The 288,358-nt window shown below is 39.3% G+C and overlaps 1 protein-coding gene across 1 annotated transcript; it reads left to right on the forward strand.

The window, feature by feature from the left end:
• Nucleotides 1-10,125: 10,125 nt before the first annotated feature.
• TRHDE (thyrotropin releasing hormone degrading enzyme) lies at nucleotides 10,126-220,459 on the forward strand. The gene is made up of 19 exons (XM_075707003.1): nucleotides 10,126-10,952; nucleotides 16,495-16,768; nucleotides 49,584-49,710; nucleotides 94,145-94,299; nucleotides 100,200-100,313; nucleotides 112,151-112,288; nucleotides 130,023-130,088; nucleotides 146,180-146,245; nucleotides 149,266-149,453; nucleotides 165,702-165,790; nucleotides 175,009-175,142; nucleotides 175,241-175,296; nucleotides 194,351-194,498; nucleotides 196,813-196,910; nucleotides 197,399-197,506; nucleotides 212,528-212,695; nucleotides 213,231-213,371; nucleotides 218,353-218,434; nucleotides 220,316-220,459. Exons 1-19 carry the CDS (start codon nucleotides 10,126-10,128, stop codon nucleotides 220,457-220,459), a joined length of 3,123 nt encoding a protein of 1,040 aa, XP_075563118.1.
• Nucleotides 220,460-288,358: the final 67,899 nt, after the last annotated feature.

Raw genomic sequence — 288,358 nt, forward strand, 5'->3', positions numbered from 1 at the left:
TTGGGTCAACTCTTCTGGCTGTGCCCCCTCCCAGTTTCTTGTGCACCTGGCAGAGCATGGGAAGCTGAAAAGTCCTTGACTAGCATAAGCAGTACTTAGCAACAACTAAAACATCAGTGTGTTATCAGCATTCTTCTCCTACTAAATCCAAAACACAGCACTATGCCTGCTACTAGGAAGAAAATTAACTCTATCCCAGTCGAAACCAGGACAGTGTATATGCAGGGGAGTTTACTGGGCTTTTCCTCCTTGGGAAATTTCACTGAACTCACTGAACTTCAATGCCTGCTGTGGCATGTACTCCTGTGCAGCTCCCTAGTCTCTTTCCATCTAAATAAAGGCTATATCTGGTCACGGGGAAACTGCATTTTCCGCTGTGTTATAGTCTCTGTCATTTGTTCTGATCACATATCTTAAGGATGAAATCTAATTTCAGTAAAACCCAAGAGGTACCATTTAAAATGACCCCTCTCCTTACCAATGAGATTACCTGGTATAGGAGTACTTGATTTGGTTTAAGAGATTTTCAGGGATGACTTATTTTCTATTATAAGTCTGTATTTAGCAAGAAAGAATGCAAAGCAGCCGGCTAGCTAAGAACCAGAATTTGTAAACTTAAACTGTTTTGTTGCTTTTAATGTGTATGCAAAATAAAATGAAGAAGATATTTTGTTTGGGGCCTTATAAATTTCTTTCTCGTAGCTTCCAAAGTTGTTGGCATTAAGAAAAGCAGCAGAAAGGGTTAATAAAGGTAGCAAAAAGGGCTCTTTAAAAATTAGAAACATCGGAAACATTCTCTCTGCTCCCTTCAAGAAGACAAAGTGAATATAATTCCACTGTCCACGGGTCCTCCCAGTAATGTATGAGGATGCATTTGTTCAGTTCTGTAAGGTTAGGGGACAGCTGAGTTATTAGTGCTGTATTAGCGAACACGTATCGTGACCATACTCGTCGAGTCTTGATCTGAATGTCCTGTGCAGTACATATGTCCCCTGACACTTTTAACTTTTTATATAAGTTTTTGAATGTCTGTGCTTTATCATCAGCAGGATCTGAAGCTGCTGTGTGCAAATCCACCCTGACTTTCACAAGCAAGTACGCTATGATGTTGCATCTGATCATTCATCTTTTCTGAAAGTGGGATTAGTGGGAGTTTACAATTATCTAGCTTTACTTCTCATGAAAAGCTGCTGCAAAACTAATGGCACTAAGATACGGGAGCATTTTTCTTGTGGCAAAAATCACACAAGTCAGAGCTTGCCACTTACATTTTCCAAGATAAGTTTGATGATTATCCTGTAAATGAGCATTGATTCCCCCCTCCCCCCGTAGATGCCATTACTTTCTATCCCAGAGAGATTGTTCTGTCTTCTTGCATACCTATTATAAATGTACAGCAAACATTTTCTTCATACGTTATTGCTTTTTTCTTAAAAAAGACACCCTGAACCCCCAAACCCACAACCTCCCCCCTTCCCCATGATGCTCTGAATGCCAGGTCCTGACTATTTTTAGTGCAGCCGGAGAGATGGGTGTGCTTTTAAAACTGGCTGACCCACAAGGTGGCACTAAAGAGAAAAGTGACAACTTGGCTAATAAAAAGTGAAAACCAAAGGCAAAATACCATATGCTGAATCAATATTATTTTAATTAGGAGCACGCTTCCTTTATTGTCAGTTAAATTTTATCTTGTGAAAAGCCTTAAAGCTATATAGCAGCAAAGATGGTTCATTGCCCCCACCCCACATCAAAAGTTAAGTTTTAAAGAGAATGAACGAGACGTAGGTCGCCTACTTATCACAGTTCCAGAATCTCAAGGAGGATAATTGTGATCAAAATGTAGTTAATTAATTTTCTTCTCTAAGGAATAAAGGAATTCAAATGAACTAAAAGCTGAAATCTTGTTTTCAGTTATTAGTCATGTTGGTAAGAGATTACACAAGGAATTATTTATTGTCTGCGATGTGAATAAGTTTTCTACTGGTATGTTTTGATTGCTTAATTTTTATGCCTTTGCTGTTGAGTGCTCTGGTCTAATTGCATAAACAAATTATTTGAAATAATATGGTTCTGTGATCAATAATTTTATACCAGCAGGGGTTAAATCTTGCCACTTTGATAATGAGTATGAATTCTCACAAAAAACATCTTAATAATGAAACTCCTTTAGAGATCCAAGTTACAAGTGAGTGGTCAGATTAACACTTTTCTAACAAGAAAGCAGCAGCCACGACTATTCTGTAGACTGCTGACCTGAAGCTTAAAACATAATTAAATAAATTGTGTCAGAGTAATTTCTAGACCTTTATAACCAGACTAGCTGTAGCATTTTTATTTCTTCTGAAATGTGTGCCTATGGGATCAGGACTATTAAGGGCGATAGGGGGCAGGAGTTTACTTGCAGAGACAAACTTAGAATAGTACCAATGCATTAAGAAAAAAATAATCCTTAGAGTGATTCTAAAGTATTTTCCTGTGAGGTGAGCAGTATTACAGGATACCTGGTAGTGTGCTCTGGGATGCACCAAATGATCAGATGTATTGGTAATGTATTTTGATGCTTAATGAAATTGCAACTTTGCAACTACCCTGGAAATCAAAAGTGACCCACGTGTAGTTTGAAAGACTGGAATCTAGAATGACTAGGGAGGATATTTTCATGTATTTTAAACATTGGTTAAAGTTTAAGTGCTGCTGATGCATTCAGAATAGTTTTATCACTGCAAACAGTTCCTATTTTTTAGAAAAAAATCAATAACTGGTATTCTACATTCGAAGACCTCATTCGATTGGTTCACGTTATTCATTGCTTGAGGAAATAAAAGTGTCTATTCCTCAGGATCCCAGTAAAAGCAAACCCAGGCAAATTTTGGCCAAGATGAGCACTGAGGTAAGCACTCTGGCACATTTAGCTGACCTCCTCTACCCTTTTGTAGTTTATCCCCCCTCTGTTTAGGACTCTCCTTCAACACTTGCTCCATTTTAAAGGCTAACCCAAAGAAAGCTATGTTTCAGCATGTACCAAAGTGCTTTCTTGGGATCAATTATAAAAACACGGCAACCATAAATATGCGCTGACCTTCTTCCTTGCAGTCCTTATTCAGAGAAAGTTTGGGATCAATCAGAATTTGCACTGAGGAATTTCACAGTGATTCTGTTTGTAGATGTTGTTTTTACAGATCATTCTTCTTGAAGGACTGTTGCAGGCTGTATTTCCCTCAGCTGCTAAATTTTGGCCACATTTCTTCAGAAATTTTCTATTTTATACTGATCCAGTACATTTGGCAAGTCACAGATCCCTAAGGTATTTTGTTTGGGAAGGTGAAGATCAGTACGTATATCATAGAGTCATAGAATGCTTTGGGTTGGAAGGGACCTTTAGAGATCATCTAGCCCAGCCCCCCTGCAGTGAGCAGGGACAGCTTTAACTCCATCAGGTTGCTCAGAGCCCCGTCCAACCTCACCTTGAATGTTTCTAGGGATGAGGCCTCCACTGCCTCTCTGGGCAACCCGTTCCAGTGGTTCACCACCCTCATTGTAAAAAATGTCTTCCTTATATCCAGTCTAAATCTACCCTCCTTTAGTTTAAAGCCATTACTCCTTACAGTAACTCAGGGAGTCTATGGGAGGGTATGATTGGTTATGGTGGAACTTACTAAATACATTCACATACTCATAGAGTGTCAACTGGACACAAAAATGGGCCTGAGGCAGGTGATGGTAAAGCACAAGTGCATTTGTATAAGGAGGGACTGTCTAGCTTAGCTAAATCAGGAGACTCATGAGGGAACATCCATATTCTTTCCTTGTAAAATGGGAAATGGGATATTGAAAGAAACAAAAGTGTGGGATGTTTTTAATGCTTTACAAAACACGTTAAACCCTGTCTGTGTTGACATCCAGTACCAGAAGTCTGAATGTGTATTGTAGACTTAAATGGACAACAAGATTATCCACAGATTCTAACATAATATGTGTTTTAACATAAATTTTAATTTAAATAAACCCTTGCCTTGGGTTTATCATGCTTCTTGCATTTTTCAGTGAAAAGGTGCTGAACTAGCAGATAAGACATGATCTAGGTGTGGAAATGTTGGTTCCTAACACAATCCGGAGTTTTCACAAATTCTTCTTGTCCCCCTGAGACTAACTTCTTACCACTAATTGATTCCAATTTGCCAGTTTTAAGTGTAATTATTTAGTGAAAGAAACAAACGGTATTATATCTATGCTCTGCACCCCACTACTAACAACATGGCATTATTGAACTTGTGGAATTGCAATGGCTCACGCTTAGAAAAAAACCACCTTCAAGAAGCTATGTTTAAAAACACCGAGAAAAAAACCCTTTGTAAAGAAATTGAAATATACTTTAACTAAAACTTGCTAGTGGAGAATGAGGACACTTGTTTTCCTCTAAATTGCTGCTGAAATGAGGAAAAAGAAATGAATGAAAGAAAAAGAAAAATCAGTTGCTGAATATACGTAGATAAAAATGAAAACAGAACATCTGGGGAAAATAATGGATCTCAGCCACCTAATTTGGAAATTTAAAATACTTAATTCTCATATGAAAGTAGATATTTTTATCCTAAAATTTGAGGTAGAAAATGTTGGCTTTTGAGTAAAAAACATGTTATGATTTCATAGGGTAGTACTGAATAGTTTTAAATGGATTGAAATACAAAGGAAGAAAATTCCACAGCAAAGGATAGCGATGGTATGATTCCAAAGCATGGGGTGAATGGGAAGCAGTGGGTGGTCACTGGGGCCTGGTGGTACATAGGCAACACTCCATCGATGCCTCCTCAGATGCTCCTTCCAGCTCGAGAGGTGACTGAAAAGAGGTGATGATGACAGGGAAAGGAGGGAGAAGAGGATCTAGATTACTAGGGAGCCTGTCTGTCCTGTGGTAAACTTCCAGCTTCTCATTAGATAGGACTTTACCCACAGCATAGTGCAGCACCATGCCCCTTCCTCTTATGTCTGTTCCTTTACAAAAGGAAGAATAAAGCTTGTCCAGGATGAAGCCATATCTAGTCATCTGGCCACCTCTAATTATAAACCTAACATAAATAGTGCTTAATGCCACTGGACTCAAGTAAGAAAGAAGGTCATTTATACAGGTGACATGAGGGTGAAGGAGCAGAGGAGAACGATGGAAGGAAGGTTCCTTTTCTTGGTTTGTTTAAGCCAGCACAACTCACCGTGTGTCAGCCTGTTTTACAATCCAGTGTTTTGGCTGTTTCGGCTTTTAATTAGAAAGTCTTTCCCTTAGCATTTTTCTTAGCAGCAATTTTTAAACTAAACAGAAGGTGTATTCCCCAGTACCATATGTTAAACCTGACACATTACTGAAAATGTCTTCTGGAAAAACAAAACCAAAACCAAAACAAAACCAACCCAGCGAGCACTAAAGGTAGGACCACTGTCCCAATCCAATCCCTTTGGCCCACTTGCAAGCCTCAAGAGGACACAATGGTCCCCTGTTAGGCAGTGGCACTTCCTTGGGGAATTAATCATAACTTGCAAAGCCAACAGATGATAAGCTGCTAATTTCCTCTTTGCTTCTCTGGCAACCTGTTGTGGCTTGGAAGCTGTCATCCCCCAGTCATCCACCACTTGGTCTTGTAAATAACAGCCACGCGGAAGCTGGGTCTGTGGGAAGTGAATAGTTCACAATACTTTGAGAGGTCACCTTATTGATGTCTTTTGACCAACATGTTAGTAGGCTATGAAGTGTAGTCTGTTTTAGCACTTAAACAGAAGGGATTAAGAGCTACGGGTATCCTTGACTTTGAAGTATGCAAGGAGAATCCAACTATGACCACAGAAACACCTGACTGAGGCTGAAAGGGTTAGTGGAGCACTGACTGTGGGCTGATGTGGTTTTTTTCCCACTGTAATTCTTCCTTTTATAAATTCCGGTTGTTTCTGGGTTTTGCATAGAAGGACATTTTCTGAGCCCTTTACCATATTTTTTTTTGCGTGAGTGGGGTCAGTATGATAAAATCTGTCTGTAAACCTTTGATACACCCAGATGAATGAAGGATGGATCACTCGGGTTAAAAAGCAGAAAAAGTTAGGCAACCTCGGAAAGCTGTGATGTGCCGATCCCCTGTTTGGATGAACTGTACCCAGCTGCATGATATACAATAAGGTTGCTCATTTATAGAGCTTTTCTTCCAAGACTGTAAAGGACCAGTGTGAATACTGAGAGGTGTTTGTGTGCAATCTTAATGTAACATAAACCACAGCTTTATGGGGGTCCCTCATCAGCTCTTTGCTGGCCACAGTATAAGCTGGTATAGAATTGGAAACTCTTCCGTCTGAAGTTTATCTGTGTTTCTTCTGATACTTGTCTAGGGAGGGCCATCTCCATAGCAATTCAGCTAAGGTGAGACATGCTCTTTTATTTTGTATGAGTAACTGAAACTCTATCCTATAAGCTCATAAAATGTGATTGCATACAAGATGTTGATGGCCTAGGGGAAGTTTTGAACAACTGGGAGTCATTATCAGAATTTTGCTGAAAAAATGATCCATGATCTGATGTATTTTCCAACAGTCTTTGCAGAAAGACCAAACGAGTTGCAAGCTTCAGAGGCAATATCCATGAAATCCATGTCTACGCTTATAACTGTGGACAAATGAAAAAACAAGAATTTTTCCCAGATGTACACAAATTGTTTCTTGGGAGCTCCATGCATTTGTAATTTCTCATCAAAATGGCTATATATAACAATCTGTACATAGAACTACTTGCAGAGACTTGCATTTGAGAACGAATTAATAAGTTAATACCTCCCTTGACCTGTATCTGGTCAAGCTACATTTTAGAAACCCATCATTACTAATATGAAGAAGAGGTTAATCTAGTAATGTGCAGTTTTAGAATGACAAATGAGTCAAGGCACATGAGCTAATTAACACCATACCTAGCAGAACCTTCTTATCGCAAGTCTCCAGACTGACAAGAATCCCAAGGAGGGGTGGGGGGGCTGCAAACCTCTCGATGCTTTGTTTGAGTAATGGGACCAAAGTTGGAGGTGAATATAAACAGCCTTAACTCCCATCACTCATGCCTTGCTCCAGTCTTTTGATTGTGCTATTTCAACTTGGTTTAAAAGGAATTAGCCTCATGGCTTCTTACTAGCATGCACCTTAAATCTTTTACATACCCTCTCCAATACTGGCCCTTCAATTTATAGACTAATATTGTCAAAGCTGAGTTGTGCGACTGACTCCATCAGCTGGGTTTGGAAGATCTCAGCCCAGAGAGTTATGTATTTGTTATTTGTATATCGAGAAGGCCAGAATGATGCTCCTGTGCTGTCACACACAGCTGTACATCCCTCTTTAAAAGAGGCAGAGCTGGTTAGCTCAACTGCCTGGCACTCACCACTTTTCTGAGGTGGCTTCGCAAAAACCTTAACGTGTGAAACTTGTAACTATTCAATTGTATTGAATTAAAAATTAAAAATATTTATAAATGACACTCAAGCTGTTCCACCGTATTCCAGGCTACTTCTACTCTTGAAGCACATCTTTGCCTGAATGTCTCCCTGTGCTGCTGATGGGAACAAACGTAACTTAAAAACCATTGCAGAAAGCGAGAGGGAAACACTGCCTATTTTACTAATGCCTGATACTGACAGCTTGCATACAAAATCTTAAAAGCACTCAGGCACTTCTTTTGTGCCCACTTTTAAAGGGTTTAATGAAACATATAGAAACTGACATTTTAAACCTGTAGCTTTGGATGTTATTTTGCCGTGTCAGTTTGTTTCTTTTTTTCCCAAATCACATAGCAATAGTTTTCAACCGTTCTGCTTCAAACTTCAGTCAACAAATCATGAAGGCTATTTTCAGATAATAAAATGTTTCTGTTCTTTGGCCTGTTATAACAGGTGGGCAGCCAAGTAACGCCACAGTAAATATGTGGTTATGGAGCAAAATCTTAGTCGTCCTAGGACATACAAACACAATTAGCAAGTGTATCACCATACTTATAATTAAGAACAGTTAAGATTACAAGCCTTTCTTAGGCTGTGCTGCAAGATGAAAACAAACGCTCGATCCCTTCCAGGGATAGCAGACCTATATATAATCCTTATATAGGAAAATATAGGGAAATATAAGGAAACTGGTAAATTCCTTATACTTAAACTGGTGTTCCTTAGACTTAAACTGGTTTGAGCGTTGGTAAATGATCATTCGTATTCTGCAACAGCATGCAAAGTCAGAAAACACTTCTAGAAGATGTAGTAGATTCAGGGAAAACAGAGATCAGGCATTCCTTCGGGAAGTAAAATGGCTAATATATCACATTTCATGAAACTCTGCAGATTTGCTTTGCTTATGAAAAAAGTGTAGGACTTTTTTTTTTTTTTTCTGTTTTCTTCACTATGGAAAATAAGGCCCTCATTCTGCAAATTGTTATGTATGCATTTAACTTGACGTACAGCATATATTCCCGTAGATTCCACAGGACTGAATACCACGGATAAACACATCTGTAACTGCTTACAAGATTGGAGCTGAAGAGCTTCAGAAAAGAAAATGAATGGAGCACGTTTTTGAAGTATGCAAGCCAAATAAGGGGAACAGGGATGCTTTGAGACATTGATCTAGATCCTCACTGTGTATATTAATTCTGTATTTCTGCAGTCCCTACATGCAAAAGTCTGGGGGCAGGTGGAAGAAGCGGGCTCAGATGCAGCAATTCAGTTTTCCAGACCGGGGTTTACTCCTAGGACTTCTCCAGCCACGTGTTGGTGTATTACCCCAGGCAGCATTTAACGCAACCTTAAATCCCTCCAACTGAGACGCCGGGTCCAGCACGGGCAGGAGGGAGAGCAGGAGCGAGAAGGCTGCCCTGGGGCCGCGGAGTAACGGCAGGGCGGCTTCCGAAAGTCCCAGCCAACACTCAGAGTGGGTTTTTTTCTCGGCATATTAATCCTACCGATTTAACTAGGAGCATTTACCCTTTTTCCAGCTCCATCCCCACGTCGGTAGGGCAGCGCTGCTGCCGTCCCAGCGTGTAGCCGGCGGCTCTGTAATAAGCCCGTGTAAATGCGAGCCGGTACCGGCGTTCGGCGTGTGCAAGCCCCGCGGATCCGGCGCTTTGCAGCGGGGCGGCCGCCCCGTCCCCGGCGCAGCCCGGCCCTCGCCCTCCGCCCGCCCCGGCCGGGGCTCCCGCCGCCGCCGCCTCAGCGACCTCCCCCGGAGCCGCCGCGTGTGACACACCGGAGAAAAGCCTCCCTCGTCCCCGCGTCGCCCCCGCCTCCCGCCCCCGCCCGCCCGCTCCCCCGCTCCCCCGGGGCGCCGCCGTCACCGCCGGCAGCCGGAGCAGCCGCTGAAGCCGAGGGGCGGCGGGGCTTGCCCGCCTCTCCCCCCTTCCCATCCCTTCCCTTCCCTCGCCTCTCCCCGGTGCCTATATATAGCCGCCTCTGCCCGAGCCAGCCGGGAGAGCGCTCTGTACCTGCAGGAGACAGAAAAGACAAAATAAGAGGAGCGGCGAGGAGTGACTCTCCGGAGCCGGCCCCGCCAGGAAGAGGAGGAAGGAGGAGGACGGGCCCGGCCCGGCGCCGCTGTCCGGTGCCGCCGCCCCCGCTGCCGGCCGAGCCCCGCGGGGGCGGCCCGACCTGCGCGGCGGCGCGGGGGGCGCATGGCCGGGGCCGGGCGCGGAGCCCGACCCCGGCCCCGGCGGCTCGGGGCGCGGGGGGAGGAGAGCTCCCTGCAGGCGGCGGCGCCGGCGGGGGGGCCGGGGCGGCAGAGCCCTCCCCCTCGGCGCCGGGGCGCGCTCGGCGGCATGTGCTGAAGTGCCCCGCGGAAGCCGCACAAGTTGCCTGCGCGGCGCGGCCCCGGCGGCCGGACGGTGGGGAGCGCCCGCCGCCGCCGCCGGCTCCTGGCCGACCCCGTCCCGTCCCCCTCCCGCCCGGGGGCCGCTCCCCGGCGGGGCTGCCGGCAGCCAGGGGTGATGCGGCGGGGCGCGAAGTGAGAGGCGGCGCGGCGGCGCGTCCCCCCCCGGGCCGAGGGCCCCCCTGCCGCGGAGCCTCCCATGCCTTCGGGGCCCCCTCGGGGGGCGGCGGCCCCGCGGGAGGCGGGGGCGACGCTGCCGTGATGGCCCTGGAGGAGAAGCGGGAGAAGCGCCCGCCCGTCACCCCCATGATGATCGAGGAGGAGGCCGCCCTGCGGAACGGCAGCCGGGGGCTGCCGCCGGGCCCCTGGGCAGAGACGGCGGGGCCGAGACCCCGCACCACGGAGCGGCACATCGCCGTGCACAAGCGCCTGGTGCTGGGCTTCGCCGTCTCCATCCTGGCGCTGCTGGCCGTGACCATGATCGCCGTGCTGCTCAGCGTCCGCTTCGAGGAGTGCGGCGCCGCCGCCGACGGCCCGCCGCGGGCCGGCGGCAACGGGAGCCTCCCGGGAGCGGCCCGGCAGCCGCCCGGCGTGGGGCAGCCCCCCGGCCGGCCGGAGGAGGAGGAGGAGGAGGCGCGGGGCGGGGAGGCGGCGGCGGAGGAAAAGGAGGAGGAGGAGGAGGAGGAGTGGCAGCGGCAGCGGGAGCCGCCGCCCTGGGCCCGGCCGCGGCTGCCGCGGCACCTGCGGCCGCTGCACTACAACCTGATGCTGAGCGCCTTCATGGAGAACTTCACCTTCAGCGGGGAGGTGAACGTGCAGCTGGAGGTGCGCAACGCCAGCCGCTACATCGTGCTGCACGCCCACCGCATGCACATCGAGGCGGTCCGTGTGGCCGAGGACAAGCTGGCCGGCGGCGTGCGGGTGGCCCGCTCCTTCCTCTACCCCCAGACCCAGGTCTTCGTCGTCGTCCTCAACCGCAGCCTGGAGGTGCAGCGAAGTTACAACCTCAAGATCATCTACAACGCCCTCATCGAGAACGAGCTGCTGGGCTTCTTCCGCAGCTCCTACGTCCTCCACGGCGAGAGAAGGTAGCGGGGCGGGGGCGGGAGGGGCTCGGCGGGCGGCCCCGCCGCCGGCCCGCCTCGACTCAACTCGGGCCGAAGTTGGCGGCCCCCGCCCCTCCGCCGCAGCCGGCGCCGAACTTCGGGCGGGGCGGCGCTAGGACCCGGCGGGCCGCGGGCTCCGCGGCGCTGAGGGGCGGCCCCCGCCCCAGGGCCGCTCGGGCGGCGCAGGCCGCGCCTCGCCTCCGCCCGCCGCCGGGCCCGCCGGGGGCCCCCCCTCCGCCGTCCGGCCGCGCCCGGGGGCCGGCGCTGGGGAGGCGGAGCTGCCGAGGCGCTCGGCGGCCGGCAGCCCTTGCCCGCGGTCGGGGGAGCGGCGGTCGGAGGCGGCGGCCGAGGCCGAGGGGGGTGTGCGGGGGCAGGCCGGGGGCGGGCGGAGCCGCCTCGGTCGGGCCGGGCTGCGGGGGAGCTTGGGGCCGGCGCCGTGCGGGAAGCCGGGCCGCGCCGTGCTGGGCTGAGCCGGCGCTGGCGGCAGGTGAGCGGAGCGCTCCGCTTGCGCGCCCCGCCCGGGCCGGGGAGGGCTGCGGGCCGGGGCCGGCTGCGGGCCGCCGGGGCCGGCAGGTCGGGAGGTGCCGTGCGCGGCTTGGGGAGGGGCGGCGGTAAGGAGGGGACTTGCAGGGGTGAGGCGAGTGGAACGCGGCCGCCCGCTCCGTCCCTCTCGGGGCAGTCCCGGCGCGGCAGCTGCGGGTCTGTTCAATAAACGCTGCTCCTGTGCCCGGCTGCCCTGTGCCCCCGTGTGACAGAGCCTTCCTGGCCGGCTTGCAAACAGCAGCGTGTAGGAGAGCGAAACTGCTCTGCTGCTGTGTTTTTTAGTTCACTGTTTGAAGAAAAAGGTGGTGGGATGTGACTTCACTTAACGTGAATACATTTGCGCTGCCTGCTGCAACTGAATCACTGAAGATTTACACCCTGTGACAGAGCACCTGGCCGGTGTTCGCTGTTTTCATGCAGAACAAGATTCCATCTTGATCTGTATTTACTCTTGTTACTGTAGCCCTTGGGTCCCTGTCGAGGCCCTTGCTGTGGTAGGCAGGGTCACTATGGAGGCCCCGTTCAGGCATATTTTTTTTTTAAAAAAAGTAGTTTTCTCTTTTAACCGCAATCAGATCAGAAAAGAAAGATGGGATGGACTTCCTAATAGTTCTGGCATTGCCTGTCCTTTTTGAACTAGTTGCTTTTGAAGCTGTCCTTTCTCGAAACATCCGTGCGGTGACAGGTGCACTCTTCCTCAATCTCACTGTTTTGTGCTGCCAGGTGAAGAGTTTATAGTTGGAAGAGTTGGGCAAAAAAAAGTAAGTTGGGAAGCAAAAGAGCGCTCACCAGCTCAATTAAATCAACAGCCCTCATATTGGAACATATTTTCGTTACTGTGATTACTGACAATTTTAAACAGCCCGATGGTAGAACTGCAAGCAGGGTTGAAATTAAGTTTGTGCGATTTGTCATCGCCGTGAAATAAAATGGAAATTTGGGAAAAAGCATGGTTGTAGGAAAAGGTGCGGATAAAATGCCTTTTATCAGCGAGGAGTGAATGACTGGGGTAATTTGGAGTTTTTGCCCATTTCCATGCGGGTCTGCACATCAGAAGACAAAATACTCCTTGACAGCAGGGGCTATAATCACTTTACAAACCCAAGGAATTATTTAAGCAGTTATTATTCTTGTGTATTTAGACTTTGTATAGGAATAATTAAACTGTCAAATAGGTGTTGCAGTGACATTTCTCCAAAGATACCGTACTACACTTCAATACCAATGTCCCTGTTATGATTTAAAAAAAACCCAACAATAAAAAAGGCCTATTCACTTTTTGAATCATCAAGCTAGACATAGAGTGAAAGGCGATGGTAAAATGTGTTTCCTGGTACTCTTTGTGTAACTTTTCAGATAGAAGTTGCTTTGTTTTTAGTACCCTTGAATATAGTCATATTGGGCGAGATCCTTACCTTGTGTAAGGTAGCATTGTTACATTGAAATCAGTGGCGTTTTTTCTTTGTACAAGCTCATTTATATCTCTTTCAGTAAAATGCTGTTTTTAAAACTGTAATCAGTGCGTGGTTATAGTTTCAGGTGTTTAATAGAAGTACTGTTTTTCCTTTTCAACACTCACAGGCTTAACGACTCACTGTAGTATAAAGTAAATAATAGACATTTAAGCCAGGGAACTTCTTTGTTCAGAGCGTGTTCTTGCAGTGTAGCAATTTGCATTTTATTAATAACCCACTTTTAATCTAATACATATAACCATTTGTAGTCCTTAAACAAGGACAGCTTCTACTATGATAGATAGACACGCTTCTCTCATGCTCTGAGAGACCTTGGTGTTCCAGCAGGACTTTAGCTTTTTGACATCTTTGTATTCAGTTAAAATACAGCAACATCGTTGGAGTAGCGTTTGCTATAAAAGGGTCTAAACCATCGTTTTTCACTTTTGTTGTACATGAGGAGTGAATAACTCTGGCTAACTGTGAGGCTTCACAAACATAGTAATGCCTTCACTTTATAATTTTTTCTTTCATAAAGTTAGTTCATTTTCTGTGGTCTTCACAGGTGAAAGTCATAAATCAGCCTGAAATGTTGATAGCTGCATAAAAGTATTTATTTTCTTTGCTACTTTAATTGAAATGTGAAATGCAAGTGATATGCTACAGATTTACTTTGCATTATGTGCCAGAATTTACTGGCAGTAATCAACAGACATTTAATACAGAGCTACTGTAGAGTACCATAAGAATATGCACGCATAATTTAAATGAACATCAAACTTTGGCATAAATGAAAAGGAAAAAAAAAATTCTTACATCACGCAGACAAAACAAACAGACATAGTCTTCCATGTTATAACAACTAAGATGTCAAAATAGATAGGTTGTTGAGGAAACACATGTCTTCGTTTAATAGATGAGGTGGAATTAAAACACCTGCAAATTACTGCCGTGGGTATGCTGAGAAGACAGGCTGCAAGGCTGTCATTCCCAGAAGTACAACTTTTTATGGTGATATTTTGGGGAATTTGAGATAAAAATGTCAGTCCCCAGAGAGGTGTGGAGAGAGATGGATGAAATACTCAGCCTGGTCTTCACTTTTGGCATGCTATAGAAGTTTGGCTTGCTTTTTCCTCCTAACACAGAGAGAAATAGATAAATGTAGACAATGTGTGTGGTTTTTTTTTTTAAAGTGTAAGGGTTTAGTCTTTGTTTGCTTTATGGCGCAACAAGCAAATCGATGTTTGATAGTAGTGCATGTTATAAATATCACTGTTATTGGTAGTTGATGTATTTTTAGTATGAAATATTGACTGCCCAGTGTTTGCCCAGTTACGTGCATGTGGATATATCTATCTGTCTGTGAGAATACAGAAGATGCAGAGTTTACTGGATTTTATTAGTCTGGTGAAGAGATTGTTTCAATGGCCTAACACATAATAAATATTAAAAGACAACTGATAGGATCTCCAAGAACTGTGTGTATGTGGGGAAACTTCCTTATTTAGAGAGTGTCAGACTATATACAGTATTCCCTAAGTATGCATTTACATGTGTGTCTGAGCTCATTAAAATTGTTAATTGCAGAGGAAAGTTCATCATTCTTGCTTTATTAATAACAGGCCAGTACAGTTTTCCATGCTCACTTGAAGCTTCTGTTGATGTCTGTAGCTGTTTAGAGCGTGCCTAGAATGCAGAATCAGGTCCACTTGAAATACTTTGCATATAAATTAAGTTGCTTTGCTTCATTTAATTGGCTGATTTGGCTTTGTTGCACTAGTGCAAATCCACTGATAAGGTGGAATTTTGTTGGATTAACACTGGAATACCTGGCACCAATTTTTTACCTTATATTTAGCAACCTTATGCAGAATTATGATTTTAGTAATCCGTGTTTTATAATGAGACGAGAAAAATGCGATACGATGAATTCCTTCAATAATTACTAGGCAAATTAGGCTTTTTATTTTAGACAAAAGACCGATGGTAAATGCTTCAGTTGTGGAAAAATTTTTCAAGTTTTTAAAAAATTAGCTGTATTCGAAAAAGATGATAATTTCAACTGAAAATGTATCTAGTTCTATCAGGTGTGGATGCACTATAGCAAGATAAAAGTGTAACATTTCAAGAAGTTTATTTTTTCGTTGTTTTCTGTAAGACAGTGCTCTAAACTATATATAAAACCCAAGAAATTTTAGAAAAAGTTAATTAGATACTTTATTTTCCTTATGGGCTACCTATTTTTTTTCCCCTCCCTCCGTGTTAGAGTATCATATTGCAGAATAATGCTTACAGACTGATTAATAATAGGTGCCACCATTTTCATTATATAAAATCTATCCACCCATCCTCTTCCCTCAGAGGAATAACAGATGATTAGTCAACCTCTAAAATTCTGATAAATGTTTACCTTGTATCTAAAATTGCGTGGTTATTTCCACTGATGGAACCTTGGAAAGTGAGACGTGAATCAATACCACTCAAAAAGCTTACATATGTGCTACCTTTACAGTTACGTAGTTGGCTCATAGTTATTTTCTTATCCTCCATGCCTCGAGGAAATATTCTTATTGAACCACATAATTCAACCTTTTAAATGTAGCTTCTTCTTTCTGCAAAGAGATCACGGCACATGGGGTTTTTTTGTAAACATAAGTCTCTACCCAGAAAGGTTCCTATTCTCTATCTGGATTAAAATCTCTTTAGTTCCAAAGAAAACAGTTACAGATTTTTATTGTCAAAATAAAGCCTTCCCATTCTCTACAGTGGCATAATAAATGTCTTTTCCTCCTTCACAGATCTTTTCATAATTTGACCCATTAACTCAGAACATTGATTTGTTCTCTATAAAATACATCAGAAAAGAAAAGCACATGTAGAAGAACGGTGAACTACTCTCTGCTTGTTTAACCTTTTGCTTATATTTGTAATTCTGCAAAGCTCCCAGGATGTTTTTTTGGACTTGCACAGTCACAGCAGTGCTGTATAGTAGCGTGTCTCAGACCTACATGCAACTGGTACAGAAGTAATCAGCAGTGGAAAACAATGACCCTCTTGAGCGCACTATGTGACCGTAAGTTCTAATGCCCAAAGAAAGGCAAGGTGCCCTGTCGGTGTCTCCGGGCAGGGTCAACTCCCTGAAGGCTGTTAAATCCTGGTTTGAACTGAGGACTGTGCTTGTTTTATACCATATACCAAATATTGGCTAACTTTTTTTCACATATTGATGAACAAAATTGCTAGAACCTGAAGTTTGATACAAGGTGAGGGATTATTTATTTAATGTCAGTGTGGTATCTGCAAATTTGTAGGAAATTTGTAGATCATTAGTTTATATCAGTTGCATTGCAGGACAGGTAGTAAGGAAGTGATAAAGCAGTGTTCAAACACTGTGTACTTTGCACAGTTTGTTCCTCCCGCCACCCCATAAACCACAGTAGTCAAGCAGTATCTTATTTGGTACATCCATGAATCAAGTGCTGTGCACAGTAGTAATTGCTTTGGATTTTTGTTTGCTTCTTTTCTAGGTTTCTTGGTGTTACGCAGTTTTCTCCTACTCATGCCAGAAAAGCCTTTCCTTGCTTTGACGAGCCCATCTACAAGGCCACTTTCAAAATCAGCATCAGGCATCAAGCAACTTACTTATCTTTGTCCAACATGCCAGTTGAAACTTCTGTTTTTGAAGAAGATGGATGGGTTACAGATCACTTTTCACAGACCCCTCTCATGTCCACGTATTACCTAGCTTGGGCAGTGTGCAATTTTACATACCGGGAAACTGTCACCAAGAGTGGAGTAGTTGTAAGTATTTCTAATGTCGTATAGAATACATTTTGTTATTTTGAAAACCCTCACTTCTTGTAAGGGATCGTAACATCAAGTACTTAAAGTATTTTCTTGACTAGCATTCCTAAAATTTCCCAGTTTATTTAATGATAGCATGTATTGTTTAGGACCTTTTCTGAAGGTTGTCTAAAATTTTTGGTTTGATACTTTTTTGTAACTGGTTAGCTTAGTAAGTGTGGTTTTCTGATGACATTTTAAGCTTTTAAATATGCCATTTCACTTCACTTTGATTTTCTTGGGAAGTTTTGTCTTGTTTTTCCTGTAGCCTTTTCAATACCAGTGTTCGTGGGACTATTTATTAAAGGAAAGCAGTAGTACTGGCAGCATTTCCAGTCTCCTTCCTTCAGTATTGACGTGTCCGTTGGTGCGTTGTGTGCTAGCTCAGGAGGCTGGTAAAGTAATTTCTATCTTAGAGCTCTTGCTTAGGAGCAGGACTTTACAACCTATCAGCTTCCTGTGGAGGTCCAGATTGATGGAAGCACTAACTTTCTGGAGCTGTTGTTTCCAAATATGGCATGATTCCAGGAGTTATGCCATGAAAAAAAAAAAAAAAAAGAGAGAAAATCCTTTATTTATGTCAGTTTTGTTTTTGTTTACAAATATCAAGCTCAGAACTGTATAACAAGCCAAAACATACATGAGAAATTCTGTCAGCTTAATGGAATATTTCACAGTGCTGTCATCTTGATTTTTCAGGTGAACATACAGAGAAACCCTTCCTTCTTAGTTACTGTAAATAAAAACCCAGAATTAGCTCTGGAAGCAGAGGGCTAGGCGGCAGTTTAAGCTGTGTGCCTGAGCAAAGTGGGTGTTTACCTTATACTTTAGCAAATGCTCTGTGACTTTGTGCTGTAGCCTGGGGGCATGAGGAAGGGCTGCAGGCCTCCCTTCTATGGCTGATCAGGTCAGGAAACATCTCCATAACCAATTTTAGCTATCCTGAGCCTTGAGCTGCTGTGGAGGGAGCTGATCCCACCTACTCTGAGCCAAAGGTATTCTTTGCCCTCCCCTGTGCCAGCCTTCAGCTCTGTATAGCCATATGATCTGGCTGAAAACTGACCTGAAAAAATAAATGAAAATGTGGTACGTTTTCAAGCAAATTGGCAGTCGCACAAAAAGCTGGATCAGAGAACCAGAGTCCTAGTACAGATTCAAAGCTGCGCTGATGGAAGGTGGGCCCAGGACAGCCCTCTGCATTGGCATCCCTCATTTAGGCCATACTGAAGTGATGAGGAAATAAGTCTTGTTTTTGTCACTGGAACAGCTGGGTAAGACACTGGGGGCCTTTCACTCCTTTACAGCCCTTTCATACCATGGCCAGCAGACTGCGACACTACCCTCTGGCCCCACAAAAGGGGAGGAGGAAGCGTGGCTAGGAAGTGGTTCTCTGAGGTGCTTTAAGGATGTGGGAGCTGCTGAGGCCATGCTTGCAGTTCCAGTGGTTACCTGTGATGGCTGAAAGCCTTTGGGTTTCTGGGTTGTTTTTTTTTTGTGTGGTGTGGGTTTTTTTTTTTTTTTTTTTTTTTGGCATTTTTTTGGCTAGGTTGTTTCTCTGTCAGTTCAGTGAGTTGAGTTAATTTAGAAAAGGATCTCACAAGTGCCAAGGCAAAGTAGTAAGGAGGAAGAAGTGGATGCCTGGTTCTTAGTGTTGCTGCCAACAGATTAATTATCTGTATAAGAGGGATTGCTCTTGGGTTGAGGAATTGATTGCTGCTGGCTGTTGTAATAGTCATAGAATTATAGAATGGCTTGGGTTGCAAGGGGCCTTAAAGATCATTTAGTTCCAACCCCCCGCCATGGGCAGGGATACCTTTCATTAGACCAGGCTGCTCAAAGCTCCATTCAACTTGGCCTTGAACGCTCCCAGGGAGAAGGCATCCACAGCTTCTCTGGACAACCTGTTCCAGTGTCTCACTACGCTCACAGTGAAGAGTTTCTTCTTAATATCTAATCTAAATCTACCCTCTCTCAGTTTTAAACTGTTACCCCTCGTCCTATCACTGTAATCCCTGAAAAACAGGAGTGTTCACTGCCCGAGTAGAACACGGTGAGATATCAGGCCATTTCTTACCTCCCCATCAACGAGTACCAAAACAAACTTCTATCCAGGTAGGAGTTGATGATTTTCATTGCAATATACTCCACCTGCTGAAGGATTTAGTCTTAAGCTAAGAATGGCCTGGTATTTTTCAGCTTTAGAAAACACTGGTTACTTGGGGTTCTCTTTTATCTCTAAGGTGGAAGCTTTTGGTGTATACTGTAGTAGGTAGGTCTCGTGTTCCTTGTGCTCTAATACAGTGTAACGCTTGCAAGTACGTCCTACATAATACTACCCTATTATCTCACTTTGAAATGTCCTAGACTCATCTGAGAAACAGCTGCAAGCAGTTTGGCTTCCAACATCAGTGTAAGCAAATACATGAAACATGGGGGATGGACCTCAGGACCATCAATTTAAAAGATACAACCTACATCCTCCTTAACTCATTTTCTTGTAGCGTTATTCAGAGCTCATATTCTGCAGACATTTGCTGCTTGAGTACGTTTGATGCCCTGAAGACAGAGGCACACTCATGTCTTATAGACAATAATTGATGACTTCCTGCTATTCTCATATTTGGCAAAACTGTTCCCAAGACTTTAGGTTTAACAGGAATCCAAAGAGAACATCCAAGTATTAATTTGTTAGTAATTTGTGGCTACTAGGGCCTGATAGTATGCTTGAGTCTGGTTCAGTGCATGTAGGACATACAAACGTATACTCTACTGGCCTGACAGTACCATTGTACAGAACTTTGCCAACGATAATGCAAATCCGTGGATAATCTTCACAATAACTCAAAGACCAAAAGCCTATATAGGTTGAGATAGTCTCTTATCCCATAAAATTGTTCCATTAGTCAAAATTTTTAGGTCTTGTTTTTTATAGTACTCCTATCATAGATGTATGTTAATGCCCAGGAATACCAAAATAGTTTACCCTGAGTTATTGGTTAAATATATTTTTCAATCTTTCAGTCTATTTGTGATCTGATCATCTTTCATTGTTGTTCAGTTTTGTTGAAAGAGTATCTTTCAAGGTATGAACTCACAGCAAACACTTTAGACCTGTGTTCATTCAGATGAATTGCTGAGGTAACCCATCTTTTTGAGTCTTTCGTGTTGCAATACCAGGAATTCATGGACACTACTGGGTGAATTTGAAATTACCTGAAACCTGGCACATGCAATTCTCAACTTCTTGGTTTCCTCTGAAGCTACTTTTTCACTAAAACTTAATTGCTCCCATACCTATGGCAATGAATGTAAATGTATGATAAAAGTAAGTTTGCTTCTGAAAATGAATGAATGTTCAGGAAAATTAACTGAACCCCCATATTGAAGCATCCTGATGGTTAATTTCTTGCACTGGGTGATCTTACTTCAATTAATGCAGTGTATATTGTATTTATTTTGTGGACATACAGTAGACACCTAAAAGACTTCAGCTTGCATATACTTTTGCTTTTGTTTTGGCACTTTCTTGAACATGGTTTTGGTTCACAAAGCAGGTTTTTGTGTGTGTGGTGGGGAAGGGGCAGGGAAGTATCCTTTCAAATTTTGACAGCATGCTAATGATTAAAATCTCACCTCTCTTCCAGATGACCAGTCCTACTAAACTGCTGTGGTCAAGGGTAGATAAACTCCCTGAGGAATAAAAGAAACAGTGAGATTAAAAGCAGGTTTGCTCCTCAAAAATGGTTAAGTGTTAGCTGTTCAGTTTTTCCTCAAAGAATGACATTGACCTCAAAATTAATTTTAACCTAAGTGTGAGATTCAAATACAGATCAAGTTATAAATAGAAACTGACTTTTGGAAAGCTTAGGTAGCCAATCAAAATACTAATTTTGGTATATCCTATATAATTCTTGAAGACATGGAGATGTTCTGTATTTCATACACTAAAATTAATTTGGAAAAGGGAATTAAGACAAGCAGTGCTTTTCTAGGAGCACAGATCAGTGGGTGTGAATCATTAGCATAACTCTTTAGTCCATATGGGACTGACCAGAATCCCTTCCAGAGCAGGTAATTTAAAATCAGAGTTGACTTCTTAAATGCTTTACAGATACATAATATGTTGTTCAGATTCATCTGGGATTACAGTTAATGATTCAAATCACTTGATTCTTGTGGAAAGGACTGTGGTGCAGTCATCGTCTGCTGTGGACTAGCGGGCAATACAGTTCTACCAGGGTGCTGCCGGAGGTAATGCTGTATTGAGGAAGGAGGGATGCCCTCACAAGCAGGCTTACCTGATCTTTGTATGGCCCTAGACCTGCTGCAGCTGTGCCAGTTGTAGTTGGTGAAAATCATGGGATCTGTGTACTGTCGTCTTTGCACAGTACAGTAATCCAGAAGCTCTGTTTACTTTCACATGCTTGCTTGCTTCTACTCGTATGTTGTATTTCCTAATCATGCCTCATATGTATGTTCTTTGTCAGTAATTCTTAAAAGCAAAATATTGCTGGCTGGATTGTAATGTCTGTCACATCATCTTTGTGTCTCTTTCCTTCATTGTTGTCTTTATCTGTCCTTTCAATCCACCAGGCCTTTTCCTACTATTGTTACTTTATTTTTTCCCTGTCTGGATTTATTTTTACTGTACTTAATGTTTAGCTGTACTTCTATTCTCCAAATCCTCTTTTTCTCATCATTCACTTGCCAGGTGGACATGGAATCTCACTATATCCTGCATGCCTTCTCACTGTCTCTTTTTAGTTCCTTTCTTTTCTGCTAATTCTTTCTCTTTTCAGTTAGTGGAAGGAGTGAGCACTCAGAGACAAAGCAGAATATATCAGTGAAAATGAACGCATTGCTGGAAAGAGATGTTTCAGGGAGATTCATCATCTACCATTCTCTTTTGCTCTGGATGGGGTGTGGAGATAGGTATGGAAATCAAGTGCCAACTGGCAGCTTTAAAGTGGCTCTTGTCAGGGGGAGTGTCTGCTAAAAAGGAAAGTGCATGGAAAGGAGTGGGGTCAGGAGGAATTGTGGGTGCAGGGGTTAGAAGAGCAAGTGCAGGCAGCGCCGGAGCAGATGGGAGTGAGCGGCAGTGAAAGGAAGTGGCTATCTGGCTGGGTGGTAGAGAGTGGGAGGAGGAATGTTGATGGAAGGCAGTGCTGAAAGAACAACTTTGCATGGTTTCACTTTTGCTACTCCTGCTCCTATTCCAAAATGGTTGCAGCATATATTGCGGGACTGGCAGTGAGTGGGCCTGACCACAGCTTGGCCAGCTGTGCAGGGTATGACCTCCACTGGCTGTCTGAATCCATGTGCATTACGTTTTGAAGAGACCTCTACAGTCAGGTACATCTTGCTTTTAGTTTTATTAACCATTACTGTAGAGTCATCAGTGCAGAGTAATTTGTCATGATACAGAGAAAGACCTTGAGGCTAAGAAAGATCTTATGAGAAGAGTCATACCACAATAAGGCCAACCTTTATTGCACTGCTGCTGTTTTGTTATTACTTTATCTGAAATATAATTAGAGATCACAAGCTCCTGGTTAGTAAAAATCTTAATTCAATACTTTACAGTACAGTTAAGTCTTATCCTGGCCAATGAAGAGGAGCTGTAATAATCTGGCTAAAGGAGAATAAGGTAATTACTCTTTCCATAGTGCTCTCTGGCTTGCAGAGAGCCTGCATAAATGTCCCAGTGCTGAATTCTCTTAGGCTTGTGTTTGGGGGGCTCACTCAGAGTGGCTCGGCATCACACGAAAAGATCGAGTGGTCTCAAAAATGGGATCTATGCAGTAATAGTTGCTCAATTCTGCACAAGTGAAAAATCCTTTCAGCCCAGGAAGGGCTAGTGAACAGAGTCACATACACTGATTCTGACTTAAGTCTGCTTATGTCCAACAGCTCATGTTAGTTTAGGTCCAGCACCGTGGGACCATGGTTTTATACTTGTCCTTAAGACAAGATGACTGGAGGTAATGTAGTGCTTCTAGCTCTCCCTGAGATGCTGGAGAGCTGGGCTGCACATTCCCTCATCTGCAGTGCGGTGATCAGTCTGAGCAGACTGAAGAGCTGACTTTCATTAATAGTCTAAAAAAAAAAAAAAAAATCAGGTTGAACAACTATTCAGAATAACTTGTTCCCCAGTGGGTTCTGTCATTTGTTAGTTCCTAGAAGAAAACAAACCCATCAGTTCTCACTAAAATAACTCTGTGCTTATTGTACAGTTCAGCCTGTAGCTTTTGGAAAATTATTCTGTATTTGAAAAATGTATTAATATTTTTACGTAGTAGCAGTAATGACCTCAAGACCAGGCATTTTCTGTCAGTTAATGACTACCTGGGTTAAAGGCCTGAGGCTCTGCCTTAGGCTCTCTCTTCAGCTGCTGGTTAACTGCCAGCAAAGTCTCCCCATCAGTTTTTATTTATTAATCAGTATTGAAGCAATTATACACCAGAAAATTCTTTGTGGGTGAGCAAATTGGCTACAGCAGAATGATTTAGCTATCACAAGTAGAATTAGTCCTCAATTAAAATTAAGTTTTCTTCCTCTGCAACCTAAATTTAGTCCAGCTCCAGAGTTAGGCTCTACTTTCTAATCCTACCTGTACCTGAAAAGTAACTTTTGTTAGCCCATCGCTTACCACTGGGAGGCCACACGTGTATCTGATAAACAGATAGCAGCTAATGCAGGAAGCACCAGGCATATTTCTGAAGCCTGGTGTAATGCAGGCTTGCAATGTTTAATCTTTATATTAGAATATGTCCTGGAATGCTGCTCTGATAGTGATATGGTGATACTCATTCATGTTTTGATCTTTATTACAAATGTCCCACTCCTGCCTTCCCCAAAATAGCTTTCATCAAGCAGTTAAAAATAAAATGCATGTTACAAAGAATATGATGGGAGGTATGCAGTTATATTGAGCTAGAAAAGCACACACATAGGTATGAACATGGATGGATGTGTTTGTGCTTTCTTTTGCTGCTATGAAATTTTGTCTGTAGTAAGAACAGAAAGGCTGTCTCTACAAGTACCTTTTACCCAGTTTAGTGCTTACTGTTGTGAATTGTTTTAGTTAAGTGGGAAACTGTAATATACTACATTACTAATCCAAAGAAATTGTAGCTTTTTCAGATTCACCACATCAGTATTTGCTTACCCATTCGGTTTCAGGTTTGTATATTGAAAATGACTTTTAGTTTATTAATTTTTAAATACTATAGCTACAAAATATGCTACAAACAAACAAAAACCTATGTGATCAGCATCCATGCTAAACTGAATATGCCAGGAAATCTGTTAAAAACATAAATTGCAAACTTGCAATCCATTGTTATTGATTTCTGGTTGAATTTGCAAGTCGAATGCACTAGGAAAACACTGTACATGTATTGTGCTTACTCGTTTAAAAAAATGCTCTTTGTCAGCACTTGTAGTACATGCAGTATTTAAATATGATATTTATTTTATTAACATAAACTCTCAGCGGCACTCTGCAAATAATATTATTGAGTTGAAAGACTTGAGTTTGGGAACAATGTTTTGTTTTGGTTTTGCCTAGGAAGATCACCTGTAAGTATCTGGTGGCACTGAACTTTGTATGTAGTAGCAAGAAGACTTTGTTGTAAAGTGTAAATTTGTAATTTATGGCTAATTTGTAGGCTTATGGCTGGCTTGCAGTAACACAGAGCAGAGAGAGAGGCAGCGCCTGTGATCGTTATTCTGACAAGCATCAGGCCAGGGTCTTGATTGCAATTCCATACCTTCAAGAGCATTGCTTCATCTGGGGTGTCTTCTGGCTAATGAAAAGAAAGAAAAGTCTGGGACTCTTAGTACTTTCCACTCCTTCCCTGCCATTTGCTCAGAGGAGAGTAGTGTGAAGTCCCTGCAGTTCCTCCCATTTCCCTACATTACAAGCAGGGGAAGGAGGGAGATGGAGGAGGAAAGAATACTTCCTTTTCCTTTCATGTACTAATGAACATATGCTTAGTAGTACGTACTGTGACAATATAACTCGTAGTGAAGGCTGAATGCTTGAGCTGTGCTCTGCTTTCTGTACTACATTCTTTCATGTCTCCTTATGCCTCTTATGTTCTGCTGTCATATTTGACTTCATTAACTTATTCATTAAGGTCTCAGTCCTTGGCATCAACATGAATTCTGCTTTCTGACATCCAAGGAAGTAGCAAGAGTCTATTAACATGTTTCCATAAGAGTCATGCTCTTTCTATAAAAGCAAAAACGAAGTGCCGAATAATCTATAGGAAGTATCTCACCCCAGGACAACGTAAAGGTGCACGCATTCCTGCACCAGCCTGAACATCTGTCAGTCAAACCAGTGTTATCCTGTATACCTACCATAGTAACTGCTCTCTGTGCAGTAAAATGGATTACTGAGGCAGGTGGCTTAGTTGACATCTAGTTGAGTGACAGATACAGTGTTCGTGAGGGAGGAGAGTGATGTGTACTTTTATTTATTTATAGACCAGTCTCTCCTCCACGGTTTAGGTAAGTTTTAATCATATTTTTCATACAGAAGCAACAAATTTAGCCTATTTGTTGCCAGTTTTTATGGCCAGTGGTGGGAAAGTAACCACTCATTTTGGAGATTCATAACTGTTGTCAGTCCAGCCCCTCCTTTTCTGACAGTCAAATGTCTGTAACATTCACCTTTTAGGCTTGCCTTTACCTCAGTTTTTTGTGTTGGAAAACCTGCACAAATGCCATCTTATTTTTGCCTTTGTTCCAGTATTTTTGCTGCCTGGAGTACAGGAAAGGCTCTATCGTTTGTGCTGTTACCCCCATTTGTACTAGTAGAGGATCTAGTCTGTTTGTTTGATTTTTCTATGAAGATCTCTGTAGGGCTAACAAGACTCTTTCATTCTTCCAGTGGGGTGCTTTCACACTTCAGGTACCTCTTCTGAAGATTTTTTTTATCAGATGCCGCAGTGGCACCTCTTCATAGTGTAAATGTGCTTTTCCAGGGTCCCACCTGACACAGCCTGGCTTCACATGTCCCTCCCTGCTGCTCTCCAAGGGTGTTGTTTGCACAGGGCAAACTCTGCAGCTGTGGGAATAGTGAGGGTGATTCTCGACTGCCTTGCAGACAGTGGTTTTATTCTCAAGTTTATTCCACTTCATAGCAGCTGCTGTGGCTGCCCAGCTGCTCGAGCCCTGCACGTGGCTCTGTGCCCTGGCACCCCTCTCATGCAGTGGGGTGGGGATGGGTGGCAGAAAACCAGCCGTGTTGGCCTGGTTCCACTGAATGGTACCCCAGGAGATCCTCCAGTGCTCCTGTCTGGCAGCTTTCTGGCTGCTGTGTGCTGTTGAGACATAGCAAGAGCAGCCAGAGATGAGAACTAAGCCTGTTATCTTCTTATTTGGAACAGCATAATTTGAAAGCAGATTATGTTTCTCTTTGAAGGGTAAATGACCTAAAGTGTATTTAAAGAAGTTATCCCACAGTGGGTTATCCTGAAAAATATTTAGTGATGCGTTTTGTTTTGCAGCATGCAGTGGAGCTGTGTGGCGGTGTGGGACGGAACGAGAGGACTAGTACTTTATTTATATGAAATTACTACAGTGGAGGAGGGGATAAGAAACAAAAGGTGTTTATTAGCATTCACTGGGGGCACCTCTGGGGGTACCCACACTTTCTTCCCTCTCGCCCTCCTTTTCCTGAGAGCAGTGGATAGTTTGGTAGTCACAGGACAGCAAGCAGTACCTTGGTTAATAAAGATAAAAGAAGGGAATAAAAGGTGGGGGAGATAGAAGAAGGGACTAAAGGGTGGTGGAGGAAGAAGGGAAGTACTGAATCATTTGTGTACCACATATGTATTTCTTGTAGTTCCCGAGTCCTCTGGCTAATTAAATCACAGTCCATGGTTGGGTTGGGCAACAGTACATCATGCTATGTTTCATTTTGCTGAAAAGTGTTCCTATCTGTTTAAAATTTGATAATGTTGTTTTGGAGTAAGTTCATTGTTACCCCTTTACCCACAGGGAAAAAAGGGAGACTGATTTATACCTGGTGAGAAAGTTTGATAGTTTTTTATCTGACCTGAGTAATTCAGATAGAAGCCCAAATCTGTATGTGGGAATGTCAATGAGTGATAACATGTACTGCTTCATTTAAAGTCATATGTATGAATGCATATGCATTGACAAAATAAATATGCGTGTTTTTTGTTACTGCTGTGTCAAAGAAGACATAAGCTCTTTTCCCCCAGACTAAAGGGATAATTCTCCTCATCTTACTGAAGTTCTGCTAACTGGATTCAGGTGATGGAAAGGGAGTGATGTCCAAACTTGGTTTTCTTCTCTTCATTAACCTTTATTTTTTATTCCTTAGCAACTCCATATGTTTAAAATGTGTTAAATATGCAGTTCTAGAGTAAGAGAACAGAGTGATCACAGGGAATATGTGATATTTTTCAGTCCACAATACTTTTGCTATATTACCTTTCTGTGATAAGCACCAACAAAGGTAGTAGTAGCATTCTGCCCTTATTTGGAAATCTCCTGTCATCCCATGTTCAAGTTGTATTCATGCAAGTATTTGTCCATCTATTTGCACAGAGAGCATGCATCCGTGATGCATGTAAAGTATATGTTTGCCTTTGTGCTTGAATTTAAAAACTCTTGCTATTCTAGTTCCTACTAGGAAAGGAATGTATATTATTTCTTCTCTGTTCCTTTTGTTTCTTTTGAAGGAGTATGTAGCGGGGGTTTCTTCTGGAATCTGAGGCCTTCCTCAGTTTGAGGTTTAGTTAGGATTCTCCATGGGGCTGTGATTCTTAGTATGCTTTATTGTGATCTGCTGTTTTACCCATGAAATGTGGAATGGTGTTTCCTTTTTGTGTTTGGTTTAAAAAAAAAAAAAACCACAAACCTACAAGGTTATACTTTACTTTCCTTGGAGCTGTTTAATGTTCATTCTTGAGCCAAGCCCATGTGGTCTGAACTGGAAATTTAGGCAGTTAATATGAGCAGTTCTCAAATTACATTGCAGTCACCCATTGACCCTGACAATCACTTTTTAAAAAGTTTTAATATGCAGAGGGTTAAGAAATAGAGGAGAGTCTAAGTTTTCTACTTAAAAATATTACATCTGTTGTGGACAGGGATAGTAATGAGGATATTAATGTTAATAGACGCCAAGACAGTAGGAAGATGACTTCACTGGGAGTATGATATCTTGGTGTAGAAAAAGAAAGTTTGAAACTTTTCCTTGTGTCTCTGTATCGCTTGGCTTGTGATGATCCACACAGGACTGGTCCTTCAGAGTTGCCGTGGGAAGTATTATATCAAATTTGTCTGCCAAGTAAAGTTACATTAACGTCTGGCCACAAGAAACATGGGAGGCATACAGAGGAGATAGAGTGGTATATTAGAGTTAAGAACCTAGTCTGAACCTTTTCAAAACTGTGATGTGGAAAGGATGAGGAGGCTTGAGAAAGTGAAAGGGGGTGAAGAAGGCCACCTCTCAGAAAGCTTGGGACTCCTTGCTATGAAACAACGTTGAAATGCCTAGCTAGCTTGTATGTGAGAGCTGCTTGAGCAGCAGAAAAAGTTCAGCGAAAGCATAATTTAGGTATGGAAATGAAGATTTGTAATTTGCATGGTTACAATAGGGCATATTATAACATTTGTCTTTACTACAAAATACTTTGATGAGTCACACATGACTAGGAATGATTATACTACCATAAAGTATTGTGAGGATAAAAAGGATCAGTGAATCATAGTGCAGCTGGTAGTGTAGAGTTGCTTGGTTTCATAGTTCCGTTATTCCAGGGTTGATGGCTAAGAAGAAATATCCTGAGTACTGTTTTGTACGTATGTATGTGCTTTAGCAGCATTTAAAGCATTTAAATACATTTAATTATGCAGACTATTCCCTAATTGAACTCACCAGTACAATGATACCTTGCAGTACCTACATGAGGAAGTCCATGATGAAGAAAACTGATTTCCCTGCAGAATCCTATCTACTCTGAAAGATGTTTCCTCTCAAGTGCAAAGGAAATTTGCTGATGCTGGGGTGTTTTCATGAAGTTGAACTACTGTAACAGTTACAACAAACATTTACAAGTTGAAGTGCTTTTCCATATTTATTGAGCTCTGTCACCTGAACTTGGACAAGCTGCCCCCTACCTATCAACCCTTAGCCATAGATTTTTCATATCCTTTTCTTTCTTCTTCAGTGGCTGCTTTGTGGCACCTAGTCAATTCAGACTCGCTGTCTTTCAGGTCCAAGGACTTGGTGTTTTTTCATTCAGCAGACCAAATTCAAATAATGTTGCTGAACCATAGGTTGCAGTTTAGCGTTGTATGTAACTGAGAGCTGCTACTGAGCAGACTTGTTCCCCCCACCCTTGCCTGCACACTTTTGCTGTATCATTTCTGTCAGATCTAGCGATCTGTGGCTAAACAGGGAGCCTGTTCATTGCAATAATCCAAAGGGAAACTAATGAAAAAATGTAATAACCTTTTGACCAAACCATCTCACCCAATGTGTGGATAGTCCATGGATCTAACTTGGGAGGAGGAGGAAATGCATGAATGTGCTTTCTAGTGATATGCCCTCATAACTGTGGAGTAAGAACAATATAAAACTGTCTATGAAAGTATTTTACCACTCTCTGACTCATGAAGGTGTCACTCTTTCACATCCAAGCTGCTCTCATTATTACTCAGGTGAAGAAGTTAATGCCAGGTGCCTGGTATGTGTGAACTACAAGTGAGACCCTTCAGAGGCATGAGATATTTTTACCATTTCTTTATCTGTGCCTCACCTTCCTGATTATTAAGAACCCATTATCAGTTATTTCCTGGAGTCTAGCTGTGTTGTGCACTATAGTTGAGAAAAAACCCCTGTATTATCCACTAGGAAGAGGGACTGTGAAGGGACCCACAGCCAGAGCTGGCCTTCAAGTCAAGTGTTAGATTACACTGAAATACATTTTTCAGTCTTTTCAAAAAAACCTTGCTTATTGTAAAAAACAGTCACAGAGGAAAATATTTTACCATGTCCTATGTTGAGACCAGTTTAGACATGACGACCAGTGGAGTATTACTCCTAGATTCCAGCTATTAGTGACCCTGACCTGGAGTTATACATGGGCCACTGGTTTAATAGCTGCCAAAGGACCTGCTCTCTGTGAATGTACATTATCCGTGTTGGAAGCCGTTGCACTCTGCTCTCCGTGACAATTGGAGGCAACAAGATCTGTGTTTTACTTACGTGTCTCGTTTACTTAAATGCATTTATTCCACACTTTCATTGGCTGCTCTCTTCATTTGCTGTGGCGATCAGTAACTGGTGGTTGTTCATTCGCTGCTCGTGTACCAGTCCTGATTTTATAGATGGTTTAGCTGTCCTTTTTCAGAACTCAAAAGTACTTAATCTATCCTTGTATAGGATTCACTTCCCATCTCTTATCACCTTTCTCTGTGCCTTTTAAGTTCTGCAGTGCCTGTTTTGAAACACTGACTGAAAGAGAGGGGTGGTGCTGCAACTGTCTGCAGTGCTCAAAGTTTATATGCTTGAGTTTGTTCTGTGGCATAATAATGTTCTGTTTTTATTCTTTCCTTAATCAGTTGTAGCATTGTGTTTGCCTATTGAATATCTCCTGAGCACTGAGCTGATGTTTTCAGAGAGCTGTCCACAGTGACTCCAAGAATTCTTCCCTGAGCTGTAGCTAATTTAGACTCTATTACTGTGTATGTGTAGTTATGGTTATTTTTTCCTATTTGTGTTTCTTTGCACTTACCAATGTTGAATTTCATCTGCTGTTTTACCAACCAGCCACTTGATATCATGAGATTCACCTGCAGCATTTTGTACATATGACTATTCTGAATAATTCTGTACAGACCGCACACTTTTCTGCTTATATGTCCGTGTCAGTTCTGGACACGTTCCTTATTGCTTGTCTCTGCTGGTGTGGCAGAAGAGTCCATGGCTAGCAAGAACATGACAGTTGCATGTTCTGTTTTGTGGCAGAAAGCTTTGATAGAACTTTACTGAAGACTCTTGCTGAAAAAGATTCTGACAATGTGATAATATACACACCTAAACAGGTGAATAGAGAATATAAAGGTTGTGCTGCTAGAAGTCATAGGTAATTATGGTTCAGGTCACTGCTGTGTGAAAGTCTAGAAACGTTAGCAATTGCAATTGCTATGCTGAAGTTGAACAGCATCTTCAACGCTTTGAGTGTATTTTAGTCAGTGACAGCTGACCTGATGTAGGTGTATCTGTTCTGGAATATTCTGAATCATTCTTTAGGTTCTGTTAACTCTGTTGAACAGACCTCCATTGACTGACAGTGGAGGTACAGATACCATCTGGTATGCAGATGCGTACATCATAGAGACTTTTAGGACCTGAATGACACCTGAGGTGTCTGCTTTGTGAAGCATCACTCTAACCATAAGCTGTAGTGTTTTGACTGTAATTGTTACATTTGTTTGTTGAACAAATCTTAGGAAATTAAACATTCTGCTTTATTTCAAGAGGAATGTGTTGTCTGTCATGACATTAAATACTTTGGTTTTTGGTGGAAAATGGGTTAAGGCAAACTTGATTCAATACTAACAAACTAAGAACGGCAAGTTCAGCTGGTGAATTGAAAAAGTCAGTCATTTGCACATCCCTGGTGAGATGCTAACACACTTAAAGGCTAAGTACTTGAACACTGGGAAGATTTTTTTTTTCTTCTTCTTTATATTTCCAGTTTTCCTGGTTTTTATGGAATGCTAGTATTGCACAAATACAACAAGTTGAATGCAAAAAAAAAACCTGTAAAAATTGTGTTTCTGGTATATGGAAAACTGTTTTTGCATTAGTCACTTTTATTTTTTGTTAAAACATCCAAGGCTGCAGTGACAGGAAGATAATTTCTCTTCTTAACAGAGAGCACATTAGAACCATGAAAGAAACATCGTGTCATTGTTTGAAAGTCTGTCTATTCTAGAGAAGGACAGCTAGTGAAGTATTTAACTGATCTTTATATAGCTGGACAATGCCAAATATACAGCTGCTTTGGGAACTCCAAAATGGAAAAAAAGTTAGACCTTCCATACCTGAACTTTTAATCTGAAAGAGACTGTGGTTTTGTACCATTTTCTGCTCATCAGCATTCAGCAACACTGCAGGATAGAGGAAAAGTACAGAAGCATAAGAAAAAGATAAAAGGAGAGTGGGAGCTGAAAAAAGATAAATGACTTTGCCGTCAGTGCGGTATAATGAAAATCAAATCAGTGCTTGGCAATGCACAATTGCCCAGTATGGCTAACCCTAGACAGTGTTTTGAGTAAAATACATGCCTTTTATATTTTATTCTTGTATTCATATAAAGATAAATGACTTTGTTATTAGTTGATTGCAGGGGAAATAGATGTCCTGATTCTGTAAAGTCATAAGAATGAGTGTGACTTACATGTTTAGTGTCTGTTTAGTTCTTGCTTTTGCTGATAATGGAATTTTGTTGTTGCCAAGGTAAGGCCTGTTACAACCCCTCTTCGGTTTGTTTGGGCTGGATATAAAAAGATCCTGCAAGCAGGATACACTCACCTTAAAAACTTAAAGTTATTTGTTTGATAACGCACACAAAAGATACCTAGGAGTTAATGAGCTACGAGGCTCAGTGTTGGTGTGCTCACCATTGCTCACCAGCTTTGCTGGCCTGGCAGGCATTGGCTGGGGGGAAGGATTGTCCTGTGTGGCTCCTTTCAATAGCCCCTCAGTGTTGCTGAGCTGCCATCTTCCACCAGCTCTGATGATGCTGCTGATGGTGATGACTGGAGGTGATGATTCCCAGTGGGGCCAGCTAAGCTCTCTTTATGGTTTTATACCTTTGTGTTGGTATTTTCTTCTTGAATCCCTGAGCTAGCAATGATGTTGGCTCAATAATCTTAACCTCTGTAACTTTCATATTTTTATCTGCCTCCAGACTTTCTCGTAGCTCTTCTTCAGTAGTTACACAGCTAGGCAATACCAGAGCTGGACCTTGGCATGCAGGCAGCTGAACCCCTGGGTGGTGAAAGCAGAGTTACCAGAGAGGTTTATAGACTCTAGTGGTAGTATTTACATGACCAAGTTACATTGTAATTGAAAGTAGTATATAAAAAAAAAAAAGTTAATGAACTTAACAAATTCATTTTATCAAAAGAAATAATAAAAGTACCTTTTCTGTGTTATTATCAAATAATATTAATGTTTCAAATTATTATGCATTGGCACAGTGCTGCACTGTTTGTGGGAAATGCACAATGGAAACATAATTCATTTTAGAATGTGCTTACACTGGAGTCAAAACACGAAAAGGAATCCACAACAACTTTGAAAGACTTCTGCAAACTTGCATTTTGTTCCCGATTGGATCTGAAAATGTATTTTTAATGACTGTAGTCTTGAACATCTGCAAACTGTTTGCAAGCTGGAATTTTCTTTTCGAATAGCTGACTGTGGAATCACAGACTCTGTAATCATGGATGCTGTGTCTCCACAGCACCTATTTGCAATATAATAATATAATAATCATAATAATAGCAATAATGAAATCCCTTCCCTCCCAGTTAAAATTCAATGTTCTGGATAGCATTTCATACTAGTATAATGTGCTATTGGCTGTTTATCATGGCTCACAGATGACTGCAAATGGCCTCCAAACACCTAGTGCAGCTGAAAATATACTCATTTTCTGGGTTGTTCCTCTCCAGCTTCTTCTTTTTAGTAAATGAATCCCAGAATCCACAAGTGTACAGGAAACTTCTGAACCAGAGCTCTCTTTTCTTTTCAGGTTAGAGTACAACATACAAATCTGTTGGGAGCCTTGGTTTTGTGTCCACAGAACAAAGTCAGGTTGCTGCTAGCTCTCTCATCATGGGAGTTAAATGAGACAGAATTGTTCACAGGGTCATATTGTTCTATCCATTCCTGTACTTTCTAAATATTTGTGTTGATATTGATTATTGTAGATTTTAAGTCCTTGAATACAGTCATATGAATGCAGTGCAATGTACAGCTAGGAAAGCAACCAGTATGTAAACTAGCAGGGGTAGGTAACATACCCACTAAGGTCAGGTGTAGAGACACCACTAATTTAAGTGGAGAGACTGTATAGTTGTGATCATGCTGTGTAATGTGGGAGTAAAGGCATCACAGATCAACTCTTCAAACATTGCAGCGTTCAGTGTAGACAAACCCTTAATCCTGTATTTGCTTTCTTGGCTCAGTTTTCTTTTTAAGCTGCAGGACCAAAAGGGAGTGAAGTGCTATCAGATCTTTTCCTTGCTGTGCTTGCTGGCTTGCTTATGTGAGCGACCTAGTAACTTGATCTATTTTCGTAGTTCCTGAGCCCTCAGTGACCTAGGATTTGGAGTTTGTTCCAAAATACCTGCTCTTTCTAGCATGTGATGAAGATGTTTCAGTTTTTATGAGCTCAAAGGCTGCCACCTATTAAACTGCTTTTTTCTCTGTTCAGTGCTACCCTAGAACTTTCAGAATGCATATTGCTTGAGACTCTGAAAAACCCTTAGCCATGTCAGCAGTAATGACGAAGTAAAAATCAGCATTCAAAGAAGAGTCATTTCTCAGGGTCGTGCATGAGTGTGCTTTGCAGAGTGTGTAAGTGCATCAGTGAAACTTGGGTCAGCGAAGACCAATGGAGTGGCCTTTGCTGCTTAAGGGTCTGTGGTATGGTGTCTGGATACAGAAAATGATGGAGAAGAATGTGGAGAACGATGGCAGTTAGCTGAATTACAGCTATCGCACAGCTCATATTTGACCCTATTCCTGCGTTGGCGTAAAATGAATGAAGCACATCTGCTCTTTTTAGGGAGAGATGAGTAATCCTCAGTGGAGCACAGCGCAAGTACAGCATGGTGATCCCTTAATTGGCACTGATTTAGCTGTCTCTGGAAAGGAGAGTGGGATAGCAGTGTCAGCAGAGCATCGTGTCCCAGGTCATTTACTGTGCTGCAAGTCAAGGCTTAGCTCAGACATGGCTCTGCCTCTGCCGTACACGTGTCTGAGCGATGCTGGATTGGAACACACAGCGATGCTGGTGTGTCTGCTAGCTCCGCTGCACCATGCTCTGCTGCCTAGGGGCATGCTCTCCTCACAAGCATGGTCCAGGCTGCTGCTGAGGTTGCTCCTGTCTCCATGTGCGCTCTCCTCCAAAAGCTTACCATTTTCTGAGACTGAGCTCACGATCTACAGGCCTGCACTGATCTTGTGGTTAGTTTGGGGCTTTTTTGTGAGTAATGAGACCCTTTCATTTTTTAGAAAGAAAAACAGAGGTGAAGGACTCTAATAATTGTTTAACGTAATCTGTGACTACTGACCTTTTTTATTTTTTTTTCACGAGCGAGCTGGGCAATGGTCAAGTGCAGCTGTAAAAGTCACAAGGCCTGTTTGGATTTATAAGTGTAATGCATGGAGGCACTTGGGAGCAGCAGCTGGCTGTGTAGTGTTTGGGAGTCCCTGAAGTACGGCAGCTGGAGGCTGACTGTCTCTCATAAACTTAATCCTTTGGGGTGCTGACGATGAGATTGACTGGTCCTTGAACCAGGGAACATTTTAAGCTTTGGCCTTTAGTTTAAGACGGAGTCAGTCAGCATTGTGAGCAGGCGATCCAGCAGTGATGCTTCGCCCTGGGTTTTCTTTCTTGTTCCTTCATCCTTTTTTTTTCCCCTTTACCTAATAGGAAACGGCAGCTTTGAAGACCCTCATGGGAAAAGCATAGTAGATATTTTAGAGGCGGTAGCAACAAGCTACTTGAGAGCTTTCGGCAAAACTAGCAGCAGAACATTAGTCAGTGATATTTCTACAAATGTTTTTCTTAGAAGCTTCTGGTAGCAGTTCACTTCATACGCTGATCTGAAGACTCTCAGCTGAATATCAGTCTATACTTTCTCTGCCTAGCTCCTTCAGTCCCCTTCTCTTTTTAATAATCTTCCCATATCCCCATGGCATTAGTGGCTGTTTGCCTTTTACAGAAGTCGCAGGGACTAGTACTCCTCACTGATATGTTGTTGCAGATAATTAGAGTACACAAACAGTGGGGCAGGATCAGGCCATTTGTCCTTCTCTTCTGCTGCCCTCCCAAGCACAGAGTCAAGCATCAGAAACTTGGAGAAAAAAAAGTACTAGAGGTCATGATCTTATATGCTGAACCTGGTGAAAGCTTCCTTACAAAGTCCCTGCTTTATCCTTTCCAGTGTTTATATCCCATGGAAGCTTTCAAAAGATTTTGCATTTGTTCATGTCAGTACTTGCTAAAGTGCACAAATGCTCTTGCTGCCAATACACTATTGATACTGACCCTAACCATTGTACTTAATATTTGTTAATCTGAATACCTGGAGGTGCAAATCCTCCGGTTGTAGACACAGTTTATTCTGTGAGTACAGATACGATGAGAGCAAATAAAGCCTGCCATTTGAAAGGTTTGCCTTGCACTGTACAGTCAGGGTATGTCTCATGAGAAGGGAATGTTATCTTAGACTCTAAGAAAGTGTTAAAAAGAGAGAGACTAATGAAGCTGTTCTATTGACGTGGATGTCAGCTGGAAGCTAAGCAGGGGAAAGCTTTCTTCATCAGCTAAGAAAAGCGAAGGAAGGACTTCAAAAAACGGTGATCTGCTCTACTGTCAGCAAAGGAATATGTCTGTGCAGTCTGTTTTATTGTGCTTGGAATTAAAGAAATGATTGTGGCAAAAATGCTTCTGTCTTCCTATTTGCTTGATTGATTATTTGAGACAAACGTTTAGTGCGAGTTGAGTTTTGCCTGCAGTATGACTACCATGCCTGTAGCATCTAAAAGTTTGGAAAGCCCAGGTTTCCGCAATATTTCTCTTTCCATCTTCCCATAATCTGTTTGACTCTGTTGTTGCATTTTGTACTAGTTAGCTTCCCAGGGAAGGAATTGCCCTGAATTTTATAAGAAAGGGTTTTAATCCTTTTTCTTCTCGTAGACATGATCTTGTTCTAAACAAACTATATTAATCTAATGCTAACCAGCACATCAGTAAGAATAAAGAGATCAGCTCTGATCAGATTGCTTTATTTTTGGAAAGCTGTGTGATAGTGATCCAGACCTAGTTAAATCTCAGCTGATTAGTTGGCTGGCTAGCTGTCCGGACGAAACCAGACGTGGTGTTTGAGCTGTGGCTGATCAGAAAGTGTTAGCAAATTGGCCTTTTCCGTAGGCACGCAGGGGACATTGCTGATTAACTCTCATCTTCCTAGTGGGAAATATGTCCTGAATAGTGGAGGTTTTAAAATGAGGAATATAATTTGAATGATAAAATGTGCACAATTAATTTTTCATAATCATAAACATGTGAGCTTTTCATATATTGGAAGGGGTTTGATTAATAACCCTGCAGTTAAACATTTTATAGTATTTTCTTTTGATTTCAATGATTCGCGTGTCGTTATATTAACGTGTGTTCTGTAGATTGAAACCAGCATGCCTCAGAGCCTTGTTTATCGCATTGTCTAAGTTTGTATATGTCAGAGTACTTGAATTTTGCAGCTTTTTCTGTCTTAAGGTGCAAAAAGCCTCTGTTTGCCAGTTCAGATTCTTTGCGTATATATGATCTGCCACTTCTCATCTGTGTCTCTGCTGGCTGCTGGTTAGGTGGTTAATCACTTTGATCCCTGGTTGTGGCCTTGATCTTTCTCATATGGGAGGTCCGAGATAGGAGTAATATTCTAATTGATTCAGCCCTTTTATTTTGCTTTCTCTATAATTGTAATTTGCCTTTTGAATTTTTTTTTTCTCTTCTAATTCTCATGTTTTACACTGAGACTGGTGTGCCCAGAAGGGGGCTGGAATCCATCCAGCCATGGGCTGGAGATGTTATTGATAGATAACTGCCTCTTCCCTAAGTTATCTTCTCTGGCTGAAGTGCTCATTCTGCCCGTGGTTTTGTCAGAGGCTAGTTGTGCAAAAGTGTTTGGATACTATTAGCACATTTAGCTTTTGTGTTTTACTTTTTATATTGTTCTGTGGATTTGGAGGCTTTTTAAAAACATTTAAAATATTAGTTGAGAGTCAGAAACAGAGCATTTAATGAGATTTTTTTTTAGTGGATTGTAGTGTGTGTCCATACAAAAAATTTGATTTCTTGTTTCCCTATTTCATGGTTTATGGATTTTGCTTTTACTGGCCAAATTGTTTGTCTCTTTGCTCCGACAAGTTTTTAGCCTGAAGGAACTCTCACTGTTAATATGGTTGCTGCTGTTATTGATCTAACCCCTTTTTATTTTTGTTACGGATTTTATACCAGTCAGAGCACGAAATTTCCCACGTGCATATTTTTTCCCCCCTAAGGGCTGCATACAGTTTTTCAAAAAGTATTGTGGGCTCAGTCCAGCACAATGCAGACTTGTCTGCAAAGTGCTGAGTTTCCTCAATGCCAACAAATTTTACAGGGTACTTTAAACCTCAGCACCTTACGGTACTAATCTGTTTACCTTGCAAACAGTTTTTCTATTATGTTTACATGTAGGTCACAAGATACTTTCCTGTTTTCCTTTTGCTTATCGCTGCTATTATAAGCTATGCATTGAGTAAATGCATTTGAGCTCACAGATGAACTGTGCTTCTGCTTTGCTTTTCTTAGGACTATATTTTGTCATCTGTTCTCTTTATATACCGCAGATTTTTTTTTTTTCCCCTTCCCCCTAATACCAATTAAGATTTACTGCAAACGTATGATGAGTATGGTGAAATGTATCTCCACCAGACTGTGGTTTCCACTGTGATTGTGCTGAATTTATGTGAAACATGAAAGTACCAATGTGCCCTTGCAGTTGTCTTCATTGGATTGCCATGTACAGTCTGTCTCTATCTACTCCTAGGTTTTTTGTTACGCTCTGGACAAGTAAATTACTTTACTTAGTAGCTATTTTGTAGGGGACCACTTTGTTGAAATCTCTTAAAGTAATTTCTTTTAAGTGAATAAGAAAATAGTCTCAGCACAGTAGCCACTTGACAAAAGACGTTGTTACAGGAATGGGATGGTTACTCAGACGTGAGTGAATGTGGGGAACTGCAGTTTTCAGAATGTATTCTGAAGCTGAACAATTTCAGGGATCCTGGTCTACAGTTTGGGATATAGTCTAGCTCTGGTTTTTGAAAAACATGTTGTGACTGAGGGACCTGAAAATAGGATTTTAAAATTTTTAAACAGTTTTTAATGGAAGAGGCCGTTTTCCAGAAAATGTGTTTTTAGGAATAGTAATTTGATGATTTATGAGGAAAAGATGATTTATCAGTTTAGGGCAGTGAGGAAATGCGAGTTCTATTTTCAGCTCTTTTTCAGATTTTCTTACTGATATTAAGCCCATCTTTCTGCACCCTTCATTTATAAAATAGAGATGATGACAATGCATTTCACCCATATTTTGCCTGTCTCTGTTTAGACAGAAAGATCTGACAGTAACAGTCAACCCTTGCTCCTGTTTATGTAGCCAGCTGAGCACACGGGAACCTCGTTGTCATATTGACAGCCTCTAGACAATGCCAAAATATAAATCAGCAGTTATAATAGTTGCAGATTATAATTTCAAATGGAATCACTCTAAGCTAACATCTGTGTGCTTGTGAGAGAGCAGTCTCTGCGCAGGTGAAATTGGTCATGCTGTAAGGCTGCTGAATGTTGTAGGTCACTTGTTAGCACTTTCTTTAAACTTGCGCACTTCTGTAACTCTGTTTTTTTTTATTCAAGAACAGGTGAAATATTATTTATGAATGATGTACGATGTGAATGCTTGGACTATAAAATAGCCAGTGAAAAATACTCTGAATAAGAGAATTCTTTTAAATGTCAATCTAATCTCAGTCCAACCAAAGGAAATGGAAACTGGCATTAATCCTTGGGATACATCTACTGCAGGTTTTTCCTGGAGAAAAAAGCCATTCGCACATCATCTTGCCACTGGTGTTGTGATGCAGAGTTTTTACGTGTAATAGGTAAATAATGTAAATCTTTGTGCTTTGTTCCTTAAAGCTATGCTGACTTTCCACCTTCTACAAAGAACTGGAAGGAGCTTTAACCACTGGGAATCTCAACGTTTTAGACACTGAATTCCCCCCAATAGCGAAGCTTTTCCTCCTAGGTTGAAGCTGTGTAATGACTCAAATTTATCTGTATCCAGTCTGTCATGGTTCTCTCCACAAATGCTTTCTCATGCTGGCTCTAGCACTGACCTGACGGGGTGGCCAGGTGAGGAAGCTGGGCTGCCTGGACGCTACCCAGCTGGCTGGCGTAGTTAGCCATCTGGTTGAAAGCTTCATGTGAGGTGAGATGAGCTCTGGTGCTGATGTAAGGGAAGAGTTGAGGCTGAATGACTGAGTATGTAGTGGTGGGATCGTGGCAGTCTTAGTTGGCTGAAATGGCTATGACATGGTGTCCGTAATTACATTTGCTATACATTAGTTGTTAACATGTTCGCTTTCTGTCCCTGAGCCATTTCAGCAAGATGATAGAGATCCTGAGTGCTCTAAATTAATCTTAATGGCACTGTGGTCAGTGACATAGCCAGTATTTTATTTTATGCCAGCTGAGCATTGGTCAGATTTATATGTGAGTGCAGCTCATTAACTTTCCAAAGTATTTTACGATCTCTTCTCAAGTTAGAAATTGTAACAAGTCTGCATGACAGTTTTGCCTCCTGTGGAATATATAGTTGCACCTTTGGCTGGAGCAGTCAGCAAACGCTTGCATTTGTTTTTGTTCAGATGAGAAATTGAGGCAACTAGATGCTTCTCCCATGCAGTCATGTTTATTTAGAAAGGAGATGCACAAAACTATCCCCTTCCTCTACCCTTCACAACTCTGAAAATACATGGCAATCTCTTTGCTTAATATTCCTCGTTTTCCCACTGTCATCTGGAACCCCAGAAGTTTCTTTCACTTCTTTCTCCTTCAGGGTCATGCTATGAATTTTTATCCAGGAACATCTGCTATGTCTGTTCGAAGCCTCTTTCCTTTTGCCCTGCAACAACATTCATGCACTCCTGTGCTTGCATTTAGTTTACTGAGAAACTCTCTACCAGTACAACTCCCTCTGTGACCATTTGTTTCATATATACTTTATTTTTAGTGGTGACTTCTCTTATTTCAACTGGTTTATTAAACCAGTTAAAGCTGTCTTGAATGAGAATGCAAAGATAATGTTTGTTTACTTCAAAAAAAGTTCCACCCAGTCTCCAGCAAAACAGTTTTCCTCAGAAAGTATCAGGTCATTGAACTCTCACTGTTTCCAGCTAGCTTTAAAAAAAATTCTTCAATTTATTAAAACATTTTTGGTTATAATAGTATCCAAAAAATGCTCAGTGCAGTGCTGCGTGTGACTGCTCAGTTTGGAGAAAAGGCATCTCCTTATGAAGATGAGCTGTCCCTTCGGTATTCAGTAAGCACATTTAATTACCATACAGTCTCTTTTGGCTACTGTCCGGGATGAATAATGAATAGGAGATTGAAACAAGGCATTTTTCTGTCATTTCTTCCCATTATCAAGTTTAACTATGTTCACTACAGCAGAATTGATATTTCATGACAGCTACCTCTCTTTCTCTCCTTCACTCGCCAGTGTATCCTCACTCAGTTGTAAAATGTATTGCATTTGAACACACAAAACTGATGGAGTTGTGCACACACATGAAACAATTCATACTGTTTCTGGCTGAACTTGGCTTGCAGCTTGTTCGCGTTATGTAGTGAAGTGTTATTTCTTTTGAATTTATCAGATTTAAAAACTCATTTGAGATGCAATACCTTGTTTGCAGAAGTGACCCAGGGAGGTCACAGCCAAGACTGTTGCATCTAGACATCTGTCTGCTATATTAAATGTGTAATGTGAACATATATTTATCTCTGTAACAATAATAAAACCAATGCCTGTGCCTAAAATAGTCAGTGAGCAAAATAAAGATGAAAGAGATCTCAGATTATAAAGTAAATTGAAGCTTTTAAGTACAGAGGCAATGCATGTGTTTTTCATCTGAGTGTCACTTGCTGCAGAAGTATTGTGGATCTTGAAATAAAAAGCATAAGACTATTTCCTCCCCCTTTATAAAATTTGTAAGCGGCTGCTCTGTTGAAATGTTAAGGTCTTCTGAAACATGTAAATGCATGTTTGAGGTTAAACACATATTTAAAATTAAACATATGCATAAGTACTTTCCTGAGCTGAGATTTTTAAATTATCCTGAGTGAGACCCCAGATGTACCAGTGCGAGGCTGGAGCTAGTTTGGAGGGGCCTCCCAGGAACAGTGCTTCATGTGGAGTCTGCAGGCTTTGAGGAAGGGATTAAAGAACAAGCATTATTCCCCAGGTGGCATTGCTGACACCAGTTGATGTGCAGAAACATCTGTTTCATAATGGAAAAGCACTCTGAGCTGCTTTAAAACACCTGACAAAGTTACTTTTAATTCTGCTTGAAGTAGGTGGGAGGGGAAGCTATCCTTAATTGTGAAGTGGATTCCTGTGTTGATACAAGGTTATGTAATCTGTGTTTGCCTGAGAAAACAACAAGATTTAAGGTTGTGATCAGACTTTTGCTCGATTTCCATACCCCCATTTGCTCCCAGTCTGTTCAAACTTAAGGACATGTAGCAAAATGGACCAAAGATAGAAAAAAGGGGGAGGGGAAACCTAGAGAGCAGCAAAATAAGTAGATGCCATCCTTGGAACATTAGCCATGGTTGCTTGGAAAGTTGCTGTAATGGTGCCAAGATAAAGGAGAGAGATATTCAGGTCTCTTGTGGTCCCCCAGGCCTATGTGATGCGATGGCACTCAGGGCTGGGCAAAGGCTCTCCATGGATGGGGGTACCTTTAGGAGTGGTTTTGTGTAGTCACGTGTGTTGCAAAGTCCATGGTGTCAGATGGTGTGAAGCGAGGGCAGGGATTACAGATGCATCTTCTCCCCTTGTCAGCAGCAAAGCTGGCCTTGTACCTGACGCTGTGGCAGAGATACAGCCATGGTTACTGCTGTGTAAATTCTATGTCAGGATGCTTTCAAGAAGCAGAGAGCTGTTTTCCTTATAGCACATGGGATATAGAGTTAAGGTCCAGTCAGTGGTCCTGCTTCTCATGATCTGAACTATCAGCAGTCGTGACCAGTGTACCGCTAGTTAAAGGACTATTTTTTTTTTCTTTTTTTTTCCTGTGCACTGCCTAACAAGGACTACCCAAGTGGTGATGTGAAAACATGGACTGTAGACATGGCAGATGCTGTTGGTGAAGGTTGCCTTGGCAGAAGTGTCCCTAGCCCAGGGGCTGGATTGGTCATGCCTCCTCTGCAAGTCTGATTTAAAGCCTATGTAGTTAACAGGAGTCTTTCAGTTGAAGTCAGCGGGTGTTGTGTTAGGTCGTTAGAGCCCAATGAGCCATCTGCTCTCACAAGCCTTCCCTTCCTAAAACAGAGGTGCACTTTATTCCCTTGGAGCAGTATTTCTCATCCAGTGAGCTGTGATCCACCCAGGGCATCAGGGAAGGCAGTGATGGCAATTGGAGTGGTCTTAAAACATGGCAAAAATGGCTAAACATTTAAAAAAAAGGTGCCTTGCAGAATCAATGCAGAGTATTACATGGGACTGTTGTGATCAGCAAACTTTGCTGTTACAATAAATAAAAGAATAAAAATATGTCTTGGTATCAAGCCAGGTGGCGCTCCCCTAAAAAGATAACACTGTAAGAATGAAGGTTTCAAAGGGGCTGCATGCACAAAATAGAAGGTGGGGTAGAGAATGAAGTCTTCAAGAGCAGACTTCAAATGTAGAAGTGGGTATTTAATTCTAAAGAGGTGGGCTCTGGTGTATGGCACGCTTCAGGCCTGCAAGCTTCTTGCTGTAAGGTCCTGATTTCTGCCAGGCTGTCAGCTTCCTTAATTCCCTGGGGAAGCAGGTTGGCAGGCTTGTGGCACCTTTCGCAAGGGTTATTAGTGTCTTCCTCTAGTGCCAGAGGGAGAACATACTGTGGTTCTCTCTGGTCTTCCTTCATCTTTGGTGAATTCCTGCAGAGGGGGAAGGTTGGACAACAGTCTTTTTTTCAGTTAGACATGTGTAAATAATGGATTTTGACTTTTTATTTCCATGGTTAAAATGTTGACTGTATTCCATATTCCTCTTCCCTGCAAAGCAGAACTGAACAAAGCCTTCAGTTTGACTTGAAATATTTCACAGAATGTGAAAAAATGAATGCAGGTTTTTCCTTACTGTTCTTCATCCCTTCCATCCTTTTCTTTTTTCCACGTACTTCAATTTTAATGCCCCCCCCCCCCCCCCCCCCCCAAAAAAAGAAAAAAGAGGTCGTGATTTTAAAATGTCAACATAGAACAGTTCTGCTTTTTCTGAACCCATTCCTCTGTTTGTTATGTGCTGAAATTATCACTAGTCTTTGGTACAATGGAAACATTTTTAGTGAGCATACTATTCACCAGAAATTAAGATGTTCATTGCTATTTACAGTTTGTACTTGTCAGAATTTACCCATTGTACCTGGTATATAGTTACTAATTCACATTTTTTTAAAGACTGAAGTAATAAGATAAGAAAAACTCTCTCTTTTCTTTTTAGGTGCTAACTTTTTTTTCTGATGAATAATTTTTACCTACTGTAGACAGGAAGATTTTCTAATGCACAGTAGTTAATAACCTGACTTTAGTTAGATGTGACTTGTTCTAAAACTGTTGCACATTTCTTAGCATATAGCATATATTGCAACTGTCCCTCACTATGGGAAACAGCTCTCATTTTACAGTCATATTTATCTGTTCTGGTGACCTGGTATTACAAATATTTTTATATTACTTTGACTTATTTTATGTAACAAATGCTGAAATATTAAGAGAGACTACAGAAAATGTTGCAATCTGTACAAATTATTTGTCAAAGTACACTTTTTGTCCAGCAAATACTTTTGACTAACTATAGAGAAGTAGACTATTCATCACTTATAACAAATACATGGAATTTACTATACAAGTTTCAGGAATATTTTAGTATTTTAAGCAATAATGCTGCCAAAGTCATTCTAAGAACTTGAGTTAGGTTACTAATATTTTTAAATTAATCCTTCAGGATGATTTTTCTGTGGTGGTATCTGAGTGTGGCTATTGTATTGTCTTTAAAGTTCGAATGACAATAGCCCAGGGCTTCTGGAAAGGAAACAATGGGAAACAACTCACATTTTTGCTCACTTTAGAAAAGAATGAGAAAATATACATTGCAGTGATTTCATTAGGATCTCTAATAACTTCTTGCTCTGCTGTTAAGGAAAGTGAAAATGATTTATAGCAAAGTGTATCTGGTCTCCATCAGCGGCTATGTGGTATAAGAACAACAGTGTCTTATAAATGCCAAAGGGGAGGTCTGGCTTATAGGGCTGAAGGTACAAACCTAGTTACTCAAAGTTGTGGTAGGAAGGTGACAGTCAGTCTGGTTCCATTTGAGAGAGAAATGAGAGGTTTGGAATTTTTTTTTTTTTCCTTAGTAGTCAGAACTTCCGTTGAAAGATTGGTAATGGTTGCAAATGTAGGTGAAAAGGAGTTAAGAAAAAACCCCAGAATTTAGGTTGACCTTATCATATTCCAGTATTTTCATCATTTAGACACACAGGGAACTACGCTGCATCAGGACACCACCAGTGTGCTGTGAATATGGCTGTTGTCTGAACAGTCCCTACCTTATTAACTCCCAGATGTGAAGGTGCTTGGTGTGCAGGCTGTCAGGTGGCCGTAAGGCTGAATGCCATCTTTGAATTACATCCCTGCCTCTGCCACCAGAGTTGCTATGAGATGCTGAGCAAATCACATAAACTGACACAGTCTCATTTAGTCACTAATCATGTGTTACTAATTTTCTTAATACCCAAACTAAGGCACCTGTGACCAGACTCAAAGCTGTATAAAGCATTTGCCACTACAATAAGATATAATGGGAACAGTGCTTTAAGTGTGTGCAATAAAACTGTTAAGTATACTTGACATTGAGAGTTGTCAAGATAGGCACCCAGAATTAGTCTCAGTCTCTCTTTGTTCTCCACTTCCTTACATGAAAATAATAGCATAACCTAATCTTGCAAAGATTGTGAAAAAGAGCTTCACTAATAGTTGCAGGGCAGTAGGTGCCATTGCAGTGAGTGATGAATTATGCACCTAAGCTAGAAACCTATTTGTCTTTTGTAGAACACGTACTACTTTTATTTATATTTAGGTCTGACCCTGCAGAAGATTTTCTGTTCTTTCTCTTACTTCAATTAATTTAAAATCAAATTCTTAGTATAGTGATCAAACAGCCTGTGGGAAAGTGTGTAATAATTATACATTATTGTTCAGTCCAGCATAGTTATAAAGTAACACAACCTGTCTGCCTCTTGAAATGAAAGCAGTAAACAAACAGAAAAATTATGCTAAACAAATCTCATGCCTTAATCTTCATTCTGTTTTATTTGCTTAAGCTCCTCTTTGGAGCAGTAGTTGAAAACTTTACAGTCGTTATTACTTAACACTCAGAATGTTCGTGTAAGCTACGGAAATAATATAATCCCTATTTTATGGAGTTGGAGGTAAAACATGGTCAAGAGAAGCCCATACACATTAAAGGACATCAGTGTGTGGAAGTTAGGGGCTTCAATTTCAAGCTTATAGATGCCAGCCGTTAGACTGAACTCTGCACCAAGCTCCTTCGATCGTGAATGACACCTGAGAAGGTGTCATCCAAACCAGCCAGCTGGGCAGGCAGAGTGTCACAGGCCATCCCCTGCGGTAGCCCTCTGCTAACCGAGAGGGAATTTGCTGAGGCCAGGGGTGAGTCTGAGATGGTGCCCCTAAGGTTCCTCCATACATTTCACGTTCAGTGGTGGTTGGGCGGAAGGCAGAAGCAGACCCGGCGTTTGAAGATGGCTGGCATGCTTTGGCAATGCCTGGCGCTTCAAAGCCCCTGAGAGACTTGGGCGAAGGCACGGGTAATTTCTGAACTGTGTTTCAGCTTAGGGGTGACCTTGGTGTGAGCTGTGCAGTCCTGGCAGTCCAGAGCTCTTCTAGGCAGGCAGAGAGGCACCCAGGGAAACTTTACAGGCAAAATAAAACTATATTCAGCATTAGGCAGGTGGCAAATGAAAGTTTGCAGCATTGCGGTTTTTGAGCTTTGGTACCTAGGATCCATCTCAGATACCATTAAATGCCTTTTCTGCATTTGCCAAAAGACACACACTGTAATGCAGTAAGTTGAACCTTGATTTTTCTTGTACGTACCTATTTTTTTCTTCCCTTCTGTTGTCCTGTTCCTTATTATGGACGCATTTGGCCACTGTCAAATTGAATGATATTTTGCATACTTGGTTGGCTGACTCTTTTTTTCCCAATTTGCTGATACAGTCAACTGTGCCAGTAAAGCAATTATGTAAAATTGTGTATAAAGGTTTAATGATACAAAACAGTGTTCATCACAAATCTAATTGTGATTCTTACCATCCTTGCATAAACTAAAGGTTTTGAGATGTTTGAATTAGGATCTCTGTGGTTAATATCTATCTTAAAAAATATATTTAGTTTAGCAGATAAGGGAACATTTAATGTACATGTCACTGTTAACTTTGGAAGGAAGCAGTAAACAAAAATAGTGACTTGGAAGTGTTCGGATAATGGTTTATATGCTTTCAGGTGGTGATTATGAGACGTCTGCTTTATTACATGTCTCATTAGGTTACAGTGTTATCTGTTTTACAGTACAAATGATAACTATGTATGGCTGATTGTTGTTGTGGTTTAACCCGGCAGGCAGCTAAACACCACACAGCCGTTCGCTCACCCCGCCCCCCGCCCCCGCGGGATCGGGGAGAGAATTGGAAAAAAGGTAAAACTCATGGGTTGAGATAAAGACAATTTAATAGGACAGAAAAAGAAGGGAAAATAATAATAATGATAAAAGAATATACAAAACAAGCGATGCACAATGCAATTGCTCACCACCCGCTCACTGATGCCCAGCCAGCTCCCAAGCAGCAGCCGCCCCCCCTGCCAGCCTCCCCAGTTTTTTGTTCAGCATGACGTCATATGGTATGGAATATCCCTTTGGCCAGTTTGGGTCAGCTGTCCTGGCTGTGCCCCCTCCCAGCTTCCTGTGTACCTCCAGCCTCCTCACTGACAGGGCAGTGTGAGAAGCTGAAAAGTCCTTGACTTAGTGTAAGCACTGCTCAGCAACAACTAAAACCTCAGTGTGTTATCAACATTATTCTCATCCTAAATCCAAAACACAGTACCATACCAGCTACTAGGAAGAAAATTAACTCTATCCCAGCCAAAACCAGCACAATTGTGCACTGAGTCTAGTATAAAACAAAGATAAAAATATAAAGATGGACATAGTAACAAAGCAGAATAATGTGTCTGAATACTGAAAACAAAGAGATAGCGGGTTAAAACAGAACTGACAGATGCAGTGTACTGAGGTTTGATATCTGGTTTCCACGTGGGTAACTGAACAGGTTCAGGAAAAGAGCAGTAAAGCAATACTTGGTAATGCTTTCACTGAAGCTGAAAATCTCATTGGCTTTTCTTGGTCCAGAATAGAGCATTTAGAAACATTTCAAAATTGATATTTCTGCTTCATGTTTGCATTGATATTTTCTGATTTCTGCCCTGCTGCTTTCCTTGGAACCCTGGCTGGGATTTAATCCTGCCACAGAAAGTATTAGCGAGTCGGATATTATTATTAGGACTGACATTTAGTAGAGTCTCCTTTGTATCAGGTCATTATGTACTTCAGGGAGAGACCTTCTGCCACAGCCTCTAGAGACAAAGCACACACTGCTTCCCCTTGGCTGCGTATGAGGAGGAAGAGTGAAAAGCATCTCTGCGTCCGATCCCTTTCTTGGTTAACAGTTCTCATTAGCTGTATGTCATCTTTGCACTAAGGAAGCGTTAAGGACTGTAAGGACAGAGAATAATGAATAACCTGGTGGTGCTTTCCGCTGCCTCATTGATGGGGAGGGAAGCTGGTCACACTTGGGTGCTGAATTACGAAGGTGAGTTCTGTTCACTTGGGTGCTCCATATAGTCAGATGTGTGAGCTGTTTTATACTGAACACAGCAGTCTGTGGCTTGTATAAACAGCTTTAACTTACTGCTTTCTGAAAACAGAGGCCTGAAGCAGTCATGGAGGTTTCAGGAATGTTAATTGTTTGTGTACATGAATGAGCTTATAAATGGTTGTTTTTGCAGTCTTCCATAGCTCATCGAGGGTAACTGTGTCACTGCCAGAGAAGAGAAAAGAGAATGATTTCTTTTTTTTACTCCACAGTCTACTAATACTTTCAGGGCTCGATATAATGTGCCTTTAACAAACCGTGAACTTCTCTCCTACTGAGCCACTGCATCCTGCCTACATTCAGTGTAGGCAGAGAACCATTATACTAATCCACTCTCCCATCATATCTCTAGCAAACACATGTAAGTGTTTTTCTTTGAATATTTATTTTGATGCAAGGAGTGTTAAGTCTTTTATTTGGCAACACAAATGAGTAGGAGATTGTGACTTCTCAACTTTGTAACTTTAATTGTGGAAGTTCTGGTTTTCAGCTATGACATGTTTTGACAAACCTATGACAGTCACATTTGGCTTTAAGAGAATAATCCTGTCGCCTCACAACAACCTTAGAATAGTTCACCTCTGCAGATAGGATAGCTTTAAAATGTAGACGCTGAAATGATCAGTCTTTCGCTTTGTTTTTTAACAGGTACGGTTATATGCAAGACCTGATGCAATCCGAAGAGGATCGGGGGACTATGCTCTAAATATTACAAGGAGACTTATTGAATTTTATGAAGATTATTTCAAAGTGCCCTATTCCCTGCCAAAATTAGGTAAGATTTTACCTGGAATGTGAAGTTCACCCAGAGATGGGAGATTGTCAGCTTTTTTAAAGGAAATTTAAGACTGGAATGTACTAGATTTCAAGGTAAGAAATGTGTGGGTTAAGAAGGAATGTTTGTTCAGAAGGAATTTTTCATCTCTTTGTTGCAGAGGAAGAGAAGTCCAATTTTCCCCTTTCCAGCCTTGCACTGAAAGTAGCAGGAAGCAGGCAGTACTTAAATTTGTTAGGCAGTGGGACTCTAGGAAGAGAACTTGAGACATTTCACTGATAAGCGGGTTGGGTTTTTTTGGATGCTGTTTATTTTGGTTCTTACTTTCATTAGAGAGCCACTGGGAGATGTTTGTTCTGTAATATTTGTATCTTGATGCCTCAGCCTTAGATGGGTAACAGAATTGAAAATATTTGTGGAAACTGGGAACCTGTAACAGTGCAAGGCAGTATTTTTTTATGCTGGCTCATGTGGTTTATTAATGGTGATTAGTACATATCCTTAGTTGTATTGTTGCTTATTGAAAGAATTGCTGTGAACTTGTTTTGCTGCTCAAGTGACCTAAATGTAAAAGCTGTCGATTTCTATTATTTTTAAAATAGTTTCTTCTCCTCCCTTTCACCACAATCAATTGTTCTCCTACACACTTGAATACTTTACACAATATTATTACACCCTCCCTCCTTCAGAGCATGTTTGATCACGATCCAGAAAAGCCTATTGCTCAGCAGCAGGAAGAGAGCTTGTATTTGATCAGAAGTGTTAGAGTTGGAACCACAGGTGATCCTCACAGGACCTCAGGGTATATTTCATTAAATCCCTTGCCTACTGAGTAGCTTTCTTAGTCTTACAGCTAATGGTGTAGGACACAGATAAAGTAATTGATGTTGCTAGATGAGGGTGTTGCATGAATTTTTTATAAGAATGTTGTGGCATTTGTTTCTTGTCATCTTTAAATGATGGGTTACAGGCAGTGTTCTCCTGGAGAAATATGCAGATGGGTAAAACATGGCACATGCATCAGACTGTGTGTGTGTCCTTTCATACCTGCCTTCAGGTATGTAATGATGATTTCATAAAGGAAGTTATAGACTTATCAGTGTCAAAAATTCAGAAGGAAAGAAATAATCAAAAACTTTCCATTGAATATAAAGGATGAGCAGTGGGACTCCGATCATTACTTCAGGTAGTTTACTGAGGATGCCAGGTAGCAGCAGGTGGTAGTGACTGTATCTGCTTCAGAATATCTTTCACATACAGTCTTTCAACTCAACATGCTGTATACATTATCATTATGCTGTGGCATATCTTGTAAAAATATCTCATCAGAAATAAGTATGTTCCAGTTTGGATCTCTTTGGAATAGAACAGGAAGAATAGTCACAAGTAAAACTGTATTTTTTTTCATCAAGTATTTGTAGTAAAATTGTTAATATGAAAAACGGCTTGAAAACTTTAGTTATTCTGTAATGATACTATAGGAAATAGTTTGCAAAGTTTGTTATGCTATAATAACTTTAAATTTACTTACTGCAAATACAATAAGGAAAATCTCAAAACTCTCTATGATGTAAATGTTTTTGAAAATTTGATTTGCATATGAACATCGGTATGTTTGTTCCAGTTCAGCAGAACACTAAGATCACTATGTTTAAGCATATGCTAGTGTCTTTAACCTGAAGGAGAGTTTAATTTTTTTCTTAGGTTTTTTTTTTTTTTTTTTTAAATGGAAAACAGAAGGTTAAGGACAGTAGTCTGACAGGTGAATAGAAAGACTAAAAATGAAAACACTATAGTCTTTCTATTATAGCGATTCTGCAGTAGTTTTAAAGAATTTTCTGAGGGAAGAGACAAAACAGCATTAGCTACAGCAGTGGAAGGAGTGTGCATCAGGAGGATGCGTTGATACAGAAAACACGCCTGTGCTCTTTGAAGCCTTGGGACTATCACCTGATATGCTGCTGTCACCACTGCAAAAGATTGCATACTTCATTAAGGTTTTAAGAAAAATCAGAATTTTCTGTGTGGGAAATTTTAGGAGTTTTTCATTTTATTTATAAATGAAATGTGAAATGACTTCAAGTGGGAGTGAAAATTGAAGAATGTAGTTTCAAAAGCTTTTTAATGACAGCATCAATTTTGTAGAAAATGTTCTATTTCAAATGTAGATGTAAAAAATGAAAAATTTTGTTTCATATTGTCTAGTTCTAACATGAGTGAACTAAACCAAATGTAATTATTTTGGTTGAAAATACATTTTATTTTTTCAAAAGAATTGTGTTGTCAAAATACTGACCAGCTTATGAGCTACTGAGCAATATGTTAGTGTCAGTGCTGTATACTGTGGTGTCTGTGTGGGGACAAAGGACCTGTGACCCTTGGCGAAGCACTTCCATCATCTATGTGGTCATCCATTCAAACTATGTGGTAGGAGTATCTGAGGACGTTCAGGTGCTTCAGATGTGTTGCTATATCAGAGGGACCTGTATTCATTTGTTCACTTCTTATGTCATTGAGGTCCATTTCCACGGATCCTTGGCATTTGAAACTAGTATTCCTCATCTGAAATTGTAATAAATCAGATAGTGTTTCTATAAGAACCACTATAGGGTTTTTAATTGTGTTTCTATGTCTGGTGAGTATAAAATATATTTCTGTATTTTTATCACATACTTATTTTTAATCCAGTTTGCAGTACACAAAAAAATTTTCTTTGTATGCATAGAGCTTTTTCTTATGAGGATCTTTGAGACTGGAGTAGTTTCCCTATGGGGAATGATTAGGTAAGCAAGCACTTTTTACATGTGGATGGTTGTTACTCTTAAGTTGTGAATGATTTGGGATGGAGGGGCTGACTGCCTTTTCCAACCAAGACTCAAGGGCCACCCAGTGAGGTTAGTAGGAGACAGGTGCAGAGAACACAAAAAGGTCACTGGTACTGCAGCAGGTGGTAGATTTTTGAAACTATGTCAGAAGAGATTGTAGATGCAGAAAGATTGTACAGGTCCAAAGAGACACATGGACAAGTACTTGGAGATGTGCTCCATGGGAGGAAATCCCATGGTTTGAAAATAGAAGCTGGGAAATACTCAAGAGAGTGCTATTTATACTTCCCTGGTTTTACTCTTCCCCGAACATCTGCTTGTGGCTGCTGTTGGAGAGGAGAATACTGAGCTAGGCAGTCTTTTTGTCTGAGCTGGCAAGGTTATCCATACGTTCATAGTCTTCCAGTTTCCCAAGTGTTTCTACTAAAGGGCCACAGAATCTCTTTGCCAGAATACTTCAAGTACTGGAACTGGGAAACTGTATAAGGCTCCAGTTATGAAAGACTGACAGAACTTGATGTGTGGTGCATAAACGAGCCACTTGCGTGAAGATTTTTTTTTTGATTTCTGGGTCTTGGTTTTCCTCCCCTTAACAACACTGCAGTGGTACAGTGTTAGTGGGATGCATTTACTGCTTCTCTGAAAATGCATTTTACAACTCAATTTATTTTATTCTGTGTACTGTACTTAGACACCCGTGTAATTAGTGTAACCACTATGGGTTGTGTAAAGGAACTTGGGTGTCTCACGGGTCAGACACACAGTGCCTAACTCAAAGGCACTTTGCTTGGATTCATGCAGCTTTAGGCACTCAACTGGCATGTCTAAATTAGCAAGCTGATTGCCCTAGGTTCCTTATTTCATTAGTGGAAAGGAGATCTTCCTGGGGATGGCTTGAATCTTAGACGGGCAGAGTCTCCCGCTGGAACTGCCTAGGTAAGAGAAAAAATGTTTTATTAACCATTAACAAGTTTGCTGATGATACCAAACTGGGAGGTGTTGTTGACTCTGTTGAGGGACAAGAGGCCTTGCAAAGGGATCTAGATAGATTGGAGCATCAATGGCATGAAATTTAACAAGTTCAAATGCCATATTCTGCACCTGGGATGGAGTAACACTGGGCACAAGTATAAATGAGGAAAGGAGTGGCTGGAGAGCAGCCCTGCAGAAAGGGATCTGGGGCTGCTGGCTGACAGCAGGCTCGATATGAGTCAGCAGTGTGCCCTGGCAGCCACGAGGGCAAACTGCAGAACACAGCATAGCCAGCCAGTCAAAAGAGGTGATTATCCCCCTGTTTAGTGTTGGTGTGGCCTCACCTTGAGTTCTGTGTGTAGGCTGGGCCCCATAATTTAAGAAGGATGTGAAGGTACTTGAATGCATCCAGAGGAGGGCAACAAAATGGTGAAAGGGCTGGAAGGCAAGTCCTATGAGGAGCGGTTAAGGTCTTAGGGTTTGTCTAGATTGGAGAAAAGGAGGCTGAGGGGTGACCTCATTGCTCTCTCCAGCTTCCTGAGAAGGCGAAGTGGAGAGGGAGGTGCTGATCTCTTCTCCCTTGTTTCCAGGGGTAGGGGGCGTGGGAATGGTTCAAAGCTGCACCAGGGGAGGTTTAGACTGGACATTAGGAAGCATTTCTTTACTGAGAGGGTGGTCAAACACTGGAACAGGCTTCCTAGAGAGGTGGTCGATGCCCCAAGCCCGCCAGTGTTTAAGAGGCATTTGGACAGTGCCCTTAACAACATGCTTTAACTTGGTCAGCCCTGAAGTGGTTGGGCAGTTGGACTAGATGATCATTGTAGGTCCCATCAAACTGAAATACTCTATTCTGTTCTATTCTAACTCCTGAGCTTAATTTGTCATTTGTACCATTAAACTTTTAGAATGTGCAGACCTGGGAAGGAGATGTATCTGAGGCAGTTTAGTGATAGAGAGCTTTGAATAGTGTTGGGAAGAACTTGGGCTTCTCAGAAAGCTTTTAATTCCCCACTGAAAGTGTCCTGAAAGGTAGAAGTATGAATAGCTGAAGAATCTACTTTGGGACATGGCTGCATATGTTACAGAAAGGGTGGGTGAAAGTAAATCCCCTTGCTGTTTTGTCTTGAGGTCAGTGGATATGAATCAATATTTAATTTATAAATACTGCAATTTGTGTGACCAGTATAGTGTTAAAATATATGTTAAAATCCCCCCCCCCCCCCCCCTTTAGGAATTCTCTTTTTCTGTAATTTGCTGCACAGCAAACTTTGGGGTTATATCTGATATATTTTATGTTTTGGGTTTTTTTTTTTTTACAGGTATGTTCAAGGTACTAATTACCTGGTTCATGCAAAAATGATATGGTCTTTTTTCATTATGCAGCATAAAACACGTTAAAGTTGTGAATGCAACGTCTCAGAAAAAGATTTTCCAAGGGATTTAGTATGCATGCTGCACAATGGAAGACAAGATTGGACCATTAACATTTGCTCTTTGAATGTTTTTGGAGAATGGGATTCAGTTTTTAAAGTGTGTCAGAAAAATTTAAACTCTCTCTTATGATGTAAAATATAGCCATATATAAAGAAAAAGTTCAACAGGCAAGTGTTCTGATTTTTAAAGGGAACTCATGTACCTCTGCTCCATTCTCCGATTGTTGACTGTGAATATTTTGGTGAGAAAGAGCGCTGCTGAATGTTGCTGTGTGAGGCATTGCAGGCCCAGAATAAAAGCGTGAAATCCTATTGTAGGATAGCCAAGTGATGTGCTGTGAACACTGGTTGTGAACTGTTTGTTTTGATTTAATTGTTTTACTATTAGCTTGACTCTTTGACATATTCCTAACCTGTTCATTGCCATATTGCCTTCTGCCCTGCTTGATCTTCCATGATCTTCATCAGCACTCTTTCTGCTGCTACTGCTTTCCTACTTCCCCTTTGTTTGTCCTTCCTTCTGTCTCTGTTGCTCCTTCTATGATGAGCCTCCATGTTGTTGCCTGCATTCTCTGCTTTAGTTCTGCAAAAAGTTTCACAATTCCTGCCCTCGTACTTTGTTTTTCTCCCTAGCAAGGTGGCCTCTTCCTGCCACCTGTCCAACTCTGACCTGGAATTGCTCTATTACAGCAAGCAAGAAAGCTAATTTTTCCTTCTCCATTTGTAAAATTAAAACAATAATTAGTACTTTTTTGGTCTTGTTTTTACAGTAGTTGAAAATGATTGTCAGTTTGGTTGCTTCTTGATTAAGAGGTTGCCAACCTGATCTGACCTCCAGCATGGCAAGGCTTGTAGAGTTTCATACTGTTCTTATGACATCATAGCTGTAGCATCTGTCTGAACTGTACACAGTCTTTCGGAAAATTGTCCAGTCTCTTCCACTGAGAGAGAATCCATCACAACCCTGTAAGAGAGAGGGAAAGGAACATTAGACTGTGTTAAGTCTGCATGAGTTGTTAGTTGTATGGTCTTCTGAACTGAGAAGAAGGAAGCATAGGAAGGGAGGTGCCCTGGGAGTGGGACATACAACTTTTGGAATGAGGAAGGGTGGGAGAGGAGGAGGCACTAAGGACTTGATTCGTGTACCTAAACGTAATTAACTGGTAATGTTTAAAATGCCTTGGGGTATCCTGAATACCCCTAGCTGCTGCTCCTGCTCACCTCCAGATGAGATACCGTTGGTCCATGGCTGGTTCAGACCCGACAGCTCCACAGTGATTTTTTTAATAACTTTGAGCATCTCAGTTGGGTCTACCACCCATATTTAGGCAGCAGAATTGAAAACTCCTGTTTTCTTTGATCAGGTACTTGAAACAAGGCTAATGCCTCTGGACGCAGAGGACTATTTGTCGATACAGAGCATTCGTACACAGAATGAACTAAGTCACTTTTACCCTGACCTTTGAAGCCTCTGTTTTGAGGCTGTGGGTTTTTTTCTTTTTAAATTTCTAAGCTGTGAGCACTTCAAAACAGCAGCTGGTCAGTGCTCCAGAGGGAAAAATTCCAGCTGCAGCCACAGGAAAAAGCAATGTTTTTTCTCAGAGCAATACTTTGAAATATGAAAAGGAACTGTGTGTTACTAAACTGAAACACACTGAGTAGGAAATCAGTCCATAGTATGATGTTAAGAAACAAGGGAAAAAATAATCTTCACTTTGGACTTTTTCTTACTGTATTGCTCTAAACTATGTTAAATGGTAAGCCAATTCATTCCAGTAATTAGTATAATACAGCTCATAATGGGCTTTGTAACTGGGTTTGGAAGTTTATTAAGGGGAACCTGATCTCTCTCTGGTGACTTGGTGCAACAAGTCTGATACTGTTTGCAGGAGATAGGAAAAGTTACATATAGGAATGAAGCAGCTTTATATAGAATAAAGATGAATGGGGCCTGGTGGAAATAATCCTCTTTGCCAAGTGAAATGTTTTCTTTTCATTATGTAGTGATTTCCCTCCCTTAATTGTGACATGAATAGAATCCAAGCCTTTCAAACAAGGAAAATGTTGAGATAGTAGCACTGTTGCCAGTAGTAGTTCAGCCAGCCCATAGTAAGAGGGTGACCAAATCTGACGGTGTCCCCACTGGCTACTCAGCTAAATCATCTTGGCTTTAAATGTTTAATTAAAAAAAAAAAAAAAAGAAAAGAAAAAGAGGGTGATACTGTTGTTATGAGCGTGTAACAGGATGTGGGATTGTAGGAGACTTAATGGAAATGTCAGGGCTTTTTGAGCCATGAGAATCCTTCATCTGAATGTAAATAGATGTTTTTCTAAGCTGCTCTTCAGTAAGTCATTTGAGCAGTTATCACCAATGTAGAAGTGGGTGCACTGAATTTTAGCCATCTAAAAGCAGTGTCTACTCTTAAGTTCTTTACCTTTTGAGAAACATAGGTGCCTTCAGAAAATGTTGCATTTTATTGTAAGTTAGGAGAAATAAATCTTCCCTGCAGATGTACCAGTGGAGGTGTGTCTGCTGACTACAGAGGGAGGAAACTAATCTGGCTAGTTTAAATTTGATCTCCAATTTTTAGATGGCTAAAAGGTGAATGAGGTGAATCCTTCTGTTGGATTTATAAAATGGGGTAAGATCTTTGACAGACACAGAAACTCCACAGAAATTATGAGAATCACCAGGAAACTGTGTGAACTTTTACCTGGTATGAGATGGTTAAATGCCTAAAAGCATATGAATCCAAAGTACTTTTTAGATAGCCACGGCTAAAGTAGTTTTCATTATAGCTCCTTTCATTCTGCTTGAGCAGAGCTCTCATCCCTGATTGTCTTCTCCAGGGCTGCTAGTGATTGTCTTTTTGTTAGCTTAATCATACTGTTCTTGACCAGAAATGTTCACTTATGAATATCAGATTTCTGAAGGGTAGTACTGATTTCTGCTGCAAAATAGTATTGTTGGAACCAATTGACCATGTCAAGCTTTTAAACTTTTTTTTTTTTTTAAGAGAAGCTACTGAAGCTTGTTAATAACCTGTTAGGTCTAACAGTTGAGAGGGTTCATCAGAGACTTTGGCCAGCAGCTGAAACCTTTTACACCAGCAGCTGTAGCTTTGTCTTAAAGAAGCATATGTAGAAAAAAAGCTTAAGCCTTGGCCCCACAATGAACTTCATGTTTGTGTAGGCATTGGGAACTGTGGTTTTTATTATGGGATAGGGGCTATATGGCAATAGGATATTGGGAGTGTAACTGTCTGTGCATGGTATGGCAGTATGAAAGTTAGCATGTGGAGATCAGAGCTGCATGGTGGGAAAACAAATATAGAAGGGTTTGGAAGAAAGAGAAATGATATCATTGAGGATACTGTGATAGATTTAGATGGTGTTCATGAAGAGGGGTGTGTGTGAATCCTTGGCCGGTGTGTAGGAAGATTGGATTGCAGTAGGATATGCTACACTAGGAAATTTTTCCTTTTAAAAATCATACCTATAATGTTTAGTTTGAATGAAAGTAGGCAACCTGGTTGGTCTATATCAATTAACTGGAGTACTGAAGAGAAAGTAATGGCCTTTTCTCTCAGAACTGAGGCAGAAACCTGATACTTGCTACATTTGAAACAGTACAGAATTGTTAAACAGTCTGTTCAAGTACATTGTCTTTTGAAGGAAAGGGAAATGACTGTTGTTGACCTAATGAAACATATGGTCCACCTATGTAGTCTTCTACAGTGAGTGGTGTTTAAACAGCATCTTCAAGATAGCTGTGTATCCACAGAGAGCTAACAGAATAATAGTAATGTTCATAATGACACCATTTGAGTAAATATGAAAGTTTACTGAGGACTTACTTGGCTTTCTGTAATTTTGGGTGTATCAGGTTCATATTCATAATCATGTGACAAATTTTAAATAAAGATAATTTTGAACTAAATTCATGAGGGTTCCAGTTTTCATTTATCCCTGCAGTTTCAAGTGTGAGGAAAAAACAAGGATACTATGGTGACTTCTGTTTTTTTTCTGTCTTACATGTGAAATAGAGGCTTTCCTGCCTGAAGAATGAAGCTCAGTAATATCAAGGTATTGTGCTGATGAGAGGAAAAAAAGTGGCAGATTAGAGCGCTGTCCACATCAAACACCAGCATAGGTCACTGCAGGGTGGGTGGGCTAGATGATCTCTAAAGGTCCCTTCCAACCCAAAGCATTCTGTGATTCTATGATAGTTCACTCAGACTTTTTTTTTATATGTGCAGTTTGAGTGCAGGACATTTTATTCTTTACTAAGAATTTTTGTTGTGAATTGATTGAAACAGGTAGTTTTACATGCTGGAGCAGAAATAACATGTTTCAGTAGTGTTTTCTTTTCATTCAAAATTGTGGTAAAGGTTTTTGGCCTCCTGCATTTCATTTGAAAAGTGAAGAAGACTCAGTTTCAGGCCAGATTCAGAAACAAGTTCAAGTGAGTCCAACAGGACCTATAAATGATTACAATAGACTCTTTCTTCCAGTCCTGTCTATAAACATGTGTTCTGTACTAGTTATAGCTCTGCCTAGTGTTGTGCTTGCTGAACCCTGTAGGTGCTGCAATTGGCTCTCCAACCCCGCAAGAGCTAATGTCACGACAAAGCCTGTTCAGACTCTTATTTCAGAAGCATGATTTTATTTAGCTTGAAACTCACAGAGCAACACCAGTGTAGCCTATTTCCTTGGTTGAGGCAGGGACTTTTCTCTTGCCTATTCCCCTCACTGCAGGCACTTAGAGCTGTTATGGTTTGCCTAGCTCCCTGCCTGCCTTCTCTTAGGGTAGACCTGGTGTTCGAAGAGTTGTTAGCTAAGTGTTTTTAGGGTGGTTGGCTATAGTTTCAGAGCTAATCTGTAACTTCTACCACTTATTTGGAGTCTCTGAATGGCTGGAATGACAACTTCCATGCAGAAAGACTGAAAGATAAGACCAAGAGGAGATGTCAACAATACTTGCATTGCAGTTTTCCTTTTTCAGAGACAGCAATTGTTTTCACAGCAATTTTGAAAACACTGCCATAATTTTCATGCTGATTAGGACTTTTAAGAATGTGTGATTTTAATTATTCTTCATATCAGTATCATTGCTAAACTTAAATGAGAATGGAAAACAAGTGGGCTTTTTTTTTTTTTCTGCAACACTGGAGAAGTGTTCCTGTTAACTCTCCATGTTTTCAGTTTTAGAAGGATTGTGCTTCTTTGGGGTAGTTTGTTATGCTCTCCAGATGGTATTGTGACAAAATTTGTTTTCCATTAGATGCTGATTTGAGGGCACCAAATGTATTACTTTGAGAAACAGAAGTTTCACTAGGCAAAACTGATGAGAAAGCACTTTGTCCACTGAATCACTTAAACTGACTTGCATTTGCTTTTGTTTATTTTCTTATGTTTATCTTGAAATATGCATATATACTTAAAAATTTTTACCTTATTCATGCTTACTGCAACACCAAGATCAGGACAACTCCTTTATTGTCCCTACCAAGAACATTCTTCTTCACTATGGATCTTTTGTGCCAGAAAGAAAACAGATGAGGGAAGTATACACACACACGCAAAAAATATCTATACAATTAATATTCTAATTTCCTAATAAATCTAAAACTTAAGAGTTATGCATTACTGGTGCAGTGACATTCACAAAAAAGTAACCAATTACTGATAATATCCTGAATATTAGAAATAGCTAAAAATGTGCATGTAGATGTATAAAATGAGCTTTCACATCTTTCTTCTGTACTGTAAAAAAACATAGGTACAGGCGTAAAGAAGATAAATTTTCATATATCATCAAAGAGCATGAAGAGTTTCTTTTAAGAGATTATGACAGTGTCTTGAAAAAGATTATAGCACATTAAAGTGGGACTTAAATAGGCCAGAGATTTCTATTCATACAAAAGACGTGAAGAAGTGTGTAACTACAGAGCTGAATAAATCTATTGCTGCTGCCTAGATTCTGCTGGCTTAGTTATAAACCTTCCACCTGTACTAGCTAGTTTCTGTAAGCTACTGAAATTCAAAGGGATGTATATGCTCACCTTTTATTGCTTTTGCTAAGGATATTGTAACTGAAAAGATATCATAACACAATGAATTATGCTACGTTTGCAGCACCATGCCTGAAGCAACTTCAGTTTTGTATTAAGGAAACCAATGATTTTCAGTGTAAAGATGAAAATATTAAGATGGCTGAACAACTGTCATTAAAACAAGTGAATTGCCACTGTAGATTCTCCCCCCTGCCGCATGCTGGTAAGCTTCTTAAAATGGTATATGGACATTAAAAGAAGCATTTAATAAAAATGCTGTGGAGATCTCTGGCAGATACTGCTAAACTTACTTTCCCGGTTCTCCCTTGCCATGTATAAATTCTCCTTTTCTTTGCATCTTATTTATTTAAATGCCATCTGCTTGTGTATTTAAAATGTAACATTTCCAGATTGAGGATCAGTTCTGCGAAGGCTGCGTTTTCCTTTGCTCTCTCTGATTCTTATCAGTAACACTTCTAACAAAGCTGTCCTCATGAAGATATATATTTGTCATAGCGATAGCACACTTCAGAAAGTGTATTAAGCTAAACCAACTCCCACTGTTCAACTCAAAAATATGTTCCTTGTCATATGCTACTCCTCACTGAAATTAAACTCAGGCAGTATTTTAGTCTAGAGCGATCAAGTCCCTTTTTCTCTTGGTGTGCTCAGCTTTGGCTTGGCTGAGAGTAGTTTTCCTGTTGTACGTACTGAGCAGTTGAATCCCAGAGTGGATGGTGGGGGAAGGCAAGGCGAAAGATGCACAAAGATGCATGAAAGAGAAGAACTTAGAAATTGTGTTCTGGAGACCCTTGTCATAAGTTTCTGTAGCTATTGCTGTCTCTCTGGGCAGCTTAGATAAACCTTTGGAAGACATTTCAGAATAGCCCCTGAGTCTGTGGCTTTGCAACTGATCCCTCAGCTCTGCAACAACAGGGGACTTGGCAGTGGAGTGGATCATGGCAAGAGAGCTCCTATATGTATTTTATTCAGCAGGGGGTTTGGTCTGTCACCAACTGTATGACATTATCTACAGATAGATTTCCTTTGAGAGTCATGATGTAAAAGCACAAGTATTTTGACAGAACTTTAATTACACACGGCTATGTTTATGATGCGACTCCTAAAGCAGTAAGAAAAGTCAGTGGTTGAATTCCTCATAGGAAATTATATAAGATATTTCCATAGTTGTCATAGTACCTAAGCATTTTGTAATCACTGCTGGCTGTTTACACATAATGCACCTTGCAAATGGAGAAGCAGCAAGATTTTGTTGTCCTATTTAGAGGCCCAGCTGAAAGCCAAAGAGTGCTGAGAGGTGAAGGCAGGCAGATGTTTTGTTGATCCGACCTGCATAAGATGTTCACTTGTTGGATAAAATTTGAGTGTGTATTGAAACAGGAGGCAGTTGGAACTCGCATCCTTTCATAATTAAGTATTGCTGATTCAGTTTCACGTGAGGGACATACAAGTGGCTCCTATATTTCCTACTTCAAAATTAGTCTGAAAGTTGTTCTTCCTAGGGTGCTAATTCTCAGGTGTGGAAATACATAAAGCTTCACAAGACTGTCAGCCGTAACTTGGATACATAGAAAAATGCATTATATGTCTTTTCACTGCTAATGTGAAATGATTTCTGAGGCATCTTTTCTCCATATTCTTGAAATGTTTTAAGTTTCAGTTCTGGCTTAAGGTAATGACAGACAATTGAATTTTATGAAGAATCATGGCTGTTACTCAGTAACAAACAGATGCATTAGAAATGCAGTTTTATGCTGCATGCCATCTCTCCAGGTATTTCTGTAGAAGCTGTACAACAGTTTCCAAGTGATTAAAAGGATCTGAATTGTACAAGCTATGATTGATAACAGAATGATATAATGTAGCTATTAATAAAACCTTCCAAAGATAAGAATGTTGTCAGATGACACCAAAGGATATTCAGGAATCGCTATAAGTCATTGAGAGTAACAATGAACAGACAGCTTTCTGTAATGCTTATATTGCATTTGGGGACAGCTGGATGAAAGTCCAGCCCCAGAAGAATTCACTGTGTTTTATCTTTACCAGTCTATTTCTTCAAAAAAAAAAAAAAGAAAAAAGGAAAAAAAATGCTCATTCTTTGCAATCAAAATGACATTGCTGTGTGGCAACTCTGATTTGTGGATATGGAGTATAAAATGGTCAAATCCAAGTACTCAGCTGAAGGATAATTTAATGTTGCAACAGCAAAGTGGAGAAATAAAACAGTGCAAGAGAATATAATGCAATTTTAAACAATAAAAGCAAGTCTTCCTACAAGTATTACAAAGTTACATCTGTAAAGGTTCTTTCTTTCTTTCCTTAGTAGAGGTAGTGAAAATCAAACGGCAGATGAATGCATTGGGTTTTATAATAAAGAAATATCAGAACCTCAGCTTACATTTTTTTTTTTTATGCTGATCACTGAGTTTTACTTCAAAATCGAATCTTTCTATTTTCTCCTCTTTGCTCTCCTGGGGAGGATTGACTTGTATAGACTGGTTGCCAAGTGTCATAATTATAGGGCTAATTGCCTCTGTCATCCTTTTCTGGTCTTTCTGGGTGTGCCATTTCAGGATGGTAACCACCTCTGAGTCAAGCTGTTTTCTCATTTGTACGTGTTACTTTTCTATGGTGTACTGTTTTTCAGACTCGGTTGACAGGAAGCAGAAGCTGAATCCTGTACCTGATTGTTTAAAACTATAATCTGAGATTTGCTTCAGATTTAAAATTTATACATACTCAAAATGTAATAAAGTTTTGATGGGTTTTAGCAGCATGCTAAGATTTGTATTCGTAAAAAGAATTTTTCTTTAGTAGTTAAAATAGGGAGGAAAAAGGTTTTTTTTTTTTTTCTTCCTTTATTTATCTCACCTGAAGTCCCACCTTATGACATTTGGGATTATGGACTTACTTGGGTTTTATCTTGAGTGTTTGGTTTGCCAGATAGACTGAACAGTTGACTCTGAATAATACCAGCTGCTTCATGTTACTGTGTTGAGTTCTGCATCCTTGCTTAACATGATTGTGAAGGCAGCATAGTTGTAGAACTCAACAGCATATAAATAACATTTGTTTACCTTCTCTGCTCTCAACGTTATTTTTGCGTCCACTGGAGCTGTCCTAACATTGAACCCAGCTCTCCATCTTTAAATCTGAATGTGCAGCTCTCTTCTATTACAGCAATCTTTGCTTGACATCTTCCCTTCATGTTTTTATGCATTGTGATGATCAGTGAGATTGGGAATCCCAGGTGCTGTTAGACTAGAAATTCAGCACATGGTTGGAGAGCTGCCAGGAGCTGGGATGAGTTGCAGATTTGAGAATTAATATGAACTGCCTGAGTTTACTTGTGGACTACCAGCTGGTTGTCCTTGGTCTTTAGTATGCATACTTGATTTATGTTTTAAATGGGATTGTACCAAAACATACACTTTAAAAAGATGATTTCTGACATGAAGATAATGTTCTGTCTGCTTGATCTTAAAGAGGTGATGTCCCATTTAAGCCTTGGAATGATCATAAATCTGATTTCGAATGTTTTCAGTTAAGAGATTTTATTCAATTGGATCAGACTTTATTCACTTCCTTTATGTTTCTTTTAAATCTTGATGTAATTAACAAAAGTTAATTTCTTTTCTTCTTTTATTTGAGATCCAAAGTGAAAATGTTGTACAATTTTAGAAGATGAGATTGGGGAGCCTTCATATTCTGTGTTTATGTAGACACAGAGCTTTTTAAAACAGAGTTCTGAACAACTGCATTGCTGAAGGTACATATAGTGTATGATCAGTGCACATGGGTTTGTGCTTAAATTTCCCATTACTGTGCACTAAAACTGAGCAAAACCGTAACATATTGAGATCGGAGTATTTTTGTTTACACTCATCACCATTGATTAACGTACCATGGCTACTAATAGCACATTTGTGTATTGTGTGTTGCCTCAACGAGGCTGTAATCCCATCAGCTCGCATAAATCAAACATGGCTAGGCACGATCAGAATTTGCATGGAGGCTGTCTTGTTGGTAAAATGGTCTTTTAATTCAGTTGGTGATGTTCTGCTTCCATCCAATTCAATTTTTCTTTTGCAGTAGGATGAAATAAACCCAAAGAAATCCTTCACCATGTCATGCCTTAAAATAGTTGTACATATTGGGAGGTATAAATATGGATACTTCCATTTGGTGAAATTCCAGCATAGAGTAAATTGTGTTTGTATATAAATAAATCTTCAACATCTAAAATCCTGCTAATCCAAAATCACTTCAAAATAATAAGTGAAGTGATTGTCAGCATTGAAGTGCTATAAAATCTGTCATCACTCACTGTTACCCAACCTAAATTGTATACTTCACATAGAATATAATTTGTACTCTTATTTTTTCTTCAATGAAATTGTATTGTTGGATGCACAAAATTCATTCTGTATATTGTCTATTGAATATATATAGTACAGAATATGAAATGAAAGTCTTATGTTGTACTAAAAATGTCAGAATAAATTACATCCCATATATATTTTCATATGGTGATGGGTAAGGCTGGAAGAATATCTTTGTGACCAGAAATATTTGACATTATGAAGTATGGTGACTATGAGGTTGTAGGTTTTATAAGTTTTTTGAGCTTGCAAATTTGATTTATAAAAAGATTAACAGTGTTGCTAAAGTGATTTTCTGGAATGGGTAACATTAGAGTGTAGAGTGGTATCTAAATATGTTAAAAGCATTCCTGCTGAATAACAATTGGAAAAATATTCTTGTATTTTATGGTTAAAAATAATACTATTAATTTTTGTTTTTCAAATAGCAGTAGACATTTTTGGAAGAAAGGCAGTTTTAAAATGTATCTAGTGGGGTTTTTTTAGGCCTGTTAACTGGCATACCCTCAATGGACGTAGAAAATAGCTACTTTTTTCAGTAAGAACATAATAGAAGAGAAAGAGTTGTGCAGCCCTATACATTCAAATGAATAATTTGCCAATGGAGATTTCAATTCAGGAGCTATTTCAACAAGTCATGTGTTTGAATTTAAGTACATGATTATTTTTACTGACTCAAACCTAACATGTTTAAGTACCTCATTGCCCTGAACTTTTAAATACATAGCTGGGAGATGCCAACAGGTGTTTTCTATCTGCGGTGGTATTAAAGGTACAGAATGTTTGGTAGCTAACAGATGTCAATATCAACACGGTTATAGAAGAAATGTTTAAAATTCATGTAATAAAATATAAATGAAGAAGTTGTTTTACTTGCAAGAGACTTGAACAAATGGGTATGCTTACCTTTTTTGGCTTTGACTGTGCTGAGGTTTATAATACATAAGAATGGAAAAAACATCAGTGATAAGTAATGGTTTGCAATCAGCTATAGTAAGCTTTCATTGTAAAAATATGACCAGTATTTATGATGGATTTTCAAACAGCTTTTTCCTGGTACCTGATTGCAGAAGAAACCATTTTTCAAATTTCCTTCAACAGTCTTTAGGAAAGAAGAATTTTGTAGAATATTTCAGTTAATGGAAGGTGCTCCAGACAGCATTTACTTTCACCTATGTTTGATGGAATTTTTGATATGGATTTTCAGTCCTAGATTTTCAGTTCTAAATAATACTTCCCTCTCAAACTGTTAGCTGACTCCTGGTTTGTGTGTCGTCGCATACGTTACAAGTAAACTGTAAATGATATTAAAGTGCCTTGCGCAGTTCATAAAAAGGTGATCTGCTAATTGATGTGTCATACTCCTAGAGATCCATGAGTAATAATGTTCTTGTTGGTGCATGGTACAACTGGTTGGGGTCACCTTCTCAACTAACACCTGCCTGAGGAATCTCTGGCTCTTTTGGACAGCACTTCACTGTAGCATGGCTCTGTACAACACTCTCTCCATCAGGATTTTCCTATCCTGGAAATGCAACTACTAGTAGCAAGAGTAACAGACCAGTAAGCCTTGCCATCACAACTTGGATTTCCTAGAAATTACCGGCTTAAGGACCAAATGTTAGGTTATTCAAACGCAGATTCAAGTTAAATAAAAATAGGTTTGCTTTCCAGGCTGAGAAGAACTCTTCAGTTGAGCTTTTGAATCCATGGTCTCTTTTTGAGTCTGCAAGTCCTGGAAATCTTCCCTGTTGGGTCCTCTCAGACTTTATTTTGGGGTATGGTTATACCATACCTTGGCTTTGGGAGAAATCTGGTTTATGAAGCTGTTCTGCCCATTACTGCTTGTTCCTGCTTCCCCCACACATGGACCATTAAAACTGTTTATCGGATACTGCTGTAAATCAGCTTGTCAAAATGACACAGATTAAAATGAGCTGCCAGCAAAGATTCCCCTGAAAGTTTGGATTTTTTTTAAAGATACAGATTCACTTTTTTAAAGACGCATGAAGAAAAAAAACACTTTTCAGCAAATAATTAACCTCCCTCAGTACGTTGCATGTTAATATGAGGCAATATCTCATGAAAGAGTGTCCAGAGTCACTTACTGAAAATACAAAAGCATTGGACTGAAGTCAACATTTCTCTAAAGCAGATTTATAAACATTGTGTGGTTCTGTCAGCCCCTTTTCTAAGAGTCGGATTTTTCCTGTGATTTTTTTTTTTTTTTGCTTTCTGCCGACAAACTGATATTTTATTAGCTTTCAAATGTTTCTCTATACACACTTGCCATTTCTGTGCAAAAGCCTAAGTAGTTGAAAATTCTGTTTCCCTCTGCAAATGAGCCTGAAATGAGTCACCACTTTTCAGTGTGTCTGGGATAATGTTAAGGTAGCTGGAGAAGTAAAGGGACAGATTGGTATTGTTGCTAGAAAGTTGTTAATCAGCTGAGAAATGTTCTTCCTCTATGTTTTTTCTCTCTTTCTGTGAGATCTTTCTCAAGCTCCTGTTGTCAAGATAGCAGTGAAAAAGGTTGTTGAGAAGGATATGACTGTAGTCCCTTGAAGAACTAGTATAGGCCCCTGTACACTGACATCAAAAGATAGTATATGCCAAGTAAATTATGTAAAAAGAGAGAGAATCATTTGCCATTGACTTTTTACTGGCTGAGAAAGCAAATTGTCTTTTCTATTGTGTTGTGGAGAATTTACGTTATTTTGTTAAAGGATTTCTAGGGTAGAATAAAAGCATCTGGAAGAAATAATCGTAGAGAAGAGCCCAAGGGATAATCTTCAGGTACAGCAAGATAATTAGAGCTTTAGCTATCCAGGCTGTTTAAAGTGTGATTCCATGCCCAGTGGAGTCAATGGGAAAAACCTGAAATGGTTTCCATAGACATTGATTCAAAGCTTTGAGCTGGCAGAAGCAGCAAGCCAATTTCTTGCAACTGTTTTGTGTGGAAAAAGCTACACTCTGCTTCCATCAAGCAATTTTATAAATTCAGAATTTCTTCACAAGCTCTAATCCATCTCTTAATGCTGGACTCAGGACAAAAGAATGTTGTCTGACCTTTGCTGCTTTCTTCTATGGCTAGAAACATGCTCTGTTGCAGGGAAACGCTACACAGATCCCTAGAAGGAAACTGTGTCTCTGTATAATTACTGATTGTTTCTTCCTGTTTCAGACCAGGGAACAAGATTCTCAAGACAGCAGAGTCTCTGTGCAATAGCTGAATATATGTCCTTATGTGAGAATAGATCCACCCTCTGGTAGGAGGCTCTGGTAGGTGGGCCTCCTAAACTGGTCATGTTGTTCATGTGAAGCAGGTCTAGTGTGCCTTTGTGTTTTAGATGGGCTGCTGGGCATTGCAAAAATGGGGTGCCTGGTGGGCTACTGCGAGAGAGACTAATATTATGCTTCTAAATATTGTTAGAGGCAGAATTGTGGAACGTGGGAAGACCATGTAGCACGTGGCAAAAAGCCTCTTCAGACTTTGCTGAATCCCAGTTACTACAAATCTGACTCCAGGTTTAAGTTTGTAGTTGGTAGCTGTGAAGTTGAACCCCTTCTGGACTGGAGGAGCAAGTTAAGGATTTCTGCAGGGACTTCGGAGTACATACATAGAAATCTGTCTGCAGGACAGACCTTTTGCTGATCGGGTGCTCCTGTCCAGTTGTTGTGTGCCAAACAGACAAGAGTCTTCTCACTGCTTCAAGGGAAGGGAGCTGAATTTTGCAGCTTGGTTTCTGTAGGAGCCTGCCAGCAGGGCTTCCTTTGGTTTCAGATAGATCGGCATCACTACCTTTTCCTTCACAGCAGCATCTGCATGTTTTGGCTGCAGATTGATCTGGGGAAATAAGGACAAGAATGACATTACTCTACAGCGGCATGATCTCTGGGTAACCTTTTGTGTCCCTTGAACTGTGGGAGACAAAGCCAATGTCACATATACATTGCTGCTGCTGTTGCTAAATTATCCCACTCAGTAGTGAATCGGCATTTCTAGAAGTAGATTCTTCGGTCAAAGGTTGCTATTATCTGGGGAAATGCTGAGCAAGCAAGTGCTTCCTCCCATCTATCACTTCATTCTGAACATCAGGGAGCATGTTCCTTTCAGTATGGTGTTCTTTTGGAAGACACCAAAGAAAGGAATCGAAAAAGGCAAAAGTAGAGTTTTTAATACTTCACTTCTGCAGTGCTTGCATAAGCATTCCAAACTCTCTCTCAAGGATGGGGGACAGTGTTTTTTCTCCATGTTAATTGTGGGAAAAGTCAAGTGATGGTAACATTCTTTAGTAATACTTCTCTCTGCTTTCCATGTGTGCTTCCACAGCATACATGTGGTTTATGTATGCTGGACCTGAGTCCAGCATACATACAGCTCCTTAAAAAACATTAACGACAAAATCCAGATGTCCTATTTTTGGCACTTAAATTAGATGTTGCAACTCAGGTCCAGAATGGGTCAGGTTCTTGAGATTCAAAGCTGTTACTTCTTGTACTGTGTGTTAGAGGAAACATGCAGAACTGCCCTTTTGGTATCAGGTTTCCGAAAGGGCGAAGAATATTTTCAGTTAACTCTTCTTGGCACACATGTGATCTTGACATCCTTCGAATAAGTGACTGAGAAGCAAGCAAAAGTGAACAGTAATAGCTGTATGTCTCTAAGTACCACTACTCTTCCAAAAAATTGAGATTTCTTCTCAAATGCTGTTGTGCAGCAACCCCAGAAAGATAACTGGTACACCTGCTATAAATAAATAGACTTATTTTCACAGGGGTAGAAATTGACTTGCTGTGAGACCACTCTAAATAGGAGAAAATGCAGGGATTGTTAGGGCCAGGTTGACAGAATGCATAAAGTAGTTGGGGACACAGCCTGGAAGGGACCTCCTGGGTCATTGCACCCAGTCCTACTTTTGTGTTTGACTGCAAGCTATGTCAGCAGCTCATCAAGCTCCAGTTTAAATATGTCTAAAGTCTTCTGCTTCTGATGTTCCTACCAGAAAATATTGTCGATTTAGAATGTCTTGACAGAAGTGAATCTTTCTGAGTCTGAATTCTAGTTGCAGTGACTGAGGATTCTTCATGTCTAGTTTCTCCAAGTTCGTTGTGGCCTTGTGTGTTTAATTTTACACTACTTTTTGGAAGAAAATTAAAACATTAATTTCAAAACATACCTTATAAAACATTGTACATACAATTTTGTTTTTTCTTCCACAGTAAATGTATCCTGACTTGGTACAGGAATGAATGAGCTGTCTATGAACAAAGAGCTGTTTACTACTTGGACTCAATAGCTATCATTGGTCTGTAAGGAGTGGGCAGGAAGGAAAATGTGCAAGTAGGAAAGACTGAACCTAGACCTTATGTGATAGTTGATTGGTTTGAAGTAAAACCTTCTGACTTAGTGCCATACCTTAGGCCTGGAGCAGAAGGGAGAAATAAGTCAGAGAAAAGGGGCTCTTGGTAATCGAAAGAAAGTCTGACAATTTAGGCATGACATGGTAACCTATTTCCTCCTAGGACCACTAGCTACTTAAAAAACATTAAAGACAAAATCCAGATGTCCTATTTTTGGCACTTAAATTAGATGTTGCAACTCAGGTCCAGAAGTAACAGTAACTGTATCAGTCATGTTGTTTCTATTTTGTGGGGTACTACAATACTGATTTAAGTGGGTATTCTCTAGGTACCGTATTACTTCTCCTTTTCAGACTATGTCAGTTCCACATCGTTCCCAAATCCACTCAGTTTCTTTCTTTTTCATGTATTGATAGGGGCCATGGCCAGCTTTACTACAGGCAGTTCTTTCCCAGAGCTGGGTCTTAGAAAATCCACACTGTGGCTGGGGAGGCAGATTCATTTGTAAAACCTGGTGCTTCCAGTTCTCATCAAGGCCGGAACCTTGCAGGTATTGTGAAAAGGAAGAGAGTCAGATGAATAAAAGCATTCATTTACAGTAGATTATCTGAGACTTTGTAAGAAATGTAAACCCTCTTGCTTCAGCACATAATACAGCTGCTGATTGACAGGGATGGAAGGGCAGAAGGGAGAGAGAGGCTAACAGCTGAAAAAAGGGAGAATCTTGAGCTGTGGGTTTTTTACAACTGTTCATTCCCAGTGGTGCTACTCACTGAAGCATTTGGGTAAAGCAAGATGCAAGAGTTACATGGTCACCGGAGGGGATGAGGGATTGCATTTTCTAATTCTGGGTGCAAAGTCAGTTTAAGATAGTCATTAGGGTATCAATGTACCCTTCCAGACAGGATTAAGGTCGGTTCATCCCAAACTCATTATCATCCCAAAGAGACTCGTTACCACCATAGCTGGTGTCAGTAAAAAGACAGTTTGCCTTTTGTGTGGGTCACCACATCCCCTGTGTACCTCTATAAAATAAGAGAGATTAACGTGTTTCAATCAGCATCAGGCTATGAGTATGGAATGGTTCCTGCTCTGGTGAAAGGAGTCTTATGCCTCATAGGAAATAACTTGTGGAGGGTTCACTCATTGTCAGTCCAGGCAGCTAACACTGTGCGTCACCTCACATGTTAGCACTTGCAAAGCAGGACATGGCAAGATGATGGGTGGAAATACTAAATTTCTTCCTGTCTGGGTTGAAGTATACAAATACAAGGTTTTTGGCAGAAGATGGGGAAATGAGAGAAGAGACTGGCATGTGAAGGATTCTTCTTTCTTCTCTTTAAATCATCATTATAGTTTTTTTTTAACTGTGTAAACTGCTGCTTGAATTTAGAAAATGAGTTTGTATGTTTCACTTTAACTCGATTTAAGGCTGACCTAAAACTAACTAGCTAGCATCAATATACTCCCTATTGCTTGTAATAGTCCTTAAAAATGGGGTACTGGAGTACCCTATCAATAAAGTACCCAAGCTCCCAAATTCAAGAGTGTAAAAAAGATGCTTCTCCACTTATATGGCATTGAATAGTTTTTGATTCATTGATTTGGGAGAAGTGTCCCCCAGTGACCAATGGTAATGAGGGAGAAAGTCTTTGCCATGTAATGCCTGTGTTAAGGGAACGTCTGCACACCGGAGCATACAGGGTCATTCTCTGTGATTTCTGAGACACACATGCCAAGCATAAATGAAATATAATACAAATGTGTACATGTGGGAGGGGGGACAGAGCAAGGCAAAGAAAGATCTGCAGTGCCTGGAACAGAAGGAGAACTCTTACATTCTTGCAGGCCCTAGGGACCCAATTGCATCACTTTACATTTCCTAGGCCTGTTTTGCAGAGAAAACAACTTTTTTTTTTTTTTTTAAACTATAAATGGAAGCCTTTTTTCTTTGGCTTACAGCTTAGTGTTGTTCACAAAGTACTCATGAGTTGCCTCTGGGTTCTTGCTGTAAGTTGAAAGCCACTGGCAATTTTGTTTGTTAGGGGATGAAACTGTTTAAAAAAAAAAAAAAAAAAAGAAAAAAAGAAAAAAGGAAGGGAGAGGGGAAAAAAATGGAGGGTTTCCTAGGGGGTTGTTTTAAAATGCTAGCTGCATGCTTTGCACCTGCTGAGAAATTAGGACTTAAGCTATCCTCAGTTCCCTATGGCTAGTGGCTGTCAGTGCCTGTTTTGGCAACCTCTGAGCAAACAGCATGGAACAGCTTTGATTCTGTTTCTTCTCCCCTCCTTCCCATCTGTTGCTTCATTCTGGATCATGGGGTGTGCCAGCCTCCTTGTGCTGGGAGTGAGATCAAGCAGAGGCTCCTCAGCAAACGCTGCCGGAGTCTGGGGCCCCTATAATTGGCATTATCTGCGATGACCCAGGTAACAGCTGAGGATCAATGCAAACCGAGCAGGGAGTGATACTCAGAGCCTTTGCACTGGTGTGAGCAGGTTGCTGAGAAAAGAAGCCTGGTCCTGCAAGTTTCTTGCAATCTCCTTGTAAGGCATTAAGAGCATTAGTGTTCTTTGAGGCTGATACTTCTCAGGAATCAGTCTTTAGAGTTCAAGCTATGCAGCCAGAGCTATATAAATTTTTTCCAGCATATGCCGTACTAGGACTAATGTCAGCTAAAGGCAAAAATGTATGGAAAAGGCTGGTGTATATACGCTTCAAACTCAAGGCAGAGATAATATTTTGTCTTTCATTTTTTAATAATTAAGCCATTTTCTACCAAAGCTGAGAGCAGAACAGCAGCCAGGTGTGAGCTAATTCAAGGATTCTGCCTTTCCCAGGAACAGTGCCAGGTATGGGTGACCAGAGAATACAAAAGATGTTGACACTTCCTTCATTAGCTGCATACTCGTGATTTGGAAGTGTGATTATGAAATTCTGCTTGTAACACATGAATTTAAAAGTTTTATTTCATTCTGACTGCCATTTTTGCAGAAAAACTGCTTTGGAGAAGAAGGTTCCAGTCCTGTTTATAGGAGTTTTAGAACTCCAGTTGATAAGCTAACTATTAAGAGTTTATAAAGTTATGTTACATAGACACAGCTCTCCAAATTTGGCTGTGCCTTTCAGCAGTGAAGGCTGATTTTCTTTTTTCCCCTGTTGTAACATTTTGTCCTGAACATTTTTTGTAAACTGGACTAATACAGTAACATCCTTTTTTATTCTGTTGTTTTCAGGAGAAAAGGAGGCTAGCAACAAAGAAAAGTGTATTTCGCAACATTGAAGTAATTTAGATAATTATTCTGAGAAATGGAATTTAAAATTAAAAATTACTTGTAACTCTCTTTCTCCCTTCTTTCTAGTCCCCCCTATTTTTATCCAAAACTGGTTGGACTTTGACAGTACAAAATATATTATTAAGGGGGCTATTCGCAGAGAGTTTATTAAAGGGAAAAATAAATCTGTAAATGAATTCATGCAGAACTACAGTTCATCAGATCCTGCAAGGGACACTACTACATGTGGCGCTCATTGAAAGTGGTAGGAGATTGGTTTAAAACAGATAAAATACTTTTTTACAGAGTCGCTAGTAAAGTACAGAAGAGAATTTTTGAATAATTTGCTTCAATACAAGATCAGAAGGAAGTTGCCACCTTTTTATCAGTTTCTGAAACTGTTACTGTAGTTACTACAAATTTAATTTTTAATATTTTTGTGGTACACTAGTGTCTTCTAGCACTGGCTTTGCTGGTTCCTGGAGGTTCAAATGGCGCTTTTTATGTGTTTGTTTATCTCTGACTGTACCTCTGCTTGATATACTTGTGAAATAAAAAGGAAATGAACAGCTCTTGTAGTTTCCAAAACTGTCATGCTAAAATAAATCATAAGCATAATTTGGGAAACTTGTCAAACTGTAATTAGGATTAGTTTTATTGAAGACTGTGTTGTGGTGGTTACTAAGCAAAAGACAGAACGTAATTAATGACAGCCACTTCAAGTCACCTCGTATTATATGCCTTTTAACTGTTGATTTATTGATGCAAAATTACAATGAGATGGCAGTGCCTGCTGGTTCAGCATATTTGGGCGAGCCGTTCAATCACCTCCAACATATTTCCTATGTGGGCTGGCAGACCCAGCTCTGCATCAGGTGGCTTCGCTGCCAAGGGAAGATAGATGTTGCCTGGAACTGTGCAGGCGAACGCTGCTTCAAGTATGTGCTAAGTTGGTGTTTTTCCTGAGCGCTCTTCTCCTTCATCAGCACTAGCTTTATACACGTACCTATACGGAACCTTGACAAAAAGAGCCAAGAAAAAGCACATTGCAACAGGACCGCTCTTGTAGACACATTATGTTGCAAGGAAGAAGAACGAACAGTGGTCCTGCTTCAACCAAAATAACACACAGACTCCTGCAAAGTCAGTAGGCCGCTGAAAACAAAGTAGGCCTCGACAGAGTATGAAGTCTAGGAAGTGGCAGGTAATTATAGTTTTGTGTCAGCATCAATGTGTAACCTTCAACCTCAAATCTGATCACAGATACGTGTGTAGTTTTCTGATATCCTGTGCTGGAGGAAGAGAGAGGGATAGAAAATTATCAGGCCTGTAAGAAACCAATTAAATAAATGAATCTAGCCACCTTCAGTTGCAGGTGACTACTTAATAGTCCTATAGTTCAGAAGAAGCCACAAAATACTTCCCAACTGCTTGCAGCATACTCAAAACCTTTAGTACAAAAGGTAAAACCTCAAAAGCTGCAAAGAAAGAGAGACCAAGAGATCTTAATTTTCATTGTACCTGGAAATGGTAATTTCCCATATGAGCTTGGTAAGCTGATCATAGCTCATTCAGTAGACTAGATCAGAAAAAAATACTATGGACCTGTGCCAGTGTGACCTAGCGGAAAGTTCCTGGCACATCAGTGTGATACGTTAACAGGGCGGCAAAAACATGCAATCGCTGGTGCTGCGTAAGAAAGGCTGATAAAGCTCATACACGGGCGGGTTTTGAGGAGTGATGACGTCCCTACTTTTCTTTCTTGTGGAGTGACGCAAGGTTCAGTTCTCTCTTCAGTTTTCTCTTTAGTCCCCTTCAGCATCCAAACATAGTAAATCAAAGTAGTGAAATACGCCTAAGGGTGGTGAAAGGCAGTGCTCTGATATGGGCAAAAAGGGAATAAAGGGGTTTGATCAAGAGGGAAGTATCATTAAAGTACTAGGAGGGGAGGAGTTAACAAATAATATGAGCTGGAAGAGATACGCTAGAATTGACAGTGAGAGCTGCGGGGAGGCCAGAATGTCTGGAGAAGCTTGGATTTTCTGCAGGCCAAGTGGAGAAGTCATTACAGGGATTCATGTGCCTGGAGACGTGCTCCCTTACCTGTGATTTCAGCAGTACTATTGTGATCAGATTGCATCGTGATACAAGTAAAGATATTTCTCTGAGTCTGAAAAAACATGTCATGAGGTGGAATCTCTAGGAATGACAGCTTTTGCAACTGTCAGAGGGACTTCTACTGTATAGACTAAGTAGCAAAATTCTGTGATAACTTTTGTTATCATGAGGGTTCCTTGCCTTTTTTCATTAGTTGCTAGAATATATTTTTATAATCCATGTATGTCTATGTATTATAGATTGCATACAATGAATTCATTGTGTTTGGACATTTGTTTTCAAATGAAGCTAACACATGCATTTATTACACAAAATAATTAATATGAAATTATGACAGAATGTCTGTGGAAAAAGGTGAGTGTCTAGGACACTAAATACCAAATGAATGAATGTGCTCTTCTGGATCTTAAAGTGATGGTTGAGATTATTCATCTTTTGTCTGATGCTTCTGAAGTTTTCCATTGGTTATTTCAAGTGCTGAAGTTTGAAAGGGCAGGTTATAATCTTGTTCTTCAACTCTCTGTCAAGCATATTACTCCATTCACTGAAATTTGTCTTGTTGCTGCAACACTGAATATTCACTTGTAAATGAAATAGCAGTTCCTTGTGTAGTGTATAGCTGTGGCAAGAGACAAAAGTGCCTTTTGATAAATATGTGTTTCATGTTTTCTTGCTGGCAGGGTAGCTGGTATTCTTGAAGGTCCTAGTAATTTGTCTCTGTGGATGACTATCTTTGGTCATCACTGTAATACCTGCAAGCTGACATCAAGCTGAACTCCCAGGCAGAGCAGACAGCAAGGAATATACTGAGATCATGTATGGTAATGCAAAGTGCTAGTACCTCTCCTGTCATCTTTGAAGAAGGATGCATTGTACATCTTTTAAACAGCTATTGAAGCTTTGAAGAAGAAGAAAATTGGGATTGGAATATCCATAAAGAACTAGTCACAGCTGTGGATTTTTATTCCAGATAGCCAGAGGAGGTTCAGCACCTTTGAAGGTATTAAAACCAGCCTTGCTTGTTTTAGCTCTATTTGAAGTGCAGACAGGGGGAAAAAAATCAATGTTTGCTAAATGAGAGAGAACAAAATTGGCTTTAAGAGCAAAATATCTTCTCAGGGTGCATCAAAATAATAGCATGAAAAAACAAACTGTCTTCTTACAGAAATACTATAATGTGCCTTTCATCAGGTAAAGCCATGAGATAAGGAGAGGGTTCCTCCACTGATATAATTGTCATTGTTTAATTTAAACCAGTAGATTTTTAATGCTTGCACCAAGAAAGAATCCTCCAATTCTCCTTTGTTTTTCTTCATCCTCTTCTGCATCTCTCATTTGCATTCTCAGATGTCAGTGAAGTGCTAGGCTTTGATCTTCCACATACTTAATCATTTGCTTTAAGCAAGTCCTTAGTCCTTTTGAATCTGTTTTACATTTGAACCAGCACTGTTATATGTTGTTCCAGCACTGAAAAGGGACCAGGAACCACAGGAAAACAGTTTCATTCAGGCTGTTTTATAGTCTGTCTTTAGAAGGAGAAGATGATGTCTTCAGTAGAAAGGAGAACTTGGTTCACAGACATCAGTGTGAATCTTGCATACTTCCAGTGCAGGTGATTTGGTGACTTGGGGTGCTGGCTTGCCAAGTTCACTAGAGGACTGTGGTGGTTCTCTGCATGGTATTATTAAGATTTTTAAGAACACTCCCGTGGTGCACATTAAATTATATGTGTAGTCTGAACTGTGTTGATAGGAGCCAGAACAAAAAGACTTTCTAGATGCAAGGACTGTTAAATCCTGATGCCATACCAGTTGTTCTTTTGTGCCTTCCATTATACTGAACATCTAGCACATTATTCTCTTTCCTGTAGTAGACTTTGCAATACTCATTTAATGCAAGTTATTCTTACATTTTCTGACAAGAAAAGCCTTTATGCTCTTTCATAGTCTTCATCAAATGTTACTGATGCAGCAAAATCTTTAATTGGATTCTTTTTCTTTTAAGTGGAATGATCAGAAACTGTTTTTTCTGTAAATAATAATGAAGCAAGATGGTATGGAAAAATTATGATTCTAAAAGAGAAAAGTCGTAGAAACACTGTGAAATGAAAACTATATTATTTTAATGTAAATTATTCATAGGTTATCAAGTTTAGATGAGGTTTGTGAACCTATCTTTGTTATGGTTCTTTAATATAACTTTAATATAACTTTAATGTTTAAATCTATGATGCAGGGAATGAAATTCTACTCGGGGAAGCCATTCTGATTTCTGTATAATTGGAAAAGTTTATGTATTCAGTGGGCTAGTAGTACTGAAAGAAGACATTTATCTCCCTGGCTTTGCAGTGCCACATTAGAACATGGGGCATAGACAAGATTGTACTTAGACAAGTAGTACTCTTTTAGGAGAAGAACATGCTACATCTCTTTTAGTCTGTTTCTTGTTGCCAATAAAAGGGCTGATCAGGAAGGTTCTCAGCTTCTGTTACCTGGTAGGTGTAATTGGTCGTACTGAATTTCTGCCTGCTTTACCTTCACTTTACTCACATTTCTTTTTTGTGTCATCTTAAAACTAGTTCAGCTTATTTAACTGCAGTTTTTTCCTTCAACATCTTTGATGCTCACGCGGTCATTGAATTCTCTTTGTCACTGCCTTTTGTGTATATAGTTTGATCTTGAATACAACTTCACCATGTAAAGCTATTCCTTCAGTAATCCTCAAGCTACAGTTTTCCCAAGGTTTTATTCATTTCCAGAGTTCCGAGAACTTCTCTGCAGCCCTTGTGGCTACATAAAGTTCTTCAGAAAGGCAAGTGCATGAATGTCTGAAGCGTTGACATCTCTAGTTAATAACCAAATGGTTGCTGAAGTGAGTTACTTCAGTACCTCATGAACCTTCAGCTCCTTCAACTCTTTATACTTGAAAAGTGGAAAAGATGGGTTTTTCCATAGGTTTTTTGTTTCCTCTTGTTCTGTGCATTGAAGATATACAAAACCTTATTGGAATGAGTCTGAGGAATTGCAGATGTGTCCGAGCAAGGTGTGTTCAAATAAATGTAATTAAATAACGTACTCAGGATTAAGCTGTATTCTCTTTCTGCGTTCATTTGCTTCTTTTCTTCATCGTCTCAAAATGTTTCTCCTGTTTATATTCATAGTCCCTTTGGCAACATTTCCTCAGCTTCTAGGCCCTTACTGGCTGTCTCAGGCAAATTTTTCATTTCTTTGACTTGTTTCTCAGTTTCTCTGTCGTGTGTTTCTCATCTATTTCAACTGTGTCTCTCAAGCCTTCTGGCAATACTTTTCAGCTATTCCCACTGCATTTCTTGGTACTCTGAGGCAGGGTCTTTCAGTTCCATCAGCACTGAATCTTCATTTTTTCAGAAGTAATCCAGTCTTTTTTTAGCTCAAGCTAGTGCTTTTCTGGTGTTCGAAGCTGCCTGCTTAGCTCTTTGGTCATCACCCTGAAATTTGCAAAACACAAAATATCTGAAGAAGAAGTAGGAATAGCCTCTTTGTTTGTCTGCAGTTCTTATGGTTGTTGAGTACAGAAAAAAAAAATTTCATTTGGATGTGACAAGAATTCTGCGTTTACTCCAAAGTAACATTTCGAGTAGAATGTGCACACTAACAGAAAGATATTTTGCAGAAAATATATTAGTAAAAATATACAAAATGCTGTTATTTAAAACATAATTTAAATCAGATTTTTCAAAGTTTAAATGAGATTTTAAGCATAAAATATTCTCTTTTGAACTCAGATTGTAAGTTGTAGCGGATTTTTGGGGGCCTGACTGACCTGGGTTCTTTTGTGCTAATTTAATTTTGAGGTAATATTGAAACAGTTTACCATTCCACTGAAGTCTTAAAGAATGACAGACTACTAAATTTGAAAATGTAATTTGCTAAACCCCATAAAAAAAATGTTGAAGTGTTGTATCAGTTTTGGGTAGTTACAGCTTCTTGTGCTATTGGGAGAATAAAGTTTTATTTATGTTGATGTATATTGTTTAGTTCCATGATTTGTTCAACATAGAGTTGAAAAACCAGAAAACTTGACTGTCCTTTTTCAGTTTATGTTAAAGAATTAAATTTGAGGGGGTGAGATTTATTAGTTCAGAAGTCAAAAAGGACATATTGACTGAAGAAACTGGTTTAATTCATACCCCATAGGTAGCAGCAATGGGTGGTACCTCAACAGAATGGTTGTATTGCAACTCCAGATGTAGGTAGTTCTACGTTACAGATTATTACATGTTGATACTATTGCTTTATTTGTTGTAATACTCTCATTCCTGGGTCTTTATTATCCTGCCTGGCTTGACCTCCCTCCAAGCCTGTTTCCTTGTCAAGAGCTGACCAATACTGTCTTAATGGGTCTGGAGTGGGGTCCCCAAATGGGAATGCTGTGTTGGGGACTGTGCTAGAAGAGAGAGGTCATGAGAGGAGGACCATGCTCACAGGCTACAGAGCCAGCTTGCACTGAAGTCTCTAACATGAGGTGGAGTTCCTGTGGGTCAGGTCTCAGCCCTAGGAAAATGAGGTTGGTAAAGAGTATAAAGAAGAGTGAAGAAGAGAGACCCTGGCTCCACCTATAGCTTCAGCTGGGAGCCATATAGCCTTCAGCGTTGATTTGCCAAAAAATTCCTTAGAAGCAGCACCTTGCCTATGGGTTTGAATGTGGAAGTGTGTTGTGTGCATCACGTTAAATCCAGGATGGCCCGTTTGCACAGATGTGTCTAGAACTTACTCTTCTGACCAGAGCACGGACTTAGACTGAGTCCCTGACTGTAATAATTTTGTTTGGGAAGCAGAACTACTTACTGCTAAAGTTCCCACTGTCTGGTCTTTTTTCTTAAAACGTAATAAAAGCATAACAAGGACATTCAGATGATATAAATTCAGCAATCATTTAACCAGTTTTTTAACCATACTCAGAAGACAAACTTAGGAAATGTGTACAATGAATTTGCTCAAATTTATGAGTTTACCATAATACTGGTATTATGCCTACACAGAGATGGTTAATTCATTGTGGTGTCTCAGGAGTGATTGCTTAGGGTTTTTTTGATTGCCTAATTACTTTCCTTATTTCTTCATTCTTTTAGGGAACTGTAGAAAGTGTGCCTCTTTATCCTCAGTAAATACTTGTCTGGAGTGACAGCGATATGCTGCCTTGGCCATCCTATCCTAAAAGCATTGATTACTTTCTAAAGGCTTCAGTTCTCTGGCAGTCACAGGCCATATTTTCTCTGATAACAACCTTTTTGTTGTTGGTATAGACACTGTCTAGCTCTGGATTTTGTTCCCTGCCTATCTGTCAGTTAATCCAGAGCACTTGTCTGATTTGTTAAATTACAAAGATTTGAACTAGGATTCATACATTTGTAACACACACACACACACAAAAAATCTCTGTTGTATCTTCTAGGAATAAGGGGTGATTTTGTCACCTTTTTTTAACAAAAAACAAGATCTCTTTGAAGCAGGTTATCTATGCTATATTGTAGAAGTTCCTTCTCTGCTTGAATATTGACTTCCAAATTTTTGTTAGTGCCCATAACAATGGTCTCTAGTTTTAACCATGTGTTGTTTTCATGCATAAGTGTATGTACCTGGATGGGGTGCAGCCATGAATGCTAAGGGAGCTGGCTGATGTCATTGTGAGGCCACTTTTGATTATCTTTGAAAGGCCACGATAATTGGGACAGGTATCTGAGGAAAGCAAATGTCGCTCCTGTCTTCAAGAAGGGCAAGAAGGAGGACCCAGGGAACTACATGCCAGTCAGCCTCACCTTGATCTCCAGGAAAGTGATGGAACAACTAATCTTGGAAACCATTTGCTGGCACATGAAGGACAAGACAGTGATTGGGAGCAGTCAGAATGGATTCATGAAGGGGCAGTCTTGCTCGACCAACCTGATAACCTATAGTGAAATGACTGGCTTGGTAGATGAGGTAAGAGCAGTGGATATTGTCTACCTGGACTTCAGTAAGGTTTTTGTCACTGTCTCCCGTAAGATCCTTGTAGAGAAGCTGATGAAGTATGAGGTAGATGAGCAGACAGTGAGGTGGATTGAAAACTGGCTGAACGGCTGGGCCAGTGATGATTAGTGGTAGGAAGTCTAGTTGGAGGCCAGGCACTAGCAGTGTACCCAAGGGGTCAATGCGGGGTCCAGTCCTGCTCAGCATCCTCATTAATGATCTGGATGGTGAGGCAGGGTTGTACCCTCAGCAAGTTTGCAGGTGACACAAAACTGTGAGGAGTGGCTGATACACTGGAGGGTTGTGCTGCCACCCAGAGGGAGCTTGACAGGCTGGAGAAATGGGCTGACAGGAACCTCATGAAGTTCAACAAAGGGGTGTGCAGAGTCCTGCACCTAGGAGGGAACAGCCCCATGCACCACTATATGCTGGAGGCCGACCAGCTGGAAAGCAGCTTTTCAGAAAGGAGCTGGTGGACACGAAGTTGACCATGAGCCAGCACTGTGCCCTCAAGGCAAAGAAAGCTAATGGTGTCCTGGGCTACATTAGGAGGAGTGTTGCCAGCAGGTCGAGGAAGGTGATCCTTCCCCTCTTCTCAGCACTGATGAGGCCACACCTGGAGTGCTGTGTTCAGTTCTGGCCTCTACAGTACAAGAGACACATGGACATACTGGAGAGGGTCCAGTGAATGGCTACAAGGATGATTAAGGAACTGGAACATCTCTTCTATGAGGAGAGGCTGGGGGAGCTGGGACTGTTCAGCCTGGAGAAGAGAAAGCTCAGGGGGGAATCTCATCAATGTATATAAATACCTGAAGGGAGGGTGCAAGGAAGACATAGTCAGACTCTTTTCGGTGGTGCCCAGTGACAGGACAAGAGGCAATGGGCATAAACTGAAACACAGGAGGTTCCCTCTGAACTTCAGGAAACACTTTTTTTTTCAGTGAGGGTTACCGAGCACTGGCACAGGTTGCCCAGAAATTGTGGAGTCTCAATCCTTGGAGATACTCAAAAGCTATCTGGACACAGTCCTGGGCAACCAGCTCTTGGTGGCCCTGCTTGAGCAGGGGGGTTGGAAAAGATGACCTCCAGAGGTCCCTTTCAATCTCAGTCATTCTGTGATTATGTTATGGCACTGCAGTGATACCGTATTAAAGGTACTTGGAGAATTTAGTTTTATGTTTCCTGTAATACTGTTTCTGAATTGGCTGTGGGATTACAGGAACATCTTTTTATTAACTCTTTCATTTCTTGTTGCCTTTTCATGGACTTTGCCAGTGTCTGTAAATGGAATTTCTCAGTAGTGCTTGCAGTAGTTCCTAATTAAAAAAACTACATTTGGCACAAATTTGGCCACGTAATCCATTATTCCAAGGAATCTCAATATCTTTTTTTATTGGCTAGACATGATAATAATGCTGTCCTTGTGGTTTGCCTGTGTGGAGTCACCATCCCTGGAAGTGGTCAAAAAACGGGTAGATGTGGCACTTGGGGACATGGTTTAGTCTAGTCTACCCTTGATTGGCTTAGAGTAGACTTGGTAGTGTAGGTTAATGGTTGGACTGGATGATCTTAAAGGTCTTTTCCAACCTAAATGATTCTATGATTCTATGATTAACAGCTCTCTGTACTTCCAGTACAGTACTTCCATTGCATGCCCTTTATGCTATTTTTTTGTTTTGGTTTTTTTTTTTAATCTTTCCAAAGTTGTCTAAAGCCTCTGGCCACACTCTTTTCCTTTTTTTTTCCAGGTGAAGCATTACTGTGTAAAACTTGATACCCTGTCTGTGCCATCACAAGATGAATGCATAAGCTTTTCAAATGGCAGCTGTCAGTATTTTGTGTATTCATCTAACATGGAAATATTTGACATCAATGGTCTCTCAAAATATCTCCCCTTGTAGGCAATAAAAAAGTTCCAATTTTACATCAATTTTACATGGGTTCTTCCTTGTGCAAAAGCAAGGGAAAACATACCTTCTTTATGTTGTCTTACTTCTTAGATCCTGCAGTTGTCTTACTCTGCTCTCTGACTTTGAGCAGTGAGGCTGCAATGGGGATCAGTTGCTGCAAGCCCACTGCTATCCCAAAGTGGTTCATTACTGGTGTGTTAGCATCACTGCTCTCAGTTAGTAGTCAGTAATGAGCTGCATACATTTTATTCTATTTAGATCTTTGTATAATGCAGGTAAAGATTGATACAGAATGTAAGCTCTAGTGGAGGTCACATTACACACTGAAAAATGCAAATGAATTACCAAAGGGAGGGGGAAATGTTTTTATCCCCTCATTGAAGTAAGAAGCTGCTTACCAGCCAGTTTAGTATGGAAGATAATTTCTAGTCTAACACACAGATATTTGCATATCTAAGGAAGTGAACAAGCACTATTAAGAAAAATGGACAGACTGTGTCTCGAAAACGGGGAAAACAGAATGAGTCAGGATGAAAGGTTAAGTCTGTTTAGATCCTAGGAATGTTTCAAAGGTGAGATTGGTAAAAGCCTGTTGTGGTTTAACCAAGGGATGTGCAGGAATATGAAGATCTAAGAGGGGGTGGAGGCGTGCACCTGAAAGTGCCCTGTGAGAAATTAGTCTCTTGCAGATGAATTCTCAGACCAGAACTTCTGAATAATTTTTCGATGATAGGGAAAACATGAAACATAAGGTGTGCACAAAGACCAGAGCTGTGATGGCCTGCTTTTCAGTGCCAGCTCAATATGGATGTAGTATGGATCAGTGTAAATACATTAAGCATAGATTTTTTTTTTTTCTATTTGGTGGTAACTTTTGTAAGCATTCGTTACAGCGTTGTGTGTTTTGAAAGTTATTGATAAAATTTGTTACTGATTTTTGAACTTTTGGCTTAAATGTGATTTAAGGGAACTAACAAATCATATTTTGTAACAAAGTGTAGCAGTACCATACCCTAGGGCATTTGTGTATCATAAAAGTACCCAGGAAATATTAATAGGAGTTGGTGTTGCTGTCATCATTCCCTTTGTCAAGATCGTCACTCCGTTGGTGAAGAGATTTAATCCATCACCTTTGCGATATTTCTTCCCCCACACTGAAGAGGACTGTCACTTGTCCAGGCTGTCATTGTGTGTGCAGCTCCACATGTTCTCTGAGCTCTGCAGGATTTTCTGTCTCGGGTTTCTTTTCTGGTGGGATATTGGGTTATCAATCTTACTCACTGTGTCAGAGATCTGTCTGATCTCTATAAACTTTGTTCTGGACTGGATGACTCCTCTTGTTTGTCAGGCTCCGTTTTTCTTTCTTTCTGGGTCTCCCAAGAGTCTGTCATTGAAGTACTTGTCCCAGGTCTGTCACAACCTCTTCTGTTCTCAGCTCTTGTTAGCTCCTTGCCAAACTTCAGTAGTACAGTTCAGTTTGTATCAGTGACCAGCCTCTGCTTAGTGTGTCACTTTTCTTTTGTTACTTCAGATGAAAAACATATCTTTCTAGAGTTTTATTTTTATATGGTTTGCAGTATTCTTCCATTTTTGTAACACATTTTCATGTTTGGGTTCTACTCTCTGAGTTAATTGAAACTATTAAGCACTTCAAGTATATCTGAAACCACAATTGTCAGGAATAATGCTACTTTCTAATTATTGTCTTTCTCTTCACTAGTATCTATTGCTTCCAGGTGCAGAATAAAGCACCATTTCCATCTCTCCCCATTGTTTTCCAAGCTCAGAGAGATTTTCAGCTGTGGTGGAGGTTTCAGCTACTCTTTTCCATCCTGTTTATTTGTTTTAATACCTTTTTTTTTTTTCCCCTGCTGATAATCATGTTGGGTTCAGCAATGACTCTGGGCCCAAGATGCTTTAAAAAGACCCTCTTTATTCAGAGACATATTACTGCCTGCTTCCGTGTACCAGGACGTGGGCTGAGCGGAGCCCATTGCTCAGCCTTCCTGCACCAGGGAAACGAAGCTTCTTGGAGGTACAGGCCCTGGCACTGTGTTTTACTGTGAGAAATCTCGAGTAACTGTGTAGAGATTTTTTTTCTGTCACAATCTTGCATGCCTGCTTTTTAACTGTGATTTTTCACCTCTGATGGGTAACTGCACAGCACGTTGCTGGCAGACTGTGCCTGTGCTGACCTGGAACAGAATGAAGAAGTAAATTCACTTAGTTGAATCTCTGCAGGATATTTAAATGTACCAAGAAGTTCAGCTTTGACTTTCACATTTTGGTCGCACTGGTCCATCAGGGTGTTCCTGTGAGGCTCTTGTAAGGGTGAATATGGATTCTGTGACAAGACTTAGTTTGAGCGGTTATGTTCTCGGACACGAGTCGGGAGGGGAGAGTATGGGCTTTCATGAGAACAGAGCAAGACCTCTGTTATTCGTGTTTCTCTAGAATTGAGGATGATGGTTTTTTTGTGATATGTCACAGAAAGTTATTGCTTCTTGGTGGATTAAACAAACTAATAATAGATACATGCTGTCTTTTGTCAGAAAAGTGTTCTGATAACTTCTTTAACTCTTATACTAACAGATCAGGAAGAGGAGAGCAAATATTTTTAAGATAGTAAAAATTTCTCCAATGTAATATTATCTAAACAATTTGCATAACAATGTAAGATAAACTTTATTTTAGGGCTTGGGATAAGCAGCATGACCTAGAAACAGTACCTCTGGAGCTATCCAGGGCAGTCCATTTGTATTTCATCTTACTCTGGAGGAGAGGAGAAATAGATGCAGTCCCCACAAAAACATTGCTTTCAGCTGTAGTGCATACGATTAGCTATATTGTAATTTTATCTCCAGGTGGAATGTTGCGATACATATTTTTGAGATACTGGTAATGTGAGACACCTGCCTGTCTTCCCAAAATTCCTATTTCTACTTTCACTGCTAAACTGTGCTCATCACCTGTGAATATGATCTCACTTTAAAGCAAACATAAAAGAGGTAAATCTGGGTATATAGAGAGTTGTACTAATGGAAACATTAATGTCTTTATTACTGTGATGCAAATCAGTTTTATGTATGGCAGATGAAAAGAATTATTTTACCTCATTGTTACAATTCTTAAGTAGTATGGGTTTCTGGAGTTTTCTGTGTGCTTGCATCTCGGTTTTGCAGTGAAGGGAAGGAATATGGCAGTGGCACTTGATCATTTTCTTTGCGGCAGTATTCATACTGGAGGTGCTCAGTAATCAGTGGCGTGTTGTTTTCAGCCATAGAATCCTCATGCTCTATTAACTGTGGTGGTAGGAAAATGGCTGTTGGCAATTTTCCATCATGTCAATGCTCTTAGTATTTACGTTAGAAACAGTATTTATGAAGGCAACAAAAGTCTTTCTTGTTTTTTCCTCTCTGCAGATCTTTCGGTGTTGAGGGTTGGAATGTATTTTCTCTGTTCATCTGTTGTGTATATACTGAGAGGGATGCACATACAGTACTAGCCCTGTAACTTGGAGTAGCAGAAACCTGAGCTGATTTCAGTCTCTGTTTCTGTTTCTTCCATGTAACTCTTTGTTCTAATGTATGTCTAAGAAGAGTTTAGAATACCCACATTAGACTGAGCGCTGGGAAAAAAGGTTTATATTTATAAGGAAACTTCGTGAAAGATTTTTTCTTTTTTCCTTGTTTGTTACTGTGCAGCAATTCATAATGATCGGTGCAGGTGTTATTTAAAAGAAAGGCATCGTTCATGTAGAGGTCGATGCAACCAAGATGATACATAATTCAGCCTCAATGGGCAATTGCATTCATTTTTCATTTTAACATTGAATCATTTGATAGACTTTGAAATAACAAAGCAATGATCTATAGATTGGGGTTATGAAAATTGAAAGCAATTTAATAATATGCATGTCAAATAAAATCAACGGGTTTCTATTTTATTTTCTTAAACTGTAAACTAGCCATCACCCAGTGTCAAAGGCTCAGTTGCTTGAAAAAATAACAAAGTTTTTCTTTCTGTATTACTGCTTATTCTCCCCCCCTTACCCTCCCCAGCTTTCTCTCCCACATTTGTTTTCCCTCTTGGATTCTTTAGTATTCACATTGCATTAAACATCTGCTATTTGTATCAAACACTCTGGAAATCCATCCATTGTTTATGTCAGTTAATGTTAAGTAATACTTTGTACAGCAATAAGAAGCAATGAAAAACCCAGCAATAAACTGCTGTGTGTCAGTGATTTCTCCTCAGGGTCTGCAACAAGCCATTTGATTTGACTGAAATAATGGCAAACCGTTTTAGACCTTTGCATTAACTCTGCGGGCTAACGTCCGTGTGGATTGTTAAGTGTCATGCTTACAGAAGGATATTGGTGGTGTAGTCCCCGAGATAAAAACCGGTGGGTGCCAGAATAAGCAATAAACAGAAACGTTAGTCGAAGATTTCCCGTGGGGCTGTCATCCAGGTTGTTTGCCACTTCTGTGTGTTTGAATACTTTGTGTGTAGTGAGAGAAGATAGAAGAATACTATTAAGTTGTAGTTTAAATAAAGGTAATAGTTAAAAGACAGTGAATTTAGGGTACCTAGGTCCTAAGTGCCAAAAGTGAGATGCTGAAGTGGCTTAGTTTTGAGGAAACATGCACTTAGTATTTTCTGAAAATCCGGCGTCTCCAAGTGTCTCAAGGTGAATATTCAAATCGATTAGTTGTGTTTCGTTCTGCTGGTGCAGTCAGTTGGAGACCTTCCTGTTGGCTTCAGAGAGCTTTCACCAAGCCCTGGGATGTTTGGGTTTTTTGTTCCCCCCCTGCCAATAAGTTTGTAAGGGGATGAAAGTATATACAAGGAAAACTTGGTTTTCCATCACAAACTTCTCTGTCATATACTAAGCAAACAGTGCAGAAAACAAAGTTTTTCAGTAGCCAATTTAGATATTTCTTATAAGTACTCCTATCAGTAGTGCTTTATCAGTAGAAAACTTGGATATTTCTTACAATAAATGCTGTTTGACTTAATGGTTTTTAAAGAGAGCTGTCCCTTTTTGTAGTTGGCTTGTTCCTTAAAATCTGCATAAACCATTAAATCGTATTCCGTTACAGTAAAGCGTCTTCTACTTATTCTTAGTAAAAGAAATGGCTTTGATTAAGGAATCTGAGTGGCAGAAATATAAACTCTTTCAGTAAATAGTTCTTTTTTTTGTACAACAACATTCATTTAGGAAATTGCACAAGACCTTTAGAGAGATTTAATAAAGCTATTGATTGCATTATGCAGCATGAGGAAAGGGCAAACCCATACTTCGGCTTTTCATTTGTCAAGAATAAAATAAACTGATATTAGTCCATGCTTTCTCTTAATTTGTTGAAATTTTTGTCAAAAAAGTGAAATACCTGGTAGCAAGAAATCTATACCTGAAATCTTGAAGAAAGCCTCTCTGAAGAAATGAATGAAAATAACGTTGTGAGAGGCATGTAGGTAAATTCAAATTATTTTTATAGTGTCATTTTTGTAATAAAAATAGGGATTATAAGGGAAAAACTTGGAGTTCATAACAGTTTATCTCTGTGTGCCTCCTGGTTTTATTAAGGAAAATATATGTGTAAAGATGCTTGACAGAAAATTCTTCTTTCTCACTATATGTTCTCATTTACAAGTTGCAGTGTTTCAGGGCTCAGATTTATTTGGGAGACTTACAACGTATGATAACAGAAAATGTGCAGAAATTGTTCACACATTTAGTTAGGTATTTCCGCCCCCAGTAGGTGCTTTTTATTTTCCACCTTGAGTATTAGAAATTTAATAGTCATATGTTCTGCAGGATCTAGTCCTCAGTTACATTTCAGCCAGCAGCTAAACCAAATACAATTGCAGTATGTAATATTAGTAAGCGTGTTCATGCATGTGGATGTCTGTCTGTCTATGTTCATACACACACTCATATTTGTAAGTATAGTAAGGATGTGTGTCTATTATACCTGTAACCCCATCAGACTTCAAACCAAGGTGGTTAAACACAGTGGAATCACAGTGGTGGAAAAGGTGCTTTGATGTTTGTAAAAGAGTAGGATGATAAAGGAGAGGGGAAGGACCCCCAAATTCAGGGTACCCTGCATGAAAGAGTTGGATATTGTTTTGCATTTAATCCTATTCCGTTCTAACCCCTTTAAAGCAAGAGCGATGTTCCCAGTTGTGTGGTTTGGGGAATTTAATGTTTTTTAAGGGTGCCTAGAAAATACTATAACTGACTTGGGGAAAAGGAAAAATAGTATCATTAGTTCAAATTGCACCAATACAAAGTTCATAGATGAAGTTAAAAAAAAAAATCAAATGTTGATTTGCTTTGTGACCAACTTAGGTGTTAAATTGCTAATTTGTATTTTGCACTATGATGATACTTGCTAATAATGTCAGACAATTATATTTTGATGTAAGTGCACAGAGTTATGATGCCTTAATTAAGCATTTGGAAATAAAAGAAGCTGTTGAACTATGTACAGTTTTTGTAACTTGAAATGTTTTTCATGAGATTCACACAGAAATAGATTTAAAAACATCTAAATGCTATCCTTGTATTCAAATAATTGTACCAGTATACTATGCTAGTGTGAAGTTCCAGCATGTTTTTTTTGTCCTGATGGCGTTTCTGGTGATTTTATTTTAGCTGTATAGTTTTTACTTCTTGGTCATGAATTCAGTCTCTGTGAAGGCCAAGAGGTGGAAACCCTCTATTATTCCAGCAGTACACAGGATTCTCTGCACTGCTGTATCAGGAAATCTCAAGTAACAGTTTTATGATATATGAGGATATTATTCTCTGCAAGCAATAACACACATTTCTATTTCCCCAGCAATATCCACATAATCAACCATTCACAAGTGCTTTACAAAGAATTTAATTAAATAGTGTGCAGAGTAACTGGATGCAGCAAGCACACAAGCTGTTACATATTCAGTAGTTCACGTTTTGGAGCTAGTGCAGAACACTTTTGAGCAGTAGTATGTGTGAATGATATTTCTATCAAAACATGCATCATCACCCTTCCTTTTGTACCTTGCTCCTTAAAAATTACGGTAAAACCTTAACAGATGTCGCCTCCAGGAGCACAGGATACCTTCTTCAGTGGTCTAATGGTGTGATAAGCCGAGGGAAATACCAATTCTCATGTTGAGACTTGAACATCAAACATCGTTCCTCTGAAATCAAATGTTTATGACTCCCCAGAGAAAGATACAGGCTATTGTGTCTTTTACCACAAAACTAGGTGCGTTTGGAATTTTATTTAAAGGTAGTAGAAATTTGTGGAGCAATCAAGACCAACCACTGAAGAATTTCATTTCTAAATTAACGCCAAGACTTGGACATTCAGAGTTTAGACATGGACAAAGAGAAGCAAAAGTTTTCTCATTTTGTGATAATGAGTATGTTCAGAGTCCATTCCGTCAGTCACTGGAGATTAAGGAAGTCTCTTTGGCATTAAAGCGCGGTGCATCAGACCCTGCACTAGGAAAAGAGAGGAGTGTGTTCATATGTTGTAGTATGCTTTGTAATTCATTCAGCTTTATTGGTATGCTCATGTCACCTGCAGGGATTAGCATTCTGGAAACCAACAGGGTTATCTATTACGTTTTGTTTTGTCTGTTCAGAAAAGCCCTTTAAGCATTAGCCAATGCATGAGAGGAGTTTCCAGGCTTGCAGAGCAACGGGGCTGTGTTAGATGAAAGTGATTTAGAATATCCCTCTGCGGTTGTCTACCTGCAAGGCAGTTAGCCGTCCATCAGATTGGAAGGTTTTATTGGTGTGTCAGTGCTATAAAGTATCGGTCTAAACCAGCAGACCAATATCAATGACACAAATAGTGAAAGACAGTCTATAATTAGCCTGTAAAGGTGTTTAGTATGAGATCTCACCCTAGTTTCCCAGTTCCACAGAGTTATTCCAGTTTATTACTGGCTGACACTGACAACATCTGTCCATTATGACTGGCGAGAAAGACCAAAAACTACAAATGAACCCAAAGGAGAGAAACAAAAGGATCAATTAAAAGTAGGGAAGTGGTTTTACTTTCATGATAGTTCTGTTTTGGTGTCACTTTGCTTATTTGAGGGGAATTGCTGAAAAGTTGATTGGTTGTAAATAAGAACAGAGTCTGTCTGTATTCTTCTTCTGAAGATGCCTTTTGGAGGAAAGTTAAATCACTGTAGAAGTTACGGCTTTCTTTACAGAATGGGAGAGATCCCTGTTAATGAAGATTTGCCATTAACTTCAGTGATTTCACCCAGTAGCCTTTGTGTCCTTTTCTTTCATCCTTATCCCTTTTTTATAAAGCAGACAAGAGTGTTTCGTTTTGCATATCATTTATAACAAATAGCAGTTATTCTAAAAAATTAGTACAGTTCGAGCTTCAACTGAAGAAAAAGAAAGCATGTGATTTTGAATTTACTTGCATGTCTAATCTTGAACACCATGTTTTGGATTTTTGCTTTATTTTCTTTAATTAGGCTCTTGTTCTAGTGTCTGCCTTTATATAAAATATTTATTCTTTACCATTTGTAGTATGTCTCTGTTTGCAATTTGGATGTTTTCAGTTTGCTTGTATTTGGAAGTAGCTGCTAGACTCTCCCTGTGCTTCCAGTAGAAGGCTGGTATTTTTATGCTTCTTGCAGCAGGCCCTTTTTGGGAGTGCTGGAATATATCCAAGTCCTCCATTCCTGATATTTCAGTGGCAACTTCCTATGAATCGTGAAGTAGAGCTCCTGCTGTCAGGTTGTTCTCCAAGCCAATTCCGCCACATGTATCAGCAAGCCGAACTTAGGAGATGTGTCAGTGCTGTGATATAATTTAGAGTATTATTTAGAATAAGTAGGTCAGAATTTTTCTTCTTCAGGTTAGGAAGTCAACCCAGAGACCTTTCATCCCACCCGGTGAAATACCACCTAGATATACTTACGTTAACTGCGAATGAACTAGCTTTGGAACCAGAAGTAATACAGCTAAATGAGCGTAACATGGCAGCCAGGCTAATTAATTAAGAAGCCAGGCTAATTAGTTTGACTGGAGGGAGCACCATGCTGATGTGACAGTGTAGCTTCCAAAATTCTGGCTGATTTGTACACAGGTTGCACTGGGCTTCTTGTAGATATGCAAGTTGTTTCTGGGCTCTTTCAGATGTTTTTGCCATGAAGCAGCATTGCATATGGGTTTATTCCTTATGTCAATTTACTGTAATTTTAGATTTATTTCCAGACTGATAGTCAATTTTAGTTCCTTCTCAATTTTCTGCAGTAAGATTTTTCTAACACATGGATAGACATTGTAATATTGTCTTGTTCAGCCCCATGCCACTGAGGGAAATTCCTTGCCCTTCTTTTTTACCTGATGAAGGACCTTCCCATCTTCTTCCTAGTATTTTGTCAGTTACTGGGGACAAAACTGATGTAATACTCCTGAAGTTGTGTATGGCACCATTGTTCCAGCCTGTGGGGCTGAGAGGTGGCTGTCAGCAGTCCTGTTCTCAGAGGATGCATGCGAGCAATAGTGCACGCTGAAAGATGCCTTGTTTTGTAAGAACTGGTGATTCTGAACAGTTTGCCAGCTTTCTGGTTGTTATGAAACAGTATTTCTTCAGTGCTCCCCTTAATGTCAGTCCTTACATGCAGTTTGATGTGTAAGATGTTCATGAAGGAGTCACTTTAATGAAAAGATTAAAAATACTCGTGGTAAAAGTCTGTGTTACTACATTGATCTGGTATAGTAAACATGAGAAGTGGTATCAAACCCAGAAGTAAATCAACAAGGCATTGTAAATAAGCTGGATTCTATATAGAAAACTTCAATTAGAAATACTAAGTACTATGTTACAGCAATAACATGGTAATCATGTGTGAACAGATAGTGGCATAAGATAAAAAATGAATATTTTTATTAATGTTTCCTAAATAACATTACTAGAGGGCTGAAATGAAGTTTTGATTTTTACATGTATGTTATTTAAAATGCTTTCAGTGATCATTTATGGCCTTACTTACAATAGCTCTTCAGCATAGTAGCTTCCACAAGGAGTTAACATATATTTTTCTATTTCTAGATCTGTTAGCTGTGCCTAAGCATCCATATGCTGCTATGGAGAACTGGGGACTGAGTGTGTTTGTGGAGCAAAGGATACTGCTAGATCCAAGCATTTCTTCTATATCGTACCTGCTGGATGTCACCATGGTCATTGTACATGAGCTATGTCATCAGGTATTGAAGGTGTTCAGATATTTGATATTAATGTCAGAAACCATGCATTCCTTTTCAAAACTGAAAATGAATTTGTGTTGTTCACATAGACAGTTGCAGCTTGTATTGTAACTGGAGTCCAAATAATATGGAGATCTGTAAGACACATCACTACAATGCAGAAACTGGGTAGACTCAAAATGGGGATAGAAAACTAGTGGTAACGAACAACTTCCCTATCTTCTGTACGATTATATTCTGTATGTTTGTGTGTGAGTGTGTTGTTGATGCATAGACTAAACACACTGATAACTGTAGAAAGTGATTTATTGCAGAACTATAGCAGATTCATGCTGAGTTTCATGTTCATGTCAAAAAATGTTTTGGCTGAAATCCATTTGGTAGTCATCTCCTGTCACATATACGCGTACTTCCATTTTCTTTTTCTTTTCTTTTTTTTTTTTCATTTGGTATTGACCCTCTGTTCACTAACGGTGGATAATTGAGTCTTTATGTGTACAGAAACTTTTGTATCAATAAGAAAACTTAATAATAAACCCATATTACAATTTATTTTACATTTCTTCCATCTTATCTCAAACTGAACACATTACGAGTGTTTAGTAATATTGAGTTGAATGCAAATGTTATTGAAGAAATTTGCTACAGGGGCAGGAAACCCTTTCTTGCACTCATAAGAGGCATAATCGTAGCCTTCAGGTTAAAATGAATGAAATCCTACTGTGTAATCAGCATGGCTTACATCTGTGACTTTACACAGTATTCGTTAAAAGGCAATGCAAATTCTTAACACTTTCTGCAAATACAAAGTACCATATAAAAGGGAGCCTTTGTAATGGAGTTCTGGTAGATGAACCTGGAAATAATAATGTTTGGTTCGTATTCATGTTTCACATTAAATCTGTCGGTGAATAGGAAGTCCTCAACTACAACATGAAATTTTTATTGAAAGTTATTGCTGGTTTGTTCTCAATATGATCATCTGATTTTGTTATATGCTTTTTATTGTGCAGTACAATAGAGGAGCATACTGTTCAGCTAGAAAAATTACAGTGCCTTAGGTATAAGGTGTGGAAAACACATATTAGGTCATCAAATCCGGGCTCCTATTAGTATTAGATTCTTTCGTGTGGTGCATTTTGTAGTGCTGGGTTCAGTGCTCCTGATTACAGGGTTACACTGCCCCCCTTAAAAACCTTTTGATTAAATCTGTTGGTCAATAACTTTTTCCTAGTGTTCAGCTTAAGTCTTCCTTTTTCTGAAGTCATTCCATTACTTCCAGTTATTCTTTGCACCACTTTAATAATTTTGTCTGCTTCCAAAGCAATTTATATTTCAGATATGGGCAATTATCACATCAGTAACTTGCTAAGTTTGTTTATTTGATTCTCATTGAAACCGAAGCCTTTTTACATTGTTTTGGGAATATCAGAGAATCATGAAATGGGTGAAAACTATATTTTAATTTATTTTAGGGTAGCAATGTGGTCATAGAGTGTTTTTAAGTGACCTTAAAATTGAAAATGAGGTTACTTGGTGTCCATGTTGATAATACTTCCAGTGCTTTTCACTTAATTAAAAGTATCTTCTTCCATTCATGTTGCTGCTGTTTCTGTTTTAGTACCATGCAGACCAGGTCCTTGCTCAGCTGCTTCATGGGATAACTAGACAAGATAGAAAATATTCCAGTGGAAGAAATACTGTTTCTACTTTTTAGATGCAGAATTGAGTCAGAGAGAATATGGATTATTTATCTGCAAATAAAGTTTAAAGGGAGAAACCCTCAAAAAATACGAGCCACAAAACACTGTCTAGCACCTCTGTCACAGTATTGTCTTTATTTAGGCGTTTTTTTCTGCTTTTATTTTACCATACTCAGAAGCCCCTCAAGGAAACTTTAGCTGTGGATCTCATTGAGCAGGAACTGTAAACAAGAGTAGCTTAGCTGAAAATGTATTGAACTGAGACCAGGCTGGGTCCAGTATCTCTTGCATCTGCTACTTAATTGTTAACTATTCACTGCATTTTTCATCCTCTTTTGCTGTGCATCATCTCGCCTGCTAACCTGGGGTGGCACATGAATATTCCTCCCCTTCACTGATTTTTACACATAGGATAACAGAGATTAACCAAAACCACTTCTGGCACAGCCAAAAGTAGAATCCACATCTCCAGTTTTACTTTTTATTTATTGATTTTTTAAAGTTTTGGGTAGGAGGAAAGAGAACTCTGCTAAAATATGTTTTTCTATAATACATTTTTTTTCTTTTTTTTTCAAGAATTGTATCATTGTCCAATTTCCCCTGATTTTAAACCCAGGACTTTACGACTTACAGAACGTGTCTGAGCGTGTAGCAAACTGACTTGTATGAGACCCTTGTTACTTAGAGTAACACAGGATTTGCTTTGCTAATGTTGTTTCCAAGATTAGAAAAAACAGATGAATATTAAGAATTGGGATTGTTACCTGACTGTTTAAAATCAGAATTCCTGAACCTGCTAGGTATTAATGCTTGAGCACAGTGTTCAGGACAGATAGAAAATGAGAGACAGCATTGCACAAGGACAAAGAAATTCTGTGGTTGTCAAAATACAGGTAAAAAGTGTGTAAAGAAGAATTTTATGCCCAATTTCTTCAGAGGTGACTTTGTAATGCTTGGCCAGATATTTATTTGGGGTACATGTTTTAGGAGGGACACATTAAGGTTACACGGGTAGCTTCAGTTTAGTCATTTTGTAGGTTGCTAGTGCTTGATATTCCAGCTTGAGCGTTCATTTAGAACATTTTATGTATTTAATTAAAATATTAATAATTGGAAGAGGGAGTGTTTCAGCATAAAAGCTTCTCCTCCAAGTCCCAAACCACAAATGAGATATTGGTCAAAACACACTATTTCTAGCAGCTTAAGTTGATAGCTCAAAATAATTACCATAATTTATTGAAATAATTCTATTAACGTAGTAATCAGTTTTATTTGCATATCACAGATCAGTCCCACCTACAGCCTTTGAAGAAAGAGGCATTTGAATTTATGCACCATGATTTTTTGTGATAGTTTTCCCACCTGAGCACAGAATTTGGTGTGACAGATTGAGTTAGAGAGGCATGAAAGCAGAAGGAAAATTAAAAATTTCTAAATCAATGTTTTTTAATAATCTGTAAAGAAAGTATATAGGAAAGAGTGTCCTTTCAGTGTGTCTGTAAAATAAGTGCCTTCTGCATGTCAGGCTGAACATAATACCTGAGGGAGATGAGAAATTTATGTAATCAATACATTTCAATTAATTTTTTTTTTCCAAAATGAAAGAACTAATGATCTTTACTCCAGGAAAATAGTGTCTACAGTCAAATACACAAATAAATAAATAAACAATTACTTACATAAATGAAGTACTTAATGTTTTCCTTTCAGACATGTAACACCTAGGAAGATAATAGCACCTTTCTGCTGGAAAATTTGGCTTCATTATTTGCAGTCTCTGGGACTGCTCTGTCTCTGACATTCATAACTATGTCTGATAATATTCAAGACTAGTTAAGCAAATTCCCTACATTTTCATATTGGTATCACATGCTGTTTTAATGCCTGTAAAACACATCTTCCTTTAGGTGGGTAATTAAATGAATACTTTTAATTGTATCATTAATAAATAAACCTGGATAACTCATAAAGGAGTATAAGAAATTCTCTTTTGTGACACCATAAATTAATGTTATTAATTTGTTTGAGTTACAGGAGGATGTATGATGAACTTTTCAACCTTTATTTTTTTAAATCTCTCTCTGAATAGTCATAGCATACCATCACTGTTACTGGTTTCATATTTGTTCAGCAGTCCTCTTGTAATTCAAGAAATAAACTCTGTGGTATTGTGTTTAGTCTGTTTGTCATTAGAAATCATTTAATCAACCTATTCTAATATAAATATAACTTTCATACTCCTCTGGTGGTATGCTACTCTAACAGTTCAAATTGTGAAAAGTGCATTATCTATATGAATGCATTTCGAGTGTTTCTTTGTCTTTTCAGTTAAATGTTCTTAAGAACGGGATCTATTTCTGTTGGTCCTGTAGAGAGTTAATTTACTGATAGCCTTCAGCTAGGTTATGATCGCTGAGCGTCCATTAAGTTTAGTTTCACTTAATGTGTGAATATGAGTTTCGTCAACCTCACCTTTTCTTCCTAAATTCTTAAGTTGGTTGTCAGTGACATTCATTGTCACGTTTCACTTCATTTTTTTCGTTCAAATCCTATTTACTGAACATTGTGTGGCAATCTGGTCATCTCAGTTTATGTAGTCTGTTCTTTGGAGCCCCTGTGTTCACTTCACTATGGATCCTCGTTGCAGCATTGATCCTTCCCTGGCACTATTCTCACTCCACAAAGACATGCACAGAAGCGAGACCTTTCATTCAGGTCCCAGACAAAGCCTTCACATAAGCCAACTGCCATGAAAGCAAACCACTTACTGGCCAACTCTGCTTTCATTCGTTGCCCACTCTCATTACAGTGTCAGCAGCAGCTCCTCTGCTCTGACATGAGTCTCTCCCTCTGGAATACTTATTTGCTGCTCCCTTTCTCTGTATTCTCAGAGCTTACAACTCCATGAAAGCTCAAAATTATCTCTGTTGATTACGAATTAATCTCATGTCTAATCACATTAAGAAATAAACTGGCAGAGAATTTTACTGAAACAAAGTTTTGGTATTTGTTTGGCAAAAAAGATGCTACAGAGAGTACGAAATACGTTTTCATAATAGTGTACATGTTTCTGCTCTTACCACTGGTGTTATGACCATCCAGGTTGCACAGGGCCATTACAATCATTTAAACAGGGTCATCCATCAGCAGAAGAATTAATGACGCCTGATTTCATTTGAATTTTCATCAGATTTCCTCTGTCCTCATTCCTCTTCCAGTGATCATCCCAGCTCTGTCTAAAATCCCTCTGACACACAGATGTCCTGTACCGTGACGGGTTTGTGGCTGTTGATGGCTACTGAGCAGAGTATCTAATGGCCATGTTCTTGTCTTGCCCTCAATTCTCCTCTTTTCAGCTGCTGATCTTCATGCACTTTTGTAGGAGTTTAATTATCTTTGAGATCTCTGTCCTCCTTTCTAAATTAGACTGAAGTTAGTGGGGAAATTCAAGAGCGACCTGGGGAGAATGGGAAAGGCAGTCAGGTCAGGGAGGGTTCCTTTGCATAAACGTAGGTGGCCCATGCCATTTTAGATACCCTCTGCCTCTGGTTGCTGTTTGGGAAGGCTGCAGATCTCCCGTAAGTCCTGTATGAAATTTCCTAGACCTGTGTGGGTAACCTAGCAAGTTCTTTAAGTGGCATCAACTACCTGCTTTTAGGCATCTGAGTCTTACCCACAGAGAGATGGTATGATTGTGTAAAAATGCTTTCCTTAGGAAACCAGCCAATGAATGGAGCAGCAGTAGTATTGTAAACCTTAGTGGGCAGACATCGTGGAGGAAGAAATGCTAAAATTTAGGTCTGGGGTATGGAGACTGTGTTCCGAGTTTTCAAGATTCGCGCTATACGTAGTGAAGTTTCCAGGCAATGAATTAGATTACTCGAGTTAGAAGCCTTTGTCTGTCCATTGTGTATGTTAGTCCCTTAAACCTAGGTGAGCATCTACTTTAGATAACTAAAGTAGACACTGTGAATATTCTCCTCTTTTTCCATGCTTGTTCTTTTCCAATGTTTTACTTCAGTAACTTGTGCATCCTGTAAAGGCTTAATTCATTAGTACATGAAAAAAACAGTTAATGAGTTTCAGTGGGGGGCATATACTACGGTTTTTATTAAAACTTGTGAAGAAGGTGTTCTGTATAAATGACATATATGCAAACATGGTTTCCTAAAGTTTGTTTATTTGAACTTTTTGCAGTGGTTTGGTGACCTTGTGACTCCAGTTTGGTGGGAGGATGTGTGGTTGAAAGAAGGTTTTGCTCACTATTTTGAATTTGTCGGGACAGACTACCTCTACCCAGGGTGGAACATGGTAAGTCAGTTTTATTTTGTTAATTTGGAGACTCCACAGAAAAGTTGCTCTGCTGTTATAGTCTTGCTTTTGTTATAGACAGGGACTGCCGAAAAATACCAAATGATGCATGCAAGTATCAGATGTCCAATGAAGCAAAATCACGAGGTGTGAAATAATTTGACAGCATTCCAAAAGTGTAATCTGCAATTTATTACAAAAGAAATAAGGTCATGTCTATCATAACCCAACATTAAAATAACTGCTGTCTCTCTGCTCAGAAACATTTTGGATTAAAGCAGTTATGATTTAACACGGACCATTTTAAAAAATATTTAGAATATTGAGTTTTATCCACAAACCTGAGATAAATTGGAAAGAAATGTTTGGCTAAAACATACTGTAAAACTGAGCATATGTTTTCTTATGGTATTCTGTTCTCCTCTCCCTAAGTTTACTCTTTTTATCTTCCTGCTATTATTTGGCCAGCTAGCAGTACATACTAAGTTAACATGGCGTAAATGAATTGAGAATCTAGGTTCCAGCATGATTTCCAGCTGTACACAGTTGGACATGCTTTGTCAACTGGTGTGCAAATACCGGAGCTCTCTGTGGACAAACTGGGAAGGCCATGCTGGCACATTCTTTTGGAGTCCTTCTGTTACATCATATCATACCTACTCAGGTCCCAGTTTATATCAACCGCTGTAGTCTAGAAATATTATGCTTATAAGACAAATAAGAGATACGAGACCTCAGGACAAGGAAATTGTGTGTGAGACCATGTTGAAGGTTGCTATATAGATTTTATTGTCCTTTGGAGAAATTTTTCTGTTTGCTATCCTTTTGTGTTTACGCGTTTAATTATGTGGCAAAGTATTTATTATAAATACAGATTGCCTGATAGAGATTTATTGGCGCTTGAACGATTTGCTTAAACTCTTGCATACTAACTTCTGAAATGTTTTTTCCCATTTCTGGGTGATTTATTGAGTGTTCTTATCCCATTAACTTTTGTGTGACATGAAATGAAGATGCTATAATTACGAGTTAAAGCTAATTTTTAAAAATAGTTGTATACAGGTAATCTTGCTTTAGGTATGCTTCTTGTGAAGTTTGATTTCTTTGTAGTATTTTAATTTTTTCTTTCAGGTGTCAATTTTGGTTTATAATTGCATTATGAAAAGGAAAATAAATCTTTATCTGAATTGACATCTGTCTTGCATAGGTAGGCTCGTTGCGTTTACCTGGCTTTGGCTGTATTAAAGCTCATTCTCTTCATCTTTATGAAAAACACATCCTGAATTACAATGTAATGATTCTAATTATGAATGCAATGAAATCTGGCAGGCCTTTATGATTTTAGCATAGTGAAATGTCATAGATGACAACGTTTATACACTGAATTTTATCTTCAAATCATCAGTCATTTGTTCTTCACATAATCAGTTTAACAAATCCAGAATAACTTTGCTTTAGAAGTCATTTGGAATATAGAATATTTGCTTGAGATTTCTGTGGAATGAATATAATGTTCACTGTTATGCAAATGACATGCCCATCACATGAAATCCTGGCATCTTAGCAGAATACAGGCAAAACGAACGGGTTGAACAAGGTATGACAGTTAAACTGGGAAATCAGACATGTGCTGCATAAATTAGAATTAACTACAGTAATATTGCTGTGCCTGAAAAAATAGTCATCTGTCAAGGTTTTCCTTAAATTAAAAAGAAGGTAGACATAAACTTTTCATAAGGCTTTGGATATCATTGGCCTTTGATATAAAAATAACCATACTGACATATTTAAATAATTAGAAAATTGGTGGCAAGATGGAACACTTGATGAGTTAATGCTGCATTCTTTTGCATATTAGGGTAGGAATCAATACTGTGATGTTTCAGCCTTATTACAGAGATTGTAGGAAGAGGAAGGAAAAGTTACAGTTACTGCAATTTGGCTTGCTGGATATTTTTGTTATCGGTATAAAGCGCATTTGCTGTTTAGATCATACTGACATTTGTAAACTTGAAAAAATAAAAAGTGAGCATTTATAAAAAGAAAAGCTATTCCAAAGAACTTTTTTTTTTTCCCCCCCAAAAAATGAGGGATAGAGTACAAGCTTCATGAATCGGTTGCAAAAACAAGAACTACAAACCTTATTTTCTGTAATGATGGCTAAACAGAGCAATATTCCAGCATTCTGGGTGGTGTTTTGTCAGCAGTAATTCATACCTGTGAAATAAAAATAAAAGATGTTATGGTGTATGATACCACAGCTCTTGGCATCAGGAAAACACAGTAATATGCCAAAATCCTCTTTCTAAAGAATTGGGAAAGTTAGACAGTTAACTTCTTTATCTTGTAGTTCTGAAATGTTACCCTTGAAAGTTTCCTCAAGAAAGTCCATGGACTAAAATGTCAAATTCAGCTTATTTTCAGCTTATTAAAGATTTTTTGTCACATTTTCTTTTGGATAAGTGTAGAAGCAGAAGACTGGTATTCAATTCCAGAAAAAGAACTTTTGTCTGGAAATGCAGCTTGGGCAGTATGGATGCATCTGAATCAAATGGATCTATCCACAGCTTCCTACCTAACTTGTTGGATGCTTATAGGCTACGGGCACATAAGCTTTCACCATTAAAGCTCCGTAAGCCCCTGAAGTTTTGCTAGTACTTGTCTGGAGGTGCTTCTCTTATAGCAGCGCTGAACATTTTTCAGTGTCCATCTTATTTAGCATTCACAGACTTGGTATGGCTGGACCTGAGACTCTTGAGGTGAGCTATCCATTAGGCATGCTCACACCATTATAACTTAAACCAACAGCACTGAGTTCTGCACAAAGCAGAGAGCCATGGATTTTGTCTGAAACCTGTTTTCTGGCTTTTCCTTCTTCTTTAGGTTCTTTAGCTTGCTTAAACATTTCTTCTTCCTCTGAGGTTCTTGATTGCATGAGTTTTTCTTCAATTGTTTTATAGGCTTTTCTTTTACTGCAGGAAAGATGGATGGATAACAATATTGACCAAACTGCCATGGAGTTGTAATGCTTTATTGAGCCTTCCAGCAGGTCTAGAATTTCTTGTCGTGTCCAGAAGGTGTTTATATACTTCATCAGGCTTGCATAATCTTGATGAGAAAGGAAATCCAGTCCTTATTAAACCCTTGCCATCCTTATGCCCTGGATCCTCCTATTAAAATTTTGGGTGAAAACCAGAATGAAGAGTCATTCTGATGGAGGTGTCTATTATGCGTTGCAGTTAATATAAAATACATCAGAACTCTCCTGAGGAAGTGGACAAAGTTTTGCTGGTTTTGAAACAGGAAGGTGAGCTTTCTGTGCTGAGATCCTTCATGGTTCCACCACTGGTCTTAATATCCTTTTTAGAATTTAAGCTACTTCAGATCAAAGCTAGAAATTCTCATTTCCGTCCCTCAGCTAAAAAGTAAGTCCCTGCATGTTAATTTTTACATCTTGAAGGTGAAGCTGTCTTTGATTTTGCAAGAAATACTCTACAGTCATTAGACATTTGCCATGGAAATGAATTCACCATTCTTCCCATTTCAGCCTCTTGCCTTGCCTATCCCCCAAATTAAGAGTTTTTTGAAATTCTTGTTCTGAAGTGTCTCAGATTCTTATTCTTAAATCTCATTCCTCGAGGTCCTGGAAGCTTAAACAATTGTTTCTGTGTTGTCAGGGTGGTTTTAAAAAGAAAGCTGTCTCTGCAAACTGTTTCCCCTAGGCATCAGAGAATTTTGCTTGATCATGTGTGCTCAGAGTAGTCATCTGCATGTGAATTCCCTGGCCATAGCTATTTCATGACGTAGAAAGAGATGACGTTTCTGTATTAGAGGCTTACCATATAACTGTTTGGTTGTCTCTCCATGCCATCAAAAAGCAACAGCAGCTGGATGTGAATTCTTAAGCTGTAAGATCTTACGACTGATACAGGGTAATCTCATCTCTGTGGAAGGTGCCTCTGCTAGTTTTAGGATCAGAGAAAAGAGAAAATTACAGCAGAAAACTACATGGTGGTAATTTCCACTTCATAGCCCTGTCTTTTCTCATCTACCCTTCTCACTTTCCTCCTTTCAGAGGCCTGTTTGCAACTATATATTCTATCTTCCTCTCTGCTTGTTTCTCCCATTATCCTGAAGTCCTTTGTATGCGGCTTTGTAAACGAAGGAGTTCAATGGAGACTTACAGATCCAGGAATTTATTGACTGATCTTTTACCTCCTTGTTTTCTGGTAGAAGGAACCATCATGTTTGTCCTTGAATGTCTCTGGTATTGGGGTAGGTTTTGAGGACTATGACAGCAGGAATTACTGGCATGTAATTTTCCCTTTCATCCATCAAACGAGCGTCAAATACTTTAGCAGTCACTACCCAGCTTGATGCTGAGAAAGCATTTCAGAGAGCCCAGCTGCCTTCTCCCTTTTCTTTATTATATAAAAGTTAGCTTTGCTGACAACTTTATTGGCTGAGTCAAATTGTAATACATCAGTGATAGCTTTGAATCCTCTGCCTTCTCTATCCATTGAAGCTCTGGGATAAGATCTCCCACTTTCTTGTGTGCTTACTACTTTTATAATTAGGGATGGTCATATTTGCCAGAAATTTTCTTAGTATTAAACAATTGTGATTGAAGTATTTGGAGTGAAACTTCATGTCTGCATGGAAGGGCATCTTTCATCTTCCTTAAAGTGAACCATGCTTCCTTCACAGTACTAGGTTCCACAGTCTAGACAATCCTGCTGTTACTACAGGTAGCTGAAAATAATAATGAGGTTGCATATCAACATTTCTGTTTTAAAAATATGTGCTGCAAGAAATTACCTGTGCCTAAAAAAGTTAATAGAAAACCATTGAACCGAACTTCATTACATAAAGTACTTTGACCATCGTGCAACATGCTGCCCAAATTCTTGATAAATGGTCTTTCTCATTGACTAGGTTGAAATAATAAAAGTGAATACAGCCATTAGACACATGCATATCTTTAATGTGCTTTGACTCAGATTGCCTCCTAAAGTGTTTGTCTCCACCTGTAAAGTTTTTTTAGGCATTGTTTGACTCATAGAAAACCCAGGAAATCATTATAAGTTTTGAAGTAGACTTAAGACATGGGCCTTTTTGATTTATTTCATTATTATTTTGGCATTTCAGACCTGAGCTGTAGCCTGCTTGATCCTTCTAACCCAACATAAATACCACGCTGGCTCAGCATTGAGAGAGATTCAACCTCTCATTTTTTAAAACTACTTTCATCTCTTCTTTTTTGGTTAAAGGCTCCCCATGCCGGTATGAAGTAAGCCTTTAATTAATACCACATGGAGTGTTTTTTCCCTTGGTAAGTGCTCAGTGAAGTCAGCCCTTGCATGATTTTCTGTTTTAACTCAACTATGGGGGAAGCTTTCAATGTAAAATTAACTAGAATCTCATGTATAATTGACTTTGGCAGCAAAAAAGAGATATGTAAAGGTAAGCTGCAAGATCTTCTGGTTGCTAATTAGTAGTCCTTTTTAAGTGTACCAGTTTAGAAATTCTTATACTAAATTTAGCTTATAACTAAGAAAATAAATTTCCATCTCCACATGGTCTTCCTTAACACAGTTTCTTTTTTTTATGCTCTGGAAAAGTGGATTAATATATGGAATTCTTAACTTTAAGTAGTTAACTCTTAACATTTAGAGATCAGACAAATGAATATCAACATTTAGATGAAACATTTATTCAAGAGATTAAGTACAGGTTTGGAGAATGTCAGTGTCTCTTCTTTCTTCATGTCATTATCTGCTCATCTTGAGAGAGCAGTTAAAATGACATTATGATGAGAGCTTTTGGGTCATGTGAGTTCAAATCTCCTGAGTTCAGGGTTTAGATGAAGCTTTGGTTCCGGAAAGAAACTTCAGTCAACTAGCTGAATTTCACATAATTTTGAATTAGTAACCACTTTGTCTTCACTAAAAATGAGAAAGAAACTTTATGGCAACTTTTGCCTCAAGGCAAGGACTCACTGCAAGGTAGCCCTTCTGAAACAAGAATAGGCACTTCATCAGGAAGTATAGTTGATGTGGGAAGTTCAGTGGCAAAGCTGTAGCTGCATATTTGAGGGCATCCATACTGGAAGACTGCGCTTCTCAAATTTTCAGCTGTCCTGAATGTGCTGCCACTATTTATTTTAAAATTGTGGCAGTGTGCAGTTACTTTGAGCACAAGCTGGTAAGTAATTTTTGGTGTGCCTGTAAAACATCTTTGTTTCCTTCAGGACTTAGCTCATTGAATCTCATCACTTTCAGGTTGAAATAGAGTGTAGGCATGCAAAATCCATCCAGCAAATGTTAGAGCACCTGAAAAGTATTCTCATTGATGGTGACCTCTGGCAGTTGTTGCTGGAAGTTGACTCAGTATACCAACCACATCTCAAAGCCACTTTTCATTTAAATGTTATTTACTGTTTCTTGAATTGAGGTGAATTTCCCCTACATATTCCCCCTGTGGAGTTCGAGTTAGAGGATAAACTTCATACTTTGTTGCCTAATGTTTTAAAATGCTCTGCAGAGAAATGCGTGAGGAGACAGTGCATCTGTGTTCATCAGTTTTCTTAATAACTCTGTTTCTGTGAAGGCAACTACATACAAGGTGACAAAACGTGATCTTGGAGAATGAAACTGGCCTTTTTTTTTTGGAGTGCTGGTGGTCAGTATGTGTTGTTTCCTTTTGGAACACTCCCTTTTTTGTACTGTATCCTCCCATTCTGTAGGCCTACATTTGGCATAATGGATCTGGTGTGCAATCAAATCAAAGCTATACCTGAAAAACAGATTGGTGAGAGGAAACAGCAGTTGAAGTAGCTGGTGAAAGTGCTTTAAAACTCCAAATCAGCTACCCATCTGCTTGGCTACTTAAGCAGGTGGTCATAAATATCTGGTTTGGCACTTCACTGAAAAGAAAATACATATCCAGTTCTCCTTCCTGATACTCAAAGCTATTGCTCTTCCTTAACTACGAACTCCTAGAACATCTACGTTGCTTTATAACAACAAAAATTGTCAGTCAGTGTGAAAACGTCTCAAGCACAGGGACAGAAATTTTGCAAGAACTTTGCCTGAAAATGCAGAAAAGAGGGTTATGAAGGTACATACAGAACTGTGACATATTCACAGCTGATAAATGTAGAATGTGTGGTAGGCCTCTTACAACAAACTATGCTCATAATGGAAGCACACCTGCAGAGATATGAATTAAAAAAAAGCAATCTGTAAGCTGTTCAAGCTATTTACAAAAAAATTACTGTTGGGAAGAGAGAAAGAGAAAGAAATGTTGCTTTCATTTGTAAGTACTCAAGAGACTTCCTGTGCTATGACTTAGGATTTATAAGCATGTAGACAGAAAGAACTTGGTTTTGGCCCCCAGTGGATCTTTTCTGGACTTAAGGTTTTTTATTAAACCTTAGGTTTCCTCATAGATGGTACTCCTCTAGTTTGTTAAGCTTCACCCTGAAATATATTGTATTAGAACTGAACTGCTGGTAGTGTATATGCTGGTGTTTGATTGCTTTCAAAATTTGCCCCTATTTCTTTTTCGCTAGGGTGCCCTTTCCCTGTAAACCCAAGTATTGTGTCTTGCAAATGCTTGGTTTGTCAGGCATGAGAGATCACTTATCTCCTTTGTATTTCTGATGGCTGGTAAAGCTCTATATTTTGGAGAAGATATTTCCAGCAAATTTGTCAGGAAAATCATTTGCAGATTTGCACACCAATGTTAAGCTTTATTTATGTAGATTTCTCAGTCCATAAAGTGTTTGAATGGCTGTCCCAGAACAAAGGCGGTGCCTTTAATATTGAGGCCTTTGATCTCTTCTGCGTACTAATTACCAGTTTTGCCTTTCATTGTGCTATTCCTTTTGTTCCACTGTTGGATGTTTTCCAATTTTTTCATTTTAATTCTTTTCCCTGGTATTTCATATTAATTTTTAGAAATTATTTTTATGTGACTAACTTTAAGTATTACATTATTGTCATGCCAACTTGTACTCTTACATTATGCCTCAATATGATATTGTAAAATCACCAGCAGCAACCCCTTTCCATTACATCATCGTTATCCTGTTATGCGCAATAAATTTTTAATGGCTCTTGAAGGTACAGTCTTTTCTGCCAAAAAAATGTTATTTCACAATTGCTTTCTTTCCATTTAGAGGTGGACTAGCTGAACGGTGGGCATCCTGTTGGAGATTAATACACAAAGAGTGACCACTACCTTTCCATAAACCTTCCTCCCTAGAACAAGGTGAAAATAAACCTGAACCAGGAAGCTTTCTTGTGGATAGCCAGTTTCTTACTCCTGATTCTTTTTGCTATGGCATGATTTACACTACAGATCCACATTTTAAAATCTTCAGATTATTTCCATAATGTGGAAGAATTGCTGTAGGTGGAAAGTTTCTGACCCTGTTACCCATAGCATTTGTGCTGCTTTTCCCCAAAGTAGTGCAATTTCAGTTTTCACAATAATTAAATGTTGGCTAAGGAGGGGAGAGAACAAAGAAAGGATAAGTCTTTCAGGACAACCTTGTACCAAACAGAGAAGGTCTTATTGGCGAGGATTAAAAGAAGTCATTCCTATGAAGAAACAAATACTTGAATCTAGTGACCACAGATGTTTGGGAAATAATCTGAAAATGTAAATCTTTGAAAGGCACGTTCGTCTGATAACAGCACTTCAGTCCCTGCACCTGGAAGCATTCTCAAAGAGTAAGAGGGAAAGTAACCAGAAATAATTGTCATGTCTTTTCTTCTCAACACAGGCTTGATCTCCCAGACTGTGACTATCCACAGTTCAAGGAAGGCTCTGAGGAGAGGAGGTAAAGAGATGGGACTCCAAGTGGGCAGTAGGAAGATAAGGAGCAGATGGGCTTCCTGCTTGCCCTTAAAGAAAGGCACAAATTTGAGTGGAAGCACCTCTGTCCTTATTTCAGACTAGGCTTCTGCTGCTGTCATACCAACTCCTGCTCAGAGCCCTGGCCCTATGTTAGCACTGCACAGCATTGCAGTTACATGCAGCTACTGACACTTTCCAAGCAAAGCCTCAAGGCTCACCTGAAGCCCTCTTTTCCTTACAGGTGGATCACAGTCTTTGGGTTTTCTCTTGCAGTTGAACTCCCTCGGAGCAGGGTCATCTTGAACAATATTTTGTCACTGTTTCATGTCTAGCTGCAAACCTGTCACCTACTGTGTTGACAGCTCGCTGGTCTCATCGAACTCATTCCAAGATTGATTTTCTTTACAATTTCTGTGCGAGGTGTTTCTTTAGTCCTGTAGGTATCGCGTTAAAACAGATCAATTCCACCATACTGTGTAGGGTAAAATAACTAGGAAATAGAAAGCCCCTCTTCCATCGGTAGAAGCAATTGGGCACATGTGTTGGCCTTTTCCCCCTAATGTGCTGATAGGACTTTAATAGCTGAGGTAGTGTTTCTTCAACGTAATTAAGGCAGTTCTAGTTTCTTCCTGCGTTTCTGTTTCCTGTTGCCTCCTCAAGCTGCAGGCCCCCTGTCAACCAGCAAACTCCTCTCTCTCGCTCTCTCTGTGTTTCTCTGGAGTTATATTTGAGTCCCATTTTGAAATCTGCTCTCAGAGGCTTCGTACTAAAGATAAAAGGTGGGAATGTTTTAGAAATCCTTTTAGTTCAGTAAATTTAGCTTTATAGGTCAAAAGCCTTCTTAATTCTCACTAAAATGCAGGTTTACATGTTTGGATGCATACTAGCTATTCCAGTTGTATTCCAGTGTGACGGTCTGCCATAAATTTCAAGGAAGACTTTTCAGCTATGGTGACTTGAGTGAGCTATCATGAATCTAAAATGCTCCTTTCCAGCCCCTTGGGAGATAACCAAAGAAACAAGCAGAAAACCAAAATGTAGCCTGTCCTTTTTATATCTTTTGTATTCTTATAGCTTTGCTTTATGTTTCCTACGTGCTGATTTTCTTGATTCCAGGTTCTGTATTTAAAATATTAATTTGGGATTAACAAGGGTCCTTTTAATGAGCTAATTCCAAACAGTAACAATTCAATCCTTCAGCTGTTTGCCAACTGTGATATTCAAACTGGAATTTGGAGACAGATCCATACCTCTGTGTGTTCATACCTGTATGTATTACATATCACACATCTGATGAAACTGGGGCTCTGTTACTGACTAACAGAGAATGTGAGTGAGGTGTAAGCAAAGCATCTACAATCCTTTACACCTCAGCAGTTTTCCCCTGAGTAGGACTGTCATAATAATTGTTTCCCTACACCTTTTTTTTTTTCCCATAAAGAAAGGGCAGTTACTAACTGCATATGCCTGAGAAAATTTGGAAATGAACAGTAATATGAACAAGGTATTACTTTTCCCTTCACAAACCTTACCTCACGCAGCCAGATGAGAACACTAAGAGTGTGTTGGGTAATTGGCTTTCCTGCATCTCGTGTTTTTAATTGCCTGAATATACAATCAGCTCAAGGTACATTTCTTGTGCTGTAATGAATTTTAACATAAAGGTTTATTTCCAGATGGATCAGCACTGGAAGAGCTTTTTGGCTGTCTTATAAATATAATTTAAATTAACACATTGATACCAAAACCTTGCCACCCAAGAAATTAAACATAGAATTTATTATGTAATTGTGTGGTTATTTTATGTCTGGACATCAAGGTGGCTTTCGAAAAAAAATGCAGCATTCCCTAGGGTTTCTCTATATTATGGCACTAGGTTGACATTCATTCAGGAACCACTGTAATTTAGATAAAGTTTGAGATATGTCATTTCAGGGTAAACCAAGCTTATTTAAACCGCTGATAATTTTTAATCATTCTTTGCATTTATTTGTGACTTGAAAAAACAAGTAACAGTCTTTTGGATTAAAGACATCTATATAAATGCAATATGAGGAGTTTTTAAGGCATCTCATTTCTCAGCTGAAAAAGTCCCATCTAGTTGCACTGTAAAAGTGAGTGCAGCACAGTTCATAGAGTATACCTGAACATTTAATTAATGTTGCTGCCAGTGTAAATATGCAGCAGTTTTGACATACCTCTGCAATCCATATTTATAGAAGGTATAGAAACAAATTAGTATGTTGGATGTTGTTTGGGTTTGCACCTGCCTCTGATGTAGCTGTGACTTTGACTATGCTATTTAACTTCTACATGCAGCTATTGTCCCACTTGTAAAGAAAGATAATAATGGTGTCCTTCAGATGGAAGTTACAAAGTTTGTAGAGCACTCAAGCTCTTGAGGAGAAAGGATTTCTATACCAGAATTATGAAAGACAATGCAGGCATCTGCTGTGACACTGCTGTGGGCTCAGTTCATTGTCCTGTCCCACGTCGACCTGCCACATGAACTTGGCACTAGCAGCCAGGTGACTTAAACTTCACTAAATAAAGCAGTAATAATGGTATTTACCCATCTCTGTCAAAAGTTTTTGCACCTGCGTATGCAATGAGCTCAACGACTTGTAGCATCCATATATTTTTGTGATTGAAGACTACGTCATTTCGCCTCTCTCTCTACCCCTCGTAACTGTGAATGAATAGTCATAATCAGAATTGCAGTCTGCACATACAGATATATTTTGATTCATTTAATAGTCTTTAATTTAATTTCAGTCAAGTTTCATTGCAGCAAAAGATCTCAAGTCAGAGTCTATTCCATATACCTGTTCAAGATAGTAGGAGGTCGTGGTGGCTTACATTCAAACCAGAAGGTCTGATTTTAGTCAACTGCCTCTGAGAACTCTGCATCATTTCTGTATTGTTGTAAACGTGTATTTGTCTGTGATACTGCTGCATATGCTGTATTTCAGGAAAAGCAGAGATTTCTGACCGATGTCCTACATGAAGTGATGCTGCTGGATGGTTTGGCCAGTTCACATCCAGTATCCCAGGAGGTGCAGCAAGCCACAGATATTGACAGGGTGTTTGACTGGATTGCCTATAAAAAGGTGAGACTAATTAAACCTATCTACTCTCTATATAGATATGTCATTAGCTATTAGAAGATCATGTTCCATATGTAAAACAAATGCCATTGTAAAAATATATACACTACAGTGGCTACTAGTTGGGAAACTTTAATTTCTGCGGAATATACTTGGAATATACTACAGTGATTTTAGCCAATTACATTCAGCACATCCAGTGTTATTAAATGTTATAAATAAACATGGGAGGCTGTCAGAATTCGGCAAGAAGATTTGGGTTTTTTTATTACTATTTATTTTGTGGTAGTGTCTGAATTGTGTTAGATGCTTTAAAAAGCAGAAGGATGTGTAGTCTTTGTCTTATTGAAACTCTAGAAAACTTGTCAAGTGCTAAATTGAAATGTAAAGTTTTTTCTGTTTCCTCTACGCATGAGAATTTTTCTGTCAGCTAGTGAAAGCTCTGAAGTCATTGCTGCACACGGAGACTGGAGGAACTGCCTTCTGGGGTGATGAAGGAATATGGATTGAATTCAGGCAATTTCAAATTGTATTTCAATGAATAGAAAGCCTGTTGGCCAGCTTTGAGACTGAACAGTTTCTGTGCAGGAGTGAGAGGGCTGCATACTTCCACCTTCTCCATCATATGACTGGGCTTGCTGTTAGCATATGGCCCAAAAGCTGATGGTTTCCATCATACCACATGGTTATTCTCTGCTACATGGTATGATATGTAATACTGTGCCTTAATATCACGACCAAATGTGCTTGATGTGTGATGCAGAGGCTGCTGCCTGCAGGCTTCTGCTGTGAAGGCTGTACTGGAGCTCTCTGCCGATGATTCAGTTACAAGTGTCTTTTGACCATCACGTTTGCTTTTGATAATCTTTTCTTCTGCATCATTAGCTGCCTAACATCAGACTGTAACAAGGCAGCAGCAGCGTAGCACTGACTTGCCTACTGAGCCTCCAGTTTATCCAGTGCTCATTCAGGGCTAAAAAGGAGGTGTATCCTCTCTTACAGTCATTAGTTATTACCAGTCAGCAATAACTTCATCTTGATCCTCTTCCATGAAAGGATCTTGTGCCTTTAAGAATGGGCAAATGAGAGTCTGCGTATATGTCCATGTAATAGGTATAGGATGTAATACGCAAACACAAAATACTTGGGAAAATATTTAAAAATGCTGGGGTTGCTCAAGAGCCCAAGTAACATTTTCAAAAATCCCTTAGCTGGCTTTGAAAACATTACTCTTGGTCAATTAAGCTATAATAGCCAGCAGCTTTTAGCACACTGAAGTATTCTCATTGTTTAAATGTTTCAATCATATGTTTGCTGGTGATAGCTGAACCTCGGTAGCTTCAGAGGCTTATCTCACATCAGTATCTTAATATTTCAAGCTAATTATTTTTTCTAATTAGTATGATAATAGTTATATCACACAGTAAACTGTAATACTTGACACTTAATCTTTTCATCTTACAAACACTTTGCAAACACTAAGTAATTTTAATTTACATTGAAATGACAAATAGGACAGTAAGACACGTCTGTATACTATTAGCTATTTTATGCAGGCTAAGGATCACTCTGTTTTCTGTGCAGATTAGAGTATGTTCTCTGTCTTGTATCTGTCCATTTAAAGGTTCCCTTTTCAGTGTAGCAGTGGCCGTGCGCAGTGGAGATGGCAGCATCTCCACTCAGCTTCTCTGGTGGCCAACTCTCCCGAACCCTAGGTGACACTGAATGTGTTCATAGCAGGGCCTGATCCTGTAAATTTTGAACCCAGCTACCAGATCTAGCAAACCACCTTGAGGAATGGCAATGAAAGAATTTACTAACACACCTTCATAGGTGAGAAGATTAAAAGACTCCTTCATCCATGAAGTCTTTGTTTTTCTGTCTGATAATTGTCTGCTATTCTCTGTAACCATTCATCCTTTTGTTTTAGATACAAGCAATATCTAATAGGAAGAAACTTTCCTGACTGACTTCCTAGCTGCTCTTTTCACTGTTTCTGTAACTTCCTCCAAAACACCTGACACTGTTCCCTTCTGAGGATAAATTAGAGCAAATTTAACAGGTTGTAGATTTTACACTGTTTCATTCCTATGTAACCTTGTATGCATGCATGCATGCATTGCACTTAAAATCAACCAGGGACACAAGCCCATTTATTAGATACCTAGAACATTTGCCTATCCTTCTAGCTCTTTAGTGTCTGCCAGTGTAAATACCGTGATGAATGGTATGTCGACTAAACCCAAACTGTAAAATTATACTGAAGGCTTTTACCTGGTCAGGCATGTGCTCAGATATTTTCAGGTGCCTCAAAGCACTCCTTACACAATGAGACCTGCTGGAGGGATGTTGTTGCTGGTGTTTCTGGGATGGCTTTTTGGTTGTTTGCTGACTTATTTTTTAAATTGCTGTCAAGTATTCAGTTCTCAGAATTTTTTTGACTTCAGTAAACTGTGCATCAGAAACATTAGTGAGGACTGTCTTAAATAAAATGTTCATTTTTAAACAGTCTAGCACTACGTGTAGTATCTTTTCCCTACGTTTTGGTGTGGTGGTTTTTTTTTTTTTAATTCACTTTTAATTTTTTTTTGAATGTCCACTTTGTGGTCCGTGGGACCTTGGATTGTCCATGTGATCTCTTTTCTCTCTTCACAATTTTCTGCACAATATTGAAATGATGAAACTTTCTCCCATCTAATTTTTGTTCAGTGAAATGACAGTCATAGAATGTCATTGTAATTTGATTGTCTTTACTGTCATCAATATGGCATAAATCAATTAGACACCATTAAAGTGCCCATTTCTGCTAGACACTCAGCTGTCATTTTAAAGATATGCCTCTTTCTCTTTCTATATACTTCAGTGATGACCATTGAAACTGTGCTATTAAAATGCCTCGGAGCCGAATATATTCTTCATTTCCACTTTCTTGTCCTCAGTGATTGCACATGTTAAGAAATCTCATGACATAAACCCCTAAAGAATGGTATTCAGGTAATCCCACAAGCAGAGTGAAATAGGCACTACAGCCCTGCAGCACACAATGTTTTCCCACTTAAGCTGTTGAGGGTAATGTTTGCCTCTTTCAAAAGCATCATACTAGTCATTCTTCAGATAGGAACGTGTCATCCTCCACTAGGGCCACAAATATGTAGAGAAAAATGAGAAGTCGTGATAGTTCATTAATAAACAGTACTGATAGATGATTCAAGGCTCTCAAGTTACATCAGAGAGTGGATATGTCTTCCTAGTGCAGCTGGAAGTGAGATAGTGTCCTCCCACGATGACGGGAAAAGTGGTTATATCCCAAGTGCAGTAGGAAATATAGCCTGTTGAACACAAGAGTGGATCTGAGAATTGTTAAATCAAAGCAAAAAGCGTGACAGCCTTTCCACACCAGAAATAACTGACAGCAGGAATCATAGCCCTGGAGAACTGCATCAACAGAGGAGGAGAGAGTGCAGCAAGAATAACATGAGAGGCAACAATCAGCAAGGAACAACAGGCTGTAATAAAATGGAGAAACAAGACTACTGCGTCTCAAAGGGAGCAGCCAGACCCAGAACCGGGTGAGGGAGCGAGATCCCAGACGGAACTAAAGGAGTCATAGCCCTAGATGAGCAGTCACAGCCAGATAAGAGAAGGGATCAAAGGGCACCAAGGACACTGTAGAGAGCCAGATAATATCTGAAGTCGTTTCCATCAGCCTGCTGCATGCTTTGAAGAGTACTGGTTGAAGATTCTGGCAGCAATCAGAGCAGGCAAGACCAGTATGATGGAATGTAACTATAAAAGGACCCCCAGTAGAATATGTCTTGGCAAGTGACAAACAGTAGTCGAAATAAGGAAGAGGATGACTGGAATAGGGAAGAATATTACTTTTTTTTCCCTCCCTGTAAGCAAAATTAACCTCAGGAGTGAGATCAGTTACTGGCCCTAGCTTTGTAGTGCAAACGATTCATTATTTTCGAAACCTTTGTATGTAGAATTTCCTTTTCCTTCTTAACTCTGTGCCACTTCTTTAAAAATGCTTTTTGCTGCTTTCGGTGTCTGAGTGATGGAAGGAAGATGTATTTCTAATAGTAATAAAGGGGGACCATGCTCCCTGCCTCCCCTCAAAGACAATGTTCTTCATTAGGAAATCCGTTCAACTAAAAATTTGCACAAAGACAAATGCTCCGCTTCCCTGTATGTCGCAATAACTGTTCTGGCAAAGGAGAATTTAAGAAATTGAAAGCAGTGGCTTGCTCACCCTTTTGCGTGTAATCCTCTTTGAAACTTTAAAGCATAACATGTTCTGCAAGCATGTGGAAGAACAGGAGGGCTAACTGCAGTCACTGTAAAGGCTCTCTAAAAACTGGGCTTTTTACTTCTGTTCCTCAGGCACTGGGAAAGATATTGGCACTGTAATAACAAAATAAAACAAAAAAACCCCAAACCAAAACATCTATTCTGCCCAGTAAAATCAGGATTAGTATCAGAGTGAAATCCACACAGTTCATGAGTGCAATGAAATTGTGACAACATGCATCTATGAAATGACCACAGAGAAGTGGTCACATTAACAATGAAAAAAATACTAGAAAAATATTTATAAATAGTAAAATATAGTAAAATAGGTTTTATTTTTAAGTATTCACATAACTAAATCAGTAACATAAGATGACATCCAGCTAGTTAAGTCTTACAATACAATCCAGGTGGCTTTGCAACCCATTCCCTTAATGCAGTGTAAAGGGAGGGCTTTTTGTTCTCCCTGACTAATTTAGCTGTGATATTGTCTGTGAATGCCATTAAGTCCTGGGTGCGCGTTTGCGTGATGCGGGTTTCTGTTCCATGACTTGCGAGCACAGCAGGTCAGTGCCCAGATTACAGAAGGTGCTTTCAGGGGCCATTTGTTTGTGATGCATTGTAACAGAAGAAGTATCCTGTAAAGAAAATAATTTCTTTCTGTTCAGATAAAAAGGTTGTAGGTCGTTATTGCTTCCGATATGAAAACCATTGAAACTCAGAGTTGGTGAAACCTTTAGGTTCAAGTTCAGAGCCATCCCAAGAGTACCTGACTTCAAGTATGCAGGCTGTCCCACTCCAGCCTGTGGGTGCTAGTGCATAAAACTAGGCAGGTGCTTCAAGATACGTAAAATGCTTGTCTTAAATAGGGCATTTGAGCACATTCCTGACTCAAAACAAATTGTCATTAACCTTTTAGACTGTTTAGTGTATACTAAGATAGTGTTTTCTGAAGAAGAAACATAGAAACCACTGTGTGGTGTATAAACAGCTACACACCTACACAGTGCTTCAGGAGTATTACTTTCCCCAGCTGGGGAGAACTGTATATGGGTTTGATTGGAAATAATAAAAATGGAGCACAAATGTTAATAAAAGCATTTTATTTTAAAGAAGAGCTCGTTAGACTAGATTGCTCAGTCAAGGTAGAGCAATCGGGAAGGCGCAACCTGCTGTGGTGCAAGACTGTCTTCTGCCTGTTCCCCATCAACACGCAGCAGCAAACAGCAGCTCCCAAGGGCTGGAGGAGGTGATCAAAGCAGAAATGGCAATGGTGGCTCACGACACTGTGCCCTGCCATTATTTCTCATACTTCTTTCCCCGACAGAGCGCAGAAGGAACAGGATAGTGCATCTGTGTCTCAGATGTTTCCACGGCTTAAAATAAAGCGTTGATGAAGGTGGGTGTACCACCTTTATGGAGGTACCAACCTATGCACCAGAGTTCCCGAAATGCACTTGCCTTTTCTGCTTCTCTGGCTTTACTTTGTAATGGTCATTTTCAGCGAAGGGCAAAGCAGAAAGTACCTTTGTAAGCCTTTGCAGGTGGTTTCTGTTTTTCACTGAAGGAGTCCAAAAACCAATGATGCCCGAGTAAAGGCAAGGGATGACTTTTGCTGACACACATCCTAGTTTAGATCAGTAAAACAAGAGCAACAATTACAAGTGTTACAGTAACTTGGAACAAATTGTAAGAATTAGAAATAGAAAATAAACTGGAGGTAATGAAATAGAGTAAAAGGAAAAAAAAAACATAAAAATATGATCAATGTTTTGATCAAAATATGACCTGCAGGGCCTCTATTCAGGAGGGAACTCTTTGGAACAACCTCTGCCACACTGTTTTGGTAGTGGTGTTTTTTAAAGGTATGTTTAAGTCCTGGATAATTTCTGAAGCTTAAAACAGGTATTAAAAGAGAGAAAGCAGAATGGCGTGTTTAATTATAGTTAGTTGCAAATCAGTCTTAGCAAATGGATTGAGATTCTTATGTAGTATTTAGTGAACTAAAAAAAAGGAATATTAATTTTCATGCTTCATGGAAACGAACCTGGTGAAACAGACCTGATTTCAGTCTTTGATGAGATTAAATGTGTGGTTGGTAAAGATAAATTGTGTTGAGATATGACTTTTAAAATCTTTGTTCTATTACGGCATAATACTCTAGTTAAAAACCCCCACTGCTATACCATATCACTACAGAATACATTGGCTGGATTAATAGATAGCTATCAGATCGCCAAGGTAGTCATCAATGGAGAATCATCTCAAATTCTGAGTTTTGTTTTACTTAATTTGCTTTTGGATTCTCTGTGGACCTGGTTGGTGAAATGATGATGCATTTCCTCTTTGAAATGAAGTAACTGCGACCATGTAAACGCTTCTGTAAGTATGCATCATAAAAGGGAAAATCATTGTTACTCCTAATAGAAAACATGGATTTGTGGAGCCAGCTTTATTATTACACGAGATTCTTAATACAGTGGATTTTAAGATGCACTAGTTTATTCGCTAAACTTCCGATGATGGCCCGTCTACGTAAATGATGTCATCAACCTCTTGTGTTTGTCCATCCTTGAAGATTTCCTCATATAAGCAGTTAATGAAAAAGTATAACGTGCTTTTGTCCTTGTCAGTGGTGTCAGAACATGTAAGAGAGATTTTGGTGGTGAGGCTAAATAAAAAACTCCCATTGTAAATGGAGTCCCGATAGCATTTTGTCTAGGTGACTGATATGTTTTATTATTCAAGGAAAATGATGTGACAATATCCACCTGAAGAACATGATTAGTTATGGTCATTTACCCCTGAATTTTGTTCATTGTGTCATGTTCCTAAAATTTGCAACAGAATTTATGTCTAAGACAAACATTTCACCAAAGCTCATCTTACCATCTGACCATTTTGGTATTATCCAGCCCTAGAACAGCTGTGTTTGTCAGAATAGAAAATGATTATGATTACCCAGTGAAAAGCTTTCCTTGAATATAATGTTGCTTTTTCAGTGATGTTTTGGCATCAGATAAATGGCCTTACAATCTATAAAAACAACATAAGATGCCTTTATGCATCTTTGATGATTTAGCATGGTACATTACAGGTTTATAGGTATATTTGCTGATTTTAAAAATGTTGGCTCATCCACACTGTATATAAAGTTTTAAAAATAGCGCAAGTTTAATTTGTTTATTAAAATATATCCTGGTTTTATTGCTGAGTATCAACAACACATTAACTTGTGGGTATGCACGGTTTGATAAGCAAATATCAATTGGAAATTCTGTATTACTTTAAAAAGTAAAGAAGAAAAATTAAATTACTTTTTTTTTTCCTGGTCTGTACTGTTAAAATCAAGTAGGGATCATTTTTTTGGGCTCCTTTTAACGAATGTAGTCCCTTACTTTTTAACAATTTATTACTGAGTGCAGGCAAACCAGTCAGACCCAAATTCACCCAAGTACGTAGTTATGTGCTTAATTTTATGTGTGTAAGCTGTGGAATTTACGTTGGGTTGCTTACATGTTTAAGGTTCTTCAGTGTGTCACTAATGATGGCCCAGACTAAGAACTTTGGGATTAGGCTCATATTGTTGCATTTTTTATTAGTATGCTGCATAGTCTGTGTATACCTATCTCCTTCCTTACTTCTTCTTACGGCTTTTACGTGGATTTTCCAAAGTGAAAGCCTCTAGGAATTCGTTTGAACATTTTACATTTCTGCCATGGGGAGGAAATCATAGGCACGTGTTTACTCATAGGCACATGTTTACTTGTTCAAACAAATACATTCTGTTATTGTAATCAAATAAGGAAGCATTCACACTCATCAAATTCACATGCATTAAGCTTCATTTTTCTTGTAGTATTGGGAGGTGTCCTTGGAGAATACAGAAAATAGCCAAACTGGTGTATTACAGTGCTCAGTTTCTGAAAATGAAAGAGGGATTTAGCGCTGGTGACTCATGATATAGTCTAATTAATTCCCTGAAAAGAATTTCTCTGTGAGTATTTCTACAGTTCCCAGAGATGAGGATAGAGACAGCTGAAGAATTCCAGAGAAGGCTTTGTAATTATCTCTGGTTTTACAGCTCGATAGAAGGACTTTAGCAGACGTCTCTCAGGAGCCTGCCACAGTACCGCGTTGTAACTGATGGCATGAACAGGACACTTGTTCCATGACTATCAGGTTAAGGTCACATATCATGAAAGATGGTTCAGATCACAAGGGTAGGAAGGTAAAATATTTCATGCATGACCTTCTGAGTGGGAGCTGAGGAATGGTTGGACTTCTCCTCTTGGGGAAAAAGGAACAAAGCAAGAGTGTATGGTGAATATGTTTTCTTAAAGAAGCACGGTTTAAATGCAACACCTAGATTTGAAAGTGGTTACCCAGTTTGCAGTTGTTCTTAAGTTGTTCTTACAGGAGAGCTAAGGGAGGTCCGTTGATTTGCCTAAGGTCACACCAGTTGCTCATCAGACATTACAGCCAGACTTCTCCCGTCTCTTGGTTCTCTTCTTTAACATGCTGAGGGTGACAATTCAGTTAATTCAGTGCACTACATGTAGTGTAACACAGCAGCTCAGTTGAACAAGTTTTTAAATAATTCATTTACACACATATACGCTATTCTGTGTTTGAGCAAATTCTGCAGATGTGACTTAGTCAAAACAATTTTTTCTGTTAAATTTTTCCAGGATTTGACAGATTTCATTTTGATTCTTAATTTTATGTAGGATTTCTTTTTTAAATGTCACATTTTTTTGCTACATGTTTGATGTACGTTGTTCTTTCACTTTAATTCATGCTGTGTTTTTCCCAATAAGCTAAATTTCATGGGGCATCCAGCTGTGGTTGCTTAGTACCAACAAAGAATGATTGTTTTGGAAAACGTGACTTGGATATTACTTGTTGGCTAGCGTTCACATTACAAAAATAACATGCAAATGTGCATTCTTTGTATGAGTGCTTGGTAACATGCTCTTCTAATGTTTGAAATGAACTTAGACTCACAGAGTTATCTAAGATTTCGAGAAAGAAAGAATAATTTATAAATTCAGGAACTTTGAACTGAAATAAAATTATAGTCATTTACTTAAGAACCCATTTGATTGTTGATACCCTTAGGCTTCTATTTGACATAGTACTGTAAAAATATGTTCAATGTTTTCAAGGAAAAAACCCAACCTGTATGCTGCTTTTATTACATTTGTAGTTCTAAAAAATCTTTCTTCAGCACATTTCATGAAGAAAAGATACATTTCAACCATTAGCCAAAACATATTAGCCCAAATTTATAAGTTTTTGTGTGATCTTAAGTGATTCTGCTTAAGGTGGTTTGTGCCTGACTTGAGTATATACAGCAGGTATGGCTCTGGTTTACTGGGTGAGGGGCCACATCATGGCCAAAGTGTAAAAGGGAGACTCAGATTTCATAGAATCATAGAATCATAGAATCATTTAGGTTGGAAAAGACCTTTAAGATCATCCAGTCCAACCATTAACCTACACTACCAAGTCTACTCTAAGCCAATAAAGGGTAGACTAGACTAAACCATGTCCCGAAGTGCCACATCTACCCGTTTTTTGAACACTTCCAGGGATGGGGACTCCACCACCTCTCTGGGCAGCCTGTTCCAATGCTTGACTACTCTTTTCATGAAATTTTTCTTAACATCCAATCTAAACCTCCCCTGGTGCAGCTTGAGCCCATTCCCTCTTGTCCTATCGCTAACTAGATGGGAGAAGAGACCAACACCCACCTCGCTACAACCTCCTTTCAGGTAGTTGTAGAGAGCAATAAGGTCTCCCCTCAGCCTCCTCTTCTCCAGACTAAACAAGCCCAGTTCCCTCACCCGCTCCTCATAAGGCCTGTGCTCCAGACCCTTCACCAGCTTTGGTGCCCTTCTCTGAACATGCTTCAGCACCTCAATGTCCTTCTTGTATTGAGGGGCCCAAAACTGGACACAGTATTCCAGGTGCGGCCTCACCAGCACCGAGTACAGGGGAACAATCACCTCCCTACTCCTGTATTAAGAGTATAGCAGAGAAGTGCAATGAATTATTTGTATTGGACTTCCCTGCTGAAGAATGGGTTGATTCCCATGCTCAGTTTATTCTTTGTAACAGATAGGTTGCAGGAACTATCAATTTGAGGTAGGTATATGGGAAACACTAACTAAAAGAGCTGAATTAGCTATTAGGAAGTCTGCAGAGCTGGGTGACATTCACCTGCACCTTCTGAAGGTAACCAGATGTGGAGCTGCAGAACTTCTGGAAATGGGATGTAGACCATCTTTACAAACGGCCACTGTGCTAGAGAATTGCTGGGGTGATGTACAGAAGGGGCTCCAGGGAGAGTCCTGGGACCTATAGGCTGATGAGTTTGACTTACTTCTCTGGTGAGGTGGTGGGGACTGTATAGGATATAAAGAGTATGATAACTGAGCACATGGAGAGATATGTTGGTCTTGCCTGGCCATAACTGCTGCAAAAAGAGATTTTGTCTCACTAACCAGCTGGAGTTCTTGAGGGGAGTCAGTAGATGCTGGATTTAAAAAGTAAGTCTTTGACAAGGCACCTTGCCTATAGCTCAGGGTAAATAGTTTAAGGAGGGAACTATTTAATGTGTGTGTAAAGTGACTGATCCATATGAAAAAAAGAATACTAGTATATATCAGGTATATATTAGTAGCTACCAAACTTTGTATATTGATTCTCATCTTAAATCAGGAGCTCTTTATGAAAGAATGGTACCTTTGTGAGTGCCTGTATGTGGTCTAAGCCTTTTTTTAATTAATGAAGATGAAGGTGATTGTAAGAAGTTCTTGACAATAATAGCTCTAGCAATAGTATGAAAAAAATCTGGTGTAATTGAGGTAGAGGATAGAGGAACTCACATTTCCCTTAGCTAGAGAGAAAGTAACCCTAATCTTGCATTGCAGGGATACCAGCATACAGAAAACTAACTGTAGGCCTCCTATCTGTGTCCCATTATATTTGAAAAACAAGCAGTGCTATTACATATTAATCAAGACTGATTTTGAACTGACTACTGCACAATAGAAGAATGTTAATAAATCACCTGTATTCAGTGGTTTGGTTTTTTTTTTTTTTTTAAATGAGAGAAGAAAAAGCAAAATGGATGGATGGAGGTTTTGTGGAAAATTAACATAAATTTTTTTTTTTTTAGAAATTCAGTTATTTAATTTTTGTTGGTAGTCCAATGCTCCTCTCCTCAGCACCTCACTCCCTGCTTATACCTTGCATACCATGGTGGTGTTTTTCATACCAGGGTACTTCCTAATTTTAGCTTTTATGTCACAAAGGGGATCATTCTGAACTAAATCAAAATAAACAGCTTTCATTCCTAAACAAGGATGGCAAGGTGGACATTCAGTGAAGAATATATTGAGGTCTGCGTAATTATTATTACTGATATTTGGCATTACGTGAGATAAATGGATAGGTGAGCCTGCAAGACCCTGTCTCAGACTTCGCAAACTCAGGGCGGTGTTTTTGCACTGTTTATGCTTTCATATTTTCTAAGACTGCTCCGTAAGTTGCAGGATAAAATATCTTCAGAGGGATTCATGTCATCTCACTTGGGATGTTTCCTGTATAGATTCCTGCAGCTGACTAGTCCTCTAACCTCCCTGTATCATCAGTGAAGATAAGCAGGCACTTTTAGGGTGAAATTAATCTGTCCTATTTTAGATGCATGTCTTTGGATGAAATAAATCAGGATGAGCTGAAGTACTTTCTTCTCTTTCCATTGCCTTTAAAAGAGAGTCAGGCAGCTGGCTCAGCTGTATACAACTGAGTAAGCATCAGATAGCTACAATGTAGGCATCTGCATTCAGTCAGATGAATCTTAGTCCTATGATTAAAAGAAAAAACAACGATACACACAAAAAGCGGAACCAAAAAAGAAAAAAGAAGTTGATGTTCTAGGAAAAAATGACAAGTTTTGGTGGGAAGGAGGACAGAAGAGCTATGCTTTTTCTGGTCAGCCTTTTATGCTCTCTTTCCCCACTCCAGCACATTTACAAAATGATAGATTATTTCACCCTCACAAGAGTCGGATGTAGTTCATGATTTCTGTTTTGTGTTGGTGACATTTTTCTCTCATGAGTACTTTTTAGAATACCGACATAGTTTTTGGTTCACACAAGAATAATGGTGAATGAGTTTACAGCTCATTTGTAGCTCTTCGCACATGGCCCCTTGCACTTGCCTCCTAGCTTCTGCATAATCCTGCGTGCTGGTTTACTGATTTTTACATTGTTCTCTTCACTGCAACTGCTTCACCAGTTCATTATTTTAAGTGCTTTTCTTTGCTGTCTGCTTGGTACAGAACATCCACCTTCAGCTAGTAAGCACACTGCCCTCTCTTCAGGGCCCTCTCTTGAATACCTACCTTTGCTGGTTTTCATATATGAAAGTATGACAACGTAGAATAAACCGAGATACAATATATGACTGTGTATATAGAAAAGGATGGTGTCACACCAGCTTTATATCTCCACAATTCAGAAATTCTTGGGAACTACTTACTAGTACAGAACTTTTGTGGGAGAGTGGGATATCAGTCTCTGTGTGGCCTTTTTGGGCAATGCAGTTGAATTCATCTCACCTCACTTTAGATGTCTGCAGTGCAGCTATGTACATATAGGCTAGTCATCCAAGGCTACTTTTGTAGTGACTTACAAGAGATGAGTGCTTTTAGGGTACAATTCTCCTGATCTGTTTGGAGGTCTACTTTGAGATGAGACAAAGTGCACCCAGAAGTGATCAGTGCTGTCCGCTGACTGTAAAGGAAGTCTAAACAACTACAGTAATTGTAGACACAAATGCTACAGATATCTGCATTTAGTCAGATGTATCCCCTCCTTTGTGGCTGTATAACAGTATTGCGTGGTATGCGGTAGCCATATTTTTTGTGGATTCATACATAAGACTTACTCTTTTTTCGTGTTAAAGAAAATTCCATTTGGTACTTTCTTTTGTATAAGAAATGATTACAGGATGCAAGTTGCAAGTGAAACAATTAGTTTTAAGAAATCAGATATAATAAAATTAGATCATTCAATGAGACAGAGAATTAAATTAACTTACAGTAATTGTGACCTGTAGTAATGCCACAGGATCAAAAAATGTAGGAGTCTTTAAAAATTAGTTTCATTTAATCTGAGATCAAGGTTGCAATCACATTATTTTATGTTGGCATGGAGAGGATTAGACTGAATGCCTTAGCTGTGACTGTGCATTTTGTAGATTTCAAAGACAAGGTCAGCTCACATACAAAGGAATTTTGCTCCTAATTTTAATTACGGATTGTCTTTACCATGGTATGAGTGTGCAAGCCAGTTTCTTCAGGGAAGGAAAGAGCATAAACTTACAGCACCTCAGCCAGTGTTGGATAATTGCCCATGAGCATGCTTTTTGCCAGGAGCGCTTGCAGAAGAGGACTGTGTGTGCAGTTAATTTCCATGGAGAAGCTGACATGTTCTGCCTTCCTTTCCTATAACAGTGCTGACGCTGAGGAAGCTTTGACTGTGTCATAGGTTATATGGGGAGCGTGCTGGGTGATCTTTGGCAAATGATTTCACCGTGTCGTGCCTCAGTTTCCCTTTAATTTTCAGGATATTGATATCAATACAATACACAAAGCACTCATGAAATCTGCTAATGAACAGTGCTTCACCAGAGCCAGATAGTGCCATTAATCATTGACTGCATATCCAGTGTATTTGTCTGAATAGACTTTTATTAAGATGGGCTACAATGGCTTAAGGTGAGTCAAGATTTTACACTGGCAGGAACATAGGTACGTTTTTTGAATAGGAAAGAATTGCTTTCCGCTAGACCTGCTAGACCAATGTGTTTTACCTCTTGACAAGGTACTGAGTCATCCACTGCCTGGAGGAAAGCACTTAAATCATCAATAAATGGCCATTCTGCCCTGTAAGAGCACCAGGTTTACTTCTCAAGACTCCATATGTCATTCCTCAGTTGGACAAATGTTGGCAGAGCAGAAGTGGCCCTGAGAGTGAAGTGGGGAGCAGATTGGTTGAGCGTCAGGGTGTTCCGGGAACGATGCTGACATGTTTCAAAGAACATCCTCTGCAGCATGACAGTTTTGTTGTGATTTAGGATTTTTCTGTAGGTTTAGGTCTAGGTCAGAGAAGCTTTCAGAAGGTATGGAAGTGTAGGTCCTCTGGACTTCATCTAGTTCGCTGCCTTGCTAGGCAGGCAGGCAGTGAAAATGCTAGCACGTTGGGCCACTCAGATGACCCCAAGGCCATGTGTTCCATTCTTTCTGTAACTGAACTTACTGCACATATATCTCCCAGGACCCTCTGGTTAGGATCATCCTCCAAGCATCTCTTTTCAGTAAGCCCCTCTTCCTAATGCCAGTTACTCTGCATACATCTTGCTTTTTAATCCTTTGCCCTGCAAACCCATTTCTCTTCATCTCCAGTCAAGGTGCCGGTGTTTGCTGTCTTTCCCTTTCCTTCCCAGAGCTGGGAATATATTGATTGCTTCTGCTCTTCGTACGAATGTATCGCTGTTCTCTGTTCTGTCTGCTTTCAGAGTGCAAGACAGGTTGAAATAAGTGCTTTCCTCCCTTTCCTTCCTCCCATTTCTTTTCCCTGCATGCCAAGGGCTGCATTTGATCCCGTTTCTCCTCCCTTCTCCCCAGGACAGTTTCTTCCCTCAAGGTTCTCTGGTTTTCTGTTCTCCACTTTTTCTTCAGAATCCCTTTCCTTCTCTCTCCTTTCCTATACTATTGTTCAGCAAATAAGTCAAGAAGGCATTTGTTTTTCCTGTGTGGGGAAGATGGCAGAGCTGGGACAAGCATATTGTTGTTCTGGAAGCTCTAAGTAGGACTTCTGGATTTCCTGAAGGTAAATAATTGGTAGAAAGTAGTTCTAAAGTAGCTTTGAAAACAGATGGATCCTGAGAGATTAGTCCTGCCTTTGTGCCTTGGATCTCCTATTCAGTCTTTAATTGCTTTTTTATTTTGTTTGGTGTATAAGGGCCATGCATAGTTCCATCCAATGTGGCTAAATGTTCCTGTGAGAGGAATTTTGTAATTTTTTTTTATGCATGTCTGGCAGTTCTTAGGCTCTGGATAGAAAAAGACTCTGTGGGCAAGATCATATGAAGGTATTTGCTTGCTTACTTCTCACAAGAATCAGTAGAGTTCAGGTGTCTATGTAAATATATGCCCGTTGGTACTATGTGAAATTTAAACTGTGACAAAAACAACAGGACCCTGGAATACTAACAAGTGAATAGGAAAAGCGATGTGTGATGAGCAGGAGAATGTCTTTGTTATTAAGGATTTGGACTGATGTCTCTCATATATTTTTGGTTCTGCTACAGATGTTTTGGGTTGCCCTGCTCAAGTTACTTATCAGATAAATAAGATTTATCTATTTCTTAGATTTTTTTTTTATCTGCTGTTTATCTACTTAGACAGATTTATCTGCTATTTAGCTTCTTAAACATATCTGAGAACTTTACTCATTCTGTTCCTCTGGTAAAATAAAGGTAATAAAGCTTCCTGACCTATAGTCTTGTCTGTTCAGGTAATAATCTGTTTCAGTAGGGATTATTTTCTATGCTGCTGTGTGTACCAGACATGATTGGTCTCCCAGTAAGATTAGATACCACCATAAAAACATAGCACAGAGTTAATAATGCAAACACCATCTTTTGGTTTATCCACTGTTCAATTCTTATAAGCAATTACAAACATCTCCTGAATTAATTTTTTCTGGTTTTTTTATTCAGTTACTTTAGTATCCATATATTATTTGTTGTTGCTGCCTATTTGAAGAACTTGTCGTGTTTCTTAAGATTTAGTAACAATTTACTAATATTTTTGATTTATCTATTTCATATATTGGTTTTTACAGATAATTCCTTCAGTACTTCAAAAATAGGCGCTATACAAAAAAATGAGTGGAAAATGTGTTAAATGGTTTAAAAATTGGACAACTGTTGAATTCCAAGACTATTTTGAACTTGAACCTATCAGGAAAAGACATAAAATCTTGTTTTGAAAGCTGAAGCTAGAGAAATTCAAATTAGTAAAAAGGTGCACATTTTCACTGTGAGAGTAAATATTACTTGTGACAAGTTATGTAGTGCTGTGAAACTACATAATAGTCCTTTTCTTGAATCTTCCTAAAATAGATGCTATTGTGTAAAGAGAAGCAATAAGTTTTTTTGCCTAAATTACTGTTTCACCTCTATTAACGCAGGAAGTCAGATTACGTTGTTGTAGTAGTCCTTTTGGCTTTATAACCTGTGAATTTTTGAATCTGTGAAATATTTCTTTTTTTTTTTTTTTTTTTTAATTTGTAATTGAGCATTAGCCTAATTCCTGAACCTACATCTGTAGCTGAGGCTGTTGAGCTCTAGCATCATGTTTTCTTACGGCCTTTGATTCACTGATTTTAAATCAAAACTGTCCTCCCTCTCATGCAGTCATCAGTACTAAGTACAACATTTGATTAATGGGATTGGAAGGCTGGTTGTCTTGAAATTGGATTGCAAAGTGTGATATTATAGCTAAATCATCAAATCAGATCTGCAAATATATTTCTGCTTGAAATAGAGCACTTGTGTAAGGGAAAAATACACAGCAATTGTGGTTCTGAGAGGGAGTGAGAAAATACAAAAGGGATGCCTTAAAGAAAGCTACTCTGGCAAGTATCTATCTGTTTCTTGGTGTAAGTACTGAGAATTAGAATCACCTGTGAAATAAAATAAATTTTTTAGATCTCTCTTCTTTGCCTGAAGGGGCAAAGGGATAAGAACTGGTATAAGTAGAGAAAGAGTGTTATACGAGTACTTACCTCTTTGCATGACAGTCTGGGAAATAAGCTGACTATTATTAAGTCAAATATGTATATCCACATCTTAGAAAATTCTTATGGAAATGATCCACTTCCAGATCATCAGATCTGAAAGGCTTTTACAAAGGAAAGTAGTATCACTAAATCCTGATTTACAATAGTATAATAGAGGTAAAAATATTATGAATAATCACTGTGGTAGAATTTAGCATGGACATTATTTTTTGCCCTCATATAAAACTGTGCAGTACTGCTGAGTGCACAGAAGGGCTGGGGGCAACCAGCTGTGGAGCTGACACATCCATGCTCCAGCAGTGGAGAAAGTGTCTTTTATGACCTGCACCTTATTCAGTATATGGGGCAGCGTATTAACAATATCAGTCTACTTCCTCACATTTCCTTGGAAGCATTTTCATTATATTCTCACTCTCTTTTTCATTCCAGCACAAAGAAAGATTATATTAGTCACAAGTTTCCAAGATGATAGTGTTGGATGGAAATGCCTACTTCAGTTTGTTATTATTATGTAATATTGACATGCAAATATGGTAACTTCTTTTTTTCTCTATTATTTCCCACAGGGTGCAGCTTTAATTCGAATGTTGGCTAACTTTATGGGTCACTCTGTGTTTCAAATGGGCTTACAAGTAAGTAAAGGCATTTCTGTCTTTGTGTAGGAGTGCATTTCTAGCAGTTTCTCTCTCTTTTTTTTCTTTTTCAACTATGTTTGCATCTATTTGTGGAAATGTTTCTTTACTTCAGGACCATCTGAGGCACCAACATATCCCTGAATCTGAATCTGATGGAAGACGCTGAGTAGTGTAATAGACATTGCAGTGCCCCCAGTTTCACCTGTATTTCTTGTATCAAGCGATTACACTTTAACTGGCACATGGTTTTGTGTCCGTATTGTGTAGATTGCCATGTAAAAGCCATTTTATCCATTTGACAACTGTGTGAAGGACTAGCTGAGGAAAGAGCTACTTCAATTGCATTTGTGTGCTGGTATAACAAATAATAACAAATGATGTCAAGCCGGCTAGAAAATACACAGCCCTAAAACTAGTAATGCTTTTCAGATAAATATTTTTGCCTTCCCTTCCCCCCTAGCAAAATCCTTGAGCTTCATTTTTACCTTTGATAAGCATGGAGTGCTCTCTGCCTTAACAATGTTTTGAAAACTCACTCTGCCTTTTAAAAGAAATTTAAAGAGGTAACATTTCTGTACAAAGAGAAAGAAATTCAACGTGCTGATTACTGAGGATGAACTCTTTTCAGCAATAATTCAGTGCAAATGAGTGTTTCGTGAACTATTTAAAAACAAACAAGCCAGAGCATAAAAAACAATGCGACTCCCTCTATTCCATTGAAATATACTGGAGTAAATCACATTACAGGCAGCTGTGATTGATGAATTATGTATGATGCAGCCTGCTACTTAGAAGTGTCCTTTAAAGTAAATTGATGTTCACCTGAAATACAATTATGCTAAGATGGAAAGAGCAATCAATCTTATCTGTTCTTAGTAAGCTTTTCATTTTGAAATTTAAATAAACTACATCTAGGATCAGGTCATTTTTTAACAGAATAATTCTACCTCTAACCAAAATAAATTGGAAGATAAAATATAAAACAAAAGTTAAATAAATGCATTGGTTATGCCAGAGGGGTGTGTTCCATGCAATAGGCAATGAAAGGAAACCTGCTGGAGAAATACAGCTTTTTGGAGAGTTTACAGGACATTCAGGGTTTGCAGCATAACTTATTCACAGGACCCAGTTGGATCATTTTCTTAGTTGTAACATGAGGTTAGATCAGTTAGATAATCTTCTTATCCAGATAAGAAGACTTGAAATCAAAAGTTTCCTTCATAAAATCTTGCATATGACAAGAGTAAAACCCTCGTCTCATTTAAGCCAATGAGACTTCTGTCCTTAGTCCGGCAAACTCCATATTCCAGCCAGAAATTTTTGCCTGCACAGATCCATTCATACGGAAATTCAAGAGCACTTTTTCCCCAAAAAAATTTCACTCAGGGTTTTAGAAAGAGAAAATTTTAATACGTACATCTCAAACCCCATTTTTCTGTTTTCTTCTACGTTTGCCTGAGAAATAATAGTGTGCAAGTTGTCCTGAAATAAATTTAGAAAGAAGTTCAGATCAAAGAATAGGGCTATGCAGAGATTAAATAATCATAATTACCATGAAGTTGTAATGGAGCTTTGTTTTTTGATTTGAGTGGTTTCCTATTATTTCTGCTTTTCACCGGTTCTGCTCTAAATAGAAACTCTTCTGTTTGCTAATGAAAGTCTATGAAAAATCTAACTGTGAAAATCTGACTAGTGAAAGTCTTGGCATCGGTTCAGTAGGAAGATGGTATTCTAACTTCTTTTATAAAAGAACTTTTTGAAATCCAGATAGAGATTTCCCATGCGTATGTCTCCAAGTTAAACAAAATAAAACATAAAGTTTGTAAACTTGCTCATAAGCTACATATTATACAATTGGAAATGTCTGTCAATCATTTAATTCTTTGTGTTTTGTGGATCTAACAAAATAGTGTTCCTGCACTGTAGAGTTGGGAGGCTAGCTTTGCTAATGATAAGGGGAACTGGAGGACTAATTTGCCCTTTCTATCATGCACTGGTTTAGGCTTTTTAGCTCTTTAGCCCCGGTACCATTACTTGGGATTTAGCATTATGTTGCCTTGAATCCAGTTTTATCATGGAATTCTAATGTTCAACTAAACCCTTCTCAAGGATAGCTGCAAAATCAAATATTAGTACTCTTCATAAATCTCTTCAAATAACGAATACTCTGAAAGTGCACTTAATGGTTCATTCCTCCTGGGTTATTCTAATGGCTTGCTGAGTAACTGAGTTCTGAAGGACCTTCACTTTATCTTATTTGCTTTGTTTTTCATTAGCCTCCAGTACATGGAGCATTTCAGTGTTAATAGTATTAATATAATTTTGGTTCTTTTTAGTGTATTAGGTATGTCCTTAAGTGTTTCACAGATGCAAAAAAAAAAAAGAGTATTCCTGTAGTCTTATTATACTAGCATAAACCAAAATGAGTAGCCCTTTATTTGTGTTTGCATTGAGTGTTTGTGGTTTCATCGAAATCAAGGTATGATTCATCATCTAATTAAGAGCTGCAGAATTAGAGCTTTTATATAAGAGAAGCTGCAACAAATATGCTAACCTTTGGGTTAAGGAGAGGAAAAGATAAGGTTTAGAGCAAGAAGCAAATAGGATACCTACCTTTTTTTTGTTCCCACTTTTTTCTTAATCTAATTACATGCTATCACCTGGCAGGTGGACTTTTTGAAGAGCAGCTCGAGATAGCTTGGGGGAGAAAAATGCCTTATATGTCAAAGAAAACAATCAATTGTGTTAAAAAGAAGGAAAAAGTTGATGAAGGAGAGCGGGGCTCTTTGTTGGATATTCTTTAACAATGAATATGAGCTGAAGGAAATGTGGAAAGGTGCACATGATCCCTACAGTTCAGCACACTGTTCTGTTGAGGAGTCTGCAAGGAGGTAAAATTGTAGTAGAGATGCTTAGTTTTACAGTGTAGATGGTTTTGGAGAGATTCATGTCTGTCAAGAACAACTGGCCTGTTCCTATCACGGTGAATATACCGTGAAAGACCATTAGATTGTAGTGTTGAAGTTCCACAATAAAACTGCAGCCAAGAGACTACCTAGTGAAGGTATGATTTTTTGGAAGCCCTTCAAAGACATATGATGTCTTGAATCATGTGACATTTTCAAACAAAAGATTTGAACTTTCTCACTGTTTTCACATAGGACTCCATAGACAAAACCGAAAGAGAACATATTTATATTGGCTGTAATGAATAATTGAATAATGACAGTAATAGCCACAGCTGGTAACGCTTGGATACGAGAAAGTCACAGCTATTATTTTGGTAGAAAATGTCTAATAAACCCTTCCTTCTCACAGTAGGTGATTTCTTTCTTTTTAAAAGTCCTGACATTGTTCATGATGTCCAAAGTTTCCTATGCTCCAGGGAAATTCAAGAGGTGCACGTCACTGAATGCCAGTACTATTCTTACAAAGTGGTGTTGCTTTTCAGTCAAAAAGCCATTAATCAGCTAGGACAGCGATTAGAGTATGAAGAGGCTTGGTCAGCACCGCTTGCTCTGATTATGTTTCTGAGCTGCATAGATTGGTAGAGGAAGAAGCCATAAGTTGGCCTTATCATTCAGTCATCACTCAGAGTAGTAATATGCAATATAATATTAGATTTGTGTGAGATTTTCATCTGTAGGCTGTTGTTCCTAATCTGTGTTCTTGAAATATGGTTGCTTACATGACTGGTGTCACTGTATTACATTTCCTGGAAGGTTTTACTGCTTTATGTCAAGGCACCTCTTCAAGTTATCAGTGGGGTTTTTTTCATATTAAATATAGAGAGAAAGCCCAGTGATTTGAAGGTGTAGTACGTAGATATGTGTAAAGAGGCACCTTCAGCTCTGTAATGAGACATTTCTGCACTGGTTTATTTAAATTTTTCTTATATTTGGGTTGATTATTTTGGAGCCTCATCTCTATTACTGTACGTTTGTCAACACTGCATTTCATTTGCCATGTGGCAGCTCATTGATCACATAGATCTGTATCCTTTTGAACTTCACTTGCTGCTGTGTATATGTTCATCACTCACTCTGATTTAGTGCATCATCAGCAGTTTGAATTAGTTACTGTAGGAATCTCTGCTTCTGTGATAAATTAACTGCTTTTGTACTTTAGGCTTCACATTGTAGATTTGGAAGAAGAATTTCCATACGGTGCTTTGGATATATGCTGTCTTTTTTGGTGCTGTTGAGTGACCACTGTATTGAAACAAACTGGTCAACCTTTCAGAGGAACTGGCTGGGGAAATATGACATGCAGGCTGTTAAATACAGCAAAGTTCAGACTTCAGTCACTTTTTACTATCATAAAGCTGACTAGTTAGACTTTCTTTCATCCACACTGCTTAGTATTGCCTGCTTTTTAGACACCTCTGTGCATGCCTGTCTTCTGTTTGAATTGTGGCAGTCAATGTGAAACCCTATCAGAAACTTTCTAGGTGTAAAATAAAGCTCTAATGTGCTATTTTCCATATTGTTTGCCACTTCTGTCCAAGACTCTAGTAATACGAGAAATGTGTTCATCTGTTTCCACAGTATTGTTTTATAATCCGTTTTTTACATAGTATATTAAACAGGTTTCAGCGTACCCATTTATCATACCTATTTAATATATCTTTATTCCCAGTTCACAACAGTTAGCTGTAGGCTGTTCAAAATGAGACATGATTAGAGACTTCTTAGTAGACTTTTCTGTAAAAACAAAAAAAAATCAGGCACCTTAGGGTCAGGCTCAGTGAAGCAATGAGCTGCGATGCTGTCCCTGGCTCATCAGTGCACACAGAACTACCTGGAGTCTTCCTCTGCTCAGTGGGAGTACGTAACTTTTGCTACCAGGCAGGAGCATCTTTACAGCTGGAGTACCTCTGATGTCGCAACTCACCTCACTGGTGCATTTAGTAGATGTTGAGTAAAGTACTTTTCAGCTAATTCTGCACCCCTGTCCTCTGGTTTAGAAGAGCACAGAGTGTATGACCTTGGTGAACATCAAAGTATCACCACGGGCATACTGGCTATGACCTGTCCTTAAGTTAGTTGCTACTGATCCCTTATTTTTTAAACTGTCTCACTTCTACTGACAGTTGTCAACAAGATAACTTGAGCATGTTAAAAGCAGGACACAGGAAATCATACGAAATCTCATAGGAGCTGACATCACTGTTTTCTACACTGGATGTCATATGAGATTGATAACATCTTTCACCTTTTCTGGCCCTTCAGCATTTCTCATGCTTCTAATTTACATCACTCTGGATTTTAAGTTTACATTTGTTAAATGAATTCAGTGTTATGGACTTTTTCTGTAGCTTTTTCCACCATGACTTAAGTAGGTCAGGAAAAGTTTACATAAGAAACTTCTGTAAGTTGCAGTGTCATGATATTTTTTTCCTTTGAAAGTGTTAAAGATATACAGCATAGTAAGGACCAGACTCATATATCACTACCAAAAATGGAAGTCCTTCCTCTAGCTCCAAGAGGATTTGAATATACTATGTGTATAGCAAAATGCTTCTGTTTAAAGAAAAAATGTGATTGAAGATGCATAATTTAAATGTACGTTTTTGATAAATGCTAAAGTTAATTTCATCTTTGCATTCTTTTCCTTTTTTTGTATGCACCTTAACCAGGATTTTTATGCAATTATGCAATTGTCCAGTGTTTTCTACATAGGACAATGTCTGATTCAATTCACAAAGTGGACCATGCTAACTGAATTGTCCTTCTACTCAATAGTTTTGTATACTACTTTTCATTTGCTTTGTGGCCTCAGTTTCTAACTGCCACATACAATTTTCTTAAATGCCATCCAGTATGGTATCAGAGTGCATCACCAACAGCTAGTGAACAGGAGACATAAACCTCATGGGGAGGGAGGGGGTGGTGCTAGCCTCATTTTATAAATGGAGATCTAGGTCCAAATAGACATTCTGGTGTTGACTGAAATTTTGGAGAGGAATTCAGTCTGAGACAGATATTTGGAAGACAAGATTTCAGCTCGGTTACATTTTGGCCACATTGGAGGTTCCAGTAGGGAGAGTTATAAAGAGTGATAATGGCAGGTGCTGCTGAATCTCAGTAGTTATGTCCCCATATGTCCCCAGTGCCCACGTTCAGAGCAAGGTTACAGTTGGCGTCGCCTTCACTAGGAGGAAGGCGTGCGGTCCTTCAGCTAGGATAAAATGTTGCTTTATTGCTCTGTCGCTAAAGCTTCTTACAAAAAGAAAAAGAATTAGTATACACACAATTTACTTAACTTGTTAAGTTTGTTTCCTCAGAACAGGATTGCCCTTTACAACAATGTTACAACCAGTCATATTACAGATACCATGTAGGTATTCACTTGGTGTGCTTTCAGTGAGCTTCTCTTATTTTGTTGCGTGTGAAATTAAGTTATGACTATTTTCTCCTTCATTTTTATTATAGGAATTATTAAGAGGAAGAATGATAGGCATGAATTCTCAGATAACATCAGCGGGCTGAGCAGCTATTTAAGAAAATGTTTTCTTTTGGAATAAAATTACACTGTTTTCCTGATAGGAGCTCAGTGGCAACCTCGCCTCTGTTGCTATGAGGCAGCACAATGGACTTTACAGGGCGCTGGAAGTACTCGTTTTGTGTGCAATTCTGCCGTCCTCATGCAATCAAAATTTCCGTTAGCTCTTTAGAAGTCAGTGGGGATATTTCCAGCACAAAGATTGCAGGATTGAACTCCTAGTTAACACTTAATACACGTTGGAAATGAAATAAATCTACTTCTGTTCAGCTTGGTGGAGGACATTCAGAAAAAAGCTGAATCCTTACTGCATAAAACAGGCTGTCATCAAAACTTTCTCCTTCTCCTTCTCTTTCTCCTCCTCCCTCTTCCTCTTCCTCTTCCTTTCTCTTTTTCTGCATACATTTAAAGTTCAGTTACTGCAGCTAAGTAGACACAGTAGCATAGAGGCAGATGTAAATGCTAATGATTTTTAAGGTGTCTTCATTTTGCAAAATTAAACGCAGCTCTAGTGACTGTATTGCATGATGGTCCTTAGCACCAAGAGAAACATTTGCTCAATTGTTACAAACAACAAATAACTTACAAGCAAAGTCGAAGCTTCACTGTTACTGCTTTCCTATCTGTTATTGTTCCTGTACAAATGTTATAGGTCATTATGATCTCGGCACAGCGACATGTAAATCATACTTACAGTAAGTTTTCTCGAGTGATTTATGGTGACCTTTTCATAGTAAGTAGCATTAATTTCTTTCCAATTCTGGGACTTCTATAGGAAAAAGTATTACAGAAAAGTACAGCAGAGATTTTTTGCCTGGTTAGCAATCCCTGGGCATAGTTCAAGTTAATGCAGAGGAATGAGCAGCCAACCTGTCACAATTAGCAGGTGCCATCCAAATATCTCTGGAAAACATGCCATCATTTTTTGTGTCCATTAAAAATATTTTTTTTGGGTAATATCTGGTTTTAGGTTCGAATGTATTGTACAACCAAACAAGGCAGAACTAAAATGAATGTACAAATTCAGTCAAATATATGCAGTTCAATTTCAAAGAGTACTTTATTTCTGTAAGGTTTGTTCTTAGCTCAGTAGTTTAATACCACTACCAAATAATACATCAAATACATTTTTCTTTAAAGCCAAGCTTAATATACTAGCAGGTGTTTCACTGCACAGTAGATAGCATCAGACTCTGCTAGGCAATAACTGCAATCCTTCTAACTGTTCCCTTTAGACTTCACATGCAAACTGCTTTGCCACCACACTGCAATCGCTGTTGCTGTGTTTCAAAATGGAGCCTCCTTCCTCTTCATGTTAATAGCTAATAGGTGAAGCTGAATTTTACAAGGGTAATAAACCTCTCCATTTAATAATTCTGGTCTTTTAATAAGGATTCCCAGCAAAGCAGGATATATTTTGAAGTAGCTGGAAATTTGCCTGAGTACAAATTTTGAATCTGTTTTAGATGTGCCATTCACATTGGATTCCCTGGGTTGCAATGCAGAAGATGTATTAATTGCAAAATTGCGTCTCTTACAGTGGTTTGAGGTTTGATTCTTTTCTTATGTTGGAATGAAAATGACAGGACCATACTGATTTCGGTTGGGTTACTTCTGATTTACAGCACTGGTCTGTTATCAACAAGAAGCAGGTAGAGCGAAGGAAGCAGTCCCATTGACTTAATGATGGCTCTTGCCTCCTCCTTTCTCTTGCTAGTTTCTCTTGTGTCTCAGCCTGGATGGCGTGCTGTCTGGGACAGGACACAGGTCCTATCTGTATCCTCTAAATGAATGTTACACTTGCAGCACCATGGATGCAATACTCTCAACATTGCCCTAATTCTTCTCCCACTGAAATCAATGCTAAAAATCCCATTGACCCATATAATGCCAGAAATGTCAGTTCTGCTGATTTGATTATTGTTAGAGCGTATGGGAGTATTATGAATTACAAAGGAAAAAGGACAAAGTAAAATACTATAATTATGTGGCCTATTCAGCATCATTGGCTCTAGAGAAAATTAAGATTTATTTCCATATATGGTTCCAGTATCACTCTTCCTGATTAGTAGTTATAGCTTGCTGTTTGGATATAATGATTTAATTGCAGATATGACATGTTGACAGTGGATATTTTCCAGTTGCTGCTGATTGTGAGCATTGTATCACTGTTGTGTGTGAAAAAAATCTAAATATACCTTTCGAAAATAAAAGGCTGGAATTTCAGCTGGTGTACATTGATGGGATTCCACTAATTTTCTTCCCCAGAATTTTATGCATTGACTGAGATAGTAGCCCAAAGAGAAGGCAAAACACAGCTGAAGTGAATACTTGCATGATGCCTCTGAAGTATGTTGCACACCTCTCAGGCTTCTTTTTTTTAACTTCTTTTTACCTGTTTGTGGGTTTGAATCTAGAAGTTAGCTAAGTAGTTCCTGACAGTGGACATTTTAAACACTGCTTTCCTGTGGTACCACAGTAGAATTATTTGGAACACTGAAAATGTTACTTGCTCCTAAGAATTTTTAATTGCTTAATGCAGCTAATGGTAAAAATACAGGCTGGATAAATTAGCAGTTGAGAAAGTGTGATTGTATATGGAACAGATAAAATAATTCTTTTGTGGATTTGGAGAAGATTAAAAAAATTAAAAAAACCCCAGTCCTATCTGCCAGGCCTGGACATCTTACAGGGACACCACTTTCAGAAAATTAAGAGACAGATGGAATTACTAATCACTTAAAATATGTTAGCCAATAAATTTCTATGTGAAAGAGATTCAACAGGTAGCTCCACTGATAATGTGTAGGATTATTAGAAATAAGGAGAAGAAAAAGATTATCTTTAGCAGCTCTATTCTTTGATTGTTCAAAGTGGTGTAAAATTCTCATTCAAGAGCTTTATTTTTAATGCCAAGTAAATGAGGTTTAAGCTGTGTTTATACAGGGACACACTAAAGTTCATTCAAAGTAGCTGAAGGTGTGAAAGTGTAATTTGATTAATTAAACCTCATTGTAGCCCCATTTGGGCACTTTCAAAACTGAAGTTAACTGTTACTTCATTTACTTTAATTCATGATACTGTTTTCATTGTAACTTGAAGTCACTCAGTTTAGTCTACTTCAGTTCTGAATGACAGTGTCCATACATAAGGTTTAATGAAGGTTAACTAGTTCACTGTAAAAATTAGCTTATTGATGAGGAATGATACCATCAACCATTAGCTGAACATTTGAAAAGAACATATGAGCATTGCTTTTAGAGAAATGCACTTCAAAATAAACTTCTTGTTTCCCTTAAATGTGATACATTGATAATCTTTCTTTTCACTGTCTTCTGAAATCACCGCTGTGTTTCTTTCTGTCTGGTCTCTTTCATAATACCCAGCACATACTTGGACAGGACACTGGCATAGGAAACCATCCTTCTGTTTTCCTCAATGCTACCTCCAGCTGCTCATTCCCACCCATGCATGGCCACCCAGTGCCACTTCATTTGTACCAGTGGAAGAGCCCTTTTTGGTAAATTTGATCAAGGAAGGAAGGATGTCCTTGGTGCAGAACAATACATTTACTTCCTCTGCAGGCTGTTTCAGAAGTCTAGCAAAGTAGCCTCGCAAACAAAGGGACGGGGACGAGGAGGAGCAGAGTTTGTGGAAGGTACTTAGTCTGACTGTACCACCAAAGTGTCGTCAAATTGTAGCTCAAGGGAGATACAGTAACGCACTTGATGCTGTGTCTGTATATAAAACAGAGGTGACAATTTTAGTACAAGGTGGGGACTATCTACACTGCAGCATGGCCTTCCACTCCTTATGTGCTTGCTGTTTCAATATAATTTTGATGCTGTTTTCTGTTCCTGTAGGTTGAAATGCTTTTTAGTTAGTTTAATTCTTGGCTTGCTGACCAGTGAGTAACTTCATTTTTTGCTGGAGGAACACATTTTAATGAAGTAGTAAAGTTTATGAAGGATATCAACATTTTTAATCCTCTGGTAGAAACACACTCATGAAAGTGAAAGTATATTCCATGACTCTAGTGTATTCTGTAGGTTTGCAGTTTCTGACAAGATTGCCTAGAAGCAGTTTTGGGCCCTCTTAGTAAAACTGATATAGAAGGTGAGGAAGTTGCTTGGCTTACTTGACCTGGAAAAATCTGTTACCAAGGGGTTTTTTGGCTGGCTTTGCAGTACTGCTTTGATAAGTGGTCTGATAAAGGCTGTTCTTTCAATTTGGAGGTAGCTCTGCAGCTTGACTCACTGGTACAAATTAATTCTGACACAAATAGAGTTAACCCCCATGTAATTTGCCTTATACAATGTTTACCATGACCAATAAGGTGAATTTACCTACTCCTTATTTTGTGCTCTACTCCTTGTCTGACTGCCCAGCCAGGAGGGTGATCACTTCACTTCCTGAAGGCTCTTTCTCAAGGGTTAGTCTGTTGTACAGCTGAAAAATACTGCAAGCCTAGTTGGCTATTTTAGCTTTTCTATTCAGTAGTCTTTCTCTCTTACAGGAATCTTAACTTCTTTGTAACTTGCTGGTAGTGCTTTACCACTTGTTCTCACTCTCTCTTGTTTGTCACTCACCATTGCAAACATATGCAGTATGTTCCTCCCTCTGACCCTTGGCCAAGCTTTTTTATTTGAATGCTAGGCAATGTCAAGATAATGTGCAATAGCAGCTTTGATGTTACCAGTGTGAAGGAAAAGGGGGAAAAAGGTGGCATGTTATAGTCAGTGAGTCAGCATCTGTCAGATGATGTCTGGTAGCTTAAGGTTAAGTATACAAATTTTGGGGAAAACAAACACTCTGGGTTTGATAGCCAGAGCCTTAGAGCCTGATTTCCACCTGAATGAAGTGTTTTTATTAGTAGCTCTAAATCTTCAGTGAGATACAGCAGTCATGTATAAAACTGTTCAACAAGAATATATTGTAGGCTGAAGGGAGGAGGATGTGCACACAGGAGTAGGAATGAAATACAAAAGAGGGAGGTAGAGGCAAGACTGCTGTTTCCTGAGCGCCCTGAGAAATGAGGGCATTCAGAGGAATGTAGTCAAAAGAATTTTATGCCAAAATGTTTTGCTACTTTTTCCTCACTCATCTTATATAGTGGAATTTCCCAGTTATCTTTAGGAGAAAAAGTAAGTTATTCAATGCTAATCTGTTTCAGATCTCAGCACCACTCATATAAGTCGGGAGCTGTTTCTTCAGCCAACCAATCAACTTCATACAGATAAACTGAGAAAGGAGTTTGGTCCTAGAATTGATGTTTCGGTTCCTGGTTATAAATCTGAAGTCTCCCCTGAAAGTTAAGATACATGTTTGGAGACTTATTCCCTCTTTACACTTGTTTAACCTCTTTGCATTTATCAGTCACTACCTTTTATTAGTTGTGAGCGTTATCATGTTTGAATGGTGGGGTAGTTCATTTTTTCGAAACCAAGAGGCTCAATCCCTAGCAGTACTGAGAGGACTAAGATTGCAAAGGGATAAAAGACTTTTTCCTTTTAAAAAATCTGCTTTTCTTAAAAAAGTCTAATACAATAAAAGGCCTGCAAGCTTAATCAATATAGCATTACTAAAAACATCTTTTGAAATCCTTTAGCACTGTTTACTGTGCTCCTATTTCTTCTACTGTTCAAGCTATCTGCTTCAGTACTCACATAATAAAATAATTTCAAAAGCAAGCCTTTTTTTTGTGGGGGTGGATTAAGATTACTGTTTGACAAAACATTATATTATAGGCTAAATTTGTTGGGATTTTTTGCAAGATCTTAGGTTGTGGTTGTGCAGTAATTGTACTTTGTTTTCATGGCATGACAGATTCTGGGTTTTTTTTTTTTTTATTTGATGCTAAAAATTACTAAAACACATGTCAGAAACCCACATTGTCTGATTAAATTTTTTTTATTGATAGAAGTGAGGGGATTGTATTCTGTTATTTGTTTTGGCAAAGAGTGGCTTCATGTTTTAATGCCAAGATGTTACAAAGAATATTACAAGAGGATGCTTGCTGAAAATGAAAATCAAACAATCATTTGTGTGTGTGTGTGCTTGATTAATTTTCATGTTGAGTGACACTGCACTAGGGTCTGTGAACTCTCTTTCTGTTTTCCCCATGACAAAGTTTAGAGGTGGCATTACAATGAAGGAGAAAGGGGAAGCTGTAGAAGAGCGCTTTTGACTCTTGGGTTGTTAGAAGTTTTCATGCCATCTTTTCTCCTCACACATACTGTAGGGTTATAGCTGAAAGTTAGGAAGGTGGCTGAAGCATATCTTCATGCTCCAGCATACTGCAGTTGATGGAACAGCTTTTGTACGTGATAGACTTGCAAGTTTATGATGGGAAGCAGCCTTGCAGCCAGATGGTTCTGGGCATATGTGTTTATGAGAAAGTGACTTTAAGTCACTTTACCTCCTTTGGAGCTGTGCTGAGCGCGGCTTAGCTTCAGGCAGCTGTGTTTTCAGTGCCATCCTCCTTTTCTGTTCTGTGGCTTGCATCTCTCTTCTGTTTGCTTTGGTTCTTTTCTGTTCAATGTAAAGGCGAAGGGGTAGCTAATACTCCTGCCCTGGAGAATTACAGTGAATGAGAACATGTCTTCTGCCCCTTTGCAAGCTACTTCAGACTTAGATATGGGTCCCCAGGAGGAAAAAAATGGTTATATTCCTGCTTGTTCCATCCTTAGAACAGACATGCAAGGTACGGATTGATCTTTGGCTCCTAATTTAATACTTCCTGGGATGTATTTGATGCTGATATGTATGAGCCTTTTCTCTTCCTTTTTAATTTGAGTGCCTGTCCATGAAAGGTAGTTCAAGAGAGGCTGATGATTTGGGAAAGAAAGTTCAGGCTGGGTCACAGTAACCCTAGCTAGCTTTGAAGTCAACAGCTTGGATGGTGGTAACAAAATGTAACTTTGCAGCATAGCTGGGAGTGTTTGGGTCTGGTGGTCGTCTCAGCATAAAACCAAGCTCTGGCCTGAGGACACATACAATACACATCTGTAAAAGCATGAATGGTTTGGGGACAGTGAAGCAGGGAACAGTAGTGCATTGTGTCGCCTAGTGCCAGAACTAGGGAGCAGCAGATGAAACCGGCAGACAGGCAGATGTTTGAAACAGGTATTTTCACGTAACAGATCACTGAAGTTGGAACTGCATTTTTATAAGGTGTTGCAAATGCTAAACATTTCTATGGGTTCAGAAAGCAACTGGCCAAATTCACAGAAGTTAACTATTAAATACAAAGATACTAATCTGCACAGGATTCCTTGTGCCATGAAGTGTTGGATGATTGGAAAGCATACTGGAGAAGTATCACTGTATGCTTGTTCTGTTTTATACCCTTTCTAGGTGTCTGCTACTGGTTATTGTTGAAAATAGGATACTGATACATAAGGATGTTTGATGGGACCTGGTTCAGTAAACTTTTGCGCTTGTGCCTGTAGAAAGTGCGCTCAGAATTTGGATTGCAATGTAGATTTACTAGTCGAAGCATGTTTTGATGCACACTGTCACTTAGGACTGCTTTTTGTGTAGTATGTATTCGGTAACACTCCTAGTTTGATGCTATGTATATGGTCTCAATGCAGCTTTCATGAAATAATGGAAAAATGGTTGATCAAGTTGTATGGTAGCAGGACTGTACTCGTATGTTGTGTTTATCATTGTATTTTCTCATTTCGTTGTAAACGTTAGGATTCCTTTTGTTTTTCTTTGTGTGGTAAACATGTTAGATTAGAGGATAATAAATTTTTAACTGAGTGACGAGCCACATCTAAACCTCCCAGTCTGTGTATTGGGATTAAAAACAAAAGAAAAGGGCAGAAGCATTTAATCTCTTTGCAGTCTTTCTGAATGCAAAATATAAGAGTCAGATTTAATGTCTAATGGTAGATCGGTAAACAGGATTATTGCCTGGATGGAGTAAATCCTCAAGCATTCCACCCATTTTATTTTGCTGTGTAATGATTCTGAAAGCAACTCTAGGATGGACCAATACATAGAGCATTTTCTAGTACCGCTTAGGATGCACATGTATATTTGTTGTTATTTATTTACCTCGTCCCACTTTTGTTTATTCCTAATTCAGCTTTTTAATTTGCAATTCAACTTCTTTAGCTTTGAAAGCTATTGAATATTTCACTGTGCTTTAAATTATTCTGTATTTTCAGACAAAAGGAAGCACAGTGTGCTATAGATGAAGCCTATATAATACTTTTTTTCCAAGTTAGTCTCATGACATTGTTAAGACTCGGTACTGCATTTACAGAGTCAGTGTTCTCTACCTAGCCTGTGATTAAATGGGAATTGCTGCTTGTTGTACTATGAGTTGGCTGACAAAAGCTAAATCTGTCACAGGTGCTACAATTTCTGTATCAGAAAATTTGCTTTCCAAATACTAATTATTCCCAAAGAATCTTACTTCACACAAAGCACAGATAACAGAGTCAGCAAATTTGTCCCACTTTTATCATTGTGCTGTAAATTAGGGTTTGTCTCCTACCATTGTGTAAAGTGAAGATGGTAGAAATTCAAATGCAGGAGAACCCATTGATTTACAACCTCTGATGTGTTTTTTCACTTAATTCTTCCAATCAAAATGCTTGAAGTGTATGTTATTCAAATAATCATTGCTGAATTTCACTTCTGTAATTGAACGAGCTGCTGTCTAGGGACATATGATGGTGGGAAACTTAAGTGTTTTCTCTCCAGATGTCATTAAAAATTGGAAGCGCTTTGTGCCTGAAAGGCCCAGACCTAACCTGGTCCTATGCTTAAACTATTAATTTGGGAAGTTAATTTAATATGATGGTAGCTTATCAGGAATTATCTTTCTGGTTGCTGTGGGAGGAGAATGGACCCTCAGTCATTGAAACGGCAGCTGAATAAGTGAGAGCATTCACTTTATAACCTCCTCAGACTCTGAGTCACGTATGTCATGAAAACACACATGTAAGTACCTGTGCACAAGCACAGAGTTGGGTTCCTGTCACCCCTCTTCTACCACCGCTCCCTGTCATGGAGAGCCTTTGTGATAACCTCTTACAGCCCTAGATGCCAGTATGATGTCTTTTGACATTGAAACACCAGGATCTCCCTAGATAGGAGTTTGTAGTTCAGGTAGGCTATTGCTCAGTTAAATCTTTTGTAACAAATCTAGCTGTCACCCAAGTGAGCAAATTTTTGACACTAGACACAGAATGACCTGCTAAAGTAGCAACTGGAACTGTGTTTCAGTAGCTTCTCCTTTCATTGCCAAGAATTATCTAGGAACCCCTTCTGAGATTAGACAAGTATTTTAAATGTGTGTTCAAAATATTTAGCTTATAGAGTGACTTACACAGAAAAGGAAGAGCATTGAATGCTGTAAATGAAATTTTTCGCAACAATTTTTGCATTGTAAACTAGCTTAAGAAACTGTTTATTTATTCCCTTAGGATGAACATATTGTATATTTCTAGATTTCTGACAAATGCAAACATTGATGTGATTTAACTTCTAATAGCAGTGATTCATAGCTCTAGTTGTTTGGCTTGTGTATAGTAATACTGATTTGTATTTTTATTTTATTTCTGTAGGACTATTTAACCATTCACAAGTATGGCAATGCAGCCAGAAATGATCTCTGGAACACATTGTCAAAGGTAAAATGCTTTAATCTATTGCACCGAGGGAGAAGCAAGAATTTACTGTGTATTTTTCTTGGTCAGGTTAGAAGTGAATAGCGCATATTGAGATCTTCAGACCCCAGAGCAAATATAAAAATTGATGCGAAGAAATTCCATTTGAGTTAACCTAGTGGCAACATTAAAATATGTTTTTTGCAGCATTTCTATTCTTTGTTATGTTAGAATATATTTTCCTTGCTTGTGCTGTGTCACTGATGTGCAGTAAAAGATACTTCATGGAATCTGCTATCTTTGACTTTAGTGGCAGCACGCTGTGGCCCATAAGCTGGAAAGCATGTGACAATGCTGAGCTTTGGCATTTATATCAGGTGTGTTTGTGAGTTTGTATGGAGTTATGATTTGCGTGAAGGACAAAAGTCTTAAAGCTTTAAAGTTTGGTGTAAACAGATAACTATTTACTGTAACATTTGGCATGCTGTAGAGACTTATAGTTGCTATGTCCATGCTCCCTTTGGTTGCTATGTCAAAGCTCAGCTTGAATTTCTAGAGCCCGGTCCAGGGATCTATAAGGGCAGAGTTTAATTTTCATAAAGCAAGCCAAGGATGCCTGAATTTCTCACCTACAGAGCTTAGTCTGGGCATTCCAGAATAGACAGAGTGCAAGCCAATGTAGAGTACAGTCAGGGAATTTGGGCAGAAGTACCAACTCAAGCCATGGTAAACATTGTAATCTAGTTGTAACTATTGACACCAAAGCTGGGATTCAGCTGGAGGTCAAGACATCTACATTTATCTAGACAAGCAGGTATATACATGTAAGCTAGGTGTCCAAGCTCCAATTGTTGTCAGTGAGGGCTGGAGTCAGTTGTCTGTTCATAGACATCTAACAACTTTTACCTTAATTTATCGTACCTGACTTCCAGCTGCCACATGAGACAAGTATGTCTGCTGTAGGTCCACCAGTTCTGCAAGGATGTGTTGAATATTTTAGGACATGTCATTTGACATTCAGTGAATAGGAACAACTGGAGTCCCAGAAATCTAGTCAATACAGTCAGCAGAGCATACAGAGCAATTCAGTTGACTAGCCACTACACGATTATTTTAAAATGAGCCTGAACCACTGACTGTTGACTAGGGACTTAAGATAATTGTCCAAATATAGGCAACTAGTGTCAGATTAGGTGCAGCAGGGTGTTCAAGACTTCCAGGTGGGTCTAATCAATTTCACACAAGATCTGTGGGGAAATCTGTACCCTTCTGGAGTGGCAGGTCAAGGTCAAATGACATTAGCCACCTGTGCGTGGGCAACTGAATCATAGAAGCATAGAATTGTTTAGGTTGGAAAAGACCTTTAAGATCATCAAGTCCAACCGTTAACCTAACGCTACCAAGTCCATCACTAAACCATATCCCCAAGTGCCACATCTACATGTCTTTTAAATACCTCCAGGGATGGGGATTCAACAACTTCCCTGGGCAGCCTGTTCCAATGCTTGACTACCCTTTCCGTGAAGAAATTTTTCCTAATATCCAATCTGAACCTCCCCTGGTGCAACTTGAGGCCATTTCCTCTTGTCCTATCGCTTGTTACTTGGCAGAAGAGACTGACACCCACCTCGCTGCAACCTCCTTTCAGGTAGTTGTAGAGAGCAACAAGGTCTCCCTTCAGCCTCCTCTTCTCCAGGCTAAACAACCCCAGTTCCCTCAGCCACTCCTCATAAGACTTGTTCTCCAGACCCTTCACCAGCTTCTTTGCCCTTCTCTGGACACACTCCAGCACCTCAATGTCTTTCTTGTAGCAAAGGGCCCAAAACTGAACACAGTATTCGAGGTGTGGCCTCACCAGAAACTGAACTGAGTCCTATGTCTGCACTGACTGTTAATGAGAGTTGAGATGTGTAACATACAGTCAGGCTCTTAAATCTATGCCTTAATCTGAAGTTGAATGCCACTGCAAAACTCTTTCTTGCTTCTCACCTGGTGTCTTCCTCTGTTAAAGCCTTTAGGACAGTTCTGGGCAATGGGAGGTCAGAGGGATGAACGTAATCTTGAAAGAACAGCAGAACAGCTAATAAAACAGAATGAAAATGAGACTCTATTCTGGTCCATAACCACTATGTCTATACTGTATGCTCAAATCTATTGTTAAGGCTAATAATTCCATTTGCCTCACCTGTAAGCATGTTTGTTGCCAGCCGCTTTGTTCATAATGCATTGCAATTGCAGCTTCAGTTCTGAAGGCTGGGTTCTGATTGTATTAATCAGAAGTTGCTCAGTCTGTGATCTAGGACTGTCTGGTAGGGACATTTCCATCGCTGAAGAACAAATGATGCCTGTCATTCTCCTCATACCCAGTCTCATCTCCCATGATACCACAGTATCTTTGTTTCAGATGAAAATCCACTTGTAAAACAGCATTTTTATTAACATCAGTATCAAATATGAACACATTAATCCTCCGTGTGTTATGACAGGTGCAGTTTATGAAGGAGCTGGGAATATCTTTCTATACATGGCCTCACTTTGGACATGAAGGACCGTATTTTCAAATAGCTAGTCCTTTGATTTTCAGCACAGAGAAGCTCTGTACTTTCAGAAATCAGGACCTTTGAATATGCCTTATTGTAGGTACCCTAGATCAACTAACACTGAGTCTTTTTTAACCTTAGCTGTTCAAGAATATCTTTTGGAGACAGCCACCCAGTATTTCTGTGGCTCTTGTTAAAACCCTGTAAAGCCGGTTGTTTCTTCTGTTACAGCAAAAGTGCATGAATGATGTGGGAAACATGACTTTCTGACTGTCACTCCTCTCTGGCAAGATTGCTCCATGTTTATTTTTCAGATATATAGAGACCGTTGGTTAAATTATGTAGTGTGTGTGTACTGGGTGTAAATGTGTGTGTGTGCATGCATGATGGTTATTTAAACCTCTGAACTACTTATGATCTCTGGGACAAAAAAAAAAAAAAGTGTTTTGTATGTTGGATGATGGTATTGCTTCAACATATTGAAACTTTTCTTTTTTCTTGAAGGCTTTAAAAAGGGTTGGAAAATCTGTAAATATCCAAGAAGTAATGGATCAGTGGACACTACAGATGGGCTACCCTGTTATCACTATCTTGGGAAATGAAACTACGGACAGTGTCATAGTGATCTCCCAAGCACGTTTTGTTTATGATAGGGATGCTAAACCCAAGAATCCTACCCTTGGAGACAACAGGTACATATATTTCTCAATACATATCTTTCAAGAGACTGTAGTTGTTTAAGTGCTTCATGTGTGTATTTTTATGAAGATGGCTTTTTAGTAATCTCTGAGCTTTGCTTGGTAGCCTGTGGTGGCTCTTCCATTTGAACTGTAGTAAAGATGAGGCTAGTTAAAAGAATTGAAAAAAATCATTAGAGTAATAGAACAACAAGATAAAACTTTTAATGTGCCCATTTGCATCCTGACAGTTCTCTCTGTGACTACGTCTTACACCACACATCTGTTTCCTCGCCTTTTCTTTTGGTTTTGTCACACTCCATGAAGTAATTTGGAATGTGGTTGGAAGGTCTGATACTTCTTAAGTAATTCTTTAGAGTGGACCTCTCCATACTTCCAAGTATGAGAGGTCATACATCAAGTAGGCAGATGTAACCATGTGTTGGGTATATACCTCACTTGACCTGGGAAGCAGTCAAGAGCTGAACTGGACCACTGTACAGGGCAGGGGGTTCCAGCTGTTCCAGTTTTGAAGCCAGCTGAACTGGTCCTATGGGGACTGTTCCATTGGCTGAAGTCAGCAGTCACTTACGCATCTCTACCCCTACCCTTTTTCTATGTATTTTTCCTTCCTGCTCCCAGCTGACTCCACACAATTCCTTCATCCCAGAGACAAGCTGACATTCCTGGCTGATGCTGGGGAGTCCTCATCTTATTGTTTAAAGCAGTTTTGTTATCATATTTTAAGGCCAAGGATCTAGAGCTGCTGCTACAGAATTACAGTTTAGCCTTAGAAGCTTCTGTGTTCACCTCTTCACACTCAGTGGGAAAGAGGGCATCCTCTCAACCTTGAGTACTCTGTGCTTGTCCAGTAGATTTAAATCGTTAGAAGGTAAAATATAATACCAAATTTTGCTTGACATGTCTGGACCTTATAGAATATTGCTGTTGAGGAAGGCCTAAAAATATAGTTATATTTATTGGGAAATGTTTAGAAGTTTGTTATCCTTTTTTAGAACATGAATATTATGGAACTCAAACATGACACAGAGTAAATTGTTGTTTTTCTGGCTGTATGGAACAACCTAGCAGGGTATTAAGCATCTGTTTAAGTTCTAGGCTGAAATTAGTTCCTTTGTGAAAAAGAGATAAAACAAGCAAATGTGGACTGTTGAAAGAGTTCATGATTCACAGTTCAGTGCAGTGTGAGAGTGATTCTCTTTTATTCACTTGAAAATTTATTTTGTGCAAGTGTATACGCGTAATGTGAGTGGATTTTACTAAGAAAAAAAGAGATTATTAGTTTTTTGACTGATTAAAATGTGAATGTTAAGCCTTTAAAGTATTGTAGAGACTTTCTTAAATAGATTTGTTAGGTACTCAGTATTGATTCTAATAACTGCTACTGTAATTCATGAGTAAAGACTACTGGGTGTGTAAATGTTTTATAAGGTGGAACATCAGGGGTGAGAATAAGAGTTTTATTTTCATGTGACATTAATTCAGAATTCAAACTGTATCTTGAGATACGTTGAAGGTAGTGTTCTGCACCAACAGGACAAGTTATGCTGGATTTCTTAGGAGATTTTGTCTACATATTTTATCTCATTTATAATTTCTAAGCATGGGAAGTAAGATGTAGTGCTATAGACAGCACCAAAAGGGATATCAGCATGGGCCCTGCCAGGAATTTACTGTGCTAACAGGCAGTACAATACATATATGTATCTCCAGTGGCAAGTCTCTTTCCTGTTCCTTTCCCCCTTTGGATTTGTTTCTCTCTGTGCTTCCATGTCCTTTTAACCACAAATGGGAAGGAAGCCCCTTGCCCAAAGAAGGCTTTACAGATGGGATGTTTACTCCAGCCAGTTAGATGATGGAGGTAGTTTGCCACTTCCCAGTTAAAGTTATTTGAAAGTCGTGTTACGTAAGTATAAATACCAAAGAACAGGAACCATATACATTTAGCAAAAGGTGAAACTTGGCTATGCCATTCACCTTTCAAAAATCATCCACCGATTCACATTAAAGTCCTATGGCTTAGTTATAAATTAGTGTCTAGAGTGTTATAACAATGACCATGCAATTTGTTGGTGCACTGCACACAGGCACATGTGGCTTGGTATGCACAATGGCTCTGTGTCATTACATGTCCTTTCATACCAGCAAATTAAGTAGAAAAGCAAGATTGGCATACTGAAAATAAATTTACTCTTTCTGTCAGCAATGACCTAGATCTTTTTCAGGGACTTTTTTTGTGGGTTTTTTTCATTGGAAAAGTCACTATTGCTTCAATTATTGTGAAAGCAGTAGACAGGGAAAATCGCATTAATGTGATGTCATTTTGTAATTTGTGATACATTACCTTGGTTTTTAACATTGTAAGAGCAGAAGTTTGTATGACATGATACAAAGGGACCAGTTTTTCTACAAGTATGCAAAGGGAGGTGATAACTGGAATGGAAACAGCATGTTGATGGACGTTCAGCACTACTGTGAAATGCAGTGTTCTGGCTGATTCTGCAGGTGGCTTTGGTCAGGAAGTTGGCAAGGGTTTACTGACATTCAGCAGGGCCTGATAGCACAGGTAGGTGTTGGGGGAGGCACAGAGGTATATATATATATACACATACGTATATAACGTCAGCCTGCAGGCTTTGGGGGTGTTACCTATCAGTGGCCTAATTCACAGTCCAATAAAGCTGGTGCTCATCTCCCCTGCATGACCCATGAATTAGGTGTTGGATGCATGGCTCACTGGGGAACCATAATAGGCACTGTAAATAACGGGGAGCAAATGGTATTTATGCCACATTAGAGGCCTTGCTCTTGCAGGGCAGGCAACATTTGGCTTCCTTAGGGTAGTTTATCTATGGATTAATCGTGATGATCATTTTAAACACCATAAATAGTAGAGCTGCACAAAACACAGAAAAATGTACAGGTCCAGGCCTTTCCAGGAGTTTATCATCAAAACAGACAACACGATATGCACTGGAAGGCTCTGGGGAAGGCTCTTAAAGCATCCATCTGCCATATAGTCTTTAGTTATCCAGAGGTGGGGCCATAGTTCGGCATGGCATAGCAATAAACGTCAGTTCTATTGCCTTCAAAGTGATGAGGAGTTTAAACTTCTGGTTCAGACCCTCTCTAGGCAAATTTAACTTTGCCTTACTTTAGAAAGAGTCACTTCAGATTAGGTCTTTCAGATGTATCTGCTGCATAAAAAAAGTAAATAAAGAGGCAACTGAATATTTCAGAACCATTCTAGTTTCATAAAATGTCTGTGCTTTTCTTTATGCTATGTATTTATGCAGCAATTAACTGTTAAAAATGAAATGTGAAGCAGCATATTCAATTTTTCTCTCTGAAATCGTACAAAGGAATATAGAAGCAGCAAGCAGATTTTTCTAAGTGATAAACGGTAAAAGTGAAAATTGTTGATACCTTTGACAGTGGTTTACTCCTAGTTCTGCCTAGTCCATTACTACAAGTGTCTTTAATTCTACTGCAGAAGACAATGATTACATATAGTTGATTTTCCCATCTCATGTACAGTGGGACTCCTTGTCTCTATAACTGCAGAAAAATGAGTTTCAAGGGCCATACATATATAAACTGTGATTTATCTCTGTGCATAGAATCGACTGTATGGTATGCTAAGCTCTAACATTTAGCCTGAAATTGTAGAAGGTATACAATTTCATTTCTTTGCAAATTGAACATAGATTTTACTTGACCCTTATGCCTTCATGTGATCCATAGTTCTTGTTTTATGAGACAATAAAACTAACAATGACAGACATTGTTTCTAGGAACGCCATCCCTCGGAAGGGCCAAAATCACCGGCTTTGATTTGAATGTCGAAGCCTGTGGTTGGTACAATGTTTCAGTAGCAATTTCAGCTTATCTGAGCAAAAGTTTAAAACTCCTGGGATAACTGTATAATTCATATTCTTCCCCTGAATAACAATCCTTTAGTTATGTGTAGGTTCAGTCCTGGACTCCTGTATACCCCTGTGAGAATGGATTATGCCCTTACATTATAAGGCTACAGGGGAGGAGGTGGTATTCCATCTGGCAGGGTTCAGTGAGTTTCCCTGCTGACAGAGAAAATGATGATTTTAAGGCACCAGTCTCATCCATCATTACAAGAATGGCTCACAGATTTGACAAGAAATCTTATGAAAAATAATTTGTGGTCTAGACAATAAACTAATCAGTTTTGATGAAATCCATAAACCTTTTATATACTGTATTGAAGAGCAGACCAAATCTTTCTGGTTATGGGTACAAGTTTTGCCTTTTAAAAATATACAGAGCTTGTCTCTTCAAAAGTGGAGAAATAACCTTTCCAATGTTATCAAAATAATTAAGTTCAGTTGCTGAGGTAATATTCACTTGTATAATGTTCTTATCATGCACGCAGTTTCCATAGCTAATCTTTGCTTGTTCATGGTAATAGCCTAAAGGGAAATGTCTTGCTAGGCATTGAACACAGCTAGCTGTGAGGAAAGAGAAAAAAGGAAGAGGCACAAGTTGGAATATGGACAGGGTATTCAGGTGTGCTGTAGTGTAGTAATACTTGGTGCCTTTCTCTGTGTGGCTGACTAGGGAAAATTCCATCGAACGGTGCAAGCCAGGGACATGACCAGCAAAACTAGAGCTGTACAGACTCATGGGTCTAACACCATGTAGTAATTATGACAACTGAAAGGCTTTACAATGGGCAGCAGAGCTGCTCAGCAGTCACTCCACTCCAAGATGAATGATTAACTGCAGAATTTATTTCCCTTCAAGTCTCTTCTGAATATCCTACACAAAGCTCATTTCATTCAGGCTTTGCAGAAAAAAGGGCTGTGCTTGTTCTTTTACTGATAATTATTTGAATAGTAAAAGCATAGCTGTGTTTGGATATTGCCATGTGTATTCTTACTTATTTGTAGGGCATTATCACTTGAGCAATGATGGGGAACTTACCCTGTCCGCTTATCAGCTGGTTAAACACAAAACAAAATGTTACGAGCACAAGGGGAATGCTGATAAGTATCTTTGAGATCTTCTTAGAGCAATCGTGGAATAATATAACATATGTAGTATTAATTATGTAATAAAAAGGACCATAATACGGAGAAATATTGTTCCATAAGCTGAGGAAAAAGGGCTAACAAAATATAAATAGAAAAAGAAGTACTCACCTTTCTCTGGGAAATATCCTCAGATCTTCCATTTTCTCATGTCCTTTGACTGTTTTCTTGTTATACCTTTCATTTTTACCATACCTGAAAGATTACGCTTATATCAGCGTTACTACTAGAAACAACTTTTGTGTTGTTACCTAGTGAGTAGATGTGGTACCCTGGTTCGTCTTGACTGACCTGAGTGCCTCTATATCAGCTGTAATTACAATGAAGGGAATGGGCTCCAGGAGAGGAAATGGAGTTATCAGGAACGGGATTAAAAATCAAGAATCCTTAGTGGAGCACAGAACTGCATGTGAACACGGCCAGATATTGATTTAACCAGCTTTTTTGCTGGTCAAGCAGGGACTTGAAAATACTTGTTCTTGCAGAAGAGTGAGAACGTGTGGGGAGCTCCTTCTCTTTATACGTACACTGGTGTTTAGTAGAGGACAGCTCTATGACACCAATAGATTTTGTCCTTCAGTGTGCATAGGGCCAGTCCTTAACACCAGCAGCCTGAGAGAGGACAGTGCTGTGCAGAGTGTGGATCCTCCCAACGAGCAGGCAGAAGAGCTGCTTCTACGAGTGACCTGGAGGAAGCCTGCCTGCCTGCCTGCCTGGGGCGCATGCTGAAGGACGGCCTTTGCCGTTGGATGCTGGTGTTTGCCAGCCCAATACTTGTGCCGTGCACTGCCTGCTGCAATGGGATTTTTTTTGCTGTAGAAGCCACTAGAAAGTCCCTAGTCTTTTGTCTTGCCTTTTTATTTTTTCAGGGCTCTTCTGATTGTTGCATTATTATTAAATCAGAATAGGAAGTGCTCTTAAAATTTGTTCCTGCACATATATGTGCTGATGTCTCTTCAGCAAGATTTTGCTGCTAGCAAAGATCTGAGAAATGCCAGTTGTAAATTAACGCTTTATTTCCAAAACCATTTCACAGTTTCTATTTGCGAGAAACGCTTCTCACTAGGCAAACTTCCAGGATGCTCTAGTGTGCAGGATATGGGCAACTTTCAGTGTTAGAATTTGCTGAATGCTAAAGACGACAAAATTGGTGTATTGTGTCATTGCTTCCTGTGTGGTGGCAGCACTCGTATCCTGGCAGAAGTTAGGCTGACAGGGAAAAGCTGCTGCTGTATTTTATTATCACTGCAGACTGCATCACTTTCCTCATCTTATTTGCTAATACTAACTCTCAGGAATTTCTAGATACCCAGACTAGTTAATTAACTCATATTAATTAAATCAATTTCGTGGTGAGGGAAAGGAGCATGTACTTGAGGGCAGCACTACGTTTTAATTCAGCGTGAGGTGGGGAGGCAAAGAGGAGAATCAGGGCAGCAGTGCTGGTGGGGAGCTGCCTGATATGCAGGGGGAGGGAAAGGGAACGCTATGTGTCAGGGTGCTGACATGAGCGGGAAGTTGGGATCATTAAAGTTGTGTAGCTGGAATAGGCAAATACAGAGAACCAGGGGAATGGAGAAGTTGGTTAAGGTGGGTGCTTTTGTGAAGTAAAGATCAGATTGGGGAAAGCCCAAACGGCATTTGGCAGAGACAAGGGTAACGGGAGGGATGAAGGTGGATAAATGTCATATTTTGTTGGCTTTGTAAAAATCAGAGGTGTGGATTCCCTATTGTAGATCAGAAGATGAAACTACTAACATGCTTCCTTTTTACCTCTTCTCCTTTTGCTTTCTTAAGTTCCTAATAATGGATTTTTTTTCCTTATCTTGGTATATGAGCCTTCACGGTCAATAGTAGAACCTCAGATTTTCTGGAGAAGATATTTTGGTGAGGGACTCTTAGGGAAATTTACTGAGGAAGGAGAAACTATCATAGGAATTATATTTTGATCTTGCTTAAATTCACGATATTCTGAGGAAAAATCAGAACTGAACATTGGAATACACTGCAAAATGCTTGGCACTAAGTCTCTGAGAACATACTGGAGGTTTGTACACGTAGCTAAAATGCTACCCTTACTCCTACTAGGGGGGTCCCTCCTCAGCTCATAACACATCCTTCCACTTCTAATTATGTTCTGATAAATCTCAGATCTGCACTCTGTAGTCCAGGGACTATGCTCATGGATAAAGACAACATAGAGATGGGGTTTGCATATCAGCATCACATGTGTGATTCTGCAAGGACATTTTGCGCTGGTGCAAGATGGAACGGAGGATGCTGGAGAGATTAAGGATCTTTATTGGAGGGTAAAGAGGCAGCTGTTAGAATAGACGTTTAACACTGCTTAAACCCAGCTTCTTTCTATCCATCTCAACGCCCAAAATTGCTTGTTACGTTTGAAAATGAAGGCTTTTGTGTTTTAGTGTAAAAAGGTAGTGTTAGGCAGGGAGGAGAAAGCATGTACTGACAAAGAATCTGTAGTATTTATTCTTTGCCCACGACATTTTTCTAAATTTAGTAAGGTACTCTGCTAGCACTGATGCTGAAATGAGTCAATCTAGAGCTCAAGTCTTACGAGGAGCAGCTGAGGGAACTGGGGTTGTTTAGTCTGGAGAAAAGGAGGCTGAGGGGAGACGTTGTTGCTCTCTACAACTGCCTGGAGGTTGCAGCCAGGTGGGTGTCAGTCTCTTCTGCCAAGTAACAAGCAATAGGACAAGAGGAAAGGGCCTCAAGTTGCACCAGGGCAGGTTTAGATTGAATATTAGGAAAAATTTCTTCACGGAAAGGGTAGTCAAGCATTGGAACAGGCTGCCCAGGGAAGTTGTTGAATCCCCATCCCCGGAGCTATTTAAAAGACGTGTAGATGTGGTGCTTAGGGACATGGTTTAGTGGTGGACTTGACAGTGCTAGGTTAAGTTGGATTTGATGATCTTAAAGGTCTTTTCCAACCTAAACAATTCTATGATTCTATGAAATGCCTCTGCCCAGCATAGTCTAGGATAATCTTGGAGTAAACGCTTCCACAGTCTTTTTCTTGCAACCTTTTTCTAGTTAGTCACATAATCATGTGTTAATAACAGTGTCCCTTTTTTTGCCTTACCTTACCTTTTTCTTGTTGGCCAGTCTGTTAGTCTTGTGTGAGGGTAGAACACCTGGAACCCCAGAATCCCAACCTTAGGCCAGTGAATATGCTCCAAGCTGTGCTCAGTTGGTCTCCGTTACTTCAAATTGTTCTCATTTATCAGTTTTTCATCTTGTATTTTTCTTTGCTACAAAGTTAGTGAAATCTTCCCTTCCTATCTGCCATCTTCCGTACTGACAAGGTACAAGGAATCCCTTGACACCCTGGCTCAGTGTAGGAGGTGTAATACTTGTGAGAGCGGGCATAACATCTTCTTCTGTTGTGTTGTGCCTCTGGGCACAGCCTACAGTCACTTTACTGGCATGTATTTAATGAAATCTCTGGGTTCTTCAGTCTTGTGAGAATGATATTCACAACATGAATATATCATCAGCTCCTCATTCATTAAACAGAACTAACACTCTGTAGAATCACACTTAATAAAAGCATGTGATTTCCTGTGATATTCACATGAGCTTCTCCTAGGACCTGAAATACTCTTTACAGAATGAGATACTATATTGTATAATAACCTGGGAAAATCTCTATGATGCTTTTAAATTATCTTTCCCAACACAATCTCTCTAGAAAGTGTGGCTTACAAAATTTTACCCTAGTACTGCTGAGTTCTGCTTCACGTCTAATCTCTTTCCGTAGCAGGAAGCTCTAAAGGCGTTCTGCTGTTCAACAACTTCCACTTGTTTCCCACTCACCACCTCATGTCTACTTGTGCTCTCAGCCTACGAATAAATGCGTCCAGGTATCACAGCAACAAGACTTGTAATTTTGTAGATTAGTTGAATACGCTTTCAGGTTTTCCATTAACAATTCCTCTTTGAACCTTCAACTATCTTAATGTTCAAAATTCACTGAAAACAAAGGCCTTCTTTTGCCTTGCTAACAGAAATTACAGTTGTCTTGACAAGGAGGAGAAATGAGAGATCTCTACTCTCTTTCTGCTATACTGATTTAATTTCCAAATTTCACCCTATCCTTTAGTTAGTTCACAAGTTATCAACTTCTGTGCCCTTTATTTTATAATAGGCTTTAAGGTTATTAGCCAGAAACTTTTGCAACCATGCAGCTAAATGCTTCTTTTGCTGGCCACTATTTGTATATGTCTCTGCAGATCAACCAAGTATGCAACTGAAATAAAAATACAAATCTTTAATTCTTAGTTTTAATTTTGTTCTGTAAGACTTACTCGCTTTCCAAAAGGTCACATTTTCTCATTACTTCGCTTTTGTGTTCTTTTGTTTCCGAAATCCCAACAACATGAGTTCATGCGGATGGCTCACGGCAAGGTATTCCCTTGGTGAGAAGTGCCCCTGTCAGCATCCTAACCTAATCAAGGAATCATCACTGTTGGCAAGGGCCACACCGGGAAGGTGTCTCCTTCTCAGATGCAGCGCTGCTCACCCAAGTATATGTCTCGGTGTACTTGAAATTTCATCATTCTCCATCTGGAGAGCTGAGAATGGGAAACTAATGCCAAGGAGTCCTTGCTCCCTGTTTCTCAGTTTCAGCCACTCTGGATGTACCAGACTTTTATCTTTAACTGAAGAGACAGAGTTGGCATTTTGGATATTAAGTTCTGGTGGTTAAAACAAGGAGCGAAGTGTCTTAACCAGTCAGTTTTACTCTTGGATTTTCTTTTTATCCTTTTTACTCTTAAATTATTTTTATGCCTCACTTTATCTCTGTGTTAAATAACTTTAATCATATCCTTCAGTGATATGAAGTCTCAGATTGTTATGTTCTCAATATACTTTACAAAGATTAGTAAGTGTTACAGATGAGCAAGAAATGGATTCCCATCCCACAGAAATTTTCAACATATCAAAACATTTCCCTATACTGAATCAGGACAAAAATCAAAGCAAAAATTGGGGAAAAATTGGTTTAGAACATTCATTTCAATTCTGTAATTTCAGTTTCACTCATTTTAACTTCTCCCTTCAATTAACTTGTATTTCAAGCCGAAATTCATTTTGAATCAGCAAACTGGAAGTTTTTATTTAAATAGTAGTTATAAAATGTTTCAGCAATGCCTGTTTTAAATATTATAGTTGAAAATCTGTGCTGAAGTATTCTCTTTCTTATGAGCAGCTTGGTTTTGAAAATTTGCCTTTTTCAGTTAGAAATGAAAAAGTTCCTTGGGAATTGTGGAAGGTATGGTTGTCAACATCGGGTGGATGGAGGGGCTCGTTTAGTTGCACAACTGAATTTACCCCAGAGAAACTAAGTCATAGAAGAGTGATCAATGAGATTTCACCAGTGCCAGCTGATGGAAGATACATTATTTCTGTTTTTCTGACCAGGGATAATTTAGGCAACCCACAATGTACTGTTTGAAGGTACATACAGCTTTTGGTGTTCAGCTTTTCTAAAAGTAATTCTGTAGATGCTTTGCACTGGGAGGGATTAGGAAAAAATAATTTGCCACATTTGGCTTTATTGACTTCGTGTGATGCCGCTGAACGTACAGCCTGTGTATCCTCCTCTGATCTCATGTTCTAACTACAATGAGACTCTGTTTTCCTGTGCTGTTCACACATTTGAGCAGAGGGTTGTATCTCCTAAGGTCCCTTCCCACCTAAGTCATTCTATGATTTAAGTTCATGATTGCCACTACACTTTAAAATAATTATGCTTCTTATATCTAGCTAAGAGGCAGATCACTTAATCTGCTTTTGTGCATAGCATTTTAATTTTGCCCCTTATTCTTCTGTTGTTAGATGTACTAAAAATAGTATTTTTTTTCCTAAAGTCTGTAAATTGTTCTGTTCTACCTTGTCATGGTTCTCCTCCTTTGATTTTCTAGCTAAGTATATAATCAAAGACTATTAATAGATGTCTTCTATATCTAGATGTATCTAGGCTCTTGTAATTTTAACTGTTTTCTATGTATTTTTGGAGGTCTAGCTTCTTCATTATAATTCCTGAAGAAGATAATCTGTACTGGGATAAGAGGGAAGATCTCAGATAAGAAATATAACCAAAAAATGAGAAATTAAATGGTTGAATTTCTCAGTGGGGGGTGATAACCCATTATATTTTTGAGAAACCTGTAGTGAAGTTTTTCCTATTCAGTGATGTGATAAAGGGCATGGAAGAGTGAGGTGACAGAGTTTTCTGGTAATAGGAGGTTTGTGAGGGTAGTAAAACCAAAAGTTAATTACTGAGATTACAGAAGTATCGCTTAATGCTGGTTGACATGGTGATAAAATGACCAATGAAGCTTAATGTTGATAAATGCAAAGGTGATACGTGTGGGGAAGACAGATGATAGGTAGTTAGCTCAGTTGGTTAGAGCGTGGTGCTAATAATGCCAAGGTCATGGGTTCAATCCCTGCTCACTGCAGGGGGTTGGGCTAGATGATCTTTCAAGGTCCCTTCCAACCCAAAAGCATTCTATGGTCCTGTGATGATGAACTTAGATGCTCAGTGGTGAGTTCTGAAAAAACTGTTCTCTCTTAGGAAAGAGATCTTGAAGTTATGGTAAGTAATTTTCTGTAAACATCAGCTCAGTGTGCAGACATAGTCAAGCAAGTAAATAGAACAGTACGGATTAGTAGGAAAAGAGTGTATAAAAAGTAGAAAGAGTGTAGAAGAGAAAAGAATTATGCCACTCTTAATCTGTGGTAGACCTGTCTTCAAAGCACAGACGGCAGGTCTGGCTTTCTCATCTGGAAAAGAGTATAATAGAAAAAATATAGAGGTGGACAATAAGAAAGATTAAGATTTCTGTATAAAGAAGAGCAGGATAGATTAGGAGTCTTTAACCCAGAGGTCTGTAAAAGCAAAAGGATATAGAGAGGGATGTGGTTGTTCATGTCCTCTCCTATTCAAAAAGAAGGTTAGCTAAGTTCTGCTGTTGGTATTTTAGGTACAGATGTTCTGTCACTTTACGTGAAGCAATCACATTACTTGTATACTCTTTACAATGCAGCCAAAGATAATAAGCTTCTGAATATTGAGCAGATATCTTCATTGTTCTGTGAGTAATGACTAGGAATAGCTGAACTTCTTTGTTTAGATTTGAGTCTGGGGAGAAAGGAGAAATGTCACTGGAAGAACATGGTATTCACTAGAGGCAGTGGGTGGAAGCTTGGCACATTATGGTTACTGGGAGGATGAATCTTCAAAACGTATGGGTTTACATCTCAGTGAAAATGTTCATTAATGTGAAAAAGTAGTTGAAAAGGTGTGCAAAATCTGAAACTCCAGGAACCTTGCTTTTTCTTTTTTAATGACCTGACATCTTTGTTTTGTCAGCAGAGGAAATAATCTACTGCCCTTTTTTGGCTTTGCATAATTTGTTACAAAGAAGCCAACTAATTGTTCCACTGAAAATCCAATGTTAGTTACTGCAACATTACTGTTCATTAGAGGCAGAAGTGTAAGGCATCATGTTTGCTTAATAGTTTATGGTCTCAGGATTTGCCCATGAAGGGATCTCAGTTCTTATTTGTTGGAAGTCAAGACATAAGCAAGTACTCATCACAAATATAATAATTTTCTGAGTGAGATAAAGTACACTAGTACTGACTATGTAGTCATTACATAATGCTCAAGGCAAAAAAAAATCTATATAGAATCATAGAGAATCATAGAATTGTTTAGGTTGGAAAAGACCTTTTAAGACCATCCAGTCCAACCATTAACCTACACTACCAAGTCCACCACTAAACCAGTTAAGGGTAGAGTAATAATTAATTTCATGTTTCCTGACTTGGTGGCTGGATTATTTTTAATGAAAGTAAAACTAGGAATCATTAAGGTTGGAAAGGACCTCTAAGATCATCAGTCCAACCATCAACCCAACACCACCATGCCCACCAAACCATGTCCCAAAGTGCCATGTCAACCCGTTTTTTTAACACTTCCAAGGATGGTGACTCCACCACCTCTCTGGGCAGCCTGTTCCAATGCTTGGCCACTCTTTCAGTAAAGAAATTTTTCCTAATATCCAATCTAAACCTGCCCTGGTGCAACTTGAGGCCATTTCTTCTCATCCTATCACTAGTTACTTGGGAGAAGAATATATAATCCAATCAGAGCATAATTAGCTAGCTTCTGGTATTTCATGTACCTTGGCAGGTGCAAGATTGCATTACTTTATGAAACAAGTCCCTCTGGTTATTCTTTAAGCTGAAAGGAGATGCTAACACACCGGTATTATGCATTGATGTGGTGCTACCAAAAAAACCCCAACCCCATCTCCCTCACATACACATAAAGTTAGCCATGGCTGCTTCTGCAACAGCGGCAGAAGTTTCACAGAGAATGAAGAGGACTGGAAGGGGAAAGCAGATACACATCCAGAGAACAGCAGGAGTACAAGCAGGAAAACTGGGTTTCTGGAGAGGTCTATTAAAAGGAAATCTGTGGCTCACCTGGTAAACCAATAACCAAGAGGATGAGATTTGGAGGTTCTGGAGAGTGCGAGAACATCAGTAGGTCTCTCATCTTGGGGAGAGAAAAGTTAAATCTACCAGTACTAATCTTCCCAACTAAATCCACATGTGTTTTCTGAGGATGGGTAGCTTACATGACTTCTGTTCCACAGCTAGATCACCTTTCAGAGAAGGATCTGTCCTTATTTCAGTAGGATTTACCTTAATTGGAGGTAACAAAATAACAATATAGAGTAATATAAAAGTCTTCTCTGTATAGATATTGCAGTATACAGAATATCTTTTTATGAAGTTCCTTTGCAAAATAACAGATGTCCATGTATATGTTCATACACTTACATTTGTGTATGTTTATATATGTGTTTAAATAAGCTACATAGGCAGCTCTCAGTATCTTTTATTTTGCAGTTTAACTTTTTCAGTAGGAGTTGATCTCCAGAGTCATAAAAATACCATGCAAATGCAGTTCTTTCATTTTTTTTCATATGCCAAAGTTCCTGTTCTTTCAAATAATGTACGAGCTTTATGCTTAATTTTGCCTCATTTCTCTTGATCACAGTTTGCCAGCATCTTTTTCATTCTGGAGAGTCGAGTATTTAGAACTGGGTGTGTTTTTAAAGATGATATATTTCTTAGAAGGTTTTTTGGACAGATTCTAAAACACTGGTAGGTGTCTAGTAAGGTATAAGGTATTAAGAGAGTAGTGAATATTCTCCGGTGCATCACTTTGCAGCATCTCCTGACTGCCCTCACCTGTCGAACACAGAAGTTACTGCCACTGTAGCAGAAGCAGCAGGACACAATACAGGTTTTCACCTCATTACTCCAGTTCACAGTTCAGAATATTAATTAAGCCAACAATGAAGGTAACTTTATGTGAAGACCCCAGACTGAGAACTGGAGAAGCTAATGCACCATTAGATATCCTCTTCTGCTGGCTGTGCTATCGAGGCTGGTAACGTCCAGCAGGAGTGGGAAGACTGATAAAGGCAGTAGCATCTTCAAATGCCACAGCTTAATTATCCAAAAAGTGTCTGCCAGAGCATGTGCTCATGTGGAGCATGTCTTTGGTGCATGAGTAGATCTAATAATTTTCCCAGTGTATCATCATACCAACATTCAGAGAACCCAAAATCACATGGGACCTTTTTTCTTCTCCCATATGGCAATAAATGCCATGTTTTCTTTCTCGTGTCACTCATAGCTCTTTCAGCTGTACAGTTTTCCAAATATCTCCCCCTCTCTGCTGAATCACTGCTGTATGGACAAGTGTTTCCCAGCATATGCAGTTCTGTTCTGAGCGCTGCAAACCCCCGTGCGTGCGGGGGACTCTTCGCGAAGGGGGGGGAGCCGGGAGCTGAGCGTGGCAGCAGGGCTGGCAGGGCAGGGGTCTCTCCCTGCCCCAGCCCCCAAGCAAGGCCAGCAAGGCAGGCCTCGCAAGCCAGCACGTGTTAACTGCGGTTGTGGCACATTTGGGTGGTGTTTGGAGTTCAGTGGCGCAGGCTTCTGGGTATTCGGAAAGGAGAAAACCTAATTTTTTTTAGTACCATAGGCTTGTTTTGCAATGCTGTGTACTAGCAGGAGAGAAGCTGATGTAGACATCAAGCATTTGCCCACACTTGTCCTTGCACCATTTTAATTCAATGACTTACTTGGCATCAAAGTGGAGGCGTACGGTGATACCTGAGTTGGCGCCATTCTCTTGCCACGCTGCCTTGCTTAAATGCACACATTCTCCCTAGACAAAGGTCCCATCTGTACCATTACTGAGTGCTTCCTCTAGACTGGTGTACAAAATGACATGGCGGGCCTGTGAGGGAAATGTCTGTTCTTTCACTGACTGGTGAAATGATACTTTTGAGAGCTCAGGAACAGAGGTGATGATGAAGACATGCAGGAATTAATCTTTTCCATTTCTCCCCCAAAAGATTGACTTCATATAGTCAGTTTCTGTTTATTGAGATAAAGATGTTATATAAATGTCTTAGGTAAATGATAACATTTATTCCAAATGAGAAACATTTTGTGATACCCTATAAGGAAGTCGGGGTCTGATTACACCATCATATCCCTAAATCCACATGTAGTATATTTTGTCCAGTTTGCATACACGTAAGTGATAATAAATGGTGGAAAGAAGTGGAGATCCATCCCATTCGTTTTGTTTTTATAAGCTAGCGGCTATGAAAGCCCATCATAGCTTTTTAAGAAGTTGCTAGAAGAGTATGTTATTTTTCAACTTTGGAGTCCCTATAAATCATAGCATGTTTTACCTGGAGGTTCTCTTTTTCTAAGTAAATGTAAAAAAGTGTTCTTCTTTCTATGGGAAATCTTTATTTCCTCTTTTGTGAATAATTTTGTTAAATTAGGAAACCCTTGCAAAAAAGTCCTCATATGATGATAGTGTGTGAAAAATGTAAAATATAATTTAGGGGGTTTTAAGATGAATGACTTTTTCATTGTTTTATTGCTAATAGCAAATGCATTTCAAAATCAAAGTAACTTGTTAGAATCCACATCTTTACACTGCTACTGAAATTGTGTTTTGATTTCTTTGACATGATCCCTGACTGCTGTGAGAAGAATCAGTTCAGTATTTTTGTTCTTAGATTCCCCCTCCTTTGTCTTGCAGCTACTTGTGGCAGATTCCATTAACAATTGCAGTAGGAAATACGAGCCACATCTCATCAGAGGCAATTATATGGGTGTCTAACAAATCAGGTAAAAATAAACTTTCCTCCCAGTGGAATCTCATAAAGCATACTTGTGTTTTCCTCAACTGTTTCTTTGGAATTGATCCTAGATAATTGTTTAGTTGCTCTGCACCCAGGTTTAGCTACTTGAAATGAATTACAAAAAAAGGAGAGTTGGGAAGGGAGGGAGGAGGAATAAAGGATGAGCGACAAGCAAGATTTATAATTACCGTAGAAGTTAGACAGTATAATGAAAAGCTTTTACATAGAAATGTGTACCTAAGTGCTAAGTATTTTATATTTAGCAACACATACCAAATCATTGATGAATGCAATTCACTTTATTGATTGGTGAAAGTTAAATGTAATATTTTTATAGCAAAGCATCTGATGAGTATGACTAAGTAAATGCAAAGTATTTAGAATTCTGGCATTTTTAACTCTGATCTGTAGTCTGAAGCAGGGCTAAGAAATGTTTACTGTCATTTAAAACTTTCCTTATTGATCTATCAAAGTATTTCTTCTCTCTATTAGATAACCAGATGCTGGACCTCAAAAGTGTATTAATCTGCTTACTACTTATTTTCTCCCTCCTCAGTTCCTACATGATCATAATAGTTATTGTCCCGAGGACAGCTAAGGCTAGATATCTGTGGGTTTTTATCACCTAAAAAAGGAATCCCGCCGTGGAAATTTCATGAAATATTTCTCTATTTCCTTAGCAGTTCATGCTACATCAGCTGGAAGTTTTGAACTGGAATTGAAGAGAGTGAGGGAAGAAATGCGGAGACTGGAATAGAATGATTATATAGAAGGGAAAAGAAGGATCCATGCATCCCCTCAACACATGGGCTGTAGAGGGAAAACTGCCCCCTTCTTGTAAAATTAGAAGGGTATAGAGATTTCCCTCTGATAGAAAGTTAACTGGAGAGAGGAAAGAGTCAAACCTGTGTGAGCCTGTGTTTTCCTTTTTTTCTCTTTTATAAGTCACTAAAAGATAATAGTCACATACAGCTTAGCAACCAGCAGGACTAGAAATGAGTGGTGCACGATCAGTGGAAATCTAAGTATCCCAACTTTCTAGTGGTATAAAGGTATGTGTTTCTTTGCCCTGATTGTTTGCAGCCTATCAGAACGTAACATGTTGTATGCTGCTCCCATGATATAATGATCTAAAAATGTGCCTGGGACCAGGGCACTTTTCATACGTGGGAAACATACTCTAGTCAGAGCGTACATATGCTGCCTCACTTTGCAGAAATGTATTGCATTGGCCATACTTTTTAATATTAACACCTCTGGAATACTTCAAAACCTGTTTGCACTTTCACAGTCTGCCTTAATAACCTGCTCTACTTTTGTCCTTTAGGGCTTGATTGAACTCTCATTGAAGTTAATAGAAAGATTCCCACTGACTTCAGAAAGAGTTGATCATCTCATCTCATCTCATCTCATCTCATCTCATCTCATCTCATCTCATCTCATCTCATCTCATCTCATCTCATCTCATTAGGTTGTACATGTATGCCCCTTTCCCTTCACTCCTGCCTTGAAAGTACAGTATATCACTATTATCTGCACAGTTGCTTCCTCATTGCCTTTTACTTGCAGAGTGCTGTGGAGGAACAAGTCCATAAAACCACTGCCCACTCTTTTAAGATCTACTGCTCCTATTGGAATGTCTTCAAGAAATCAACAAATTAATGATGGCCAGTGTGAGCAATGATTTTGGGGTGGCTGCTATATAGAAATTAAAGAGGAACCTTTCTGAGTCATCAGTTTCCTGTGTAGCGAATCAATGCCACTGTGAACTATTGTCATTATCCTTGTCCTTCCTCATTACTTTCTCACTCACTCACTCACTTGCTGTGCCTCATTGAAAATGAGACTGTAAACTTATGACTACAGCAAGGATGTCCTCTTGCTTCTACTTACTGTTGTCTAGCTCAGCTGGAGATTCCTCAACTTAAAAAAAGTCAGTAAGAACATCCCTGGGTGTATTCAATATATGATTCCTTGTATGTGCTGTTATGTATTGGGGCTGGTATAGATGATTTTGTGATACTCCTGGAGATTTTCTGCAGGTGATATGTTTGTTTCATGGGGATGTGGGAGGGATCCTGAGACTGGAAAGGACAGTTTCCAGGATTGATTCTTGTGGATGGGAAGAATCCTGAAGACTTTCTGTTGTGCAGAGGACACAGTTTCAGTGTTGTCCCAGCAAGTAGGCTGGGAACAACTCTGCAAGCTGGAGGTGGAACAGACTACTCCAAAGGACATTGGGAAGATTGGCAGTGGTGACGTTGTTCTTCAAGTGAGTGTAATTGAATGCAGACACTCAAATCAAATTTGGAGGAAATGCTATTCATGAAGATGGTTTCCGTGCCGTCTTTAGGAAGGAGTGGGTGTTTCCTTCTTGTTGACTAAACTGCTGTGCTAAAGAAGCTTCCAGTGTAACCTGAAGAGTGGATAGGAGATGATGAACAGCTGTCTGTTGTCTGTCATGTAATACCGATCACATACGTCATTTCAGCTGCCAATAATGAAGAGGGTCCAAGTTAATGACTACCATTATGATATCTTGGCATATCACTTAAATTTTTCAATAAAATTAACCTTGTCCGTGTGTTATCTGAGAGAAATGAAACCACGGCAGTTTTGAAATAGCTACATATATTGCCATCAAGAAATATTCCTTTTTGTGGTAGTTTAAATAACAATTTCCCAGGGGACTACACCCACTGCCTCGCACTAGAGTTCACCAGGGATGGTTATTTGCTGATGGAAGAGTCTCTTCCTTCGTGTACATCCAGAAGGACAAGAGAGAGAATTACTGATTTTTGCATCCTCTTTGCTACCATGTCTGTGACCTCATCCAGGTATTGTAGGATGCCAATTGGTATTTTCATGGGCAAGGGATAAGAGGCTGCTATCCAGTCTTGTGAGAGCCGCTGAATATAGGATGCTTGGGTTGCTACTCTCTACTCATCCTCGCCGGGTCTGGTAACATACTAAGATAGTGAGGCATGCAGATTGCTGATTGTTCAGTATGCTGAGCAGGATTAGTTCAGATAATTGCAGATCATCCCAACTGCTGGCAACAGAGCTCATTCTGTCCACTCTCCACAACACCAAGGTGAAGGGACACACTGGAAGTTACAACTATGCAACATCTTTTTGAGATGTAATTCATTGTCCTTTGCAGCAAATCCCGTAGAGAGGACAGTGCCAGGCCTTGGCAACTTGTTCGACAAAGTGCATAATCTCCAAGATATTTCATATTCAATGTAGCTGTTCACACCTGCTTGTGGAATGTATATAGTCATAGTTTTGGAAGGTTTTCATTTTTCAAGTGCTTCTGCCAGTCTCTCTTCTCTATACCTGTGAGCCATAGCATTTATGTAACCATTTTTCTACTCATCATTTCATATACCAGCCATCAGATGACCCTTTTACTGGCTCAGTTTGTCTGGGCATGTGAAGTGGAGCTGTCTCTTTTGCTCTGAGAGTGCTGCACAGATATGTCACCACCACCTTTTTCCCTGTTCACTCCCCATATCCATGGATGAGGCCGTTCTGCTTCAGGCAAGTGACAGCTATTAAACCTCTGAAAACTAAACCGGTCACAAAGAAGATGTCTCATGATTAGCCTTCCTATCCATGCTGAGGTCAGAGGCATACACTAAGATGGCTGCAGTGCTCTTTGTGCTACAGTCTTGCAGGTCTGCCTAATGATAGATTTCATTGGCACTGTGGAAATCATTGGTGTTACAAACTTCTGCTCTGTCATAGATCCAGGGCTTGTTTCTGTTTCTCCTAGATAAGCTGCCTCTTTTTGTGGTCACTGTGATGATGTATGAACATAATATCAACAGTGTTTTGGGATCAGCCCAAAATCAGTAGTGGGTAAAAAGTCAAAGACCAGCTTTGATCTCAGCCTGTCCCCACAAGATGACTGCTTAGCAGGGCTTGTGGGAAGGTGTTGGCAATTGCTGATGAAGGTGTACAAAGTGTGGAAGCACAGGCTTACCTGTTGCACTTCTGCAAATCCAGGAGAAGTGACCTTAACCTCAAGTGAGGAGCTTTAGCTAGCATCCATTTCAAACAGGTGAGCAAGGCTTTGGAGAAAGGCATGCTTGCTGTTCCCTGGGCATGATTGTTCTGGTGCTCAGGCTCCAGGGAGGAAACATCTCCATGCGACTCAGCAAGTGCTGCTGAACTGGCTGACGCAGCTTTACAGTCTGCCTCCCTGCCCTTTTAATCCCTACCTCCTGTGCCTTGACTGATTTGTTATGTCCCAGAGAAATATTCTTCTGATGGACCTCCCTGCCTTTGATAAAGTGACTCTCATACAGACTCCTCCTAGTATCTCCACAGGATTGCCATGAGATGGGGGAAAGAAAGTTCAACAGCACAATGGCCTTCCAAACAGCAAGTCATAGAATCATAGAATTGTTTAGGTTGGAAAAGACCTTTAAGATCATCCAGTCCAACCATTAACCTAACACTACCAAGTCCACCACTAAACCAGTTAAGGGTGTAGTAGCAATTTCACGTTTCCTGGCTTGGTGGCTGGATTATTTATAATGAAAGTAAAAACTAGGAATCATTAAGATTGGAAAGGACCTCTAAGATCATCAGTCCCAACTTAGTGTATTAGGCCACCTGCTACTAGATAATCTCTACTTTAGCTGTAAGCCCCTTCTCCTCCATGAAATGTTTTGTAGAAGACAGCTGCTTCTGAGCTGGGGTTTGTTGGCTGCCTGCTGGGGAATAGAGCATTAGTGCAGCATTAGAAAAATACCCTTTCTTTTCCTTTCTGAGACTCAGCTGCCGAGCATGACCCATGTTGCTTTCAGACTCCACTCTTTTATCTTTGAAAAGTCAGAGGAAGTGAAGCACTGTGAAGTAAAATAAATATATAGGTCCTGCTTTACAACTTTAGCCAGCCATAGGGAGGGCCAGGGATACAAGACCTGCAATTCTGGCCTGACACGATTTTGACAGTGAAGCAGAATCACTCCGCTTATCCCAACACCTGAGCAAAGATCCTAACAGAAGACTGCTGCTTACATTGTGTATCACCATAGACGGTAGCAGTTCCATCATATAGGAATGTTAATGGATGGAAGGGTAGTCTGAAGAAAGAGTATATGAGAAAGAATATGATCATATTTACTGATGTGCTCCATTTATTGTGTTGTTCGCTATACCAAAATATTTTTTTCAACCTGAAGCTGTGGCACCATGGCAAGTGAGATGGAAAGAACTTTTTCTTCTGGTCTGCCTTCTCCCTGTATGAAAAGTTCTTGCAAAAAGATTTGCAGAATTAGTTAAAGCCAGTATCTTTTCACAAAATATTGTGATTGTGATGAAATTCTTCATGGAACATTTTCTTTGTCAGAAAAATTTCACTTGCTGTTGTTGGCATGAAATTGTGCTACTCATGCAGTTATATTTGCAGGAAAATGGAGTCAGTTCTCCCAGCAGGGATTCTACCAGCATAAACCAATTTCCTAAGTATGCTAGGGGTTGTATAAAATGAAGAGTTAAAATAACAGCTGTGAGTCTGAACGCTTGAAACGGTAGTAGAACTGTGTTTAGCCCACGCTCCTGTCAGCGTTGGAGTACTCCCTTGCAGAGAGGTGCCCTTCGGCCAGACCTGCCTCACAAGATGCTCATGTTGCCAGGCGGAGGAGCAGACTTCCATTATTCCTGCTGGTTTTGATGGAGTTGAAGTTGCTCGAGAGCTGGGAGAGCTCAGAACTTCAAGCCATGTGTGGTTAGCACCAGCTAAGTGTGAGGACTGTCTCACACTTCCAGAGCAGAGAAAATAGGAATCAGACCCTAACTGATTTTCTTACTTCAAAACAAATGTCATAAAATTTAACCATTTCCTCCTAAATGTCTCCTATATGTATGTGGCAAAACTGGAAGTTTCAGAGCACTGTTACTTTCTGAGGCATCCAGACAAAACATGACCGTGGAAAAACACTTTTTGATGGAAGAAGATTAAAAAAATTTCCCTTTAATCTCAAATATAACTTTATATATATTTTAGATTGAATTTTAAGAGGTGAACTAAAACCATCAAAGATAGATTTCTTCCCAAATGAAATCTTTGTTGTTGTCTAGAAAGTCATGAATGGTTTAATATAGGGTTTAACACTGAATGACTACCTTTTCCCTAACTATAATACTTTTGACAGGAAACTAATAAATGTGTTTGTGGTAAGTGGTGAAATTGCCCAGGTATATAGAAATTTTCAGTACTGTAATCACCAAAAGAAGGAATTTCTTTTATAGGAAGGCATGAGAATCGACAGACTCAAACATCAAATTCCAGTAAATTATATAGAACTATGTGAAGCACATGCATCAGGCAATCCCTTAAAATAACCACCTGCTTATATGAGCTGGAAAGTCATGAAAGATTCCTGTCCTGTATTTCAGGAGAAGGTCAACACATGAATGGTCTTATCGAAAAATAATAGCAAGGGGTTATGGTTGGATTTAAACTGACCAAAACAGCAATAATGCCATCGAGCTCTGAAAAGATACTGTTCTCCATTAAAGTAATATGTGCTGGAGGTGTTGCATAGCTGTTACTTGTGAAATAGGTTATTATGAACTTGTCATATTTGACTGGCAAGTATCATTCAGTACTCTATTAAAGCGTAAATAATGTCCTCACTTCGGAGATCAAAATTTAATACAAACAGACAAGAAAAAATGTTTGTAGTTTTTTATTGCACCTGATTTTGAAAATTTCCGTTTAATGTATTTATTTACCCAGATATTGATTAATGTGTGCTCATAGCCCATTTGGTATGCTTTTAGGTATCATAGAGGTGCAGGGATTAATCAGTTAAAAGTAGCTACTTTCAGCTATGGTGGCATTGAAAGGTTAGTTTGCAACAGAAAAGCATGGGTGGAAGGCAGTACTGTGTTAAGGTGGCAGGATTTTCTGCCAGGTGTGAGCAGCCTGCTCCTGACCTCACGTGGCAGCACACCCCTGAAGACCCAGAGAAACTCTTAAAGTCGTTTCCCTCAGCAGTCTCTCCTAGATACCGAAGTGGGTATTTTTGCTGTTGCTCTTAAGAAACCCACTAGGTTGATAAGGAACATAGCTGAGATTTAGGGGTGACAGGCTGTGTTCACAGCACCACACTGGGTAAGCTAAATAGGATGCGGTAGATCAAGATTCAAATTCCTTCTCTCCCTGTTTTACAGCAGATACTTGATCCAGATCTGTTCTAAGAAAGTGCCTTTATCACTATGCTGTAAATGGTTATGATCTTTTACAGTATTTCTACAGTAATATTTTTCTTTGCATAAGATTCAGTGATTTACACAGGAACCAGGATTCAAGTCTTCTGTAAGTAGGCTGGAGCAACTGGGCAATTCTGACTCCAGGTCCCGTGAAAAAGGATTTAAACAGTGGAGCAACTTCAGTATAGTGGTGTAAGAGAGATCGTTTAGGACTGAGCTATATAGCCCAGTGCTTAACAGACTCCTGTGGAAGGAAGGACACCCGGTGTTAAAACCTTGTTCCAAATCAGATTGCATGGCCAAAGCAGCTTAGGTGCTTTGACAGTATGAATGCCTGGGAAGCCCACAGAGTTGTAGGACTTAATTCTGTTTTTCTCACTTAGTCCCATTTCTGCAGGATACATTGGCTCCAAAAGAATGTGTCTGTTTAGCTCCTTATTACAGATAACTAAATGGATGTAATCAATGTTTTAACTAAAAGCAGGAGTCTGTATTTTTTTATCAATTGCTTATATAGAATAAATTGAACTAGTGCAAGTCAGTTAGAAAAACCCTAAAAGAGCAGTAATAGTTTAATTGAGTAGGCAACAACTGAGTTATCCTGGGCTTAATATTTCTAAGTGTATTTTTAAGAGATTTTAATGATACCAGAACTAGCTAGGTGAGAAGAGGACTTTCTTTTTTAATCCTGCAGCTTTTTGTCTGAATTTGCATGCATAATGCAGCTCCATGAATTTAATGTTAAGCACATAATTAGGTGTTTTAGGATTGGGGTGTTGCTGCTCTTTGTATTTTTTGCACCTCAAAATGATAGTTATTTGTGTGTTTGCTAGAGATATTTAGTCAAGGGAGAAGCATAACTTCTGTATGTAGTCCTAGTCATCTATTATTTCCTCAGAAATTACTTTTTTATAAGAAAGGCTGAAACAAATCAATTTCTTTAGTAAGTCAAGGTACTAGATAGTATGTGTGAATTGTGAAGACTGTATTGTTAACTTTTTTCCCCATTCATTACTTTCAGGGAATTCAAGCACACCAAGCAATTCCCTGATGGAATTAAGTTTAAAACAAATTTTTATGTATTTCTTTTTTATTTTTAAAAATGCATGAGAAGACTGTTCCTTTTGTCAACAGTGTACAAACTAATTTTATTATAGTAGGAAAAAAATGTTGCTGAATTTTTAGTGAGTTCTGGTTCATGATCAGTTTTGTCAGAATAATTTACTAGACTGAAGGCTTCTTCAAGAGACATCAAAGCCTGAGGCTTCATTCCATGATGATTCTTTCCCTAGTGAAAGAAGTGTGTGTTGTGAGTTCAGGCCATTTTTGTTGTTGAAATCCTTAGTCCTGCAAATAGTTGTGGACTGCCTGACTGTACAAATACTGGAATAAATTCAGACTTTCAGCCCCAAAGTGATTACTTAAAAAGAAGGGAAAGAGGAAGAACAGGTTAGTTGATATAAGGTTAATTGGTCTAGCTCTAAAGGGGAGCCTCTCAGTGGTTAGTAGCTAGAAGCTGTACAACTGGAAATACTTTAATTTAAAATCCAGTATAAAAGCTTCATCGACTACATGCGGAAACACTTAAGAGTTTAATTTTTTTTTAATCACAGGTTTAGTCTTCTCTCTACAGCGCATCCATTGAATTATTGGAGTTATGGTTGTAGAAAGCTATTCTAGCATGGCCAGAATCATGGTACCAGACTTAAAATGGGCACCTCATATAAATATTATTTGCCAGAAAAAAACCATCCTTGGAGTTCTGTGTGGGCAAAAGGTCCCCATAGGAATGTCAGCTGGTGTCTCTCTACCTCAGAACAGAGAAAGGAAATTATTAATCAAACACAATTTGTTAGTCTTTGAATTAATTTTACTGCCTTCATGGATACTTAAAGGAGAGAATTTAACAGATATGTGTTTAGAATTTTTAAATTTAAAACCAAGTCCCCTTCCCATCTTGTTCTTTGTTTCCAGAACACCACAGAATTCCTGCTTTGGAAGAGGCAAGCTGGTTGCTGGGGAACATCAACCAGACCGGCTACTTTAGAGTTAATTATGATATTAGGAATTGGAGGCTGCTAATTAATCAGCTAACAAGGAACCATGAGGTAAGCTCCTCTTCTCATCCCTAAAATCTGCTTTGATAGGTGAACCTTCACTGTTTCATCACCTGAAATGGTTCAATTTTTGTGCTTGCCCCTCACAGGTTATCTCTGTCAGTAATCGAGCAGGCTTGATCGATGATGCATTCAATCTAGCCAGGTATGTTTTCCTGAAGATAATCTATCCTCATACACGTTGCTGCAATAACTCATGTAATCATTAACTCGGCAGCTGAGTGTGTTTTGAAGTTAAGTATGTTTTAAACACACTTTAGTTCTTTTCCCCTCCCCCTTTTTTTTTTGTATGGCACATAAACATGGTCTGTAGCACATTCACTGCTCTTGATCAATAATTGCCGCAGGGTATTTCCGAGTCTGGAGAGGTCTGATCAATTTTGCAGCAAGTTCAATTTAACTCTTTGGAGATAAATAATCTCTTTCCTCTTTCTCTAATGAATGAGGGTTTTTTCTTCTGTTTCTCCCTAATGCCCCGCCTCTCCTTTTTTTGTAACTGACCCTTGTGCTGTATTTAATTTGTGATGGAAGGCACCTTCGAATGTCAGGAATTTTTTTTGCCCTGACTTGTGCTGTTATATAATTTTTCCAATATCTTTCTTTTCTTGTAATCTGCTAGAACAGACTCTTTTTCTGCATGATGCTTTTCCTGCAGAATGGAAAATCAGAGTCCGTTGAGCATTTCTGGAATTTATACAACGTTTTGTGTTTTACTATAATCAGAGTTAATAATTAACACATATAGTGCTGGTTAGGTAATGCCTTCTTTATGAATTGAGGCAATGGAATTGTCCCCATTTTGAAATCAGGACATCCAGTATGTTGGTAGTGAAAGTGTAAAATGAGAGGAAAGTAGTGGAACATTTCAAACTTTTTGATTCTTGAGGTACCTGGGAACATTGCATTAGTAAAACACTGTGATGTCAAAGGCAGGGTGAAGAGAATTCCTGATGTTACTGGCTTTTCTGTTTGCTAGCATATTTATGGCCATATTTGATCAGGAGCTTGCAAGAATCATCAGTACTGAGGTACATTTCACTACAAACGGTCGCCGGAGATGTTTGAGATTCAGGCACAGTGTCACACAGAAATTATGGCTCAGTGATGTTCCAGCATCACTGCAGTAAAACACAGTTTTGTGCCCTACCACTCTGTTCCTGCTGCCAGTACTAGACTGAATATATGACATAAACTAGCGATTAGCCCTTACTTACCAGTCCAGAGATGTAGTAGGGAAGGAGGCATCATGGGGAGAGAAGGAGTATCCATTTGCTTTTTGCAGTGCCCTTCATTCTTGCCTTGTGGCATCTTCCCATTGGCAACAGTAAAGGACTAGAAATAGGTCATCACTTCAGACATCGGTGGACCATGATTTGTGTACTCTCTGGCTAGTAGAATATTGCAGAGTATTCTGAAATACCTTGACTATTAGAAGAGCTACTAAGTGTACAGTAGTATAACAGTCTGTTCCAATTGTATTTGGCACCTCAGAGAAGTAGTATGCAGGAACACAGAATCAGTGTGGCGCTTTCTTCTTTTTCCATGCACTGAATGCAGATGTGGCTAGACTTCCCTGAAAATCTAAACACTGAAAAAGCTGTTTCTTAAGCTGATTTTTGTAGGTGTGTATTTTTCTTCTGAGTCAGTACTGAGCCAGTGCTCTAGGATGTCCTGTTCATGAAGCATAAAGGCAAGGTCTGGATTAAAGGCCCAACCTGCATCATCTGGCAAGTTTTGTCTACCTAAAAACCACCCAGAGATTAGATCAGTAATGCATTCCCCACTTGCTTTCCAAAGTAGTTTTATGGTGATACTGGATCCTGCTGCTTTTTCAGAGGTAGCGATGCCAGAGCACTGTGAAGTCTTTCAGAAGATTTCACATTATAAAAACTTGACTTACTTTTGTTAATGATGAGCTGCAGCGGACTGCACCATAGAAAAAAGTAGTTGAGCTAAATATTTACAGTGTACACACATGTGTGTACATAGATATTACTTATGAGGAAATATTTTTCCATCAGGGATATGTAACTAGATTCCTTTCTCTCTAAAATCTCTGCACACACTCCTGTCAGTAGTATTACCTTGAGTACATGCTTTACAAGCCAGTCTGGGTGGAGGAAGGATCTCCGTGTTTGCAAACAGTAGATTTATGCTCTGTATTTCAAGAGTACCAATAAGATATGTGGACCTGGATAAACTTGCCATGTAGGGTATATTTTTTGTTGATCTTTCTTTTTTTACTTTATTCATCTATCATCATAGAATAAAATCATAGAATCGTAGAATCATTTAGGTTGGAAAAGACCTTTAAGATCATCCAGTCCAACCATTAACTTAACATTACCAATTCCATCACTAAACCAATTAAGGGTGGAGTAGCAATTTCATGTTTCCTGGCTTGGTGGCTGGATTATTTATAATGAAAGTAAAAACTAGGAATCATAAGATTGGAAAGGACCTCCAAGATCATCAGTCCAATCATCAACCCAACAGCACCATGCCCACTAAACTATGTCCCAAAGTGCCACGTCTACCCATTTTTTGAACACTTCCAGGGATGGGGACTCCACCACCTCTCTGGGCAGCCTGTTCCAATGCTTGACAACCCTTTCCGTAAAGAAATTTTTCCCAATTTCCAACCTAAACCTCCCCTGGCACAGCTTAATCCCATTTCCTCTCATCCTATCGCTAACTACTTGGGAGAAGAGACCAACACCCACCTCACTACAACCTCCTTTCAGGTAGTTGTAGAGAGCGATAAGGTCTCCCCTCAGCCTCCTCTTCTCCAGGCTAAACAACCCCAGTTCCCTCAGCCGCTCCTCATAAGGCCTGTGCTCCAGACCCTTCACCAGCTTCGTTGCCCGCCTCTGAACACGCTCCAGCACCTCAATGTCCTTCTTGTATTGAAGGACCCAAAACTGGACACAGTATTCCAGGTGCAGCCTCACCAGCGCCGAGTACAGGGCACAATCACCTCCCTGCTCCTGCTGGCCACACTATTCCTGATACAAGCCAGGATGCTGTTGGCCTTCTTGGCCACCTGGGCACACTGCTGGCTCATGTTCAGCCGGCTGTCTACCAACACCCCCAGGTCCTTTTCTGCTGGGCAGCTTTCCAGCCACTCCTCCCCAAGCCTGTAGTGTTGCATGGGGTTGTTGTGACCGAAGTGCAGGACCCTGCACTTGGCCTTGTTGAACCTCATACAGTTGGCCTCGGCCCATCGGTCCAGCCTGTCCATCTTTCCTATTAAAAAGAACCCAAACAATTATAGTGATGCTGAAGTTAGTCTAATTGGCTAGCTGCCTATGTCGCACCTTTTTAGGAAGAGTTTTGTATTTTTTGTTTTCATTTCCCCTCTCCCAGACAAAGAAAGACCAGGAATAGGCCTCAATCCTTGCTCTGTTCCTTTATCATGAGTAGGACTAGAGAGGCATTAAAAGACTGTTAGAAGAGGAGTGTGTTTGGGGCAGGCCTTGACGGTAGAGCGCCTGAACTTCTAGGAGTATGAAAGCAGATGGAAAAACACTTGCTGGGACAAGTAATAGGGAATCACACGCCGACAGTGCAGTGCGGCGCAGCTGCCCCTGCTGTGTCGAGTGCTCCGATGTGACACAGCAGTGTTCCTAAAACAAGCTCCGAGGGCTACCAAAATCACACAGACCCTTTCAATTTCCTCAAAAATTCAGTGTTCAGAAGGCCACCATCAGCCTAAAAGCAGCTTAGCTTTCCCCCCCTTGGCTCTGAGGCACAGTGCAGAAAGTTGCTTCACTTTCTTTTGGAGCAGTACCATGGTTTGGATGCTACCTGCCTCATGGATGCAGTGCTGATTCAGTCTCATCGCACAGCACAGCATGTGTTTATTCCTGCCCATATAATGTTACGTGATGGGGAGATTAAATGCATGTGATTGTCTCTGACTGTGACATGACAAAAGGTGAGTAACCTTATTGACCAGGCGTAGAGGTAGTAATTGGTAGTTTAGACCTGACTTCTGAGAAGACTGGCTGTTTTTAAGGGTAATTCAGTCTTCAGTTGTGGTCCCTAGTTGCACTGACGTGTTATCTTCTTGTCTACAACTATAAACATACACATTTTGAGAGAGAGAACTGTGGAATACATACTTCTATTTTAATGCCTAGCTATTACTTTCAGTGATAAAATAATGCAAAAATGAAAACATAACTTCTTAAATTCATGATGGTCCTTTTAAAAAGAATTTGTAATGTAAACAGTTCTTTTTACTGTACTGAAGAGACCGTATTTCTTCAAAATACACCATCCTTCTTAGAAACTTCTGAAGTACTCTCTAGTGTGTTGTTGAACTTGATACAGATTAAGTCCATTCCACACCAGAAAGGTTTGACTCAATTTTTCTACTGTCCTAATATAGTATGTCCTAATAGGATATTTCTATGTAGTTTTACTGCTAATGGATTTTGTGGAACAAATACAGGTCTTACCTTTAGTAAAATTTAATAATATTTAAATCTGGAGAAAGGTGAAAAACTTGCTCACATAAATTATTTTTGAGCACCACTTTTTTTTTTAAAAAAGGTGTGTTTGATTTCATTCCTCCAAAATGTTTATTATCCTTTTACTGTCCAGCATAATGATTTCCAAAAATAAACAACATAAATGAATTGATACTGCGAGGAATATTTTAAACTCCGTAATTTTAATTTCATAAAGTTTTGCCTATTTTATATGGAAATACATTCCTTCTTCCTTCTTGGTGTATTTTGGTTCCATAAAATTAATCAAGCAGAGTTGAATAGTAACAATAAAAAAGCTACAGCTTTCCCACTGTGTTTGAATTCTCGCAAGCTTGCTTGTTTTTCAGATTTTTAAGTGTAGTTCTGTTCTCAGCTGTAGTACATGCACACACCCTGAGGATCTGGAGAGCTGTAGCCTTGGCAGTAACATAGCTCATGGAAATACATGCCCCAAATTCTTGAGCAAGAATAGCAACTTGACACTCTCTCTTCCCTTCTTCTTGAAGATCCCTTATCTTTTTGGGGATATTTTGTATGAAATTTCAATACAATTTGAAAATATGTTGATTGTAGTGAATGGGATGCATTGACTAAAAAAGCCAAGAGAAGACAAATAGAACTGTGGTTCTCTCCTAAGCTGAAACTGAGAAGAGGGCAGTTCAGATAGCTCTAATTAGTACCAACACAGGAAATAACAAAGATCTTACTGTTTCTTGACAGTGTGAGTAATGTTGTCAGCTTCTCCTATCCTTCTGTTTCCTTAGGATAAGGGGCCAGTTAGTATGTGAGGTGGGATGCCTCCCACTTTACGCATCTCAAAGGTAGACCTGTAAATCTGAGGTTGTCACATTGCAGTGTACTGACAGTTAATGGTGAGAAACGTGCACCTGACCTCTCAAAGCCACTTAACCACATAGGATAACATTAATTACCCTACTGATGTCAGGAGTGCTGTGTCACCCCTAATTCTTCCTTGCTGGGCTCTAAATCTTCATATTCACTTCCCCTCATTAAACTGGTTGGCTTAATCCAATATTATGTCAAAGAAGTAGGTCGAATTTGTATTCAGTGTTAATCGGTGTTGTATCAGATGTGACTGTGGGTACCTATTTTACTGTCATCTAAAATAGTTATTGTTCCTTCCAGTTCTGGAAGAATCATAGAATCATAGAATCGTTTAGGTTGGAAAAGACCTTTAAGATCATCCAGTCCAACCATTAACCTACACTACCAAGTCCACACTAAACCAATCAAGGGTAGACTAGACTAAACCATGTCCCAAAGTGCCACATCTACCCATTTCTTGAACACCTCCAGGGATGGGGACTCCACCACCTCTCTGGGCAGCCTGTTCCAATGCTTGACAACCCTTTCCGTAAAGAAATTTTTCCTAATTTCCAACCTAACCCCCCCCGGCACAGCTTAAGCCCATTTCCTCTCGTCCTATCGCTAACTACTTGGGAGAAGAGACCAACACCCACCTCACTACAACCTCCTTTCAGGTAGTTGTAGAGAGAGATAAGGTCTCCCCTCAGCCTCCTCTTCTCCAGGCTAAACAACCCCAGTTCCCTCAGCTGGTCCTCATAAGGCCTGTGCTCCAGACCCTTCACCAGCTTTGTTGCTCTTCTCTGGACACACTCCAGCACCTCAATGTCCTTCTTGTATTGAAGGACCCAAAACTGGACACAGTATTCCAGGTGCAGCCTCACCAGCGCCGAGTACAGGGCACAATCACCTCCCTGCTCCTGCTGGCCACACTATTCCTGATACAAGCCAGGATGCTGTTGGCCTTCTTGGCCACCTGGGCACACTGCTGGCTCATGTTCAGCCGGCTGTCTACCAACACCCCCAGGTCCTTTTCAGCCAGGCAGTTTTCTAGCCACTCCTCCCCAAGCCTGTAGCGCTGCATGGGGCTGTTGTGACCGAAGTGCAGGACCCTGCACTTGGCCTTGTTGAACCTCATACAGTTGGCCTCAGCCCATCGATCCAGCCTGTCCAGGTCCCTCTGCAGGGCCATCCTACCCTCCAGCAGATCGACACTTCCACCCAGTTTGGTGTCATCTGCAAACTTACTGAGGGCGCACTCAATCCCCTCATCCAGATCATCGATAAAGATATTAAACAAGGCTGGCCCCAAAACAGAGCCCTGGGGAACACCGCTCGTGACCGGCTGCCAACTGGATTTAACTCCATTTACCACAACTCTCTGGGCTCAGCCACCCAACCAGTTTTTTACCCAGCAAAGACTACACCCGTCCAAGCCATGAGCTGCCAGCTTCCCAAGGAGAATATTGTGGGAGATAGTGTCAAAAGCTTTGCTAAAGTCCAGGTAAATGACATCCACAGCCTTTCCATCATCTACCAGGCGGGTCACCAGGTCATAAACGGAGATCAGGTTGGTCAAGCAGGACCTGCCTTTCATGAACCCATGCTGGCTGGTCCTGATCCCCTGGTTGACCTGTACTTGCCTGTTGAGTTCACTCAATATGAACCTCTCCATAATCTTTCCCGGCACCGAGGTCAGGCTGACAGGCCTGTAGTTCTCCGGGTCCTCCTTCCAGCCCTTCTTGTAGATGGGCATCACATTGGCAAGCCTCCAGTCATCAGGGACCTCCCCTGTTAACGAGGACTGCTGATAGATGATGGAAAGTGGCTTGGCAAGCTCCTCTGCCAGCTCACTCAGTACTCTTGGGTGGATCCCATCTGGCCTCATAGACTTGTGAGCATCCAGGTGGCATAGCAGGTCATTAACTGCTTCCTCCTGGACTATGAGGGTTCCATTCTGGTCCCCATCGGGTTTGTCTCTTGAAACCTAATGTGTGTCTCATACCCCTTTGATCTTGCCTGCACCATAGTCAGCTCACCGTGTTAAGGTGGCAGGTGCTTGGTTTGCATGCCAGTTGCTCAGATAACTGTTTTTGTGATGCTGACAATCTGTCTTGCTGTCAGTTAATATCTTGTCTTGTGTTCTGTGGTTGAAGAGCTAGTGGCGGAGTTCCTCGGATACGCAGATTGTCCTGATGGTTCCCTTTTGGGTGGGTCATAGGCCTAGTGACAGCGCAGTGAATGTCAAGACTACACTCATTGGTTGCACATTAACAAAGGCCAAAGAAAAAACTTGACAGTAGTTTTTGCATATTTTTTAGCAGCATTTCTTTGATGTTTATCAGAAGCGTTTTCTTAACTGGATTATTGAAAAAGCATGAAGTGGTATTGTTAAATAATTGTTCTGCTGCACGGATGGATGGCCATGTTGGAGTGCTGTCCATTTCCTTTCACAGATTAGGGGGAGAATGAGCTATAGTCTCTTCAGGTGAGGTTTTTTTTAGGCCAGAAAAGCCTGCCCCTGTAGACTTCACAAATATGGGGAGCTGTGTCAGAAATGAGCAATGACAAAAAAATACACCTTCAGAATTATCTGTGAACTAAGCAACTTCCCCACTGCAGACGGCCTTCATGAGTTCCTCTCTCTTAGAATTTCAATCACCAGGACAAAACCAGGAACCTGGTGCAGATATATGATGAGTTATGATGATTTCCTGTTGTTAATCCTTTCTTCTTCCCTTGCTTCTTTCTAAGCTGTGAGTTCTGCTGAGTCTAGAAAACCAAAGTCTGAGGGTAAGGGAAAAGGCAGTGCCGACCTACCTTTCGGTATGTAAATCCAGATTCTCTCCCTTGACATAAATTCATCTTTAACAGCTAGTGCAACTCCAAAGTTGATTCCAGAAGTAAAATACTGAAGTAAGCTAATGCTCGCTCCAGATCACCTTCTCACCAACTTGAAAAGAGAAATCCATTTAAAAAGTAAGTCTCAGTTAACTAAGTATAGCCTTTGAGATCTGGAAAAACATGTCTTTAGGACTCCTTGTTTTATTTTTTTCTTAAAAAAAAGAAAGCCAACAAATCAAAGCCAACCCTCTCCTTATTCCTTAAGTTAATTCCTGGATGTGGAGTATTGCCACTCAGGCAAAAATATCTTATCCATTCAGCTACTGGAGGCAGCACCACCCCCCATAGTGATTAGCTGATCTTATTTCTAGAAACTGAGAGTTATCTTGTAACTAAGCCTCTAGTTTATACACTTCCATGTAAAATCCAGAATTATTACTGCTAAATTGGAAGAATGTTTTCTTGAAGTTTCTGGTGGAAATATGTGCATAACAAAACTAAACTATGGAGTTGAAGTGATCTTTGTTGTTTTCCTTCTCCAGAGATTAAGATTTCATTTATTGTAGCATTTGAAGCCTTCCAACATATCTGGGCTAATTGGTTACACTTGTTTGTGTTACTTAAAGTCCTGTTCAGTGTAATGTCAGGAAAAGTCAAAGCATTTGAGGGCCCATTTAAAATTCTGGGGCTGGATAATAAGTAGGTGGCAAAGGTAGAAGTTCTCATCTAGCCCAATTAATGTACTTCAGAATATTTCAAAATTTCAACAGCCACATCCAGGGTTGTTGACCTTGTTTTGCTTGGGTATTCATAAACAATCATATAGGGCCCATTTAAATGAATAAACTGCAGTTTAACTCCAGCCTTATTATTACTCCTGATCGCGTTTGCTGATAGTTAAACACAGAGGCAAACAACAGATATGTTAAGCAGTTCCCTTAATTAGTACCTTTGAGTACCAGCTAAGGGAGCGAGTATTAGATCAATAGTTTGTATCACCCTTGATTAATAATGGTATAGATTTACTGTTCTAATAAATGAGGCCTCATCTAAATTATTTCAGCAGATGCTATGTAACTCTCATTCCCTGTCAGGCAAATTTTGGTGATGGTTCACCAGCAATTGATTTAGATATGGCTTCCCACAAAAGTTGTTGGGTTTCCTTTGACATAAATACTCTCTCAATGGGCCAGAGCAGCTGCGCCTTTTTTAGAGAAAATAGAAAGCTACAAATATTTTAAGGTAGCCATCATTCACTCCATATGCTGCGTGTCAGTCCATATGTTCTGTGACATAATCACAGCCTTGATATCTGCTTTATGTGGAGATACAGTTTTCAGCTAGTGTTTGCATATGTTCGTACAAGAAGAATCAAAGCGATTCTTGAGAGCAAGCGCGCTAAAAGTCAATTCTGGTTTTGTAGTAGGTATCATATGTGCATCTGATCCTGTTGCATAGCTAAGAGCAGTAAAGCAAATTGTACAGCCCCTTCCAGGGAAGTGCCGGTGCTGTGAGAGCATCCTGGACAATAGAAAAACCTGTTAAGAACCGGGGAAGAAGTTGGAGAAGACTATTCAGTGTGTACAAAAGAGAAACTGCAGATCTGAGTTCTCTGCAGAGTGTTTAGTGCAGGGGGTAGGTCTTGGTCTAGTATATATCTATCCTGTAGAGCTGGGTGGTGCTGTTAATCCACATCCCCACAAAATTTGCCTATGCTTCAATTATTTCTGGTACTTCTGAGTCATTATAGCAGTAACTGTTTTATCCTGTAAACTACATTAACTCTATTCTTAGCCAAACCCAGAATAAACTGACAGGAAAACATGGCTCTGGTTTCAAGGGAGTGAAAGAATTATTTTTAGCTAATGGTTGTTAGCCCATTGTCTTTTCACCCCATGGTCTTGGTCTGTTATAGTTCAAGCTCGTCTCTGAAGTCAGCTTGGTGTGGATGTATCCATGTTGCAGTGCAGATGCCAGGGACTGCTGTGTAATGACAGGGGAGGGGAACAGTCTGTGAAATTTGTTTCAGGAACATTAATTAAACCAGGTCTGAATTACACTTCAAGAGAATGCTTAACTTGGAGTTTGAAGTTAAACAAGAGGAGAGTGGCATGAGTGGAGCTTGCTGAAGGCTTCTTAGCAACTTCAAGTATTGGAAAGGGGGCTGACAGGTGCAAATGTGGCTTCAGGAATCTGTGTGTTGGTGGAGCAGGGGGAAGTCTTCATCCAGCCTCACAACCTATACCATTCTGTGGGGGCCCTATCCTCTCCTAGCTAGCATTCACCTGTTCCCTGTGCCTTCCTCTCATCTACAGACCCCTTTTTCTTCTCCACAGCTGTCTGGTCAGCCCTTTTCTCCACCTCCCTCACCTGTCCTATCACAAGAAGCAGCTTTTTTCCCTCCTTACCATTATCCCAGAACACCATTACTTTTCTTTCTGAGGGTCTGGCAGGACTAGCGTGGAGAGCAAAAGACCCTGCTGCTACCTTGGTCAACGTAGAAGCAACGAGCCACCCTGAGAGGCTGGAGGTGCTGCTCTAATCACCCTGTCATTTCCCAACATCAACAAAGGATATATGAATAAAAGGCGAGAACCAACTTTTCTAGCTAGAAAGGACAATGCTGATGCCTCATCAACATAAACAAAATAGTCTGCCACCTTAGGCTACTGACTACTTTGCCTGCTGTTTTGACCTGACTGCACCATTGCTTCTCACCATTGCTACTTTTTGGGCTCATCCGATTGCTGTTGGCCAGGATTGTTGTATAGAGGAGGTCTGGTCTTTGTCAGTGTATGCTCTATCCGCTTGGCAGGACATACTGCCAGGGTGAATTTTTGAATTAAAAGCACAGATTATACTTTCAAGTTCTTTGGTCTTCATTTGGTGATTTTATAAAGCTGTTTTTTAAACTATAGACTAAGGTCCCTTCACTTGATAAAATTTAAGAGAAGTCTTGGGAATCAATGTTGTGTTAGTTTAGCTCCTTCCTATTTGGCTAGAAATGTGTTTTCCTCTACCCAGAAATCAAGCAATAAATGACAGGAAGGACCTTGTTATGACTGAGGCACTGCACCGGGACTAGAGAAACCTGGGATGCTGTTTCTGCTATAGACTTCCTAACTGATCTTGGTAAAATCACTTAAACTGTTTGTGTCTGTTTTCTCTCTGTAAAATGGAGATAAGAGAATAGGTGAGGGTTTATGAGAATTTCAGAGAGTCTTTTGTTATAAATATGTTTATAGGGCATTGCTTTTACAGAAATAATACCCAATTCGGTAGATATTCTGGCTGTTGTGGTTTAACCCCAGCTGGCAACTAAGCACCACGCAGCCGCTCGCTCACTCCCCACCGGTGGGATGGGGGAGAGAATCAGAAGGGTAAGAGTGAGAAAACTCGTGGGTTGAGATAAAGACAGTTTAATAGGTAAAGCAAAAGCCGTGCATGCAAGCAAAGCAAAACAAGGAATTCATTCACTACTTCCCATCGGCAGGCAGGTGTTCAGCCATCTCCAGGAAAGCAGGGCTCCATCATGTGTAACAGTTACTTGGAAAGACAAACGCCATCACTCCAAATGTCCCCCCCTTCCTCCTTCTTTCCTCAGCTTTATGTGCTGAGCATGACGTCATATGGTATGGAACATCCCTTTGGCCAGCTGGGGTCAGCTGTCCCAGCTGTGTCCCCTCCCAGCTTGTGCACCCCCAGCCTACTCGCTGGTGGGGTGGGGTGAGAAGCAGAAAAGGCCTTGACTCTGTGTAAGCACTGCTCAGCAGTAACTAAAACATCCCTGTGTTATCAACACTGTTTCCAGCACAGATCCAAAACATAGCCCCATACTAGCTGGTAGGAAGAAAATTAACTCTACCCTAGCCAAAATCAGCACACTGGCAAACAAAATTCAGATTGTATATGTATTTTCAAGATCAGGCTTCTGTGCTTTCCATATGAAGTTTCTGGCTTTTAAACACGTATTTCACTTGGCTGACTGATATGCAAATTATAAACATTAGAACAGGAAAAAAGAGAGACATGAAAAAGTATTGTGCATAATAATAAATGAACTCAATTTTGAATTTGCTCAAACATGCTCTTATAGATACCATTTTCTGTTGACAACTTAAGGAATAGAAGGGCTGTTTCATTCTACCCTTCCCAACAAAATCGTTGAGAAAGAAAATAAATAACACTTTTAATAATTGAATCATCTGAAATTGACATCTATTAGCCCCTGAAATACATTCAAATTTCTTTAGTTAGTGTGTGAATGACATGCTTCTCAAAAATCAGGGTTTCATGATGATGAAAAACATGACATACCTAACACTGCATAGTCTTAATTTTCAGCAGTAAGATTATTGCTTTTCATCTTGCACTACTCTTTTAATTCATTTCTTTTTCATATCGGGAAGAAGAGGAAAGGAGACATACTGAACTCCAGTTTGAAGGAATTTTTGTTGCATTTTTACAAACACAGGGTTTTAAATTTGGGGGTTTTTTTCTGTTTTCAACAAAGGTGATTAATTCAAATTAATATTAGCCTTTGCTTATGTGGCAACTCTAAAACCGTGCAAGATCCTTTAAGCCACGTGATACTCTGATAATTACATTGAATTTGAACTATTCTTTGTAGGATGCTTCAAATGCTCTTGTGTGGAGTTGAATGTCACTTGAAGAGTCCTCAAATATTTTGCATGTAAGAAAACATAATAATAATCAGTCTTCACTTAAAACTGTCATACTCTCTGAATCCTTTGATGTTGGAGCAATTGAATGCTGATTAAATTTAGTACTTAAAATGAGCTTGTGAGCCAAATGTTGCTGTTGTATTTAGCAAAGAGCAGATGTGCATTCCTGTCCTCTTTACGTGGAAGTCCATAGCTGGTACAAATCATAATGCCTCCATTAAGTCACTTTGGATGTCTAAGAAAAGCAGAGTCCTTATCTGATCTGAAGTCAGCCTAACCCTGGGAGTGGAAGGTGAGGTAGATCATTTTTTGATACTGGAGATCACAGGGCCTTTTTTACAGGTTGCCCATTAGTTTTCTACGATAAAACATTCTTTTTCCAGCTTCCCTTGCTGAACATGGATGCCAATCCTCATAAGTTTTTAATCTTTGACTTCCCAGTCTTGCAGGAGTTGAAGGTGAAATCTGTGACTACAAGAGTTAGTTTCCCTGTTGCATGGGTTACTTTGCTCAAAGCTTTTTTTACATGTCAGGGTTCAACATACCTGTTTTTACTCAGCTGCCAAAGAACTGCTGTTAAAGCACTGTGGGAAAGAATATCCTGAATACGTCAGTAGGGGCACCAACCCTTGGTAGGTCCAGAAGAAATGAATAGGGTTAGAAAAAGCCTACAGTTAAATACAGTTAAATGTGAATGCTCCTTGGCACCAAGTTTCTCTGTGAATTATTCTAATACACACACTTGACGTTAAAAGTAAAAGAATGAATCAATGAACAAGAATCCTAACTTATTTTAAACTGTCCCTTTATGGGTTAATGAGTATAGTCTAATTATTCATATATTGCACGTGTACAGAAACAGAACTGAAGTTAATCTGAGTTGCACATCTATGTTCTGAAGAGCTGCATTTTCCCCCTTCAAAATTACCCAGACAAAAAGCTAGTCATGTTTTACATATTTCATAAGAAACAGACAATGGAGGGTGAGTTTTAAACCAGCAGCAAGTAAATCACCTCATTTCTATTATTTCAACAATGCAGACCAGTTTGCTGCCAGCTTGGATTTTCTAATTCTGATTTAAACACATGACTTATAATGACTTTGTTCGGTGGTGGGACTAAGGGATTTATGGTGCGCTTGTATGTGGGACTGTCATCACTGTACGGCAACCCTGTCGTTTTTGTGACAGAGTCTGTTTGACTGGTGTTGGATTTATGATAGAAATAATTCAGAACAGAGTAATAATTTTCCCTTGGCAATTACACTGCCATTTGGTACTTTGTCCCTAAGGGGAAAATGAATGTGCTGGGATCTGTCCATAAGTTCAGCGGCTCAGTGTAAAGAACAAATCAAGGTCAGAATGCAGCTGAATACACACTGATGTTTCATAATATAATCTAGAGCTCCTGCTTTTATCTGACTCGCTAAAAGCTCATGTAAATTAAAGATTATTTTTGATCACTATGAGATTTTTAGTGGGAATTCCTTGTGAGGGATATTTCATTACCACATTCAGTACTTTCTTTTTCTGTTCACCTTTTTTCTCTGTAGCAATGGCCACCCTAGCAATTCTTCAGCAGGATAATACCTTGCTAAGGGTTGGTGCTTCTGATATTATATAATGTCATAAGCCACTTAATATATATATATTAACTGTTGAAAGGTCTTTTTCCACCTCTGCCCTTGTAAAAATGGGATATCACCTTTTCACTACAGTTCGTCAGCAGCCTCTTTATGCATGAAAAACCTGCTGGACCGGGATGTTTGTCTAGAGGTAATTTGTCTAATAACTAAACTGGATCTTTTTCCTAGTCTGTGTTCCTGTTCTGTTCTTTGCATTAGTTCAGCAGGCAACTGTGAAATTAGGAACACATGATAAGACAAACCTCATGTGGTGCTGTGTTTCTAACACATGCTAAAGTTCTCATCTGTAACAGTGGCTACAGAATGCTTGACATGCTGATAAACTGATGGATAAGGACAATAATATAAAAACTGATAAAACAACCAAGGATCTCAAATGTGATCTTTTGGGTTAAATTTTGCTTTTGTAGTCACGTTTTTTAAATGACTCAGTATGGAGTAGGCTGGCTTAGAGCTGGCTTGTAGAGGCTGAAGTCTGAGCCCCTTTCTATGTGACCAGTGATGTCGAACAAAACTCTCTAATGTAGTATACAATGAAGAGGGACCCCTGCTTTTTGTAGTTTATACTGAAGCTACATAAACAACTGTTCATTTTAGGACATGAAATGGATCTGTTGGTACTCTTCTGTGAATATTTACAGGGCAAAAGACCAGAGTTATAATATTCTTGTTATCATGTCTCTGTGGAGTACTGAAATGCTAGTGCTCCTAGGATTTCCGTAGCTAGAGGCCTATATAAACAAAATTAGAAAAATTTCTGTCAGGAATGGCATTGGTATGAATCTGCTTTGGGTAGGGGAGAGGCTACATGAGTTCTTAAGGTGGTTTCCAGTCTTTTCATTCCAGATGCTATAGGTGAAGTTTTGTAAACTTTTTAACCTGTACTTGAGAAATGCTTAACCTGAACATCAGTATGCATTCAGCCCCTCTTTATGAATCAACACTTTGATTTGACTATTTTATCTTGTAAGATAATTGCCAAGACCACCCCAGATTCCTCTGCAGAATTTTTGGTTGTAGATACATGCTTGCAAAGAATCTCAGGTGGCTACTGGAGACATACCTGGAGAAAGTGTGACTGTTTCAGACCAGACATAAGATTGGACATCACAGTATTTCTGCACTGTTTATGTTTGTTACCTGGTTTCAGTATAGCCCATAATCAGTTACTGCCCAAGTGGAAGACAATATTTCAATTTTCCTCTGAGATAGCTAAGCTGGAAAAGAACCTGGCTCTCATGCATTTGGACTTTGGCAGGCAATATCTGATAGTACTTTTGCTGGACTTTAAGAATAGCAATATGATTGATGGCTAAAAAGACACAAGAAAAATAAGGATTTCTGTTACTGACCTTCCAGTGACATTGTTGGAAGAGAGAGTCATAAATCAAGCTGCATGTGTAGAGTATGTACTTAACTTATGTTATATTCTGTAGTGCCTTTGAATAAATATTACAACAGTTATATGACAGGAAAATTATATGACATTTTTCCCTTTGATGGGAAGGTTGCTACTGTTACTTTTCTTGTTATTGTAATGTTACTTGTTAAACTTTTGTGTTTAACATTTCTGCAGGTCTGTGTTTTTCCATCAGAGTTTACAGAGGTATCCAGAACAGACTCATTCTTTCTTCTGCCTTCTTTCCTCATCTTGGTTATTATCCTGCTCCATAAATGACACAAGTGATTTCAATTAGCAGTTGTCACCAGCTGGTGGTGTATGTTTATCACAAGTCCTGTGACACTCGTGAGCATTCCTAAAACAATGAATGTATTTATCACTACGTCTTGACAGAAACTATGTAATGGAAAATAGTCTGGGAGTGCTTAGTGGCTGAGGATGAAAGAATAGGGCTATCATGGTTTTCTGTAGGCATCCATACAATAAAATAGTGTAGAATATATAGAACATTTTGCCAAGGCAAAGTTCCTGAAGCACTTCTGTTTTCTTTGGGGAAGTGCTCCTATCTTAACTGCCACTGTAAGAAGATTTTAGATATGTCTCTGCTCAAGTTCCTCAGAGTTCCAGCCTAGCAACTGTACTTGAAGCACATCTGCCCAACATGTTTAACATTGGTCATAGCAGCCATAACCACTTTCCCTCAAAATCATGATCTGAAGCGATGAATTTGTTGTTTTTTATATAATAATGTCACCCACAAGGACCTCCCCTCATCCCTGTCCCTGCTCTCGGGACTGATTCTGTTGATGTGGGGGTTGATTTTGATGATACTGTGCATAAGCTCTTCAAGGGTCATACACAGAAAGAGAAGGAAGTTCAGGAGTAAACAGGAAAAACTCAGACTTTGCCACAATCTGTTTTTGTGAGAAGGAACATACCTTTAGGGGAACATTAGAAAAAGTGGGGGACAGGGGAGAGGCAGGCAGAATCGAATGGGCTGATAGATTTGGAAGTTAGAAGCAGTGAGTGATGAGAGTAACAGTTGTGAACAGGATGAGTATCATCAGCTAAGAATCATGATTTTGAAACTGATTAGGAAAGCTCAGGAATAAGTGATAGATCTCTCTGACTTCAATTCTTATGTGTCTTTATGGAGAAGTTAAGCTTAAAAAGAAGTAATCTGTTTGTTTTGCAGTGATGATTTCCCTGTTGCACATAACATAGAGAGATTTAATTTCAGAAGCAAGGTCCTAAATGTCCATTAGTGCAGCTATAATAAACATTTGTCTGTTTATTCCTTAAGCAGCATGTTTCCTAGAGCTATTCCTCTTGTTCCTTCTTCCACACTTTCTCATGTCAATCAAATTATCAGTAACAATAATCACAAATCCCATTAGGAACTAATTACATATATGCAACTTCAGGCTAGTTTACCTCTTTCCTAACGTTATGTCCAAGTTTTTTAACTGCAGTCAATCCAGCTTGCTTCTGGCTCCATTAATTATGGTTACACATCTTTACAAAGTATTAAGACCTAGAACTTAACTCATCTTGATGATATTCTGCTGCTTCAGAAATAAGAAAGACCTATAAAATAGAGTAATTTACAGTTAGATTACTTTCTCTGTCTTCAGATGCACTGAACTCTGTCCACCACCCTCTCTAAGAGCACCACCATTCTCATTTCATATCTGCTCAGTTCCTGAGTGACAGAGTGAGCTCCCCAGGTGATCTTGTTTTTCTTGTTTTTGTGCTGTAACTGGAGTTGAGAACAGAGCCTTGCTGACAAAATTTGGACAAAGATGACATGAAGCAGACTGGAGAGTGGGTCATCATAAGGACATGGGATAGATACCTTTGAAAGCTGTTACATGAACTCACTTCTTCCCTGAGAACATGAAGGGAACAGGGTGTAATTCTTCCAATAGAGAGTGTGAAAAAACAATGGCTTACATGGATGTGGTGCACCTTGCAAAGGAAACTATGAATTTGGACTGTATCAAAAAGAACAATCTATTTCAAATATTTTAGCAAAGTAGTTTTTATATGCTGTTACAACTGAGATCAACATTTATATCAACATGTAGGTACTTGTTCATTTTCATAATAATCTGTGTAATTTTCTTCATTTGCTATATGCGTATATCTCTTCCCCAGACAGCGATCAAAATTAAGGGGAACATTTGCAACCAACAAGGAGGAAAGATAGTCTATGAAGATATATCATACTGTAGCTTATGTTAAATTGAAGCTTGTGGAATCCAACTTGCTGACTTTAAGTGTTTAATGAAAACAGAATCATTATCTCCTCTCTAGGCAGGTAGAGAACTCCTTTGGGATTTAAACACATGCATCAGAAGAAGAATAGACCTGTGTGTTTCTGGAAAGTTCACACCCACAGGGTTACACTTTGTTTCTGCAGTCTGGATAGTTAAGAAAAAATGCTGTTCTGAAAAAGAAAATGAGTGCAAATCCTAAAGCTTGATGTTTCCAGTACTCAGTTTTAAAAAGCAGCTTTCAAATGTTTGTGTCTGTATTGCACTTTACTTGTAAAGCTATTAATTTAAAAAGCCTTCCTGAAACCCTGCTAAACTCTCCGTTGCAGGGAGAGGTCCTTTATGACTGTAAAAAAATGGGGCAAAATTCTAGCTGATTGATTTATATACACCTGAAAAAAACATGGTTTATGTGGAAAGTGATAAAACATCCTTCACCAAAGTGATGTCACTGAATGCTACTTCAGTTTAATAAAATAAGTCATTCCAAAATGGCTTAAGGTGGGTAGAAGACAAGGCAGCTCTAAAGGAGAGAAAAAAGAGTGGGGAGGAGAACTGTAAAACTAAAGGATGCTTCTTCTCCATTAGTTCTTCCCAATTGCCCATGGCCAATAGAAATGTTCTCTGAAGCAAAATGCCTTGGGTTGTTGATTTTATGCAGACAGCTTTCTATCTTACAAATCAGCAAAGCAGCACCTTCTTTTTGGTTTTTTTTGCTTAAAGTCATTTACTTCATCCTTCGTGTCTTTTATAACCACAGGAATCCATAAAAAGTAGGTGTAGCTTGTCTAGTTTTCTTTCATGTGTCTTCATGCCTTCCTTCTTCCAGTAAGTATGCTTACACGTGTGTTGGGAGAGACTCTGAGTTGCTGGTTTTTATAAGGGTGACTTTTATGTCATTATAATGTGATGAGTTTATTGTGTTCTTCTGCCTTTTAATTTCATTTGGAAAAAAAAGAAGTAATTTTTGCCTCATCATGTATGTTCTGCAAAAACAATTTGATGCTAACTTCTTTTATTTTGCAGAGCTGGTTATTTGCCTCAAAATATTCCTTTGGAGATTATCAGATACCTTTCAGAGGAGAAGGATTTTCTGCCTTGGCATGCTGCCAGCCGAGCTCTTTATCCTCTAGATAAATTGCTGGACCGCACAGAAAGCTACAATATCTTCAATGTAAGAGATACAGCCTGCCTTCCTTCCTTCCTTCCTTCCTTCCTTCCTTCCTTCCTTCCTTCCTTCCTTCCTTCCTTCCTTCCTTCCTTCCTTCCTTCCTTCCTTCCTTCCTTCCTTCCTTCCTTCCTTCCTTCCTTCCTTCCTTCCTTCCTTCCTTCCTTCCTTCCTTCCTTCCTTCCTCTCCTCCCCCCCGTCCTTTGCTCCCTCTCTCCCTTTCTCTCTCTCTCTCACCCCTGCCTTTCTCTCACTCTCTCTCTGTTCATTGCCAAGAGTTGAACTATTCCCCAGTCAGACACTGTAAATGACCTAGGGATATTAGCTTTTTCCCTAATTATTCTTTATTTAAACATAGCAATTGTCAAGCTTTGGTTCATTTGCATCTGAACAGTGATGACTGTTGTTTGAAGTATATATGATTAGTAGAAGGAAAGGTAATTATCCCTCCTATAAAATATTATGACAAATAAAGCATTTCACTTAAAAGAGCCAAAGTAATCTATTTCCAGATTTTCTCTTTTGAGGAGCCCCACGGCGATATTTAGATTGATGCCCAAGCTCAGCAAGGACACCAAATGCAGGCACAACTGAACAGGATGCATGCAACTGAACTAAAGATTTGTATTCATTATTTCATCCAAAAAGCCATGGTAAATTCAATGGAGTTACCTTAATTAACAAGGATTAGATCACCATTGAATCAAAAGCCCATTCATAATTGGGTCTGAAGGGACAGCAGTAACAGCTAGCAGTAGGTAATTAAGATAGACATGACAAACATTTTAACATTTTACCTGAAATAAAAAAAAAAAATCCTAGCTACACTGAAGCATGTTTGATGAAGTACACAGGATTTGATTGTAGCCGGTGACAATTATGAACTCTTGGGGTTTTTTTATTCACTACGAATTTTATATAGTCTACATATTTTCAGTGGCCAACATACTGTAATTCTAGGTAATTTTGTAAAGCCTTCAAATGAAGGAACTCTCTAATGCCTGAAATGCTTAAAGCTGCTTTTTTCTTCTTAAACATATATGTGCTTGTGTGTGTGTGACCAGAGACACACATGCACAGAAAGCAGGAAGCTAGATGTGGCTGGGTGTGTATATATATGTGTATATACACACACACACATATATATAAACAGAGCTACCTGCTGACATGGAAAATTATTTTTGTAGAACATATACTAAAGATTAATAAAGACACGTTGAGATTCTTTCTTTATGAACCTACAATGTGGGCCTACATGCAAACCAGAGCCATAATATAAAATGATGTGGAAATAACTTGCATGTTTAGTCTGTTGTTAACTGCACAGAAAAATTCTTACGAGTCTGCGATTGCTATTTCACTTTTAAACATGGCTGTGTAAAGAAAACACAATTTTAATAAATAAAACCAGTAAAATTCACAGCTGGGTTGTGTTTTATCACTACTGATGAGAGCTTTGAAAGCAGAGGTGATAGCAGAGGAAATAAAAAGTCTTTTTAGTCACAGAATAAGATATCTGCTAGAGAAAGCTGCACTATGAATCTCCTTTTGCGTTGACATCATATATACATGCCCGTGCATCCACAATAAGAAATAGATGCTCTCCTATGTGGTTCTTTATATCTCAGTTCTCTTTTTCAAATTGGTAAGTTCCACTGGCAAAAGATTACGCTGAATACAATGACAGTGGTTTTCTTCACAACTGGCCAGAATGTGTAAATATGTCTCCCGTGTAAAAAGTAGAAGTAAGCTAAAATACATCTTGGGCTTGTTTTGTTCTTTAAGCACACCAAGAACCTAAACTTAAAACATAGTGTCATTTAATGTATAAAGCTCATTTGCAGCCACATTGTTCGGTATTCTGAAGTCAATTGACTGTACTTACGTGATGTTCTTGCCATGGCTATGGATATTAAAACAGTATTCTTTTAAAAGTGAACATGCACTGTGTAGTCGAGATTGGCTATAGAGTAGAAATTAAGCTGTTGACACTCTTGCAACTTTTCATCTATGTATTGGGAGTTCAAAATAGCATGTAAGAAACTCTTCTAAAATTGATGAGGTGTATAGCAATAAATTGTCTTATTCTAGGCATCTAATCAAATAGCTGTTCTATAGATTACTTCTCACTGTAGCAGTGAAGGAGGATTATATGTGGACATGTTGCTTTGCTAAATGCAAATCAAAATCTTTGGAAAGTAGGGCATTATTTGAGGGTAAAAAGGAGAGACAAAAACTCAATAGTCAATAGTATTTCAATTTCAAATAAAAAATAAAAAATAAATGTTAACACTGAATATATTTTTCTTTTCCCCCTCAGGAGTATATTTTAAGACAAGTTGCATCAATGTATCTCAAGCTTGGATGGCCAACGAATAATTTAAACAAATCGCTTGTTCAAGCATCCTACCAACATGAGTACTGTTATTTATTTTTTTTTATTATTGTTTGTTTGCAGGATATAGTTGTAATTATGCACCCTCCTAAAATTTGGTTTCACCTTTAGTATGTCATACTTTCTTACTTTGTCTTCCTTCTGTTTTTCCTTTCTGGGTTAGAGGGAAAGAAGCAAGATGCTGTGAGATTAATTCCTCCTTCCTGAGTTTGGAGAACATGATTTCCTAAGCTTTAATTTAAAATTTGACTGCACTGGATATTTAAGAACTTGGACTCATGTGACCACAGAGGTCAGGAAGAATGCATAAGTGTAAATGGGGGCTGGTTTTGGTCCATGACCTTTCCTTAGTTGTTGCAGCAGCTGTAGGCATTAAGTTGACACTGAGATTTGTATACCTGGATTATCTGTGATGTGTTATCCAACTATCAGTTGCTGCCACTCATAACTTTTTGTAAACATTCGAACACATTCATTAATGCAGCCTTATTGCTTTCTTAAATTCGGACAGAGAGTTGCGTCGGGAAGTCATCATGTTGGCCTGCAGCTTCGGTAACAAACACTGTCACCAGCAGGCTGCAACGTTAATCTCAGATTGGATTTCTAGCAATAGGAACCGGTAAGTGGAACTGAAATGTGTATTCCCCGTTTCTCCTACTCAGAGGCCATACAGCTGGCATACTCTTCCTCTCCTGCCCACCCCCATCCGCGGTGGTCCATTCTGCAGAGTGGTATGGGAGGAAGCAGAGGTTGCTTGCTGTTACTTAAAAATGTCTGTGGGGCTTCAGAATGAATTATTTGACTTTGCATGTATGGGTGGGTGGAGGGGACACCCATGTAGGCACTGCTCACTCCTGATAAATTGCTGTCAGATAATTATATGCTAGAAGGCGAGAAGATGGATTTTACGGAGGGGTTTAAAGGAATAAAGATGAGTGAACACCGCATTGGCAAACATGGAACCTGTGTCGGGGCAAGAGAGCAGAAGGGGCTAAGTGATTAAAAAAGTGAGAGAGGTTAGAGGCAGAAGGACTGAGAAGTAAGAAAGGAGATGGAACAATGTATTTGAGGGAGATGTTATGAAGTACTTAAGGGTAAAGACTTGGAAATTAATGATTCAGGAATACATGGAAAAGCTCATGTAGGGTTTCAGAGAGGGCATAACATGATAGCTGATGTGTTGACCGTTAGCAGCACTGTAGTGGTTTGACAGCATATGTGTAAGTTATGCTGTCCAGACACAGGTTTATTCACCTGAGGCAAGGGAACGTGGGCCATGGATGGTGTATGAAGTTTATTTTTTAAAAGCAAGCATAAGAAATGTTATATTACTGAAAATACAAATATTTAAGTATATAGTGATCTATGGACAATAACTACAGAGTATAGGTTAAGACCACCACTTCTTGAGAAAGAATGATGGATTTTCTGGTTATGTGGAATGTGGGTATAGAAGTGTTTGCCTAAGTACATCACATGATATTTTGGTTTAAAGGAAAATATTTTACTTTCAAGTAACAAAGAAAAAGAGAAGAGAAAAAGTCTTATGTTTTTAGTCGCAATTTTGTATTAGCTCTGCAAAACGATCAGATCTCTATAGACATATAGGCATGTAGGATATTTCAAAGACATCTTGGGCCAATCAGGTTTTTGTTTACAATTAAAATATGTCTGTCTGTCTTTGTAATCTTTGAAAATCCTTTACAGACATACCAAGTTACATAAGTACCTGGGTGTCTTTTAAAACCAGCCAAGAACTGAGCATTAATGGAAATTGCATTCCTATATGACTTTGAAACTTCTGAAAAAAAATTGTCTTGAAGCTGTGACTATGTACCTTTATATGAGATGTGTGTGAGGGGGAGGGTTTTCTTGTGTAAGATGATACCAGATATATTTACTATGAAATATATACCCCAGGGTTTTATAAGAATTCTTATCGTCAGCAGCAACAATCAGTATGAAACTATTCAAAGAGAAGATTAAAGAGAAAGAATCATTGGAAACAATCTGCAAAAGTAATTTACTTAGATATTCATTTGCAAAATTAGTTAATCAAACCTAGCACCATCTATTAGCATGCACAGCAGTAGATTATTCAGTGTTAAAAAGCTGTCACCCTGCAAAGCTTTCTCCTACCCTGTGTCTTCATGCTTTCCAACAGGATTGAAGACAGAGGCATCAGGAAAAAAAAAAAAAAAAGAAAGCTTATTGCTTTACTAACAATAGCAAGAGAGGAAAGGAGTAAATTTAAAGAGCCATCTGAAGATTCATCTTAGCCTTTCTATGGGGCCATTCTTGGGAGCACAAGATTGTGGCTGCCAGCATATGATGAGTATTATGATAAAAGCATCACAGCAGGGCAGAGGAAGAGACTAGCTACTAAGTTAAAGCAGGGCATTTCTCCAAAGGTACTGCACAGTTCTGAAAAATAGCTGCAACAAATAATGTAATTGCAGAATACAGATTGACAGTCAGCTGATAAATAGTGGTTCAACTTGCAAAGAAGACAGAGACATGTTTTTATTTATTTCTTAAGATTATAGGATTTGTTCAGTTCGCCACCCCAGAATTTACCAGTTGCTATTCTCATAGCAGTCTCACATACTGAATGTAACTAACATATGAGCAGACTCATTTCATATCTACTTACATTGAAAAGACATTGCAAAGGCTACTGGTAATAGCAGCTTGGTAGGCATAAAATCAGCTTGTGTTTCACAGTAACAACATTTGTAGGGGTCTGTCAATGTTCTCTCAGGAATGTTCAGATTCCTGCTGTACCAGAGGTACGCCATAACTCCTTCTCTCTGTTTAAACCAACTCAGACTGAAACCTGATGTCCTGGTATTGGCTGGGATAGAGTTAATTTTCTTCCTAGTAGCTGGCATAGTGCTGTGGTTTGGATTTAGTATGAGAATAATGTTGATAGCACACTGATGTTTTCGTTGTTGCTAAGTGGTGCTTACACTCGTAAAGGACTTTTTCAGCTTCCCACGCTCTGCCAGATACACAAGAAACTGGGACTGAGCACAGCCAGGACAGCTGACCCAAACTGGCCAAAGGGCTATTCCATACCATATGATGCCATGCTCAGTATATAAACTGCGGGGAGTTTGCCGGGGGGCAGCGATCGCTGCTTGGGGATGGGCTGGGCGTTGGTCAGCAGGTGGTGAGCGGTTGCATCACTTCTTTTTCCTGGGTTTTGTTCCTCTTTTTGTTGTTGCTGGTTTTGGGGTTTTTGATTTTATTTTTTTTATTATTATTATATTTTATTTCAATTATTAAACTGTTCTTATCTCAACCCATGAGTTTTCTTACTTCTGCCCTTCCTATTCTTTCGTCCATCCCACTGTGGGGGGAGGGTGAATGAGCGGTTGTGTGGTGCTTAGTTGCTGGCTGGGGTTAAACCATGACACCTGAAAATAAAGCAGCATCTGTTTTTTCCCTGCTTTTCCACGAAGAAAATGATGATAATTCTACAATGAGAATTTAATTAACATGGTGTTTGAGTCATACCTCTGTCTCTTTTAGCACTTCAGAGACAATAGCTAGCTCAAGTGCAAAGAGCAAGCAGATAAATACAAGATAAATGCAGGGAGCACATCCAACAGGTGCCATTTTGTGTTCTTTCTCATCAGTCAAGTGTTTTGCTCAGTTTGATGCCCTTAACAGTTGTTTGTCAACGTGCTGCAAACAGCCACCTCAGAATCTGTAGGAATCCCTCAGAGCTTTTTTCCTCACAAAGGGGAAACTCATGCTGCTCATCTTTCTCCAGATTTCTCTGACAACTCCTGGTGAGGAAAGCTGGCGACAGGTACAGAAAATATATGTATCCTTGCCTGTTCCACTCCATATCGATGAGTTGATAATAATAATAATCTGCTGAAAACTACTCTAAAAGTTCTTCTAGATGCTCTTCCCTCTTCTGAAACAGAACAAAGACAATGACTGATGCGTTGCAGAAAGCCTCGTCTTGGTGGGTTTGCATAGCCAGACCACGAAGATAAGAGTTCCAGAGAGCTCAGAGATATTTTTTTATACAAGTAGAATTTGAGTTGGACTATGAGAGTAAAAATAAAGGCTAATTTGCAACCTTTCCACCCATCCCCTCCCAAAAACCTTATTCTGGAAGACAAGATGTTTCATACAGTGAGCTAATTCACAAGCAGCGCATGTTGGAAAGAACACAAATTCTTCAAAGCAGTAAACCCCAAAATGAGACTAGGGAATTAGGCTTGTGTCCCAAGATTCTAATCAATACAAAATTAGGGTAATATTAAATTATTATGTGGTATTAAACACCACATAAATGCACAGGCAGTAAATCATATAAAGAAGGTTTTTGATTCCCTGACAGTTACTGCAGTTGAAGTTCAAAATAAGCATAACAGAGAATGTGCAATTAATAATACTGTACAAATGCTAAAATTCATAACTCTTTAGCCATGTTTTTAATCTGTGGCTTTTTAGACGTTCTTTTGAAATGGTTTTTGTGTTTTACTTGTAGCATTTAATTACGGATAAAGTGTTGGGTAATAAACAAATACAGTAACATCTAACTCTGTTTTACCAGCATATGCCTACAGTTGCTGTGATTTCTAGTAATTATATTTAGTCTGGTAGGTCCAGAAATTAATTATGATCTACTCTTCACTGTAGGGTGTTGAAATAATCATAATAATCAGTTACTTGTTTGTACTTTGTAATTACATGTTCTTTACTGTGCAAATAATTTGCCAAGTAAAATCATGGTCATTCATAGCACAAAGCCAGAGGTCCTCTTTGTGTTTCCAGCACTATTTGGAAAAAGCCATTAGATTTCCAACTGTAGCACTGCAGATTTTCTTATGGAATTAGTAAAGAAAAACATACATGTGATCTGCAACATTAGCCTCCAAGTCAGTTGAGAGGGTTGAAGGCTTGAATTTCTAAAATGACTTAGGTGTTGCAGTGCTTCATTTTTAGATGCCTGGCTCACAGGGCAGAATCAGATGCTTGGAGTTACACTTGCTACAAGGGGATTTGGGAAGCTCTAAATGAAGTTGGTGGCATTCACTATGCTGAGTGAAAAGCCTCTTAACAGGAGACTGTGAAGAGAGAGTGGGCCCTCTTAGGGTCCAGCACTACAGGTAGAAAGATGCCTATGCCAAATGAATATGTAAATGGCGATCATAGGGTTAGGGGTCCTTGCAAAAGATGTCTTTCAAAAGTGTCACTAAAGCAGGAAAAGGTCTCCTCCTTTTGTTTTCAAACACAGCTGGCAGAGAAGCGGCTCCTCAACCCCCTTTTAAATGGTAGTTCTGAGACTGTGGTAGAGCTTCAATTTAGTACCTCAGTCCTGCATCTGCCACCTGCAGAAGACCACCTTGATGGTCTATCTGTGAGGTGTTTGGGACAGTATTAAGACACCGCAACACACTTTCCTCCTCCAGTTAAAGTTCAGCCACTGGGATTTACTTCATTAGCAAGAGAAATAATACAACTCTCCAGCCTAAAGATGAGAGCATTCATCTGAGGGAGGGAGGCTTGAGTACCTGAAATACCAGGATTATTTAGTATGCAAAGGGCTTTAGGTGGTATTGCTCACTACCACTTTTGCAGGGCAAAACGTGACGCTAAAACAAGGAACATAACTCTAAAAGAGAAGTTTGGCTTTACAAGGAGCAAACCAAACATATAACATCACATGTAGAAGGGGCTATAAGTCTGGTTGTACTGGTCTAGGAATTGATATATTTAAATCCTTGCAATTGTTAAAAAAGAAGTCATTATTTCTTTCAGGTGAAAATCTGAGATTAGACTTCAATGTATGTTTTACTGTCTTTTTAATCAATTAATTTAAGTAATTTTGCTCTTTTTAAATGGCTGATGGCTGCAGCACATTTTGCTTGAAAGTCTGCATTGACTTCTGACTTGGTATGAAGGCAAACGTTTTCACTCTGTTAAGCTGGGATATATGCTACTCTTATATCGGAGCAATGGAAACCCTTGAAACTTCCATGTTGATGTTCAGAAGAATACAAACCTGGTAGAAAACATATAAGCATGTTGAAATTTCCTGTGTAGTTTTAGAATGTAAGGTTACTGGGATTCAGTCAACAGCAGAATGCTGTACAAGAGAAGCTGCTGTTGGCAGAAAATTAAGATGTTTGCTTCTGCCTTCATTTAACCGAGCTCATCCCTGTGAAGCTCTTTCATGTGTGAAGAAATACATTATTCACACTTCTTAGATATAACAGCATTGTGGTTCAGCCTAAAAAATTAACAAAATTACCATACAATGCCTGCCTGAGCTTGAGAATCAGCCTTGTTAACCCCTTTAACCTTCACTGCATATCTATTCTGAAAGAAAAACATGTTTCTAAGAGGATTAGCATTTTCAGACTTTCTGCCTTGGATAGACTGAGTAAACATTATTTCTGAGGTTCAGGAAAGAACATGTGGAGAGCTGCAATCTGTAAACTCCTGACAGGAGATTTCATGACAACGGGTAACATGAATACACACTATGATGTCTCAAAGCATAACTTATCCATAGACACAGGCATGTCTTTGCAAACCTGTCTGTGGGTGCAGGCGTGATTTTCTTCCAGCTGCTGTTTACCATCCGTCAGCTACAGATTGCCGTGTATACATTTCTGCTGGCAAAGTGGACTGTGGATGTATGCTTGCTTGAGGCAGTTAGACAGGATAGCGTGAACATGTGAATATGTAGGAGAGCTGCTTTGAACTGAGACAGCTGATTTTGCCTTCAGCAGAAAAAGGAGTGCTTGTATCCTGGTTCTGTTAGTAGAGCTGTGGTGATGCTATTCTTTTGCTAATATGCAGCAGTGAGCTGTGGGAGATGATAGTATTGCATCAGACACAATTATGTGGCAATGTTTCTTTAAGGCGTTACTGGGTCCGTTGGAAGGCCCCTAGCTAGTCATAGCCTCTTCCCTTTGCTCTTACTTTTTTCTTCTTTAGAAATGTAACCATTGCTATTTATTGGTTGCTGTCTTTTAAATGGAAACAAAGTACCTTAATTAATTGCCTCAATACCCCTAGAAAACTTACAGTAAATGCATTTGATTGATCTGGGCTTCATATCACTTTGGGTGATTTTAGGTTTAATGCAGTTTTTACTATTTTTACTATTATTCTTCTGTCACAAGCACTCTGATCAGTTTTGTTTACTTGGAATACTGCCTTGCAGATATCATCAATTGAAAAAAAAATGGGAAAATCCAATATTCTACCACATCAAACTTGTGTAAAGTGAGGGTTGCATTCTGGTGTCTGCAGATTTGGTGTCTCTTGTCCTTGCACCTGTTACACTGACCTTATGGTTGATAACAATCTGCTAATCTTTGATCAACAGAGCTAAGCTCACTATGCTTTTTAATAAGTAGAGTTAATGTTCAATACTTAGCTTCTTTCTAATACTTTTTTTTTTCTTTTTTTGCAATTCTGAGTGTACGTTCAGTCTACACTTTCTAACACAAGAGATAGAAAGGCATGGGTTTTCTTTTTTTTTTCTTTTTCTTTTCTAAGGACAGCAATGCTCAGATGAATAGATGATGTTTGCAGTGGAGTGCAGGCTGCTGCACTGAATTAGACTGAAGTCAGTGTCCATTCTGTAGCCATGGGTTAATGAAGTTTGCATTTGTCTGTCTTTGTGAATGAGGAGACGTAGAGACTGCCAGACAATCCTGAATGCAAATCCAAATGTTTTGAATCTGTTCTGGTTTTTAATCATCCAGGTTGTTCTGAGAAGTCTTGGGGTGCTGAGGTGGGGCCAGAGATCTCTGAAAGGAGAATATGCCATGTTCAATTTGTGGGTTTCAAGTCAGAACACATCTGTGTGTCGTTTTGCACTACAGATGAACCACTTTTGGTTACTAAAAAATGAAATCAGGATCTTGGACGATTGCATCCTAGTAATCAATTACCTCATTTAATCTTTTTGAGTGTAATAATGTGGATATGGGCTTTTCCAGTGCCTTCTGTTTGCCATTTCAAAGACATTTGTCACATTGCTGTGACTGATAGGAACACTAGTTAATTCTTTATCAGTCTTAAGAAATGTGCAAGTAATGGAGTAAGATGACTTCCATCATGTAATTTGAACAAAGACAGCGATTAACAACAAGCCTATGTTGAGAGTACTAAATCTCCATACTTGTTTGTGCAGAATTTGTATTTCCTGTGCAAGGAGCAATGGATTCCTGTCCATCCACCTGCCTAAATTGGCAGTGTGCTTACTTGGATGGACCTTTAACTACTCAATAGAAATGCCACCAGAAAAACAAATTGCACTGCAGGAGTGTACAGGAGACTGTAACATGTCTATAAATGAAACTATCCATAGATCTGAGGGAGTGGTAAATAACAAATTACCAGTCATTAATTGTGATCACTTCAATGAAGTCTGGCTTAGGTGATGGAAAATCAAATGTTTTTCCAAACAAAGCATTCTTCCTTTCCTTTTTCTTCTCCCTTACTTCTCTCTCTAGTGAATTGAGATACATAATTTTGTTGCTTTGTTTCACATGGGCAGACTAGTGCTACAGTCTTGCAACAACTTGTAAATATACTTAAGTTTAACCACCTGCAAAAGTATTTGTGTGAATGTGGCCAACAGGTTAATTATTTTTGTCAGTGCTTGGAAGAGGCACTAGCTTTTTTCATGGGTTTGATGCCCACCAGCTATTTTTGGAAATCATTAGCAGCAAACATGAAAAAATGAGAGTTATTTTCATTTTTTTCACACATGAATGTCTGATCAATGTAAAACAATAAAATGGATCTCTTCTTTTGTGTTCTCAACCCCTAGAAGTTTTAATTACTGAAAAAATTCAGGCATAGCTATTCATGCATATTGAAATGTTACTAGAGCTTTGCCAGCTAATGTCAGCCAATGTCGCTGAAGTGATTTAACTAATTAATAGCTTGTTACAACATTTGAGTAGAATCTTGCACTTGATAAAATTGTTTAAGGAGGAAGAAAACACTGTTGAGTGCATGAGTTTATCAAAGAGTTAGTGCTCTGAAAGATCATCTGGGGAGTATGTCTGAAAAAAGAAATGATTTTGTCTTGTGAAAGACAAAACTGGGCTTTATGGGGCAGCTGGTTCAGGTAGTATTTTTACCTTCTGACTTCTGTGTGTGTGATCACAATAAAATGACCCTTTATGTAGTGATTATGGATTAGCAGTAATTAATTTACAATCCTTAGAAGTTAGATAGATTTGTCTCCAATTTTCTCATTCAGGAACAATCTCTATACGACTTCAAAACAATTGAACATAAAGGACCATGGTTTTGTTGCAAAAACTGTCCAGAAGGGACAAAACAAGGCATATCTACCTAGAGATTAGTCTCAGAAAGAAGTGCTTCACTCACCACTCAGTCATTAAAATCAGTGTTGAAGAGCTTGAGTCTGCTAGTCATGTGTTCAGTTATTGGATATCTGCCGTAGGAAAGGAAAGGAGCAATAGCAGTAACCATCACTTGCGGGATGATGTATTCTCTGCCTGCCTCAGTCAGACCCATGCGATACCTGAAGCTCGGAAGCACAGGACTGGGACTGAGGAGACCTGGCATCTGTGCATAGCTTTGCCACAGACACCCTGAGTAGCCACATCCTCGGTTAATATCCCCTGAATTCAATGTGTGACAGGCACCTGAATGTCAAGCCCATCACAGCTCTGCGCCTCAGTTTTCAGGGGGAAATCCTGCCCTTTCTCTTTAGACTGGGCACATGCTGTGGCAGAGGATGCTCCCCTCCTCTGTGTGCACAGTGGTGCTAGCAGGGTGGCTTCTGGAGTTTGTAATAGAGAATGGGAGTATAAGGTTTGGGATGGCCGTCTTAAAAAATAAACTTTGTGTGGTGCTGTTCCTTATAACAGAATCTGTATTACAGATCTGCCGACAAAGTACCAATACATCGCTGTTATTTCTTATCTGAGCCTTGTAACGTATTAAACAAGACTATAAATATAGTCATCAAGAAAAATAGGCTTAAGTTAAATGTTAAATAGTTGCAAAAATAAAGAATAATGTTTCTGATTAATTTTCTTTGTCAAATAGTACCCTAAATGGTATTGAAATTTGTCACTTAATCAAAGAACTGTCTAAACTGTGTGCAATTACATTTTAAAAAATTAGAACACAATTTGCCCAGAAGATAAATAATTATGGTCCAATTTTATAAGTGTATCTCCAATTGTTAGAACATACTTTAAATAGGAGCAAGTATGTACCAATTAATTATAACTTAGAAGATTATTCTTAGCTCATTGTAGAGCTTTATTATTCACTCTTGAAAAAAAAAAATCCCTGTAAAGGCACAGCACGATTTTAATTAATTTTTTTCTAACTGTTTAATTTTTAACTTTTTTCCCAAAGTGTTTAATTTTTAAACATGAGCTCTGCTAGCTACATATTTCATCCTCACCATCATATCTCTTAAGGAAGAAAAATAAAGTTAAATAAATTGGATCAGTATTCAAATAAAAGCCATTTAAACTGATGCTTTCAAAAGTTAATCTTTATTCTTCTGAAGTATCCATCAATCATATTAGCTCTTTAAAAATGAGAACAGCCTTGAAGGCCCAGGTGAAGTTTACTATAAGAAGGGGATATGTTCAGCACTGTTATTACCTAAGCGGTACTGAAACAATGGTAATTTTATCCACTTGATTCAGTTAATACAGGGGGCAAACATTCTACATGCTGATCTAGTGCCTTGGAACTGCAATTTTAGAACAACATTTTCCATGAAGCTATAAAATTAAAAAATCTGTAGACTAGGGAGATTTCACATGCTTAGATAATGATGAAGTATAGGCCCATAATGACTGGAGGACAGAGAAAGCAAAAATCCCCACAAATGGAGAAAATTCAATTAGAGGGCTCTCTGTTGAGGCAATAGTTAGAGAGGAATGACTTTGGGGATATTCGCATTTTCATAAACAATTTTCATTTCCACAGGAACTCCCCTGTCTACAGTCCTGATTACAAGCCTCTCACGGGAGTAATTTGTAGCTTTTCATAGCCGTAAGTTTTGTAGTTTCTGAAGCTAAGCCTTTTAAAACCAGTATTTGTTTTGATGTCTTGGTTTGTAGGAGCTGATTTTTTTCATGTTGTCCTAATGATTTAGCTTATAGATAGAGACCTAAAACCTTCCCTGGAGCAATTGGTTGGATGATATTGAGCAGATCTGCTGCAGCACTGCAAGTATGCTATTACTGATTTGGTAGCAATAGAGTTTATTTAGAGACATGGTGTCATCTAGGCTATGGGCATGGAATCAGTGCCATCACTTGTCTTAAGTCCTCCTTCCCTCCCAGAGCATGCAAATGATCCTGCAGTTACTGACTGCACTGCTGCTAAAATCGCTAGTGTTGGCACTTGTAATATAAAAGGTGGAGTAGCTGGGAAAGCCCGTTGAATTGATATGTTTTACTATAAAGTTAAAAAATGTAAACCTCACAAGTGAGGAAGCTGACCTTTCTGGGGTTAGACATCCACTTCTAGGTACCTCTGCTGCTGACTGTACTAGCCAAACAGAGAGTGACAGTCCTTCCAGCACACAGTTCCTACCTGAATTAATGGGGAAATCAACCAAAAAAGAATTACGTTTTCCAGGTGCCTTATAGTTCCTTAGAGGATCTGATGGCTGAGTCGCATCTCTTGCAGTAAACCAAAGATAGTATTTCTGCCGGCAAAGCTCAGAAAGAATTACGTGTGCTTCTAAAAAATGATTTAGTGTTTGTGTGTAAACATATAAAGTCCTTCCTTCATTGAAATAAGGCTTGACTGGGTTCAGTTGTTCCTCATATTCAGATATCATATGGTAAGACAGATTTGGGGCAATGGGTTGTTTGGTCCCATGGTCGGGATAGCATCCCTTAGTCCTTTTGCTTTAGCATATGTTCTTCTGGCTGCTATTAGTGTATTAAACCCCAAATTAAAAGCAAAAAAAGACCGAAGCTGGTAAGGGAGTTGTGCTTCAAGGACAAATAACCTAGTGTATCAGAAAATCAGACACAATGATAATTATTATCACTTTTATGTTCTATGCGGTCTATGTGTATATGGCTGCATATTTATGTTACTGTAATTGCTGACCCGAAGTTTTGAGAGAGTTGCAGTTATTTAGAAAACTTTAAGCCTCATTCTGAGTTAATATAAGCCAACACAAAGGCAGCACCTGAATATCTGCTCCATTAATTTTAGTATTTCTTGATTTCTTGTGTTTAAATATGCAGTCTTAATTTTGTATAATAGACTCAATTATATGCAGTTTCCTTGGCATGCACTTTTTGAAAGAAAGGTTAAATGTGGGAAAAATAAACTGTTGATATTCATTAATGTTTGAAATATTGCAACAAGGGCTTAATGATAGACTTTCAAGTAAGAAGTACAAATTCCATTACAGTGAAATGGAAATTCAGCACCTAGCACACATGGATAATTCTGTAAATGTCAACCAAACTCACATTTCACTAACGTTAACTCAGTTTTTGAGAATCAAAACTCAGTAGTATGGAAAGGCTGGTGAACGTTATAACTTTTTTTCTTTACTGCCCATGTATGTTTAAACACTATTTCTTCTAATGGATCTGGTCAGCTTTAAGGATTTTCTGGTTTCCTTGGTCTTGGCGTAGCCGTTCTATAGGGACCACAGAAGCAGTTGCATAAACCATACGTAAGCCAAAACCTACTGATCCTGGATAAATCTGAGGAGAGTTACTAACTTTTTTCAGTGCCAAGCTTTTTAGGTCATCTGAATGTTAAGGGAAAAAATCTAAGAAGGCAATAGGAAGCATCAAGGAGGAACTGTGGAACCTGCATTTTTTGGAGATCCCATCTGTGTGTCGGTGGCATGTAGGAATTGCTTGAGCTATGTGGTCATAACCATAGCAATGCTGATTGCCTGGCACGGCTCAGGATAGGCATGTTCTCACACAGCGATTTGGTGGTGGGAGGAGAAGAAACAGTAAGATCTCAAACTGTGCCAGGATCTGCACTGTAGTACCAATCTTCACTGGCTAGGTGGTACCAGTTCATGGCAGAGATGAGACATTGTACTTCTGATTTTGCTTCAGAAGGCAATATTGCTGGTATGTGCTGCACGTAGTTAAAAGTTTGATATTCCTAGTAGCTTTCAAATGGGTTACATTTCTCTTGCCTACACTTTCAGTTTTGCTTTGGAGAGTTTACTCCAGAATAAATGTCTGGGTTTGTCTGCGTCAAATGCAAAATACCTCAGCACTAGTCAAGGCAGCCCTTTGTGGCTCTGTTAGCATGGGACTCTGCTAAAAAATCTCCAAGCAGCAGCACTATCCTGAGCCATGTCAGTTCAGCAGAAGCAAAGTTCATGTGACTCTGCATCTAAACCTGCTGATACACCCTCTGAGCTGATGACTGCATTCAACAGAGCACATGAGTAAAGCCTCAAACTCAGGACTTTTTTACAACGCAGAAAAAGCGTAACAAAATAGCAGTAGGCATTAATTCCCCAAAGTTCTTCAGCCAGTAGTAGGAGGAGTGCACTTTTTTTCCCCAGTTTTGCCTAAATTTAGCTGCATATTCCTTTTATTCTTTTTCTCAAGAAAACATCATAGTTGTTGGGACCAACTAACCCCATAGAGGCAACAACAGTTTGTAACCCTTCACAGTCATCAATATATGGTCTGTTACCTTGCCTACTTCCTTCTGAAGTACTGAAGAGGAACCAAAACATTGAAATGCTGAAAAGCCACACTGGTTTCATTTTCCAGAGACCCAGACATGGCCAAAGAGATCAGCTGAAGTTTTTTAACAAAAACACTCATCGCAGAGACCAACAACAGAAAATTTCAGTGGAAGAAGGTTTTTTTCTGGAGAGTGAATAGATGGGAGTAAAACAACCTCTTTGTTCTTGACTGGGATAGCCCAGTTCATTGTATAAGACTTCGGTGAAAGTCTTATAATTCAAGTAATGACGCAACCTTTTCTTTCTGTGTTGTGTAAGATTTGATATAAAATTTTACAGAGGTAATTTAATTCTTTGTCCCACTGTATTGCTGCCCAGATATTGACAGCAGCTGTATGTACTTCTAGGTTCTCTAAAGAGGTCTTGCATATTGTCCTGGTTTCGGCTGGGATGGATAGAGTTAATTTTCTTCCTAGTAGCAGGCATAGTGCTGTGTTTTGGACTTCGTATGAGAAGAATGTTGATAACACACTGATGTTTTAGTTGCTGCTAAGTACTGCTTATGCTAGTCAAGGACTTTTCAGCTTCTCATGCTCTGCTGGGTACACAAGAAACTGGTAGGGGGCACAGTCAGAATAGTTGATCCAAACTGACCAAAGGGCTATTCCATACCATAGGGCGTCATGCTCAGTAGAGAAACTGGGGGGAGTTGGCCGGGGAGCAGCGATCGCTGCTCGGGAACTGTCTGGGTATTGGTCGGTGAGTGGTGAGCAATTGCATTGTGCATCACTTGCTTTGTATATTATTATTACTATTATTATAATATTGTTATTATTATTATTTTACTTTATTTTATTTCAGTTATTAAACTGTTCTTATCTCAACCCAGGAGTTTTCTTGCTCTTAATCCTCCAATTCTCTCCCCCATCCCACCGGGGCAGGGGGAGTGAGGGAGCAGCTGCATGGTGCTTAGCTGCTGGTTGGGGCTAAATCACGACACATATGAAGTTCCAGAGGTGTTTCAGCCCAGCTATTAGTAACTAGAGAAGTGTGTTTTGGTATAATTTTTGCCAATAAAAAGAGGGCGTTCTTTCCTGCAAGTCAGAAACGTGTTCCTCTGAGAAATGTCTAGCTTTATCTGCAGGAATACCCTTTAGCTCATAAATGTTGTTTCACCTTCTGTGCTTGTATAGGAAACATAAGCAGGGTAGGGAATTGAAAGCCCAGCTGAGATCTTTTTAGAAGAAAATGGTACGTATGCATATCCTATATTAGGTCTGAATTTGGCTTCAAGAAGCTTTCGTTTAATTGTAGTCTGAGTTTATATTGTTTGAGCAGTAATCACAGTTCACAGCCATCCTATGGCATAGCTGGTTTTGTACTGGTATTAATATGCTGAAAAAATGAACAGGTCTTTCTATTTTCTTCACTCCTGAAAACACCATTTTTAAGTAGTGTTGTGTCAGCACATCCTTCCTTACTTGTGTGCTACTGTATGAAGATGGAGCACTTTACAGCACAAGGAAGGAAGAGTTTCTGGCTGATCAGCTCCTATTCTAAAACCACACTACTAAGGACAAGAAGAGGAGATTTGGCTTAGAGCCCAGCAACAGAGTGATAAGATCCCATGCTAATTTGGAGAGCTTATGTTAGCTGTCCTGCAGGTTATGTGGCACATTATGTGTTGATGAACTGGATGACCATAATTTATAGTCTCCTGACAACGTGACAGCATTATGAAAAGAATGGCAAGCATGTGTTAGCCATTAGAAAATCCATTAGGAGCCTGGAAGATTTTGGTGGCAGTCAAGAGATGCAAATGTAATTTTCCAAAAAAATATTACTGTTGTACTTTAGTTTTGGAGTCTCATAAATGTAGGGATGTTCCTCCTTTGTTTCCAATATCAGGAAGCTGCTTATTTACCACAGTGCTATAACTGATTTCTTTTGTAGAATCCCACTCAATGTGAGAGACATTGTCTACTGTACAGGAGTTTCACTGATGGATGAAGATGTATGGGAGTTCATTTGGATGAAATTTCATTCTACCATAGCAGTGTCTGAGAAGAAAATCTTATTAGAAGCCTTAACTTGCAGTGATGACAGAAACTTGCTCAATAGGTACAAAAATATTATATATCTGTATCTGACTATTACCAATAATCACTTCAACATTTGTGGATCATCACTTGAGCTTTGGTCTAAATGAAAGAACTTTGCATGTCAAGTATAGTCTTACTGTCTGTTTAAACTGTCTTATGTTTTTGCATATGAAAATTGGCACATATTATGTCTTTTCACTTCCAAATTTTACTGCGTTCATTGGAAATGTTTGAAATGCTATAATAATTGCTGTTATTTTTTTGTTAGCATATCCTTTATTTAAATGTATTGACCAGTCTGATCTTACTGATTTCATAAAAATGCACATGTAAAGTTCCACTCAGCTTTTACTGAAATCCTTTTATGTCAAGACTTTTCTGATTCATAAATGTGTCTGGTCTTTGGAATCGCAGAAATAAACCACTGAACTCACTTGGAGACTCAAACCATTTGGCAGTGATTATTTTTTTTCTGAGAGTCTTATGATGTGCTGCTGTTAGACTGTGTGTTGGTGAAACTGAATAGGACTTTTTTTCCCTGTTTCTCCCACTAGGCTTTTGAATTTGTCTCTCAACTCTGAAGTTGTCCTGGATCAGGATGCAATTGATGTGATAATCCACGTAGCTCGAAATCCACATGGAAGGGATCTTGCTTGGAAGTTTTTCCGAGAAAAATGGAAAATATTAAATGCTAGGTAAAGATAAAAAGACTAAATTTATTTTCATTTTCTTATTTTGATGTATGTCATGTAAGTATTGTATATGTATGTATTCATGTAAATTCCTGAATCTAGTCCATTCTCTTTTAATCCATAAATAGAGATGTCTCTAAATATGAAATACATACATATGACTCATAAATGCATTTATTCAAGGATTGTCACATGCATGCATAGAAACATTTAGCTCTTAGTGATCATCTGTATATATATCTATTACTGTATTGTGTCTGCACTTATGATAATGAATTCTATCTATATGTCAAGTGCTACAGTTCTACTTCTACATAGATAAAAAAGCAGCAGTTCCCAAAGGAATTTTGCTGATTTGAAGTCTGATAGAAAAAAATCTTTTCAAGAACATTATTTCAACTGTGGAAAAACCCACCAAACCCTTTTTGAAACATTTCCATTTTCAAAAGGATGCTAATATAGTGTCATCCCCTTTCCTTCCACTCTGTGTTTCAGGTGAGTTTCAAGTAATACAGGAGCAACATTTTGAATTAAAAATAGATGAACAGGAAGGAGGCAGGGTTGTTCCTTATACCTACTTCTCTTTCTCTTTGAACAAGTGCTACATGCTCCTACTCAGAAGCCCAGTCAACATTTTAGAATCTTTTTTGATGAAGATTTTGATATTAATTCAATGAATGAGAAATGTCTTTAGGGACAGCCTGGGGGTCTGAAAGATTCCACAGCAGTTCATCTGATATTGACAGATTAGAAGGGACCACAACTTGGATGAGATTCAAGTTCTTAAAGGCAGGTGTCCAAGAACTTCAGACACCCCACTCTAGGCCACTCCCGTGGTGTTGGCAGAAAAAGTCTTGGAAATCTGTTTCATTCTGGACTTGTGAGGAGCCATCTAGTGTACCACAGAATATTCAAAATGGTATATTTAAGATGCCGTATTTAAGCAACTAAATCCGAGTGCCTGATGAATACAGGTACAAACTTACTATAGGTTTCATGGCTTCAAAAGAAGAGTGAAGGAAACTCAGAGACTGTGCAACTTTCCTAAAGATTCAAAAAGTTGTTCATGCTGTTCTGGATAATACTTTATAGTATAGTGTGATTTTAGAAGTAGTTCAGCTGGGAAAATAGGTTTGAGCTGGAATTGGTTTTGGAAGTTTATATTGCAGGAGCATACTTTTTGAAAGCAATTTCCAAAAAGCTTTAAAAATGCTGAAGAGTTTAAAAATTAAGAATCCTCTGCTTCTGGTGTGATTATTCCAGGAACTGGACTTTTACACAGAAAGTGGATGGCAGACGCATTACTAGTATGCAACTCAGTGCAGTTAGTTATGCTCTGGATAGCAAATAATTTTTCAGGTTCCTCCAGGGATTTATACAGAGTTCAGGCATAAATCTGTCAAAATCTGTATTGCTACAAACACATATGCAGAAGTTGTGTCCTGCCTTAGCAAGTACGTTCATCTGACAACCTAGCTAACACTTGTGAGTTTAGACATGGACAAGGTTAAGCGGTGTAGACAAATGGACCAGATTTAGGAAACTATGCCACATGCCAATTTTTTATGTGTTTTAATTTCAAAAAGCTTAACTTCACCTACAATTTGAATTTTATTTATCTCACTTGCTTGGAATGCATCACTGTGTTATCTAAGTTCCTAACAATCAGCAAGGGCTCATCAAAAACCTGTTATTATTCTTTTCTTAATGAGAAAATAACAGTCTGTCTCTTTGCCCAACACTCACTTTATGTTATCTACATTCAGTTTGATCTCCAAACACTAGTCAGAGCCACCAACAGGACTGTAGCAGTTGCATTTTTCTGAGGGACATCTGGTTGAATTTCTACCAATTGCCAAAAGATTCAATGCAGTGGAATGAAGTAGTTCATGCAAGCTGTACATATGTGATTTATATTAAAAATAACTTTGTTTTGTAATTATAGCTTAAAACCTTTTAAGAGAGACTTTGAGAGGGTGGAATTGGTCTAACACCTTGCCCCTTAATGTTCAGTGAAACAGTGATGTGATGGAATGCAAAATTAGGCTTCTGATTTAAGCTTGCCACACTAGTACATTTTTAAAATACAAGCTTTATTGTGGACTTATAGTTCAGATATATGCTGTCCCAAGGCATCTTTTTTTCTACAGTTATAATTTTTTATTTAATTTTATTTAAAATTGAAATACTTCGTACAAACATTAATTTAATAAGGTGATATCTCAATGGTATTTTCCATTGAATTTATTATAAAAGGTGTTGATGTTTGAGATAGTAATATGAATTAGCTGAGGGTGATTAAATTACACTATAACGCTATTTCCTCTAATTTTAAAACACAGCACATAAAGAGTTAGAATGACAACAAAATATTGTTATCGCTTTGTATTTTTGCAGTATGCTTGTATTCACATTGTCCAGAAGATACTGATAATATATAAAGTCTTCAAAATCACTCATATCCCATTGACAAAGATGACTTAGAAATTGAGGTGCCTAACAAGTCTTTCGTAAGAAATCTGTGGGACTAAGACTGCTAAAATTCTGAAAAAGAGAATTGAAAATACTGTGCTTGAATTCCTGTTACCTAAGCATGCACTACCTTGGCTCCTGTATCATTTTCATCGTGTGTGCACGAGTGTGTCTGTGTGTGAAAATTTAATCCAACAGCTGCCTATGGGAATTCCTTCATTCTCAAGTGCTGAATCATTTCTCAGCATTTGGGAATTTGACGATATTTACATCTGTCCAAATTAAGTGGGCTATGCTGCATCTCAAGTTGAGTTTGCACAAGTGCAAAGCCTGTATAAAAGTGAGGCACTGGAGGTTCGCATCCCCAGAAGTAAAGGAGCAGGTGGAGAGCCCGTGACTCCAGGATGTTTCCAGGGAGCTCAGGCACGTAAGGTCCTGGTTCTGCAGTGCTGTTGTCTTTCCTGTGAAGGGTGGGAAGACTGATACTTCCAAGACCAAGCACTTTTTCTATTTATTCTTATGTTTCACACCTGCAAAATACTGTTTTGGGAGGTGGCTTTTCTAGAATTTTTGCCAGCAGAGCCCGTTTAAAAATTGCTGTTAGTGGCTGACTTTTTACCAAGTATCCGTAATGGGCAGTAATCAGCACAGGTATTCATGAAGGTATCATTTTCAGTAAAAGGAATTCTGCTACTTCTTGTTTGCACTGTGGCTACAGTACAGACTGCAAGAAAAATAAAATCCCTGCAGCTGTTTTTATGAGGTCAGTTCTGTAAAGTGGATTGGTAACCTTGTCAGAAGACCCCATCAAGAGGAGCTTCCAATTTTCCAAGCAGTCAATTATGAGGCTAAGCTGAGACTGTAATAATAAAGGGCTTTGTTAGAAAGCCTAAACGTGCTTAAAGGACCATGAAATCCATACTTCCCGTAGGAGGCGTTTGCCTCTGGATGTCTGTATATGTCAGTGTGACTGCGGTTTTGGAAAAAGAGATGTACTTGCTGAAATATCCATGAATAATTCAGTTATTAGTGGTCAGGGAGTAGGATTTTTGATACCTATAACTGTGTTTCCTCTCACACAAGCTCAAGGTAGCAAGCAACACAGTGTACACCTTCCCTAAAACAGAATCTGCTCAAAAAAACCCAGTTATCTTCCCTCTCCTTCTTTCTATCCCTCTCCCTGGGGCTATCCCTATCCCTTTCTCTTTCCTTCTCTCTTCTCAAAGGACTGTGGCTTACAGTACCTAAACATTTAAGGGTAATTAATTTAGGATTAATAGAAGCAGAACAGAAAGCTGTGACTGTGTTAGTTCATTTCACTTTGAATTTTGAATTCCTCCTCTAAATCAGTTTGTAAAAGCAGGGTATGAACCGAGTTGTTCCCCCAGATAAATTTAATTGCAGTGAAGTCTATTGGTATTACTTACACATCTGACAGGAGAGCTGGATTCCCTATCTTAAAAAGTCATGTTCAGATTAGCTAGATATTGCTTTGGATGTATGTGCAGATAAAGATAAGGATAACTATTTGTCAAGTGCCTCTTGCCATGCTGTATGACATCTAACTTGAACAAAAGACTTGCTTTCGGTTTCCAATGGAATTACATTCTTCATACTACAGGTTTTGAAAAAAAAAACCCCACAAAGTATTCCACCATGAAATGCAAAACTCCAGGAGTAGCCTGGTTAATCTTGTAAGTGATGTACATGCTTCATTTGGGGGACTGAAAAGAAGTTGTGGAAAAGCAAATGGAACAGCAGGATTTGAATGGCCAGTTTCAAAGCAACTACCTGCAGAAGATCATTGCTGATTGCCACTGAATACCCTGCTCTGTTGTACACTGGCCTTTAAATATTCCTTGCCCAAGCTTTCAAATTCTCATTCCAGGTTGGTTCTTTGAAGATGCTGCATCATGGCCCAGGGGATTATTTTAGCGGTATTATTCTCTATCAGTATTATTTATTTTAATTATCAGGTACTGGAACAAGACAATTGGATTCAGTTCACTTATCTAGAGGCTGTTTGTAATGTAGATGAGGTGGATGAATATAAAATGCAGAGAAGGCTGCAGCACTTCAAAAAGTCTGTTTTAATGGTACAGCTAGAAGGGTTGCTCAGAATATTTCTCCATAGATGCTGCTCTGCTCCTTCTTTGGTGCCTGTATTTTGAGCTACTTTGTGTCATTACATGGAAAGCTGTTTCGTTAAGTGTGAGGTGGTGTTGTGGTTTGGTCCTCTCTGGAACTCTCATCTGTGGCTGCGGTTAAGCCCATTCTGCTTAGCAGCATCCAACTAAAAGTTAACTACAAATAGCTCAGCCTAGAAGTTGTTCTCAGTCCAGGTTTTTACAATGAAACACTGGAATACCGGTGTCCAGTTCCAGTGCTGTTCCCTTGGATCCCCAGAATCAGTCCTGTGTTTTCTCACTTGCTTACAGAAGACTACTTCCTAATTTTCAGCTGGCCTGGCACTTGTACTAACTCTCTGCACACCTTCGTTTTGCCCTTGCAGGTACGGAGAAGCATTATTTATGAATTCGAAGCTTATCAGTGGGGTCACAGAATTCCTCAATACCGAAGAAGAACTGAGAGAGGTAATTTTTAAAGGACTTGCAGCATATGAGGCTGTATTTGTTGTAAGCAGGGAGCAGGGCAGGAGCAATAAGGTGTTGGTTGTCCGGGAACTCTAGTTGCTCAGCTGGAGTCGCAGGCCTGTGCTGCAGCTGGGCAGCATGAGGATGAGGAGCAGATTGCAAAGGCACCTGAGGCGTTAGAGGTGGTGTCAGGAGGTGGGTAGTGCAGGCACTTCGCTGTGCTTGGCTGGATATGTAGGTTTGTTTTTTTTCTCTTGACTATTGGTTGAGAAACTAAAGATGGGATCTTTCTATTCACATTAGTTTATGCTGCAGAGGGCAGTCCTAAAAGAACCCAGTGTTGAAAGCATAAGCTGCCAGTGCCTTCCTGTTTTTCTTTTGCCTACAATATTTCCATGTGAGAAAAGCTGTTAACCTGATATTCTGGCCAAATGACACCACAATAATTTCTTCTAAATGCTAAGTAATTCTTATTTAGATTGCAAAGATTTCTCATTTTAACTTAACATCTGTTCTGACTGAGGTAGTTGTGTCGTTGCGTTATGCTGTGCTTAGCAGCTGCTCAACATTACCCCAAATGGATCAAATGGTTCTTATGCAGCATAATCACCATTAATTGAACTGTGATTGTGCTATGATATTTTGTGTCCAACCCTTTGTCTGCACTCAAGTCTAGTGCCCTCAGGAACTTAGGGAAGAGCCACAGCTGGTTTTCTCAAAGCTACCCAGGTGGGAAGGACAGTGCTGACGAGATTCGAGTATCTGTGCTGTACAAGAAAGCCTTCTGTACTCTTAGCTTCCATCTCCATGATAGCATTGGCAGGCTGCTTGTTTATACTTCCCCTAAAAGAAACTGGCCATGTAAACATTTTGGTATAAAAAGTACAGAGATCAGGTGAGGGCTGATTTTGATAGTTTCCAGGTCACTCCATGCTTTTAACTGTGATGGTAATGAGATAGTTGCAGGATCAGCCTTTTCAGTTTTGAGCCCATGCACAGAGAGATGTTGTTGGAAGTTAGATTTAAATAAACCAGGTGAATTTGGTATCACCTGGAAACAAAAATTAACGAGTTATTAATAAGTGTTGCTAAAACCACCTAATTTTATACAAGTCAACATAACCAATGACCTACTGTGCAGATCAGCCTTGCAGTTCTCACTTAAAAGAACAGTAATTCAAAGCACACCAGTGCCATCAGCTATAACAATCCAGGTGATAGTGCTATAATGAGTATACACAAGAACAGAGCAGGGGCCTTTTCAGTCTGCTGAAAAAAAGATCAAAGATTTCTCATAAAGGAAGGAATCTGTTTCAGGCGTTCAAAGATTATCAAATGAGTGCCCACTTGCTATTTTGCCATTCTCTTCACACTGTAACCATCCCTTCCTTTTCTAAACAACTGACCTGTATTATATCATCAGAAGGGCTCTGCAAATCAAAATGTAATAAATTTATTATGAAGGTTGATAAAACAAAAAGGCATGAGAGCTGACTTCTGCTCATATTTGCATACAAACCTGAATTAGAAGCATTTCCAGTGCTCCCAGTTTGGTTTCATTGGTAGAAATAAAAGTTTAGAGAAGCCCAGCTGTCTGCGCAGTGCAGCAGCTGGGCTACAGGAGAGAAGGAGGTAATGATATTAATGTGATCCGGCACTGACATGTCGATATCTTCCAGTGCAATTTGAAGCAATTGCATCACATATAATTGACAGTCTACTGTCTTATTACATTTCCTATTAAACCTTTCTACAGCATACTACATTTACTTCAGCAGTGATCACGGAGGTTTGTCCTAAATGCCTGACTTGTTTGTGTGTACTGGAAATATTTACTTTCTTTAGTTCCTGCAAATTTAACCTGTTAACTTGTATTTCCAGCTAAAGAACTTTATAAAGAGTTACGAAGAGGGAGCTGCTGCCTCTTTCTCCCGTGCCGTGGAAACAGTGGAAGCCAATGTGCGATGGGAAAGGCTTTACAAGGAAGAACTATTCCAGTGGCTAAGAAAATCCTTGACACACTAATCTGTCTTTCCAGACGGCCATTTAACATGAAGCTCTGCAAGAGGAAGAGGAGACATTTTAGAAGTGTTCAACATTAAAATCACAAAGACAAGATCAGATTGCAGGGAGAAGGTTTTTTTTTTTTCCTTTTTTTTAATTGTGGGATTTTTTTTACACTGGGCTCTTGTGAAATTGTCAAGAAGCTTTTCAGAAGAGAAGATCATGAACGCTTGTGAAATCCAGTCCTCAGTGTACACAGCCAAACATGATGTTAAGTGGTGCATGTAAATGTTGAAGAAAAACAGACAAAAAACCCCTTCAAAGACTATTTTGTGCATGCTTGTACCGTCCCTGCCTGTATTCTAGCATGCTTATGTATAACAGCCACATTTTGTATGTGAGTTCCAGTTACATCAAAGATGGGCATTATACAAAGCACAAAGACTATCTACGACAATCAGTGTTGCAATGAACAAAAGGAAAGGAAATGCAGAAGGCTTCCAACTTGGGGCAGTATGAGATGTAAAGTCAGCTTTCCCACTAGCTGCCAATTAGTCTACCACTCAGATTGTCTTTTAATGATTGCAAAGCTGCCAGCTAATTTCTTGAGTTGCCAGTTGTATCTGCAGTCTCCATATTCCCATATTTAAATAAGCAGCATAGAGAGTGAGGAGAGAGAGAAAGGGATGGGGGGGAGGGAGAAAGAAAAAGAGAATGAGAGGGAAGGACATCATCCATGCATTGTAATTATATACATTTATTCACTGCTGATCAGTGGAACAGTATAGTTTTAGCTGTGAACATTTGCAGTGTTTGAGGGGAGCTTTGCATTGATTGCACAGAATCCATGAACCACCTCTTCTCAGCAATTTTACAAGGCAGTGGTCTTCATGATAGGTCACCCGACCTGTGCAGTAGCAAGTTATACAGCTGATAGTGCACAAGTATTATAAATAAACATAAGATTCAAATGGAAATTAGCAAACAGGGAGCACACCTTGCATGTAAAGACATAAAATTAACCAAGAGGGCTGTCTTGTATGTGGTAGACCAGGCTCTGTAGCGATTTATTATGATAGACAGGTCAGATTCTCCATGTAGGCAATACTTTTGCAAATACAGGATGTACAATTTATGCCAACTTAGAAAACTGAAATATGGAGAAAGAGGGTATGTATGTGTGTGTGTGTTTACTCGTACTGGCTAATACTGAAAACATGGTTTTCTTTCTTTTCCGTGTATTTCACATAGACTGTTCTAGGTGAGTGATGCTTTTCTTAATCATATGTTTGTTTCTTTTCTCTCAATCCTTAATCTGAAAGATCAGTGGAACTTCTACTTGTACAACGACCAGTTGCACCATTGGTGCTAAGTGTTGAGGATAAAACTGACGGGGGCCAAATACTCTCCCATGTTTGCAACATGGAGAAAAAAAAAAAAAAACCCACAAAACTACAGAGAGTTTTCAGGAGGCAGACTGCAGCAGCTTCAGAGGGGGAATGTAGATCTATGACAGTGTTTCTTTGTCCCATCCCAGCCATCTGACCACATCATGGCCCTGTACATTGGGAACATGTGGCCAGCCAAAATAGAGAACAGCCATTTTATCTGGTTGTTTCCTTCACAGGGTGTGGAAGTTACCAACATGCTTTAGAGTTGTAGTTGCTTATCCCCAGTAAGTTGTGAATTGAAACGTTAGTGCAGAAAGAACCAAACCCAAGCATCTTCAGATATCAATCAGAGTTGTGTGGAGATGGTATTGTTTTCTGGGCTGTCATTCCCATGGACTCTGCTCCTCAAGAACTGGTAGGCACATCCTATAACTAAGCTGTCATACCCATCTTGAGCCTGTCATTTTGTGTTCTTTACTGTGCAGAAGGTGCTGTTTGTGGATTGGGTGCATGAAATCCTTGTGTGGGCATTTGCTCCACTGTTCGGTGCTATGTAGCACCGCATGTTAGCTTGCCACATGTAACGAAAAGAAGAGGGAATCCTGTGCTCTTGTACTGTTAACTCTTTGCCTTACAGTAAGCCCTAAACCTTTGTGCTACCTTGCAATGCTAAGTGAACTTAATGCCCAGAGACATTATCATGTCCAAGTTGAGTGAAATCCTCCCACTCCTATGTATTTTACCTACCTCACAGGGGTGTTGTGAGGCTTGACTAATGTTAGCAAAGCACTTGAATATCCTCTGATGAAAGGCATTTAAAAGTGCAAAGTATTATTTTATGTGGTTGACCAAACTCAACCTCAATGCCAGTATGTAGCGTCACATTTTTAATTTCTACTGAACAAAATCACATGGAGATTTGTTATAATAAAAAAGCAAGCCAAATATTATTTAATATAACCTCTACCCACTAATGAAGGCCAAAATTATGATATCCAAAGAGTGTGCAGAAAACCAAGCCCTCAAACGTGAATTACTTTGAGGATTTCAGAGAAAAGAAGTGTGTGTAATGGTCTGTCCCTTTGCAATTTTATTCAATATTGTCTTTGATGACTTTTTCAGCACCATGGATTAAACCACATACCTCCAGGATGCACATAGAAGTTTCTGGTCTTTCCACTGATAAAGGGCAGGCTAACAATAACTTCCGAAGTCCAAAGTTTATTTCAGCCTGTATATTCTGCACAGTGCACAGAAATTTCCACTGTTGCTCATTTGAATTGAAGTTCTTGCACATTTAGCTGGTGTTGGATGTAAATTAAAACTTTAGTGGCCTTGAGCAACCGGTCTACCACAGATACCAAGCCCTAAATGTATCTATTATACATACCTACTGAAGTATCGCTTACAGTTGTTGTATTCTAGTAATGTTGGTATTACTGCTATAGCTAAGGTTGAGCTGGCCTTTCCATTATAATTCCCTATTCTTTTATTTTTTATATTTTGTATTTTGCTGTTTCACACTGAATCAAGATTAAATCCAACAAAACTATAGCTGTTTCTACCCTATTCAACCCCCCTGCGTTTAATTATATGTCTTTAGAAACTTTTTTTAATAAGAAGTTCCACACAGCTGTGTGTTAAAGGATAGCTGATGCCTCATGGAAAACTCTAATACAGTCTGCCTAGAAAAATCTATTTATCTTATTGATTTTCTTGCTCCTTTACCAGTTCTTTTCTTCCTTTGTCCTTATCTAAAGATCAGCCCCATTTTTATAATTTGGACTGTGATTAGAAAGCCAAATACCCCAAACCTTTCAGCATTTTAAAATTCAGTATTTAATTTTGTCCTTTCTAGTGAGAGGAGATGCTGCAAAATGTTAATCCAGTGTGGACGTGGACCTCACCCAGGCCCTGGGTTTCATCTTAGAGAGATTTAATGAAGCCTGTATCTCTAATCAGCCTTTGTATGACTCAAGATCCTTTGCAGTTATTAATGGATATGGCTTACTAAATCATATAGGAAGACATATGACTAGACATGATTTTATGCCAGCGTAACAATATACCTACTGTAAAAATACCTATTGTATTTTTATAACATTGTCCACTACAAAAATCCCAGCCTATTACTTTGTAGCTGGTAGAATTATTTGTGTATCCTGTTTAAATAGCTGTTAAAATGATAGTAGCTACTAATTGTGACTAGGGCAGAACAATGTGAAAACATACTTCTGAAATGAAATGTCACTTCTGCTATTACTGGGAGTACTTGGACATTGATTTTGATAAAAAAAACTTCATATGTCCTTAAGCACATCCAAATTTGTGACCTTTGGTGATTTTTCAGTCAATATAGCAAGAATTCCGATACTATGTTGGAGACCGAAGATGAATTTTGTGTAGCTTTTGGGCTGTGGATATTTCAGTGAGCTTTAGAGTGTCAAAGGAAATATCTCCACTGGTGCAGAAGGGTGCTTTCACAGGAAAGATCCTGAACCATGCAATTAAATCCTTAGTAGAAAAGAAGAAAAAAAGAAATTTTTTTTTTATATATATATATATATATTCATGTGAGAAATCCTCCGTAGAGATATTTTTCGTATAAAATGTCAGTAAGTCTGACTATTTGAATAGAATAAAGTGAAGCCAATATTTGCAGGTGAGGGTGCCTTTGTTTATAGATACCTGCATAATGAGGTTTTGGTTTTCCACATGATCGTAGCCGATACTGAAGTCAATGAAAATAGCCTTTGAGTCAAATGTGCAACTTTCTCTTTGAGGAAAAGGGATGTGGCTTTGAAAACTCTTTATGTATGTAATCAACTTACCACCACTTCTGTTATGAGTACTCACCGTATCAAGCTCCTTGTCCTAAGCAGGTTTTATCGCCACAGTTGCAGTGTGAGCATGACGGAGTAAAAGGACCGTCCTGCTTCTGAGCAGCCTGACTAGAGGCTGTTTGCCCAGCGCTGGATGGAGTAGTCCGAAAACTGCTGGCTGCATCATCCGCCTGTGCCGCCAGCCCACCCGGGTCAGGAAGGCAGCTGGGAACCACTGAAGCGCAGAGAGGCTCCGTCCAAGTTTCTCTCAGCTGGACGGGAGGGACAGAAGGTCCCTTTGCCTATTATGGGGTGTGGGTGATCTTCAGAGATTAGTGTCATTGCCTTGTGTGGGCAGGAAACAAAGAGAGCCTGCATTGCGCAGAAAAACCTAAATCCCTGAGCTCTGATCACCCCAACTGGTGACTGAAATTTTTGTAAAGGTCTAGAATATTAAAATATAAGTTCCTCACAAGTAATTTCAAATGGTCAAAAAATATTTTGATTTTCCAGTGCATAAGAACACAGACAGTCTTTTCCTTTATGGTATTTTTGTTAGTGTTGAAAATGTGCCATGAGTTTCTTGGGCCTTTTTCTAACGAAGGGTTTGGAACGATTAATAGTAATAATAGTACTCACTGTACTAATGCCATAAGAAATTTCAGATACCTGTGCAAACTATGACACTAGTGTCTCTGCAGTTCCCTTTGTGCATAAAAACCAGTAAAAACCTGGCCACTTTGTTTGTTATGTGACTGTGGAAGCTTCTGCCTATTTTAAAACCAATACTGAAACCCAGTGAAACCAGTCTGACTTGAGCAAGTAGTCCATGCTGGCGTGAGTAATTTGGTCTTCAGTGAGAAGGAAGGGGAGAAAGTGACTGCTGTGTGTAAGGATTTTTCAGCAAAGTAAGGCCACATGCCCTAGTTAGAGGAGAATTTTGAAATCAAATCTATTTTGAAGAAGCTGGTTGAACTTAGCTCCATCTTGTGTCTTTATGCTGATAGTGGAGGGTAGCTCGACCTCAGAATACCCCCACGTGGTACCGCATTTGAGGTTGGATTTTATAAAACAGGTGTGGAGCTGGTTTTATTGAGATGTGTTTATGGAGAATCACCCACAAGAGCAAGTGCAGTGGGACAGACCCAGTGTCCTTTCTCAGAAAAATTGCATTTATATTTGGCTGCTTTGTAACTAGTGAAGTAAGTACAACTTTGCCAAGCAGCATTTCTGAATGCTTTGCTTATTTTACGTGCACTGTTTCCTAAGGATATCAAAGTGATGTTGGTAGAGAACACAGAGATGAGCAGCATTGTGAGAGCAGAGAGGACTGTGCTGCAGCAGGCAGTCACGAGCCAGGAGGCTTTAGCCAGAGTGCCCCAACATTTCCTGGACGGCATCGCTTGGATTTGCCTGATAAGGATAGCCTTGGTACAACGGACGAGGCCAAGAGCCAAGATGCAGTCTCAGTTCTCTGCAATATGTTTCAGTCCACTTAATATGTTCATTTCTGTAATTGCAAAATAACATGTAGCCAAACTGACAACACGTGTGTGGCCACAGATCCTCCGCTGGTGCGTGGCGAGGTAGATCCCTTGAAGTGACTGACGGGAATTGCAGCTGAGGATCTAACCCATTGCTTTCAAAACAGCCCCCTGAGGTGACGGCTGGGCTGGTGTACAGGACGTTTCACGTATTTGTATCTATGTTTCAGCAGCACATATTGGATGACAAATGTTTTTTTGGTTTCCTTTTGCTTTTTGTTAGAATAATACTTTGCTGTTGGTTCAAGTGTGATAAAGCTTTATAAGATGTTTGGAGAACTGCGGAATACTGTCCTGTGAAGAGTGTGGCTACTACCCTCTCTTTTCCCTGTAAACAGTAGATTTCAGCAGAGATGGACTTCCCTGGACTTAGACACTCTGTGAAAAAAAATATTCTGACAGTTTCTAATGGAAACATCACTGTAATTACTGTATAACTACCCTGTACAAAGACAGCTTTATTATATGTGTAAATGTAATTTTGCTATGTTGTTTTTATGTTTGAGGGACAATAGGCTTTGGTGTGGGTGAGACGTATAGCCTTATAAAAACAAAGATTGTAGCTCCCTGTCTGATGTTTTACTGAAAGGTGTTCGGTTGCTCTATTTTTGCAGAAGATAAACATAAACCAGTTCCCTGAAAACTGATGATCTATTCCACTACAGACGTGTCAATGACATAAATGGATCATACTGTTGAAAATAAAGGCTTGATAATAAATTGTGTTATTTTCCCAAGAGACTCCACATGTAAGATCTTTGACACCTTAAAGAGGAAAGAAGTCCTGCAGCTATTAATGCTGGTTATAATGGATGAGTCCTTCTATTAATTCTGTTTCAGCCTTAGATTAATTCTGAATACTATAATTAGAAGAACATCTTTTTCCATCACTTCTCAAATCTGTACTCTTTGGAATTCAGTTCTGTGTCAAGTAAGAGGTGGAGCTGTCTCAGTTTAGATACAGTTCACCAATGGTTTCACACAAACGAGTGTTTGCAAGATCAGAATGCCATTTTTGTTTAAAGGAAATATAGATCATTGCATAATGTCACAGTTCTCTCTCTATGTACCATACATACATGCATGTATAGCTTCTAATTCTGGACACTGTGCTTTGACAAAGCTTTCATTGGTTATTTGTATTTATACATCTGACTCAAAAGTTTCAACTCAGCAAAGCAGTTGGGCATAGGCAGGATGTGAGGCTGTGCTGACCGCGACTCAACCACATGCATAGGCATGGAGGCAGTCCCACTGATTTCTGTGGGATTAATCACGTGCTTCAAATTAATGTATCAAATCATGCATATGGCTGAAACAGTCTTTCTGGAAAGTAATTTGGCTGAAACCTGTTTCTGCACAACTTTCAGGTGCAGGGTATGGTGATGTCGTCTTGCTGAATTTAAAATCACAACTTACTTTATATAGACCAACTGCTCTTCTCTCTTTTCTTTTTTATAGAGAAGCATATATTTTGCATCTAGAGGGGAGATACTATATCTAAAAATGCCAAATTTAACAAGGTTTTTCATTTATTCTCTGAAGCTTCCTAAGATTTGGGAATAAAGCAGAATTATTCTTACAATGTTAATTAATGAATATAGAACTAATCAGCAATTTAAACCAATAGCCAAATAAAATATATGAATTTCTGTTACAGTTTACCAGAAAAGTGTTTTTCTATGATATGCCTTTAAAAATTACTCCATAAATATGGGACCGCTATGTGTTCACATAAAATTTTTATTCCACTCTAACTAAGGACTGACTAAATGGATTTTTTTTTTTAAATGAGAAACTTTTTCTTCTGTATTTTAAGCAGAAAAAATCTGAATTTTGTCTCTGATAATAAAATTTTGTATAGTAATGTGTAATTCATCACTGTCTTAATTTTCTGACGTGGAGACATGGCTAAGATAAATAATACCCAGCCTTTTGATTATGTTCCCACTTCAGTTGAGATAACAGTGTAATAATGCTGAATAGATACACTGAGGTTTTACAATGAAAAACATGCAAGAAAAAGTACTTTTTGATGTGAGGAATTTTTCAAAGCACATTAAAGTGCTGGGACTAGTAGAAAGCAGAGATCCACAGAAAATACAAAATTTGGACTTGGAAGTACTCGTAAGTGCTCCAAGACTAACGGGACTGAGACTGGAATAGAGAGCAAAGTCTGTCTTTTGTGCTTTTCTAATTATGTAAATTTTGAATAAACAAAAAAGATCTTTTCATTGGTAAAAGTGATTTTGTCTGGAATGCAGTTCAAATGACTTTTTAATAGAGTCCTTGAATTCAGGCTATTATTTTCCTTTTTTGAAGAACAGTTTTCACTAACAATGAGATGTGGAATATGTGCAATTATTTACCCATTGGATACAATCATGTTCCCACTGAAGTCAGTTGGAGCTTTGACATTGACATCACTGGGAGTAAAAGCCAACCCTGTATTTTTCAAAATATACCTTTCAATGCCAGAAAGTCTTTTTCCTTTAACAATAAAGATGTTGTCTTCTGTGCTGCACATCTTAGTCTACTGAAAAGGCGAAGGGAATTTTTAAGGTCCTGATTTTGCAGAGCACAACAGGCAGTGTTGATGCTTTGAGCATAGGTAAGCAGAACTGGGGACTAAATGAGTATGTTTATAGTATCCTACCATTAAATGCTTTACTGTATTATACTGGGGCTAGAATTTTGACCATCCCATATGCATATGTCAGCAGAGTATGGAGACATACCCCTCATACCTCTTTTTCCTGAGTTCAGGTCTGGAGCAGGATTTCAGGAAGCCCGAGGAGGTGACTTGGGGGCCAGCAGAGAGCTTTCACATTAAGGGGGGGGATACTGATATGTAGGATGAACTATGAAAAGCTAGGATATATTGCCCCCAAAAGGGCCCTTGTCCATCCCTTATTCTACTGCATATACCTCTCTGGGAGTGTTGAAAGAGCCAAGATGAAGTACATGGCCACCTTGGAAGCATCCCTGGGAGAAGAGGCAGGATGTGAGGAAGGAGAAATGGCACTTCCCCCTGAAATCTCAGTGGCAGCACATCTCCTAATCAAACATCAAAAAGAACATGCTTGTTTCTTCCCCAGTGCGGCCACTGCAATCAGCAGCACTTCAGTCGGTGGCTGAGGTGCTTTCAAGTTGAACATTTTCATACAAGACCAAATGAAAAGCTGTTTATTTGCTCTCAGCTCAGTGTCTTCAGTAAGAGCAGAACTTTAAAGGCACGCATTTGCTTTGAAAGCACAGCTGAGCTGGAGGGAGTAATAGGGAGAGAAGTTAGAGCCTTTGGTTTGTAAATTGACTTAGGAGTATTTGCTATTTTAATAATGAAAAATCAGTTTTTGCTGACTGATTTCCTGCTTCCTCCTATTCCTAGCAAAAATTATCTAGCTTCATTTAAGCTGCACCTTCTGCACAGAAGCCACAATGTGGAGTCCCACTGCTGTCAGAGGTCTCTGACTCCTGCATACTGCAACTGAGCAGGACCAAGGCCTCGGGAGTGGAGAGAAACAATTCAGTGAGCTAGTGATAGTCCTGGCTTTTCTGAGAACCAAGCACATAAACCCCGTGTTAGAGAAACGACATATTTGACGGCCAAGGTTGTGTTACGGATGGGACGGGAAAATGAGCACAAAGATAGTTGTCAGAAAAGTGTAATGAAGGTAAGGCTGAAATGATGTGAAATAATGAGGATGTGCTTAGGAAATTGAAGCCTCATTATATTGAAACTTAGTCTTTGAGCTAGCAGCCACATCTACTGTGGCCAAAATCTAATTAAAATAAACAGAAATTGCTGAATGGTTAAAAGGAGGCACCCTACTAGTGATTGTTGCTTGCATCTTGGGACAAATTACAGAAACTCCTCTGTACTGAGTCTAGCCCATACTGTCCTGTTACGTCTGTGCCAATTTGTCCTAAGTCAGCCCATTAGAATTTGGACTAATGGTGCCAGGCTGAATGAGAACTGCATCAGTAGGGCCATTGTGAGACTTGATCCTTAGGTACGCTTCCCATGTGTCACCTCCTTCCCTTTCTGTCATGGTCCTGCTGCTCTTCTCAGGCCACAGCAACTGTAGGAACAGCAGGAGAGCCTGGGTTTATTTTGTATGGTTTTGCCTTTGTACCACCTTGCCTCTCAGCAGTAATTAGAGGGCTGCAATACAGAAGCCAGGGCTGAAGGATCTAAGTGGCCTTGATCTTCCATGGTTCTAACCATCCTGCCCTTGACCCACCAAAGAGCCTCACTATCTGCTAAACTGCTAGGGCATTAGGGCTCAAGCCCTAGTATAGCACTTTCATTTTGCAGTGCATTGAGCATGATGTTAATTACACACTGTAGTGCTACAGCGTTACTTTTAGCAAACATCTTTTTCTTCTTGAACTTACTCAGGAATCACTTTTGTCTGCTATACTTACCATCATTTTTGACCTGCTCATTGCAGAAGGTTAAGAAAAAGAGGAGGAAGAGGGGGAGGATAATGAGATGCTATTACATGACATGTCTATTACAGTAATTCATTTCATGTGGCACAGAACTGTTGCCAGTGATAAATGCATGTTCCTGGTACAATTATGAGATGTACCTTGAACTTTTAAACAATAAAACTGTCAAAAGGTTGCAATAAGCACAAGCACAAATGTGAATACATCCCTTAAAAAGATTAAATAGCTCACAAATATGATTTTAATAAGAGGTATTATTTTTGGAGCTGCACTTTTAGATCTGTTAACTATTTCTTGTCAATACCAAAAGTGTATATTGTTTCCACTCTACAGTCATGGTTGTAACACATTTTTTCCCATCCCACTCAGTTGCTTAGCTGATTGACACATTTCGAATACATTTCTATGGAGGTTAGAGTAGTGGTGTCTTAGCACAAAATCAGCATGTATTTCCATATGGACAAGTGGAAATCAGAGCAGTTCTGACCTTTTCAAAGTGCCTATAAGGTTTTGAGTGGTTGATATCAAAAGCAGGTTAACCCAAGCAAGTAAGTAACCCCAAGGCAGATAAGTTACTCGAAAAGAGAACACATCAGCTTGGAAAGCAGCAGCACTTTGGAGAGGGGGAAGGGGGTGTTTCTTGATTGTTTTCTGAAGATTTGTGCAGCTGTGAAGGACAAGCAGAGGAAAACCCCAACCAAAGAAGCTGAAGCAAATGAACAAAAAGCCAAGACACAAGCAAGAATCGGGACTGTGGCTCCGAGAAAAGTTTACAGAGAAGGCACTTTGGGCTAAATGCTCAATTAAAAGACCAAAAAAAATATGTACGGAGGGTTATTTCACGTCAACAGGTTTAATTCAATGCCAAACAGTTACCATAATCTCCAGTGGAACCAGTGTGATAGGAGAGAGCTCAAGGTTTTATGTTAAAAAGTCTTCACTGGCCAATGTCATGAGATTAATGAAATACATGCATTTTAAAACATTCTTTCTGTGGTTACAAACAACTGTAAGACAAGTTATTTCTGCTTAAGATAAACACTGGGTGATGGTTACCACTAAATTTGGTGGGTTTGAGAAGCAGTAAAAGATGAAGACTTCGTTAGAGCTGTTGTTAGTCCGAGCCCAGAGAGTTGTGGTGAACGGAGTTAAATCCAGTTGGCAACTAGTCACAAGTGGTATTCCCCAGGGATCAGTATTGGGGCCAGCCTTTAATGTCTTTATCAATGATCTGGATGAGGGGATTGAGTGTGCCCTCAGTAAGTTTGCAGATGACACCAAACTGGGTGGGAGTGTCGATCATCTCGAGGGTGGGAAGGCCCTGCAGAGGGATCTGGACAGGCTGGATTGATGGGCCAAGGTCAATTGTATGAGATTCAACAAAGCCAAGTACTGGGTCCTGCACTTCGGTCACAACAACCCCATGCAACGCTACAGGCTTGGGGAAGAGTGGCTGGGAAGCTGCCCAGCAGAAAAGGACCTGGGGGTGTTGGTAGACAGCCGGCTGAACATGAACCAGCAGTGTGCCCAGGTGGCCAAGAAGGCCAACAGCAGCCTGGCTTGTATCAGGAATAATGTGGCCAGCAGGAGCAGGGAGGTGATTGTCCCCCTGTACTCGGCACTGGTGAGGCTGCACCTGGAATACTGTGTCCAGTTTTGGGCCCCTCAGTACAAGGGCATTGAGTTGCTGGAGCATGTCCAGAGAAGGGCAACAAAACTGGTGAAGGAGCTGGGATCATTTAGTCTGGAGAAGAGGAGGCTGAAGGGAGACCTTGTTGCTCTCTACAGCTACCTGAAAGGAGGGTGTAGTGAGGTGGGTGTTGGTCTCTCCTCCCAAGTAACTAGCAATAGGATGAGAGGAAATGGCCTCAAGTTGCACCAGGGCAGGTTTAGATTGGATATTAGGAAAAAATTCTTCATGGAAAGGGTTGTCAAGCATTGGAACAGGCTGCCCAGAGAGGTGGTGGAGTCACCATCCCTGGAAGTGTTCAAAAAATGGGTAGATGTGGCACTTTGGGACATGGTTTAGTGGGCATGGTGGTGTTGGGCTGCTGATTGGACTGATGATCTTGGAGGTCCTTTCCAATCTTATGTTTCCTAGTTTTTCTTTCATTATAAATAATCCAGCCACCAAGCCAGGAAACATGAAATTAATTACTACTCTAGCCTTAATTGGTTTAGTGGTGGACTTCGTAGTGTAGGTTAATGGTTGGACTGGGTGATCTTAAAGGTCTTTTCCAACCTAAATGATTCTAAGATTCTGTGATTCTATGATGACTGGTCTAGGCTGGTGGGCTGGGAGCCTTGGTTAGGATTTCACCTGCTGTGCTATGCAACTGCAGACTTTTCCCTTTAGTTTTAAAACAGTGTAAGCCATAAACTGTACCATGTATACAGAGTGCTTGTACCATATTGAAATATATGAACTACTTAGGGGAGCTCTTGCTTGAACTAAGATTAGTTCACAGAATTCAGTAGCAGATAAATGGTTGACTCAGGAATTTTTTTGTTCTGTTTAAATCTCCTTATCACTGAGGGTATTTTGCAGTAACTCATAGTTCCGCCTGGGAAAAATAGTCAGATGAATAAAAAAACTAAAGACAAAATATCAGGATCATAGTTCATAAAAACTGTCTCTGCATCTGTCTTTACATAATTCATTCTTTTGTGACCTTGCCCAATACCGAAATTTCAAAGGCATATAGGGGGTTTGCATTTTACTATTTTTGCGTGCACAGTATGACACTAAATTAAAATGGGCAAATATTTAATTGATATAGCTGCATGGAATTTCTATGGAGGCTAAGTACTCAAAATTGCGCATATAATAAATGGGAAAATGAAGGTCATAGGTATAAAGTTAGGTATGCAATTGCAATTACAATTTTAAAAGCATTTCACTTGTGTTCAGCAATTGTACTTTGTAATAGGATATAAAATGGTGCTGCACATTTTAAGTGTCTAAGTGATTTGTTTAGGCTATAAAAGGACAGAAGTCTACTACTTCTTTCCTACATATGTTAAACTTGCATCTTCTGCTGACCAAATACAAACCTGACAGGGCATAAAGGTACAAAATGCTAATTGTGCTACATTTGAAAAACTGAAGTAAATAATGAGATTTGCTAAAACCAAGGGATTTTGGCAAATATGTAACCAGAACTGACTCTACAAACTTCAGCAGGTTAAGCGCAGGCATGTAGAGACAAGTGGATTAACTCCAATAAACAGAGTTGACTCGCAGCATGGCAGGACAGAGTTTGTCTTCCTAATAAGTAAGTATGCCTGCTTTCTCTACATTGTGCTAGCAACTTCAAATTTGTATCAGAGTTCGTAACAGAAGAATTGTGTCTGCTGGTCTGAAGGCACAGCAGGACTGGGAGTTCCATGTGTCCTGGTAGTAATGATTCAAATAATGTACTATCCAGTCCTATTTTAGCAGAGCTAGAAAGATTTGAACAGCTGAGACAAAGCAGTGCAGTACACTACTTCCAAAGAGCCTGGTTCCTACAATGTGTGTCAGATTTGCTAAGTTTAGTTGTCTACTAGACAGATGTCTGCATCTGAGCTAATTATCGAGGATCCCTTAGTCAACATGGGGAAAAAAACAATAATTCACATCATAAAATATGCAATAATGCAGTAAGGTGGATAGAAAAAGTGAATATAATGAATTTCAGTAGTAGGATAATGTACATAGGAAATTTTAAGGCATAATCTGAAGTGGGTGGTGAACTTCCTGGAAAAACTGACTCCATTTACTGTAAATGAAATTAGTAATTGAAGCCCAACTCAGGGAGTTGGTCAGAACATGAATTTTAAAAAGTAACCATCAAACCAAGGGAGTCTCAGTAGGGCTTTTTTTTTTCATAGACCTCTGTCACTTCTGTTAGAAGGGAAGCAATATATCCTAGTCAAAATACATTTGAGGATATACACTGTTCTGGCAGATGACAATCCTCTAATAGCAGGTAATGGCTGCAAAGTTGATAAATTGATTCTTTCTTACATCCTGATATAACCCAGATTTTTTTTTTTTTCTACATCACATGTGGGATATTAACTTTTGTTCACTTAATTTGTATTTAGGGTTTGACTGTTTTCTGATGACATTACCCAAGAACAGACATGGAATAGTGATTTTGGCTAAAACTAGCATAGCTCCTGAAGTATTCCAAGGGCAAAGAGCAGATCCATTCTCTGAGCAAGGCTCTAGTTTGTTTTATTCATGAATAATATAATTTATTCCTGACTCTTTGATGCCACTGTAGGGAAGATGTTGTCTGATATAGAAAATCCTTCATATTGTCCAGGTCTTTTCAGTTTGTAACATCCTACATTATAAAAACAGAAGTAGTATCTAAGCATACGTAGTGGCAAACATAAGGTGGTGCAATGATTTTCTTCACAGTGAAGGCAATTGGCAATAATTTATGAACAAGTGGCTGTAGCAGAAAAAAAAAAAAGTAGGTCGTAAGAATATAAAAAAATAGCAAAAAGTGCTCATGGCCTTGGACAAAGGCATTGGACTGAAATGGATTAACATACCACTTTAATCTGGGACACGAAAAGAGTACCAGACAACTGAATACTTAGTGAAGAAAGATACTGAGAGAAAAGTACAGAAGTGAAACACTACAGTGCAGTGTCAATAATCTGGAAATTATGTATAAAGATGACCTATTTCCTTTGACCAAGCAAGAAGCAGCTTTAGGCTTCACAGCCCCTATGCACATTTCAAACCATTATTAGAAACTGTAGGAAAATGGGAGAATAGAAATGGAGGAATAGATTAAAAGAATTGTTACCTGCTACTGGGCTTCAGAAAATTAAAGGTGGCAACACACAGTGATTATGTATAGTTAGACAGCTAGAGTATTGCCTTTTGATAAGTCCAGCTTTGATCATTAGGATGCTAAAGAAGAAGTGTTGGGGGAAAAAAGCATTTCTGGACTTCTGGAAGATAAGGAAAGCAACAGCATTAAGTAGTGTGAATTTAACCAAATACAGATCTTGCAAGACAAACTCAATTATTGCTTTTTTGGTAGAATTGCAAAATTATTGGATGAATTCAGAGCAGTAGCTATCATTTATTTGGATTTTCATAAAGCATTTGACAGCAGCTTTCAAAATTAATTCAAATTGGCCAGGGAACAAACATGTTCACATGGACTGAAGTTGGCTGAAGAACTGTTAACAAAAAATAATGACAAGTGGCAATCTCTAAGACTTGGGTGAGATATCTAGTGGATGCCTGGGTTTGCTCGAGTTTTAATATCTTCATTAATGATTTCTCAGAAAGGAAGAAAAAAGCAGCCTCTTAATGAAATTTACAGTGTGAGGGACTTGTTAACAACAGTAAGGATGGGGAAAATTTACGAGACCCTACCTAAAGAATTGAATAATGGGCAGGAAATAAGATTCACCTCTAAATGCAGGCTAATTCTCCTGGGAAAAATCATTCACAAACTCAGTTACTCAGTAGAATGGAGAAACCTCAATAGTACCACTGCAAAATAGCCTAGAGGAGTTAGCAGAGCAAAGCAGGTACAAGTTTGCAATGAGTTATAGTAGCAAAATGAGCTAGTACCATTATGGGATCACACTGTAATGCATAATGTCACCAAGCAAGGAGTTATAATCTTTGTCTACCAATTTTGGTTTGACTGCAATTGGATATGGTTTTTCATTCTCAGAAGGAATTTAAGAAATAGGAAAAAATTCAATATGCAAAACAAAACAAGGTTTAAGGAGATGGTATTTGATTGCTCTAATCAGATGTCTCAACTTGCTAATAAAATGAAGTCCTTGGCAAAGAGATTATGAAAATAAAAAGTGTCTTTGTATTTATATGTACACTGAATACCTCTATATAAGATGATTAAGAGAATCTTAAATGAAAGACCAGTGACTAAGACCGTCTATGGATAACCTAAACACAGTAAAGGAGAGGAAGTTTCTATGATTATATCTGAAGACAAGAGGAGTCCTAATACCTATAAGAAGCATAATTGCAATGTCATCCTGAATTATTTGGATCATTGATGTGTTTAATAGTTGGATCCTTACGTCAGCTATGATAATAGGTGCCTTCAGAGGCAATAGGAAGGGGAAGGAAGAGGTGCCATAGCTTAGCTATCCCAAATTTCCTAGAATGGACAAGGTGAATCCTCCAGTAAGAATAATGGGATGAAGTTAAGAAAAGAAATGCCAGACACAGGTGAGAATCCAGGTCAGCAAGTGCCCTCTCAGTGTTTCCATTTACTCTCCCGTCTGGAAAACCTTACAAAGACTGAATTGAAATCAACAGTGGGACAGATTTACTGCCCTGTTGTGTCTTTACATTTCTCGAGCTGCTGTCAGTTTGTGTCTTTAAAAGATGTTTGAAGAACACCAAACACCTTCACTCACTAGCTAAAAGGTGTGTAGATTGACATCTGCCACTAGAAATGGTTTGTACCTACCTGCTGATAGCAGGGTCAGGAAGACCTTACTATCCTTACTGGAGCTGCAAGGAGCACGGGGAATGGGAGGGTTTGGGCCATGCCCCTGCCAGGGCCTGGAATCAGCCCATGACCGATCTTAGCATAGTGATTGTCAGAAGGGATGGCTTTGGGGTGAGTAATTATTGATAAGAAAATATAAAGCATATGATTTAAATTTAATTTATTCCCATCTTTAACTTTTTGTGTGATTGCAGCTATACCTTGAAAAACTCTTACACGACTCTGATTTCTAATCCTCAGAGTCTCCCAGAAACAAATTATAGCAGTGCTCAGAAGCTCACCCCATTGGTAATTGAAAGCACTTTGGGCATCTTAAAAATGAGATTTTGATGCATAGATAAATCTAGCGACACATTACAATATTGCCCTCTGAAAGTGTGCAAGATATTCCTGCCTTGCTGCATATTACATAACATAGCCATTAAATGCAGATTATCTTTCAAAGGAGAGGCAGAGATTAATGAGTCAAACGAAAATGATGAATTAAATGAGCCCGATCAGACACACTTACAAAATTAGCTAGCAAAGAGTTCTATAGAAACAAGAAATATTCGAGCTAGAGTGCTCAAACACAATTTTAAGAAGAGTGGCAATGCATATAAACATACATTATCACATTATAGTATTCTTATTATATTCTATTTTTTTTCTGTCAAATACATAATGCAAAGACATTGCAGACATTACTCCGCAAACAGTACCTTGGGCAAGAAAAAGGGTGAGTGCCTTCTCCCAGATGGAGTACCGAGACAGACTGCTGGGTTCTGACCCTGCGCTGGCTCTTTCTCTAGTGGGGGCTGAAGACTTCAGTGGGGGTCCATGAGAATCCAGAAAAGTCTTCCCTTGCAGTCAGGCCAGATCAGAGCTATAAATCAAAGCCACTGATTTGCTCTGTGTCTTTAGGCAAATCATTTATCCTTAGCAGAATGCAAGTCATTTAGCCTTTGCATAATAATACTTTCCCCCCCAAGGGATATTGGGAGGTCTGAGTATTGAAAGGTGGGAAAGAGTTCAGAGAGCTTTTGGTGGAAGTTGTTTTGTGAATACAAAATTCTCTTGTTGTTACATGCTATAATGGGCAGGAAGATGGTGACTTGCTACTTACCACTCTTAATGCTTGTTTCCCGCTCATATCTGCTAACAGATTTGCTTGTGTGTTGACAAGGTTGTCACTGATGCAGTTGTTATCCAGCTATCACTAATATTGACCCTGGAACAGAAGGTTAACACGTCCCCAACTTCTTCATGTTCATGCAAAGTGTTCTACAAAAGGAAAAGTTTCAATGCAACAGGGACACAGCTCATTTTCAGAGCACTTCATGGGGTCCCCAGAGTTTTGAGGCACATCTGCTGACACAGTGCAGTACTGTGGTCCCTCCAGCCTGACTCGCAGCCTGACCTGAAGCAGCTGTCTTTCTACCTCCCCTCTGTAATTGGCTTGTCAGCTTAAGCGCTGCAGTGTTCAAATGCAGCTGAACTGCTGGTACTTCATTCTCTTCCTCAGGTACAAACTGCTCTGTTCTCCTAGTCTTACCGATTAACACAGTTAAGCAACAATCTGAACTTACTGTAGGTTGTTTTGTTTCAAAACTGAAGAAGGGCTTTTGTGCCTGAAATCTTAGGGATTTTCTCCAAATCAGAGAATCATAGAATCATTTAGGTTGGAAAAGACCTTTAAGATCATCAAGCCCAACAGTTAATCTATCAGTAGGTTGAATAAAAGAGATATTTCTGCCTACCAGCTTTGTACAGCCCTCATGCGGACAATCCTCACTACAATAACAGTACCTCTGCAAAAATTTCCGAACTGTATATTCGGTGGAGACTGTCAAGATGCCTTGCTGACTCTACTTTAATTACCATATCATCTGATAAATGACTGCATAGCTTAGTGAGATTCCTTTGGTGAGGGAGATCAAGACACTAGCTCCACCAGACTGAATACAACCTCTTCACTTAATTTATGCAAATCTCTGAAATCAGTCATATCCCCAGCATATGTTTCTGGAACTCCATCCATCACCGTCATGATGTCTTTATCAGTTGATGCTAATACTGCTGTTTCTAACCTGAAAGCTAAAAGAAGATATGAAAATTGATGGATAGATGAATAGCTGCTACCCTGGAGATTTCTTATTCTTGATGGAGTTTGGGCTGACAGGTATGTGGTGAGTGAATTTGACAACATCCTGTGTTTGTAATTACATTCTCCATCCTTATTTTTACAATAATTTAGTATTTAGCATCAATGTTCCAAAATATTGTTGTAAAAGAGCTGTGATCTATAACACTCTAACCGGAGCTTGAACCGAGAGTAATATATTTTCTGAAAATGGGCAATAGAAATCACTGGAGAAAATGAAATGAATTCAGATGCTTGATCACTGGCAGAGGCACTGGCCTTGGAGAACGTAACTAGCAAAAAAGGAACATACAAGATCTATGTGTGGCTGTGCTGACTGCAGCGCTGTTTAATTAACTCAGATGGCCGACCTTCCCGGATGCCTTCTAATGTGAGGGATTTTCATCGTACTCTACAAAGAAGATGGAGAGGACCCTGAGCAAGGTCTCTGGAAGAGTCAAGGCAGTCAAGGGAGGGAAAAATCACTACTGCTGCAATTCACGTCTGCTGGCAGAGGGCTGAAAAAGGAAGTTTCAGCCCAAAGGTGGGCTGTGTTGGGGGGTAGCTTGTGCCCATCGCCCTCTTGAGAGGCACAGGGCAACTACCAGGCTGTGACTGCAGATGAAATTGAAAAGCAGCTGCTTTAGGGCTGCCCTCCCTGAGGGCTTTGCTACCTCTCTCCTGCCAGCAGCTCCCGCTGTCGAGCTGTACCAGTGGCCGGTGAGCCCTTGGCTGGGCACACAGACAGCCCAGCTGACATCTTTCATTGACACAGGGTGCTGTGGTGAGGTGGGCTGGCTCCTGGTTCTGGCCATGTCCTGGCTTCCCAACCTCAGGGCTGGACACCCCTATGAAAAAGGTGGCGAAGGTCTCTTCCTGCTGTGCAAATAGCAGTTAACTTTTTCTTCTGGTCCAACTTAGCCAACAGTGGTTTTTTGACGCTTTCATCTGCTACTCTCCCAATTCTTGGCAGTGCTGATTCCCAGGAGTTATTTGGTTCCTACAGCAGCCTCAGAGAGAGAGACCAGTGTAATCTGGGGAGATCCCTACAAAATCTTTGCATGTTTTCCCTTGAGAAAGATGGAGACAAAGAAATCCAACAGAAGAGCACCTCTTCCAGACTTCTGGTGCTCTGCTTCAAGCCAGAGTGTCTTGACAAAGCAGCAATAATTTCAGTGGTTAGTGATCTCATGGGAAGAGCAGCGCTGCCTGATCAGAGAAACACTTCAAAGCACTATCAAAATTATGATAATTCCTTCATTTAAGAACTCTTTCTGGCTTCCTATCAAAGTATATACTTACACTGTAGCCACACAAGTGTTATTATAGATAGCTTTAAGCTAACTATGTGGCTTTCATAACAGGACAAATAAGCTGATACTTTTCTGCATGGTGCCTCTGAACTGAGAAACTTCAGACACTGCTCACAGGCAGTTCACACGTGATGTTTACAATCTTTAGCTCATATTTCTAGTCTAATATAGCTTAACTTCATACTATGGTCCTTTTCAAGTTCTTAATTGAATCCTTCTTGTTCCAGAGCCTCCAGGGAAGACCTGTGGCTAGAAATTACTCTCCTTGTGGCCTCACATGCAAATGTCATCATTTCAATGAATGCTGCTTCTGCTTCATGGCAAATTCTAAGGTATGTTCATCTTGGGGCTAATCTTCAAGGACATTCACTCACTCTTTGTGAAATGCAGAAAAGTTCTGCATTTTCCTTTTGGAAGATGAACTGAACCCACTGGATATTTATAGCCTGAGCCAACACTTGGTGAAGGCCTTGAGATCAAGTCCAAACTTTCCAAAGGACAGTAGATGCCATTGTGGCTCATGACTTATTGCACCTTCAAATAGTGGTGGTACTGTGACTGCAGTCATTAAAATGTTCCCAGTAATTGGCATCACCAGACAGAACCATAGCCACCAAAAAAATGTTATCTGCCTGCAAGAATAATATTTTAGAATATTTAATCATAAGCAACACACATAACAACTGTCTTTTAAGCAAAAATTGCAAAGTTAATATAGTAATTTTTCTTACATTGTAAGCAGACACATTTAGCAAAGGAAGACTGTCATTTTCTATCAAATAACTTTGATCAAGACTAATGACTTTCCTTCAAACTCCCATTTTTCTTCAGATCTCCATATTTTCTGTAAAAACTAAGGTTTTAATTATATTCTTCTTCCCTAGAGAAGGACTTTTATGAAAACAAATCTTGAGCCTTGCAGCACTTCAGCATTAAACACTTACTTCCTGTTATTAGTATAATTAAACAAGTTGATTTCACAGAGCCTGTGGACACATTTTTATTATACATTGCAGGGTCTCCAAGAGTACATCCTGTGGAATTCTTTCTACAGGATTCTGTATTCTCTGTTCTTTCTTTGACCATATAACTCTGGGCCTCTAAGAGAACAGTTTTCAAAGGGATTGCTCTCCATTTGCATTTTGTTGGGTGAAACAATCATTATTTTCAAAAGAACTCGGTAGGCATTGTCCTAATTCTTTTCCCATGAGGTTAATTGTAAATTTCTATTTATTCTCTGGGAGCAGAGTTACACAAAGCTACTACTATCTAAGTACATTTTTATACATGGTGAATTTTGAGCAGCTTGCTTGACCAATATTTATTAAATGATCAGTCCTAACAATGAAGTGTAGTCAAAATAAGTGGTAGGCCTAACATGCAACATTTTTGATTACTAGAGATTTACTCAATTGAAGAAAACAGCGAGGCAAAATAATGGGTGATTGAAATACTGCACATGGATCATTTTAACAGTCTAATTAAGCTAAAAGTAATAACAAAGCCTTTGTCAAGCTTGTCCACCACAAAGTGCTACCATGCTGAAACTTGAGAATCAAACTTCACATGGTGCAGAAGAAAGCAAATGAGATAAATTACAGCCTGAAGTGCCAAAGGAAGGCACTTGGAGGATAAATGTACCTACATATTGTCAAAATACAACACTACACATTTTTTCCATTGGCATCATCAATACGTACCATGGGAGAGACAAGGGTGTAAGCTGGCAGAATTAGATTTTAGGGATCAAATACTTTAAGGAGTGACAGAATTTGTGTTGCAGTGTGCTGTGTTTTGAGTGATCTGAGCCCTAATGGAGAGAGCACAAGCACAGGCAGCAGCAGTGGCAGTATATCGCACTATTGATAGGATAATGGAGGCAGAGGATGCAGAGTGTTTCAGAAGTTCAGCTAGAAGTGTGAATGCCTTGCAATTATTTATCATCCCATTTTCTTAATGAAATGAGTTACTTTGGCATACAAGTGGTAAAAAGCACTTGAACCAAAGGAAAGTGCAGGTTAAATTCTGGCATCTTGGCTCACGAAAGGATGGTTGTCTGCATGTTTTTTCCCATCTACATTGTAGAAAATTACCTATGGTGAAGCAAAACTGCAGTGCCCATCTCTTCAGGAATTGTCAAAGAGTTGTTCAGCTCCTGCAAATATACAAAGGAGAAGAATGATATGGTTCAGAATTACATCACGTGAAGTGTGTAGTGTCAAAATGTGACCCAGTAAGTCACTGGCTAAAGCTGCATTAGCAAGGAGTGTGTGTGTGTGTGAGGAGCAGCACCTCTATAGAGAAAAACTGGACCTAACACCAGGGGTTTCATTTCAGAGTAGCTTGGGTCTGCTCCCATGGACTAAATGCCTGTTAGCTGCTGGAGCGCAGCTTCTCGCTCAGTTTCCTCCAGAAGGAATCCAGTGCAAGCTTTCTGGTATGGATCCCTGATGTGAATCAAAGTGCAATAAGGTTCGGGGAAATGATGGGAAATTGTCTTCAAAGGTACACTCCTGATCTTTGTCTTATGATGCACAAGTATAATTTCAAGGTTCTCATCATAGGCTGTTTGTATGTACAACTACTTTGAAAAAGTAAAGCCCTAAAAGGCACAAAAATATTAGCTACTATATTAGAGTACAAAACCATTCTTTCACTGATCTTATTCATCCTTACTAAAACAAGAGTAACACAATTTAAAGTTCTTTTTAAATATGAGGACCTAAATCTACATGGTAAGTATTCACATAAAAAACTCTAAAACTGATAATGACATAAAAACCTTAAGACTGATTTTGTTATTATCTAAAGAGGAACTTTAATATCAAACTTTGAGGTCTTAAATTTGATTTTTTGGTATGACTGTGCATTATGAAGTTGCTTGGGGCACTTACAGTTTAATACTATGCAAACAGGGACAATAAGGGTATTTGAATTAGTCATCCGGTCTTTTCATAATTAATGGAGAGAAACAAAGTGTTGTTCATCTGTTTGTAATGTAGATACCTAATTTTGGTCAGGTGGTCATGTATTGCATGCATTGCCCATGCAAAAAAATCTAGATAAACAGAAGAGTGCAGAACACTTGTAGGTGAGGGGAGATGAGTATCAATCATAATATCTACAGTGTACAGGATATTATTGAATCTTACCTTGGTGCGTGATAAATAGTCTTTATATAGTCATTACTTGATGGACTTTGTGCTTTTCATGTCAATGCCACAGCTTGTACATACAAACTCTTTTGAAATTGGGTGGTATTAAATCAGTATGAAAACAGTATAGAGGGCACGAAAAACACATTTATGTTCAAACTACTGCAATATTGTTGATTTACCTAACTGACATTAATTTAATCACTCAAAACTCTTAATTATTCACAGTGTTCAACTTAAACCCTAAGCCCCATTTTCCCATTTTCTCTCAATTAAGCACTTGAAATGAGACATACAAAATGTCAATGATTTTTTATTTTAACTGCTGGTCATTTCAACTACTAACAGAAGTAGTGTTCATCTTTATGTAGCTAGAAATAAGATTGTCTCTGTTCCTGAATCTTCAAGAAACAGTAATACACACACACACAAAAAATTACCTGAATTTTATTTGTTTACTGCACAGAAAAAGTGTGTGCACTTACCATGGCAACCTTACTTTCTTCAATACCACCTGGCACATCTGCGAGCCACTAATCTTAATGGAATATATTTACTCTTTTAAGCTATGAATGCACTGAAAATTGCATCAAGCGTAGGATAGGACACTGCATCAAGGTGAGACACGCAGCTTCTGTCTCCATTTTTTCCTCTAATAGCCTGGCTGTTTCTTTCAAATAAACTAATGTCTCTAAGCCTCTGCTTCTTGCCCTGTCATTTCTCTGTCTCCCCTTGTCAGATGGTTGTTTTGCTCTGGTTAGGGACTTCAGCTCATCCTGACTCTCACCCAGCTCCTACGAGGATGGGATCCAGCCCTTGTGAGTTGCCTGCTGCTGATCTCGTACTGTGCACAGCCACTGATCAGTAGAGGCAAGCCAAGAAATTGCTGTCAGAAATTATTGATGACCATCTCTTGTAAAGCTGTCTCTTTCTAGTCTTTAGAGTAGTATAAAATCAGTCCCGATTATATGATGGAGATGAGACAGCAACTCTATGGAGAACTGTGTAATGCTCTGCGCATGTATGTATATATTCATTTAACTGTGCTATATCTCCTAACATGTGCCCCATGGTTAGGAGTCAGGAGAGCCCCATGCTGCTGGCAGCAGAGGACACAGACCCCGAGGTAACAACCCAGTTCTTCCTCCCCTGGTGTGACTCTGCCTGTGACTCCAGATCTCAATGGTGTCTTTTCCTGAGCTGTGGCAGCTAGTACAGGTGTCCCTCCAGAATTTACTCTGGATTTACTCCTTCACTCTTTCTGGGCCAGAATGTGGTCTTTCTCACCAGCAGGAGCAATCTCCATGACTGATGTTTCCCTGGATGAGGGCATAGATGAGGTGAGGTCCTGAGCCCCTTCAGAGCTTCCTCAGCAGAGGATTCAGGAAGAAATAAATGATGTCATGATCTGAAGTGACATTCCCACGACTGCCATTATTTTCTTTTTCCACAGGTGTTATCCCTGAGGGTGATGGCTCAGTTTTTGAAGCTGCTGGTATCTAAGGGTCTTGCAGAAATTCCCCACCTTTTTTCACAGCAGACAACCTCTGTGGCTGTTTTAAGATGCCTGTTTTTAAGTGCCTGTTTTAAGATAACTCAGTCGATGGTTCAGCCTGGTTTCCAAGAAACCTTCACGTCTCAGATGATACAGTACAGACATCTTCTACCTCTGGGCTATGTCCACACTGCTAAAAGACATCTGCTCCAGGAAATGGTGCCTAGCTCCCAGGCCAAATCATAATGTATTTTTATATTCATTCACATTGTTCTGTAGACTATGTTCATGCTCTGTGCAGCATGGCTATGGCCCTGGGAAATAATTGGTTGCTTGCTTTGTGTATTTTCTTCAGTTCAAAGAAAATGGCTGGGATAATGCAAGGGCTGTGTTATAGCCTGCCAGGCTGCTCTCATTTTCTTTTCTGTCATGATGCCGTTAGTGTGTACTACGTGCCCTAGGGAACAGGAGGGATATGCAGGCTGGAATTTGAGGGGTGTGAGGCCTTTGGGGCTAGTTTTTGAGGGCTGAGGTAGCCAAAGCTGGCTGGTCATGCTTACAAAGTGTGGGCTGTATCCTAGCCTGGCTCCCATTCCCTAGTCGCTTCACTTCAAAAGAGAGCTGAAGAGTGACCTGAGGCACATAGATACAGTTTGTGTAAGATCAGGGCAGCAGGGCCTGGGAAGGAGCTGGGGAGCTAAATTGTCTGACAGCATCGGTTCATCCACACTAAAGGCTGTCTGAAACAGCTCTGTAATTTTTGGCAGGGAAAAAAATGCACAAAACGTCAAAGAATTATGATAACAATTGAAATGGATAGTTCAGAAGTAAAACAGAAAGTTACAACTGTAATGACAAACGAGATATCATCAGAGTAAGATAAATTGGATGAGCTTTTGCTTTGTTTTTGAGCAGGATGGCACAGCAAGAAAGTGAGGTCTTTTCCATAGCATTAGAATTGAACAAAATCATTTTATAAAGACTCCATCCCCTTATTCTGGAGAAGAGAGCCATACTACAGACAATATCCTGTAGGTTTTGGCAAGAGGTGCTTTTTAGTATTTTTTTTTTTTTAAATACAATACTGTAGATTATATGCACTATAACTGTTTGCATTCTGAGAATATGAGATGTAATTGCACCATTGAACATGAAAGAGCCCACTGATGCATTTGCCCAGTTATAGTGCACGTATTGTCTAGGGATGGGGGATAACTCCATTGTTTCTTTTCTGTATGATGCAATTAAATTTTCTTTTCTCTACAGTGCAAGTCACATCAGCTTGTCAGTCCTCATTGGAGACTTTGGGAATTGCAAGAATGTCAGTATTTACTCCTTTTCTACCAATATGTAACAAAGCTAAAGTCTCTCTCTCCTTGTATATGAGTGTGTGCATGTGTGTATGTCAAGAAAGTATTCTAGAGTGTATAAGGGCTAATCAACTATAGTGTTCAAAATTAATATAATTTCCAAAGAGACCAAACACTGTAAATAAAATGTTTATGCAAAAGATGAACTCAATCTCATTGTAAATAGAAAAAAAATAGTGGATATAAAAATATATAGAATGACAGTAGCTTTCCCAAAGGGTATGTAAAAGGGAAAGAAAGCAATAGAGATTAGCCAGTGTTTGTAATTGTATTAGTGTATGTATTTCTTTATGTGTTAATGAGAGGATAAGAAGAATGCTCTTTGAGATATGATCATGTTTTTTCCCTGTAGCATGAGGAATTATGACCGCAGCTCTTTAATTTGATACCCTCAGGAGGTATGAGTTTAAGCCCTCTTACATCAGAAAATCTTAGCGTGAGTGGTGCTGCAGTGGCAGCAGCAAAGACGAGATGAGGCAGTGAGAGGAGGGCTATGTGTTTAATTTTAATGAAATAATACATGTTGCATTAGACAAGATAGACCTGGTGGGAAAGTCCGATGTAATTCTTAACAGCTTTCCATATGTTTTTGACACAGACTTTAACATTTAATGAAAATATTATGCTTGCTGTAGTATTCTATTACATGAATTCAGTATGCCTCTAGACAAGATAGCATTCTCTATTAAAAACATTCATATTAAACCTAAATGTAGACACTTGCTTTGTTTCTGGACTATTTTTTTTTTTTTAGAAAAAGATCTGTGATCAGACAGATATCTTTTTCATCTTTTTCAACTTTTCACTACCTAGGCTTGAAAGAGTATCAGGGACTCTTCAGGAATTTCTTTGCAAATATATTTTTTAAGGAGTCTTTGTGCATATTGACTGGTCCAGACACCACTAAATTCATTGTCAAGAGTCCCACTGATTTTGCTGGAATTTAGATTAGATCCTGAATGATCTTGGAAGAGCGCTTTAGTGTGAATGCCTCAAACTATATTCTGTACACCTTATCTAGCCTGAAGATATACAGTAGGATCACACAGACTTACCATGGCAAGTGTGTGGAGAACAGCAGATTGGAGCAGTAGAATGAATAAATCAATGTGAAATTATCAGCTGAATGGTACACCTTGTCCCCAGCGAGTGGAAACTTTAAAAGGAGATGTTTAAAAAAGTGACTTCTTAAAAATACTATGGAGTATATATATATATGATATGTGATTTATGCTTACATAACTCCCAAGTCTGCACAAATCCTCTGCACATCAGACTGAGAGGTCCCTATAATTTCAGACAAATTCTTTTTCTGACAAAAGTACATTTTACTGAAACAACATATTTCTAAATAGTGTCTGACTAACTTTCCCATGGAAGCTGGGAAGCACAGATTAGCGACACAAGCAGGGAAAGGGTACTATTTCAGTCCTGCCTTTTAAAATGATAGAAAAGTTCTAAAAGAAGAAGTTTGAACCCTAAAATGGTAACAGATCTGATAATGACTTAGCCTTTGGGCATAAAAGAGGCTACCGTGAAGTAATCTCAGAGATGAATGTGACACACTCATAGCTACTGCACAGCAACTCCTCGAGTAGGTGCTCGTAAGCCCTCCCATCAGTGTGATGATGTTTGCCCTCTTCCATGTTCCCCTTTGGCTAACAGCATCCGTGCAGGAAATTCCCACGGAATAACCAGCATGTTACAAATTAACACCTTTCCTGTCCACAGTAACGTGCATCTTTCTTGGCCTGTGGTGTGTCTACAAGGATGAGAGCTGTCTGAAAGGGTTTAGGAAGTTGGGGCTGTCTCTGCCCATGCTGTTGCCATCTGTCTTTCTTCTGACCACAGTAGCCTTGCAATTCTGTTAGGCATGGCAGCTCTGTCCTTCCCCCTGGGCTAGCTCAGTCGCCCTAATCTTTCAACCACATAAGCAACAGCACAAGCCCTAGTGGGCAGAAACCAGGGGAGCCAGAGAGCCGTAAGTGCTGTCTTGCCCTTGCTCAGCCAAGTGGAAAGCCAGGAGCCCAGAACAGCTCCATCTTTGCTAGCACACAGCTGATGGTTATGCAGTCTCTTTGCCAGAAGGCACTCTTGCCTGAACCACCACCTGACTTGCCAAACCCCATTTTGACTGTTTTCTGGATCTTACCTTTTCCTCTGGAGCAAGCTTTTTTGGCAAGGGCTGCAACAAAGTTCAGAAATTGTAGTCCCCAGGGGCAAGTAGTAATACAGAGGGGTGAGATGGGGCATAGGTCAGCTTACAAATCTCTCCTGTCCTTGCTGCTCAGCTTTTCCCATCTTCAGATAAGACTTCACTGAAGTCTCAGACTTGGGCATTTTTCCAGACTGATCTGACTCAGGGATGAGGACTGAAGAATAAGGGTATGGCCAAGCAGTGCAAGATGTGGCCAGGATTTGGCTCCGGGAACACTCTGCCAAAGTGACTGTAAACACAGCTCTTCAGTGGTCACTGTGAGATACAAATTGAGAAAAAGTGGAAAAGAGAGAGAATTAATTCATCGTACAGTGGAGCAGAAAACTCACATCTGTCCTTTATACAAGCCAGTACACCCCATTTATTAATGCCGTTCTCCGCACTGCCGGGTCTACGCAATTAACTTCCCCTGACTGGCTTCCTTAGTGTGAGGAAGGATAGACAGTATGTTTATCATGGGAACGTATTGATTCCTTTTTTAAAATTCTCAAGTAAATTGCATAATTTTCAATATGTTAGAGACTGGAAGATAAATGCCTGGTCACTTGCAATAATTAAGGGATGACCTTACTTCTAAATTCTGGGGCTGAAACACCCCTTAAAATGTAAACAAGTGAAAGGCAATTCCGGGTAAATCAAGATTTGGTTTCTTTAGCCTGCAAATTAAGGTCTAGTTTCAAAACTCCAGGCACTTCTGTACCCCAGAAAAAATGCATAAAAAAATTAGTCCTTCACACGTGCAAGCACTAAGAGCATCAGATTTTCTGAGATAGACAACCACGTGCAGCATTCATCTGAGATTAAAATCCACTAGCCCTAAGGCATCGAACTGTAAAAAGATATTTAGGTCATTTCAGTGCCCATTCTTTGTGTTTTGATGTGGAAAAATATCTAACACTAGCTTTTATGTAAAGCCCATGCCTTCAACTTGTTAACTCTCCTTCCTCCCTCCTCAAGTCTCTCAGTCATATCTCAAGTCTGCTATAGTCTAAGCTGAAAGGAAAGAAAGGGTTCAAAATTAAAGACTGACAAAACTTTCAAAGCAGATGGCTGTACACAGAAAACTGGATGATTAAGATGCGTTGTCACCTCCAACATTTTCGAAAGATTTGGCCTGTTTACTCTGAGTCTCCTTACCCAAATTTTATTTACCCTGATGTTTTCCACTTTGAACAGATGGTGAATCAACCTTCCGGGTGTAAGGCTGGCTGGGCTTTTTGAAAAGGATTTAAAATAATAAATAAAAGGATGGATAAAGTGCATCATCACGGAGAGGCTGTATGAGCCATTCCAAAGCACAGAGCACAGCTAAGATTAAATGTAAAGAGGTGGAAGCTTCATCTGTCAGGAGCAAGGAAACAGCCAAGGTAAAATATCGCACATTCTTGCGTGCAGCGGGCCAGACTCCAACCATCCTGACACTGCGCGGTGCCTTACCCTGCAGGTTGCCACTGCAAGCAGGAGTCAGAGGCTTGCCAGCAGCAGTAAGATGGCAGGGCCCTTCTGCCGAGCTGCGGGAGCAGGGACGGCTCTGCAGGGCTGATCTGTGCAGGAACAGACAACTTGTAGCATGCTTGTCCAACCCTTTTGGCTTTAATCAAATTTGGGTGGCTGTTCTCTTCTCAAGAACTACTCTGGAGGTTGCGGTATCAAGCTCAGGAAATCTGAATTCCAAATGCCATTTGAATGAGACTCACATGAAAGAGGTAATTTAGGATCAAAGCCTGGAGGAAGTGTTGCTCTAAAGGCTGAGAGCAGCAGTCCAAAGAGTAAGGTCAGGCTGATGGAAACAGCAATAACAGTAAAAAAATGGAGGCAATAGCAACAAAATCAAAAAGCAAGTGGAGACTCATAAAACAAATATTAGGCCAACAAATGAGAATGCCCGAATATAAAACGTCAGAAAGAAATGATCTCTGAGGAAAATGTCATGAAGATGCAAAATAAAACAGATGAAAATTAACAGGAGGCAAGAACTGGCTAAACCAAATGCAGAATAAAAGCAGAAAACTCAGGCATGGAAATGACCATATCTAGAAATAGAGAAAAATGCAATTAGTGGGAAAGAGCTAAAACTGGGTGTATATTTAAGAAGCTCATTAGTGGTGGGTGGAAGCCCTGGCAGTTCCTGGCACCAGAGAGACCCTGCAGGGTCCAGGCACTGTGGTGCTCCTGGCCACAGCCCTTGCTGCACCCAGGAGATGCACCGACCCTGTGCATTTTCCAGGCAGCTCCTGCCGGCTGAGCTCTGTGAAATCTGGCTGGAGTTTAAAGCCATAGTGCTGTTAGCCATCAGCTGGCGTGGACGTTTCCACTGGCAGAGAACTGTTGGCAATGAATCAAGCAGTCAGTGAATGAAAAATAAGTAGAGCCAGACGTTTGATAACAAAAATATTGTCAGAGAAAATCTCCGGCTCATTTAGAGCTGTCTGTTGTTGTGCTCAAGGTGTCTGTATGCTTCGGGAGCTGGGCAGAAAGCAGAAGACAAGCCGCACTGCTTCACTAAAGTGTAAACACACCATGGATTTTGATCTGTTTCGACAAACTGCTTTTTTGGGAAAATTTTTAATGATACACAGGAAGTGCTGGTGAAAAACCAGAACCAGATACTGTCAGACACAGGACACTTCTCTGAGCAAGGCAAGAGGTAAATATCTGTTCTGCTTAAGTCTGGAAGTGATGTGACTTGAGATTGTCCCTTCTCAGGTGGGTATCATTACCACCGAGTCGAGAATTAACACTCAGGTAGAACATTCCTGATGGATCCAGCTCTGGAAGTTTAAGAATCTGCTGCCCACAGTTGCCTGCTCTGTCTCTCTGCCAAAGGTTGCTGGCAAGAAGGAGTGCAAAGCAAACGTGTGCTTATGCTTCATTTCACAGCCCAGCATATTCATATAACCCCCCTGATAAAGGCGGGTTTATATTAAGATGTCAAGCTATGAACTCCACTGGCCAAGGTATGGGTTCACTTTAATCAAGACTGATTTGTAATCCCTGGTGAAGTGTCAAGTTAAGCAGTGATTAAGATGGTCTTAAACCACCTCAGCTATTAGCTTCATTTTAAGTGAGGCAGAGATTTCACACAGTTCTTGACCCAGTGCATATTTTAAATAATTTAAATCCATATAAAATGGAATAGCACCAACAGAAGGTATTGAATAATCTTTGCAAATAGTCACCCTGAAAGAGACTCACATAAGGATCTCATAGTATGTGAACTATACTCATAGGACAAACTCAAATTTTGCACATCTGCATTGTAACTTAGTGGTTATTTGCTGTACCAGTATTATTAGCAATTTGCAAAAATAATTAAAAAAAAAAAAAAGATTTCTCAGGTTCTTCTTGATTCAGGCAGGAAAACATGTTTCAAATGACAGAAAAATCTCCAGGATGTAAATGCATGAATGTTTCAGGACTGGGCTAGTATCTTATTATAGATAGCTGCCCTACTGATAATCAAACTGATTTTGTAGTGCATCTTTTTTGCTCTTCATTCTTAAAGATGGATATTGCAGAAAAACTCTCCATCTCCTGGTTATTATTACTTTCCCTCCTTTGTTTTTTGTGCTTTGCTTCTTCTATTCATTTCACGCTTCTCTTTTTTCCCCATCAGTCCCTTTCTTCTCCTCAGTCATTTTTCTTCCCTCTGTTCTCCTTTCAGCAACATTTCTTTCTTCTTTGCAGTGACTCTCTTTTCATCACAAGAGAAATCTGGAAGAAAAATAGTTGAGGAGTGTTTTCTCTGCCTCACTAGAGGAAAGTCGCTGACATAGTGGGCCATCCCTCAAAGGGACAGGGTTGAGCTCCTGAGGTGCACACACTGACTATACCAGCCTCGCTTTTCGTTTGCTGTTACATGCTGTTACATTACATGCTTCTTCCAGGCAGCCTTGGTGTTACGACTCATCTTCCCCTTTTGTGCATATCTTCTATAATATTTTCTCTGTCTCTTTGTATACTCATATATAAAATGTCTCTCCTTCACATTGTCCTCCTACATCACTCTTAGGATTTTATTCCAGGTGGGATGTTAGGGCCTCCTCCAGCCAGGAGCTTTTACCTCGGTGTCATGGTTTAGCCCCAGCCAGCAACTAAGCACCACGCAGCCGCTTGCTCACTCCCCCTGCCCTGGTGGGATGGGGGAGAGAATCGGAGGAGTAAGAGTGAGAAACACTCCTGGGTTGAGATAAGAACAGTTTAATAATTGAAATAAAATAAAGTAAAATAATAATAATATAATAATAATAATATACAAAGCAAGTGATGCACAATGCAATTGCTCACCACCCACTGACCGATACCCAGACAGTTCCCGAGCAGCGATCGCTGCTCCCCGGCCAACACCCCCCAGTTTCTATACCGAGCATGACCCCATATGGTATGGAATAGCCCTTTGGTCAGTTTGGGTCAGCTGTCCTGGCTGTGCCCCCTCCCAGTTTCTTGTGCACCTGGCAGAGCATGGGAAGCTGAAAAAGTCCTTGACTAGCATAAACAGTACTCAGCAACAACTAAAAACATCAGCATGTTATCAACATTCTTCTCCTACTAAATCCAAACCACAGCACTATGCCTGCTACTAGGAATAAAAGTAACTCTATCCCAGCCGAAACCAGGACACCGGTCTTGTATCTGGTGGTATAGATGAACAGAGAAGACAGCTGACAGGATAATTATCCAATTCAAGCAAGGATGAATCCACAGATGGACTATTCCATCTGAGTATGCATTCTTTAAATAAACAAAAAATAAACTAAACAATTGTTACATTAAAACAAATCCAAATAAAAATACAAAAGATTCAGAATGTGGAACTGGGAAACAAGAAGAAGAGAAATGCATTCACTGTGTCTTAGAAAATAAATGACAAATAATAGGAAGAAGTTGTGGGAAAGACATTTGGTTCAACAATCACAGAATACCATTTGTAAGATTCCCTGAGTCAAACAATTTCTAAGGGTTTGTTTTTTTTTTCTTTTGTCTAATTTTTTAAAATTTTTCTTTGTGTTAATAGCAACTGCAGGGAAAAAGAAAACATTGCCATTGCAAAAGTACATAAGCTCAAATCAGTTTAAGGACCACTATTTTTTTTTTCTTTTCCCAGCTTTAAATATTTCAGCATTAATTAGAAGTGTATGCAGTACTGCAGCTGCCCATGGCAACTACATGTTCTTGCAATCACAGGACTGTGAAACACAGATCAATATCACGGAGGGGCTATAATCAACATGCAGATTAAATGGACAGGACTGTATCCACCAGGGAACGGTAGAACAAAGACTAGTTGTGCAATTTAATTGCTGGGTTGCTACTAAATCTCAGCTTTCTATCAGTCTCTCTTTCCATTATAACTATTGGTGCGTAGCAGACGTTAGGAAGCAAAGAATAACATAGTAATTCAGAACTGCTGGGGTTAAAAAAAATAATAAAAGATTAAACTATCTGATAGCCAATAAAGTGCTATGTAAACAGCCAACTGGAGATGAGTTTGTAATAAGTAATAATGGCCATCAGAAAGTCAGTGCAATTTTCTGTTGAATAAGCTAAGGGATCACGTCCTGGGGTTTTAGCTTTCCTCCACGTGCTAGGAAAGAATTTAGAGAGGTGTAATTAACAATCATGCTTCTACAGGGATTAGCTGAAGAGAAAAAATGGTACAGGGATGGAAAAGAATTAGCTAACAGTGCTGAAACACCAATAGGAGAAAGCAAGGTACTCAGCTTTGTCAAAAAAAGAAAAAAAAAAAAGAAAAAAAAAAGAAAATAAAGAGAGGCAGAGTTTTTAATAAGGTGTCTACCATGAATGGGCATAACTACAAAGGAACAAGATTCAAAAAACTAAAGGATATGAAGAAGGGTGGGGAAGAGCAGCAGGGAATTGTGAGAAAGTGTCCTACAAGTGGAGCCTGTGAAAGTGAAGAACAGCTTCTTCAGGAACTGCTGAAACATACGTCTATAAAAAGCTCCAGAGAAAGCATTAAAAAGACAGTCTGATGGAGCCAACAAGCTTTCATTACAGGTAGCTAAGCTAAATAATACATACCTAGAGGTCATTTCCGCCACTAATTTTCTATAGCACTTCACTTAATTGAATTAATGAAAAGTTGGAACTTTCATTCAAAAGCACATTGAAACAGATAGACTTAAAATTGTTCCAGGAAGGTTTTGCTTAATTATTAATTTGCTTTACTAGTACTACTGAGCAAAAGCATTACCAAAAGATCCTACTCAGAGAAAGAATTGGGAATAACCTCTTGGATCTTTTCACAGCCTCACAGGTACAAAATAATCCTGACTCTTTTTCATGAAGGTCCCCAATTCCAATCCTCTTTTGTATTGACTGTCAGTATCTTTATTAATCATTACCAGATAAAACACAGATTCTTGCTGGGCCAATTTAATGGAGTTTTATCACCTGTAAGGCAGCTGCATGTCAGAAATATATTCAGGTTGACTACAATTTTATTATTTTCCTAACCTTCATTCCCCAAGTCCTGTATGACCCAACATTTGAAAACCACACGTGGAATTTCTGCCAGCTCATCTCGCCTGCTCTGTTCTTTCGACTGATAGATAGCCTATCAAACAGGAACAGCTTTTGCTCATTGTTCATTATATCATGTTGTAAAGGACCCACATCTCATTTTTCCAAAATTTATGTGAAAGTACAGGTCAATATAAAACTTCTATTGAATCTTTTAAAAGAGTCATCTGCCATCTTTCCTTCTTTCTTGTTGGGTGTCTTAAGTCCTGTTTAAAGTTGATATAAGAGGACACTTTTTCCTCCTCCCATGGTGTCGTGGTTTAGCCCCAGCCAGCGACTCAGCACCACGCAGCCGCTCACTCACTCCCCCTACCTTGATGGGATGGGGGAGAGAATCGTAGGGTTAAGAGTGAGAAACACTCCTGGGTTGAGATAAGAACAGTTTAATAATTGAAATAAAGTAAAATAGTAGTAGTAGTAGTAGTAATAATAACAATATAATAATAATAGTAATAATAATATACAAAAGCACGTGATGCACAATGCAATTGCTCACCACCCTCTGATCGATACCCAGACAGTTCCCGAGCAGCAATCGCTGCCCCCCGGCCAACTCCCCACAGTTTATATACTGAGCATGACGTCATATGGTATGGAATAGCCCTTTGGTCAGTTTGGGTCAGCTGTCCTGGCTGTGTCCCCTCCCAGTTTCTTGTGCACCTGGCAGAGCATGGGAAGCTGAAAAGTCCTTGACTAGCACAAGCAGTACTTAACAACAACTAAAACATCAGCATGTTATCAACATTCTTCTCCTACTAAATCCAAAACACAGCACTATGCCAGCTACTAGGAAGAAAATTAACTCTATCCCAGCCAAAACCAGGACACATAAGGATTCTAACTGGTTTTCTTCCTGACACTATTTCTGCATCAATAAATGGACACATCAATATGTCTATTCCTTTGCTAACAGGCTGAAGATTGTCCTAGAGAGAATTGCCTGAGAAGATCCAGCTTTTAGTTTCCCTTTCAAGGTCTCTTGGGTCACCTGGGAGTCTTTCTTACCTCTCTCCAGTCAGAGGTTTGCATATAATGAGTGGAAATTCCCCGGCACTCTTCAGACCATCCTTTGACCTTCTTGTCACAACTCCTGTCCTGGCACCCGCAAGGCAACAAGCCATCCTGCTCCCTCTAACTGGGTCACAGATGGCCCAAGCCACATTTTTCACTTACTCACTGAAGGAACATCCACGAGATAAATTAGAACAGATGTACAGCAACTTTTTCTTTTGGCATTTACACCACCCTCTGGTCTAATTAATCCTGACATTGTGACCATCATAATACGAACTGCATCAAAGGAAGGAAATAGCAGATTGTCCTCTCGGTGGCAAATATGCTTATTTTCCCTTCCAATGAGATATTATTTTTCCCTTTCTGTGAGACAAGCTCTTTTCCTGCTATCTCTAAACTTATAACAATGAGACAAAACATCACGAAGCCCATACACTGAGGTTTGTTTAAATTCCCATGAAGGGAAAGCAGATACGTTTAAGAAAAAAAAAAAAACGGTCTACTTTCACACCTCTCTTCTGATATAGAATTCTATTTCAGAATTCTGATTTGTTTTTCTGGTAATAAGGTACCATGCCAACAATTTTGGGTACCTGTTAATAATACATGTGGCAGTTATACATATTTTATACTAAAGGCAGTCTTAAAAGCTACATCTTTATAGGTAATAACCTGCTTAGAAAAACACTTTCTTGAATTATTTATAGTTATTTGGAAGAACAAAATCAACTATCTTTTTATAAGGTCAGGTACCAAACAAGAGCCATTAATAATATAGTTATGTATCTTGGGACTAAGGTGGCTTAATATTTATTTTTTAATCACATAGGAAAGACAGTTTGCTGCAATATAACTAACCAAGCAATACTTGTCTATAAAGCATTCTAGTGATTTCATAGGTTAATTGAAAATTTACTAAAAGGAAAATCTCTGAGAATGCTTTCACATACAGTGATAAGGGGAAAGGGAAAAATAGCAAGTTTTTGCAAAAACTCATCTCTTTCTGTGAAAACTTTAAAAAAAACAAGTACTGACAAAAATATTATTTTGAAAAAATTACAAATATTAACACTTTGGGTCAATGATGATAATGAACATCATCAGACTGAAAAAGAAAAACAGAAATCTGTCACAAATTTAGCCCCATAGTGAGAATCACATGGGCAGAAGTGTTGCCTAAATGGACAATACCAAATGTATTAGCTCTGATTCTTCATTGCCTTAGACTTTTTGCCATTGCCTGTAAAGACAGTGGAAAATTCTATCAGTATTTTATGGAATTTTCACACAGTCTGTGCCAGGTATTCTTTATTACTATTCATATCATCCCACAAGAAGAGAGGGTCTTCTTGGGGCAGTTCCTTGTGACCAGCCTGGTCTCCAACAGCCTTCAGGGAGCTTGCAGAATCAAAGTCTCCAGGGTCTTTTGCTTTTGGTCATATATGAAATGGACAGTACAACAAGTTACATCACTGGAAAAGTTCCATGGGAAGCACATGGGAGCAGCTTTGTGTGACACCAGGCCTGTCTTTTCAGTACCTACCTTGGCTCTGCTTTTTGAGGAATCCTGGAGGCAGGGGCAGCCACAGACATAGCTAACAATTTCTGTGTGAAAGAGGGAAAGATGCATTCATGGGAATACTGACATTTAGCAGCTTTTGTCAATAATGGTTTTGCAGTACTACCATACTCCAAGAATAGGCAATAGCAGTGTTTCCTCATTGAGTGATTCCCAAATCCACAAATAGCTTTCAATATCAATTCATGAATGCCTCCTGAGAAAACGCTCCCATGAAAACATACAAAAAGAAGTTCTCCATTGGCTTCCATTTCAATGTCAAGTCTACCTCCTTTCTGGCATAAATTTAGTGTTACTTCATTGATGTCACCAGACATAATTTACATGGACAATAAAAAATTATGAAAGTGATATTAGAGAATTTATTTATATTCAGAAAATAAAACTCTCAGCACCTTAATTTCCCTACCTGAGTATTTTCTTTGTCTTTCTCATTTTCTGTAATTCTGTCCTACACTTATGCCTCAGAAAGCTGGAAAGCCTGATGCACATTGCCGTGTACCAGGACTCCCCTTTCTTTGAACATTTTTGCAACCAAAGCTTCTTCTGTGAGTATTTGTGTGCATTGTTTTGGGAGGGTTATAAAAATCTGTGAACCCAGTAGCTGAGAGAAGAGTGAAATGAAGAATATAGAATGAATTTTTGAACATACTTTTCTCCATGTTACTGCCCATCCGTGTACATAAGATACTGCCAGTTCCCAAAGAGTTGTGTTTGCATTTGTGCACTGTGTTTTCCAGTGCACATGAGTGCACATAGTAGACTGAATGCATGCTTGGATAGCTAATACCATGTTTCTTCCATAACCACTTGGTTTGTATTATGTCAAACTGATAGCAAGAAACAATTGCTTCTGCTGTTCCCCTTCATTGTTATTGTAAAAAAATAGAGAGGAATATTCACATAGATGGCTCTTCAGTGTTATTTCTTTTTGTGTTTGATATTGTTCTTGGCTGGGGTGGGTGCAACCTTTTAACAAGAGACAGGTATTAATGGAACTACTGTTGCAGAGAAATCAGTAGTCTGCAGCAAACTGCTGCATCCCAGTCAGAGGAGGAAGAGAGCCCCAAACGCGCTGGTCTTTTGGCTGCAATCTTGCTACAAATCTGGGTGGAAATAGATTGTTGCTGTCATTCATAGAAGAGCTGTGACAAAAACTTTGAGATAGGACTTTGGTTACACTGTAAGGGCAAGTTGGACCAGATCTAACCCTTACTAATTCTCACCAGATCTTTCCAACCAGCCTTTGCTGAGTGCTGCGCGGTGGTTTCTGATCTCTTTTCAGTCAATAATTTAAAGCTTCACCAAGAATCTTCTGGGTGTTGTTAGTGACTTTGGAAATACCAGCAGAAGTTTTTGTTGGACATCCTGAGGAATAGAGAAGAGAAAATGCTGACATTTTAATATCAGCCACTGCATTTGAAAAATTCATTGTGGTGAACCAAGTGCGTTAATTTGGGCAAACTTCTGGAAGAATATAACACTGTGGGGGAGAAAAAAAAAAAGCAGCACCTAACTAGGACTTTTCAATTTCATATTTTCTTCTTTGTGCAGTTCTTTTTCATTTTTAATGGAATCTCCATTATTTTTTGTCAAAATAATGTCCTTTAGAGCCTAACTGGTTAACTGTGCACCCTATATTGTGTGTTCAGGCAACTCTTCCATTGGATGGAATCACTTTTGCTTGAGGGCACTACCAGTGCCCTGGGCCAGAAAAACACAAGAATTCTCATTTGTAACCTTTCTGTTTCTTCTTTGCTGTTTCTGCTGTGTGCTCTTTCAAGTCCTCCTGATACATCAAATTAATATTTTGTTTGTTCTCTTCATTTTATACATTTCAGGGTGGTTGGATAACTTAGAAGTAGTATTAGGTAGCCTACCGGTTTGTAGGAGAAGCTTGTTAGAATATTATGTTGGCAAAGGAAAATGACCAGCCAATATTGCTAATTAGTCTCTACTTCAAATCAGAAAACACTTTAGGCTTTAAAATGTCCATTTTTTTCATAGCAGCACAGGCATTTTACTCCAGCATTGTACAGTTCTCCAATAGTAATGTTCCCTAGGTATTAGTCAGTGAGTGACTTTGTTAAACTGTAAGCGAACCATGTTGAAAGATAAATAAAATGGTCTGTAAAGAAAACAATGGTCTCACAGGTTAGCAGGTATGAAACCTCTTTGCTATGCTGAGTGACTGTTTGGAATGAAGACTATTGGACACTTAAGATATTTCAGATCAATTCACCTTAGCCAAAAAATAGTTTTAAATATTTCATCCTAATAACAATGAGTAAGGGACCTCTATAAAGTCTAGGAATATAAAGATGCTGAGTTAACTCTGAGAAAATTCTAAGTTTGGTTGATAAAGTTAAGTAGTTTTTCAATTCTAATAGAACTTTATAGTTCCTTTAACTTAGCACTGCAGAATATTCTGATTAAAAATGGTCACTTTACATTGTCACTCAAGCACATATTAAATAGTTTAAGAATTCACTAACTAGCAGATCCCAAAAAGCAACTGTCAAAGGGAATCGTGGACCAAAGGGTTTTCAAGGGATACTAATGGTATTCAGATGAGGCTGGATGCTGTTCAGTATTATCTTCAATGATCTTAAAATGTATTTATGATCAGAGTTGGTAAAATGCATGGATGAGACACTTTATAGACAGATAATGATGAAGATTAAATGCCTCCCCAAGGCAATTTGGATTACATAGTAAATTTGGCTTATTCATGTGGGATGTATTTCAGTGTAGCTGAATGCTGAGCCAAAAATCTCACAACTGTGACTGCAGAGCATCTGCACAGATCAGGAGACTACCTCTTGGAAAGCCGTGTCTCAGAAACAATGGAGGTATTCCAGGGGAGAACTAATTTGACATGAAATTTCAGGTGATGCAATGCAAAACTGGAGAATGACTTGAGACGTGTAATGTGAGAAGATGTGTGATTCATAACATTGACAGCCTCTATAGGCTTCTTGGCCCATGTACAAGATTTAGGCTCCACTGTATTACCGAAAATGCTTGTCTCACTGTCAGTTAACCTGGCACGTGAAGCGCCATCTCTGACAGTGGTTTGTATGTAGTCACACAGTCAGATCCACATCTGCAAATCCTGGTAAGATCCTGAAATCAGACAGTCCCTGTCTCCTCATCTGCAAGGCTTTATTTGGTAGGCACCCTCAGAGCTGGATCAGACTTTCCATAAGTGATAGAGTTAGCAGTTAGCAGCCTATTTAAGCCAGTAGCTGGAGTATTCAGCTGAGCAGCAGGAGACCCGTTTGGAAGCTGAGACCAAGTCTCTGACTTCCAAGGACAGGATCTCCTTTGCAATTTTCTTGGATGACACTACTGTGGTTGCACAAAATAGTTAAATACAGTTTTGGCTTGAGAGAGGAGAGGAAAAGGATGAATCTGCCTTTAAAACTTATGGGCTAGGACAGTTGATTTGGATGCAATAATCTGGGTGCAGATCCTTGCTCTAAATCAGGAGCAACAGAGATTTGGAAACATGTCTTTCACCTTGCAGGTGAGTGCCCTTGTCATTGACCTATCAGTTATCTGAAGTAGCTTTTTGCACCTTTATGACTATTTGTAGTTAAATCATGAACACAAGAGTACAGCAAGCCTTCTTTGCCACACATCTGCTGCTCAGATGCTGCCTGTTTCCAGGTGGATGACACTCAGTATGTATACACTGCATTTAGGAAAAACAGTGAGGGTAGTACATGAGCTGTAGCTTAACCACAGTCTTGGGGCATGAATGACTAACAGAGCAGTCATGGCTTTCAGGCTGTGTCCTTTCTCACGGAGATCGGCAATAACCCATTGTCCCATTTTTTCTAGCCCCTTTCTGAGAAGCACAACCCATAACTTTTTTAAAGACATAATGACTCTGCAATTGTGATGCTTCTTTGTTCCATTCCTCTACCCTTTGATATTCTCTTCTGTGTAGATGTGAGACTGCCCAGGAGAAAAACCCTTACCATGTGTGCATAAAAAACTAACCTGATGTGACCTTATTAGAAATAGTGATAAATTAAGGTTGTGCATTTCTTCCCTTCTTATTTTGCTCCAGGGTTTAATCATCCTCATTTTTAACTGCTAGTTCTGTGAGTAGTAGAAACAACATCTTGTATTCCTATGGATTTATGCCTCAAATTGAGATTCTCCAGTGTCTAGCAACATGTTAGGTACAATGGAAGCTTTTTCTTATAGTTAGAGCATGGGTAACAGCTCTTCCAGTAGGGATTGTTTGGTGTCTAATGGGAGCTGAAATGCCTGTCTTTCCCTCATTGGGGAGAATCTACAGTCTTTCTCCTCTAGTTGCTTATTTTCTGGCAGCTTGCAGAGACTTAGTCATTTCTGAGACAGTACTTCTGAGATAATAAATCTACTTCTGTGGCAAACATGATAGCAATTTATCAAGAGGCTCAAGCACAAGCAGGTAAAGACAGACAGATAGACAAGATAGACACAACACAATTCCTTTCTTTTGGAAGCCAAATGAAAAAAAAAAGCTGAATTTTTAAATGTTAATTTGTTTAGCTTCAGCCCCAAATGTTGTTTCTTGGTGTACTTTTTCTGCAGATTATAAAGGCGTTTGGAACTTATTGTCTTCCTGTCAAGGCAGTTCCATGCTATAATCAAGTTCCAGCTCCTGTTTCTTTTGACACAGTCAACAAATTGTATGCTCTAAATCTGTCAGTGCAAGGTATTTTTATTCCAGACCTGAGATCAACTCTATAGTTCTTTTCTAAACATTTTCCACATCTCTTAGTATCCTTTACCGAAAACACTTACCAGACATATGTGCACTATTCTAATACCAGTCTTCCCTTCTTTTGTAGGTTTATGCTTAGCTTTGACTATGAATAAAGTATGTTTAAAAAAAAGAAAAAGAGACCTGAATATTTAACAGCTTTTGCAGATTTTTTCAGGTTTCTAGCATAGCCATAGCTCAGATAAATAAGTTACAATTGCTGGTTTCAGCAGCCACTGGAGGTTTCAAGTGCCTGATGCCTCATAGAACACTGTGTTTGTTGTAAATTGTTTAAAATGGACAAAATGTAATAATTTATCAGGCAGTTAAAAAAATGCATTTAGAAAAATGGAATAAGTGCTCTGCTCCCCACTTTACAAGACAACAACCCAGCCCTCTTATTATATTAAATGAAAAGATGACAAAGCTGAGCTTTAGAGGTGGAACAACATGTTGCAAGCTCATTACGTGACTGTGATGTGCCAATGCCTCCCAGCTACTGCATGATCCTGTTGTATATTACTTTTTTTCACAAATACTTTTCTGAGTCCTGGAAATACTGCACCACATCTTTGGACACATCATTCATAATGCTCCAGGAGTATGTTCTCATTACACTGTAGTGCACATCTTGTTAACATGTGCATTTCATAGCTGTTTATAATCCTTTTATCTACATCTGGGGATTACTCTGTAGCTTTCCTCATCAGTTCTTCTGCTTGTTGTAGGTTTTTTTTATTACAACACATCAGATTTCAAACTTATTTTAGATTTGACTTTTTTCCTCTTGTTGTTGATGAGTGGCCACTACACGATGTAAGCCTAATCTGAGTTGGCCCTTTGATCGGCTGTTAAGACCAGCTGACCTTCAAAAGTCCATTCAAACCTGTGATCCGTTGTCAAAGAAAACAAAACCAAACCTGAAACACCCTGGAAAACAATTTTTTAGAAAATGTACTTTAAATTTTTTGTGTGAACTGGAAAATTTCTGACAGAAAAGGGAGGGATGGCAGAAGGTTTCTCCTCTTGTGACTCTGGGTCTCAGTTGTCATTTTGGGATTTGTTTTACCTTCTGTACAGAAGTTCAGATGTAGTTACATGAGGTAAAGGAAGCGAGGACTCTCCCTGCTCTAAAACATTCAGTGGTTCTTCAGTGCATGAGAGTATCAGTGTCAGTTGGTGGGCATCTCCTCTATAAAGTCTTTGAAGCAGAGCAGCTCAGGCTTTAGAGGCTCTGAATTGTGAAGAGAAACATTCTCAGCCTGTTATGACCCTCTTTCGAAGCAGAAAGAAAGAAAACCTTTAAATAGAAATTGTTCATTTCTTCCATAAGAAGCTACTGGTTTCATTTAAAACATTGAAAATCTCAACATTTATTTAGTGTTATTTTTATTACTTAGCCCTATTTTTCTTTAGATAACAAAATGAATATTGTGGACCCTGTTCTCAACCAAGGTAAATCTGTGTTCTTTTTGTTGCTTCAGCAAACTCATTTTGATTTACACCTGAACAATATCTGACAAACTAAGGAGAGAACACTCTTCCTTTCCTCTGAAAAGCATATTTACGTAGTTGTGAATCATGATTTTTACAGAAGGAAATGACACACTCTAATAACTCTGATACCAGAGCCAGACTTTAGTGCAGTGTCATATGTCTCTTCTCAGTTATTTCTATTGACATTGACTTTTATGGTTCTGATTTAAGGCAGCACTTTGATTAACAATTCTTTAATTTGATCCTTGGCTAGAATTTATGCAATTAAAAAATGTAAGTACATTTTTAAAAGAGAAGATTTATTTTAGAGCCATCTGAGTTATTTATTCACACATATTATGCTTTTATTGCATTTATGGTTTTTTTTCTTTGAATGGTTCACACACTGAACTTGAAGGACACTTTCTGACACTTTATGGTACAAACCAGTACAAGCAATAGTCTATCTCACAAGAGAAAATTATTTCCTCCTTTAAAAGTATTTCTGGGAAGCATAGGACTAGTGTATCAACTCAGTTCAGGAGAAAGGACTGCTGCTATTGTGACCTTATACTTATAACATCCAAGATAGTCTCACACGTCTTCTGACAGTGGGAAGCCAGCAAAAGTTACATTGCCTAGAAGCTGATTCAGGGCCAGAGTTAGTGCCTTGGGGTTTTTCAAAAGGCGTTTAAATGCCATAAAAAATTTTAATAGAATTTGAATCACAAATTCCAACATAGGTATTTCTGGACATAAATGGGCAATGACGGATGTTTTGAAGGTTTAGGCAATTCTGGTCCTTCTGCAGGGCCTTATGGAAACAGGTTTAAGTAACCAAGCCTTGATTGAAGCAGATGAGATCTGGCCCTAAATGTTTACAAATATTCAGCCAAGGAGCATTCTATACTAAACCTGACTGCTTTACCTTGGACTTTGGGAACACACTGACCCTCAGCAGGATTTTGAGAACACAGCATCTTCTCATGGACCATAATTCTTAACCACTCACTGTTGGCACAGGCTGCTTTCACAGAAGCGGCACAGTTTGTTTTGATTGTTTGTTACTCATGGCATGTGATTAGTCATCTCAGTCCGGTTAGTTTTGTTTTCACTCACTCCCTGGCTGATAGATTTTGAAATAGAAGGTATAAATACAGAAGGATCAATAGGCAGCAATGAATAACTCTCTGCTTTTATTTAATGTTTGAAAGTATCTCCATGAAAAACTGAAAAATATGACTCGTCACATAGCAGAGACTTCTTAATGATCTGCATGACACTCATACCACATTTTCCAATGAAGTGAAGTCAACCCATTTGGTTATGAATATACCTGAGACTCTACATTTCCATTATGCATCTCCATTAGACCTTGAAGTATTTGTTTCTGAAAGGAAATTAAAAAAAAAAAAAAGGAAAACCTAATTCCTTATAATCTGAAGGCAGACTAAATAGTGAAACTTAAAGGTGGAGGGGGGACGGGGGGGGCGGGGGGGGGGGGAAGAGGAAAATATTCCAATGATATTGTCATCTAAGTTGCATTCTCAGTTGCCTTTTCTAGGATTTTTTTTTCTTTTGTTTCCATCCACTTTCCAACTGAAAGGGCCCAGAGGCCAAATCATGTGCAAAGGCCAGCAATGCAATATCAGGCATCGACAGTAACTTTAACAAGGATGAAGCATTTCTTCTGGATTGTTCACGTTATTCACCTGTTCTTGACTTTATAGTCTAGGTTTTTTTGTAACAATGACTGCTTTCTTTTCAGCATATTTTGCCTATTGTGATGGTGCCATGTATTATAACACTTTATAAAGACTGAATTGCAATTAAGTTAGGAATGTATTTCAGGTTAAGGATTTGAAGGCCACTTTTGCACCAGAAGCAGCTCTTAGAGTGATTGTGCCTGTCTCAGGCATTTTATATATTACAACAGATTTGTTGGTGTAGCTAAGCTGGTGCAGTTCTAGTGGCAAATGTTTTTTCTGTAGAGACAGCCTGTGCCAGGAAAGGGAAGTGTTGTGCTATAATTTATATCATTTTTTCCAATAAAATACACTATACTGGCAAAAGCATTTTTTTTTTTTCCTTTCAAACACAGCTGTATAAAGCACTGGCTCAGTGCTTTAATAATCCTCAGCAAGCTATTGTACTGACACAGAATGACTATTGGTGCACTAGAGCTGGCTCAGAATTATACTGCCCATAGAAACCTAAGCTTCTAGGAGCATGGACTGCTTTTACTGACACTTTTGGTAACAAAGATTTCTCTTCTGTGGCTAATACTTCCATGCTAGGCAAACCCTTTTTGCATGGGCTGATGGTAACAGACTCAACTGTGATGCGCAAAAGCAGGATTTATATTCATATTCTGGGTGATATAACCCAGTGTCTCAGCTTAGACTTTTTCCCACCCTAAGTGAACGAGCCGTTTCAGGTGTTCTGAAGTCCATAAATCTCACTCTTTTGTGGCAGATATGGACACTGTAATTGTGATGTGAAACAGAAAACTATTGAAATCATAAAAATCTTTGCAGTGTGGAAGAACTCTTTCCAATCACCTCAACTGTTTGCTAATACTTCTGTGTTGCTTCACTCCATATAAATGGTATGAAATGGAACAGGGGAGCATTTGACTATATCCACGTACCCCACCATCTCATCAAGCTGTTAGGTACAGATCTCTCTTCTTTTTCCCTCATGGTGATACAACTCCTACAGAGCTGGATTTGAGGATACTTCTGTCCCACAGTGCAGCAGGAGATGAAGAAAGATTCTTTAAATTTTTTCTCTTTGGGCCAAGTGAGTTGGTAGCAATTCAAAATATTATTATAAAATGAAATTTAGAAAAGAAAAAAAACCAAAAGGATGTTGTATTTAGAACAAAACAACAGGGCTTTTTGCTAACTGTTGTGTAAGCTGTTGCAACAATAGTTGCAACAATATTTGTTATAAAGCTCACACATTTCTCTCTGAAGAAATTTCTCTAAGTGCAATACAAAGAAAATACAGTTTAATTAATTGGACTATGCAGTCTACCTCAGCTTTGGTGTCCTGATTTCAGCTGGGAGAGAGTTAATTTTCTTCCTAGTAGCTGGTATAGTGCTGTGTTTTGGATTTAGGATGAAAATAATGTTGATAACACACTGATGTTTTAGTTGTTGCTAAGTAGTGTTTATACTAGTCAAGGACTTCTCAGCTTCTCATGCTCTGCCAGGTGCACAAGAAACTGGGAGGGGACACAGCCAGGACAGCTGACCCAAACTGACCAAAGGGCTATTCCATACCATATGACGTCATGCTCAGTATATAAACTGGGGGGAGTTGGCCGGGGGACAGCGATCGCTGCTTGGGAACTGTGTAGGCATCGGTCAGCGGGTGGTGAGCAATTGCATTGTGCGTCACTTGTTTTGTATATTCTTTTACCATTATTATTATTTTCTCTTCCTCTGCTGTCCTATTAAACTGCCTTTATCTCAGCCCATGGGTTTTACTTTTTTTTTCCTATTCTCTCCCCCATCTCACCACGGGTGGGGAGGGTGAGTGAGTGGCTGTGTGGTGCTTAGTTGCCGACTGGGGTTAAACAATGACATTTGGAAAAAAAAATTAGTATTCTTTTCTTGGCTGATCCACTGTGTTTCATATTCAGAACACATATTCAACCTGTCAGTTATTTCCAGATAATTATTGGTTACAAGACATCTACATTCCAGTGGTCATAGGAGTGAAAATGAGTTTCCTTTACACCTTTTCCCTTCATTACATGACTTTCATATCACTCTAATTTTTGTTCTTTTCATGATCTTTTTGACAGGAGAGATTTTGTCTTATGCAAAATGTTCAGTCTGAGCTAGCTTGAACCAAGTTTAAATAAAGACTGTTGCACTTTCTGCACTGTTTGCTCAGCTCTAGTTTCTGTGCTCTGATGTAATTCTAGGCAGAGAGCAGAAAATCCCCCTATTTTGTCCTTTTCATTTGAATTGCTGTTAACTTGCAACTCTTTACTTTGTCAGCCACCTTTGAGCAACAGATCAGATTGTCTATCAAGGCGCAGGATATTTACAGCTCTGTATTGCACAGGACCTTATTAAACACATCTCTGCTCTAATTAGTCAACCACAAGTTATCTGTACTGATGTTCTAGTGCTGCTGTTTAGAGGCCCAATAAATGAAGAGAATAAGCACAATCCTTGCTTTAGACAATGTGAAGACCAGGATTATGCCAAGCTACCATAGACTTGTAGAGTTCTTATTTAGGGAAAAAGGTAATGGCAACAAGGTCATAGTAAAACATCCTTACTAAGTCAGTATATTCAGGGGTAGAAATTATCACAGCAGTATATTAATGTATTGGTTAACATATTTATGTAATATATGAGATATATATAACATGCTATATAATAATCACAAATAATCTGCCTTTCATCATTATATTCTAATTAATCTCTTCTGTTATCCATCCTGTTTCCTACTTCATCTACTTTATCTTTTCCTCTTGTTTTCTTTTGTCTGTTTTCACTGTAGGAATAATTCAAATGTCTCACAAATACTCTCGTTCTGAAGCGATTTCTGCATATACAGAAGCGTTGAAGTTCAGATTTAAATTATACATACACCCGATTAATATTTCTTGAGAGATACCACTCTGAAGACTTTCAAGTTACAAACATCAAAGTTTTCATACACGCTCAAGCACTGCCAGATCAATGAACGATTGTTGGAACTTATTAGTCCTGGCAATTTCTATTTCTGTATGACAATTACTGATGAACCTCAGAAGGCTTCCTTATTTTCTTCCTTGCGTTATGTTCTTATCAGGATTGGAAAACAAGAAAGGGTGCTGAGCTTTGTTCCTGAGGAAGCTCCACAACAGTATTTTCTTGAGGTTCGAAAACTGTATCAGAATTGGTCAGGAATCTTTTCTTGATCCTTCAGAAGCTCCAGATGTGTCAGAAGTGAGTGCAAGAAATCATGGACAAGCTGTCTCAAACTAAATTGACGTCAGATTTTAGGAGCCTTAATAATGGTGGGGTTTGTCTGGTGTTTGAGACTACATGACACTGGAAGAGGCTGTGGTGGTCTTCGTCTCTTAGATAGTTTTCAAGATTTCTACTCATATAGAAGTAGAATTCCTACGTGATTTTTTACATGTATAAGCTTCATAGAGAGAAGGTTCACAGGCCTTGTTTCTGCCTCATTTTCTACCACCCAGTTTAAGCCAATAACTTCAGCAAATATGAAGGGAGATGGTGTACTCTGCATGGTGCTATGTTTGGCGGAAGAAAGCGTGAAAGAAATGGAAGGATGGTCATAGTAGAGATCTGATTCGACTTCTCACATAGATATCAGTTATGCTCAGACCCCTATTTAAAGGTCTACCCTAGAGACACAGCTGTTAAATTACACAGACCGATGCTTGTCCTGTCTATCCCTTGTAGCATTGAGATCACCATGGATCCCATTTGTGGTAGTACAGCCCCACCCCCTTTCCCGGGCCACTCTGAGATCCCAGGAGAAGCCCTATTGTGCTGTTACCTTGGTCATAACGACCTGGGCGTCAGGCAGTCTCTGTCCACACCGGGACTATCTGCTGCCTGAATGGTACATGAGGACAACTCAGCACGAATTGTGGCCAGAATGTAAAATACTGACCAAAGCCAATCATCTCAAGATCCTATAAATAACGATCCAAGAGGGAGACATCTTTGAGCTCTCCAGGACCGCAGCGGACTGTGTGACCAGTATCTCCCCCTGAGCTGAGATGCCTCTCAGGGTAGATTTCATGAAGATTGAAGGATTGTGCATCAATTTCGCAAGGACTCAAAGGACTGACTTTGTGAGTTTCACTGACCACCCATTGATGAATGCCAGCACATAAAAGTGAGTAATTCATGAAACTCACGAAAAGGGAAATTTTGATCACAGGTTAACCTCAGTGTGTACGTGTGTCTGTGCAATTTGGCTACATATGTATCCATATATACTATCCCTACTCACATGAACCATTGACCAAGTCTGAGACTAAGATTGGACCTAGCCACACTTAGACTCCTCTCTGAAAGGAGTTTAGAAAGCAAGGGGGTCTATTCTGAATCTCGTGACTCAACAGGAGGGCCCCCCTTATCCCCTGCACCCACAATCCCTCTGTGAATCATTCTAACTCGAGAGCAGCTGAATTCTCCTTTGTGTACTTCTTCCATGTAAGTAATAGAGTGAACCTTGCCATTCTCGAATCTTTAACTAAGTCGCTGTCTTGATTATAACAAATTCTATCAAATTGCTGTTTCAAATTGGCTGATACTTAAGTGTTGTTAAGAATTATACAGCCTGATACTGTGATCTATTTCAAAAATATTAATAAACCTTAAATTTCTGCTAACCAAAGCTGTGTAAAAAATCATATTCATGACACCATTGCTTCTGTATTTTCCCTGCATCTTCTACAGGTTTTAAATTCTATCCAGCTACCAAACTACTGCCTCTAGATTTCTACTAGGATTTGATGCTAGTCCAAAGCTTGCTTAAGTGGGTCTTCACTGCTGTCTGGAGAGTGCAGTGTAGTTGCCATTCATTCAGTTTTAATTTGCAAAACTGTTTTGCATCAATCATCTACCCTGCAGCTGGAGGTGGAGATAACACTCTCTTTGGATCCTTCTTCAGAGTGCTATTGCTAAGTTGCAGTGCTCCTTCAACAGATGGTTTGTCCAACCTGAGCAGTTCATTTTGGTGGAGCCACTGAAATGCATTCTGCTTACCAGTAACATCTGTGAACTGTTTTGGCTGAGCTGAAAAACATGACCTCAATCTGAAGTTCTTATACAGTCCCCTTTTTCTTCTATTTTTACTAGAGTTTTAAAGAATTCCATAGCTTTGTTATGGTAATAAGTGTATCTGAAATTATTCAAAGCTATGGAGTATAAATATGTATTAATATTATTTCTGTTACTTTTTCTGTGGTATTAATTATTAATAAGATTTCATTGAGACTCACAGATGTAAAGTACAAGGCAGTTTGACAGAAGTAATTGTTAGTTTTAGTAATATGTTTCCTTTAATGCATCAAGTGACAAAGAAGTCCTGAGCTATGGCATTGTACCAGGATGTGTGGGACCTTTACAGACAGAGCTGGTCCCAGGGCAGGGTGGTTCTGACCCAGAATGGATTCAGGGGAGCTTAGTCCAGGGTGGTCAGAGGAGTGTGCCTGGGACAAGGTGCAAACCTGCTGCCAAGGTCCATGAGCCATCCTTTCTCCAGACAGAGAGACTGAGAGCAGGGGAGAGCAGTAGTTGCTGCTGAGTCTTTCAAGACAAAGTTTTCCAAACTGTGGTTCCTAGGAGGATGACTAGAAAAAGGAAGGGAAGGAGGCCTAACAGTAACCCGCAGCAAGACCCCAATAAGTGATCAAAAAAGGTGATGGGGTTCTCTGCATGAATACCTCTCACCTCTGTAAAATGGATGAAGCCTGGGGACATCTTTAAAGTTCTCTTCCTGTGTGCCTCTGACCCAATAAAGCTTTTTGTCCATGATGCAAAATGGATCAACTTCTGGTGGTACCTCACCCAGAATAGCTGATAACCCAGTGACTATAAAATATTTTGGAGATACAGGTTTATCTCCCATCAGGTGATGAAGGGAACTTAGCCCAGGTTCCCCTGGATCTCAGTGGATGCTCTAAATACTGTGTTATGGTGTAAAGCACACACCAGTATGTAGTCTGTTAACTGTTGTTTTCCTAATACAAAGGAGTTGAACTATTAGTATATTGACAGTTACCTTTTAAGAAATATTGGTAGAGATGAATACTCAGTGCTAATATCATGAGATGAATCTATTGTGGTTTCTGACAAGCTGAAAAGCACTCTCTATAGCGTACCACTGCTTTTTGAGCCAGTAACTAAACAGAATGACATCAGTTCTGCTATATGCTGGCTTAGAAGAGCTTTTTCATTTTGTGACAAAATGTGCTCTTGAGGCTCTCTATTAGGCACTAAAATCAGATTTTTTTCCTGTGCAAAAGGTCATAGTGATGTGGGCAAAGATAGGTGAGCAGTGGCATCCCAATAGGAGGGATCTGAAGGTTCAGTTAAAATTTCTTTCAGAAGTGGTGTCCTTCTGAAGAAGACACAGAGATGCTGTTACATGTTGTTGTTGTTGTAACATGTAACTACATGTAACAGATGTAGTTACAGCTGCTCAGGGCTGAGGTTCTAGGGACCATTTCTTGCTTTCACAGTCTCTAACAGTTTCAGTTGCCTAGAATATAGGAATACATAGGTATAAAATAGGTGTTCATTTAAGAACCAGAATCTTTTACCTTCTCTGTGCAAACACAGAATAAGTAATTTTCAGTCGCAAATACATTTGATTATTACTGTACCACTCAAAGAAACCTTTAGTACTCATTAGGATTTCATTATTGCCTTAAAGAGATGAAACCGATACTAGAATGTCTTTACGTCTAAAGACATTAAGTTTTGCTGTTGACTACAGTCTACTGTATGTAACAGGAATGGAAGACAGTGTAATCTTTTAATGATAGCTAAAACACATTTTTGACATCCTTCTTGTTTAATATCTTTTATTAGCTATTCATTATTCACTGCTGGAATACATTACTCTGTGTTTGTAATAGTCATTTTCCAGGAGACACACGTTTTAATCATCAAAGCTCTTCTTTAAAATTAAGTGCAGTAGGAAAAGCTTGGTGAAATTTAGGTACAAGCTGACAAGTTAATATTTGCTTAAGCAGGGAAAAAAACATTAAAAAAAAATTGTGACTGAAGAACAAAAGGCCATGAAAAAGATTTAAGGGAAAACAATCTAAACCATCAACCACCCAGCTCAGATGGTTAAATTCTACACTAAAGAAGAATACAGTGGCAAGGAGGAGTGCATACAATTACAAAACATCTCATGTTTGCCATTATATTTTTTTGGACTGTAAGAGAATAACCACTAGCTGGTAAATACCAATTACAAGGCAGAATGAATACATTGAGAAGGCATTGATTTTTTATTTTCTATTTGGTTCGTGACCAATAGACTACTTCATATGGAAAATCTATCACAAAGAGCCATATGATAGAAATATACAATCTATGTGTGACTAAAGGTGTGTAAATGCATAATTAAAATTCCTAATAAATAAATCCTGTCTGATTTATAATAATAAAAAAATAGCAAATTTGCAATTTAATGTAAATAGGCATAGGTAATCACATGTAATTTTCTTTCAACCTTTTTACTGCAGTATCTGTATTTTTCCTCAAACTTCAGTCTTTGTATTTTCTCATTTCTTTCTCATTTGTTTTTTGTATATAGTTTCTTTCATATTTGAAACAGTCTATTAGTCATCAACAGCAACAAAAGAAATCAGTGTTTTATCTAGCCTGTTCTGTACATGTTTTTTGAAAGTGTTTCCTGTATTTTTGCTGCCAAAAGAAAAAAAATAATAAACTGCAGAATAGTTTGTGGATGTCATGTGACACAATGAGCTACTTCTGTCTCTATAATAAATGGACAGAACATTAATCCTTCTTCCTCAGGATGTTTAGAAAGTGTTTGAATCTGGAATATATAAATCCAGCTGAAATCACATTAGCTACAATACAGAAATTTGTTTGGGAGATAATATGTTGGGGGGTTGTTTGTTCTTTGGATAGAAAATAGTGTTTTCTGACAAAATGAAACATTTCACATGCCAGTGTTTCCCTTCTTTATATAGTTCGATCATTTCATCAAACAAGCAAACAAACAAAATGTAAGTCAGAGGCTCACTTCATGCATCTCCTGTCTATATGGAGAAAGAAGAAAAAGGTGTATTTTGGAAGCTGATGCCCAGATAACCTGAGAGTCTTGCTCAAAAATGTGGGTATCATATGAGGTTACAACATCATTTTGCACTTGAATATTATTTTTGATATTTTTATCCACTCACAATCTCCATAAGTATGCAAAAATATTTCCTGTGTTTGCCAGTTTTTTCTGCAGGGGGTAGCCTCACTCCTGGTTGCCTTTATCTACAGTCATTTTGCTTTTAAAAAGTCCAGTAGAGAAGTTTATACCTGATTCAGGAAATGCAAGTTCCAGTCACGGGATCAGTGCGAGAATTTGTGAGAGGTTTCTAAAAATGAGTAAAGGGTTTCTGGTGTGAACTTAGCCATTAGCTCTCTACACTCAGTGTCACTGTGCCTACTACCAAGGTTCACAAGAGGGACAATTTTATGAAGCATTTCTAGCCTGGTTTGAAGAATCAGTCTGACTTACTCCCTGGTGGAAAGGTGAGAACAACTTCCAGGTTTTAAAGGGAACGTAACCACTTCAGAATCTTGATAAGGATGGAAACCCTGCCAGAATATGCAGGTATCACTACTTTGTAAACCAGCTTCATGCAGACCTCAATTTTGGGTTTTGTAATTTAAACTTGTAAATTAATTTGTAATATACTTCCTGTTGTCCTTTTACACACACAAGAGCTGTACTCTTGCTGTGAACTGGCAAATGCTGGGAAGTGACACACTGCTTGTCATTTCATAAGCTTTTTTTTTTTTTTCTTTTTCTTTCTTCTCTCTGAGTACTACTGTTTTATATGGCTTCTGGAATGACTGGCTACCTTCCCTGGGATATGGTCAATCAGTATGGATGGTAAGTGAATTTATGAAATCAGACAGTATTTTTAGTGCTCAGTGTTTTGTATATGATTAATTCTGTTTAATGGACACTCGTTATTAGAATAACTCCTGCAAGTGCATCTGTGTATTGAGATATTCTTCAGTAAAATACTCTAATGTATCTTCTGCAACTTGAAGAAAGTTGATAATTTCTACCATGCTGACACACTTATTTCCTGGTTAACATGTGCATTATTCTTGTCCTTTAAGATTTATTGCAAAAACTTCCAATAGTTCTTTTAGACTCTGTAGGATGCAAAGATATAGAATATGGCAAGATTTGAAGAAAATTAATAGTAATTTGTGAGGAATATAATGCAGAAATTGTGAAATTGGTATCATCACTGGCTTATTGGACTGTATGTGTACAGCATATTCTTTCCATTTCCATTTGGTTTATATACATTAGCCATTTTTCAGTAACACTGAAAGCGCAACAACCTTGACTGTAGCTTATTCTGTGATAATCTCAGTGTTTAAAGCTGTACATTCTCTTTATCACAGCATTTTTGACTTGTCGAGCACTAAATGTCCAGGGGCTTGACTTCCTACCTGATAGCTTGAACAATAAAAGCATTCAAACTAATAATCTGTGGTCTCAAAGTGAAAAGGATGGAAGCTCAGGTACACAAAGAGTATTCCTGAACTTCATTCCGACACAGCTAAGTCATTGATCCTTGCGGCGCTCGCTGTGATTCATCGATCTTTCTGAACATGCCAGGGAGGGTGGCTGCCTTCTTGATTTTTGCTTGGTGTGGGGGATTTTTTTTTTTTTTCCCATTCGGCTCAAGTAGCAGCACTCTGTAAAGTGCATCTGAAATATTTTTCCTTAAATATTTATTTGCCCTTTTCAAGTATGACCAAAGTGGAGCTATCTAAAATCAATGTGACCTCAGGATTTTTGAAATAATACTGACTCATTTTTCTTTGAAGTAATTTAAAAATAAACTTCCTTCCACATTTACTCTATGCAAATTTCTGGGATTGGTTGTAGGCTCACTTAAACTTTTGCTTCCAAACTTCCTTTCTGTAATGAATTAACTTTTAGAAATGTAAAATACTTCCCCTCAAAACCCGAAAAAACTACAGGACTAAGATATTTCGTATCCCTGCTAATACTCTGCAGTACTAATATTCAGTACTACAACCATTTTTGGTAGTCATTTCTGCAAAGAGAAATAAAGTATAGCTAAATCTTTTCCTCATTTTTATACATATCATCACTCGATTTCTGTGATGGGACACTGTAGGAATGCTAGTTAATGTGTTTCTGTGGAACTACCTTCAGTGACATGAATGCCTTTCTGCTAGGTATGTGTACAAGATCGTCACATTTCTACTGGGTTGGGAATAGATTGCTTTTCTGTGAGCACGGGGTAGCTGATGCAGAGATAGAAAAAGGATCGGTCTAATTCCCATCTGCTGGGTATATGGCCTTTAAACAGTATTGCCAGTCAATAGGACTATGCAGTTTTTTTAGATCTCATCTTTAAAAATATTTTATGACAAATAAAATTTGGGGATAAAAAAATGCATTTCTGCAACTGCACAAGTTACTACTCCAAAATCCCTTACCTTTACTTACAGAAACAATGTCTATTCAGACCAGCATCTGATAACCTAAATGCCCAGGATCTTACTCTGAATTAGCTGTGTAACAGGTTCAACATTGAGCTTTCTCACTTCTGAGAAATTTGCCTAAAATTCACGATTGTAACCCTGATTTAAGCATAAGTTTTTATCAGTAAAAGTATTGAGTTAAGGCTATGACTTTTTCCTGTTAAACTTAGATACTTATATTCTTATAACTACATACAATGTATTCAGTCAGACAGTTATAAAGATTTTATGAAAATACAATCTATATTATATAAGAGCCGCTATCCACAGTAGAATAGCTATATGACTACATATATATTTTTGATTTTATTATTTTTAGATAGAAACATATTAGTAGACAGTGATGCAAATCCATAGTACAGGCAAACCTTTAAGTCGTTAACTCTAAATGAAATCTGGATTAGATAAATAAATAGGTTATTTTAGTTTTAAAACTCTGTGGCCAGAATTCTGGTCTGGCATATGTGTGAGGAACTCTCATTAATTTCAAGGGGGGTTTCAAACTTCTAGCTAAGAGCAGAATTTTGCCCCCTTGAATTGCCCACTCACTGTTTCTGAGGTAAAAGCAGAGGAGCAGTGACAAGGAAATTCCTATGCTTTTTGTCCTCTTAATATACACTTCAGAAACGTTTCATTAATTTGCTTATTTTACTGGTAAAAATGCACTTATAGGTATTTGCAACCTATTTAAATTTTAGGAATATGTAACAAACCCTGTAAATAAAGTGAAGGAGCTAGATTACTAAAGTATTATGGAAAGCAGAATATATAAAGTATGAAAGTATCTATTTTGCTTTTCAGGAGGCCTTATCAAAATTATATATCCATTGATAAACTGCCCTATGATATAAGGGGAAAAATGTTTTTACCAGACAAATCAAGAAAAAAGTTGGGGGAAACTACTTGTAGAGTATGGTGTCACATAATGATATAGAAACAGGAATTAGCATACCCATATCACACAAAATGCCCACTGCACCCCAAAGCTAATGAGTCTGAAAAGAATCAGAATTATTGATTGATTTGTGACAGAATTTGTCGGAAGGTTACCCTAGAGCTTTTGGATGGAAGATTTTGAATGAGTTCTCCAAAGAGATCTTAAATCTACTTCGAGAGATGTTCCTTTCAGAGATCATCTTTGATCCACTTGATTGTTCAAAATTATGAAATTTCATGTGAGTGATTAAAAAAAAAGTTACCACAAAGTAAAAAGCCCTCATATTTTTGGAACTACAGACTGACCTACAAAAGGAGAGTCTTTGAGATGGGAAAAACTATGCACATCTCAGGGAAAATACATTCAACAAAAAAGCCCTCCAGCTTTTCAATTGCTGAGCTGGGTGTAGCGTAGATTTCAGTTTTGCTTTTCAGAAAGTGAACAATCTGTATTTCCCAGCTGAAGGACCCACAGTCATGTAACTAAAATTGTCAAAATTTGTAAAACAGCTTTACTTCTGTTAGTCCTGCTCTGACAGTTAGGGAGGTGAGACTTGTGGAGCTCAGATGCTCAACACAGGCGGGAGCACTAAATAAGAATAAGTCTTTGAGGAAGCAAAGAAGATGAGAGCTGTTCAGGGCCTCAGGGACCTCTTGGATCCATCAGGATTGAAAATACTTTTCTAAAATAGAAATAACCAAACACCAGCATTAAGTTACTGGTCAAAACATCTGTTTGTCCTATTGTAAACCAGATATTCCATGAAAGGAGGTGAAGAGATCTCCAGGGTTGAGGGCATGCCACTAAACAAATAATATTTGTAGGCACTGCAATCTCAAACTGGCAGACCTACTGAAAAGTGGCATTGGATTTTCACTTTTTTCCCTACCTGAATTTTTAAGTCACTCAATTTTAGCTAAAGCAGTTCCATGTCTCAGCCCCAATTCTAAGCTTAGATCCCAAAGCAAAACAAGTTAATATGACCCTATTTTATTTAATTAGTCTAGCAAAATCCTTTAACAATCCCTTTTTCACTAAGAAATAATGAATAATAAATAAAGGTTGAGCCATTGGAGAAGGAAAAACCTTGACTGTAGTGGTACTAATGGATTTACCCTGTTGTCCCCCAAGCACTCAGCAGAAAAAAGATTAACTCTATTCCTAAAAAATAGTCAATAAATTATTTGGTAATAAAATTGTATCAAATCACAGATTTGCTATCAGACATTTCTAGTCAGTTCAGTAAAGATAGGTAGAGTACATGACTAAGGAGTAACAAATACATGCAGTCATATTTAGGAAATGGGAAGAAATGGGAGGAATTGTAAATACAGTGGTAAATGGAAAAATGCCGTCGAGGTTTACCAAAAAAATGATGTGCCAGTTCTTCTTGATAGATTTCTTTTGATGAGAGCTTTTTTTCCAGACAAAGAAAATGCAGCTGATCGCATCTTTTTTGGACTTTAGGAAAACACTCGACATAGTGGCACATGGGAAATTATGAGTTAAGAGGGTGAAGATGGGGGTTACTAGGAGAACTGTAACACATTAAATGAACTGACCAAAAGATGAGAACAACTTGCATTGACAGAAAAACTGTCAGGTTTGTAGGAAATTACCAGTGGAGTAATTCAAAAGTTCTTTGTGGAATTGAGTTTTAATTTTTTCAGAAATGCCCTTGCCACTAGAAGTGTCAGTGTGCTGATGAAATTTGTTGATGGTGTGAAGTTCAGAGACATTTTTCATACAGAGGAGAGAGATGTCACATATGAAGAACTTCATGACTCTGAGATATGGTTTAACAGAAATGAAATGATACACAGATATAAAAAGAACAAGGTGGTTTTTTGCTAAGGGGGTCATAAAACTTGTGCAGTAGGCAAAGAGCGTGTGAGTTGGAAAGAAATCTTGGAGGGGAAGGTGCAAAGGGAAGTAGTTGATCTCGATAGAACTATGAATTAGTAATGTGCCAGTTTGGGTGTTGTCCTACCTGAGAAACATGTACAAGGAATAAATTCAGACTGGGACAAACACAGAGAATAGCTATTGGGATAAGCAGAGGAATGGAGAAACCTTTTCTAGGGAGTCTAAAAGATCTTGGGTGTTTAAACCACTAAGCAGAAGATGTTACTGTTACTACTTCAGGATGAAGGCAAGAAGAAGGGAAGGGGAAAAGCTGTTTAAAACCAGGAACAAATGGTTTTAAAGAGAGGCAAGTTGGAAGTGAAAATAGCCTAAATATTCCAGCATTCAGAGCAATGACTTTGCGGACTGTCTTCCAGTGGAAGATTGATAGTAATAATTTTGAATAATGTTCTTCATCAAACTCAAAGGGATTTCTTGCTGAGTCACTGAGGTAATGTGGACCCCAAATCAGTGGCTGAGAATCCCTCCAAGCACCACGGTGTTAGATAAATACTCTTCTAAAAGGGACAAGAAAATTATAGTTACAATTATAAAATTGTATTCCTTTTCCTTGGTCAATGTGTTTCCATAGAAAATGTCAATGCTTTTGCAAAAAAACCCTAAAACCAAAAAACCAACCAAACCAACTCCTCCCCCACTCCAAGCAAACGACACCAATGCCCACACCTAAGTCCTGGAAAATTTATTTTGTCTGTGAAACCCACCACACCGTCTCCTGGGAAGTACTGATGCAGTGGCTCGGGTGCCCAGTCCTCTCATGACCCCCTCAGGCTGGGCTCTCTGCTCTGTTTCCCACAGGCACCACAGTCTGTCTTGCTGGTGAACTGCATTGTGCCCAATCAGAATTGTGGCTGGTGGAGAACTGGGATGCAGGGATGCCTGAGAGCGCTTTTCTGCTTTTAGAACTTTTTATTTTGTTAAAAGTAATGCATTTCCATGGAAACAAAGCTATTTGAGGAAATTCAATTAGTCAAAAATCCCATTTACAATAACAATATAGTTTTGATGAAAATGTTTTTTACTTAGTAGTAATTAACAATGCAGTAATACGAATAATTCCTACATGCTCAGGCTAGCTATGAGAAAAACACAGGCTTTGGAAATAGCTAAAATTTCCTATGGCTTTGATAATTTGCTTTCTTAGAGCTAAGCAAACATCACACTGATATCAGGAACCTCATCAAAGCTTGATCTTGCTGTCACTGGCTTCAGTGGAAACAAGACTGTACCCCAGGTGAAATTCCGAGATCACTGTTAGCTAGCTTAAATTAATTAACCACCTTCTACCCTCCAGCAGTAGCTGCTGTTAGGAATCTCATTTCATTTTCTGAATTGAAATTACAGTAATGCTAAAGCATTTAACTTTGTCTCTTTTATATGACACTATTTTTGACACCTAATAGGAATATTCTTCTGGCATTTACTATCCTTCCTTTATTACAAGTCTGCCTGCCTTTCATTACATTTTCATTATTCTTATGCTGACTATATATCATATTTATGACAGTGGTTAAAATTATCAGTCACAATCAGCAACCATATACATTACTGAAATGTTTATTGATCTGTAAGCAACAGGTACAGTAAATTTAAAAAATGTTGTTTCGCAAAGGACATGAATTAATTCAGGCATTTTGGAACTAGGCAAAATACTGTTACTGTGGTAAGGATGTTAATTTATTATGCAATAAATCTTTTGCTTAAGTGGTCAATATTGATTATGTGCAATAACTATGACTGCAGTTGTAGACATTGGGACAGCAGAAAAAAATTGCCTTTTTTAAAGAACAGTTTTCATTGTTATTTGAAAACAATACAGTAAAATGTCAGTATTCTTACTAATAATGAGATCCAATAATAAAAAGTTAAAAGTATAAATCAGTAAACAACCTGATTTACTAAAACCCAAAACCTCTTACATGTGTCTCTGTTCAAACTGTTGGTTGTTTCAGATTTTAATCTTCATCTTGTGTGTTTGAGATTTGTAAGAGACGAAATACAGTTTTTTACCCATTCTAAAATTTGTATTGACAAATACCCATAGTCAATACAAATAGACTTGGTTTCACTTTGAAACTGCACCGAGAAATTGTTTCCAGCTCTAGCTGAAAGAGTATTAAAAAATAGTCAAGGTCAATTCTTCTTGGCCAATGTTCCATTAAGAGTCATGCAATTATCCTGCTGCCTTGCTTTCCTAGGAAATCCTAATTATCGAAGGTCCCTAGAGCACCCATAACCAGCCTATTAAGGCATATTTTAGTTTCCTGTAAACTCCATCCCATTAAGCCACTGTTATTTTAACTAGAGAGCTATATAGATGCCCAAACCTTGTGTGTTTGTGAGTAAAGAGGGGGCTGAAACTGTGACCGACCTAGTGTGACCTTGTGCCTCTTCATCAACTCGGTCTCTCTCATTTCACCACCTAGTCTTGCCTGTCTCAATAGCTGAGATTCCCAAAAAGCTGAGACCCGAGCTTCCTTGCCACCGGCCGCTTGACAAGGGATGCCCACTGCTATGGATCCTCAGCCCCATAGCCCTAAATGGGGGCAGGGAGGAGTTAATTGCTCTAAAATTGTGTTGACTCGGAGGTAAGGCTGAGGAGAAGGTACACCTCTCAGTACTTAAAGAGCTATTTCAGGACTTCAGAGACCTAGTGTAAGTGTCTGAGCACGAACATATACAGTCAGGGGACACCTCTGAAAATACCTTTTCTGTCTCCCTGTTCCCCTGGCTGATGACAGAATTTCTTGCAACCACTCACCACTGCTCACAAAGCAATAGAAATACAAGTTTCCATCCTGAAGTGTTCAAGAGGAGTGAACAGCCCACTCCATCTGTGGGGATAGAGGTGAGGGGAAGGCAGGGCAGACTAAAAATGCACAATATTTCAAAGGAGCCATAGAGTTGAGGGAAAACTTCTGCGTACACCACATATACATAAAGTGGCTGGAGTAGTAGCATGCAAGTCAGGTGACACCCACTGGTCTTTGCTGCTTAATGAGGACGTGGTCTCCCAGTTCTTCACATGCCACTTGATGCTTTAATTCAAAGGGATAAAGTGAAGCACTTGATGTTGGATATGGGTTCACCTATGGTGCAAGACTGCACTATTGCTCCGTAATTTCTGATTTTTGTTAAGTAGAGTTGTGCATTGATGTGCTGCTGGAGTGTTAAACACTGTTATTCACTATTTAAATAGACATTGTGCAGAATGTAAAACCCTGCTTGTTTTGACAGGGGAAGTGTTCATGTTGTGATCATTCCTTGTTTTGGCAGAAATGTCGGCAGGGAGAAGGTGTCTTGGGGGAAAGAGCGGAGCCCACAGAAGCTGTTTGGGACTCCATTACCTCATTGATCAGTGTCACCAGCTTCACTCTTTTTCTGGCCTTTTGAGACAGCGGCTGAGCAAATTGGTCCAGGACTTTTTCCTGGGCCATGAGTGCAAGTGACATAATCAGTATCATACTGTTAAACTCTCTTTCCCTAAAGCAGGGGGATCTCATCCAAACTGTTTACTGGGAACAGTTTGGGGCCGGTAATATCCCTTTTATGGGAAAGTACTGCTTTTGGGAAAGTGCTTGTGAAAGCTGTGCCAAGAAGTGTCCTTAACAGAAAAATGATACTGGTATTTGCAGGGCAGTGCTTGAGGCTGTGTCCTGGTCAGCTGGCTCACTAGAATCGATGTGGCCAGAATGGGTGAAGAGGAATTAAGAGGCTAGTGGGGAAGGAGCAGAGTAATCAATAGGTTATGAGATATACATTACCAGTTGGAGGTAGGGAATAGGTTAAGTTTTTTTGTATTCTACCCTGGGAGTAAACTGCTTAAGACTTTTAGCTTAGACCACTAACCCTCTTGGACTCTTACAAACCACAGCATTTCTGAAAATAATGTAAATTATAATGTAGATTTTCAAGTACTTAGAAAATCAGTTGTCAATCAATCAGATAATATCACCTGCAGTACTTCAGCTCCTGCAATCTGTCTTTATAACATAAAAAGTCCCCTGTCATTTCTTCCTAGAGCGTTTTCCCCATACATCAAATTTAGCCTTCCTACCATACTTTTGACTTTTTCTTCTTGATGAGGTGTAACTCCAACAAAAAATCACAGTGTTGCTACATTTGTGAACTGTCCTGGTTCTTAGACATATATTCAAATCCTAACCCTTGTTGTTTTATTTCCTGTTTTCCTACAGGCTGCTAAACTGAGCCTTGGTTAGGCTGGATTCCTGAGAGGGTTTCCTCATACTGCCATGAGAAGCAAATATTACAGGCAAGAAATAGCAACTAGGAGTGTTGGTGGCTGAAGGAAGAAAAAATCTCTGACAAAAAATAGTTACAATACATAAAATAATCCAGGTGTCACTGTTATGATATTATTATCCTATAAATATACCTAAAATCTCAGTCTTTGATCTTAATGTGCAAATACAATTATTTTAGGTACTGACCTCTATGCAAGTATTTTTCTTCTTGAAGAAGAACAACTTTTTATGAGAGATGAATCATTCTGAGGTGTCATTTTAAATTTGAAACTAGATGGCCAAATATTAGAGTTTTATGATGGCACTACAAGAACTGGACGTGAATTATTTCTTTGCAGAAGTGAGGCAATAAGATCTGAAATATTCCTGTTATAATATTTAATAGAAAATTATTACTTTTTTTCAAAAAGTTTAAATCAGATATGAATGTTTATAGCAGCCAGAAAAAATCTGTGATTTAATAAAAAGATATACCATCAGAGTAACTAAGTTGAGATGCCCAGATCCATGGCGGTGGCTCGCCCTACTTTTGTAAAAAAACCTGTATTTGACGTTTACATCTTAAGTCATGTTTTCATTTCAAAGCCCATATTCACATGAGACTTGAGGCAGTCAGGACTGCAGTTTGGTTTGTCTGAGACTGAGATTTTTTACCTTAGTGTGCTCATACTAAAGACTCAGAAGGAGCTCCTAGCATTGTTTTCTCTTCAGCAGATGTACCTTCATTTATTTTTGATCACGGAGACCCTTCAATTACTTCCACTTTCCCTTTACTTCCAAAGGTTTTTCAAAGTAGAGCAATGAGTTGTGTGTTCTGGAAGGCTATTGATTGAAGGTCTCATAAATTGTCTTTTGCTCTATAGGAATGAAATAGTTGTTAGTGAGATTTTATTTGTTTTGCAAAGTGATGTGAAAGATTCACTTTTTTCCCCACTTGGGGAATGAGACAACATTTCAGTCTGAGATGCAAAAAATAACTTTATAAAAACATATCGTTTTCATTTTTTGGAATATGCTAAGTGCTAATTATACCAAAGCAAGCTACTTTCCACTGGGCATTAAAGTAAGACATCTAAAACAAACTGTCAAGTACATGTATATATAATTTAATGAACTTGCTTTGATTTTTTTAACAGAGCAGAAGCGAGCTAACTGTCCCTTTGATGCTGTAAATGATGACGGTGAAGAAATCAGAGACTGGGTATAGCTGTGAACATGAGCCATAAAAGGCTGCAGCCACTGCCAGGAGCTTACTTCAGGTACTACTTCTTTTGCCTTTGAAATTTACAGAATCAAAAGAGATTATAAATGAGATGACAAGATAATCTCTCATTTTACACAGCTAATTGAGAACTCAAACACTCATATCAAATACTTAGGCAGAAAAAATGAAGATGAAAGGTAAATGATGAAAATATTTAGAACAGATAAAAGAAATTCTATCTATTTCTTGGGGCATAAATATCCCATATAAAATCAGCAGTCTTCACTGGATTCATAGGACCTGTACTTCTCTAGTACCAACTTTCTTCCCCTGTCACCTTTCCATTTTTTTTCTGAAATAACCTTCTAATAAGATACCATCAGCAAAAAGTCAAGGAGTTAAGTAATGTGTCCATGGAAACAGTAGGAGCTGATGGAGCCATGTGTACAGTAAGACTATCAGCTTCAATCCTATTACTTGCACGGCTTTTTCTTTAAAGCTTGAGGCAAACCCAGAAGGTTATAAAGAATATACAAAATAGTATTTGAAGAATTTTAAACAGGAACAGCATCAACAGCCTGGAGACCTGAGAATCTCTTGGTTCTGCCAGAGACCTTCTAATTTCAGTGAGCATGGACGAGTCCCTTCAGTGTCTGTTTTCCCCTTATACTCTTTTTTTGTCAAGACTACTTAGAATGCCACCCGAGGAAAGGACTGCCTCCTATGGTGTATTTGTTACAATGCACAGCACTTTGGGATTCTGACCTTTAATGTCACCAGGTGCTACTACAGTGCTAAATCTAAATAACAAAAATTATATAAGTACCAATATGTATTCTTAATAACTTTGGAAAGATTGAAAATTGTTTTGCTCTTGCTTTATTAAGGTACAGTCAATGATACTTCTTTCTTCTAAGGCCCTACCCAGCAAAGCAGGGGTAATGATTCACTGTTTCCCTAATCTTTTCCTTCATTAGGCATTTTTAAAGCTAAAATACCAAATTGATGAAGGGCTGAGGGTTGAACAGCAGTATGAATTATTCCCATTTCATTTTTCTAACAGATTACTGAATTTCAGTAACATCGTTCATCTACCACAAGGTGACCCCAGACCTAGCTGTCATCTTCTGCTGAGGCCATAGATCCATGACAGAGCACATTAGTTTGAGCAGAGCACTCTGCTAAAGTGGGCATTCAGCTTTCGGGATAGACCTGGCTTATACTTGCCCAGGTTAGTGTGTGTGTAAAACAAGTTCACCTGCAGCTGAGCAAATTAAGCAAGCAAACAGACCAAGAACATACCTTTTCTAAGGACTCCATCCCTTTTTGTACTGCCTCTGTTGTTGGCTGGCTTTAAGTGCAGTACCTGGGAGTAAACCTCTCAAATAGAGTTTTTCAAAATATAAGGCATGAAATACTTTTCAAAAGACAATGCAGCTTGCACTGAAATATTTGGGAGTTTGAAGTGGTTTCCATTTAAATGCAAAATCAGCCTTTCTGGAAAAAAAAAAAAAAAAAAATCAAAACACTCCACCCGTTCCAAAACCCAGACCAACAACAATACCTTCCCTAATCTATACAAAGCAAATTTTGGAAGTTGTGATATGATCCAGACTAGAAGTTCTCATTTATTTCCCTGATGAAATTCAGTTACTTTTTATTATTGTTCTGTGTGCTACTAGTATAAATTCAATATACGATACAATTTTTAATTAGCAGGAAATGAAATACAAGTGACATTAACAAATGAAACTCTAAAACCAAATGTAAAAATCTGTGCAGCAATTTTGTTTGGTATGGTCCTCAGAAGAAACTTGCATCAAGCATGTTTTCTTTTCTGCAAATCTACTGCTTTATTTTGTACCTAAATGTGTGTAACTCTTTCTGAAAAAGCACCTTATCCTACCTTTTATGTGCTTATCTCTCATATAATTCACCCTACGTTAAAGCTAGTGTGCTTTAATTGCTGACTTATACCTGTGAGCTGCAGAATGACACTTCTCAATTTCCATATCTTTTGTTTCAGTCCAGGAAAGAAATTATGACCTATTAGAAATAGGTTAAAAAACCCCAAATAAACAAACAAAACCCTCGAGTTTTAAAAGCTCTATTATTGTTGAAAGTAGTGGTTGTAAAAGAAATATAGAAGGAAAAGGGATACATAATAAAGGAGAAACAGTTTAGACTGAAAGAATAGACACAAGAAGTTTTCCCCCACTGCATTTGTACAGTGTCTGTTTTAAGGAAGGAAGGTTACCAGAAAAGTGCTGTAGTGTAACAGTTAGTCTTAAGAAATGCAACCTCAGATCATCTGTTCAGTTAAATCCTAATAAGTGATCAGAGTGCTAATAAAAACCACAGACAGCATGTGTTTCTGTTTCATTGACTGTATTCATGGCTCACTTTTCATTTATTTCATGGATTCAGAAGTGCTAGCAAAAAAAAAAAAATCCTGTGTGTTAATTGTTAGCTGTGTAATTTCAGAGGAAATACCACAAAGCATTAGGCAGAGAGATTGCCCCAAGCTAAGAAAACACCATTCACCATTTGCTGCCAGATCCAAGACCCCTATGGATGTCACCCAGCTGAATACAAATATGTAATTTGTGCACAGCCTAATAAGATCCTCTCTACTTTTGAACCAAGATCACGTTATTGAATATGAGGTCTTTTTTTACGTTAGCTTTTTCTGTATTTGGAGTTTGAGGCCTCATCTTGCATGGAGAGAGCCCCAAGAATGCACTGTGTCTCTGGCTGCCCTGAGTGAGTAAGAGCTGGTCCCATGGATCTGCTTCCTCCTGTGCATCCCAAACGACGCAACGTAGGAGAACCAGCTGAGGATGACCTAAAACAAGCATATTCTTCAAATGTCCTACCCAATGAGCTGACACACATCCGTGCAGCACTGACACACCCCTAGTTTTGGGGATAGTTTGTGAGAGCGACAGGAATAAGTAACAACCCCAGGCCCCTCTGTGGTCCTCCTCGTCTAGAGGACCAATCTGTACCATCCCAGCAAGGGAGGCCAACAACAAAATGGTGATGAGTCCATGCACCCTGGGTAGGAGGCTGTGGCATTACTTTATAATGGTAAAGTCATGGCTAAAATAAGGATTTTTTAATACTTCTCTCTCTTTTTCTCTCTTACTTTATTTCTTCCCTCATCCTCTTCTCTATTATTAAAATTCATTCAGCCATTTATTTATTCAAAATTTCCCTTTGACCTCAAGTGTCCTATTTCAGATCTCATCTGAGTAAAGCTTTTGTCTTAACATACTATATATTTCTCATGGAAAACTACACATTTATCCTGAATCAATGCAGTATTTAACTTTTTTTTTTTTTTTTTTTTTTGTTCTGACACAGATGTGAAAAAAGACAGAGTAAAGGAAAAGGAAGGGATATGATTGTCCTCCATGTTTCACAGCTAATTGTTGTGCTTAGGAAAATTAAAGTTTTGATATGGAAATTTAGTTTTACACTTCCAGATAAAACCATGGCAGGAGATTAATCTATACAAGTCCAGCAATATG

The sequence above is a fragment of the Pelecanus crispus genome, chromosome 1 (assembly GCF_030463565.1).
Source record: "Pelecanus crispus isolate bPelCri1 chromosome 1, bPelCri1.pri, whole genome shotgun sequence".
NCBI classification, from domain to species: Eukaryota; Metazoa; Chordata; class Aves; order Pelecaniformes; family Pelecanidae; genus Pelecanus; species Pelecanus crispus.

Excerpts from the sequence above, each read along its gene's own strand:
- TRHDE (XM_075707003.1), top strand. The coding sequence starts at position 10,126 with ATGGCCCTGGAGGAGAAGCGGGAGAAGCGCCCGCCCGTCACCCCCATG. Across the intron at positions 112,289-130,022 it reads ACTGGATTGCCTATAAAAAG|GGTGCAGCTTTAATTCGAAT; the intron begins GTGAGACTAATT and ends TATTTCCCACAG. Across the intron at positions 175,297-194,350 it reads GATGCATTCAATCTAGCCAG|AGCTGGTTATTTGCCTCAAA; the intron begins GTATGTTTTCCT and ends TTTATTTTGCAG.